Consider the following 281,790-nt stretch of genomic DNA (forward strand, 5'->3'; position numbering starts at 1 on the left):
ACCATCTCCCTCCAGCCCCCTCCGACCCCTTTCTCAACCACGGAAGGTTTAATTGTTGCAAATGGAATCCGTGTTCTACAGAAGTCCAATAAATCTGCAGTCTGTCTTCCTGGTAATCAATCACAGATTGCAAATCGCACGAGGAGAAGTCTATAAGATATGTTCTTCATGTCTAGTATGTTGGGTTATTTTCATGTCTTGTGGTTTGAATTTGGCCACTGTCATTTTAGAGGAATTTCCTGCCATCTGCGTTCAATTGAATTTTCTCACAGATTTGTGCTTGCTTGTAAATACTAGGGGCTGGCAGAAAGGGGAGCTTTGTTCTTGGTGACATTTCAGAAATCCGTTAATGCAGTCTTGCCGGTGGATCCACAGCTTGACCTGGAGGGAGGCTCGAGGTGAAGGGAAGGTGCGGTTCCCCAAGTGGCAGCGATGCTTCTCTGGTTCAGGCCAGGCTCAGCCCCCAGGGACTGGGTGGAGAGGGGCGGGGCTGCCGGCTAGGGTCTCTGCCCCCTCCAGCCTTTCCTGCCTACCCCCAGGCTCTGTTTTCCTCTGCTTCTGCTAATTATGAGGTGTGAATGCATTTGTCTAGCTAATCCTTCCTCTTCTGCCTGCAGGGGGGAAGGGGGGGGGCTTGGGGGGTGGGCGGCAGGGGATCGCGTTTAAGAGCTAACCCCGGCCCCGCCCCGAGGCAGCCAGATCCCACAGTGTATTGTGGCTGCTGTCCTGGTGACAGCAGGACTAGCCAGGGGACTAGGCATCCCCAGTGTGGGCTCCAGATCTGCTGTGAGTTGTTCTGCGACCTTAGACCAGTCACTTTACCCCATCAGGGCCCCATCTCCCGCTCTAATTGGAACATCGACCCCCACCTCAGTGTTGCAGGGATTAAGTCAAGCGTGGCTCACAGTCGAGCCTCAACATGGTGGGTCTTCATTCCAGCGCTGTGTCTATTGCCTGTTTGCTGTGGGCCAGGCCCTCTTCAAGGCATTGGAGATGAAAGGGCAACTAAAGGCTTGGTCCTTGTCCTTGGTAATCTCACAGTGGGACTCTGTGATTGTTAAGATGGGGCCCCGAAACCATTATGGAGAGGGGGAGAAAGATTAGGTGATGCTTTATGTTATGATGATCGTATGTGTCAGGCACTGTTCTGAACACTGCATTTTTTTTTTTTTTTTTTTTTTTTTAGGGCTGCACCCAAGGCATATGGAGTTTCCCAGGCTAGGGGTCTATTCGGAACTGTAGCTGCCGGCCTATGCCACAGCCACAGCAAAGCCAGATCTGAGGCATGTCTGCAACCTACACCACAGATCATGGCAACGCCAGATCCTTAACCCACTGAGCAAGGCCAGGGATCAAACCCAAGTTCTCATGTACCTCCCATTTTAGGAGTAGGGAAACTGAGGCACAGAGAGGTACCTTGAGCAACTTGCTCAAGGCTGCATTCTCAGGATGTGATAAAGTGTTTTTGATCATGTATAGAAGAATAGCAGTTTACGTCTATGATTTAGAAATGGATACACTTTCCTTTGGTAAGAGTGTGAGATTAAAAGTCTAATGACTCCTGGCCTTGAGCAGTGATTGCTGTGCTTTAGGGTACGTGAGAGACATCCAAGGAGCAGGCGAAAATGCAGATTCCTGCCCCACCTTGTGGGGTAAGCAGAGGACAGGTGAGGAAGGAAGGAAGCTCCTAGGTGACTCTGCTGGAGGTGCAGGTTAGCTTCTTTCAGCCTTAGTGTCCTCATCCAAAAACCGAAGACGGGTCCCCCTGCCTGCCAGCCTGAGGGATGTGTGGGTGTCAGACAGACCACTCGCTAGAGGCCCTTCACCTGCTCAAGGACACGGCCCCAGAGGGCGCCTCTTCCTGCCGTGTCAGCTCTTCCTTTCTGCTGAGTCATTCCCATCCCCGCATAAGCAAGCTCTTATTTCTGCCCTATCACAAAACAAAACAAACCTCTGGACTCACTTCCCTCTTCAGATATTGCCTTGATTCTTTCCTTTTGGGCAAAGCTCCTCGAAAGAGCTGGCTGTGCTTTTGGTTCTGTTTCTCTTCTCTTCTCCCCCTGGGGCCCATTCTAGGCTTTCTGGTCCGCGGCTGTGCAGACGCTGCTCCTATAGAGGTTGTGGTCATCTCTTAGTCCCTCTGCCCTTCGGCAGCATTTGCCTGTGCTCACTCCCCTCCTCGCTGATCTCCTGATCTCCTGATCTCCCCACCGCTTTGCATCTCTGGCCCCTTTCCCTCCCTCCACGTCGTCTTACTGACCTTTTTCCTTCTCTGTGTGATCTCATCCAGGGTGTGGCTTTGAAGAACATCTCTTGACTCCTGAATATATATGCCCACTTCCCTGGGGGAATGCCCACCTTCTCTGCATGGCCACGTGGTTGCCAGTGGTTGATTCTGTCTGTTGCTTGTTGTCAGTCTCTTCCACTAGAACGTTGGTTCTCTGTGGGCAGGGGCTTTTGCCCCTCTTATTCCCCGTCTGTATAGGGTCAGGACCTAGAACCTTGCCTGGCTCAGTATCTGCTGAAGGGATGGAGTGTCAGGACCTTAGAAATTGTGAAGTGCTGGCTCATGTGTGCAGGTGGCCAGCGTTGCTGTTGTGTGGAGGGGTCTTGCATGTCTTGGCCTCAGCCAGGCAAGGTGGGACTTGGTGCTGTCCCTCACAGAAAGACCCCCCCTACTTCTGGCCAGGTGGCAGTACTTTGGCTGGGAGTCCCTTAGTGAAAATTAAGCCAGCGGTCCTATGGTACCTGTTCATGAGCATCTGGTCCAGGGGGCAACCTCTGCCTTGGCTGCCCTCCTCCCTCCTTGCCCACTGCTGGCAGCCCGGAGGGCTGGCAAGGGAGAGGCAGGGGTGGAGAAGAGATGTGATGCACCGGTAGGGTGGGCTATGGCAGGTCTCCCCCTCTCTGTGACCTGGGTCGCAGCTGGGCTTCAGGTCATGCCCTCTTTCAACAGGGATGTCTGCCTCGCCCTCATCTTCACTCACTGCTTACAAGCAGCGTCTCCCTGGATAAAACATCTGCAGACACACCTGTGCTGGCTGGAAGCTAGACTTTCACAGGGGAATTGGGAAGACAGATGGGCTCTGTGGGCGGAGAGAAGGAGAGAAGAAAAAAGAGAGAGAGAGGCCAGAAAAGAGAGGCGGATACCAAGGAAGGTGTAGAAAGACACCCACCTACTGAAAAAAGAAAAACAGGACAAAGTCAGAGACTGAAAGAACAAGAGAGACGTCCAGGAAGAGACAAACAGATGGTGTGGGAGGCAGACACGTGGGCAGGGTCTTCATGCCGTGATGCACTGTTGACAGGCCTTTCCATGGGCTCCCCGGAAGAGTGTGGGTTCTGGGGGACAGGGGAGCAGGAGGATCTGAAAACTAGAGGTTTGAGGCTTGCCCACTCCTTCCTTTGTTCCTTCGCCCCCAGCCGTAGTTCCATCCCTCTGTGTGTTTATCAATCCAGCATTTAGTCAGCTCCCATTCCAGCCAGGCACTGTGTCCACACACTTTCTTCCCCTCCACCTCTCCCAGCCTTGGTGACGCTCGGGACCCCCACTGGCCTCCAGGCCGACCTCCAGCCTGGGCTCATCCTCCAGGCTCAGAGCCTTGCCCACAGTAGGGACGCAGTGAGAATCTGTGAGAGACAGAGACAGATGAGAGGGACGGAGCCTCACATGAGTCCTCATCCCTTCTGCTGGGTCATTTGGTCGTTTCGGGCCCCCCTGGCAGGAAGGATGACTGCATCATAGTCCCCCCACTTACAGGTGAGGAAATGGAGGCTCAGCAGCGCCCCCTTCTCCTTGTGGATGGCCTTAGCTGGTCCTCATGTCTCCTAGGACTGGCCCCAGAGTCCAGGCCCCTCTGCAGTACCCTAGTTTTTTGTTTTGTTTCTTTCTTTTTTTTAAGGGCCACACCTGCGGCATATGGAAGTTCCCAGGCCAGGGGTTGAATTGGAGCTGCAACTGCTGGGCTACGCCACAGCCACAGCCACGCCAGATCCGAGCCACGTCTGCGACCTACACCACATCTCACGGCAACAGTGGATCCTTAACCACTGAGCAAGGCCAGGGTTAGAACCCACATCCTCATGGTTACTAGTCAGGTTCTTAACCCGCTGAGCCATAACAGGAACTCCTGCAGTACCTTAGTTTTAAGAGGAGTGACCCAGGAAGCTTTTATTACACGGGGACCAGTGCTTCCACCCAGGACATGCCCTCCCACAGGAAGCACGTGGAGGATGCTGTTGGGGGCTTATTTGTTTATCAAGACCCCTCACTGAGTTTTTGTGTGTTCCTGGCATGACTGGGGACAGAGGACTCAGAGATGAGTCAGACACTGTCCTCAGCCTTGGGAGCTGGTGGTCACAGGCTGGGGGAAATGGACAGGATGGCCTGGGGCTCCCAGAGGGTTTCTGACTACATCATCCCAGCCTGGCCTCCTCAACTGTCCTGCCACCGCCTTTCTTGGTCAGCACTGGTCTGAGTGGCCAGCAGCTAAGGATACCCCTTCAGGGATGGCACACATAGGATACACCCTGGGCCTCAGATCTCTGCCCCCTGAGCTCCCACAGCATGCTTCCTGCTCCAGTGAGCTGGCTCTCCACCAGGAGCAGTGACCGATTCTTGTCTCTGCATCCTTGGCACAGAGTTGGCTCAGAAGGCGAGAAAGGGCTGGACATCATGTGGCCCCCTGCTGCATGCCTCGTGTGCGCTGGATTTGTTGCAGGCGAAGATGCATCAAGGTCATAGAATAGCGCCACTTGTGGATGAAGACACTGAGACCTTGGAGCCAGGGCGTGGCATAGCTGAGATTTAATCCACATCCATCTGACTTCTATTCTGCAGTCTTTCCCCTTGACTGGCTGCCCCACAGTGGGTGCACGGCCAGCGCTCGCTACCGCGTGTCCCTGGAGAGGCCTTGGGAACTTGGGTTTATCTCATCCACCCCTTGCTCTGGTGGAGCCCAGGACCTCATGTGCCCCCGCCCCCGCGCACGCTTACAGATGGTTGAATGCAGAGAGAACAGCCCTCGTGGTACCCAGAGGCCGCCACTCCCTCCACCCCCCAAACCACCCAGACACAGCATCCTGGGGACTAGGGTCTCGGATTTGGGTGGATCTGCACGCTCCTCCCGGTTCCTCGTTTCAGAACACCACCACTCAAAAAACGTTCTTGGAAATTATGTGGTTAATTCTGTGTTTGGTTTAAGCAGGACTGGGAGTGGGAGCCCTTATTATATCAGTTTGGAAAAAATACTGAGGCATTCACGGCCAACTGCTTAATAGTTTTCATTGAATTAATTTTAAAATGAAAACCTTGTTTCCCTTATTTAATAGTAGAAAACGACTTCCACATTCTGCCTGGTAACAGCCTGGGTTACGGGCTCTCCATAAACAATATGCACATTAAAGGCATCGCTCTGCCCATATGTGGAATGAATAATTTTGTGCAAACTATTTATTATAAGCACACGATGCACTTAAACTTTTTTTTTTAATTTTTATTTTTTACTGTCGTGGTGACAGATCCAGCCCAGAACTGGACTGTTAAAAAAGACTCTGGCTCTTTTAGGCTGTGAAAAAAAAATGGACATTTCAGAAACACCGTCAGGCTGAAAGGAAATTGTTAACTCATTTGACTTAACGTCCAGGGCTCCCTGGGCCTGTGAGCGATGCTGGAGAGCGGACGGTGGTGGGGCTCGAGTAGCGGTAGCGGCAGCCAGAACGAAACGTGAGCAAGGGGAGAGGGTGCAGGCAGATGGATGGGTAAGGGGCGTGTTGAAGGTCATGTCCTGCTCCATCTGTTCCTTGATCCGTCCATCCTTCCCTCTTTTTCCCAGTTTTTGTTGAGATGCTATTGCCATATAACACGGTGTAAGCTGAAGGTGTATATAACATGATGATCCAGTACATGAATATGTTGCAAAATGTTACCCCAATAAGCTTGGTCAGCATCACCTCACGTAGTTATAGACTTATTTTTCTTATGATGAGGACTTAAGATCTCTTTTCTTAGCAATTTTTTTTTCTTTCTTTCTCTCTTTTTAGGGCCGCACCCGAGGCATAGGGAGGTTCCCATATGGGGTCCAATTGGAGCTGTAGCCTCCAGCCTACACCAGGGCCACAGCAATGCGAGATCCGAGCCTTGTCTGTGACCTACACCACAGCTCACGGCCACACCAGATTCTTAACCCACTGAGCGAGGCCAGGGATCGAACCTGCATCCTCATGGATGCCAGTCAGGTTCGTTAACCTCTGAGCCACTACGGGAACTCTTGCAACTTTCAGTTGTTACCATACAGTGTTGCTAACTGTAGTTGCTGTGCTGTACATCCTCCTGACTAGGAGAACATGGGTCTGGTCATTCAGGAATTATCTCCTGGAGATCTGTCTTGTTCTAGGTGCTGAGTACAAATGTAAAAATATTTCTTGTATTCTAGCTTTCATAGTGCATGATACCGTTTGTCTCATGGCCCCATGAGGTCAGTAGTGGTGTTCTGATTCCAAGGGTTCCTTCCTGGAGTGTGGTCCTTTTTATATATCTATGTTTTTAATCATCAATGCACAGAATGGGATTAAGCACCATTGTTAGTTTGTATCACTGTCCTCTTTGGTCCGCTAAGGTGCCCACCTCTCTCTCTCCCCCACCTTTCCCCTCCCCCCTCACTCAACCACGAACAAGAAAGTACATTTACCTTCCCATGTGCTCCCCTAGCTGATCTTCCTCCAGTGATGCTGACCAATCACTGCACTGAATCTTGCTCCTGTTACTCTGTTTTAATTAAGTATATGTTTAATAGGTATATATATCTCTACCTCTGTCTGACCATGCCCACAGCATGCAGGAGTTCCCAGGTCAGGGACTGAACTGGAGCCACAGCACTGACAAAATCCTTAACCATAGGCCACCAGGGAACCCCTGTTTGAATTATATACATACAATATGTATGTATTATTATATACCCATGGCATATGGAAGTGCCCAGGCTAGGGGTCAAATTGGAGCTGTAGCTGTTGGCTTACACCACAGCCACAGCAACTCCGGATCCGAGCCGCATCTGCAACCTACACCTCAGCTCATGGCAACGCCCGATCCTTTACCCACTGTGTGAGGCCGGGGATCAAACCTGCATCCTCTGGATACTAGTCAGATTCATTTCTGCTGAGCCACAATGGAAACTTCCTGTTTGAATTATGTTTTTATTGAAGTAAATTTCATCTGTAGGAAAGTGCACGAAAGCATGGGTACAGCTTAATGAATGTGGACCTAACCCGGAGACCAATGCCTATGACTTAGGTCTGGAAATAGACTGTCACCATCACCCTGGAAAGCCTGGCTCACACCTCCTTTCAGTGTCTACTCCCTGCCTCCTCCCCCAGGTGACCCCAGGCTTGCCTTCCAGCACTACAGCCTGCCTTTGCTTGATTTTGAACTTTATCCAGCGAGGGTCATATCATACCCTCTGGCGTTTGGTTTCTTTCATCCAACGTGTTTCTGAAATCTGTTCACGTTGCTGTGTAGCTCTGGTTTTTTCGTTTTCACTGATGTGTAGTATTATAGCTTATTGATCTTCTCCACTGCTGGGGAACACTTGGGTTGTTTCCGGTTTGTAACTGGGTAGCATTACTGTGAGGACAGGTGAACATGTGTCATGATGCACATATGCTTGCGCTGCTATCAGCTGGGTACCGAGAATGGAACTGCTGAGCTGTAGGGTTCGGGTGTGTTTGCTTTTAGTAATACCATTCGGTTTCCCAGAGTGACTGCTGACACTTGCTGTTGCCTGTCTTTTGTGTTGTAGCCATTCTGATGGGTGTGTGGTGGTATCTCATGGTGGCTTTTGATTTGTATTTTCCTAATGACAAATTATATTAAGCACTGTTTCATAGGTTTTTTGATCATTGAATATTCTCTTTTGTAAAGTGCCTATCCAAGTCTTTAAATTTTTTTTGGGGGGGTGCATTATTTACCTTTTTACATGTTAAAGATCTTTTTTTTTTTTTTTTTTTTTTAATTATTTTTAGGGCCTCACCTGTGGCATACGGAGGTTCCCAGGCTAGGGGCTGAATCAGAACTGTAGCCACTGGCCTATACCACAGCCATAGCAACACAGGATCCCAGCCGCATCTGCAACCTACGCCACAGCTCATGGCAACGCTGGATCCTTAACCCACTGAGCGAGGCCAGGGATCCAACCCGCAACCTCATGGTTCCTAGTTGGATGCGTTTCCACTGTGGCACAGCGGGAACTCCCACGTGAAAGATCTTTCTTCTAGCTCTAAGACTTCCATGAGTCGGGTGAGCTTCAAGTATCCTTTTCCACTCTGACTTGTCCTTTTCTTCTCTTCATGGTGCCTTTTGATGAGTAGAAGCTCTTAGTTTTAAAACGGTCTACTTTATCAATCATTTTTATGGTCAGTGCTTGAGTCCTAGTTAAGAAACCTGTGCCTACTTCAAATTGTGAAAAATAGTCTCCTGGATTTTCTTCTTGAAGCTCGGCTGTTTGACACCTCATAGTTAGATCTCTAATCCATCTGGACTTTATTTTTGTGTATGGTGTGTGGTAGGGGTCAAGTTTCATTTCTTTAGCATAGAAATCCAATGAAGCCAGCAGCTTTTATCAAATATCCTGTCCTTTCCCCAATCTCCCTCGCTGTAAATCAGTTCAGCGAGTGGGTCTGTTTCTGCATTATCTGTTCTGTTCCATTGGTCCGTTTTATCTTTGTGCCAATCTCACAGCCTTAATTATTGCAGTTTTATGATGAGGCTTGATGTCTGGTAGAGGAAGTTCTTACACTTTGTTCTCTAAGATTACCCTGGCTGTGCTTGGCTGTTTGGATGTTCATATAAATTTTAGAATTAGCTTGGTGATTTCCATACCCAATAAGAGCTGACTGGGATTTTGATTTAGACTGCATCGACTCTTTAGATAAATTTGGGAAGATAAATTTAGAATTTCCAAATTCACATTTGGGATTTTTGAGGCATGAATATGATATATCCCTCCTAAGTCTTATTTTTTCTCAATAATATTTTGTGGAGTTCCTGTCTTGGCTCAGTGGTTAACGAATCCGACTAGGAACCATGAGGTTTCTGGTTTGATCCCTGGCCTTGCTCAGTGGGTTAATGATCTGGCATTGCTGCAAGCTGTGGTGTAGGTTGCAGACGTGGCTTGGATCTGGCGTTGCTGTGGCTCTGGTGTAGGCCGGTGGCTACGGCTCCGATTAGACCCCTAGCCTGGAATCTCCATATGCCATGGGTGCGGCCCTCAAAAAGACCCAAAAAAAAATTTCTTTTTCGTAATTTCCTATGTGGAGATCTTCCACATATTATGTTAGTTATATCCATAGCTGTTTGATATTTTGTCTTTTTTTTTTTTTTTGGCTGCGTCCACAGCATGGGGAAATTTCTGGGCCAGCAATCAAATCCATGCCACAACCTTGACCCAAGCCACTGTAGTGACAATGGCAGATCTTTATTTTATTTTTTTCTTTTTAGGGCCGTACCTGCGGCATATGGAGGTCCCAGGCTAGGGGTCTAATCGGAGCTGTAGTGCTGGCCACTGTTTGATGTTTTTTGGTGTTATTGTAAATGCTATCTAAAAAATTTCCAGAGTTTCCATCGTGGCTCAATGATAGTGAATGCAGCTAGTATCCACGAAGACTTGGATTCGATCCCTGGCCTCGCTCAGTGGGTTGGGGATGCAGTGTTGCTGTGGTGTAGGTCACAGACGCTTTCAGATCCCATGTTGCTGTGGCTGTGGTGTAGGGTGGCAGCTGCAGCTCAGATTCAACCCCTAGTCTGGGAACTTCTATATGCTGGTGCAGCCCTCAAAAGACGAAAAAAAATTTTTTTTCCTTTTTTTGCGCATAGACACATAATTGATTTTTGAGTATTCACTCTATGTGTATTGATGTTAAGTTCTTGTTAATTTTGATCATTTGTTTCTAGATTCTCTTTGTCATTTGTGAATAACGGTTTTCTTTCTTTTTAACTCTTACATATTTTATTTCTTTCATCCCTGCCTAACATAATTTTATGTTTGTCACATTGTTTCTTTAAAATGGTTTTATCCAAACAGTTTTTATCACATTATGTATGTGTGTCTAAGCAATATATTGTTTAGTTTTAGTTGGGTTTGAACTTTATAATCTGTGACCAGCATTATGTTCTTAGTCATTGCAAGTGCCTCTCGCTTGTTCATTTTCACTGCTGTGTAATGTTCCATTGTATGAACATACCATAGTTATTATCCACTCCAGTTGGTATTTGGATTGTTTCCAGTACTGGGGTGGTTTTCCAGTCTTGGCTTGTTTCCTATGGTCCCAGCTTCCTAACTCAGGAAGAAAGCCTTATGTCATCTGACTCGCATCTCCTGTTTCAGCCTCCTCTTATAGCTGTCTATCCAGACTGAAGCACTCACTTCTGGGCCTTTGTACCTGCAATTCCCTGCTTGAAATACTCCTCTTCAGCTTACCCCCAGCCCCCTTGTACACTGCTGCATTGCTCAGGACCAGGCACTGGATTGGGCATGGCCTAGCCGGTCAATAAAACTCAGATTAAATCAGAATTCGAAGGACCGAATAGATTTGGGTTCAAATCCCAACTATGCTGTCCCTGAACTTCTGTAATCTTGGGAAAGTTACGTAGCTTCTCTGAGCTTCAGCTTTTCCTCTTGAGTAAAACAGAGGTGATGACACTTAGTTTGGATGGCACAGCCCTTCCTTCTGCTGTGGCCTCTTGCCTCCAGGCCTGTGGTTAACAGAGGGTCCTGGTTTTGGACATGGTGTCCTCACCATCTCCTTTTGCCCTGGCCTGCCATCCTGCTCCCTGAGGCTGGACAAGGGAGCCAGCAGGAGGGATCACTTATTCATTCAGCAGGCGTTGCCTGGGCTCCCTGGGGATCGATCAGTGAGTAACATAGACAGAAATCTCTTATCTTCCAGGAGCCTATTTTCTGGTGGGTGAAGACAGACAGTAAGAAAGGATAAGATAGAGTATGTCATTAGGTAACAGATACAACAGAGAGAAAAGAATGAGCAGGAAAGAGAGAAGTGTTGAAGAGGGGTTTGGGACACACCCCTCTCACACAGTGTGTCCAGGAAAGGCTTTAGTGTTGGGGTGACCTTTGAGTAAAGATCCCACAAATAGCAGATGATATCGCTTATATGTAAAATCTAGTATATGGCACCAATGAACCTATTTACACGACAAAAACAAACTAATAGAAATAGAGAACAGACTTGTGGTTGCCAAGGCGGAAAGGGAGGGAGTGGGATGCACTGAGAGTTTGGAGTTAGTAGATGCAAACTATTGCATTTAGAGTGGATAAGCAATGAGATCCTGCTGTATAGCACAGGGAACGCTATCTGATCTCTTGTGATAGAACATGATGGAAGATAATGTGAGAAAAATATATGTGTGTGTGTGTATATATATATATATATATGTATAACTGGGTCACTTTGCTGTACAGAAATTGACAGAACATTGTAAATCAACTGTAATAATTTTAAAAAAACTGAATTATAGGAATAAACCATGAAGATATCTAGGGAAGAGCATTACAGGAGGAGGACACAGTATGTGCAAAGGCCCTGAGGCCCCAGAGTGTATTTGGCATGTGTGAGGAATAGACTGGAGGCAGGTGTGGCCGGAGTGCTTGTTTGTTTGGTCCATCATCTCATGGACATTTACTGAGCACGCCTTTATGCGCATTTATGTGCCAAACCTTGTTCTGGACCCCCGAGGAGATGATGGGGGTCCGGGCAGCCTGGCTGCAGTGGGAGCGAGTGATTGGAAACAGAAACAAAAGTGAGTCAGCTGAATAAATGATGCCTTTTAGGCACATCTTCAAATATATTTGAGTTAACCCTAAGAGGGATCCTTGTTCACGCCTCCACTTTCTTTGCCCCTTTGCTTTCAAGACACCTTGGCCTGAAACATTCTCTGTCAGGGAAAGAACACTGGGTCTGGCATTGAGAGTCCAGGGCCGGGCCCCCAGGTCATTCAATTACAGGCAAGTTAGGGCCCCTCTCAGGCTTCATTCATTCCCCACATCTCTAGTGTGGAGAGAACATCATGTCCCGCCTCGCTTTTTTTTTTTTTTTTTTTTTTGGTCTTTTTAGGGCCACACCCGTGGCACATAGAGGTTCTCAGGCTAGGGGTCTAATGGGAGCTGTAGCCACCAGCCTACACCACAGCCACAGCAATGCCAGATCCAAGCCACGTCTGCGACCTACACCACAGCTCATGGCAACGTCGGATCCTTAACCCACTGAGCAAGGCCAGGGATTGAACCTGCAACCTCATGATTCCTAGTCGGATTCATTTCTGCTGCACCACAACGGGAACTGCCCTCCGTGCTTCTTGAGGGATGAATTTGGATGGTGGATTTGGAAGGGCCTTGTGTCCACTTGTCAGCATCTGCTGGCTGAGGGCGGTGGAGAAGACCCCTGGGAGCCAGGCGGAGGGGATCTCCCTCCCCAGCATTAACCCCGTAGTGCTCTTAGCAGCCCTCGGCCGTCCTGACAGGTCTCTGTGTTAAAGATGTGCAGAGAGTGTTCAGAACTTGTCCACATCACATAGCCAGTAGGATTCGAACCTGCGGCTGCTGTTAAGCTGTGCCCTTGAACATCAGCAGGAGACCTGGCCTAACCTCCTCCTTCCCATGATTGTTGTACAGATGGGGGTACTGAGGCCCAGACCGGGGAGTAGCTTGTAAAGCCATGTGCACAGCAGAGCCTGTACTAGAAGCCAGGTCTCTGGGTCCCCAGCCCTCTCTGGGCCCATCCATTGCACCTGGTTCAGGTGAGCTACAGGGTTACTGGGAGGGTAGGAGCATCTGGGGGTCCTGTCTCCCCCCTCTGCCCAGTCATAATGGGCGATTTCCTGTTGCTCTGAAGGTTTGTTCCCAAGGCTTGCTGGGGCAAAGGTAAAACTTGATAGAGCTTCTGGAAGGAAGAAACCTGAATGTAAATCAGGTTTATGGCCTGCACAATAAAGTGTCTATTCCAACTGATACTTGATTCCTTCCATATGAAGCCCTCTGCGCTTGGGTCATGGCAGCCCTTGATGGTTTCGCTTGTTCAGTTGCTAGAAGCTGGGGCTTGTCAGTCTGAGACGACAGGATTTGGGGGGATTTGAATTGTCTTGCCCCTTGACTGTTTGATAGCAAGTGAATGCATGTTCTCTGATCACCTGCTGGGTTCCAGGCCTGTGCTGGGTTCTGGGGACAGAGAGCTTCTAGTTTAGGGTGGGATGCTGATTGTACAGGAACAAGTGCAGGGATTTGGGCAGCCTGGCGGCACATCAGGGAGGGCTTCTCAGAGGAGATGACATCTTATCGGAGACCAGAAAGGTGAGTTGGAGTTACTGCTGCAGGGGGAAGGCAGAGGGAATGGCATATGCAAAGACAAGCCCGAAGATGGAGCTTAGCTCATGTGAGGCTGGAGAGACAAGTTTTATAGCAAAGGGATGGAGTGCTTTAACTGTGTGGGTGCTCAGAAGGCTTCCTGGAGGAGGTGGCATTTGAGCTGGGAAAGGGCTTCATCAGCACATAGATAACTTTGCAAAGACCTGGAAAGGCGAGTTGAGGTGCTGAGCGTGGATGGAACAGAGCAGGTCCAGTCCCAGCGGGGTATTGCAGAGGCGGGGGGTGGAGGCAGCGGGTGGAGAAGTCGGTGGGGTCCCGTGGCGAAAGGCCTCGTGTGCCCTGAAGCAACCTGAAACTCCCCAGCAGCGTGCGTGAAGTCAGAGCAGAGGACCCTGGCTCCTCTTGCCTGCGATGTCCAGAAGAATCTAAACTGAGCCACTCTGCCACTTGCCCCCACCCCCAGTCCCATCAAAGCAAGGCGGCTCCCCTGATCCCAGATTGCTAAGCTGCTGATGTTTATAATTACAGCATCCCACCGTCAGAATCTTTGTTCATCAGACTTCATAAGCCTGATTTATTTGACGGGCACTGTTCCTTCCTCCTAATGGGGAACAGAAGCAGGGCAGCGTGCTGCCTGGGGATTCATCAGGGTGAGTGTGGCCTGGCCTAAGGGGTTCTGGGTCTGCCAGGCTCCTGAGGTGTCCTGGCCTTGGCCAAGACCCCAGGAGCAGCCTGTGAGGCCCCATACCTGCAGCCTCTAGGAGTGAGCTGGACACTTGGTCAAGGAGAGCCTTGGACTCAGCCTAGGGTGGGAGACATAGGAAGCACAGGATGGGTGAGATTGCCCTGAGTGTGAGACCCAGGCCCAGGGTCTCACCTCTCTGCATCAGGAGCTGACGCCTCCTGGGGATACTGTCTGCAGTGGTACCCAGCACAGAATAAGTACATGCTCAGTGGTCATGCATTCCGCTACTTTTCCCGGCACAGACGGGCAGACTGACCATTCCTTCCCCAGAAGCTGGAGGAGAGGTGGACACATGCCAGGAGGACGTGTTAGGAACATCACCCCGACTCCACCAAAGCTTGCCTGTCCCCAGTGCCCCATCATCACGACCTCCCCACTGTCCTTATCTCTGTAAAGCTCCATAGTTCAAGACATGCCTCCATGCCCTCGCTCTCATTTGATTTGTGTGACAGCATCACAGGGCAGAGGTTGTCACTCAGATTTTTTCAGATGAGGAGCCCAAGGCCCAGAGAGAGGAAGTAAGTTTCTCAAGGCCACACAGTTGGCAAGTGTTGGACAGGCCTCACACCCAGGGCCCTTGTCAGAGTGCTTTGGGCTCCTCTGGCCCTCTCTGCCTTTCCCCTTCCCCAGATACCGCTGGAGTTCCTACTGCGGGCGCTAGAATGGTCCTGCCCCAGGGGAGCTCGTGCGTGGGAGTCACCCGATGGGCAGTTTTTCCACACTGTGCCAGGCAGGACATGAGACAGAGGCCAGCGCAGGAGCACAGAAGAGGGGTCCTGGAGAAGGTGAGCCCTGGAGCAAACCTCCTAGTCAGAGAAGGAGTTCTCCAAGGGGAAGGGCTTTCCAGGCCAAGGGAACAGCATGTGCAAAAGCAGGAGGCCAGCTTCTGCTAAAGGATGTTGGCCCTTTTCATTCCTGGAAGGAAAATTGACATTTCCAGGACATTCTGGTCGTGCTGCTCATAGATCCCTTTGGGATAATGGCTCAGGAAGACAAATAAAGCTCTTTGTCCAGATGGATGGGCTGGACCAGGGAAAAGGGGTCAGGGCTCATAGCCAGGTCTGGGTTTAGACCCTGCCAACCCCATGACTGACCCTGTGTCTTTGGGCAAGTCCTCCTGTCCCCCTGGGGCTCTGTGTGAGACATGAGGTTGAACAGCCTCTGGTGGGAGGGGTTATGGTCTGAGCTGCCATCGGGTGAAGCCCCTGGTGAGGCCCCAGCTGGGATTGAACAACCAGGGCTAGGTTGTTGCTAGGATTTGGGGGCCTCTGGGTTTGGATTTCTCTGAGTGCACAGTGGGAGTAGGGCTGGGTGTTCCTGAGCTGCTCCAAAGAGAAGCATTTGGCCAGATGCTTCCAGAGAGCAGGATTAACAGGGCTTGAGTTAGGATGCATTTCTGACTTTGCTGGGAAGAGCAGACTGGAGAACATGAGCGGTTTCTCCCGCTGAGTGGGGCAGGGCACTGGGTGTGGGTGATGTAGCGGGCACCTGACCCCATGAGCATTGTCATTCTCAAGGCCCTGAGGATACTGGATCATTCTGTTTGCTTCTCCTCCCAGAAAACCTGCTCTCCAGGAGTTTTGTGCTTGAACCTGCTGTGGCTCCCTATTGCCCCTGATAAGCAATAAGCAGCTTGAGAGGCAGGCAGCAAAAGGGCAAAATGACAAGTACTGGGGTCAGACCCTGGGTTTGAGTCCTGGCCTGGCCTCTTTCCACAGAAAGCACTTCACATAGGATCTGGCTCTGAGCATTCGTTTTGAGGGGCCCCGTGCCCCAGTGTCTGTCCATCTGTTTGTCCGGAGCTCATACAGCACAGGGCCCTCTGGAGCCAGGAGGCCTGGATGCTGCTGGTTGTTCAGTTCCAGCTGGGTCGCTGATTGTTCAGAAGAGCTGGGGGCTCTTTCAAAGGAAACTGCAGTTAATTAGTGGAGAGTGGAATTTGAAAGGCCCAAATCCCTTTTTTCCCCCAAACTTCAAATCTGGTTTTCGTCAGTGGCTTTGAAAACAAATACTGCGAGAGCCCTTTTTTTTATTATTATTTTTTTCCTTCTCCCCCTTTCCCTACCCTCCTTTGCGTGTTCTTGTTTCCCAGGCTTTTATCTCTTTGCAGAGTCACCTCTGGCAGCCTGGCCTGCCTGCCTGATGTGGCCACACTGTGGTGACTGAGCAGGTGGCCACTGGGTTGTCATAGCCCCCCGCCCTCCCAGTGCTGGTGGTCGCTGGGGGAACCCAATGAGATACTTTTACCCTGAGTTCCAGTCCCTTCTGAGCTCCTCTGGTTCATCTTCATGTTCCCTGGGCCCACCACAGAGAAGGGGTCAATCGTCATGTGCTAATGTCCTAGAGGAGAAGCATAAGGGAGTGGATGGACAGAAAGCCGTCGGGGTGCAGAGAGGACCTCACAGTGGGACAGGCATGGAGCCGTGTCTCCAAGGAGGTGTTCTGGCCACCGGTCCCTGCCTCATCCATCTTTTGTGTTCCTGACTCATCCATGCCGTGAATGTCTACTGAACACCCGCTCTGGGCCAGCCCCTGTGCTTAGGACCCCGGCTGAGCAGACACAGCGTTACCCCTGGAAGAGCCGGGAGCCTGGTAGAGGAGAGCATGTCACAGCCGTGTCCACCCAGAGTGAGCAGGGCTGGGATGGAGAGGCCAGAGCAGCTAGAGCACCACCCTAACCTGTAGTCAGAAAAGGCTTCCTGGAGGAGGTGGCTGCTGAACCGAGTCCTGAAGGGTGAGTTAGGAGTTTACCAAGGAAAAGGGTGAGTCAGGACATTCTGGGCGGATGGATTCAGAGAGCGGAGGCCCCGAGGCAGCAAAGAGCTGACTGCTCTGTGGGAGGTTGTGGGGTAGCTGTACCTGAGAGCAGGGCATGGTGAGATGTGGGCAGAGCCCAGGCTGTAGAGGGCCTTGAGGCCAGGCGAGACCTGTGCATTTGTCACATTTCTCCATGCTTGGCCATTCCATTAACTCTTAAGGGAGGGGAGGCTGCAGCAGGTTCATCTCTGAAACTGTGGGTCGTCTGGTGTAGTTTAGTCTCTAGGACAACCCTATGAAGTACGTGTTATCCCCATTTGACAGATGAGGAAACTGAGGCCCAGAGGTAATAAGATCATAGTCCTGCTATGAATCTCAGCTAAGCCTAGACTCTGGGAGCTGCCTCAGCATGGGCACGGTGTGTGTGTGTGTGTGTGTGTGTGTGTGTGTGTGTGTGTAGGGGAACAGGGGTGAGGATGAGGGCAGCAGAGTGGCTTTCAGGGTTTCAGTCTGGCCTCTTTGAGAGGCCAGGGAACTCCTCCGCACCTCTCGGGCTGTGGGGAGGAGACAGCCCAGGTAGGCGCTTGGCTGGGGCCCACACAAGGGGAGCGCTCAGGAACCTTGGTGGCGGTTAGACTGCACACGCCCGTCTGACAGGCCGGCTCCGATCCAGGTTCTGCAGCCGGGCAGAGCGCCGGGACCCAGCAGCCCTGCCGTCCGAAGAAAACGGAGACGAGGGGAGGGCGGATTGTAGCCAGAAAAGGTGTGGAGGAGCCGGCCTGTTTTTCAACCAGACTCGTGGCCTTTTTATATTCCTCTTTGGTTACAAGCAAAAGTAGTTGATGCATTAACTTGTCCTGGAGGCAGACTCAGATATTTTCCCTTCTTACTACTGGGCCTTCTCCGTAAAGGGCGTTGGTGTTTGCCCGGCCTGAAGCCCAGCCTCTCCAGGGAACCCACTGGGCCGTTCTGGGCAGGTACCTCACCTCCAGCTTCGGGTGCCCCATCTCTGCTTCGTGGGACGGGGCCCCGCACACAGGCCCGCTCACTGTGGTGTACCGTCCTTTCCTTTTCTTCTCCTGGACGGCTGTCCTGGTGTCCCCTGTGTAGGGGAGGGGCCCGTCAGTGTGTGAGCTGCAGAGAAAGTTGAGAACTAGCTGCAACAGAAGGCTGCACCTCCTCCACCGAGACATGGGGTGTGACGCAGTATGACAAGGTCTCCACTTTGCCCTTGTGACAGGACTAGCGGTGTCCCTTCTCTGAGCCCTCAGAATATTATTAATGTGAATAGTGACAATGTATTGAATATCTGAAATGTGCTGGGCCCTGGGTAAGCTCTTCATGTATTTATTTTAATTAATTAATTAATTAATTAAATTTGCTTTTTAGGGCCTCACCTGTAGCACATGGAGTTTCCCAGGCGAGAGGTTGAATTGGAGCTACAGCTGCCGGCCTACACCACAGCCACAGCCATGCGGGATCCGAGCTGCATCTGGGACCTACACCACAGCTCACGGCAATGCTAGATCCTTAAACCACTGAACAGGGCAGAGATGGAACGTGCCCTCATGGATCCTAGTCGGTTCGTTAACTGCTGAGCCACAAAAGGAACTCCTATTATTTTAATTTAAATCTCACTTTACTGCGATTTGTTGCGTATTATCCCTGTTTACAAAACAAAAATGTAGTCGCTTACTTTCCAACTAAGATTCAAGAACACTTTTAAAAGTGACTGTCATAAAATAGTCGCTTTCTCTAACAGCTCAGTTCTGGTTGTTGGGAAATACCAGTTCATAAGGTTGAAATAAAGTAATAAGATATACTAAAAAAATAAAAGAAAAATATAAGCTGAGACTCTGTGAAGTGTTAGACCTTGGCTTGAACCCAGAGCTATTAGGAGCAAAGCCACAGCTTTTCGCCACAGCCATCCTCTGCTGGCTTCCTGGGGCAGAGCCTTGTGGGAGCTTGAGGAACCTGGAATCCTGTGGGAGACGGTGTCCGCATGCTGGGAAGCCCCCAGCAGTGCTGGCCACCCTTGTTACTGGCTTCCCCAAGCCTGGGGGTCTATAAATACACCCTGAGTAAACCTGGGTTTGCTGTCGGTCCAGGATAGAGGGCTGGAAAAAAAACCCCACCCTGTCTCTGAGGTAAGACAGGAAAGAAAATATTATCGTCACCCTCTGGTGGATCCAGGCCCAGCCCCGTCAAATTGTGAATCACCTGAGGGAGTCTGGTTTCACGGCAACCATAGGAAAGAGCCAGGGTTCCAAGCAAAACAGCGTGTGCGCATCTGCTTGGAATTTATTGATTGATTTATAGGGCGCCTCCTGCCAGCCCTGCGGAGATGGACAGGCCTTCTCAGAGTTGCCACCCAACTCTGTGGCAAGGGAGAGGGAAGGAGAGAAGCCCACCGCGATCCAGGAAAATGCCTCCGAATGAGGTGAGGAAGCCGGGCTGTGGGCCCGAGAAGCAGCCTGGCCGGACACTGCAGACCTAGTGCAGCTGGGAAGGGCCGCGGGGCCTGGCCGAGCCCACAGACCACGGGTCCCTCAGCCTTCCCCGGCTCCCTTAGCGTCATGCTGGAGAGGGCGGTCACCGTCAGGTGGCTACTCTGTGTCCCCTGGAGTGGTTCGTTCTCTAGAACGCCCCATCCCCATTTTGCAGATGAGGAAACTGAGGCTCAGAGACAATAAGGACTTGCTCAGAGTCACACAGCTCCCAGTGGCAGATCCTGGTTTCAATCCTTTGTTGTTAAGGCTTGTGCTGTCAGTGGGAAGCTGAAAGGCCTTGGAAGCAGCTGGTCCAGCTCGCTCCCTTTGCCCTCCTCCCACTGTCCCCAGTTTGCTGAGGAGGAAGTCCAGGTCCCGAGGCAGGTGTGACTTTCCCCAGGTCTTCCGCTGAGTCAAGGCAGCCCCCTGCCCATGGGTCTGGCTGCCTGTTTTCTGGCTGCCTGGTCGGGCCCCGCCTTGGCCTGTGGCCTCCCTGACCGCTCCCTCCAGGGTCACTCCTGGTTTACACCCACTGGCTCCTTCTGCCCGTCCCCGCATGGGCCTCTGGGTGTCTGAGATGCTAGGGGTGGAAAGGAACTTACCGACCTGTGGCTGGCTGGAGGCGGGGGTGAGGGGCATTGGCCAGGGCCATGTGGTGACGCGCACTGGGACGTGGACACAGGTCTGCCCAGTCCTTTCTGTTGCGCTGTGCTGCCTCAGCTGCCCGTGGGGTTGTGGGGCAGCTACGCTGGGGAAAGAGGGAGGAAAGACCAGGCCCAGGACCGGCGTGGCCTCTGCTAGACTCCATGACTCTGCCGTGGCCCCTGGTTGACCCTTTGTGGGTCTCGGCCTCATCTGCCCACTGAGGGAGGGACCTGAACTCCTGACCGGCTGGGCCTGAGCCGACTCAGAGGAAACCTGTCTTTCTGGGCCAGTTTCTGTGTCGCTCAGTCGTTCCTTCCCGCAACCAGTCCCATCATGGTTGCTGTGATGGTTAACGAGCCAGTGGGCCTTCTTGCCTTTGGATCTTTGGTGTCCCTCACCAAGCAGGCCTGTAGTTATGATCTGTCAAAATGAAAAGAAACAAAGAGCCCTCCCCCACCTTTCCCCAGAAATGCCCTTCCTGGTCCCCCGTGTACACCGCCTCTCACGGATCAGGCTCCGCACGGTGGTTATTCGGATCCTTCTTCACTCCCTACCAGAGTGATCTCTCTAAGCCTAAATTGGATCCTGGCTCTCTCCTGCCCTCAGGATAGCATCTGACCTCTGGGCTCTGACCTATAGGGACCCCATGCATGTCCCATGCATGTCCAGTCAGTGTCCTGCATCGGATCCTCCAGCCAGGCCCCCTGAAGGGCAGGTTCTTTCATGCCCATGTCCTCAGGGGTCCTACTTGAGGAACTTCCTCCTCTCCCCTGCCTGTATGGCACGTGTCTGTCCATTCCTGCTTGATAAGTGGTGAGGGCTCAGCAATTTTGGTAGCTATGGTGCTGCTCGCCAGGGGGATGGTGACATTTCCCTCCCAGTGGTGGGGTCACTGCAAGGCCTCTGTCCAGTGTGCTCTGTCCGGTGCCATGGCCAAGGCTGGTGAGACCCTTGCACACTGAATTGAATGTCTGAACCAGGAGGTCATCCTTGGCCATGGGGGGATTATTTTGGATCCTGGCCAAGGTCATGGGTGAAAGTGGACAGCAGCAGAAGCTCAGTTGTATCTTTCTTCCCCTAATTCTAAAATAGTTCAAGTTCCCATTGTGGCGCAGTGGTTAACGAATCCGGCTAGGAACCATGAGGTTGCAGGTTCAATCCCTGGCCTTGCTCAGTGGGTTAAGGATCTGACATTGCTGTGAGCTGTGGTGTAGGTTGCAGACGCGGCTCGGATCCCGCGTTGCTGTGGCTCTGGTGTAGGCCAGCAGCTACAGCTCTGATTCGACCCCTAGCCTGGGAACCTCCATATGCTGTGGGAGCAGCCCAAGAAATGGCAAAAAGACAAAAAAAAAAAGTTCTCCAACTTAGTAAAGTTACCTGGAGTTCCCGTCGTGGCGCAGTGGTTAACGCATCCGACTAGGAACCATGAGGTTTCGGGTTCGGTCCCTGCCCTTGCTCAGTGGGTTAAGGATCCGGCGTTGCCGTGAGCTGTGGTGTAGGTTGCAGACGCGGCTCGGATTCCGCGTTGCTGTGGCTCTGGCGTAGGCCGGTGGCTACAGCTCCGATTCGACCCCTAGCCTGGGAACCTCCATATGCCGTGGGAGCGGCCCAAGAAATAGCAACAACAGCAACAACAAAAGACAAAAAGACAAAAAAATAAAATAAAATAAAATAAAATAAAATAAAATAAAATAGTTCAGTTTTGCCATCCCCAGGATAGTCTTAGAATCTTGGGGTACAGAGTTGGCTTCGCTGTATATGCACCACCTTACCAATGTGTTCGTGCATTGTTCTGGGGGAGGATACACAGTTTCATGACCATAGGAGTGACCTCTCTGGTCTCATTGCTCCCTGCTGACTCTGACAGTGTTCTATCCTCAAGGACCCACTTGTAGCTCTTCAGCCCCAAAGATCCCCTCCCGTTCCCCCTCCTTGAGACACTCACACCGTCTCATAATCTGTAGCTCAGTTTAGACACCCCCTCCTCCTGGCAGCCTCTTCTGACCTTACAGGCTGGTCAGGGACCTTCTTGCTTCCATGCTCTGTGTGGCCATTGGCAGCCCACCAGGGGGGACTAACGTTAGGCGAGTTTATTAGTCCTCTCTGTTGTGCCTGTACATGTCTGTGTGTATTTTCTGTATTACGCATTTCTTCCCATACCTTTTTACTTCTCTCTTCCTGCTTTACTTTGTTCTTTAAAAAAAAAACCTTGAAATAGATATTGAACTCATTAAATTTCAACTCTTTTTCTGACAAACGCATGTAAGACATTAAAACCCAGAATGTTTTCTTATGTTTTGTTTTAGCAGCATCCCACAGGTTTTGCAATGGAGAGTATTCATTATCAGTTAGTTCACAATACTTGCTAACTTCCATTCTCTTTTTGATGCCCGTAACGGGACCGCTTTTAAATTTGCAAACATACGGAATTGCAAGTTATCTTTTACCTCGTGGTCAGAGAACATGTTCTGTTCATTTCAGTCCTCGGAAGTGTATTCAGACTTGCTTTGTGGCCCAGTTTTGTAAATATGACTGTGGACCCTCCTCACTTACTCAGGGACACTACTGCCCCAGCAATTCTCGGCCCTCTTTCCTGCATCAGTTTTTCCTCCCTCCTGGATCATTCCCATCAGTGTACAAGCCTGCTGTTATTTCTAATACCTTAAAAAAAAAAAAAAAAAAAAAAGCCCCAGTCCTCTCTTGACTCCATTTCCACCTCCAGCCTCCTTCTCCTCTCCCTCCTTCTCCTTTATCTTAGGCTGGCTTTGCTTGATGGCAGAGATTTTCATGCTCTGGGACAGGTAATTTCCCTGGGAGGTGGTCCCAGGGAGCTGGGGGAATGAAAGGGGGCAGGGGGCAGCCTGTATAAGGGTGCATTCCTGAGCTGCTGTGCCTCCCGAGGGGCCTTTAAAGTGCCTCTCAGAGCCCTGTCCAGGGGACAGTATGTATTCGCCGGAGCCCATACCCACTGGTCAAGGGCGCTGCAGAAGCATCAGCTCCACCCGCTTTAGGGTGGGTGCCTGAGGTTGCCTGGTATGCCTGTGTTTTGTAGGAGGAGCTGTGAACCTGTCCCTGCCTGAAGCCTTCACTCCATCCTCCCCTCCAAACAGCTCTTGGCTCTCACCAGGGTCTCTAGTGACTTCCATGTGGCCAAATCCAGGGAACAACTCATAGTCCTCACAGGAGTGGCCCTATCGCCTTGGACGTAGTTCATCATTTTCTGCTGTTTTTGGTTCTGGTCGTGCCCATGGCACATAGAAGTCCCCTGGCCGGGGATCAGACCCACACCACAGCAATGACCTGAGCTGCAGCAGTGACAATGCTTGGATCCTTAACCCGCTAGGCCACCAGGAAACTCCATTCTCTACTCCTGGAGACCCCACCCTCTCACAGATTCACGACACAGTTCATGGCTGCTTTCCTTTGACTTCTTGGGCCACTGCTCCTCAGCTCCTTGATCTGGTGGCCCTGGGCTTAGTCCGTGGAGCGCTTGCTTTTCTGCTTATGTTCCCTCCTTTGGTGTCTCCTCTTGTTTCGCTGCATTTCAAATACCATCGATTTACTATTGGTCCAGAGTTATGTCTTGGGCCCTGAGCTGGCCCCTAAACTCCTGACTTGTTAATCCCATTGCTATTCAGCATCTCCATTGGCATGTTTAAAACGTATCTCATGAGTACATGACTGAAACAGCTCCCAAGAGTCTCCCCAAACCTGGTCCTTCTCCTGTCACCACCATCTCCATAAACGATAGCTCCAGCTTATAGATCTTCAGGATTAACACCCTGGTGTCATCCTTGACTCTTCTCTTTCACTCCCTGTAATGATCTGTCCATAAATCCTGGTGCCTCGGCACTCAGAGTCTGTCCAGTTCAGCCACTCCTCCGTCATCTCTCACTGATTGGCTGAAACCACTGTCATCTCTCACTGACGGACTGCAGTAGCCTCTTAGTTGGGTGCCGTCTCTGCCTTTATCCTCATTAGCAGAGCAGCCAGAGTGATCCTGTTAAAGCAGTGGTTCTCAACTGGCTCCCCACCCCCCCAGGGAACATTTGGCAATGACATTGTTAACTGTCACAACAGGGTGTGTGTGTGTGTGTGTGTGTGTGTGTGTGTGTGTGTGTGCACGTACATGGATACCTGTGAGCTACTGGCGATGCCACTAAACATCCTGCAATGCACAGGACAGCCTCCCAGAGCCTCACATGTCAGCAGTGCTGAGGTTGGCAAGCCCTGTACTAAGCCCTGTGATATGACTCTTTTGTTTAAAATTCACCAGAATCATCTCATCCAGAGGTAAAGCAAGATCTGCACAAAGTCCTGGGAGGCCCTGCATCACACGAACACACACATGCACACACATGCACGCATGCGCACTCACCCGTATTCCTCTGGCTTCAGCTCCAGACCTTGGCCCTGGCTGTTTCCTCTACCTGGATTCCTCCCCCTCCAACCAGGCATCCACATGGCTTAATCCTTTACCTGCTTCAGGTCTTTGTCCAGGTGACACTTCTCAGGGAGGCCTTCCGTGACCAGCCTGTTAAGAAGTGCATCCTTTCCTCAAATCCTTTCCAGTCCGCTTCCTGTTTGATTTTTCTCATTATTGCTAATATTCTATATAGTTTACTTATTTTATTTTGTACCCCCCCATTAGAAGGTGTGCTCCACGAGAGCAGAGATTATTATCTGTTTGATCTGCTGCTGGATTCCCAACACTTAGAATTGTCCCTGGTGCATAGCAGGCACTCAGCAAAAACGTGATGAATGAATGATAAATGAATAATGCTTTGTAAAGTGGAAGTGAGATTTGCGATTGTCATTACACGTTGGTGCTACCAAGGGAGATGGGAGAAACCCTGCCATAAGGGTCTTGAAAGAAATAACAGATGGGGACAATTGGTTAACTATTGGGGGGAAAATAAAGTTAAAGCCTCACTTATATTATCCTGCAAAATACATTCCAGATGGATTAAGGAGTTACGTGTGAAAAATGAAACCACACACAAAAATTAGAAGGTATGATAGGGAAATATTTATCTTATGTCTGGTTGGAAAAAGACTAGCTTTACCTAAAGCCCATGGAAGTGATCTCAACTAAAGACTGTTGGATTAGACTCCTTGAAAATTTAGAACAGTTTTAGGTGTGAAAATTTATAAACAATAGTGAAAGGCAATAAGCAAAATGAGAAAAGTATATAAGCCTGATATATTTAATACCTAAGAAGAGCTCCCCCCACATGGTAAGAAAAATGGAGAAAGGATAGGAACAGACATTTGACAGAAGAAGAAATATAGATAGCCAGGAAGTATTTTCAGATAGTTGCCCGACTAGTCATAAAATCCAAATAAAGATGAGATCTGATTTCAGTCTCACACACTGGCAAAGATGAAGGAAGTCCTGACGCTCGTTGCTGTTGTGTGCAGTGAAGGTGGCTGTCTCACCGTCACTGGTGGGAGTGAAAATGGGGACAGCCTTTCTGGAGGGCAGTTTGACAGTGTTCTCTGGGCCTGGAAAATATTCCATCCCTTTGACCCAGGAATTCCTCTTCTTGGAAGCTGTCCCGAGGAAGCGTTCAGAGATGCAGACAGTGATTTATGTTCAAGGATGCTCATCACAGCATTATTTATAATAGAGAAAAATTGGAAACAACCAGAATGTCTAACAGCAGAGAATAACGGAATAAATAATGTCCAGTCCCATGATGGAATACTATGCAGCTGTTCAAAGGGGGCTTTTGTGGACTCCTTAGCGACAAGGAAAAAAAAAAATGCTCATGATTGAATATTTACTGTAACAAGTACTAATCGGTGTCCTTGTATTGTAAGATCGTAAAACCGTGTGCAAATTTATATACACACAGACACAATCACACACATAGGCGTAGTGAAAAAGATGAACATTTTAAAACCTAAGCAGTCTGAGGAAGCAACCCACATGTCCAATGAATGGATTACCAAAAGATGGTATATACATGCAGTGGAATGTTATTCAGCCTTAAATAGGAGGGAACGTCTGCAGTACACAACATGGATGACCCTTGAGGACACTATACTCTGTGAAATAAGTCACAAAAAGACAAACACTACATGATTCCACTTAGGTGCTTAGAGCAGTCAACATTATAGAGACAGAAAGTAGAATGGGAGTTCCCATTGTGGCTCAGTGGGTTAAGAACCTGACTAGTATCCATGAGGATGCAGGTTTGATCCCTGGCCTCACTCAAGGGGTTAAGGATCCGGTTTGACCCCTAGCCTGGGAACTTCCATTCACTACAGGTATGGCCCTAAAAAGAAAAAAAGAAAAAAGTAGAATGGTGGTTACCAGGGACTGGGGGGGGATGGGAGAGAGAATGGGGGTGTTTTTGTTTAACAAGTACAGAATTTCAGATTTACAAGGTAAGAAGAGGTGAAGGGTGGTGATGGCCGCAAAGCAGTGTGAGTGTCTTTAATACTACTGAACCACATACTTGAAATTGGTTAAAGGGTAGATTTTATGTTCTGTATGTTTTAACACATTTTTTTAAAAAAAAGAAAAAAAATCTAAGCTGTCTGAGGTTTTTGAGGGTTATGGAATTTAAAACAAAGTTTGGAGATGTTCCCCCCCCCTTAAAATTTACCACAAATGAATGCGGAGAGGCAGAGGGAGGAGAGAAAAACCCAAAACTCACATTAAATGGTCCAGGATGACTTTCTTGAGGCCTCTGTGTGTGTGCAGGAATGATCGGGAAGGCTCTCCAGAAGCCACTTGATTTAGCAAATATTTGTGGAGTCTGGGGAGCATCCCTGCCTTCATGGAGCTTGTGTTCAAGTGCGACAGACAGGTGCGAGCAGCTGGAATGCTGGGTAGGTAGCAGTGTGTGCTAAGAAGGAAGACGAAGCAGATAGTGAGTGATGGGGCTGGGGGAGGTGGGGGAGGCCTCGCAGGACGTGATGATGTGGCGGTCCTTGGGCTGTGGGGGTAGAGCCCGTCAGGCCGAGGGGATAGCTGGTGCACAGGCCCAGAAGGAGGAGCAGGCTCCCAGGACAGGATGAGGCCAGCGTGTCTCTAGTGGGGCTGGGACATGGAACAGGGAGCTCGGGGTGCCTCCCCTTCCCTCTTTATCTTGGGGTCACAGCTGTTCTCCAAGACCATCTCATGCCTCTTTTGTTTCTAGGGCATCGTTCTGAGCCAGGCACTGGGCCAGGAAGTCAGGCTGGCGGGAGGACTGGAGAGGGGCTCTGAGGAGCCTAGCGTCCAGGGATGGGGACAGCTTGGGCCCAGTGGGGGCTTATTCATGGGGCTGGGAAAGTGCAGAGGAGATCTGGGAGGGCTTCAGGGAGGAAAGATTTGAGCTGGGCCTGGAAAGATAAGTAGGAACGAATTCCCCAGGTAGAAGGGAGTAGAAAGGCATTTCAGGAGAGGGAACAGCATGAAGCATGGGGTGGAGATGGGGTTACACATTCAGGACTTATCAGGGGAATGGCAAATAGCTATTAGGCCTGGACTTTATGACTGTACTCTGTGTGTGTGTGTGTGTGTGTGTGTGTGTGTGTGTGTGTGTATTCGCATGTGTATGACACAGTCTTAGATCAGACCGGAGAGGTGGTTTGGAGCCAGGCTCTCAAGGGCCTTGAATGTGCCAGGCCAAAGACCGAGACTTTCCCTTGGAGTTTGGTGGTGGCTAAACATTAGGCAGGGCTGGCAGCAGGGTCAGCTCAGCAGGACCCTCTGGAGCAGTCATGTAAAGGACAGCTTCCCTGACCACATCCCTGAGATTCTCATCTGCTATGTCTAGGGCAGGGATGGATGTATTTTTCACAGGTCCCAACGCTATGGGCAGAGAGTCACCAAGAATTGCCAGGACCCCGTCCTCTGCCTGGGAGCCTTCCCTGATGGCCGCCCCTTCTGACCTCTCAGTGGGTTGTTTGTCCCTGTATTGAGCCTTTAGTCATTAAACCCATCCTGTCCCCATCCTACACTTTGCTCCACTGGCTGCCTGATGCTCAGCACGCACTAGACTGTGTTGAGACCTGCTAAGTTGGCGTGTGGGGTGAGGCTCTGATGGTGCAGGGAGGGCCTTTGACGGCGAGGGTGGGGGCAGCAGCGGCAACCTGGGTACGCGTTCCCCTTGATCATGGCCAAGTTACTTCACATTCTGAGCCTCTGGTTCCTGTCTGGTAGGTGGGGCTAATGGTCCCTCCCCTTAGGTCTGTAGGGCCAAATTGGTGTATAAAGCACACAATACTCAGTTGTAAGCTCCGTGTGGGCACTATATCTAGTTCATAGTGCTGTCCCTGGTGCTGGTACAGAGTGGACACCAAAAAAATGTATGAGATACTCCATAAATATTAGTGTCTTGCCCTGGCCATCCTGTGCCCTTGGTTGATATGATGCTAGTGTTCAGAGTGCTGGGGCATCAGAGAATGATAGAAACAGCATTGAGCATCTCCTGAGCGGCCATGAGAGGATACAGGGATGGACAAGGTCCATTTATTGGAAGCAAGCCCTCTGGGGTTAAAGAAGACATATAAAAATGCTATAATTCAGGATTTCCTGTTGTGGCTCAGTGGATTAAGGACCCAGCATTGTATCTTTGAGGATGCGTGTTCAATCAGTTGCCTTGCTCAGTGGGTTAAGGATCCAGTGTTGCTGCAAGGTGCAGCATAGGCTGCAGATGTGGCTGGGATCTGATGTTGCTGTGGCGTAGGCTGGCAGCTGCGGCTCTGATTCAACCCCTAGCCTGGGAACTTCCATATGCCACAGGTGCAGCCATAAAAAGAAAGAAAACGCTATAATTCAGGGTACTCTCTTGAGGGCAGAGCCCCAGGCTGGGTCCTGGCGTGTTCGTGAGCTCAGGAAGTGACCACTAAATGCATCTCAGGCAGAGGACACAGCAAGGCTAAAGGATAGCAGTGGAAAAAGGCACAGATCACTTGTGGCACAGGCCTCTTGGGGTGCAGGGGCTCACGCCCTTGCTGTCTGTCTGTCTCTCAGGTCCTCTGTGCTCTCACGTTGGGCCATCTGTTTTCCCACACTCTGTTGGGTGGAGGGAGGAGAGCTTTCGAGTCAGGGAAGCCAGACTACATGTCCTGGAACAAATCATCTTGGAGCGTCTTTGAGTCCTCATCCATAAAATGGGGACAATTATATATACATATGCTTCCCCCCCCCCCCAGGGCCGCACCCACAGCACGTGGAGGTTCCTAGGCTAGGGGTCAAATTGGAGCTATAGCCACCAGCCTATGCCACACACACAGCAACACCACATCCAAGCTGTGTCTGCTGGCTACACCACAGCTCATGGCAACAATGGATCCTTAACCCACTGAGCAAGGCCAGGGATCGAACCCAAGTCCTCATGGATACGAGTCAGGTTCATTAACCGCTGAGCCACAATGGGAACTTCAGAATGGGGACAATATTATCGTCTTCACACGATTGGTTTAAGACAAGTCACGCCAATCCCAAGTGCCTGGCACACAGCAAGCTCGTAATTAATGCCAGTTCTTATGACCCTCCTCCCTTCTGGTCCCACCTCTTCTCTGGTTGACCCTCAGCCACAGGAAGTCCCAGTGGATTTCCCGGCCAGGCGTGTTGGCCCGGCATTCCACTATCTCTTCGAGATAATAAATATATGAATAAAACCGAAATCCATTATTAGCTTCTTCTAGACTGTCTGCATGATTTATGGCTTCAAAGTGTCTCTCGTTAATCTGTCGAAAGGGATTTTAAATTTCATCCGTCTTCTCTGCTGGCAGCCTCCTCTACCTAGAATTCAGCTGTTTGACATGTCTCGTACCGGGGTCCCATTTTAAAAACATTTACAGTGGACCGGCAGGGAAAAAAATCAGAGATGGAGCAGCAAGCAGGAGGCTCCATTTGGTACATCTGCTTTTAATTCTACGCATCTCCAAAAGTGCAAATAACTTGAAAGTTCGCCCAGGGAAGAGGTCCGCGGTGCCCACAAGGGCCGCCTTAGGTGACTTTAAAGGAGAAAGGGATAATTACTGAAAATGAATTGTCACTGAAATAGAACCCTCCCGATCCGCCGGGCTGACCATCTGCTGTTCACATGTGCAGGCGCCTCTCCGCACCTCCCCCTCGAGGGCTGAGAGCCCTCAGCTCTGTGGTTTTCTTAACCTTTGCCTCCCGGCCGCTCAGGTGATGAGCTGTCCGTCGCACGCCAGCTGTGGTTGGGGCTGCACAGTGCCCGTGCCTGGCTGTGGCTGTGGGCCTTGGAGTTAGGGCCCAGGCAGGACGGCCCAGAATTTGGTTCAGCAGACTGTGTGGTAAGGCCCTGTGACTGTCAGGCCCTGGAGAACATGTGTGCATATGTGCGTGAGCATTTGTGTGTGTGGTGTGTGCATGAAAGCCCACTGCACTCTACAGCTTACAAAGCCCTTCTGCATTTATCACAGGGGGTAAGCTGAACTGCAGTCATTTATTTATTTCGTGAACATGTGTTCATTTGGCCCCTGACTTGTACTGGTCCCTGTGCTAGGTGCCAGACACAGAGATGAATCAGCCACAGCCCTGCCCTTGGGTACGGCAGGGAGAGATGAAGGAGGAGATGGTGAGGTCTGCACTTCCTTTTTTTTTGTTTTGGCTGCACTGATGGCATATGGAGGTTGAATTGCAGCTACAACTGCTGGCCTATACCACAGCCACAGCAACTCGGGATCCAAGCCATGTCTGCAACCTACACCATAGCCCACGTCAATGCCAGATCCCCAACTCCCTGAGTGAGGCCAGGGATCAAACCTGCGTCCTCAGGATACTAGTCAGATTCATTTCTGCTGTGCCATGACAGGTCTGCACTTCCGAGGGGTCCAAACGGGGGTGTCCAGGAAGGCTTCACCGAAGCGGCATCTCTTTGGCTGAACCTTGTGGGCTTCATGCATGGGACAGATATTTGCTGAATTCCAAAGCAATGCTCTCAGATCTAGGTGGTAATCAAAACTGATCAAGTCCATGCTCTCAGAGGACAGAAAATAAATATGTGACCAAAGAAACAAGATGCTTTTAAATAATGACAGAAGCTGTTAAGATGGCATGAGGATTGGGCTTCCAGAGTGTCAGGGAAGGCCTCCTGGATGACGTGGCTTTTGCTTCCAGACATGAATGGGGACAAGGAGCTGCACAGACCTGGGAGCAGAGAGGCCAGAGAGACTAGAAAAGCAAAGACCCTGAGGTGTGTTTGAGAACAGGGCAGGTGTCTTAGGCACAACAAAGATACAACAAGCTTTTACTTCTCAGTTCTGGAGGCTAGGAAGTCTGAGGTCAAGGTGCCCACAGATTCAGAAACTGGTGAGGACCCATTTCCTGCTTCATGGATGGCCTCTTCTCACTGTTCTTATATGAGGGAGAGCACAGAGAGGCAAACTCTTTCCTGATCTTAAAAGGGCACTAATCCCATTCATGACGGCTCCACCCTTGTGACCTCATCTAGTCCTATTCACTTTCTGGAGGCCCCACCTCTAATACCATCAGACTGAGGGTAGGGTTTCAACATGGTAATTTTAGGGGGAACACAAACATTCAATCCATTATAATGAGTGTGGCAGGAACAGAGCAGTGAGGGCCTGATAAGAGGCAGAGAACTTAGCCTGGCCAGCTCACTCTGTAGTGGCTATATACCTCAGAGAAAGAGCCAGGGCTGGGAATGGGGGGTGCTCCTTAGGCTGTAGAAACAAGAATGTCAACAGTAGTCAGGCAGTAAGTGTTTGCTGATGTATACTTGAGTCAGTGAAGAATAAATGGATAATACAGTTTGCATGGTGAGATTTGGTCCAGACCTGGACAAAATGGTAGAATCTATGACTCCATTATGGTAGAGGATAAAGTCCAGTGTTACTGAGGCAGCCCACAAGGTCCCACCTGTCCCCATCCCCTGCTCATCTTACTTCTTGGGCTTCCTGGTCCCTGCTCTGAAATACTACTGTCACATGTCTCTGGCTAGATGCTAGAGACATGTGACAGTATGGCTTGTGCTTCTGATGCTCTTCTTGCTCTGATTTACTGGCAAATAATCTTTCAGCATTTAGCTCAAGAGTCATTTCTTCTAAGAGGTTTTTCTGACTTCTTGCTTAGGAGTAAGAAAAAGAGGTCCATACCAGTGAAGTCAGATGTGTCAGCCAGACTCAGACCTGCTGGAAGCCAGACTTGCATTTTGTTTTCTATTCAGAACTGGTCGGCAAGAAGGTAGCCCTTCATTATAGTGAGTCATCAGCCTTCAGTGAGTGTCCAGTTGCTCAAGTTCCAATAAGCCAGTGTTGCTACTTTCCTCTGGCTTTATTTTAATATCCCTGATGACTAAAGACGTAGAGCATCCTTGGATTTTCCTAAGTGCACATCTTCTTTGGAGAAGTCTATTCAAGTCCTTTGTCCATTTTTCTTTTCTTTTCCTCTCCTTTTTTTTTTTTTTTTTTTTTTTTTTTTTTTGGTTTTGAGGGCCACGTATGTGGCATATGAAAGTTCCCAGGCTAGAAGCTGAATCATAGCTAGAGATGTCAGCCTATACCACAGCCACAGCAGCGCCACATCTGAGCCGCGTCTGCGACCTACACCTCAGCTCACAGCAATGCTGAATCCTCACCCACTGAGCAAGGCCAGGGTTTGATGCCCACATCCTCATGGATACTAGTTGGGTTTGTAACCCACTGAGCTGCAGTGGGAACTCCCCTTTGTCCATTTTTTCAATTGAGTTGTTTATCCTTTTATTATTGAGTTATGAGAGTTCTTTAAATATTCATGATATGTCTTGTTAGATATGTATAGGGAATATTTTCTCCCATCCTCTGCCTGGCCTTTTCATTTTCTAAATGGTGTTTTTCAAAGAACAAAGATTTTAAATTTTGATTCAGTCCAGTGTATTAACTTTTTTCCCTTATGTTTCTTGCTTTTTGTGTTCTTAGAAGCCTTTGCCTATCTCAAGGTATGCTCTCTTGTAGAATTTTTGTGGTTTAACTTTAAGTTTGGGTTGTTGTTGCATTGTGAATCAATTTTTGTGTACAATGTGAGAGAAGGGTCAAGGTTTATCTTTTGTGTATAGTTATCCAGTTGTTCTAGCAACATTAGTTGAAGAGACTTCTTTCTCTCATTGGTTTGTCTTGGCATATTGAAGAATCAATTGACCAAATTAGTGTGGGGTTTATTTTTGGGCTTTCTCTTTTGTTCCATTGATCTACATGTGTGTGTCTAGTCTTATGCCAACACTCTGTCTTGATGACTGTAGGTCTATAGAACCAGATCTTCAGAATCAGATAATGTGGGTCCTCCAACTTTGGTCTTCATTTTCAAAATGGTCTTGGCTATTCTAGGTCCTCAATATTTTCATATATGTTTCAGAATTAACTAGTCAAGTTTTAGCAAAAAACCAGCTGGAACTTTGGGATGGTGCTAAATCTGTTGATCCACCCAGATAGGATTGATATCTGAAGAGTATAGACTCTTTGATCCATGAACATAGTATCTCTCCCCATTTATTTAGGTCTTCTTTACTTTTTCTCAGCAGTGTTAATAGTTTTCAATGTAAAAGTCTTTCTTTAACTTTGTTCCTAAGAATTTTATGGGTTTTTTTTGATATTATTATAGGTGGGATTGCTTTTTAAATTCCATTTCCCTGTTAATTCCTCTAGTGTGTAGAATGATAACAGATTTTTTTTATATTTGACTTTGTATCTTGTGACACTGCTAGATTTTCTGTCTGTGTTTTTGGAGATTTCTTAGGAATTTCCATGTAAACAGTCATGTCATCTGGGAGTAGAGAATTATGCTGCTGCTTTTCCTCTCTTCATGCCATCTTCTTTCCTTCCCTAATTGCACTAGGTGGGACTCTATAAACATGTTGAATAGAAGAAGTGAGTATGGACATTCTTACTTTGTTCCCAGTCTTAGGAGAAAGCATTCAGCGTTTCACCAGTAAGTGTGATGTTAGCTGTGGTTTATCATTGATGTGCTCTATTATATTGAGGAAATTCTTTTCCATTCCTAGTGTGCTGAGAGTTTTTATTTTGAATGGGTATTGCTTTTCCTGCATCAGTTGGTCTGATCATAAGGCTCTTCTCTTTTATTCTTTTGATTTAGTGAATTCTGTGGGTTAATCTAGAACCTTGCATTCTGAGGATAAACCTCACGTAGTCCTGATGAATTACCCTTTTTATATATTGCTGATTTTGATTCATTTTTTAAAAAAAAGAATAGACATCAGATTGGATACGCTTTAACCATAAATATGAAATTATAAAGAAAGAGTAAAAGAAATTGGTTGTAAACCATAAAAAGTGCTAAAAGATAGGTAAAGTAAGAAACTAAGTAGTACAAGTAGTCCTAGCACCATTGTGTGCATAAATAGATGATTATTTATTGTCTAAATGATTAAAGTTAACAAGTTTCTTGAGAAATTAGCAAAAGAATCCTCCCCTACAAAAAGAAAAGTAAAAGTAAGCAAAACAGAAAATGGCATTCATGATGAAAGAAATGTGTATTAGTTTCCTGAGGCTGCTGTAGCAAATTATCACAAACTTGTGCTTAAAAAACCACGGAGTTCCCGTCATGGCGCAGTGGTTAACGAATCCGACTAGGAACCTTGAGGTTGCGGGTTCAGTCCCTGCCCTTGCTCAGTGGGTTAAGGATCCGGCGTTGCCGAGAGCTGTGGTGTAGGTCACAGACGCGGCTCGGATCCCGCATTTCTGTGGCTCTGGCCTAGGCTGGCGGCTACAGCTCCGATTCTACCCCTAGCCTGGGAACTTCCATATGCCGCGGGAGTGGCCCTAGAAAAGGCCAAACGACAAAATAAATAAATAAATAAATAAATAAAAACAGAAGGATTGGGTGCAGGGTTGTACCCGAGGTCTGAGTGGTGAGGTAGGTTGTTCCCAAGGTGGGAGGTGACACCCGTGGCTGAGAAAGAGGCCTGAGAGCGACAGTAAACCGGCAGCTGAGCCATAGAGGCCCTTGGCACTGTTTTTCTGAGTCGGGGCGGCCTGGGAGTGGCTGAGTACTGGGCTTGGCAGAGGCTGCCCTTGCTGTGATCGCCGCCATGCTGGGCACCCGGGTGTTTGAGTCATTCATAACTGCTGCTGCTGCATTTAAAAAACCCTCCAAACAGAAATTTATTCTCTCACAGTTGAGGAGGAGTTTGGCATCAAGGTGCTGGCTCTGGAGGCTCGAGGGAAGAATGTGTTCTTGACCTGGTCCAGCTCCTGGTGACCCCTGGCATTCCGTGCCTTGCGGCAGTGTCACTCCAGTCTGTCCCTGTGGTCACGTTGTCTCCTCCTCTCTGTGCCTCTTCTCATATGGACCCTTCTCATTGGATTTAGGACCCACCAGGATAATCTCCTTATCTCAAGATCCTTAACTTTGGGGTTCCTGTTATGGCTCAGCGGGTTAAGAACCTGGCTAGTATCCATGAAGATGCAGATTTGATCCCTGGCCTTGCTCAGTGGGTTATGGATCACACGTTGCCACAAGCTGTGGCATGGGTCACAGACACAGCATGGATCTGGTGTTGCTGTGGCTGTGGTCCACGCGGGTGGCTGCAGCTCAGATTCTACCCGTAGCCTGGGAACTTTCCATGCTGCCAGTGCAGCCCTTAACTTCATTACATCTGCAAAGGCCCTTTTTCCAAATAAGTTCACATTCCCAGGTTCCAGAAATTTGACATGGACGTGTCTTTTCAGGAGCCACCATTCAACCTGCTGCACAATGTAACCTCAAGATTTCCTATATGAAACACTGATATTTGATAACTGATAATGAAATACCCTGAGTAGTAAATATTTAAGAAGAGGGCTAAACCAACTCATGAGCCTTGATTTTGACTAGCTCAATATTTTTTTAAAGGCTGCCCTGAACACAAAATCAAAACGTGTTAACTAAAACTAAAACCATCTCCTCCAACACAAATGGTTGTCATCTTTATAAATGGTGAAAATAAATAAGTTTTGGGTAACTGTTTGGGTAATTTGGGAATATAGCCACTTGGCAAAGTAATTTGTGGCTAATTGGCTTTTGATGAATTGGTCATTTGACACATTGATTTTCAGCCAGCTGGCACTTGAGAATTGATGTTCGTCAGCTTGGACTCTGTCCCACACGGGCCTGGGGCTTGATGCCTGGGGCCGGGCTGTGAGGCCCACATGGGCCTGGCAGGCTGAGCACTTGGTCAGGGATCCAGAGAGCTTTTTGACCAGGAGGGGGCAGTCCAGAAGACCTGGCCATCCCCCAGCCTGGGGCACCCACTTTATCCTGAGAGCCTGCTTGGGGCAAGTCTGTGTGAGATTTGGGACAGAATGAGAGTGACCTGTTATTGACAGCATGCTGGGCTGAGTGAAGGGCCTGTGGCCATTGTCTCCTTGGCCCCTCATCACTGGGCTGAGAAACAGTTTGGACCGTTTGCATTTTACAGATAAGGGAGCTTCAGCGAGGTTAGGTTACTTGATTAAGAGCACACCAATGGATGGATGGCAAAGTTCGGATTCCAGACCAGGTTAGGCTGTTTGTCTCTAAAGCTGTGCTGTTAACCATTGGATCGGATGTAGTTCTGGTCCTTGGGCAGCTGCTGGCACAGTCAGCTCGTTCATCAAGAATTTCCAAGGCCTCACTGCAGCTGACAGTGGAGCCTTTCCTGTTGCTCCAGATGAGGAGACCAAGGCCTGGACAAGGTGCAAGTTTTGTTGAAGCAAAGGGCGCATGGTATGGATGTCAGAGCTAGAGTTGGAACCAGGCAGGGCCTCATTCTCCCCCGCCACCCCGGGCTGCCTTCACCTCCAGCCTGGCTCCTGGATTTGTGCCTTTTGTGTTCTTGTCTCCAAAAGTGGGATAGACCCCAGTGGCCTCCCGCCTCCCATCCCCTGGCCCTCCTTGTTTATGTCCATGTTAATGGGCCTTTACGGGCTGGCCCGGCTGCCGAGCGCAAGCCAGCGAGCCACCTGGAGCCGCGTCTGCTACAGAATGTTTACGGTGCACGGAGCCGAAACGAAACAACATCCATCTTGTTGACTGGTCCCAAACACTGCACTCATTCATGGCCAGCCCGCGGACGGGGTCCCCGTGCTTGGCAGTGAGCTGCCACGGCTCACCCGGCAAAACCTGGCAGTGAGATGGGTGAGAGGAAAGCAGGAGGGCTTTGGGGACATGACGCCCTGAGCCTAGGAGGCCCTCTGGCCCATATTCTATTCACCACATCCTTTCATCAGATGCACGCATTAGGATGGTACACTGTGGTGTCAGAGTTGCTCTGAAGAAAAGATACTGGGTACTGAGCTGGCACCAGGAACGCGAGTCAGTGCTAGCCACAGGCCTCAGTGAGGACGGATGAGGTCATCCGTGTACATGTGAAGTGCCACGTCGTGGAGGCTGCTGCCCCAGCATCCTGGAGACGGCTGGGGTGCTACCCCAGACAGACCTGGCTTGAATCTGGGCACAGCCCTCGTCACCTCCCAGACTGGGTTTCCTTATCTCTGGATGACCCCTGCCTGGCAGAGCTTATGGGAGAAGCTTGAAGATACGCTTGTAAACTCAGTTGTCCCTATAAATGTCCCAGCTCTGCCAGAATGCTAAGGAGAGTGTGACCTTCTCCACCTGCCTTTAAGAGGTAGCAGCAAGGTGTCGTGCAGTGAATGCCTGATGGGGACTCCGGGGACCTGGGTCCTGTCCTGATTGGCCACTGGCTGTTTAAATTTGGACAAGTCCCTTGCTCTCTGTGGGTCTCAGTCTCCCTTTGCTGTGAAACAGCAAACTGAGATTAGATCATCTTGCCGTAGGCCATTTTAGCCCTGATGTCTTATAAGAGAGTGACTGAGCAGTGCTTCTCACCGCTGGGGAGGTGAGGGCTGCTTGAGGCATATGCTTCTTAGGAATGGCCACCCTGGGCCTGTGGGCGGGCATGGGGTGATCCCTGCCACCCTGGCCGAGGCCTGTAGTCTGGAATCACCCATCCTGAGATTGACTCCCAGGTCTGTTTCTTTCCAGGTGTGTTACTCGAGAGAAGTCATTTCACCTTCCTGGGCCTCAGTGTCCTCATCTGTAAAGTGGGCTAGTCAATCTATCTAGCAAGATAGTTGAGAAGCTTGGATGATATGTTTACCGCAGTGCTCTGCCCTCCTAGGTGGGGACACAGCACCTATGTCACATGGTCAGGGCTGCAGGGGGGCACTTCCCAGAGGGCCTGGGAGCCAGCAGGGTGAGGAGAGGGTGGCAGGATCAGGGAAAGCTTCATGGGAACATGGACTGTGCTGGAGGAAGGGTCAAAGAAAGCAGGTGTGCTCCCTCATCTTTGGGGGTGGGTTGGGATTTCATTCCAGGCACTGATCCAGCCCAGAACCTTGTTCTATTTAAGGGTCCATATCACCCTCCAGACCGTGGGCTCCTGAGGGAAACACGTGTATCTGGCTCACGTCTGCATCCTGGTGCCAGGGCCTGGCACGCAGAGGAGCTCAGGGTTGGGGGTGGATGGCTGCTGTCTTCAGCCCATTCCAGAAAAAGTCTTGGGGTCCTGGGGGAAGGGGTAGGTCCATCAGGTAGCGAGGAGCCCCGAATACTGGGGCTTGGGGGACCGAGAAGTCAGAGTCCTGTTCAAGACTAGCCCCTCCTCTGGATCATGAGGCCACTTGACAGGACATTCAGGATGGCTCTCAGGGGCAAGAAGAGAACACGAATACCCAGAGGCACCTGCAGTCCACTCCCTTTGCTTCACAGACCCAGGGGCTGGGGGCTGCCTCAGAGGTGTAGTGAGTCTCCTGGGAAGCCCGGGATGCTGGGCTCTGCTTCTCTGCCTGGGGAGGGCCCTCTCCCCAGACTCCACCCGAGGTGTAAAGGGGGTCGGGACTGAATGCGGGAGCTGAGGACCAAACTCAGGAGCACGGATTCATTCACTTTGGATGAACACCTGGCTCCCTCCTCATGGAGGTGAAAGGTGACCTCGTGGACAGGCTTCCTCCTCTGCGACACGTGTCATCAGCATGTCCCCGAATGGGCTGCCCTGTCAGCCTCATCTTCTACACAACCTCCCTTGCAGCCTCAGAAGTCGGGCCTGTGGTCCTGCGTGGCCCGGACAGTCTGGAGCAGAGCCCAGGCGGGGTCCAGGCTGAACCTGCAGTGTCCCTGCCCCTCACGGAGACCTGCTCCTGTGCGCAGTGAAAGCCCTGCTAGGTGCTGCTTTGTGTTCCCTCAAACATGTTTTTGGAAATATTCCTTATGTTTGCATCTGCCACCTCTCCAGTGGCAGTCACTGGGTTTCAGCCAGTATAGCTGTAATGGCTGGAGTAGGGTCTGTGGCCTTGGCTGTTCCTCGCCCCCCACCCCAGGGGGCTGAGTGTTAGGAAAAAAGCGTCTGTCTCTCTTGTCTTTCTAGGTCTCTCTTTCCTGGCAGCAGAGGTTTGAGTGTCATTCAGGACCTTGTTCAGCTCTCCCCTGATGTATTCTTCCCTGTATCTGTCCTTCAAACTGTCATTTGATGCTCTTACACGTGGGCCACCACTCACAGTACAGGGGAGCTCTGATGGGGGCCACAAAGGGCTGGGCTAGTGCAGAGGGAGTAGCAAGGACATGCTCAGAGGAGGACGGCAAGGGCGAGGGGACACTTAAGGGGCAGGTTCCAGGGGGCTGTGAGCAGCTGAGTGCAGCTGGGAGCTGGGGTAGGCTGATGATGGAACCCGCAGGAGAGAGGCTGGACCATGGGAACGGATGCAGGGTCTTATTTGCCTGGCTTAGGCATTCCAAGGGTATCTCGTGGGTAGTGGGAGCCATGGAGGGTTAGGAATGGGGCAGACTGTCAGATTTCTGTGTTTTGGAAAGATCACCCTGGCTACGGTCCAGGGGCTGCATCATATCCAGGTGAAACATGCTGGTGGTTTGAACTGAGGCAAAGATGGTGAGGATGGCGAGGAAGGGATGGACTGAGAGCTGTTAAGTGCAGGGCCTGGGGGCTGAGGAAGAGGGACGAGCTGAGTCAGGGGGCGCAGCAGGAGAAGGGGAAGTATGGGTGGAGAGGAAGGGAGTGGGGAGATGAGCCTGGTCCTTAGGTCTCAAGCTGCAGTCTCTGCTCTGCACCTGCCTGAGGCCTGCTCTCTGGCCTGCCTCTCCCGGGGCTTCTGGAGTCGACCTGGCACACCCCCGCCTCCTGCCCCAGTGCGGGACCTGGGCTGCCACTCACTTCCCCTCTCGACCCAGCACGGGAACCTTGTACCTGCCTTCCTGCGGGTCTCTGTGTATCTCTGAATCCAGAAATGGATCCTGGGAGTGGCAGGGCTGCAGAGTCAGACTCCGCTGGCTGAATCCCGTTGCTCCCATCCCCACCTCACTGCGTGACCTTGGACCAAGGAGTTGGCTTGGTCCGTGGCTCACAGCACCTCCTTTTTCTAACAGGCCCTGTGTACCACCTCCTTTACTCCTGAAATGAAATTATAAAGACTGGGACCTGCCAGTGCCATCGTTCTTAAAGATCCCATAAGCTATTTCAGTTGTATCATAAAGAAGAAGTGAAAGTGAGGAAACCCTTAGGTGATGTGTGCCTCCCCATAGCAGCCAGCACCCAGGGAAGTCGCCAGTCACTCGCACCTGTGCCCAGCATCCCTGACCCAACCTGCCGGCTACAGACACACAGACGTCACTCGCGGAGTGACTGAGGGTGACGTCATTTTCTGAAATGGTGAACAACTGGTCAGGTTCCAAACCAAACACAGTGCCGTCTCTCCTCCATTTACGTGGTAGTTCCATTCCTGGAAAAGTCAGTGTATGCTAAAACGGGGAAAAAAGTACTTTGTGTTTGTGTGTAAAATGGGGCTATGTTCTAGACTGAGATGACCAGGTTGTTTGTTTACAGATATTTTGAATAGCTGGCAACGTACTCAAAAGTTAGTGTAGGGCTGACCCAACCTTGGCAGTGAGTTGGCCACCCCCAGCTCCTCCGCGCTAAATGACAGCGGCTCCCAGTCACTGTGACACCAGATACCCCCCAGTGATTTTTCAGCGTGCCCCCTGGGTGGAACCTTCACTCTGGAGACCCCCTGTTGCAGTGATGGCTGAGGGAGAGTGCCTTGGGCTCTGGTGGGTGAGGGCGCAGGCTGGCGCACTGGCTGTAGATCCTTGGGGAGGGCGCCCTAGGAGAGCAGGAAGCGGATCAGGGAGGGCTCTCTGGAGGAGGAGCCCTGGGAGAGAAGTGGTTTCTGCTCTGGGGTCGGGGAGAGGGGATTTTTCATAAGTCAAAGCAACTTCTGTGACTTTCCCAGCAGGCTAGCGAGCGTCTTGGCCACACTGGGGAACAAAGGATCTTTTCCATGAGTCTAGAAGCTCTGAGGTATAAGGAATTGTCCTGACTGCCTGCTCCCTGCTGCATCTCTGGAAGTACCCTTTCCTGAAGGTTGTGGCCTCTTCCGCAGGATGGCGGCAATTTTTTTCAGTCGGAATAACTGATCCTTCCCCCTGAGATCCAGGGTGGAGGGCAGGGATTTTAAGGTGCTGGCATCTCGCGTGCCCTCACCCTCCTGCAGCTGCCTGGGCGTTTCCCTTCATTGCCCTTATGTCTTTCTTCCTTTAGCAGCTTAGGGGACGTTTCAACAGTCAGGGGGAAAAAACCGACAGGGACATAGGAGTTAACTAATTAGCTTGATTTAAGGGGAGAGAGTTTAAAAAAAAAAAGGCCAAACATGAAATAATAAATATATGCCTGACATAAACATTTATGGTCCTGTATTTACTGAAAAAACCCAGATGGAATATGTTTGTCTTTGAGAAGTTTTTATAGATTTCAACAGCCATTTCCTCTGGATTTCTTGTCATCCCATTACTCTCCTGCTTTGTGCTTGGACAAAAACAAAGGGGTTTTGGTGACCATAACTATTGCTCCCTGATGATTTAGGCCTGGCCAGGGCTCTTGTGGGGTCCGGGACATTCTAGGAAGTGGCAGGCCTTCCAATCTGAGAAGCTTGGGGTTTTACAACCTTGGAATCGAACAGTCTCCTTGTATCTAATCCATAACATCATAGATTCTTAGAACCGTAGTAATTTAAATGCTTAGCTTTATAAAATTACATCATCTCAGAGTGAGGGAATCATGGAATTTTAGAATCCCAGATGCATGGAAATCTCTAATCTTAAATTTTGGAACCATCTTGGCTCAGTATGATGAAATGTAGAATACGAGAATTTTAAATATCAGATAGCAGATCTTATTTACTATACCACCCTTCCCCCACCCCTGGGAAATACTTAAATATGCTAAATACATGCACTGCTTTCTTCTGCCAGCCCTTGGGCCCCTGCTCTGTGCTCCCACCTCATTCAACCTGGAATCTGGGGTGTGTGTGTGTGTGTGTGTGTGTGTGTGTGTGTCCCCTAGGGACGCTAGCAGTCATTTACATCTAGTGTGGGTGTAGCCTTTCCAGGGAAGGATCTGAGAGAAGGAGGTGGGTGGGGAGGAGGGGAAGGGGGAGGGGAGTGGGAAGGAGGGTGGGTGGGGAGGAGGAGGGAGAGGGATGCGGAGGAGGAGGAGGGAGGGAGCACAGGGGAGCGGGAGGCTCTGAGAGGAAGCCTGGGGTCCTGCGGGCTCGCTGGGCTGCTCATCCCTCCTGACAGCCCTCTTCTCTCCTGCGAAGGTGCTTGTCCCTTAAAGCTGTCCTCTTCTGTGAGCCTTCAAGAGGAAGGGTACCCAGGGGGTCCCCTGCCCTGGAGTTGCTGGTGGTGAGCTGGGAGGGACGGGGCTTATTCACAGCCCCACGTGCTGGGGGATAGTCACCGACAGGCTGAAAGCAGCAGTCTGTCCCAACTCTGTCCTGGGTCTGTTCTCAAGGATGGGGTTTAGCACAGTCATTTTTAAATGATTGAATACAAAGAGTTTTAAGTATTTTAAAATGTATGTACGGTAAAAATCACTAAAAGTGGAGTTCCCGTCGTGGCGCAGTGGTTAATGACTAGGAACCATGAGGTTGCGGGTTCGGTCCCTGCCCTTGCTCAGTGGCTTAAGGATCCGGCGTTGCTGTGATCTGTGGTGTAGGTTGCAGACATGGCTTGGAACCCGCGTTGCTGTGGCTGTGGTATAGGCTGGCGGCTACGGCTCTGATTGGACCTCTAGCCTGGGAACTTCTGTATGCCGTGGGAGCGGCCCTAGAAAAGGCAAACAGGCAAAAAAAAAAAAAAAACCACTAAAAGTGTATGTGTGTGTGTGTGTCAGCAGTTCTGTGAGTTTTGACAAATGCACAGTCACATTACCACCATTATAGTCAGGAATCAGAATAATGAACTCAGAGTTACCATTGTGGCTCAGCGGGTTAAGAACCCCACATAGTGTTCTTGAGGATGCAGGTTTGATATCTGGCCTCACTCAGTGCGTTAAGGACCCAGCATTGCCACAGGCTGCAGTGTAGCTTGCAGATGTGACTCAGATCCCAGGTTGCTGTGACTGTGGTATAGACCAGCAGCAGCAGCTCTAATTCGACCCCTAACCTGGGAACTTCCATATGCTGCAGGTGCAGTCCTAAAAAGCAAAAAAAAAAAAAAAAAAGAAAAAAGAAAAAAGAATAATGCAAAAGGAATGGTGGCTTTAGAGAGGACTCCTATAGTAAAGCCACCACTCTCCCTGCAGCTACTTTTTTGTCTGCAGTCTTTTTTTCAGTGCAAAACTCGGACATCCATCCACACTATAGTCAAGTCTGGTTGCTACTGCTCTCACCCTCCTGTGGCTTCTTACTGCATCGGAATAAAACCTGGAACCTCAGCAGGATTCTCAAGACCCCAAAGATCAGGCCTGGCTTCCTCATTACCTCTCACCCTTGCTCACTAGGCTTCAGCCACACCTGGCCTTCTTGTGGTCCTACCCTGGAGAACACTCTTACCTCAGGGCCTTTGCACCTGCTGTGTCCTCTGTGTGAATGCTCTTCCCCCATGTGTGCACATGGCTCCCTCCTTCCCTTCATTCAGGACTCGATGCAGATGTCAGTCCATTGGAGAGATCTGCCCCAACGTCCCCATCTCTCTGCACTTTCTAGCTTCTTACCTTTAATTCGTATTTATCCCTACCTGATACTATATTTTATATTTATTTACTTACTTTTGAAATTGTCTTCTCTCTGATCAGAATGTAAATCTCAATGAGAATAGAGAGTCTCCTTTCTTTTTCATCGCCGCATCCCTGTGCCTGTGCCTGGTCCTGGCACAGAGTTGGTATTCAATCGACATACATTAAATGAATGAATTATTAATATTAATATGTATTTACATTCCTTTTTTTTACTATTTAAGTGACTTTCATGTATGTGGACTTTTGAATCTTCTTTTCAATTAATATAATTTTTATATAAATATTGTCCCTTGTATTAAAACCTTTAGTAAATCCAGTAAAACCCATAAGATGCTTTGTGATAAGATACCTTCATCAAAAGCATGATTGGCTGTGGACAGGTCCTCCTATCCTCTGTCCAGCTTCTTCACAGAGAAAATTCTTCCTTTCTCTGGAGGTTTGCAGGGGATGATGGGTTTAGGAAAGTGACTGCTTCATAACCATTTGAGGCTTTCTCAGTTCCTCGTTTAGTGTGTACTTTGTGATAAGTGGGCTGCTTCTGACATAGCTAATAAATGAATTAGATTTTACTAACGTATTAACTGGAAAAACCACCCCAAACTCCCCCCAGTCTCTCTCCACGCACATACTAGGAAAGGCCACGTGAGGGACAGAGTGAGGAGGTGGCTGTCTGCAAGCCGGGAAGAGAGCCGTCACCAGAAAGCAAATCAGCAGGAGCCTTGATCAGGGATTTCTAGCCTCCAGAACTGTGAGAAAATAAGTTTCTTTTCTTTCTTTTTCTCTCTCTCCTTCTTTCTTGTCTTGTCTTGTCTTGTCTATTCCTTCCTTCCTTCCTTCCTTTCTTTCGTTCTTTCGTTCTTTCTTTCGTTCGTTCTTTTGTTCTTTCGTTCGTTCTTTCGTTCTTTCTTTCGTTCTTTCGTTCTTTCTTTCGTTCTTTCTTTCTTTCTTTCGTTCGTTCTTTCTTTCTTTCGTTCGTTCTTTCGTTTTCTTTCTTTCTTTCTTTCTTTCTTTCTTTCTTTCTTTCTTTCTTTCTTTCTTTCTTTCTTTCTTTCTTTCTTCCTTCCTTCCTTCCTTCCTTCCTTCCTTCCTTCCTTCCTTCCTTTCTTTCGTCCGTCTTTTTAGGGCCACACCTGCAGCATATGGAAGTTCCCAGGCTAGGGGTTGAAACAGAGCTGTAGCTGCCAGCTTACACCACAGCTCACGGCAACGCTGAATCCTTAACCCACTGAGCAAGGCCAGGGATGGAACCTGCTTCCTCATGGATACTAGTTGGCTTCGTTACCACTGAGCCACAATGGGAACTCCAGAGAAAATATATTTCTGTTATTTAAGCCATTCAGTCTGTGATATTTTGGTTTGGGGGGGCGGTGGGGTGGTCTTTTTTAGGGCTGCTCCTGTGGCCTGTGGAAGTTCCCAGTCTAGGGGTCAAATCGGAGCTGTAGCTGCCAGCCTACATCACAGCCACAGCAACGCCAGATCCAAGCTGCGTCTGCAACCTACACCACAGCTCACGGCCACACTGAATCTTAAAAATCCTTTACCCATGGAGTTCCCGTCGTGGCGCAGTGGTTAACGAATCCGACTAGGAACCATGGGGTTGCGGGTTCGGTCCCTGCCCTTGCTCAGTAGGTTAACAATCCAGCGTTGCCGTGAGCTGTGGTGTAGGTTGCAGACGCAGCTCGGATCCTGCATTGCTGTGGCTCTGGTGTAGGTAGGCTGGCAGCTACAGTTCTGATTAGACCCCTAGCCTGGGAACCTCCATATGCCGAGGGAGCGGCCCAAGAAATGGCAAAAAGACAAAAAAAAAAAAAAAAATCCTTTACCCACTGAACGAGGCCAGGGATGCAACCTGCATCCTCATGGATACGAGTCATATTCGTTTCCACTGAGCCCTGATGGGAACTGCAACCTGTGCTATTTTGTAATGTCAGTCCAAGCTAACACACTAGGAAGTGATCAGCTGCCTTCCCCCTGAATCTCCTAATGGAGATTTATGTCTGGGTGTCCCAGAGGGCTGCGCTTGCATCTTGAGTCCACCGTTCACCAGCTGCATGGCCTTGGGCCAGTCATTCTTCCTCTGGAAAATGGCATTAGTAGTTCTGGCCTGGGAAAAGCTTCGTACCGTGCCTGGCACATCATGTGCGCTCTATAAACTTTAGTATTCATGATTACGTCACTAAATGAAAACAGCAGAGTATAAGAAAATAAGTACATCATCCTTATTTTTGTCAAAAAAAATATATACGTAGATGCTTAGGGAAATGCCGCAGGGGATGTATCATCATGGCTCTCTGACTTGTGGCTCAGTCTAATTTTTTTTTTTCGTCCAGCAAATGTGTGCTAATTTGATGGCAATAGGTGAGCCGGAGGGAAACTCAGGCCCATAAATGTGCTGAAACTCACCCCCCCCACCTCATTTCACTTCCTCGCTCTGTGGCACAGGGCTGCAGGCTCACTCTGGTTTCTCTGCGGCGCCGTCCCCCGAGGTGAGGCTGCTCAGGTTTTACTGGCCTGAGTCCCCGTAAATCTAGTTTAGCTTTAAAGGGGAATTTATGGAGTTTTTGTGATCTGGGATAAGAGACGCCAGGCGACCATAAGCCCGGCGTGAGGCCTTGAGCATCAGGCTCTGTAGCTCTGGAGGCCCTGCCAAGGTGACATGTGCCCTGATGGGGCCTGTGACACCCCAAGCCGGCTCCAGGCGAAGCAGCCCATCCCATCGTGCTGTGAAGACTGGAAAAGGCTCGGGTATCGGCCTTCCTACTTCTTCCCTTTCAGAAGCTCCCACTTCCTGCTGATGGCCTGCCCTGCCTTTGGGTTTGGTGAGGAGAGAGAGGGGATGACAGGCAGTGCCATGAGGCAGAAGGGCCCTGGATTTCGGATACAGCACAGCCTCGCCCTCCACCGAGCATCGTTAGAGAGTCAAGGCTCACTGCACCCGGGCCTGAGCAGTGGAGCCCGCGGTCCCCTTGCTCCCTGGAGTCTCTAGTGCCCCTCTTGCTGGGGCCTGGCACTCCCACTACTCAGAGGGAAAGCTGAGGCTCACAGAGAGGGCCTGCAGCACCCAGGCTCAGACTCAAGACCTTGCTAGCCTGAGGCTGCTCTCCTGCTGCTCACTGCCTGGGGGAGCTGGCCACTGTTTCAGGAGACACATCACCCGGGGAGGCCATGACCTTGTGTCCCCTGCTTGCCAAGAGAGCCAGAGAGGGACCTTTGCTAAAGTGCTGGCTGCACCAGGCACCACCTCCTTGGTGTATTATCTCACTTAATCCTCACAGCCACCCCTGAAGCTGAGATTTTCATCCCATTTTACAGAGGAGAGAACTGAGGCTCAGAAGAATAAGGTAGCTCATCTGAGGGTCAAGGAGTTGGAAAGCTAATGGTAGAGCGAGGGCTTCAGCCTCCGGGTGGGGGTGGTGTGTGTGTGACAAAAGCTTGTTCTGTTCCCCCAAGCCCCGGGGGTGTGACATAGGAAGCACGCACATGCACTTTGGACAGCCCTCCCAGCCACTCCTCCCCAGAGTTTCTAAGCACCTACTGTGGGTCTAGCATGGGCTGGAAATGAGGGGACGATCCCTGGTGGGGCCCAGGTGTGGAGAGCACCTGCTCACTGTGTGACTCGGACCAGCCTCTCCGCCATCCAGGCTCCTGTTTTCCCTTCTGTATGTGAAGCTGGGCACAGTCACGTGTCTGGATACACTAACGTTCAGCAGCTCTGGAGCTCCAAGACCCTTGTCCTGAAGGATTTCACAGGCTCTAGGAAAGGCAGGATTTTAGCTGTACTTAGAAGTATCTGTGCGGCAATAGAGAGGGTTGTAGTCCCCACCTTGTGGTGATGCCGAGGAGATTTAGAGGGCAGACGTGTTGAGTGTTAGGCAGATGCTGGCTGTGCAGCAGGTGTATCCTCACTGGTAGCTATTCGCAGGGACTGCTGTGTGCAGAGGTGGGAAAGCTTGGGGAGGGTGGGAGAGACCATGGAATGTTCAGGAAGGAGATGTACTTCTGCTGAGCTCTGAGGTCCCACAGGGGTTTGGGAGGTGTCAGGCAGCCTGACCAGAGGCTGGGGGTGTGTGCCGCACAGCATGTGGGAGTGAGAGGCAATGCCCAGATAGGGGCTGAGCCCAGGCTGTGGGGGCCCCCCTGAGCCAGGCTGAAGGCATCTCCATTTATCAAATGCCTACCCTGCAGGCAGAGTCAACAATGGTTTTTACATCATCAAGTCCACCCATAAAATACTCCCTGTTTTACAAATGCAACAAAGCCTAAATGCAAAGCCCATCGCTAACTGCTGCACTAGATGGGGGTCAGCATGTGGCAGCCAGGAGCCAGTGAGCTCCTTTCTCAATAAAGTTTTATTGGAACCCAGCCCAATCATCTGTGTACATGTTGTTTATGGCTGCTTTTCACAGTACAATAACCAAGTTGAGTAGCTATGGCAGAGAGTGTGTGGCAGAGAAAGCTTACAGTGTGAGCCTTGCACTTGCTGTGTGAGCTTAGGCAGATTGCTTGCCCCCTCGGAGCCTATCCAACTTCCAAGGGTTGTAGCAAAGCTTGTAGATGATGGCTGTGAAATGTTTTGTGAACTGTAAAGGGCAGTACCCTATCACCAGCCTGGCACGTGGTGGCACTAAAAGTCTGCTTGTCCATGAATGAGGAGCAGTCATCACATAAGCCTTCTTAGACCTGGCCACTGGCTGCTCCTGGGACAGCAAGGAGGCGGCCTCTGGGCCCGAGATGCTGAATGCATCTTTGTCCCTCTCATGCAGACTTGGCAGTTTTCTGTGTAAATTAAAATTCCTGCGGGGAGTCACCTTATATGTGGTACCGCTTTATAGCCAAGTCATTACGGTAATTTGCAAAGCTCCATGGTGTGTAACTGGAGCCACTTGCTTTATATTTGCTGTCTGTGACCTCATTCAAGCTGCCCAGTTCTGCATTTGGTGACCCCTGAGCCTGGGGGGCTTGTCCTTCTGAATCTGGCCTCAGGGTCATCCAGACCTGACCTTCCTGAGGATAGAATACTTTTCATCCAGGGCCCTGTCTCCCAGCCGCATCCTGAACCCAAGGATGAATAGAAGTAATTATCATTATCATTGCTATTACTCATTGTTGAGTGCTTACTGGGAGCTAGGCACTATGCCTAATGCCTTGTGAGGCAGGTGTTAGCACATTTTACAGATGAGAAAACTGAGGCTTGAAGAGGAAAAAAAACCAAACTTACCTAACCCCAGGGCTGCCAGTCCAGGTTCTGCTATGGATTTGCTGTGTGACTACAGAAGGTCCTTTCCCTCTCTGAGCCTCAGATGCTTCATCTATTAATGAAATAGATGGTCACTCGGTCCCAACCTTGACATTCTAAGTTTTCTCACCAATTTATACAAATGAACAGAGGACCCTCTCACCCTCCAAGCTTCTAAAGAAGCTTCATTTACATGGGTAGGGCCAGGTCCAGGGTCTGCTCTTGGTCCCTTGTGGTCCAGAGGGAGACATGGTTGCTGGGTGCCAGCCCCTTCTTAGGTTACCCCCAGCCTGCTGCAGGGCAGCGGAGCCGACATGCTACTCTCTTCCCCTGCCTTCTCAGAGAAAGACTCCATTCTTGCTCCCTGAAGACAGAGAGTAATCAGGGGTGGGTCCTGTGGCATCCTTGGAGACAAAGAAGCAAGATGCCAACAAGCAGGAAGGCAGTGGGAGGGCCCGGGGCTGCCGTAGTGGCCCCATTGCTGGGACATAGCCTCTCGTTTCACTTCTAGGCTTTGAGAAAGCAGGTGGCCAAGAGTGGGGCCTGGAGTGTGTTTGGGGAGACCTGGGTTTGGCCCCAGCTAGGCCAGCAGTTGTTATGTGACCTTGGACAGCCACTTGCCAGCTCTGGTGCTCATGTCCCTCTGTGAGGTGAGAAGGCCAGGGCTTTCATCAGGCTGCTGTGAAGGTCACACAAGAAAAGGGCTTGAAGGGGCTCAGAGTCCCAAGCACTGCCAAACCATGACCCAAGGGGCTCCTCCCTCCCTCCCAAAGCTGCGTGTTTATTTATTGTAGGAAAAGCTCTTACTGGATCCAGGGAGAAGAAGCCAATAGGCCCCAATTGTTTGTCCAGTGATGACTCTTTCTTCCCCCAGAGGTGAGAGGTTTGCATCCCGACTCAGCCCCTTACTCCCTGTGTGACCTTGGGTTACCCCTAAACTTCTCTGGCCCTTCGTGTAGGCTTTTTTTTTTTTTTTTTTAAGGCCACACCTTTGGTGTATGATGGAGGTTCCCAGGCTAGGGACACAGCACAGCAATGGCAGATCCGAGCTGCATCTTCGGCCTATACCACAGCTCACAGCAAGGCTGGATCCTTAACCCATTGAGGCCAGGGATCAAACCTGTGTCCTCATGGATACTAGTTGGGTTTGTTACCGCTGAGCCACAACGGGAACTCCTCTTCATGTGTGCTTGTCTGAGACGGTAGTGTAGTTGCAAAGACTGAAGTTTAGGAGCCATTGTAATGGTTGTACTTTGTACTTCCCCAGAGGCGCCTCTGCGTGATCTTATTGGAGCCAAAGGTGGGGTGCTTGTTTGGCAGAGGGGATCCCTCGTTGTTTGTCAGTTGGCTGAGAGGCAGCAGTACGGGTCTTGGGCTTTGAAGTCTGAGCAATCTGGGTTTGAATTGTGGCCCGTCTCTTACAGACCCAGGGCCTAGTGGAAGGCACCTATCTCTCTAAGCCTCAGCTTATTTCATCTGGAAAATGGCTGTAATGAGACCCCTCACAGGGATCGATATTGGAAAGATTCAGATGTGCCTGGGGGTGGAATAGGAAGGGCTTGATGAATAGACCTGATGCGTTGGGGCTCCCCGGCTCCTTTCCAGGGCCCCCCCTTCCATCTATTCATACATCCTCCTACAGGAAGGAGGGGTAGGTAACTGAGACGTCCCCAGCCCATTGAGGCTGGCGGGCCCTTGAAAGAAGCTCGGAACTGCCTCCCTGACCCAAAGACTCTGGGAGAAAGACCCTGGCAGAACAGCCCCGTGTGATGATTAAGCTCTCTTTGTGCCAAATGCTATTAATGGTCATAAAATTATCCCAAGTTTTCTGAGGCCCAGTCCCAGGGTTTGCCTCAGTGGAACAGTAAAAGCGCAAGCGAAACAGTTTGGAAAAGGCAGGGACCTCCAAGCAGAGACAGAGCTGAAGGAGCGGCAGCCTGCTCTCATTAACTCAGGCCATTCACATTTGTTACCAGGGATTTCTTTTTAATTAAAAAACAACCAAGTTATTAAAAAATAAGCTTGTAAGGGGCTGGCCGAGCAGCAGCCCCAGCCAACAGGAGTGTTCCTCACAGCAGGATATTGGCCCAGTGCTTGGCCTGGGAGGGTGACCCGAGGGCCACTTCGGAGGAAATGCTTGTCTGGAGATTCGTCACCTGCCCTGGGACCTTGAGGGCACTGCGTTCTCCTCTGCAAACTGTGCTTGGCAGGTGACTGCCTGGTGCCTGTCCAGAGCTCTGGGCCTGTGATGGGTGAGCGCCGAGGGTCTGGCCTTCTGTGAGGGGGCTGCCTGGAGTGGGGGTGGGGCTAGAATCAGGGCTGGGGGAGCTGGATCCGGAAGATGAGGTTGGACTTGTGCCTGAGGCCGCTTTTTATTGCAGAGTGATGAAGAGGTGTTTGGGTCTGATGGACCTGAGCCAGACATCCAGCCCAGACTGACGAGCTGTGTGATCTTGAGCAGGTGGTTAGCCTTCCTGAGCCGCTGCCTTCTCCCCTGTTCCATGGGGATAATTCACCTCTCCCTGCGAGGGCAGCAGGAGGCTCTGATGAGACAGTGGAGTCTCTCAGCAAAGGACGTTTCTGCTGTCCTTGTCCTTCCGCTTCTGGGCTGATTGTGCGCTGGTGTCAGTTCTTCTCACTTAAGGGTTTACCTTGCTCAGTGTTGACAGTTCCTGGACAATCCTCAGACCTGTTAATAATGTTTTATTACATCCGTAGGACACTTCATACTTTTCAAAGGGCTGTTTGGCACTTTCTACTCCCAGTATATCACCTGCTAGGTGCCCGAACTGGGCTAGGGGCTCTGGACCTTAGCTCTTAAACCCCACAGCATCTCTGGAGAACTGGCATGGGCGTCCCCATTTTACCTGGGGACTCAGCCATGGGGAGGAACTTGTTGGAGTCACAGACTTGGTTGGGGACAGTTGGGCCTCACACCGGGCTCATCAGGCCCCAGAGCCCATGCTCTTTCCTTCTTAACATAACCTTGCCAAGTGATTGGGCAAAAAGCTCAAGACGTTTTCAGATGAACCCTCCTCACACTCCAGATGGGAACAGAGTCCCCGATAGGGCAAGAAGCTTAATAACAATCATGCCTAACATTTTTGTTATACTTCATATAGCTTTTCAGGGCTTTCAAAGGCTTTATGTAGATTTCAAGACTAAGTGAGGCACGCCTGCCTCAACGTGTCTTCCTAAAAGCCCACTAGTCGAGCAAGGCAGAGTCTATGATAGGCTGTCAAAGAACCGTGGAGGATACACAGGCGTGAATAACCGTACTCTGTGTTTCTATGGGGTAATGCGATTTGGAAAACAACGCGGATTGAGCTTTGGTGATAACAAGAACAGGTGCACCTCTTCCTGGACCAACAAATGTCAGTGATGCTCAACCAGCCTGCCGGGCAGCCAGCCCCAGCCGTGGCTGGGCACCGTTGTCCAGTGAGCGCTAGGTGATGAGCATGAGGAACATAGATTGTAAGCTCCCAGAGGCAGGAGTCTGTGTGTCTAGCTCACCATGTGTCCCACCCCAGGGTAGTGTCTGGTACGTCACAAGCGCTCCGTGTTGGTGTAAAAGTCACTTACCCACTGGAGCTCAGCATCCCCATCCAAGAACCTGGGGATTTTATTACTGATCCTGTTGGTGACTATGGAAATGTATCGCCTTGACCACAGCAGAAGTTCAGTGAGTGTTGCTCAGGGGGGCTGTGCCCTGCCTGGTACCCTGGTGACTGCCCTCTGCCCGCACCCTCTGCAGGCTGTCCCCGCTCACGTTGTCTCTTCTTCTTGTCTTTCTCTGCATAGTGAATGGGAGCTACGGCCACTGCACTCCGGGCTCAGAGAAGAGCCTGCTGGACCTGGACCTTGCCGAAGGCCCTGGCCCCACCTGCCGCCAGGGCCTGTTTCTCCCTGCAGGAAGCCCACCACCCCGGGGTCACCCCCCAGCCTGTGAGAGGCTGCTGCATTTCCCCCATCCCAGCAGGTAGGTGCTCCGTCCTCACCCATCAGCTGTCTTTCTGCGGATGCTCCCTGGAGGCCGAGGCCTAGGGCTCCAGACCTCTCCTGGTCTGCCTGACTCACGGGCCACACAGAGAAACTGAGGCACGGGAGGGCCAGAGACCAGCTGGAGCCCCGGGGAGCATGGATGGCTGCCTGGTCTAGGCTCTGCACCTCTCTGCATTGCAAGGCTCCATTGAGAGATAGGAATGGTTTTACTGGGATGCATTTCCCCGTTGCAGAAGCTGAGGTGGCTGTTACAGAGAATCTGTCATTTCTGAAGAGGAAAATTCAGAGGCTGGGGAAGAGGCTGGGGAGGGGAGCACTCAGCTCAGGGTCCATACACCTATGGTGTCGTAGCTGGACTGCTCCTCGCGTGGAGAGGGCTTCCTCCATGCAGGCGTCTCCTGCCCCAGGAAGCCCTCGCCCCACAGGACGCTGCCAGATAATCCACCTCTGGACAGATGTTCTGTCAGATTGCACATGGGACTGAACTTGGCCTCCTGCGGCTTCTCCTGGGGTCCCAGCTGCGCCTCTGTGCCCTTTGGTTTGCCCAACCACAGACAGTCCTCTGCACGCACCCCCCTGGACCCCAGGGTCCTCTCCCACTGATTGGGGCTGCTGCTCCTCTTCCACAGATCAGAGATTCTGAAAGCTCAAGGAGTAAGCATCTTTTAGACTTGGAGCTGTGCGTTGTTTGGTGGCAGTTGCCTGTCTGCAATCCATTCCTTCACCAATCACTTACCAAGCTCCGACTCTGTGCCGGGCACCATGGCGGGTGCTGGGGTGGGCTCCCTGGTGAAGGAAGCGGCCATTTCCCCGATGGAGTTTACTTTCCAGTGGGAGCCCCACTGTGGGAGATACTGTGAATTAACAGGAGGCTTATTCTTCCCATGTGAAACCATTTTTTCTCTGAGAATGTAGATTCCCTGTGGCTTTCTCTGGTATTAGTGAGACTTCTGATTTACCAAAGGGTCTTGGGCTGCCATAACGAAACACCACCAACTGAGTGGCTTAAACCACAGATGTGTATTCCCTTGCAGTTCTGGACGCTGGATGTCCCCAATCAGGGTGTCTGCAGGTATGGTTTCTCCTGCGGCCACTCTCCTTGGATTGAAGCCAGCTGTCTTCTCGCCCTGTCCTCACGGGATCTTTTCTCTGTTTGCTCGCCTGGTGTCTTTTCTTCTTCTTGAAGGGACACCTGTCCTGTTGGATCAGGGCCCCACCGTATGACCTCATTAAATTACCTCCCTAAAGGCTCTGTCTCTAAATACAGCCACATGGGGGTTTAGGGCTTCAACCTGTGAATTTTAGGTGGACACAATTAGGTACATGACAAAGAGTAAGCATCTTTTAGCCTTGGAGCTGTGCATTGTTTGGTGACAGTCAGATGTGTGTGTCTGCTTGGTTACTCACTGAGACTCCCCCCCAGCCCCACCCCGGCAGCATCCGTTTTCTTCAGTGAAATTCCTTCTATCTCAGGGTAGGAGGAGCTATGCTATTTCATGACAGCTAAGAAAGTAGATGACTTTTTTGTTTTTTTGTATTTTTAGGGCCACATCTGTTCCCAGGCTAGAGGTCCAGTTGGAGCTGCAGCTGCCTGCCTACACCACAGCCACAGCCACAGAGGATCTGAGCTGCATCTGTGACCTACACCACAGCTCATGGCAATGCCAGTTCTTTAACCCACTGAGCAAGGCCGGAGATCGAACCCACATCCTCATGAATACTAGTGGGATTTGTTACCACTGAGCCACAAGGGAAACTCCCTGAAAGTGGGTGGTTTTGTTTTTTGCTTTTTTTGTTTTCTCCAGTAGAGAGGATCAGAAATATCATGCCTCACTTTTTTTTTTTTTTGGCTGTGACTGTGGCATGTTCAAGTTCCTAGGCCAGGGATTGAACCCAAACCACTGCAGTGATGATGCCAGATCCTTGACCTGCTGAGCCACGAGGGAACTCCAGAAGCATCATTTGTCGTTCTGAATGTCATTTCGACAGGGCACAAGAGAGTCTGTTCCCAGAACCCTATGCCTGCATCTGAGTTGCTGCCACCTCTGCTGCTGATCTGGCTTTTCCAGACTCTCTCATTTTCCTAAAAGATAAGAGGGTCCCAGTCCCTATCTCCTATCTACCCAGTCAGATCCTGTACCTTCTCCCTCCTGCCTGATCATCTCGGGCTTGGTCCATTCTTGCTGCTCTCTCAGATTCAGACAGATCCCGGTTCAAATTCCTGCTCTCTCACTGCCTGCCTCTGAGGGCTTGGGCAAATAGCTCCTGTTTTTATAAGTATCAAACAGCTGATAGTTTCTCCCTTGAAGAACTTGGCTGTGCATTCAGCAGACACGGATCATTGTCCTGTTAGGATTCATGAGACAGGCCCTGGGAAAGTGCCCAGAGTAATTCGCTCTGTCTAGGAACCCAGCTCACAATTTCTGGAGATGCGATGGGAGTTGCCTGGGGTGCACAGGGCTCAGCGGTCGAGCAGGGCCAGAGCCACGGCCTGACCTATCGGGGCCAGTGAGGGCAAGCAGAGGCTGCCTCTGCTACGTTGGGAGCCAGGAGACACTGGGCCTGAGCTGCCCCCTCCCTGCCCGATGCCGTTCCGGGTTTTGTTATTGATTATTTGAATGACTCAGTCACAGAAGGCCACAGCTCTTGGCTTCTGGTGTTGGTGGTTTAAGGTGGCTCTGTTTTTAAAGTGAATGCTCCAAACAGATGCTTCCCTGGCTGCCTTTCCCCACCTTTGCCCACCTCTGCCAGGCCCAGGATCATGACCGTGCAAGGAGCAGTTAGGCATTTATTGTTATTATTATTGCTTTTATTTATTTTTTTTTATTATTTTTCAAGCTCCACAACTTTAAACCAGATCTTTAAGGTACTCAGGGCTTTCTGCTGGTTACAGTGGGCCCAGCGCCCCTGGCCCTGGAGATGGGGGGCATGTGTATTTGCCCCTTCTGATTCTACCTGATGGCCACACTCTGGGCAGCAGAGTTCCTGGGAGGGAAGAAAGGTCTCCGCTGAGTGAGGTGGAGAATTGTTCAGGTGTAGTTTAGAACCCAGCAGAAGAGCTTCTCCTTCAATCTTGTATCCAGGGGGCAGGTCGGGTCTGTACTTGAGAACCGTGCACCCCTGGGAGGGCGCGGGGAGCCTGGGTTCTGGCCCCAGCCCTGTCACTGGTTTGCTGCTGTGACCGTGGTGAGTCCTGTGTCCTCTTGGGAGCGAAGGGGTTGGAGCACTGCTCTCTGAGGGCTCCAGGCTCCGACTTTCCCTCTCCCCTGTCCCCTCCTTTCCCTCCACCTCATGGCTGGAGCTGAGGATGCCGGGGCTGCAGGGAGCCCGCGAGGGAGTGGCTGGGTTTGTAGGGCCACCCTGGGAAGCAGAGGGACAGGGGACGGGCCCACCGTCCCTGGCTGCAGAGTCCCCGCACAGCGGTGGTAGTCAGGGGAGTGACGGTGGCACCGTTCACCCTGCCATCCTCTTCCCAGAGGGCAGTCACAGCATGCGTCCTCCCATGGGCCTGGCAGGTAGGGAGGTAGGGAGGGCGAGTCCTCCTTCTGCCGGGGAGGAGACGGAGACTCGGAGGGGGAGAGGTACGAGGACGCACAGGGTGTCCTCGTCAGTCTTGGGGCACGTAAGCAGGCCCCCTGTTCTGCCCAGCCAGCCAGTGCGGCTCCTCTGATCCCGAGCCCAGTGTCACTTTGCTGGCTCTCCCCCCAGAATCCTCTGGTGACCTGCAGGCCCTGGTATCTCTACCCATACTTAACTGTCCACATTTGGGAGAGGCCCCCTCTTGGAATGTGGGTGGTGCTGATGTGAAGAAGGCAGCGTCGGGCCAGCTGGGCCCTGCCCGTCACCATCCTCACCCTCAGGAGAGAACCGTTCACTGCTGGGGTGTGAAGAGGGGCCCAGAGCACCTTCCCATGGCTGCTCCCCAGAGTTGTGTTTTGTGCACTGAAGGTGTCTGGGCTTGAAATTCCTGCACATCCCCCCTCCACCGCCCCAAGATGCTTTTCCTCAGCTTTTCCTTGGACGCCCCCTCACTGTGCCTATGAGTCAGACCCCCACCCACGGGTGTTCACAGTGGAAAGGACACATTGCTTGGGGCAAAACGTCACACAGTTAACATTTTTAGAAATTAAGAACGATCACAAGAGTTGAGAAAGATTTAAGGGACAAGAAAGCAGATTTTTTTTTTTTTTTTGTCTTTTGGCCTTTTCTAGGGCTGCACCCATGGCATACGGAGGTTCCCGGGCTAGGGGTCAAATCGGAGCTGTAGCTGCCGGCCTGCGCCACAGCCACAGCAATACGGGATCCAAGCCACATCTGCTACCTACCCCACAGCTCACGGCAATGCCAGATCCTTAACCCACTGAGCGAGGCTGGGGATCAAACCTGTGTCCTCATGGATATAAGTCAGTTTCCTTTCCACTGAGCCACAATGGGAACTCCCAAGTAAGCAGAATTTAAAGCAAACTGGACCTGATGTTTGCTTTAGGTCCAGTTTGCTTTAAATTGTCAAAAGCCATTCTCAGCCTTCTTCCTCCAGAATGTCCAGAAGGTCAAGGTCGGGGGGTAGCGGGCCCAGGGAGGCCTCAGAGGCAGGGCGGGTGGCACTGGGCTGGAGGAGGAGCCTGGATTTGGTGGGAGGATGAATGTGCTCCTTGCTGGCCTTCTCCTCGGCACATCATGTGTTCAGACCTCTTGCCTCTCTAGAACCTCTCCCCAGCGCCCTCTTCTTTCTCTCTGTCCCCTTTTCCCTCCACACTCCTCCCTGCTGACCAGACAACCAGTGCCGGTCTCTGCTGCTTGCCTTCCCTTTTCCGCTCCGGCCTCGGTCCTCAGGCTCCCCACCATCCCCTCCCTGGGCCTCTGCACGGTGGAGTGTCCGCCCTCTCATGACCTTTCTGCCCTGTCTTCCAGGTCACCCAGGTCCCAGGCCGCGTATGTGAACGGCAGTCTCCCGGCCACACAGCACATCAAGCAGGAGTCCCTGCCCGACTACCGGGCCATGGCGGAAGCTCGCGTGCCCCTGTCTGCCCACTGCCGGGCCCCGCCAGCCACAGGCCTGCACACGGACCTGGACCCCCCGGGCCGAGGCCTCGCCAACCCCGCACCTTCCTGCTACCTTCTGGGCAGTGAACCCAGCTCTGGCCTGGGCCCCCCACCCGAGGCCCACCTCCCTGAGGGAGGCCTGAAGCGCTGCTGCCTCTTGGGCCTGCCCCCCACCTCCTCGGCCTCCGCCTCCCCCTGTGCCTCCTCCGACATCACCTCCATCGTCCGCGCCTCCCAGACAGCTCTGGTCACCTGCGTAAATGGACTTCGGAGCCCCCCTCTGCCGGGAGACCTGGGGGGCCCTCCCAGGCGGGCCCGGTCCAGCCCTGCATCCACCGAGAGCCACGAGGGCAGTTTGCAACTCGAAGCCTGCCGGAAAGCCAGCTTCCTGAAGCAGGAGCCGGCGGATGAGTTCTCAGAGCTGTTCGGGCCTCACCAGCAGGGCCTGCCGCCCCCCTACCCCCTGTCTCAGCTGCCGCCCGGCCCAGGCCTCGGAGGCCTGGGGCTGGGCCTGGCGGGCAGGGGGGTGGCTGGGCGGCAGGCGTGCCGTTGGGTGGACTGCTGTGCAGCCTACGAGCAGCAGGAGGAGCTGGTGCGGCACATCGAGAAGAGCCACATCGACCAGCGCAAGGGCGAGGACTTCACCTGCTTCTGGGCCGGCTGTGTGCGCCGCTACAAGCCCTTCAACGCCCGCTACAAGCTGCTCATCCACATGAGGGTGCACTCGGGCGAGAAGCCCAACAAGTGCATGGTGAGTTCCCACGGCCGCCCCCGGCCGAGCAGCACCCACCTCGGGTTGGGTGCTGGCTGGGATCCCCCGGGCTTGAAGAGGGAAGGACCAATGCGATGGACGTGGCCACTGGTCGCAGCGTTAGTGCCTCGTCTCTGGGAACCTTGGCAGAGGGTCCCTCAGACTGGCCAGGTACCCCATCCTCCACCCTCCGTAGCCTGGTGCCACATACACTTGCTCAGGTGGTGACATACGTGCTCAGAGGTCAGAGAGGCTCAGCCAGCCTTCTCTCTCACCTGCAAGTGCACAGGGTCCCATCTGCTGATGTCCAGGTGAGTCATGGGGAGCACGCTCTGCACCCAGAGTCCTCCCCAGGGCGGCTCCCTGGGTCTCCTGGAGTGGCCACAGGCTTGTTTTCCCCCAAGGAGCTCAGTCCTCACCGGCGTCCAGCTTGAGAGCTGTGGGTCCCCAGGGCCAGCTTTAGGGAGAGGCCAAGGGTTCTCAGGGAAGGCCGTGGTTGGTGTCTGCAGTGTTCTGGCTGAGATTGAGACAAAGGTTTCCCGGGACACACGCTTTCAGTGTAGGCACCCAGGCCTCCAGCCCTTCCAACCGGCCCTTTCCGTTTCTCTCACTGTGGTGGGAGTCTGTCGGAGGCCAGGAATGTCATCTTAGTCCCTGATATCCTCAGCCAAGCCGCAGTCCCTACTGCCACGGCCCAGCCGGCCACCAGGACAGGTGCCTGTCTGCGGGGAGTGCAAGGGCAGAGGGAGCCACCAAGGCGCAGCTCCGTCTCCCCAGCCCTTGGGGCCTGAGCGAGGGAGAGGGAGGAAGCAGGGTGTCGTAGCCAAGGTTGAGTCACTGCACACTCATGTGCCATCACTGTCACCGGGCGGTCCTACCTCGTGGAGAACTCAGTCTGGGAAGGGGGGCAGCCTGGGGAGAGGTCCACCTGTGTTCCTGCTCAAAGCCCAGGGCAGCATTTGCAGGGCCCAGGAGGAGGCAGGAAGCTTGGGCATAAATTCCATCCTCCTGGGACCCGCTGTTCGCCCTTGGGGCCAGCTGCATGTGGAGCAGTGAGCTGGGCACCCACTGGACCTACTTTTTGGCTTTCAAGAAGGCTGGGTCTTGTGGATGAGAAGGAATTCACTGTATAGACGAGTGAGGGGCAGGGAGTGGCTTCTGCCAAAGAATGGAAGTAGAACGGAACCTGTGGTTGGCGTGCTGCGGTCGGGAGAGAGGCTGGCGTGAGCAGGCTGAGCAGTTGACCGTATCGTGTGCCTTTGGGCCGAGAGTTTGCTGGAGGGGGAGCTGGTGGCCGGGCCAGCTCCTGGCAATGCTCCAGTTCACTTGGGGTGTTGTGACACATGACTGGCAGGAGGGTGTGCCCCTGCCTGGAAGGAGATGCCTAGTGGAGGTCGCAGGACAGGGCTCCTGGACAGCGGACGGACCCTGTGTCTCTGAGCGCCTACAGTTGTCAGCTGCTGGTTACACACTCCTTCATGTCTTCTCTCCTATGGGTGACCCCACTGGGGTCTGTAGGGGCCCTTGTGGACGCTGCCTGGCCTGAACTCTGGCAAAGTGTGGTCAGTGGCCTTCTCGCACTTGGGTTCCCATGTGGAAGCACAGTGTCCAGGAGTTTCTGTTACGTTAGACATGAGGGACCTTGGAGATGAGCTGGGTCTTCCGCCCCTATTTTCCAGGTTGGGGAATGGAGGCCCAGTGAGGGGTCAGAGAGGCTCAGATCACTTAGAGCAGTCGCAGGATCTCTCTGTAGGATTTCTTTGCTGGAGCAGCCTGCCAACATCTCTTTTGGTTCAGCAGACTTTGGTGAAGCCAGGCTTCCACCTGGCCCTGGGGACCGAGACCTGGACCTGCCAAGGTCTTTGTCTGGGGGCACTCACAGTCAGGGATGGGTTGGAGATGGGTGTCGAGAGGAGTGACGAGGTCTGAGATGGAGGAGAAACCCAGAAGGGCTTCATGGAGGAGGTGATGTTCAAGCCATGTCTATATTCACCTGTGCTTGCATTTAATCTTTACAAGAGAGTTTTGTAAGACCAGGGGTTTTTACAGATGAAGATACAGAGGTTCAGTGGGGTCCAGCTGGCCTTCCACCTGCTACCGTGAGAACACGTCATCTTGCCTCCTAGGGGGGTTAGGATTGTGATCATAATACCGGCAAGCAGCTCCTGAATGCTGACTATGTGCAGGGGCTCTTTTAAGCCCTGTGCTCCTCACAGCCACCCCATGGGGCAGATACTATTAATCCCCATTTTACAGATGAAGAAACAGGCTCGGAGAGATTATGTAATTTGCTCAGGTCACACAGCTCATTGGAGACAAGCCCTAACAGTAATCCTAGAGGCTAATAACCATGACGTGCATCATACTAACAATAAGAGAAATGACTTGCCCAGATTACACAGCTAGTAACCACTGGCGCGGAAGCTGAACTCACATCTTTCTAAATGGTAATGCTCTTGTCTTCATTCATCTTCTCCTGTGAAACCACTTAGTCTCTGGGGTCCTGGGCCAGCCCTGCGGGGTGCCTCCTCTGAGAGGGTAGGTAGCAGAGGTCTCTGAGCTCCGCCCTGCCCCCCATGGGAGCGCTCCCCCTGCCTGCAAGGCTGGCACAGCAGGTAACCCGGGGAAGGAGCGGGCCTTCGCCGGCACCCAGATAAATAAAATCTCCCTTCCCTGTAAAATTATTAATTTCTCATGACAGGCCTCTGCTACCATGTGCTGTAATAGACAAAGGAATTTTGGACCCGGAGCCTCTGGAGAACAGGAAATAGATGAGACACTTTGATTGAAGAGTAAATGGCCCACTAAAATAGCAGTTAATCCTTTTATTATCTTTCCAGCAGCCGGTTCCACAGTTCTTTCATGAGGTAAGCCTTTCCCGCCCCGTCCAACTGTAACACTCTCGTCCGTCCTCCAGCTGGTTCACATTTAGCCTGTGGAGCCTGTGCTCCCGCACCGGGCGGGCTCCCCTCCACCCAGGCTGTTAGTCCCCAGGCCTCGCCGGCCCCCGGGTGGGGGGGGCCCACACGCCCCCACCCTGCCCTCTCCTCGGCCCGTCCACGCCGTCCAGAGGAAGCTCCCTAATCTCTTTGCAATATCCTGTTATGTTTCTTACGTTGTTGGAGTTGTCTTAGCCTTATTAAATTTGGGGTTTCATCTGCGTTACGATAGCAAGATTACGTCCAACCCAAATACTGACGCGACGCCTCCAAGACGTTAACTTTGAAAAGATTAATTTCTTGCTTTCTTAGGTTGGCTCTCCCAGACGGTTGGAATTCTGATTGTCTGAGACCCAGAAATTAGCAGACTGTGAGTTTGCTGCTCTGCACTTTGAGAGAAAGACAGGCAGCGTGAAAAAAGGAAAACCTCTTATAACTTTGGGTTTTTTGAAATAATCATGACAGTAAGCCCTGAGTTTTGTGAAGAGCTTGACCATAGCTGTGAGTAGAGCGTGGAAGATGTGAAAGGCAGGTGAAAGCCCAAGTCTAGAGTCACACCGACCTGCGGGCTGTGTGATCTCAGGCAGGTGACTTAACCTCTCTGAACCATAGCATATTCATTTGTAAAATGGGGCGGTGATAGTAGCTACCTCTTAGGACTCTTGCTGTTAGGGTTAGAAGAGATGACCTATGGAGGTGCTTGGTTCATTCTCCCCTTCCCCAGTCATGCTCTTCACACTGATCATTTTAGAGGATCCGTGCAGTAGCTTTAGGAGTTAGGACAGGATCACTGATGGATGTTTTACAAACAGGACCCTGCGGTTCAAAAGAGCCCGTCAGTAGTGGAACCTGGACTTGAGGTCAGCTAATTGCTGCAGCCTCTGCTGTTGGTGAGGTTAACAAGGCTGTCACATATGCTGGTGGCCTTGTCAGGGGTCTGCCCACAATGCAGAGCACCTGCTCTGTGCCAGATGGTGGCTATTCGGGGTGACTGGAGCTCGAAAAGGGAGCAGGCCAGGGAGGAGGCTCTAGTCCCTGCCCTCCGGGTCCTGAGGCCAAGCTGGAGCCTCGAGGCTGGGCTCACCTCCCGTCTGGGTTCCTCTGGCAGCTGCAGCCACACTGACCGTTGGTCCCCATCTCTTACCCCGTCCAGTCTGTCTTGGGTGCCATTGGACCTGGGACCAGGAACATACATCAGAGGGAGGCTTGACAGGGGGTCTGGCATTGTGTCTTCGCAAAGTCCTGAGGGAGGAGAGACCTAACCTATTCTGAGAAAAGCTGTGTCCAGCCCTGGATCACCATGCCCATTTTACAGAAGTAGAAACTGACTTTCACAGACAGTGAAAGGGCACAGCCTGCCCTTGGGTCACCTGGTGGTGCCGCTCGAACCATTCCACAGTCTACACGGCCCTCCCCCACACCTCCCTCTGCCCAGCCTCTCCCTTCAGCAGAGTCGAGCCCTCTGTGCTTCTCACCTCACACTGGGAGGGGGCCGAGGCGTCTGCTCCTCCCCCGCCCCCATGTCCTAAGACCCGCCAGGTCCCAGATTGGGCGCGTTCCTAGGCCAGCTGACACCCCTGCCTCATCTCAGCCTCTCAGGCTCATCCCAGGGAATTAGCCAGGAGTTTGAACTGTCTGAGCAGCTGCGTTTATCAGCCCATCCTCACCCCGTGTGGAGGGGGCAGGGGGAGACTCGCTCTGAGGGGATGGGGGTCAGCAGAGCACAGCAAACGGGGCAGTTTCAGTGGACAGGGAGGGGGCTTCCCGAAGGGGCTGGCCACCAAAAGCTGGGGCAGGTTTGACTGGGAAAGTGACCCTCCACTGAGGGAAGACCCTTCCCCCTGAAACACTTGCCTCCCTGGAGGGGCAGCCTCCCCCGTGGGCCAGGCCTCGTACTGGGCGTTGGACGTCCAGAGGTGAAGATGATATGATGGGAGACTTCTGGCACTGCGGAGGGGATGCTGCCCTGGAACCGTGCCATCTTGCTGGATGAGGGCGGGAGGGCGGGAGGGGAGCCAGCAGCTGAGGAGTGGAGCCTGGCTGCATTACCTTGTCCGAGTCAGCCATGGGGGATGGGAACGTTCCTGAAATACTCACCGGGTGTTTTTCAATATTTAGGGCTTCCGCGCAGCACTCAGAACATTCCTGGAGTCTGGCATTATCCTCATTTAACAGATGGGGAAAGGATGGTCCAGCTCATGCCCAAGTTCAGGCCCCACGTACATCATGGGGTCACACTTGATCCCAAGTCTCAGCCTGACTCTGGAGACGGTGTGCTTAGCCTGGAGCTCAAGCCACCTCCCAGGCACAGAACCACGAGTCTGCTTAGAAGTGTTGAGAGAATATCCGATCTGAACTCATTGGCAAGGTGACACTGAGTGCGTCCGGTGTGCCAGGCCCTGGTGGGCAGTGGGATCACAAGAGAATCAGAGCCAGCCTGGCCTGGTGGACCAGGGAAACGGATAGACGTGTGCCTTTAACCATTTTTCCCAATTTGGCATCCCATCACTTTCAGAGCCGCAGGTCCCCTGCACGGCTGACATGATGGGTCTTTTGTTCCAGAGCAGAGGAGAGAGAACTCACGTGATGAAGAATAAGACAATTCACCTTTTTAAAAATAAATAACCTGCTGTACAGGAGCCCAGAGAGGCCAAGCTGGTCCAACCAGTTCGGGTCACCAAGTCCATCCACCTTGGAAATGGGGATCTGAGCCTGGCCTCGTTCTGGGCATGGGATCTAGGTAGGAAAAACTTTTTGAGCAAAGGCAGCCATCAAGTTGGCATCCAGATGTGTCCTCATGAACCACCATTACTGAGGCCTTGGCTTTTGCTGATGCTTCTGTCTGAAATACTTTCCCCACCAAGCAAACTCTTAACCATCCCGCAAAACCCAGTCCAGCATCCCCTCCTCGCCTCCCCCTTGCTTTGTGCTTCCTGTTCTCCCAGCCCGTGTTGCTCCTGGTGTGGCTGAGTGTCTTGGGGACCACATGCCCTTTGACGTGTGGCCTGCCCTTGGAGACAGAGGAGCTGAACCTGCTCCCTAGTACAGAGGCTCTGCTTTGGTGGTCATGTGACCCCTCACCATGGCTCTGTGAGGTTTCCTGGACACTGTCCTCCAGAGTGGTTTCCGTGAAGTCACAAGATTGGAGGGACTTTTTTTTTTTTTTTTTTTCTCTCACTGTACAGCAAGGGGATCAAGTTATTCTTACATGTATACATTACATTTTTTTTCCCCACCCTTTGTTCTGTTGCAACATGAGTATCTAGACGTAGTTCTCAATGCTACTCTGCAGGATCTCCTTGTAAATCTATTCTAAGTTGTGTCTGATAACCCCAAGCTCCCGATCCTTCCCATGGAGGGACCTTAAATGTGGTCACAATCACCCCCTAATCTGGTGCTTGAAGTTTTCCTGCAAGAAAGTCTTAACTTGAAACCTGACTTTGCTGCCTCTCAGCCTGTGATTGTGTGCAAGCTACCTGACGTCTGTAAGCCTGTTTTCTTCCCCGTCACGTGGCGGTACCAGGACTCATGAGGCTTTAGTGGGGTCCCACACACGAGATGCTTGTGTAGTGTCTGGCACACGGGAGGCGTACAACAAATGGTTCTGACTGCTCTGGGCAGTTTGCATTAGGCAAGGTGAAGAGGGAGAGTCTAAAATGCAGAGTGGCTCTGCATCGTGAGCATCGCCAAGGAACAGGAGAGGTTGTGGTAAGTCCCAGCCCTGCCATGGATGGGCCATGTGACCTCGGAGGGGTCACTCGGCTGTGCTGAACCTCAGCTTCCTGACTGAAATGGGATTGGTGCCTAGCATTCTGGGTTTCTTAGAGGCCCGACAGATGCAAATGCTCTTTCCCCTTTTGAAGTCAAGGTTCCGGCTCCACAGATCTTGGCTTTCACTGGATGACTTCTTCTCTCCCCTAGTTTTTAAAAATCAAACTCAGGAGCCTTCATAAAGAGAGGCTTTCTGGGTGTTCCCATTGTGGCTCAGCAGTAACGAACCCAGCTAGTATCCACGAGGATGCAGGTTCATTCCCTGGCCTCACTCAGGGGTTGAGGATCCGGCATTGCCGTGAGCTGTGGTATAGGTCGCAGACGTGGCTTGAATCCTGTGTGGCCGTAGCGTAGGCTGGCAGTTGAAGGCCCCCTCTCGTCACTGCACAGGGGGAAACTGAGGCCCTGATGACTGTGGCCTGCCAGGAAAAGGGCACAGGAAGTGGGGAGTCATCCCAGCTCGCTGCTCCCTGGCTGTGCAGCCTTAGACAAGTCATGTCATTCCTGAGCCTCCGCTGGGCATCCATAAAATGGGGTGTGTGATGCTCCCCCAACAAGACTCTCTGTGGGGCATGGAGGCCTGTGCTCCACAGACTTCAGAGTGCTCTGGAGAGGGGTCACGTTGAGTCCCCCGATCCCTGTCTAGTGCACCTGCCCATAACCAGCCTCAGAGAACACGCTTACCCTCGCAGGCATCTTCCTTCCAGATGGACTTCCCATCAGACACAGAATTGTTAGCCACGTGCTCCCCAAATGCAGTTTCTGCCCTTCGGGGCTCTGTCTGCAGCTCTCCTGGCCTCCCCCTTCTCCTCCTCTGCTCCCCACCCCCTCCCTGTCACCCCCCCCCACGCCCATTCACTTCCCCACCGCAGCCCTCCATCTCCAATTCCTGACCCCAGCCCTGTCTTATTCAAATCCGGAGCCAAGAATCGGTGGCCCAATGGCTACATGCATAGGATAACTGCTGGGCTTCGAGTCCCCACTCTGCCCTTCACCAGCCCTGAGACCGCACATAAGTCACATGACCTCTCTCAGCCTCAGCTTCCTGTCTCTGTAAAAGGGAAAGTGGTGTGAGAATTAAATGAGCTCATGTATATGGAGCACTTACCTCATGCCTGGCAAAGTGCTCCATGCCTAAAAACAGGAGCCCTTGTTCCTTTTTTTTTTTTTTTTTTTTTTTTTTGTCATCAAACTTGAGCTCTTGTAGAGACGAGAATTCCTGGGAGCACCAAACTTGAGGGTACGGGCAGGAACACGAGCCAAGTTTTGTGAACTCCACGCTGCTTGATGGAATATGAAAAAAATTAAGGATAAAAAAAAACACAAGCCTCTGAATTGAATTTAAAATAATAAGGAGAGAAAACGCTTTTGACTGTAATGTAAATGGAATTGAAATGATTCTCTTATTGGAATGAGAAAGTCAGATAAAATCAACAGTGACTCGGAGAAAGTGTCCAGAACATGTTTTCTAAGCGGGACATCCTGGAAACGGTAATGGTCGTGATGGAGCATTAATAGGCTCTGTCTCCACTGCATGGCAGATGGGTTATCTGAGCCGACTTCACGCGCCTCCCTTGGACCTCAGCGTCCTGGCTCCATCTTTTAAGTGGGTGATGGGGCCTCGGTCACCACAGACGCTCTGAGACCAGGGACAATCAGCTCGCCTGTTCCCCTCCCTCAGGAGAATGCTGTGGGCTCAGCTGTGTTGTCTCTCCCTCCGCCCTGCCGGTTTTCGACACCCATGCTGTGCCGGGTTCAATGCTAGAAGCAGGGGTGCAGCGTCAGATGACCTCGAGGTGAGGGAATTAGCCACATGCCTCAGAGACACAGAATGGGGAGAAGACTTCCTCCAGGACGTCATGAGAGGAGGGCTTTGAAGGGAGGGTAGGAGCTTTCTAGGTGCAGACCATGAGGAAAGGCATTTCAGGGAAAGGGAACAGCATATACAAAAATGTGACGGTCTTGACCCTGGGGAGGGGGGAACAGAGATGTCCTCTTGTGCTTGGAATGCATTCTGTGTGTTGGGGCTGGGAGCAGAAATGGCAGTCGGGTTGGACTTTAAAGGGCCTTGAAGCCCCGAATGGAGAGCTTGGACTCTACCTGGAGGACAGTGGCGAGCGTGGTAGAAGGATTCTGAGCTGGAGCGTGATGGAATCAGCGTTAACATTTAGAACGCTGGTCGTGTGGCAGGTGTGTCCAAGGGGGAGCAGCGGTCAGCAGGTGAGGACACAGAGGTCCAGGAAGGTGCCATCTTCTGTGGGTCCACCAGAGCAGACAGCAGGGCCTGGCTGCCAGCCAGGGCCTGGGCACCACAGGACAGGCCAGCCCAGCCCCGTGAGCTGCGCTAGGCACAGTGTCTGCACCTGATTGGGTCCCAGAGTGCCGTTGCCCTTTGGAAAGAGCATCCAGCACGTTTACCAGTGGGAAATGGGAAAGGCATTTCCCATAATGTGGCTCCGTAAAGTTTGCACAACTGTTCTTTGTTTTCCATCCATCCCCACAATAAATCTTCCTCCGCTGCCAGGACTGGGGCCTCCGCGGTCTGTAAGTGATTACAGCACTGACTTGAGCAGCACTGCCTCCTCGAGATGCATTCTTCTGACGTGGGTAATGATACAATGAGAGTCCACCTCGGAGACTCCGAGGCCTTGCGAGTGGCGATGTCCAGGCGGCCAGGAGGGAGCTGCCTGATGGAGAGCAGCCTGCTCTGGCCTCCTGGATGAGTCTGCCATGTTGGGCAAGAAGCCTCAGAGAGCAGATGGGCATGGTGGTCCTGGGCTGTGTGCTTCCTGGGGGTAGAGATCTCTGCTGGGCGTGGGGAAGGGCAAGCCAGGGATTGTTTAGCTGATGGACCATCTACCAGGCTGTTTGACTGAGCCAGAAGGCCGAGGGTGTTGGAGCTAAAAGGAACACTTGGAGCTTTGCAGGCCCTGGCGAGGCCCTGGGGTGCAGAGTTTTGATGGGTAGTTCCTATGCTCAGGTAATGCACAGGACAGGGGCGGGATCCCTGTTTTATAAGGGGCTCGCCAAAGTCCGGAGTGGAAGCTACCTGGCCAGGTATCACCTCTGGGGCTCCACCCCTTGTCCCTGGCGCCCTGCTCTGACATCTTCCCACTGCCCACAGTTGTTTCTGCACCCTTATTTAACCACACGTCTGTGCTCCCTGGCATCCGTTGAACCCTTTGTTTGGGGAATCAGTTTGCACTGTGATGTCATTTCGGACCAGGTTTAGTTGCCAATGAACATGATCGCAATGGGAAGTCAAGAGAATCTGGCCCCAGGAGGAAAAAGCAGTCCGCTGTGCTTCCAATAATTCCTCAAGATCCACCCCCCGCCACTACCCGCTCTGTTCCTTCTCCCCAGGCATCCTCGGGGAGGCCACAAGTCTGCAGTGCCTTCTTGCTCTGCAGAGTCGCAGAGTCTGGCTGAGTACCTGCCATGTGCCAGGCCCTGCCATGCATTGCCTGACCTGCGTTGCCTCCATCTTTACCATCACTGCCTCCCAAATTCTAGGGAACACTGGCTTGTGTTGTGTTTGGGGGAAGGGCCCTCCAGGGCATCTCGTCTGATGCTGCTCCCAAGCCCTGCGGCCCCCTTTGACAGATGGGGACCTGAAGCCCAGGGCGGGCGATGGCCCACTGGAGGCCCCATAGGGGCGTGGCTGGCGGCTTGTGCAGTCCGCATGTGTCAGAATCACCTTCCCTCCCAGCAGGATCGGGTTCAGGCAGCTCTGCCTAGCAGGCTCTAGGGAGGCCATAACCAGTGGTGGGTTTCAGACAACACAGCTTCTTGAGTTAGAAAAGCACGCTGGTTGATTGCTGTGGGTGTCAGGCCCAGAGGAAGCCTGACTTGTGCAAAGCCCACACAGGGGTGCACCAGCAAGAGTCTGCAGCTCCTCAGCCTGCCCCTCCTGCTTGCCCTCTTCATGCATATGTAGCCCCCGGCTTTGGGCCTCAGTTTCTTCATGTGTGCGATAAGGCCTTTTGATCAGTTCCAAGCCCTTATGTTTCCTGCCCTTGACTCGGCCAGTCTGGGTAGAGACAGTGTGGGCCAGGGGTTCAGAGCTTGGTTCCCTCCCCAGCTCTTCATCAAACTGCCTGTGACTGTGGGAAAGTCACCGGACCCTTTGTCTCAGTTTTTTCATCTGTAAAATAGAAGGATCAGATGCCGGGATCCCTAAGATCCTTTGAACTCGGCTTATCCTTCCACATTTCTGGGCGGGGCCCCGGGGAGGAGGAAGATGATGCAGGGCAGGGAAGGGGTAGGTGTGGGTTCCTGCTGAGCTGCCTGACCTCAGTTCCTGCCGCACTCTTCTCTCGCGCGCTGCTCCAGCCACACTGGTTCCTGGCTGTTCGTCAGACGAGCTGAGTTCATCCCCCCACTCAGGCTCTTTGCGTGACTTCCTTCTGCTCAGAGTTCTCTTGCTCCAGCCCTACCTCCCTTCACACAGGTCCACAGAGGCTTTCCTGGAGGTCCATGTCCCCTCCTCTGGGAGGCCTTCCCTGACCACCTGTCTAATGTAATACCTTCAGCCACTCTCTGCCCCTCATACTGCCTGACATTATGTGTCTGATCTGTTCCCTCCATTCAAACATAAGCCCCATGAAGTTGAGATCTTTGTATTTTTTTTCCCTGTTGCATCTGTCTCCAAAGCCTCAGACAGTTCCTTGCACATGGTATGTGACCACAATTATTTGCTAAATGAATGTGATTGAGTGAAAAAGAGGAGAATCTGGGGTTCCTGTTGGGCTAGTATCCATGAGGATTCGGGTTCAATCCCTGGCCTTACTCAGTGGGTTACGGGTCTGGCACTGCTGTGAGCTGTGGTGTAGGTCACAGACATGGCTTGGATCCCGAGTCGCTGTGGCTGTGGCGTAGGCTGGTAGCTGCCACTTCGATTCCACCCCAAGCCTAGGAACTTCCTTGTACTGCAGGTGCAGCCCTAAAAAACAATAAATAAGTAAATAAGTAAAAAGCTAAAGAGGAGGAGCTGCCTCAGCGGGGCAGAGGTGATGGAGTGTACTGGGAAGGTTCTTTGCAACAAACTCCCGGGCTGTGGTGAGGATTGCACGGGTTGCTGTCTGAGGGGCATCTCGATGCCCGATGGGTAGTGTGCCCAGAGAGCCCAGCACGGCGCCTAGTGCACAGTTAGTGCCCAGTTCTCCCCCCGCCCCCGTGCCACCCCCAATTTCCCTTCCTCTGTAATCTGCAGTGTCAGGGGATAGGAGAGGTTGCACTGCAATTCCTCCAACTCATGGAATGTCAGACCCAGACAAGAGCTTCGAAATCATTGTCTGAGACACCTTCTGGCTCGATCCTGTTTGTGGATTTGGAAACTGAGGCCCAGAGAGGAAGGGTTCTTGTCCAGGTCCCCATGCTGTTACTGGGGCTTGGAGAGAAGTTTACAATCAGGCGCTCTGCATAGTAGATGCTCTGTAATTAGCTGCTGCTGCTGCAGCTGTTTATCATTAATTCCATCTCCACAGAGCCTGTTTTTATGACCATGGGCCCAGAGATAGAGCAAGAGTACAATTTTGCATTAATTGACAACAAAAGGACTGTTACAGCCAAGAATGCAGCGGGGGAATGATTAAACCTCCCCAAAGCAGCAGCTACTTTAAAGTGCAAGGAAGGAGGGAACGTGGCATTTATCAGGAATGTGCCCTCCTCCGGATAGCAGGTTAAGCCCTTAGTCTCTGTTTTCTCAGTGAATCTTTTGATGTTGGCATTACTGTCCCATTATATGGATGAGGAGAGTAAGGCTCAGACAGGTTAAGTGCTGGGGTTCCGATCCTCAGCCTCGCCCTGGGCCAGAATACCCTCTGTGTCAGCCTTATTTTCCATAATTGAGCAGGCACTGATCACTCCCTGTTTGCATTAGACCCAGAGGACCCCTGTCAAGGCATCTTCATTACTGAGATGCCCTCAAAAGCTATCACATCATCTGGGTTTTGCATAGATCTTTCCACTTGACCTGCACTGGGGTAGAGGTGGGATGCTGTTTCAAGAATCATCGCTATGGAGTTCTCGTCGTGGCGCAGCGGTTAACGAATCTGACTAGGAACCATGAGGTTGCGGGTTCGATCCCTGGCCTTGCTCAGTGGGTTAAGGATCCGGCGTTGCCGTGAGCTGTGGTGTGGGTCACGGATGCGGCTCAGATCCCACCTTGCTGTGGCTGTGGTGTAGGCCGGCGGCTACAGCTCTGATTAGACCCCTAGCCTGGGAACGTCTATATGCCGTGGGAGCGGCCCTAGAAAGGCAAAAGGACAAAAAAAAAAAAAAAAAAAAAAAAAAAGAATCATAGCCACAAACACAGGGCATCCTTGTGTGCAGGGAGACAGTGACCTCCTCACCAGTTAGGAGAGGCACACAGGAGTCAGAGGGAGGGGCTTGGGGGCAGCTGCTTGGGGTCCAGCTCTGAGAACCGGGTCAGGGTGGAGGCTTCTGTGGCCCAAGACGGCCCATACCAGGCAGTGGAGAGAGTGTGGGTCCCATGGCCTGTAAGAGTTGGGGTTGGGATTTGAAGCCAGGGAAGCCTGAAAGCACAACCACTCCTCGTGACTCTGCCTTGAGGGCTTCTGGAATCCAGTTCTGATCCCTTTTTCACCATGGCCTTGCCTGGACCAACTCTTTCCTTGTTCTGGTTTCAGTTTCCTTATGTTTGGTGGGAGTGAAAATCCTGCCTCCTCTGCTGGAGGTTGCTTACTGCCCGTCATCCTGTATCATGCTCACAACAGCCTTTTGTCTCTGGGACCATCGCCCCATTGTCCCAGGGAGGACACGAGGGCCTGGTGAGGCAGGGAAACCAGTGAAAGGTCATAGGGCAGGTCAGCGGTGATGCCCAGGGCAGGTGGTTCTCCCCCCACTTATGCCCCAGGTGAGCCCGGCTGGCAGGTGGGGGGACAGATGAGGTGTGGAGCCGAGGCGAGAGGAACAGAGGGTGTGCCGCCTGCAGTCAACACCTCTGTCGAGAAGTTCTCAGCTCGTGCCTTCAGAGTCCTGAAATCATCTCCACACTGTGAACCCAGGAAGATTCGTCCTGACAAAGGGTTGGCCGAATCAGCCTGGGGACGCTCCTCCCGCAGCCGGGTGGTAGTTGCAGGCTTTCAGGAGCTATTGGAGGTGGTTACTGCCAGGTATAAATTAGATTCACCTGGCAAGGCCCCGCTTCCCACTGGAATTTTCTTGAATATGCCGCCTTCAGATTCCGTCAGAGAGGAGGATGCCTGGGCCCCCGGGGAAGCCGGCCGGTGGGAAGGAGGAGTTTCCTGGACTTATTGATGAGATGGGCAGAGTGAGCAGGGCCTCATCTTGGCATTGGCTGACCCCAGCGCTTTTGGCTTCAGCCTCTGCCTCCATAAAAATACTAAAAATTACATTTTATGACAGCGTTGGTTTAAAGACAACATATTTATATTATGTATGAAAACATTTTCTTGGACCTAAAAGCTTTTTCTTCTGATTTTTAAATGAGATTGCATTTTCGGCATTTCCCGTCATGGCTCAGTGGTAACAAACCCAACTAGAATTCATGAGGTTGCAGGTTCGATCCCTGGCCTCACTCAGTGGGTTCAGGATCCAGCATTGCTGTGGCTGTGATGCAGGCCAGCAGCTACAGCTCCGATTCGACCCTTAGCCTGGGAACCTCCATATGCCTCAGGTGCAGTCCTAAAAAGACAAAAGAAAAAGGGAAAAAAGAAATGACACTTTTGTGGGTCCCTGAAAGTATTGTGGACTTTGTGTACTATGTGTGCTGTGCCTGGTGGACAGGTCAGCTCTAAAGCAAGCCTACAGAGGCTGGGAATCCTTGAGGTGCAGTCCAGGCCTTGCCTCCTCCCCCTTCCCTTCTCTAGGCTTCAGTTTCTTTCTCTGTGAAGAGGGACGAATGGAGGAAACACCAGAAAATCCTGCTGCGATGATTTACTCTGCTCCCTTCTGTTCTAGTCCATTTTATTCCTTATCATCGAGTTCTTGTTTTTCATTAAGAATTCATGAATATTTACAACAAAAAGATCTGTGGGCAGTTAAGCTGACATAGATTAGAAGAAAGGACATAAATCTGAAAAACCTAAGCTCACTTGGTTATTGTGATCGAACGCTATATTTCCTGGAGCTTCCTGGAAGCCAAAGCAAAGAAGGCACCTTGTTGAATTGTAGCATTCTTATTATCTGGGGAAGGGAGCAGAGCCGCCATATTGTGTTGGGGCCAGTTTTGTCTGGATATCAAATCTTGAGTAGGCCATGGTGAGAGTCACGAGTGCTGTTTGCTGGAGGAAGGTAGTACAAATGATTGATGATGCAGAGTCACTGAACCAAGCCGTAGACCTTGTTTTTCACGAATAACTTGGCTAATGTTCTTTGAGAAAAGCCAGGGGCAAGTAAATGCTGGCAATGAAGGTACCTTACCTGTGTTCTATAGTCTGCAATGTGCTTTTAGTCTGTCTGTACAGCAGCCCTCTGAGGTAGCTGTCATTATTCCCACTTTACAGATGAAGAAGCTGAGACTCAGAGAAGTAACTCGACTCTGATCATCCCATGGGACCTGACTTCTATGGCAAGTGGCCTCTCTCTACAGACTTCATGGTTCAGTCTATTACTTGGGGCAGACTCAGCCCCTTGCTCAAGGAGCTCATAGTCTAGTAGACCCTGCAGATCTTAAAAAGAAGGGGGCAACACTGTGGTTAGTTTGAGGGGTGCTGAGAGGGTGATGGGGCCTAGTAGAAGGAGCAGCCTGGGCCTAGGGTCAGGGGATCAGAATAGCATCATGGAGGAGGTGAGAAAGGGTACTAACGTGGGCCAGGAGGTGAGCCAGTGAAGCCTGGACCCAGGCGGTGGCAGAGAGCAGAGAAGCAGCTGCTGCCAAGTTTCTTACTTAGAAGCAGCAGAAACCAGCTCTGGCCATAATGAGCCCAGCATCCCCTCCCTCCCCCACCCCCTAGGATTTATCAGCAGGCTCTTGTGACAATGGACCATTTATCTAAGGAAAGGGGAGCGGATGTGGAGGACAGGCAGATTCCAGGACCCCAGGGGCCTAGAAGCAGAGAACCTAGACCTGCTTCTCCAGGGACTACAGACTAGGCAGACACCATGCGGGGGTCCTCGGCCTCTGTGCTCTCTCGTGCGGGGGCCAAAACTGTAACAAGGCATCCCACTGGCCAGGCCTGTCTTGGGTCCCCCAGCCAGGTTGACGGAGGTTGCCCCCTCCTTTGTGGGAGGAATAAAGGTTCTCCCTATTCATGCCTTCACTTCCCACCGTGAAGGGCTTTTTAATCTGGGGAAACCGGACAGCCAATCAAACCAGTACATTTGCAGCTACAGAAACTGGATCTGAGGGAGATTCAGGAGGGACAGTTGAGAGCAGGGGATGGGAAAATTGTTAACTGTTGGGGTGGAGGAGGAGCCCAGCTGGTGCTCCGCTCTCTGGCCTGGGTTCACTGTGTGAATCAGTAAAGCCAGCGTGAGGGAGGAAGGGGTGCATTGGTGGTTTCGGGCGTGCTGAGTAGAGAGGTGCCAGCCAGAGGGCCCCAGGGGGCAGGAGATGTGTATGTCTAGGTGTCATCAGCCTAGTGGTGGACCTGAGAGCACGAGGGGCTGGAGGATCTGGTTGGGGAAGTGGGGTTGTTGGGCCGGGGACTGGAGCGAGCCGCCACCCTCCTGACTGCACTTGCGTGTCTCCAAGGGAAGTGAGCTGGTCAGCGGGCTGAAATGCCTCCTCAGCCCTCCTTCGTTCTGCTGGTGTAACAGAGGGCCCTTAGGCAGTCCTCCCAGGCAGCAGCTCCTGCACCATCCCCAGGGGCCAGGGCTGGCACAGGGTCCAGCTCAGAGCAGCATCTCAGTGTGTGCAGCCATGCATGTGTGTGTTCATTCATTCACGAGCGTGCCTCTGTGCACTCTGCCTTGTCCTGCCCTGGAGACGCTCGCTGTCTAGAGGGGGCCAGACTCAGAACCCAGTTACAAAACCCTGTGATGAATCCCCTGGAGGAAAAAGTATAGGAACTCAGAGCAGGGGATTTTATCCAGGGTGCAGAGGCCTCTGGAGAGAAGCTAGGTGAGAGTTTTCCAGGTACAAAAGGAGGGGAAGGGTATCCCGGGGAGAGGGAACAGCCTGAAAAAGGACTGGGGGCGAGAGTTGTGAACTGATGAATTGATGGAGAGAGTGATGGAGAGGAGAGCCGGGCTGGTGATGGAGGACCTTGTGTGCCAGATTGGGGGAGCTCGGCTCTGTCCGCAGGGCTACAGGGACCCGGGGTGGTTTGGAGCAGGAGGGGCGTGAGGTGTGTGTGTACCTAGATGTGTGTGTGCTTCCTGTGCCTCTCGAGGGCCAGCGTGCCCACAGTCCTGTCATCCACTAAAATCTCTGCCCCGCTCGAGTTAATTAACAGGTAATGACTTAATTCTAGAGGCTTTTCCAATAATGAAGTTAAGTGTCTTTGGTTGCAGTTTCCCAGGGCTCAATAACCCCTTTCCTCCAGATTTATATAGGCTGCTGGGGAGCACTGGGCTTGCAAGCAGTTTGCCAACTTGGCCCAAGAATCCTCTGTGGTGAGCCAGGGTGTCCAGTGAGGGCCCCTGACAAGATGTCAGGTCCCGAGGGGGCCACTGCTCTGCTCCTGGACTGATGACAAGGTTTGTGGAGAGGGTCGCTCTGAAGAAGCCCAAGCTTTGGGCCGGCTGGACGTGCTCCTTCAGTGGGCCTGTTATCAAACCCTCCTCTTCTTAAACATCCTCACATCCAGACCTCCTGGCCAGGCGGGGCTCACAGTGCCCTTTGTTAATGGTACAGCTGGAACCACAACTGTGACTTGGACACAAGGGCAAAGTGGGGCCGCTTTCTGTACCCATATTGGCGACCACGGGACAGCAGGACCTCCCCAGCCTCCCAGCCAGAGGAGGAGTGAGGGCTGCCTCCCCAGAACTAACCCCCAAGGGCACTGTGCTTTGTGACACTGGGAGAGTTACTTTACCTCTCTGAAGCTTTCACTTTCTCATCGGGCAAGTGGTATTTAGGTAGGTGTTCCAGAAGCAGACGCTGAGAGGAGGCTTTGTGTACCAGTGATCTCCCAGGGCAGCCCTGGAGGGAGGGTCTCCTACAAGCAGCAGAAGCAATGCCTGAATCCAGGGTGGGGAGGGGGTTCATTCATTCCCCCCTCTTATTGAGACCTTGGGCTATGCTTGGCAATGAGTGAAGCTGGGGACAGAGAGGGGACCTGGGAGAACAGCAGGCTGGGAGAGAAGTTGCAGGGGAACTGGCCGGAAGTCAGGTGACATCTGGGGAAACTGAGGCTCAGTGCTGTGCTCCACCTGGGCCTCACATAGAGTGACCTTAAAGCAACTCAGAGCCATGACCACAAGTATGGAGGTCAGAAATGCATGTCGTCTCAGGGAGGGCGACACCCAGCCCCGATCACAGCGTTCTGCTGTCTGGAGCGCCTGGAGCAGGCTGAGGGAGTTGTACGGGGAGCAGCGGAGTCTCTGTTTGCAAAAGCTAACCAGCCTGCAGCCGTTGCTGCTCTAATTGTCATTGTCCGGCAATTTGTGCAACAATTTATATGGCATGGAATGGAACAGCGACCATGGCCTGAATATCTGTTCATGCCATCACTAAAAAAGCCCTCCTAGGCCAGGCTTGCTCAGCGACCACGGCGAGACCTGTGGTCTCTGGAATCAGCCTGAGCTACCCCCAAGGAACATGTTCAGGGTAAATCAAGTCCATTCCTAGGAAAGCACGGAGCCCTTCTCCCCTAAGGGGCTCTGACCCTGGTTCCCCAGCTGCTGGAGTTCTGAGGACCTGTGTTTATGTGTGTTTGCCTGTCTCCAGATGCCCGTCACCATGTCTGTGTGCTGTGATGTATGTGCATGCGTGTGTGTGTGTGTGTGTGTGTGTGCAGACCTGCATGTTAGCATCATGTGGACACATTTGTATTGTTGAATGTGTCCCCAGGGGCCAGGGTGTTGTGTGTCTTCCTGTGAGTGGTTGCTTTGTGACTGTGTATCTGGGGAGTGTGTCTGCACATCTCCCAGCAGCATATGTCTGTGAGTGTGGGTTCTACGAGCCCGGGGAAGGTGCCACTCCTCCTGGTCAGGGTGGTCAGGGCAAGCACCACTGAGAGGAGCAGGATGGATTTGGGATCTGGAGAATGGGTACAAATGAGGGGTGGGGGAGCTTCTCCTCCCCACTCTCTTTCCCCCTCCCCCAAACTCAGAGGGAGGAAGCAGTCAGGAAGCAGCTCAATACCAGGAAGGACTTTCTAGCAGACAGGACCTTCCCCAGTGGAAGGAGATGTGAGAGCAGAGGCTGGCGTGGCAGTTTCAATCAGCAAACATTCCCTGAAGCTTTTTTTTTTAGGGCCGCACTGTGGCATATGGCAGTTCCCAGGCTAGGGGGCAAATCGGAGCTACAGCTGCTGGCCTACGACACAGCCACAGCCCCAGGAACGCAGAATCTGAGCTGCCTCTGCAACCTACACCACTACTTACGGCAACGCCGGATCCTGAACCCACAGAGCGAGGCCAGGGATCAAACCCACAACCTCATGGTTCCTAGTCGGATTCGTTTCCACTGCGCCGCAACTGGGAACGCCTCCCTGAAGCTTCTTATTCTTTATCAGGCCTGGCTCTGGGCCCTGGGACAGACATAATGCAGGTTGAGTGCCAGAACTCACAGACACATGATGATAACCCTTAAGGCTGGGTTCCCAAGGGAATACTGGTAGTTAGAGTGATGGAGCCCGTGCCCTACTGGGCATGCGTCTAAGCTCACCTGCACATTTGGGCCAAGTGCTGTTTTACAAATGAGAGACTGAAGCCCGAGTGATGAAGCAGCTTGCCTGGGGTCCCTGAAGTGGCCACCCCCTCCTGTGCCCTTTCTCTGGGCGATGGTGCTGGCCAGGGCTTAGAGGAGGCTCGTTTCTGACCCCAGAGCTCATGGGCATCCAAGAGGTGCCAGTGCTGTCCTGCCTGTTCCCTGCCAGCCATCCTCCAAGAGCTCTCAGCACTAGGCCGGGCTATTAATCACTAAGGCCCAGGGGCCACCACAGTGCTGGCTGAGGATCTTAATCCACCAGGAATGTAAACATCCCCTGATGGCATGGGGCTGTTGGCCTTGGTGCTGCCTGAGTCAGTTGCTCCTCTGACAAGGCTGGAAAGACTCACCCTGCTGCAACCCACAGGGGTCTGCAGGTACCAGACAGAAAGGGCAGCATAGAAGAAGCACTGGATTTCCCATTGTGGCTCATGGGGGTATGAACCTAACTAGTACCCATGAGGATGCGGGTTCGATCCCTGGCCTCTTTCGGTGCGCTGGGGATCTGGTGTTGCCATGAGCTGGGTGTAGGTCGCAGTCACGGCTTGGATTCTGTGTTGTTGTGGCTGTGGCGTAGGCCGGCAGCTGCAGCTCTGATTCAACCCCTAGCGTGGAAGCCTCCATATGCCACAGGTACAGCTAAAAAGCTAAAAAAAACAAAAAAGACCCGCACTGGCTTGGGAGATGGGGTTGTCCTGGGTCCCTGCCCTGCCCCAGCCTATGTTTATCATTATTAATAGTAATCCTAAAAGAGCAAACCCCCACTCAGTGCTTCATACATGCCAGATACTGGGCTCAATTAGCAGCGGCTCTCAGCACCTCAGGGGGGAGGTGTCACCATCCGTCTTTTACAGACCAAGAAACAGAGTCTTCAGAAAGGGAGGCGATTTGCCAAGGTCCCAGGTTAGGAAGTAGAGGCACCAGGATTTGGACTGGCACTTGTTTAGCCCCAGAGCCCTTACTCGTGTTTACATTTTTAAAAATTATAGCGTATTTGATACATTGAAAAGAATACAGGCAAGTATGTGTGAGTAACAAAGCATAGCAAAATGAACATCCATGAATTTCTGGAACCACTGTTCTTTTTCTGTCTGGCACTCTCTGCTTTTGTTAACGCGGTTTCATCACACACATATATATCTATAAACAATGTAGTGTTTAGTTTTGCTTGGTTTAAAACTTTATAAAAATAGTATCATACTGTATGTGGTCTTTGCCATATTTTCACTTGATATTATGTTTGACTGTACCCATCGTATTGTGTGCAGCTATAATTCATTCATTCTCACTACTGTGTAATACTACATGGTGTGTGTCATTCAAACTTTAATCATTCTCTTGTTGATGGACATTTGAGTTGCTTCTGTTTTTCCGCTAGTTCACGATGCTACTGTGAACATTCTTCTTCGTGTGTTTTTTTGGACTAGTAGAAGAGTTTCCGGAGAGTGTGTGCCTAGAAATGAAATTATTGGGTCAGAGAATGCAAGATGAGGCCACGTTGTTTTTTAAAAGTGGTTAGGAGTTTCCCTGTGGCTCAGCGGATTAAGGACCCAGCATTGTCACTGCTGTGGCATGGATTTGACCCCTGGCCTGAGACTTTCTGCATGCTGTGGGCACGGCCGGAAAAAAGGTCGTACCAGTTTACACTCCCACCCACAGCATGTAGAGGTTCTGGTGGGTAGGAAACGGTGTCTGATGGCCGTCCTAATCTCCACGTAGCTGATTGCCCTTGAAGTTGCTCACCTTGTCGTAGTTTGTAGGTCATTACTGTTTTCCTCTTCTGTAAAATGCCTTTAATGTCCTTTGTCCATGTTCCTATTGGTTTGTCTTTTTCTTATGGGTAGATAGGAATTCTTGATATTTTCTGCCAGTTGATGACTCATATTTTCTTTCTTGACAGTGTTTTTCTGGACTAGACGTTCTTAATTTTAGGGTGGATTTGTCAATATTTCCTTTAATGGTTTATTTCTGTTCTTTCTTAAAAGAAATCCTCGGAGGAGCTCCCATCGTGGCACAGCAGAAATGAATCCAACTAGGAACCATGAGGTTGTGGGTTCGATCCCTGGCCTCGCTCAGTGGGTTGAGGATCCGGCGTTGCCGTGAGCTGTGGTGTAGGTCACAGACACAGCCCGGATCTGGCATTGCTGTGGCTGCGGTGTAGGCTGGCAGCTGCAGCTCCAATTCGACCCCTAGCCTGGGATCCTCCACAGGCCATGGGTGTGCCCCTAAAGAGCGGAAAAAAAAAAAAAAAAAACCCAAAAGAAAAGAAATCCTCGGAGTTCCTGCTGTGGCTTAGTGGGTTAAGAATCTGACTGTAGCAGCTTGGGTCGCTTCAGAGGTGTGGGTTTGATTCCCAGCCCAGCACAGTGGGCTAAAGGATCTGGTGTTGCCACTATTGCAGTGTAGGTCACAGCTGTGGCTCAGCTTCAATCCCAGGCCGGGTAGCTTCCATATGCTGTGGTGCGGCCATAAAAAGAAAAAAAAGTTGTTCTCTGCCTTGATGTCACAAGTAAATTCTCTTGTATCATAATGGGAGGATTTATTTTTAAGTTTTTTAACTTTTACTTTCATTTAAAGTTTTAATTCATTGGAATTAGAGTCTATGATGCGAGGTAGGGACCCAATTTATTTTTTTTTTTTTCCATCTCAGAAATTGGGGGAAGTGGATTTCTTTAAGATATTTGGAATCATTCAATATGTAGCCTTTTTGGATTGGCTTCTTTCACTTAGTGATATGCATTTAAGCTCTCTCCATGTCTTTTCATGGCTTGATAGCTCATTTCTTTCTTTCTTTTTTTTCTTTTTTTGTCTTTTTTGTCCTTTTAGGGCTGTACCTGCGGCATATGGAGGTTCCCAGGCTAGGGGTCTAATTGAAGCTATAGCTGCTGGCCTACGCCAGAGGCACAGCAATGCCAGATCTGAACTGCGTCTGAGACCTATACCACAGCTCATGGCAACGTCAGATCCTTAACCCACTGAGCGAGGCCAGGGACCGAACCTGCAACCTCATGGTTCCTAGTTGGATTTGTTTCCGATGCGCCACAACAGGAACTCCGCTCATTTCTTTTTGAAGTTGAATAATAGTCCATTGTCTAGATGTGCCACAGTTTATCCATTTATCTACTGAAGAACATCTTGGTTGCTTCCAAGTTTGGGGAATTATGAGTAAAGTTTCCAGAAACATCCATGTGCACAATTTTCTGTGGACATGTTTCCAACTCATTTGGAGAAGTACCAAGAGTACTGTTTCTGGAGCATACAGTAGGTAAGAGTATGTTTATTAGTTTTGTAAGAAGCCATCAAACTGTCTTCCACAGTGGCCGTACCATTTTGCATCCCCATCAGCCATGAACGAGAGTTCCTGTTGCTTCCCCTCCTTTCCAACATTTGGTGTTGTCAGTGTTTTGGATTTTAGCCATTCTAATGTTCTAATAGATATGTAGTGGTATCCATTATTGTTTTAATTTGTAACTCTCTAATGACATAAAATGTGGCATATCATTTCATAGGCCTATTTGCCATCTATATATCTTCTCTGGTAAGGACTCTGTTCAGATCTTTTGCCCATTTTTAAATCAGGATAATAGTCTTTTCTCAGATATATCTTTTGCGTATATTTTCTCCTGGTCTGTGGCTTGCTTTCTTATTCTCTTGACAATGTCTTTTGCAGAGCAGAAGTTTTTAATTTTTTTTGTCTTTTATTTATATGTATATTTTTTTCTACTGTATAGCATAGTGACCCATTACACTTACATGTATACATTCTTTTTTCTCTGGCTAGACAGAGTTCCCAGTGCTACACAGCAGGATCCCATTGCCAATCCATCCCAAAGGCAACAGTCTGCATCTATTTACCCCAAGCTCCCAGTCCCTCCCACTCCCTCCCCTTCCCCCTTGGCAACCACAAGTCTATTCTCCAAGTCCATGATTTTCTTTTCTGTGGAAAGGTTCCTTTGTGCCATATATTAGATTCTAGATATAAGGGATATCGTACTACCATATGACCCAGCAATCCCACTCTTGGCATGTATCTGGACAAAACTCTCCTTAAAAAAGACACGTGCACCCGTACGTTCACTGCAGCACTATTCACAATAGCCAAGACATGAAATCAACCCAAATGTCCAGTGACAGAAGTTTTTAATTTTAATGAAGTCCAATTTATCAGTTATTTCTTCCATATATATATACACACACACACATATAGTTTCCATCAACGTATAAATATGATAAGTTAAATGTATAGATTTTTCTGATGTTAAATTGTTCTTACATTCTTAGAACTCTCCTAACTTGATTATGGCATATTGTCTTTTCTTTGTATCACTTAATTTAAGTTTTTACATCTTTGTTAATGAATAATATTTGCCTATAGTTCTCTTTTCAGAGGCTTTTCTCATTTGATTGTGGTTTCAGGGTTTTATTGGTCTCATAGAATGAGTTGAGGAGTAGTTCTCCTTTTTCTATTCCTTGAAGGTTTGTATAAATAAGATTGGAATATATTCTTTGAATATTTGGTGAAATTTTCCTGTAAAACTGAGTCTAGTGTTTGTGGGGGGATTTTAAACTGCTGTTTCAATTATCTTAATTGGCATAGAATGATTAAGGCTTTTTATTTCTTATGAAGTCAATTCCCCTATCTTGGGAATTTGACCATTCTGTATATGTTTTCAAATTTATAGGCATAAAATTGGTTATAGTGTTCTCTTTCATTTTTTATTTTTTTGTCTTTCATTTTTTTAAATGTTTATTGAATCTGTAGTTATGTCTCCCTCTTTATTCCTTATATTACTCTTTTTGTGTGCTTTCCCTCTTTTTTCTTAATTCATTTCACCAGAGGTTTGTCTCTGTAGGTAGTTGTTCCAAGAACTAGTTCCTGGCATTGTTAGTTCTCTCTATTGTATCTTTGTCTTCTCCTTTATTCATTTGTGCTTTTATATTTATTAACTTCTTCCTTTTATATTTTTTAGTTTGACTGTCTCTTTTCTAATTTCTAAAATGAATTGCCTAGCACATTAATTTTTAGACTTTCTCTTTTTCTAGTATAACCATATGCAAAATAATTTTTTAATGCTACTTTTACTGCATCTCAGAATTTTTTATATGTAGCATTGGCATTATTGTTCAGTTCTAAGTATTTTAAACATCCGTTATGATGCTTTGATTGACCCAGTAAATCCTTAATTTTCCAAACACAGGGTAATACGTTATCCTTTTTGTTATTGACTCGTAATTTAATTTTTGTAATTAGAGAACATTTATTTATTTGATATCAACCATTATAACTATAATTATGACAGTTTTTTTAAATGTCCCATGTGCTCGAGGAGAATATGTATGCTCTATTTATATTCAATAGATCAAAAGTCTTGTATTATTCAAAATTTCAATAACTTTATTAATTTTTTCTTGGCCTATTAATAATTGAGAGAAAAGTATTGAAATCTCCCACCAAGACGATGGGCTTTGCATTTGCATTGCTTTCAGTATCCGTGACATCATTGATTCCTAGAAGCTTAAAACTTTTTAAGTTTAAATTCTACTTTATCCAATATTAATATGTCTATATCAGCATTGTTTGGGATAGCATGGGCGTCCTATATCTTTTTCTATCCTTTAACTTAACACTTTTTTCATGTCATTATTGTAATTAGCAAATAGTGGGGGGTGTAGTTTGTTTTCTTTAGTCTATTCTGATGTGCTCTCGAGTTTAGTCCATTTTTAATTACTATGATTCCTAATGTATTTGGACATGTTTCTGGTATCTTACATTTTGCTTTCCACTTCTGCTTCTTCTATGCTTCTTGCTTGTTTGTTTGCTTTGGGTTTGTTTTAGCGTTTGTTTTACTTTGCCTTTTTGATTAAGAGAAGTTGGGGATTTTTCCCTCCTTATTCCTTTCCCGCCTTTGCTGGCTTGGAGGTCATACACTCTAGGAGTTTAATGTTAATACCTTAACCCTTTTCCCTGCTGTACGAGAATCTTAGAACACAGTCTCTAATTAATCCCTGCAAAGTTGTTCCTACTGTTGTACAGTATTCTGGGGCTCTCCTTGTTTCGACTCCATAAATTAGAGAGCATTGTTATTTTATAAAGCAATGTTTGCTTAGTGCTACCTACATATTTACACATTTATTTGCTCTTCATTAATTCTCTTACATTTTAGACCTTTCTGGGATGGTTTTCCTTCTTCTTGAAGTTCATCCTTTAAAAGTTCCTTGAGTAAGTCTGTCTTTCTGCCTCTCTCGTTTGTCTTTTTTTTTTTTTTTTTTTTTTTTGTCGTTTCGTCTTTTCAGGGCCATTCCCATGGCATACGGAGGGTCCCAGGCTAGGGGTCTAATAAGAGCTGTAGACGCCGGCCTACACCACAGCCACAGCAACGCCAGATCCGAGCCATGTCTGTGACCTACACCACAGCTCAAGGCAACTCCGTATCCTTAACCCACTGAACAAGGCCAGGGATCAAACTGGAAACCTCATGGTTCCTAGTCGGATTCATTTCCGCTGTGCCATGACGGGAACTCCCCCTCTCTTGTTTGTTTATCTGAAAATGTATTTTCGTTCACCTTCATTTTGAAAGATAGCTTTTTGAGTATTCATTCGAAGTTGTCCATTATTTTCCATTAATGACAGTGATATAATTGTCATATGGATTATCTGTTTTCTGTCTATTGCTTTCTATATTAAGATCAACTTTGGTGTTCTGAATTTTTCACTAACCCATAAGTAGGTGTAGATTTCTTTAATTTTTTTTTTCCTTCTTGTAGCTCTTGAAAATTCTTAGCCATTGTCTCTTCAAATATTACTTCTTTCCCATTTTTTTCTTCTTGGCTTTTGAGACTTTGATTAAAGGTATATTATGCCTTTTTCCTTTGGCCTCCAAATCTCTTATTTTCCAGCTGTTTGTGTCTCTGCTCTGAATTCTGTAAAATTTCTTCAGCTTTTCCAGCTCAGCTGTGTCTACTGTGCAGTTTTCCCTATTTCAGTTTTTAGAAATTTAGTTGAATAATTACGTTTTTTAATGTCTAGAAATTCTCCGTGATCCTAGCAAACCTCATGGGTCGTTTTTGGTAGTCTCTCATTCCTTGCTTGTACTTTTGTGATTCCATCCTTTCTTTCTTTAAACGGTTCACCCATGTTAGTTTGTATTCTGGATTGGATAGTTTTAAATTCTGAAATCCTTGAGGCAGGGCCAGGGTGGGAGTCTGATTTTGTGGTTCTTTGTGTCTTCGGTTTCTCCCGCTGCATGTGTGTGTGTGTGTGTGCGTCTCCCCTGTGTGCTGGGTCATTGTCTGAGGTCCTGCGGAGGCTTGGTCTCTGAGTATCCTGGAGGCCTGAGATGCACATGCTTTCCTGTGCACATTCTTCTAGGAAATCTGGAAGCTGGGAGCCCTCAGAACCAGGTTGCCCCAGACCCCGGCCGGATCCCCAAGCCCAGTGTAGGAGGTGAAGGTCCAGCCCCCACACTTTGCTGCGGTCCTGATGTCAACACCTACTTTAGGACAGCTCCCCCCTCCTCCTTTGGTCTCTACCCTAGCCCCTGAGATTTTCCTTACCTTCTGAAATATAAGCAACTCAAAAACTCTTTTATGCAGAGTTGCCATTGTGGTGCGGCAGAAACGAACCTGGCTAGTAACCATGAGGTTGCTGGTTCCATCCCTGGCCTTGCTCAGTAGGTTACGGATCTGGCTTTGCATGAGCTGTGGTGTAGGTGGCAGACGCGGCTCAGATCCTATGTGGCTGTGGCTGTGGCGCAGGCCAGCAGCTGTAGCTCTGATTTGACTCCTAGCCTGGGAATTTCCATATGCTGCAGGTGCTGCCCAAAACAGCAAAAACAAACAAACAAGAAACCCACTGTTTTATGCATAATCTGGTTGTTTTTGTAGCAGAAGGGCCCAGAAGCAAAACCTGAGTTTCTTCATCTGTAAAATAGTCACTGATAATAATAATAATGGTGGTAACAACAACTTCCCCACAAGTTGCTACAAGAATCATAGGAACTCATATATGGCAAAGAACCATAAACGTGTTATTTTAAGAACTAGCTCTTGATCTGCGGTGGATCTTTCACAGTGCTGAGTACTTTACATGCATTACTTTATTTAATCCTCCAGCAGATCTCATTCTTTGTGTGTGGAGGGGTGTGTGTGTGTGTGTGTGTGTGTGTGTGTGTCTTTTTAGGGCCACACCTGCAGCATATGCAGGTTCCCAGACTAGGGGTTGAATCAGAGCTATAGCCACCGGCCTACACCACAGCTCACGGCAACACCAGATTCTTAACCCACTGAGCGAGGCCAGGGATGGAACTGCATCCTCATGGATACTAGTTAGATTGGTTTCCCCTGAGCCGTGAGAGGACCACCCACATCTCATTCTGTCATTACATCTGAGAGGAAATTGAGGTTCCAGGGGGTTAAGGTTCATCTGCCTTGCTGTTGCTGTTATCATCATTGTTAGGTTGTTGGAGGAGAAGGAAATGAGAATACCAGTGGGTAAACCAAGTGTAAGCGAGTGCGGTGGGTGCCTGCCCACATGTCTAGGGGTGTGTGGTGCAATGGGCAATGCTGAGCTACAGCTCAGGAGGAAGAGCAGGGTTGTGGCTCCGACAGGTTCTTGCTGAGTAACCTTGAGCCAGCTCAGTTCATGGTCTGGGGAACTGGCTGCAGAACCCTAGGCTGCTCATCTCTTGGGAGTAGAGGGGTGCGCTGCGGGTACAGGACTGTTTCTCTACATTGAGAGTCACCACAGAGGTGCAGCTCCAGTTGTTTCCTTGGTATGGTGGTCCTTCTTGAATGTCCCCAAGTTCCTTCTGTGTCCTATTTCTGTGCGCAGTGGATTCTTGGTGCCCTGTTTTCTGTTCACCACTTGGTTGCTGGCGTGGCAGAATTCCTTGAAGGCAGGCACTGATCCTTCTAGGCTCTTTGTCACCTGTCAGGAGCCTGGCACACCACTGTTCAGCAGATGATGGGGACAGGAATAAAGAGTCTTCTCTATGGCATCTTGTGCTAACCCCATCTTTAGCATCTTTTAAGCTTCTACTCATCCATCTCTGGGAAGCTCGCTCCTTCCCCTGGTGTGTATTCTGGCCTCATCCCACCTTCACATGCTCTGTTGTGTTGCCCTTGTAACCACACTTGTATTTGTCATTCCTGGTGGACAGATTGTTGGTTTGGCAAATATGACCTCTGTTATCCATCTGCTCCAGTCCTCTCCTCATGTGTGATGTGGAAAAAGGCTTTGGGGCTAGGCTGCCCTGGATTCAAACTGGCTTCTCTACTTGCTGGCTCTGTGGCCAAACAGTGTAACCTCTGTGAGCCTCAGCTTCCCTATGTCTAAAGTGGGGATAGGAAGCCAACCTCCCAGGGTGTGGAGAGATTCGCATGCTGTGGGTTTGTGGTGCAGGTGCATTCCCTCCAGGTTCCCTGACTGGCGTCTGGATCTGCTCCATTTGCCGGCATGTTCCACCCAACCAGAGCATTCTGGCTCCCATGGGCCTAAGCTCCTTTGGTCCCACACCTTCGGATGACAACTCCATGGGCTGCTGGGCCCACAGGCTCCCTTTGGCCTCTGCAAGCCCAGTGTGTTCTGAGGCTTCCTGAGAGCAGGCTGGACCCCCACCCCAGGCCCATTGCTCTAGTTCTGAGCTGGCCAGGAGGCAGCTGCCAGCCAGCTGTTTACCTTGGGAGCATGGTCTCCTCTCCGGCTGTGTTTGCCAGCTATGGAGCGAGGGCAGATTTATTAACTCAGTCACACCAAAACTATTTAAGGCCTTGGTTGGCCAACAATAATGTAAAGACATACAGTGCCTGTTTGAAAAAAGATTGCATTTAGGTGCCCACACTTGGGCTGATTTACAGCGTAGGCTGAGGCACCAATTAGCAGTCACAGCCGTCTTTTAGCTGAAATCCAGCGCCTTTCAGGATTATGCAGACTTTCCAGGGCCTGGGCTATGATGAAATTATAGCTGGAGGCTTGTAAATTCATGCACTGTTTATAAATGCAGTATATTCTTAACTGCCCTGCTGCTCAGCGTACCTGCAAGGCCAGGGCCCCTATGGCCTAGCTGCTTGTTAAAGTGACCCTAGGATGTTATTGGAAAGAGGGATCTGGTTCCAATCCTGGCTCTCTATACTCGTTGTGTGACCTTGGACAAGTGTTTTAGCCTCTCTGATCCCGAATCTCTTCATCTGTAACTTGACTAGTGTGGCAGGATGGGACTTGGGAAGAGTAGCAGACACTCTGCTTTTTGGGGAAGTAAACAAACGTATAAGGAAAAGTAACAGCTGCAGACAACCCATCACAGTTCCTGGCACATAGTAGGTGTTCAATAATGACATGTATGTTAGAGTTCCTAAAAAGGAACAAAAGACCCAGACAGGGCTGGACTCTTCTCTGGTTCTCTGCCGGGCCACCTGGTGGGAGAGGGAGCAGGGATGGGTGGCAGAGTGCCGTCTATTGCCCGCGGTCCTTCCAGCAGGAGGCCTGGAGTCCTGAGGGCTGGGTGGGAGCCCCCCCTGGATTGAGCCCAAAGACTCATCACCATCACAGGCTGCATCTGAGCAATCTGCTCAACAGGTTGAGACCTTCTTAAAGCAACTACTGGAGTTCCCACTGTGGCTCAGCGATAATGAACCCTGACTAGCATCCATGAGGATGCTGCTTTGATTCCTGGCCTCACTCAGTGGGTTAAGGATCCAGCGTTGCCATGAGCTGCAGTGTGGGTTGCAGACGCAACTCGGATCTGGTGTTCCTGTGGCTGTGGCATAGGTCAGCAGCTGCAGCTCCATTCGACCCCTAGTGTGGGAACTTTCATATGCCACATGTGTGGCCCTAAAAAGCAAAAAAAAAAAACCTTCTATGTGCAAAACTGCCCCAGCGCCTAGCACAGTGCTGGATTCGTAGCCGGCCCTCTACAATACTTGTGGAAGCATGTTTGTAAGGCCAAGTATTGGCACGCAGCATGACCCTGGGCCTGCCTCCAGGCATCACTAAGCTACCCCCCACCCACGGCCCCTGCCAACTGGATCCTTTGAAGGTGTCCCTCTGCATCTCTGCCGCACTCATGCTGTCCCACTTCCCAAGCCTGGGTTCCCATGACATTGCTCACACACCTAGGCGTTTGATGGTGCACCCTTCCAGCCTGCCAGCTGCCAGCCCCTGCCGGCCCCCGTCCCTCATCATCCAGAGCCCCCTCCCCATCTAATCAGCGGCTCAGTCCTGCTTTGATTTGGGGCTCTCCAAAGGACATTTGATTGGCGTAACTGGAGTCAACCAAAAGCCCATGCAAGAGGGAAGATTATTTATGTGTTTTTCCGCTCTTCTGTTAACAATGACTTTAGAAGGGCATATGGAATGGATAAGGGATTATTTGGAAATCAGAAATTTGCAAGAGACTGGAAAGAACTTGATAAAAACCATTTAGGTACTATAACGTGCTTCATTTCAAAAAGATATGTATTTACCTAGTCTGTCTGATTTTACTGGACGTGAATTGAAAGTTATTCAGAAATGTTATTGGAGTGACAAGGTATTTCATGGAAGCTGCTGGATGGTACCACGTGCTCTGCCCTGTCTGTTTCAAGCCCAAGGTTTCATGGGCTCAGGCGGTCAGTTCTGCCCTACTTGGCCCCAGCCTGGCGCGTGGTTGCTCTGCATCTGATACTTGCTGCCCCACCCCCATTCCTCCACGCCCCCGAGATGCTTTCTGGATGCTTCCTCACTTGCCTATGTCTAGTTGGTCACCAAGTGCCGATGACTCGAATTCCTAAACCTCTCTCTCCAGCCAGACTGCCTGAGTCAAATCCTAGTTGCTGTTGGAGTCGCCCTGTGGTAGGGGCTCCCCCCACGCCAAAATCTGCAAATGCTCAAGTTCCTTATAGAAAATGCCCTAGTACAGTCAGTCTTCTGTATCTGTGGGTTCCACGCAGTTGGTTGACTCCACAGGTGAGAACTGGTGGATATGAGTTCAGACTGTACTTTCCACCTAAGTGAGCAGGGGCAGCTTCCATACCGCTGTTGCTTCAGTTTCTTCATCTGTAAAATGCGGACCATGATGATAACACCTACCCCTGGGGCCATTATGGGGACGTGATATACTGTACAGTGTCCAGCAAATAAGGCATAAGTGTGGCCGAATAGATAAGCTTTGTTTCCAGTCGCAGCCCTGGGGTTTGGGGTGAAGAGCGAGTCTGTGGCAATTGACACCCCCCCACCCCCCGCTCCCCACTCCTGTGCCGGGTACACACAGGGCCGAGCTGAGCCCCAGCTGCTGCCCGGGGGGCCACACTGGCTGTGAGTGCTGGATGAACACGGCCTGCAGTGGAGCGCCCTCCTCCTGAGCCTGGGGGTAAATGTTTCTCGTTTTCACTGAGGGCTTCAGAGGAGCCTTGCTTCCCAGTCGAGGGCTCTGGTTGCCTAGGCTCTTCCTAAAGCCGGTCAGTGTAGCCCCGGGCCCCCTACGGCGGGAACTCGGTGCCCACGTGCACGCGCACCGCATGTCCTCTCCCGGTCCCCTTTCAGTCCTGCTCTGTGCTGCGGCCAGGGTGGCGCCGCCAGTCCCCCAGCAGCCTTCAGGGCCACGAACGAGGTCAGAGGCAGAGGATTTACAGAATCAGAGCAGCCTGAGAGGCTGTCTTATCCCAACACACTGCTCTGTAGAGGAGGCCCGAGGGGCAGCCAGTCTTTCTTTAGTTCTAAGAGTCCCTGTGGAACTCTCTGGAATACTCCAGTCTTTCTGGTTGTTGAGCCTAGAGATGCAACCCCACCCCCCAACCCCCTCCTGGCCCCGAGGGACAGCTACCATGCTCTCACCCCTCCCTCAGACCCTTGTTCTTCTTGTGAGGCCTTCTCCATTCTGCACCCCAGAGGGTGTCTCCTCCAAGCCTCACGAAGCCTGGGAGGAGGAGGAGGACAGAGTGTCCTTCACTGGTGGCTTCAGCAGGATTGGCAGGGGGGGATGTCAGGAGTGGGGAGCCTTCCTGTGCCCCCGAAGCAGTGGCTCTCCAGGGAGTATCCCCCGGCTTCTCAGAGCTGGCCAGTGGAGCCTGTATCACTGCCTCCCTGATGTGACCCATCCCCACCCACACCCTTCCCTAGTGTCCCTGAGTCCAGATCAACTGTGGAAGAAGACACACCGAAAGAACAAGCTGCTGGATTAGTCCCGTGGCACCAGACTTGAGTCAAGTCCTGACTCCTCATCATATTTGCTGTGTGACCTTAGGCAGGTCACTCACCCTCTCTGAGCTTTGGTGCTCTGATTCTATAAGTTAATATATGTAAATAGCTTGGCACTGGGCCTGGCCCTTACTGCCTGCAACTACCTCAGTGAACCAAATGTTATCCCACAGGGCTGAGTTGGGTGGGGGGGATCCTCTGGTACCCCTCAAAAGGGCTTAGATTCAGAGCCCAATGTGTGACCTCAGATGATGGTTCTGCCTCTTTATGCCTCCAAAAGAAGTTGTCCTAACTGCCTCCCCCTTCCTTATTTTGAGGATGCTCAGATGGGACTGCGAATGGGAAAGTCCCACGAGGGCAGATAATGGACCGTGAGACACTCTGTCGGGGAACACACGGTAGAGCCTTTGGCTTTGTGGGCGCGGGGCGGCGTTCCCTGCACCAGGAAGCGGTGCTGACAGGAGGTGCTTGAGCCGGACTTTGAGGAGGCCCAGTGTCCTCGTGTCTCTTTAGGGACATCCAGGGAAGTTGTGGAGGGTGACACTGCTCCATCTTGGGAATCCCTGCCTGCTGGGATACCTGCCAAACCTTCGTTCTAGCAACAAGGCAGGCCCCCACCTCGCTGAACCCCGGTGGCCGTCCTCCCCCTTGCCTGCCCTACTCCAGCCACGCTGGCCTCCTCACTCTACCTCTGTCCTTACATCTTTGCACTGACTTTTCCTCCTACTCGGGACTCTGCCCCTACAGCTTAGCATGCCTAGCTCCTTCTCAGTCTTCTTTTTGTTTCTTTTTTGGCCGCCCCCACAGCATATGGAATTCAAATTTGAGCCGCAGTTGTGACCTACGCCTGCAGTGAAGGATCCTGTAACTCACTATGTTGGACCGGGGATAGACCCTGCATCCTGGTGCTGCAGAAACGCCGCCCATCCCATTGCACTGCAGTGGGGGCTCCCTGGCTCTTTCTCATTATGAGTCTCAGGCAGATGCCACCTCTTCAGGGAGGCTTTCCCTGGACACCCACTCGCTACCACAGTACTTCTGCTCCGTCACAAGGCCAGGTGCTTTTCCCCACAGCACTCACATGTCTGACGTTATCTCGTTTACTGACGTGGCTGGTATCTGTGTCACCTCACCAGCGTGTTAGCTGCACCAGGGAAGACATCATGTGTGTCTTGTTCACCACTGTGTCACCACCAGCTGGCCCGGTACCCAGTATCTTGTAGGCACTTAACCTTCAGTAGGTGAGTGTGTGAGTAGATGGGTCACCGTTGTCCGGAGAGGTGGCGGATGGATGGGAAAAGGCTGCCTCAGGTGAGGGGGGCACCATCTCAGCAGGTGTATAAGCAGAGGGGAATGGCCCCTGGCAGGGGCTGTGGTGTGGATTCCTATCGTGGGGGAAGGTGGCTGCGGTGACCCCACAAGTTCCTCCAGCCCTGGCCGTGCTTTCTTGATCTACCCCACATCGAAGTGCAACCTGTATTCACCAAGACTTCCGGGGGGGCGGGGGGGAGGGTGGTGGCTGCAGCTGCCAGAGCAGCCAGTGAGGCAGGTGCCTAGAAAGGCAGAGAAGGTTGGTGGCCCCCTCGCTTGGGCTATGGTATCAGCTCAGAGACCTACTCCGTGTTGCCTTGGTCGGGGCCTGACCCCAGTTGAGGACTTGGACAAGTTACTCATTCCCTCTTGGATCCGTTTCTTCATCTGTAAAATGGGAATAACACTGGTCCCTACCCCTGTCCCCAGGTTATTCACTGTCGAAAAAGGCTGACGAAGTAAATAGGAGCTTCCTGTTGGCTGAGGTAGTTTGTCTCTCCTGCCCAACTCCTTCCTCTAGGGTTGATGATACAAGTACAAATAGAAAACCTTCATAGACATGGTCTCATGTGGGGCTGCAGCCCACGGTCCAGCCAGATCCCTCTTCCTGCCCCTCGACCGCCAGGCAGGAGGAAGGGGCCTGGGAATGAGCCAAGCGGCCTGAGGATGGAGTGCAGTGGGGGAATGTTTCTATGAGACCAGGGAAATGTTTGCTTTTCTTCTCCAAGAATTGGTTGTGGTCACATAAATCACCCCGGAGGAAAATCAGAAGGTCTCCAAATGCATCTGTTGGTTTTGGTTTTTATAAAAAAAAAAAGAAAGAAAAGAAAAGAAAGAAAAAGAAAAAAGAAAGATGAGGACAACAATCTTTGTGGTTGGTTTAAAAGTATTTTCATCATCAATGAACAAGGGAAGAATAAAGAGCAGGCAGGAGTGTCACCAGGGGACCTGAAAAGGCAGGCTTGGTGCGGCTGCTCGTGCCCCTGCCACCTGGCTCCCCTGCAAAGAGCCTGCCCAAGCAGGGGAAATGGGGTGCGTGGTGAGGTCTGGGGAGCGGGTAGGGGAGGGTCCAGGGGGTTCCATCTTTGGGCGTGGCAGGGGGGGTCTGTGAGAGTGGGGAGGGGATCAGGAGACAGTGGCTACTTGCGTTTGTGTGATTACATCTGTGTGGTATGTGTGCCGGTTGTTGGCAGCGTGGTTGAAATGTGTGTGGTTGTGGAGCTGATGTCTGGGATTGGGACTGGAGAGTGTGTGGGCTTTGGTGTGGGATGGAGATGTTTGTGCAGTCAAGTTCACACATAATGGGGACGTGGTTGGGGAGCATGTGGTAGAGATAGACATGTACCCATTGCACACCCACGTGCCCCTACGCATCAACACCCACATCCAACACACACTCCCAGAGCACACTTGGAAACACACTCCTCCGGTAGATGTGTGTGTGTGTGTGTGGTTGGGTTGAGTGAGTGTGCGTGTATATGTGGAGTTTGAGTTTGGGGATTTGTGGTCGTGGCCTGTGCTGGTGTTTAGGGGAGTAGTTTGGGAGTGTGGTTGAGTGTTTGGGTGTGTGTTGAGGGTGCAGTGTGTGTGTGTCAGGTGTATGCTGTAGCAGTGGGTGTTGACTATGTTGGATGTGCATCTGGTCAAGGCACATGTGTGTTTGGAGGAGCGTGTTTGAGAATCTGTTTGCTGTATGTGCACCTGTAGTGGGTATAGGCTGGGTGTGTGTGTGTGTTTAGGTGTGTATGTTGGATGTGCACTGGGTGTGTGTATGTTGGGTGTAGGGTGTGGGAGGAGGGCTCACACTGGCTGGGAGAGAGGAGTATCTAGCCCAGCCCAGGCTGTGATTTGAACCCAGGAGCCTGTAGCCCCCACTGTGTCCCCAAGTTGAGGACCATGTGAGATGTTGGAGAGGGTGTCTGGGAAAATTTCTTGGAGAAAATGAGATTGAGCAGGGCCTGGAGTGGTGACGAGAGCACTGGTGTCCAAGGACATTGCAGGCAGAGGGACCAGGAAGCAGGTCCCCTGGTGTATCCGGGGAAGGGAGTGGAGTATAGGGAGAGAAAGGGCAGCAGGAAGGGAGGCTTGGGCCATGACATGGGGACTCTGAATTGTCAGGCCCGGGTGTAGAGCCTTGATTCTGTGGGCAGAGGACGGAAAGGGTGGAACAGGCAGAGCTCACAAGTGGAAGAGGCCCTCGTGGGGGCAGCACTGCCAATAGCGCTCTGTCAGCGGTGCTCACAGGGTCCCTAAGAAGGGCAGCCCCTTTGTGAGGCATCATGTTGGTCCCCCAGACCCCTGAGCTGCCTGCCGTAAAGTGACTGTGTGACCTGGCATCCTCCCAGCACCCGGGAGGCAGTGGGCAGAGTGGTTACTCCATTTGACAGATCAGGGCCTGGACCAGGGGGAAGAGAGGAAGTAGCCTGAGGCTCCACCCCTCCCCCACCCAGGCGGCTGGAGCACCAGCTGTGAGTGGCCTCCATGCTGGGGACCTGGGGACCCAGGGCTGGGTGTCACTGGGCCACCACAGTTCCCAAAGAGCTGCCTCGTGACGTCCCTAGGCCTCACTGCATTCCCAAGGCGGGCGTTTTGAATTTCTTTGCATGAATATGACATAATCACATGTTTGAAATTTTGCAAAACCAAAAAGAGAACGGATGACTCAAACCACCGCAGAGGAATGTTTTCTTTGGTCTTGTTCCCGTCCATGTGTGACATCGCGCTTAGCACAATGTCTGGCACATAGTAAGTGCTCAGTGAGGAGTGATTTCAAATTCATTGCTGGGATTTTAGAGTGAGAACGGTGCGCAAGCCAAAGGCCAGTCCAGCCTCATCTCGGATGAGGTGCTTCAGGCTCCCAATGGGGTTGTCGAGAGAATTATTGACAGTAATGGGCATTGATACATGTAACACCGTGGCAAAGACATTTCCTGTGATTCTAGATGCGTCATCACAACTGTTTTTTGTAGCCCATCATGAGGATTGTGGTGCAGTCTGCTCAGCTTTGCTCCCCCTGTCAGATATTTCGGTTGTTCCTCATCTTCCACTATTTGTGTTGCATAACAAGAATGTCTGATGAACCATCTTCTTGCATAAAGCTCGTCTGATGTCCAACCTGGGTGGGCGCCCAAAACCGAGATGTCAGAGGGCAGCGGGAACCTGGCTGTGTGTGAGTGGGTGTTCTTTCCAAGCATAGTCAGATCTAACCCTCCAACCCCTGGGTCAAGACTTTCTCTCCCTGAGCCCTCTGTTCCCCCAGCACTACCTCCTTCCTGCCCAGACCTACTGCAGAGAAAGGCCCTGGAAGCTCCCTTGCTAATGCGCTAAGGGCTGGGCTCCCTTTGGTGCTAATGGCTGCAAACATCATCCATGATTTGCAGTGGGTCAGTTCCTGAGCCAGGGTCTGCAGTCTCCACCCAATTTGAGCACGCATGGCTGAAGAAAACTGAATCCTTCCTGAATAAAATTGAACCCAGATTCCCCAAGTTTGGCAAAGGAAACAGAAAACCTTGTGAGGTGGGCTCAGCCTGGTGGCTCTGCCTCCTGTCCCAGAGTTAAGTTGCCTTTTCGGGGTCCCTGGCTGCTCTGCCCCATATCAGTCCCAGGAAGCATAGCTTTCCAGTTGGTGTCATGGCTCAAGATTGGGCCATGAGGGAATTCCCTTGTGCTGGGTTAAGTATCTGGCATCAGCCCTGCAGCAGCCGGGGTCAATGCTGTGGCCAGGGTTCAATCCCTTGCCCAGAAACTTAGGCATGCCACGGGCACAGCCAAAGCAAAGGGGGTGCTTGGGCCGTGACCTTCCCTTAATGCCTCAGAGCTTCTCCTTTGCCCCTTCCTAGATGCGTGACTGGAGCAGGATACTGCTCTGTGACTGTTTACACCTCTGTAATGTGAACAACAACAACAACAACAATAATAATACGCTATCTCATGGAATTATTGTCAGGATTAAAACACTCATAATGTGTAAAGCACTTGAAACAGGGCCCAGTAAATGTTAGCTGCTATTGTTTCAGCTCAAAAATGACTTTACTTTTGCAATCACGTTTCTGATAAGGGACTTGCATCCAGCATATATTAAGAAATCTTAGAGTTCAGTAATGAAAAAGATAGGATTTCCCATCATGGCTCAGCAGAAACGAATCTGACTAGTAACCATAAGGACACCGGTTCGATCCCTGGCCTTGCTCAGTGGGTTAAGGATCCAGCATCTGGTGTTGCTGTGGCTGTGGTGTAGGCCGGCAGCTACAGCTCCAATTCAACCCCTAGCCTGGGAACTTCCATATGCCACGGGTGCAGCCCTAAAAAGACAGAAAAAAATAAATAACCTAAATTAGAAATGGACAAAGGCAATATTCTGTGGTGTTCTATATGGGAAAAGAGTTTGAAAAAGGATGAAGGTGTGTATATGTGTAGCTGAAACACTTTTCTGTACAGCAGAAATTATCACATTGTAAATCAACTATCCTCAATAAAACTTTCTAAAATGGGGGAAATAATGGGCAAAGGACTTAAATAGGCATTTCTCCAAAGAAGATATACAGATGACCAAAAACGCATAAAGAAATACTCTGCATCATTAGCCATCAGGGAGATGCAAATCAGCATCATAATGAGATACCCCCTCACACCTTCTAGGATGGCTGGAATGAAAAAGATGGGCAATAACACGTGTTGACAAGGACGTAGACCAATTGGAACCCTCATGCACTGATGATGGGATGCAGCAGCTGCTTTGGAAAACAGTCTGGCAGTTCCTCAATTAAACATAGACTTACTGTGTGATCTAGCAGTTTGGCTCCTCAGTGTATACCCAAAATAAGTGAAAACATAGGTCTTCACAAAATTTTGTACCTGAATGTTTGTAGCAGCGATATTCATGGTAGCTAAAGAGTGGAAGCAACCTAGAAATAAATGACATGAATAAAATGTGGTGCGTCAATAAAATGGAATATTATTTAGCCATGAAAAAGAATGAGATACTGATCCATGCTCCAAAATGAATGAACCTTGAAAACATGCTAAGCAAGAGCAGCCAGTCACAAAGGACCCCATACTGGATGATCCTAGTTACATGCAGTTTCCAAAATAGGCAGATCTATAGAAATAGAAAGTAGATTCGTGGTTGCCGTGGGTTACGGAGAGGGAGGAATGACTGCTAATGGGTATGGGGTTCTCTTTGGAAGTGATGAAAAAGTTCTAAATTTGATTGTGGTAATAGCTGCACAACCCTGTGAATATACTTCAACACCACTGAACTGTGTACTTCAAATGGATTGATTTTATGGTTATTTGAATTACATCGTAACAGAGCTGTTAAAAAAAAACAACAACAACAAAAAAAAAACTTACCAAAGGCTCATGGAAGACCATGGGAAAGCAGATACACAGCATGACATTGCCCAGAAAATCCAGCCCACCCTTGACACTCCTCCTGGTTTGCTTTCACGGGGCAGAGGCCATCTAATCGTCACCTTGCCAGAGCAGGTCAGCAACTTCTGAACTCATACAGGCCTGTCCCCTGAAGCCAGGCCCAGAACTGTGGTCGCCGTGAAAGGCAGTGTGGCCAAATGGTAGGAGCCTGAGCTGGGACAGATTTAGCCTGACAGTGTTGTCACGGGATGAGCAGAAATCGTGGGCATAAGCGTGGGACCCTCTTCCCCTGCCCCTTACTGCCCTGAGAAGCCCCCCCATGCCCCCACCCATGAAGGACATGGCAGTGCCCATGGCAGCATGCCAAAGGTCTGGCAGAAAAACACCTACTCAGTGCTGCATGCAGACCCTAGTTCTCCCATTAGGGACATGCACAGACAGAGCCTTTTGTTGGAAAGGTCAAAGTCCAGCGTTGGTGTGAGCAAGGAGGCCCTCAGAACTCACCCCTGAGCCCCGCCTTCGGATGCCTGGGGTACACACGGCTGTGGCAGGCCAGAGCCAGAGGGGCCTGAGAGACCGTCTCCCCCCCGCCCCCCCCCCCGACCCCTTTGTTCTCCAGACGGCTGACTGAGGCCCAGCCAGGGGAGGTGGCAAAGCTGAAAAGAGCAAGTGCATTGCATTCAGGTCCTGATCAGCCAGGGACTGCTGGGGTGGCCTTGGACATGAGTCATCTTTAAAAGGTGGGATTGCTGAGAAGGTAAAGCCAGCAGACCCAGGGTCTAATTAGATCTCGGCCGCTCAAGGGGGAGATTCGGCCCGTGTTCAACGGAATCCGCCCCTGAGCAAAGACGAAACGAGAGAGACAAGCCAGCAGGGAGGAGTCAGAGAAGCAGAAGGATTCTGTTCTCGAGATTTTAAAAATAAATATTTGTAAAAGTTTTTTATGCTTGTTGCAGAAAACATGGAAAACACAATGAGCATAGATTTATAAGAAAACAAAAGTCCTCCCTGCTGCTCCCCCACAAAGAGGCTCTCGAGTTGGACCTCTTTGGGCTGCTCCTGGCTCCTTGAGGAAAATGGAAATAGACTTTATGAAACATTTATTTCTATTGAGAAATGACCATCATTCTGCTCCGGTAACCTCTGGCAGCCTGGCTTGGCTTGCACGGAGGGAGAGGCAGACAAATAGAATTTGTCAGACCCAGTCTGAGCCCGGTTCCCCGAGTCTGTGTTCCAGAATGTACAGTCATTCCAAAGATGATTAAAAGCCATTGTGCTGCACACAGTTAGCAGATGGGTTCTGAAGCAGAACCCTTATGGTCCAAGTTTGAGGGGAACTGTGGGGTACACCGGCGGCTCTGCTGCTGGTGAGGTTCTGGGAGCTGAATGGGTTGTGGGGGGAGTTGCCTGGGCCAGGACCTGAGAAATGGGACCTTATAGAAATAAGCAACACCTTCCATCCATGAAAGGCAGGAGCAGGCGGTCAATGGTGGCGTAGGGCTCAGGACCCAGGAGTCCAGCGCTCGTTCTCTGCAGGTGTAGGAGGAGATGGAGGGGCCTCGGCCCACATTGAGCTTGGAGCTGCTGCCTTTTTTCTCAGTGTGAGGAGCAAAGTGCCCCTGAGGCCAAAGGTCAGGGAGCCCTGGGCTGAGAGTCTGAAGCTTGGGCTCCCTGTCTTGGTAACTCCATTGACTTGAGCCAGTCTCTTCCCCTTCCCCAGCCTCAGTCTCCCCATCTGGAAAGTGGGCAGACTTATTCTAATGCCTGTGCCGATCAGACCTTCTGTGATTTAAATAAAGAACCTTGCTCTCGTTACCCAGGGGTGGGATGGAACGTGGGTGACCAGTCCCGACGGAGCAGATTGTTTCAGTCAGTGAACATGCCCTGAGCCCCTGCTGTGAGTACCGTCCACTGCTAGGCCCAGGGGGAGAGGCCCTTCCATGGGACCAGCACCAACCTAGGTCTGACTCACACCCCCCATGGTGGGAGAGAGGGACCCGGAGGCGACAGTTAAAATCCTGAGTCCTGGAGTTCCCGTCGTGCCGCAGTGGTTAACGAATCCGACTAGGAACCATGGGGTTGCGGGTTCGGTCCCTGCCCTTGCTCAGTGGGTTAACGATCCGGCGTTGCCGTGAGCTGTGGTGTAGGTTGCAAATGCGGCTCAGATCCCGCGTTGCTGTGGCTCTGGCGTAGGCCGGTGGCTACAGCTCTGATTGGACCCCTAGCCTGGGAATCTCCATATGCCGCAGGAGCGGCCCAAGAAATAGCAAAAAGACAAAAAAAAAATCCTGAGTCCTGGGCTGTGATGAGGGAAGCACAGGACTGTGGGACCCGAGGGGAGCATAGCTGTAACAGTAGGGGAATCAGGGAAGGCTCCCTGGAAGAGGTGGCACATGTCTGACGCTTGGTTGGAAGATGAGCAGGATTTTGCCAGGCGAAGTGGCAGGAGAAAGGCATTCAGGGTAAAAAGTGATGGGAGCAGAGGCACATCCGTGCAGGCTGCATGGAGAATGACACACATCCCCGGTGTACAGTAGTGCTGGGCAGGGTGGGGGGCGTAACCAGAGGTGGGAGGTCCTGTCGTGTGTGTCTCTCTCTTTTAACTTTTTATTGAAATGAGACTCGCAAGATTCATCCTTTTAAAGAGTATAAATCAGTGTTTTGCATAGATTCACAAAGTGTGAAACCATTGTCATGATCTAATTCCAGAACATTTTAATCACTGTCCTTCCCCCCAAAAAAACCCCTGTACCTATTAGAAGACATTACCATTTTCCTTTCCACCAAGCCCCTGGCAACCGTTAATCTACTTTCTGTCTCTTTGGATTTGTCTCCCGTGGGCATTTCATATAAATGGAACCATACAGTGCGTGGTGTTCTGTCTGGCGTCTTGCACTTACTATAATGTTTTCAAAGTTTGTCCATGTCGTAGAATGTATCAGTATTTCTTTCCTTTTTATGGCCAAATAGTACTCAATTGTATGAATACACCATTTTTGTTTAGTTATTCATCACCTATTGGCATTTGGGTTTTTTCCTACATGATGTAGTAGTTTTGTTTGTTTGTTTTTTTGTCTTTTTGCCTTTTCTAGGCTCTCTCCTGTGGCATATAGAGGTTCCCAGGCTAGGGGTCCAATCAGAGCTATAGCTGCTGGCCTATACCACAGCCACAGCAACTTGGGATCCAAGCGGCATCTGTGACCTACACCACAGCTCACGGCAATGCCAGATCCTTCACCCACTGAGCAAGGCCAGGGATCGAACCTTCGTCTTCATGAATACCAGCCAGGTTCATTAACCACTGAGCCACGACAGGAACTCCTGAGATAATTATTGATTCACCTGTAGGAGGAAGAAATCATAGATCCCGTGCGGCCTCTTATCTCATTTAGCCCTTACAGTAAACCTGCAAGGAAGGAGTGTTAACTGTTTTCCAGAAGACAGCTCTGGACCAGAGAGGCTAAGCAACTTGCCTAAGGGTAGGGGTCGGTCAGCGGCGGGGCTGGGACTGGAACCATGTTCTGCCTGCCGTGCAGCCCTCAGCCCAGCCAGCTGGCACAGAGACCAGTCCCAGACGCCAGGCTGAGGCCGCAGAGCAGGGGGGTGAAGGCGCATTCACTCCTCCGTGGTGCTCTGGCCACTGCCGGGGAGCAAAACACAGCCTCGCCCTCCCCACTGCAGGCCTGCAGCTCAGACCTGCCCTAGGAGTGAGCACATTTGTGTCCACTGGTTTCTTAAGTGGTCACTCTGTCTCCTGAGATGCCTCGGTCATCGCTGGTCACCACGTGGAAAACAGCTTGGCGACGTCACTCCATGAGAAGGCATTCCTCGGTGCATCCCACAGGGCGGGGGCGGGTTCCCTGACGCAGACACACAGCCGTCATCATCCTGGGCCGTGTCCCTAGCTGTTTGGAAGGTTGGTTGCTGTCCATGTCTTCCTGCACCCTCAGATCCCCTCTGGAGGGGACCATGCTGTTCCTGCGGGTTTGCGTGGAAGCTGAGTTTAGAGGGAAGTCCTTCACCCACACCACCTAGGATGGGAGCGGGAGCACATGGCCAGTCCAGACCAGACTCAGACATTTCTGGCTCCATGTTGAGGGTGGGCATATCCCCAGGTCCTGTTACGTGGGGCAACTCACCCAAAGCCACGGGCAGAATTAAGAAGGTAGAAAGTAGAGCATAAAGCATAAAAAAAGGAGCTCCCGTCATGGCTCAGCGGGATATGATCCTGACTAGTATCCATGAAGATGCGGGTTTGATCCCTGGCTTCGCTCAGTGGGTGAGGCATCTGGCGTTGCCATGAGCTGTGGTGTAGGTCACAGACACGGCTTGGATCTGGCATTGCTGTGGCTGTGGCGTAGGCTGGCAGCTGTAGCTCCAATTCAACCCCTAGCCTGCGAACTTCCATATACCATAGGTGCAGCCCTAAAAAGAAAAAAAACACTAACAAAAAACCAGAAAAGGAAACATTACCTCCATCTACAGCACTCAGAAATCACCTATTTAACATTTTAGAGTGCTTTTCCAGACCTTTCTCTCCATGTGTGATAATTACACTCTCTACTAGAATGGACTCATGCTAGACGTGCTGTTTGGTAACTTGCTTCCGTCACGGTCGTGTATTTTGGACACCTCGCCACGTGCCCTTGGCTGACGCACGAGTGAGGAAGCAAATGAACTGCCATCTGCTGTCTCGTGCCACTGAACGAGTCAGGCTTTGTGAACCCTGCCTTCCTGGATCCGGGAGCCTCCGTCTCCATCCTGTCACTGACCCCCTGTCCTCTGTAGCCTCGGACCTCAGTTTCTCTGTCTGCTCAGGGGGTTGCTGCTGGTGTTGGGCAGGGTCAGAACCATGTCCGGGGCTGAGTCTCCATCATTTCCATCCTCGAAAGGCCAACGAAGATGCTGACTCCCAGAAAGGTTAGGTGGAGTGAGTCAGGATTTTAACTTGTGCCTGAATGACTCCAGAGCACTCTCCACCCCAGAATGAGCATGCCCTAAGAATCCAGGGAGGCCACAGTTGGTGGCAGGGGCAGCCATACCCTCTCTGAACTGTCTCTATGTTCCTACCTATAACACACGGACCTCTGAGGGCCAGCCAGTCCTGATGTCGTGTGAGCCTCAGGTTCCCACGAAGCCAGGCCCAGCCGCCTTGCTTTTACCCCTGGGCCAGGGGGGTCCTAGAGATGAGTCCAGCCCAGGATCTGCCCCAGAGCCTCTGCAGAGGAGCCACCACTGGAGCTGAGCCCTGGCACCAGAGGGAATTCCAGGCTGAGGGAACAGCCTGTGCAAGGGCACGGAGGTATAAATTTCCAAGCCCAAATAGTCAGTGTTAAGTGGAGACCAAAAAGGGAGAAGGGAGTGTGGGGAGGCAGCCACAGCCGGAAGGCCCGCAGAGTCAGATGGTGGGAAGCTGGACATGCCAGGCTAAGGGCCCCGGGTTGTATCCTGAAAGCAGTAGGGAGCCATGGATGGGTTTTGGGCCATGACATGGGAAGGCTTGCAACTGAGGAATTTCTCTGGCTGCAGGGTAGAGTTGGGTTCGGGGGCAGAGGCCAGGGTGGAGACAGGCCAGTGAGGAGGGAGGCAGGACGGGCCTATGCCTGGTGCTGCCATGGGGAGAGAGTGGTCAGAAGGCCTCCCCTGGACCCCCGGCCCTCCCACCCTCCCAGGCTCCCAACGTGCTGCGCCCAGGACGGGAACTGGGGACTCAGCTCTCAGTCCTCAGCCCCCGCTGGCAGCTCAAGGGTGCCAGCTGGGCCCAAGCACAAGGCAGCGATTTTTTTCCCTGTAAATGATTGGTGCCCAAGTCATAGCTGAGTGGCTCAGCACAATGGCATCCTTCTCTTTTTGTCCTCCTTCATTTTAGAAGCCAAAGCTAAATGTTTTAATTTGACATTATTCCTGACATAATGCTAATGAGTTCCAGGTGTCCCCCTGCGTCGGGCTGCGCAGCCAGGCATCTGGGCGGGGCCCTGCCCACCCCCCCCACGGGTTCTCAGCATGTCCCTCCTTAAGGACCCCTTCCTGCTCTGTCATATGGTTGTAATTTTTTTTCAGTTCACTTGGTCGTTCTTTCGTGTGGTGACCCCAGGGTCCCCTGCTCAAGGGACAGAAGGGTCCCATGAGAGTCAGGCGGCCTGGCTGGCCCCGGGGAAGGCACACGTCCCTTCCAGACCCCCAGGCACCCAGGCAGGTAGGGGTGGGATGCCTCCCCCAGACTCTTCTAGAACTCTCCAGCCTGTGTTGGGCTGAACATCTGGAGAATTGGCCTTTTAAGGGGAATCCACAATCTCAGGGGATGCGAAAAACGGTGTGGCCGCCATTATTGCCAGCCTTGTTCTTTTCCATTTAATTCTTTGTTTCTAGTGATTTCTAGAAACTGGCCTAATGTTTCCTAAGTCTGAAGACCAGTCTGAATTCAGTGGAACACCATGTGACAACAGCGACAGAGCTTTGGCATCAGACAGCCCTGGCTTCAGTCCTGTTGCCGCCCCTACTCCCTGGGCACCTGCATCCAGGCTTTCCGGGAAAGAGGGCGACAGAGCACCTTCTGTGCAGGGTGCCCTGAACAGCACAGAGGGCAGTGCCCAGAAAGGGGGCCACACAGGCCGCACAGACTCAGAGATGCCCCCTGAAGGGGCAGTTTTCCTCCCTTCTGTTTTTTCCACATTCCCATGACAAGGCAGACAATGGTCTCCGTATTAGTTATGTCAGGTCTGAATTGGAAGTCCACAGACTTGAGTATAAGAGAAAAAAAAATTGTCCTTGAACTCCCTTCCTGTTCTGAGTGTGTCTTCCCCCCTCCCCCACCACCCGCCAGGCTAGGTAACACTTCTCAGGCAGTCCACAAATCCCTGCCCCAGTACTGAACCAAGGGGTCCCCAGAGTCATTTCTCATGCTGGCACCTGCTGAGCCGTCCAGCACCCCGCCCCGCCTTTGGTCAGAGCCCACCTGAAAGGCTGCTCAGGGCCGTGTGGGCTCGACCTCTGGGTCTGGGACCTCTGGAGACATCTGGAGCCCTGCCCATGATGGGGGGGTTCAGCCCACCTGGGAGGAGCCCTGCTAGGCGGCCCCACAAGCCTAGCTGGGGGTGCAATAGCACACCAGGTCCCACTTTGAGGGAGCCCTGCCACCACCACCCCCCGCATCTTGCTTTTCCTCCGGTGTCCCTTTTCCAGCCAGAGCATTTTCCAGGGCTGGGAATGCAAGGAGCTCTGCCCGTCCTCCCAACCAGGCTTCTCCTGGCCTCCACTGATGTGGGGGGCTCCCAGCCCTGCCCCACACTCCTTTCCTTCATTAGCAGATATTCATGCAACCCCACTGTGTGCCAGGCCCTGTGCTGGGCACTCTAAGATGGGTTCATGGCAGAAAATCATCTGAAATATTAACTATGTGTGACTCATCCCTGTGTTCAGAGTTCTTTCCATTCGGCCCTGAGATTTTGAAACCCAAAAGCCAGGGACTGGCTCCTGTCTGCTCTGCTTTCTGCTAAGTTATCGCCTCCCGAGGCCCTTGCGTGGAGGCTCAGCGCTATTCCTACAAACACATTTGACAGATAAGAACTGAGGCTCAGCAGGAAAAGGGATTTTCCCAGGACGCCTGGCCCAGGGGACACCTCTGTGGCTAGGTGCCCAGCTTACAGCTGGATGTCTTTGGCACAGTGGGTCACTTGCGGGTTGGGGGCATCAGCAGCGGCTACCAACTGCCAAAAAGCCCCAGAGTGAGCCTGGGAGCCCTCATCCTGAGCCTGGGAGCCCTGGTCGTGCTTCTGGTGTGATTGCGGTGATGCTGGTAGGACCAGGGAAGAGAGGTGTCCTACAGACTGAGGCATTTGGCCACTGGAAAAGTTTGACCTGTCTCTTCCCAGCTTCTCATCCCTTCCATAGGGTGGCTTTCATTTGTTTGTTTGTGTAATGGGTTCCTAATGGCAACTGATCTTCCTTCACCAGCTCCAGTGTGAGAGCTGGGCTGCCACCATTCCTGCCATCCACCATGACCAGTGAATCTAGGAACTGGGTTTGATCAGTGAAGAAGCATGCGATGTGGGGTCACGTGGCCCCATTCAGGGAATGGCCCCAAGTTGCCATCATAGGCTCAGTCCCTTGGGAGCTTCCCAGTGGATCTGTGGTGGGCGGTTGAGTAGGAGAGCGGCGATGATGCTGAGGCAGGTCATCCTGGCCTGTTTATCCTGCTGGGCCCCAGGTGTCAAGTCCAACCCAATTTAAATCCTTGGATGCTTGGATGTCCCTCAAGGTAACTTAGGAACCATCTTGTACCCTTTGAGCAGCACGGATGAACATGCAGTCGCCTGGTCGTTCCTGCGAACGTGGGGTGGGGCATCACTCACCTCCTTCCAGTAGGGCTCCCTCCTGACCAAGCACAGCCCTCTGTGACCTCACCCCCACCCCCCGCCCCCACCACAACTCCACAGGCCCCACTACCCTAGAGCTACACCCCCCAGCCCTGCCCCTGCTCCCTCCCAAGGCGCCCAGAGCCTCATAGAACATTCCTGATGGGAGCTGAGCCCCAGGTGCACAAGGGGCAGGTGATTCCCCCCCCCCCCCCGCCCCCCGCTCTTCCCTCACCAGCCTCAGGCGGGAGCTTTGCCTGTTGTACAATTGTCTTGATTCCCACTGACCAGACCCGAAGTTTTCTTTCAGGAGATGCATAGAATGCCTTGGATCTCCTTTACCCTCAAGCAGCCCCAGGATGCTGTGAGTTGTCTGGGACTTAATTAATGTAGCTGCCACCTACAGGTGGCCCTAAGGAGGGCAGGTGACTGGTTTAATGTCACACAGTAGCCAGGGCTGGAATCAGGCCTTTAGATCCTAATGTTTTTTACATCATGGACTCTGTTGTGTCTTCTTGGAGTTCAGGAGAGGAGCCAAAAAGAGGACTAACGTCTTCTGAGCCCCTGTCCTGAGCCCCGTATCAAGGCCACACCCTGATGTGCATGATGGGCTCCTAAGGCCAGGAGTGTCACCCATTCGTGGGGAGCATACTGAGGCTCTCGGGGGCCAGGAAGAGGAAGAACTGGACCTGAGCCCCAGACCGTGCTGGGGTGGGGAGACAACCTGCCCAGGCTGCAGGCACAAGCTTATCTGGCAGGGGGATGAGGCTGGAGAGAAGCCCTTTGCTCCTCGCAGTTCCCCTGTCTCCTGGTCCCGGGGCAGCGCTCACCAGCCTCACCCCCAGCTCTTTGGGTCAGACATTGACCCACCTGGAAAGGTGTGTCTCCTCAGCAAATGGACCGGGTGCTTCTGCTTCTAGGTCAGTCCGTGGAGGGAGCCGGCTCCCCCTCCTGCCTGCCTCCCCTCCTGGGGATGAGAGGCCAGGCTGGCACCCGGCCAGACCCAGGGGGTGTGGGGATCTGCACAGAGGGGGAGCAGTGAGACACAGGCAGCCCCGGGATGGCAGCCAGGCAGAGCGAGAAGGGCAGGAATGGGGAGGACTGGGGGGCACTGGGGCAGGGGGCGGGGGGCCTGACCAAGCCGAAAAGGGCAGGGAGGGCTGGACCCTCAGAGGACACCACGTGGGCAGAGGCCTGCGGCTGGAGCTGGGGAAGGGGGAGGGGGCACCGGGCTGGAGGTCGGCGGGGCCGAAGGGGGGCCTGCAGTTCTGCCTGGGGGTGCTCCCCCGCCACGTGTAACCTCCCCCAAGCCAAGCCAGGCCAGCTGCCCTGAGAAGGTCAGAAGATACCACGCATTTGGCTGGCTCTTCCCACCTGCAGCCTCAGCGCCATCTCCTGGGTGCCCTGGAGCCAGGGAGAGATGTGTGGGAGCCTGACCGTCCATGGGTCGGGCTGTGTTGGGTCTCGAGATACTGGTGTGAGGACATGTCTGTATCCCCTAGCCTCTTGGAAGTGTCCGCTATCTGTTGTCTCGGGTGAATGTCCCTCCTGTGCACACACAAGCCACCGTGAGGCCATCTATGTTCTGGTGTATGAGCCAGTCTCTGCCTGTGCTGTATGTGGGGCTGTGTCAGGGTATCTGGAGCCCAGGACTTTGTATGTTTGTGCTTGTGGTGAGGTCTGAGGCTTGGGAGTCCTTGGGTCGAATTGTGTGTGTGCCTCCCTGTGTGTGTGGCATGAGTCGTGGTATGTGTGTGCATGTGTGCTGTGTGTTGGTGTCCTGGGGTTCTGTCTCTTTGACATGTTGCTAGCTTGGCAGGAGAGGTGTCAGAGTATGTGTCTGCATTTCTGGTCTGGGGCTGGTGGTGTGTATGTGTGCCCTTCTGTGCAGTCTGCCTTCTGCTGGGCCCTGGCCGAGAGCTGAGCCCTTCTCCACCCCTCAGACGATGTCCATAGCTCAGCACAGGGAGCCCTGGATCCCGCTGGCCACCTGGTGAGCAGGCTCCACCTCCCCGTGCACCCGCTACTCCAGGGGGGCTCTGCACGCACGCATGCATGCATGCCCTGGGAAGGGGGCCTGACCCTTGGCCCTCACTGGCTGGGAACAGGAGCCGGTTTCTTGCCCAGACAAGGAATTCCTGCTGGAGAAGGACCCAGCCCAGAGCCTCCAGTGCAGTCCTGGTGAGGAAGCAAGGGGGAATCTATAGCTCCCCCTCCCCCGCCCCGCTAGCTTGTGAATCCCCTGCCAAGGGCAGGCACAATCTGCCCCCGGCTCTGGCAGGGGGGGCTGCGGCCTGTCTCTTGTGTGCCTCCAGCTTCTTGTGATGGTTATGAAGGCCTGGAGAGCTGGGAGATGCTGGCCTGGGAGCACATGGCATCCCTCAATCCTGGCTGCCTAGGACAGGAGCAGCCCCAGAACAGGGGCGCTGCCGGCAAACCCAGGCTCCATCCCTCACCAGCTGGGTCCCTCTCACAGAAACTCCCTGGGCCTCGCTGCCCACCTCTGTGACAAAGGGGCTTGTCATGCTGGCCTAAGGGGACTGGTGAGATGGTGTTTAGGGCTGTTACCGTCATAGTTTCCCTCCTGCTCCCATCTGCCCGTTCATGCCTTCGCTCAGCAGGTACCAGGGGCCCAAGGCTGGACCCTCCCCTCCCAGAGCACAGTCCAGCCTGGGGCCCTCCCCTCCCAGGCCCTGAGAAGACCCCTGTGGAAACCCCACGGGGTTCAGAGGACAGGGACTGCAGGGCTGCGTCCCCCTCCTAGGGTGCGGACTGAGGGCTGGACCTCAGCTCCCGGCTGGCCGGCCGTGCCAGCTGGCCAAGCACAGAGTTACTTGACATCTTGAAGAAGGCTCTGGCACCACGCAGCTCTCCCATCCAAATCACTGTTGTAAAGTAGGTTAAAAGTTTGTACGAAAATGTGAAGTTGATCCCCGAATGGCCTGCCAGACTGTTGTAACCCAATATATTTTACCCTTAAACCAGAAATGTGTTTGTTTAGAAGCAAGTCACTGGCAAATGCCAAAACTGGAGGCATTTCCTCCCCCCACCCCACCCGTGTGCCCTGATCCCCCTCCTTGCCCTTTGTGTCCAGATCCTTAGCCAGAGCGTGAGAAAAGGGGCCTCCCCCTCCTTGGACCCTGTCAGCCGTAGGGAGGAAACTTGACGTTGCTGAGGTACCCGCTGTGTGCCAGTTCCTGTGCTCGGCATGGACAGCAGCTGTTTGTGGTGGCCCCATTTTAGAGAGGAGAGTGAGGGTGGGGACGGGACATAACTTGCCCTGGCCATTGGGGTGGGGGGGCACCCCGGCACAAACTTCTGTCTGTGTGACTTTGCGGCCTTTGGCCTGTGGCACAGTCCCGCATGTCATAGGAAATGGGGCTCCCAATCCTCCCCCAGGGCCCAGTACGGGGGCCGCCCTGAATGACCCTGCTTGGCCCTTTGACAGATGCGGGAAAGGCTCAGAGAGGGCAGCTTGCGGAGTGGGGAATGCCCAGCCCTGCAGGTTCTGACGTCGGACCCAGTGTCCTCTCCCTCCCCCAGCCAGAGTCTGGAGGGTCCCCGGGCTTGGCCTGGCCGGGAGGATGGTGCCCCCTCCCCAGCTGCCAGGACGGCTCCTCTGCGTCTTTCATCTCCTGCCCTTGGTTCTGTGAGCTGCATGCAGCGGTAATGGATTGCAGCGGACTTTTTTCAATTAGGTTCTGATTTTCCCCTGCCTGTTACTATAAAACTCCAGATGGTCCAGGGCTTCACGGTTCCCGGGGTATTTTCCCCGTTATTTGAATCTTCTTTTGTAACACGCCCCACATGTGGGAACTGGGCCTTTCAAGGCTCTGTGCGCTGCCTCGGCGGACTTGCTCTTCTCCGCTGTGTCGCCCCGGCTTTCCTTTTCATGGGATGGCAGCTCCTCTCGGAGGCTCCGGGAGGAAGGTGGGCGTCCCCCTTTCCCAGCCTCGGCTCTGCATCCAGGGCTGGGCCAGGTTTTGCCTGGGAAGGGAAGCCAGGGTGTGAGCGCTCCCCGGTGGAAATCATGGTCATAGATTCCCAAGTGCCAGCCTGTGCGGGGTGCTTTCTGTAGGGGTCCCGGAGGCCGTGGCCAGAGCAGTTAGGGACACATACGAACAGACTTGCACGTCAGCCAGACCCAAGATCCTATCCCAGCTCTGCCCCTTCCTGGCTGTGTGACCTGGAGCCAGTGAGGTTGCTTTTCTGGGCCTCAGTGTCCTCATCTGCAGAGTGGGGCTAGGAAGGAGCCTTGCCAGAAGAGGATGCTGTCAGGTTAAATGGCACACCACACAGAACACACACAGCCCCTGCCCCTGGCAGGTGACTGAGAGGCTGTCACCCAGTCACTTACATCATTCTGAATTCCCCCACTTTCATCATAGTACACATATTAATATTAATTCATTCTAGTAAGAAAAAACCTCTCATTCTCAGATTTTTTTTTTTTTTTTTTTGTCTTTTTGCCTTTTCTAGGGCCGCTCCCACAGCATATGGAGATTCCCAGGCTAGGGGTCCAATCGGAGCTGTAGCCATCAGCCTACGCCACAGCCACAGCAATGCGGGATCCGAGCAGCATCTGTGACCTACTCCACAGCTCATGGCAATGCCGGATCCTTAACCTGCTGAGCAAGGCCAGGGATCAAACCCGCAACCTCATGGTTCCTAGTTGGATTCGTTAACCACTGAGCCACGACGGGAACTCCTCATTCTTAGGACTTTTTAGACAGTTAGATATCCCTTCTGTTCCTTGTTCCCTCTCCGTGCACCCCTTATGCACAGTAACAACCCTCTCTGTTGCACATGGCATGTGAACCTTTGTTTCTGGCCCCATAAATCTGTTGTGTTTGGTCATGTGAGCTGGTGTATTTTCAAATTCATCCTGAATAAAAAGTGCCCGGGTAATTCTCTGTGTGCACCTGGTTGGCATCAGGGCTCTGGGCCACAGGATGCTGCGTGTGCCTTGTGGCTCACAGGGGCATCTGCCATGTACTCAGGTGTACTCAGCTGATGCCCCCATTTACAAATGAGGACTCTGAGCTCTGGAAGGCGAAATGAACTTGCCCAAAGTCATCAGCTGGAAAGTGCGGATGGGCACCCAGGCCACTTTGATGCTGAAACACAGTGGGGGGGGGGGCGGTGGGCACAGGCATCACCAAGCCATTACTGGGGCCAGGTCACACCCCCCAGAATGCTGGGGTGAGGATCTGTACTCGGGAGACAACAGGCCCCGTGGAGGATGTTGGGGGGAGAGACACTCAAACAGACCTATACAGGCTGAAGGCTTTGTTCTGGATGCTGGATATCATGTGGGAAAGAGTTGGGAGGGGAGGGGTGGGAGGCAGGATGGCTGCTGCCGTCACCTGGGCAAGCGGTGCAGGGGGTGTGGACCAGGGCAGTGGGCGGACAGGAAAGATGTTTAACAGGTGGCCTTTCTCTGGCTTGGCAGCTCGTTGGATGCAGGGACCAGGGAGGAGGGAATATGTTTCCGGCTCAGGCACCAGAGTTCCCCAAGTCAATGGCCTCCTTCTGCTCCACAGGCAGCCCCGCATCAGTGATGACACAACCTGATTTCTCTGGAAGCTTGGGATCCAAAAATCCCCAAACTTGCCTGCTCCAGATTGTGTCACCACTCCATGGGTTTGAATGCAGGGACCCTCAAAACTCCGATTTCTATATGTCCTTCTTCCACTCCCTTTCATTCCAATTTAGCAGATTCTTAGCTGTTTCCAGAACTTTTACCACCCCTCCCAGTCTCCCTGTGTCCTTCACCCTGTTTCTCCAAACCCTGCCCAGATATCAAGTCCCAGCTCCTCCGCGAATGCTTTAGCGACCCCTTAGGCTCCCCTAGCTGGAAGTCTCTGGAGACCAGCCCCTTCTTAGGGCTGAATACCTTCTCTTTCGTTTGTAGTTACATGTCTTTTGTGGTCTTTGTGGCCCTGAGGTCTCAGCTCCCAGCATGCTCCCAGCTACACCCAGGGGCAGCTGAGTGAAGCAGGAAGCTATGAAACAGCTGCAAAAAGATTCATGTATGAATGCGTGAATCCAAGAAGTGAGTGGATGGGAGGTTGGGCGGATTCATGACAAGTGATGGGGATACGAGTGAGCAGTGATGGGGGTGTGAGAAAGCTGGGGGTGGATGGGGCACACGAGGGACTTCAGAGCTGGGGGTTTGTCTGATGTGTTACCTTATGTTGAAGATGGATGGGCCACTTCTTTCTAGAAGAGATGACAGTTCTGATTGCACCTGAGCCCAGGCTTGGTGCCCTCTGGCACAGTGGGCGCAGTTCCCCCTTATTGCCCCGTTGCAATGGGGGTGGTTTGTCCCAGAAGGTCTGCTCTGCACGTTTGATACCCGGACAATGAGGGCAGGAAGGAGGGGTTTGCCCGGGACAAAATCTGCCCTAGACCCTCCGGACACTGGGGTGTTGCGGGAGAAATGTCAGTCTTCCTAAAAAGTAAAAATAATAATAATAATAATAATGTGTATTCCTGGGGTGCAGACCCCATGGAAGCATCTTTTTACCCTTGGGTCACCATAGCATTGCCTTAGAATCCATCCTTTACCCGCTCAGGGGAACCGAGACCCAAAGCCTAGGATGTGCCTGTTGGCTCTATTTCTGCCCCAACAAGATCCAGGTTTCCATTCTGGCAGCATTTGTTACCCTCCCCCACCCCCAGCACGACAGTGGTGGGGCACCTCTTCCTGCTGCCCTCCCAACCCCCACAGTCCATGCATGGGGTCCCTTCAAGCCATTCCCATCCCAAAGGCTATCTCACTCTCTTGGAGGTACCCAGAGACTGTTCTACGGGCTTGGCGTGGGAAGAGTTTTAGGGCCAGACCAATCAATGGCAACACATCAGCCAGGGCCCCTTGCTCTTTATTTCCAGGTCAGTAAAACCTGACCCACACTGGTGTCCTCCCTGAGGGCAAGACAGGCGTAACCACCACCACCACCACCCTAATCATAGTGATGACATTTTCAGAGTGTGTCCTATGTGACATATGAATCTATGTATTGCCCCACTGCCACAACAACGCTGAACTGGTTTCTCACATCTTCATTTTACAGAGAAAGACTCTGAGCCAAAGGGAGGGCACTGACTTGCCAAGATCACAGGGCCATCTATTTTCCACGTTTGGACCCTTCCTCCCAGGCTCTGACACACCAGACTGTGGAGGGCCTTGAATGCCAGGCTGAGGAGGTTGACCAGATGTCAGAAGGTGCAGTGGGCCCTGGAGGGTCCTGAGCAGGGGTGACCTGGTTAGATTTACAGCTGAGAAATAGATTCATAAAGCATTAGAGCGGGAGGGGCCTCAGGGGCTGCCAGCTGTAAGGCAGCAGAGAGGGGCTCAGGAGAAGCTCACATGCCCCAGCTCTACGATTCCAAAACCAGGCCCTTCCCCCATTGTGTGAGCCATGCTAGGTCCTGGCTTCCCGGGATACAGATGTGGGGGTCGGTGGGTGAGCAGACCTGTCCAGGGTCCCTGTCCTCAGAGATGGAGCCAGCAAAGCCGTGGGGTGACCCCCCTATCACAAGAGGTGCTGGGGCAGCTGCTTTCCCAGGCCCCAGGCCAATACCCCCTTGATATATATGATGGAGCCAAGGGCTGGAGAACCCAGGGTGTGCTGAGACTGTTAGTCCGGATATCAGGCTGCGGGAGGAAGATGGAGAGTGAGATGAGGGATAAGGAGTGAGAAGTAGAACCAGGACATGGGGGCACTTGGGAGCTCACCATGGCCAGTGGGATGTCACACATGCGCGTGCACACACACATACACACACTCTTCCAGCGCTGCAGAGGGACAGGTGGCCCAGGCATTGCCACCTCAGGCAGAATGCCACTCCACTACGTACCTGCCCTGTGACCCTGAGTGATGGCTACCATGACGATATTGAGCAGGAACCTGGTACCTAAATGACCACTTCCTGTGCGGTCCTCACAACCACCCCCCTGGAGTTGGTAGAACGCGCCCTGTTTGACAGATGAGGAAACCAGGGCTGAAGAATTGAAGGGACTCGCCTGAGATCACTCTCAGGTGGAGCTGTCAAGACACAAACCCGGGTCATCCCACATCAGGGTCCATGGCTGTAAAGTGCTGTGCTGTGTCTCTGCGCCCCCAGCCTCGGCTCTTGACAGTTGGAGAGGAACATTTGCCCTGAGGAGTGGAGAGGATATGCGATCCCAGCAGGGACAGTACCAGGCCTACCTAGCAGAGTGAGCACACGGGTGCTGAGCCTGCAAGATCCTTGTCCTCTTCTCTTTGTCTCTGTTAGCCCATCTCTGGGATTGTTGAAGGAGAAGCCCTGGGGGCTTGACAGGCATCTGCAAGCCAAGCCCGTGTACCCTCAAGGCCCTGGGAGTCTGCCCTGATGGGGGTGTGGCTCTGCCAGGGGTCCTGCAGCATCCTCTTCCCGAACCTATTCTGATGAGTCAGCATCTCTTCTCCACCTGCTGCTACCTCTGGTTCTACCTTGAGGGACAGCGCCCCCATCACGGTGCCCTGGGCTGCTTGCTTGTTATACCCAAGCCTGGGACTCGGCTCTGGGAAGTTTCAGGGGGGTGGGGGCGAGCAGCTGGGCTGGCATACGCAGGCACAGCCTGGGCAGGTGCACAGGTGTGGGTACCATGATGAACCCTGGAGGGAGGCATGTGCACCTCGAGGCACAGAACCCCTGTTTTTACCTCCATTGGATCACCTTGCTAACCCACCTTTGCCCCATGAGTGCGATGCCAGCCCAGCCCAAAGCCTCAGCCTGGAGACGTGGAGGGAGGGTAGTGGAGGTGCAGTGAAAACCTTCTCCCCGCCAGCTCAGAGTGTGGACCGAGGAGGAGCCGGGAGGTTGGGAAAGGCTTTTCAAAGGAGGTAGTGCTTGAGCACCACGTTTGCTAAGTGAGCCAAGGAAGGAACCGTGTTCCTTTCCAAGGGAACAGCGCCAGCAGGCCTGGGGGCATGGAAGTTCCCCACTCGTTCAGGGTCTCATCACTCCCGTGCGGCTGCAGAGTAGGGCGGACGCCGATGGGGGAGGTGTCCGGCCGTATTGGAAGACCGTAAAGACCAAGCGGCAGATCCCAGACTTTTGAAAAATGTACGAATTAAATTGTCAGCGAGTTGGAAGGGAAGGTGTCCCAGGAGGGGTGCAGGCCAAACCAAGGCGTGGGGGAGCAACTGTGCTGGGATGGAAGGCTGGCCAGACGGGCGTGCAGACCTGGGATGGGGGGTGATGGATGGATCTCCAGAGACCGGCCAACCCATCCAAAGTCAGCAGCAGCACGCTGCACGTGAGTCGTAGCTCCTCTGCCTCAGAGGTCCGTCCACCCTCCCAGCACGGGACAGGGAAGAACAAAGGGACTGGCTGGGGGCCGAGAGGCTGCCGGCTTCAGCCGCTGCTCCATCTCCCTGTGGATGAACTTGGCCAAGGCCTTGCAGGAGAGCGGCGGGTGGGGCGGGGGGGTGTCTTGTGGCCTATTTACTCCCCAAACAGGATTTCCTTCTGGTTTTGATGCACGGGAAAGGCATAACATCTGGAAATAGGAAGTGGAACAGCTTCTAAAACCCAGCTGCGGGCGGCTTGCCTTGGACCAGCCCTAGCAGAGCCGACCTGTGGTGGTGGCCGGGCCTTCAAGGGAGAGGTGCCGAGGGAACCCAGCCCTCCTGGTCATCAAGTGTAGATCCTTGTCCTCTCGTCTGCCCCGGCCAGGGAACCCATGGCTTGGGACAGGGAGCCGGCCCTCCTCCAATCTCTTCTTTCTTAAGGGTCCCCTCCCCCGCCCACCTGCCCAGGGAGGCAGCAGGCACAGAGGAACCACCTGGGCTTTAGCCCCAGACATGGGCTGCATCCTGTCCCAACCCTGTGATCACCCCAGGAAGCCTCCGTCTCAGAGGTGGGGCTGTTGAGGGTACACCCCTCACGGCGGTCATGGGGTTAAACACGCAGCCCCACGCCTGGACGGACAGAGCAGGTGTGAGCCAGGGCAGGTTCCCCCTCCTGCCCATGGCAAGCACTGTGGGGAGAAGACGGAAGAGGTAGCCCGTCCCACCAGGACCAGGGAATGCTCGCTGGGCAGCGTTCAAGCTGGACTTTGAAGGCTGAAGGGAGATGGCATGGACTGTTGAGACAGGATGTCCCTTACTGAGTGCCTTTCGTGAACAAAGGCTTGGAATTGCCTGGCAAACCCCTGCTGTCGCAAGCCTCTGGTGGGGAGTCAGGAGGGGCCAGAAGGTGTGGAGGCTGAATGCCAGCCTCATAGGGCTTTAGAGGGGACCAGCAGAGTCCCGTTCCTATATCAGACCTCCTGGGGTAGCTGTGGGACAGAGGACTTTGAAGTTAGAGGATTCTGGAGAGAGATGGGAGTGGGCAGAGGCTGCCGTGATCAGCATTGCTCATTGCTGTCTATCTACCCCGATCCTGACCAGGGGCCTCAGTCTGTGCTTTGCCCACTGCATGCTACCTGCCCAGCCTGGGGCCTGGTGGGCATTGAATAGATAAATGGCCAAATGAGAAACCAGACATTGAGTTTACTGTAGTCCGTGTGGATGCTGAGTTCCAAATGCAAAGCCCTTTGACGGTCAGTGTCCTGCCCCTTGGGGCCTTTCTATCAGTCCCGCGTAATGGCCAGACACTCTTAAGTCTGTAGGCAAGGAAATAAGGCATAGGGAGGCCAAGGGCACTGCCCAAAGCCTCACTGGGACAGAGCCCGACTCAAATCCAGGTGTTGGGCTCCAGATCCAGGAATGTGTGCACTAGATATGTACCTGCATCCTATCCATTCAAGGATGTGCTACCATTAGAGCGTCATGACGTTTCTAGATACCACTGCGGGGTGGGGGCAGATGTGTCCAGAGCCACAGAGGGAAAGACCCCTTTTTTCCTCCAGCCCTGGGGGCCATTTCTAAGTTCAGATCCATCAGGGCTTCCCAGATAGAGTCTGGACCCTGAACACTCCATGGGGAGTTAAACTGGGGCACCTGGAGGTCTCGGGCAGGACCGGGGCGGGGGGTGGGGGCAGGGAATGCTGGGCCGTTTCCAGGCTGGGTGGTGGACCCTCCAGGGGCTGCAGAGCACCCCTCACCAGCCTCTCCCGCAGTTTGAAGGCTGCAGCAAGGCCTTCTCGCGGCTGGAGAACCTCAAGATCCACCTGCGGAGCCACACGGGCGAGAAGCCATACCTGTGCCAGCACCCAGGCTGTCAGAAGGCCTTCAGCAACTCCAGTGACCGTGCCAAGCACCAGCGTACCCACCTCGACACGGTAGGCCTGAGGGCAGAGGCCGAGGGTGGAGGGTGGGGGGCGTGCACACTGCCCGCTTGCTGAGGTGCGGTGGCAGCTGGCTCCCCCCAGAAGCCCTGCCTTCACCCTGGAGCCCTGTTCACATTTTGGGCAGGATGGTTCTTTGGGGGAGAGAGAAGTACTGTCATCACAAGAGGGTGTTTAGCAGTGTCGCTGGCTCTACCCATTAGACAGGAATAATGTCCCCCTTCCCAACCAAAAATGTCTTGACATTGTCAGAAATCCTAGGAAGAGGGCCTTGTGCTTTCACTGTCCGCTGGTTGAGAACCACTGCCTTAGCCCAGATACACAAGCCTGGGCACTAGCATCCTTGCCTGTCCCCACTGAGAGGGCGAGCTCACATTCTGCATCCTCTCCTGCTCTTCCCACCCACACCTCCCGTGGAGACAGGCCAGAGGCTCTCTGGGGCCATTCTCTGTCTCCTGGGCACAGTGGGCAAGGCCGAGGTGAGCAGGGCCTGAGGCTCCAGGCCCCTGGAATAGTGACTGGGCCCCTTGCCCCGTGTCCATCTCGTTGCCCTGGACAACCCGCAGCCCTGTCTCCTGTGCATTCAGATGTCAGCACTTAACAGACCCCTTCTTAGAAGGTCGGCTCCCCCCATCCCACCCTGACCCTGCCAGTCAGGGGGTCCCTAGCCCATTTGATGGATGGGGGAGGCAGGCGTCTGGGAGGCTCCCTGCCTCCTCAGCGGGAAGGTGACAGAGCTGACTCAGAGCTGGGCCTCACCCCAGTCTCACAGGGCCTGTGTGAGGGGGGTGCACCCCGCCTGGGAGGACCCTGGCCCCCAGGTACAGCAAGATTCAGGTCCAGAGCCAGACTCCCCGTCTGGGCCACTGGCCTGTGTCTCTGCTCTTCACGCACATGTTTGGGGGATTGAATGGTGTGGGGCTGGGAGACCTGAGTGGCCTTCCAGCCCTGCCTGTCCAGTACCCAGACGTCCAGATGAGGAAACAGAGGCCCAGGAGGCAACTGAGCCCTCCAGGGTAAGTTGGCGGCCAGACAGCTCACAAAACAGCAGAGGTCAGAGCTGCAGGCCCCCTGGGCTTTGTTAGCTGGGAAACCAAGATCTAAAAAAGATGGGGGAGGGAGGGGTGGAAAATAGCAGGGAAGACAAGTCTGGGCCCAGGTCAGGCACTGGGCAGAATGTTCGACAAGGCTGCCCTCTCCTCTAAGATCATACACACCCTTCCCCAGTTTAATCCTGGTGACAAACCACAAGGTAGGGGCCTGTCCCCTTTTTGCAAAGAAGCTGAGACTCAGAGATGGAGTCATTGACCATCACATAGCCGGTAAGTGGGGGCGGGGACGCACACCCAGCCTGCCTGACTCCACGTCCAGTGCCCCTTGGAGCGTGTCAGCCCCCTACTGCCAGGAAGAAGGGCCCAGGGGACAGGCTAGGAAGGAAGAGCCCTGCCCCCAGCTGGAGTCCCACCCCTGTCCCCACCCCTCCGCTCTCAGGTCTCACTGTCACAGGGTTGGGGACATGAAGTGAGGAGGTATGCTGACAAGTCCTTTTGCCTTCGTGACCTTCTCACATGCGCAGCCCTTGGGGCTCTTGGCACCCAGTGCCGGCCCTGAGAGGCAGGGTTTGTGCCCTGGCACCCTGGTTACGGCTCTCGGAGCCACAACAGCATCAACCCTCTCTCCGCCCTCTCCCCCAGGCCTGAGCCATGTCCCTCCAGGCATCTAGGGGTCACCTACCCTGACTTACCCCCTTCCTCCCTTGTCCTGACTGCATTTCCTGGACCCAGCCCCAAAGCAACAGGCCTCTGGCCCCCACTGGGTGTGTGAACAGAGCTCCGAGGGCTGGGTCAGGTCAGGCCCAGAATGAGCCCACAGAGTTATCTCAGCCTGCATCTCCCCAGAAGGTCTGGGTGAAGCCGGGGGCGGTGCAGCCGCCAAGCCCGGCCTGCCTCGTGCCAGCCTCAGGGAAACGCAGCGGGCACTCCGCGTGGCTAGCTTGCTTTCCCAGCGCCGGAGGCTCAGGCCCAGCGGGTCAGCCCCACGCAGGCTGGGCCTTGTTTTCCAGAGTGACCCATTCGTGGCCCCAGCTTCCCTCGGGCACCAGAGAAGGTGGGATTCTCTCCATGGGCAGGAAAGCAGCAGAACGGAGGGGGGAGAAGTAGCCCAGGTTCTGACCCTGGCCCCTACCTGGTCCCGGAGGTCCGAGGAATGCCCCCTGGCCTCTCTGGGCCTCAGTTTCCTCAAACACCCACCCTAGAGAAGGATGGGGGTCAGTTGAGGCAACAGGTGTGGAGGCCAGATGCAGAGTCTGCACAGCAAACTCCAGCCCTTCCTTTCCTGACGTGTGACTCGCTGACTGAACGTGGACCAAATTCCGCCATGTCCCGGGCACTCCGTGAGGGGTTCAAGTCCTGGCCACTGCAGACTCTCTGTCCTGCCTTCAGTTTCCTCAGAGGGAAGGTGGGGGTGATAACCTCTCCTTTGCCCACTTCCCTGGACCGTTCAGGGCCACAGAAGAGAGGGGGCACCCTGGCAGAGTGTCACGGGCACTCTGACTCACCGCGAGATCTCGGCCAGAGCATCGGCCTCGATTTCCCCATCCATGAAGTGGGGATGCTTTTTACAGGGTGGGTGAGAGACTGAAGGGAGAGGTGGGTGGCAAGTGCTGAGCTTGGTGCCCGCGAGTCGGGAGGGCTCAGCAGGAGAGGAGCTGATCCTGAGCACGGAGCCGGAGGGCTCTTCGAGGTGCTGTCCTCAGAGCGGCCACCTCGGGGGTCCTCCTGTCATCGAGGCTCCGGAGCCGATGTGATGACTCCAGGCTGGGGCTTGGCTGCTGCTTGGGACAGCCTCGGGGTCTCCTGAGGGCTCTTGGGGGAGCTGGGCTGGAGGAATGTCCTACACACGTCAGGCCCTGGAAAAACAAACACAGAGATGGGCCTTGTGCCCTCTTTCCAGGCGAGTGCGCCTGCACACACGGAGCTCTGTTTGTTTGCTTTTTTGGCCAAAGCGTGTGGATTTGTATCAGCATCCTCACGGGACGGGGCCTGGGGCAGCACAGGGTCCATGAGAGAGGAGAGAGTGTGTGTGTGTGTCAGTGGGGGGCTCATGAGAGGGGCTCTGTGTGTGTGTGTGCGTGTGTGTGTGTATGTGTGTGCAGGTGTGTATGCGTGCAGGTGTGCGTGGCTGTGTGTCTGTGCACACATCCTGGGGGTGGGGGTCAGGCCCGTGAGGGAGGGTCCCCCTTACTGTGTGGGTCTGCGTCTGTCTCCGTGTGGTTGTGTGGGGGCAGGTCTGAGGCCTGCCGTCCACCCTCCCGCCCACACCTTCCTTTCAGCCCAGCCAGCTTCTCACTGCGCTGTCTCTCTCTTTTTGCTCTCCTCCGTCTCTTTACCCTGGCAGCTCTCCATGGCAGCACCAAGGTATGGCCATCTCTTTCTGCTTCCCCCTCCCCATGAGACCCAGCAGGGCCGACTCGCCTTGAGGTTTGGGGGGCAGCTCCAGTGGGCACATCTGACGGGGACCTAGGCATCACCTCCAAACATCCCCTCACGTCCCCTGCAGCTGCTGGAGGCCAGAGAGCCCTGTGAGATCAGAACTGCTAGATGTGTTCAAAAAGGAGCCTTAGGGATCTCAGACCCCAGTAACAGCTGGGGTCCCCAAGCAGGGTATTGTGGAGGCCTCTGCGGGGAGCTCAGAACTCAGAGCCACAAAGCCCCTGCCCTGGGCCAGTGCCTGGAAATCGAGATGGATCAGAAGGGACCCTCTCCTGAGGAACACTCAGCACTGAACAGACCCAGCAGTGCAGGGGGACAGGCTGATACTGAGCTGGGGAGGTGGCGGGAAGAAGACTCGAGGTGGGGTTGGAGAGCAGGTGACAAGGGCTGGGCAGGAGGAGGGTGAGGACTCAGGCAGGGCCAAGTCACAAAGGGCCTTCAGTGCCTGGAGATGGGCTGTATCTGAGGGCACTAGGGAGCCATGGGGGTTAGAAGGTAAGAGCGTGGCCAGGTCTGGGGGAAGGCCCTCCGGTGGGAGTGTGCAGGGGCTGGAGGCACAGAGAGCAGGGTGGGGTCTGGGAGGAACCAGGGGTGGCGGTGTTGGGCATGGATTTGTTCTAGATGAGCGATGGGGTTCCCAGGGGAGGGACACAAAGGGCACAGATGCCAGCCTCCCCAGGGCTGCATCTGAGATGCAGTTCCCTTCTGGTCTCCCGCGACTGTCAGACAAGGACCTGGGCTTTGCTTGGTCTGGAGACCAGCCTGGGGATGCTGGACCTGCCACAAGGTTTGGTCAGGAGCCTGGCATGGGCCCTGCCATAGGCTTGGCCTCACATTGTTCTGCTTTGCCCTGTGCTGGCCCTCTCTTCCCCTCTCCTCCTTCTCCTCCAAGGCAACCGATTCATTGTACCCCTTGTCCCCTTGCTGCTTCTTTGCAGCTGGCGGCTACACAGGGTATTTTCTCAGAGCCAGTGTCAGAGCTGAAGAATCCTTAGAACTCAGTTGGCCCCATTTTGCAGAGGAGAAAAGTAAGACTCAGAGAAGGGGAGGTGACTCAGCTGAGGTCCCAATGTGAGGGGAGAATGGGGACACAGCCCCCTCCTTCACTACCAGGCCAGGCCCTTCCCCGCACCCGTGCACAGGGCCTGGCCCAGTCAGAGTTCTCCTGGCCCAGGACACGGCGGGGAGGGACCAGGTGTGAGCCTGCAGCCGCTCGTCGCCTTGTCATCGTCCCCACTGCAGGCCACGCAGTAGGACCTTGGGCCTGGCAGGTGGCCCCTTACTCACCCCACCTCTGCCCCCTGATGTTCCAGAAGCCGTACGCCTGTCAGATTCCTGGCTGCTCCAAGCGCTACACAGACCCCAGCTCCCTGCGCAAGCACGTGAAGGCCCATTCAGCCAAAGAGCAGCAGGTGCGTAAGAAGGTAAGCGGGCTCTGTCCCGGGTCCATCTCTGCAAACCCCCCTGGCCTCCCGGCCACCTGTCGAGCGTCAAGCCAGGTACGAGCCACACTCCCTGCATGCATTCAGCCTTCTGCACCTGAGGGCGCCCCTGACCCTCGTCCTCTGTCTGCCTCCCACTAGCCAGAGTAATCCCTAACTTATGATGGTTCAATTTACACTGGTTTGACTCATGATGGTTGGACTTCATGATTTTTCAACTTTACAGTGATGCGGAAGTGAAACAAATTCAGTAAAAACCATACTTTCAATTCTGAATTTTGATCTTTCCTGGGCTCATGATGTGCAGTAAATCCTGTCTTGTGCTGCTGGGCAGCAGCCACAGCTCCCAGTCAGCCACACGATCACAAGGGGGAGCAACCAATACACTTAGAGCTGTCCTGTGCCCAGACTGCCACTCTGTTTGTCACTTGAAGTACAGTATTGAGTACATTACATAAGCTATTCAGTACTTCATTATAAAATGGGCTTTATGGGAGATGATTTTGCCCAACCGTAGGCTCGTGGAAGTGTCCTGAGCACATTTAAAGTAGGTGGGGCTCAGCTAGGGTGTTGGGCAGGTTCAGTGTATTAAATGCATTTTTGACTTGTGATATTTTGCACTTGGGGTTTATGGGGACATAACCTCAATATAAGTTGAGGGAGACCTGACCTTTGTCACAAAGGACATTTATCCAGCCCCAGGCCGTCCACCAGCTCCTCTCTCATCCATCTGCGCACTGAGCCATCCGACCACGGCTCCTTTATAAACATTTGCCATCAGGCTCTTGTAGGCATCGAGGATGCACAAATACAAAACCATGGTCCCCACCTGCCGTGGGGACAGTGAGGGACAGACATAGAGATAATTGGGTACAATATGAGCAAGACCACAGGAGACACGTGCAGAGAGTAGTGGGGGCACAGAGAAGGGGCTTAGCCCATCAGCGTGGGGATGGGAGGGTCATAGCAGAAGTGACATGGGCACGGAGACAGGGTAGAGAGGGCCAGGGGTGCTGGCGGGCACTCTGGGCAGCCTGCCGGCTCACTGCTACTAGCCCGCTGACCTTGGGCCCGTGGCTTAGAGCCTTTGTTCATGCTCCTCAACCATCAGATGGGGCAGTAGAGGACTTGCTTTAAAGGGTCGTGCTGAGGCTTGAATGAGTACATTTATGTTAAAGGTCTGGAGGAGCACGTGGCCCAGAGTAAAAGTTCCGAACAGCGGTCAGTGCGTGTTGTCAGGAAGTCCTGAAGAAGGAAGAAGTGTTGAGCAGGTGACAACAGCGCCCCAGGGAGCAACTGACATTTGAGACACTGTGCGAGGATGCACAGGTGCCCTGCCTGCCTCGGGTCTGCGCAGCCAGGCACACGGAGGGGAGGCGGTGCAGGCAGGGCCGCAGGACAGCCTGAAGCCCTGCAGAGGGGTCTGGGCTGTCCTCAGGACAAGGGGTGCCAATGAGTAGTTGTAAGCAGAGAAGGGGCGTGCCACCTTGAAAGATGGCTCTGGGGACCAGGTGAAGAATGGGATGAGGTGGTTGGAGGGAAATTGAAGGCAGCAAGGCCACTGCTGGGAGCAGGAGAGATAGTGGGGTCCCAACCTGGGGCGGGGGGCGGAGGGGGACAAGGGACTGGGCTTGGAGACTGCCTGGCTGGGTGGGCAGGGGCGGGGGAACTGGCAGAAGGAGCATCAGTGTCGGGCATTGCATGCAAGGATGGATGCTGGGCTCCTTCACCAGGACAGAGAATCTAAGGAAGAAGCAGGTTTGCAAGACAAAGCAGTGGATTCTGTTTTGGGCAAGGAGAGTGTGAGCAGCCGAGAGACCCAGCATGGCAGGAGGGATGGGACTGCACCTGGGGGCAGAGCCTGCCCGGCTGGGTTTAACCCACATCTCCCGAGGACCACCAGGGCTTGGGTGTCAGGGGAAGAGAAACAGCAGGAGCCACTCTGGGAACATCAGCCTGACAGAGGACAGAAGGGAAGAGGCCAGTCATTTGTTCAGCAAGATTTAGGAGCCCCTCCTGTTTGCCAAGCACTGTTCTAAGAACTGTGGGTACAGCGTGAATAAAGCAGCGAAAGGCCCAGCGGCTGGAGAAAGCAGACCACAGTTGTCCATGGATGAGATATTCAGGGTTGGGGTGCTAGGAGCAGGCAGGCCTCAGTGGGAAAGACCGTGGGGAAGGGACAGCCAGGCTGGGGAGCCACTGGAAACAGTAGAGCAGAAAAGGGACGTGGTCACAGCATGCACCGCGAGGTCGCCGGTGACACGCCACACCCATGTTCACCCTGAGAAGCGAGGGCCGAGCCTGGTGCTTCACAGACGGTACCTCAACTCATCTTCTCTATAACCATAGGAAGTGGGCAAGTGTTTCTCATTTTAGAGATGTGGCAACTGAGGCTCACAGAGGTAGCAAATCTGCCCAGAGCTGTGCAGTGTGGGAGTGGCAGAGCCGGACCCACCTACTTCCAGGGCCTGAGCTCCCTCCACTGCTCTCAGGTTGAGGGGCCTGGGTAGGGACAGGGAGTGGCCCAGACTCCACGCCAGAGAGGCTTCTGTCCCAAGAAGATGATGCCTGAGGACCAAAATCCTACCCTGGTTTTCCCAGGCCCCGTGCTTGGCTCACACTGAGCCCCAGGGACCTGGGGCCACAGATCTGCAAACCTCCCAGCAATAAGCATCCATTAAGAGCCATCGGGGATGATGTATCTTTCTGGGTAAAGCGACCCTTGTATTATGACAGCTCCTTGGCAGCCCTGCTGCGTTTCATAGAGAATTAGAAATGCTTTTCTTCCTTAATTCTCCTCTCCTGCTGCTCCTAATCCGATCGACATTGCGGTCTGCAAGAACATGCCTTGCCCCTCTTTTGCCAGAAACTTAATTTACATGGAAAACAGCTGCTGGGTCAGGGAGCTGAGGGCCCATCAAGAGGCTGGGCGTGCCTTCCCCTAGCCTGGGTGCTGGCCCTGCTGGCCTGGGAGGCTGGAAAACCCCTCGAGGCTGACTCCCAGCTGTTGGGTGACATGTGTCAAGGCTCTTGCCTTCTCCGGGTTGGCTTTGTCCCACATAAAATGAGGGTTTGAACCTTCAGGACTCGGATAGTTGGCTTTGGGCTTTCTCTGGGAGAAGAGACCCTTCCCCCCCGGGCGCATGCCCCCTTTCGTTGCCCGAGGGCTCCCTGAGAACTCCCTGGTCCCTAGATGCCCCATCTAGGAAGCGCCCACCAACTTCCTCTCCCTCCATCCCTCCCTCGGTCTGAGGGCTCTCCCAGCCTGCCCAGCTCTCCCCATTTGCTCTCACACAGGTACCCCCCCCCCATTGAAATCCTTGCATGTTCAATCTCACTGTAGCATCTCCTTCTCAGCCCTGAACTGACCCAGCCCTGGCCATCTACCCAGTTAGCTCCATTGTCCAGATAATGAAACGGAGGCACAGTGAGGCAAAGGGCTCTGCCCTGGGGCCACTGCTTCCCGCCCTGTTCATTAAAGCAAGGGTTGCCCGTGGGCAGGTGATGCCCCACTAACACCTTCTCTGCTTCTGCTCGCTCCCCAGCTGCACACGGGCCCCGACGCTGAGGCCGACGTCCTGAGCGAGTGTCTGGCCCTGCAGCAGCTCCACGCATCCACACAGCTGGCTGCCAGCGACGGGAAGGGTGGCCGCGCCCTGGGCCAGGAGCTGCTCCCAGGTACGCATGCGCGGCGGGCCAGGCCAGGCGCACAGCCACAGCCTGCAGGGTCCCTTCCTGCACCCAGCCCTGGTGCAGGAGGACAGCCATGGTCCGAGGGCCCCAGGGGCCACGTGGGCACGGCCTGCTGAAGGGCACCCAATGCCTGTGCAGCGAATCTGGCCCGGCCTCCCAGGCCTCGCGGGGCCTCCTGCCCCAGCGTTGGCACAGTGGACATGGTTCCCCAAATGTTTACCCCATGCTCCCCTTGCCTCCGAGCCACTGTACCTGCCTCATCGGCCTCCACTCCCCTCCCCTGCACAAGGCAGCTCCTGCACTTTCTTCAGGACCCATCTCAGGGTTCAGCCCAGGCCTCAGCTTGGAGTCCCCTGTCCTCCCCACCACGACGCCTTGCCTCCGAGGAGGAAAACCGAGGTTCGGCGAGGGTGGGCACCTTGACCATAGTCATTTGCCTCTCTTCGCGAGATGGGGTCCCTCCAAACCCTGGGACCCTACAGCCCATCCAGCCGGACACTCAGAACCTCTGGTCCAGCTGAGGCAGCCTGTCTGTCCCTCCCAGCAGCTACAGTCCACGGGGCAGTTCTCAGGCCCCGGCAGGAATTCCTGGCTGCTTGGGAATCCAGCCCAGAAAAGGGCAGTGTGGCCTGTGGATTCCAGCTGACAATACTTGTGCTCTACCCTGCTCCCCCCACAGAAACCACAGTATCAGAGCAGAAAGCTCTTCTCACCCTCCGGGATTTCTTGAATTACTCCAGCCATTATAAACATTTTTTATTCTCCAGTTCCTTAAAATTCTCGCCCCTCAGCGTTAAAGTTGCAGCAGATTTAAAACCGTGTCAAAGCACTTATCAAACAGCCTGGGGAATCAAAGGTGTTTTCCCGTTCTCTGGGTCGCCCTTCACAGGGGTCATGCTGAGACAGGTCCACAAGGGTGAGGACTCCCCAGGAGGATGGGTCCACAATGGAGGGACCACACCCGCCTCCCTCCAGCTACGGGGCTCGGCTGCCGTGGGCTGCTTCGCAAGGGTTAGAGTTGCTCAAATAGCAGGGACAAGAGCTAGGGATGACCCAGCCTAGAGATGAAAGTTTGCATCTCAAGTGCCAGCTTCCTGCCTGTGGCTAGAGCTCTGTGTGGAGAAGGATTCTGAGGCTCAGCAGGAAAGAGAGCTGTGACCGATTAGTAATGGCTTCGCGGGGGCAGAAGTTCTGCAGCTGCACTGTTTTTACCCTGGAAGGACTCACCTCTGGGCAGGAAAAGGATTGAGCCAAGGTCATCCAGAAAAGTTAGCAACAGATCCAGTTTGGAAGCCTGTTCTCCCAGATACTAGCCCAGGGCTTGTCTCAAGAAGAGGGGCCAGGGCCAGCAACAACCTTACAAATATTATCTCATTCAGGCCCCAGTGAGCCCATGCTGCGGATGAGAAACAAGTCACTGAGGCAGCATCCTGCATTGGGGAAGGAAGGGCACTAGGGTAGGGTCATACCAGGCCGCCCAGGACTCTTGTGATGGCAGGTGACAGGTATCTCCCTTGCCTTGAGCCTCAGTTTCCCCCTCAGACCTGCTGTGACAACAGATGTGATTAGGATGTGATCATTTCTACAAATCCAGTGTGACCGGGAATTTCATCATTATTATTGTTGCTCATGGTGAAGGAGAAGAGGAACTATTTATTCATCCATCTCATAATAAGGCACAAGCCGCATTTATTGAATAAGTGCCAGGAGCTGTTCTAGAGACTCTACATGGATGTGTGTTAACCAACAATTCTCACGCCAGCCTCATCAAGTGCATGCTACTGTGCTCTTTCTTTTCCAGATGAGGAAACTGAGGCTTTGAGAACTTAAGTAACTTCTTTTTTTTTTTTTTTTTTTGCCTTTTAGGGCTGCACCTGTGGCATTTGGAGGTTCCCAGGCTAGGGGTTGAATTGGAGCTTCAGCTGCCAGCCTACTCCAGAGCCATAGCAACGGCAGATCCAAGCGGCGTCTGTGACCTACACCACAGCTCACGGCAATGCCGGATCCTTAACCCACTGAGCAAGGCCAGGGATTGAACCCACATCATTATGGATACTAGTCATGTTCGTTAACCACTGAGCCATGACAGGAACTCCAGAACTTAAGTAACTGTTTGCTGAGATTCCACAACCAGTAGATGGCAAAGGCCTATTCGAAGCCAGGCCAGCCAGCTGCAGGCCATGCCCTTAACCAAACCCCCTGCTGCCTCCCCGTTGCCCAATACTATGCCTCCCCATACTGAGCACTTACTGTGTGCCAGGCTCTGTGCTGCTCCCTGTCCTTGAGCTGACTCCAGCCCACTGGGGAGAAGAAGACCAGCCAGGCAAACCCAGGAGTCCTGGGTACCCCTGAGATTCGGCTGCCAGGTTCTTCTGCAGACCCCGCAGCAGATGCTGAGGCGCAGTTGGGAACAGATGTTAGGGCCAGAGGTTAAGCGCTCACGGCTGATGATTGATGACGCTGATTTACAGCCTGAAGTGGTGCGGGTCTGGGGCAGGGCCCGTGGTGTCCCCACTCCAGCTGCTCCGCACGGTATGGCAGGTCCTTCCTTCCCACCCACTGTCAGTCCTCATGTTCATTGTGCCTGGTTCACCCACTCAGTCGCCCACCATGTGCTGGTCCTCAGGGAGCTGTATGGGCAGGGACCTGGACCAGGGCAAAGGCAGGGAAATGCGACACATCCCGTGGGTGTGGACAGAGTCTGGAACAGGGAGCTGAGCGTAGGGAGATGCTGGCGAGAGCGACCTCACCTCTTCATTGTCCGACTGAAGGACACTCCTGCAAGCTTGTCTTTCATCGAGAAGGACCAGCTCTCTTCGCAGGAAACCCTCAGGAGCTCAGGCAGGCCTCCTGCAGCCAACCCGGCGGATGGGCAGTGAGGACATGAGAAGCATGAGATCAGCATGGCTGAGGGAGAGGGTGCAGGATTTATCAGGGTTCTGGGCCTTCCCAGCTGTCACGTCCCAAATTGGTTCAAGATGGCAGGTGAGGAGCTGCTTTAGAGAGTGGCGAGCAGAGTAAGCCATGAGCCGTGCTGAGCCAGCCTCCATCCACAGAGATCCCCTCCTGGGTCTTCTTGCCCCAGCTGGGAGGGACGTGTGGCTGAGGCAGGTGGCAGCTGGATAGACAGGAGGTGCTGCCCCTGGGAGCAGAGGTCCCAAGACAGGGAGGGGACGGACTGGGGCGGAGAGGCAGAGGACCCCCAAGAGCCCGTTCAGAGGCTGGCTCTCAGATCCAGGCTGCAGTGAAGCCTGGACACCTAGCTGGATACCCAGGCCGCAGCCTGAGCTGGAGCCCTGGGCTATTTCCTGGACCGAGCTTTAAATGGACTTTCTATTGGTGTCCCTTAGGAAGCCTGATTCGCTACCCGTTGTGTGACTTTTGGCAAATCATTGACCATCTTAAGACTTCATTTCCTCATCTTAAAATGGGATCATATTACCTTCTGTATTGACAGTTGTTGAGATGCTTAAACCAGATGGTGCAGGAAAAGAACTTGACATATAGCATCCTCTTAATTAGCTCTCATTGATAATATACACTTATTGTAAGAGTAGGGTATCAGCAAATGTAACCCATCCACAGGATGTCTGCTGCTCTAGCTCCAGACCAAGGGTTGCAGACTATTTGCTTTACAAACTGTGTGGTGCCACAGTCCCCACTGTTCCTATTGTAAATCCCTGTGTTTCATTTATTTTTCTCCCTGCTGTGCCATTTAAGGCATTGACCTTGCAATCCCTGGCACAGCCCTGGTCAATTCTTGGTAGTAGCTCCCTGAATTGCAGGCCTGAACCAGAAGTGTCAGCCTGGAATGGACTGGCCTTAGAACCCCAACCACCTGACAAAAAATAAAATAAAATAAGAAATAAAAATTAAAAAGGAGTTCCCAGCATGGCTAAGCGTGACTGGCATCCATGAGGACACAGATTTGATCTCTGGCCTTGCTCAGTGAGTTAAGGATCCACGGTTGCCATGAGCTGTGGTGTAGACGCGGCTTAGATCCCACATTGCCGTGGCTATGGTGTAGGCCAGCACCTGCAGCTCTGATTCGACCCCTAGCCTGGGAACCTCCATATGCCACAGGTGTGGCCCTAAAAAGACAAAAAAAAACAAAAAAAACAAAAAAAAACCCAGTCACCCCAAAAGGTGAAAGTTCCTCCTTGACCCCATCTGTGAAAACAGTGTGGTTTATTCTCAGACGGTCCTTGTGAAGTGATAAGAGCATTTGGCCTGGATCCATGATGACCAGAGTGATACTCAAAATGTGACAGCTGGGAGTTCCCGTCATGGTGCAGCAGAAATGAATCCAACTAGGAACCATGAGGTTGTGGACTCGATCCCTGGCCTTGCTCAGTAGGTTAAGGATCCAGCATTGCCGTGAGCTGTGGTGTAGGTCGCAGATGCAGCTCTGATCTGGCTGGCTGTGGCTGTGGTATAGGCAGGCAGCTGCAGCTCCGACTAGACCCCTAGCCTGGGAACCTCCATATGCCGTGGGCGCAGCCCTGAGAAGCCAAAAAAAAAAAAAAAAGTGACAGCTGAGCAATCAGAGTGGACATCGGTGCAGCTCTAGGCATGGCCTGCAGGTCCACAGAGCCCTCCCAGAGCATCAACTTGATGAGCTGATTTCTAGGATAATGATGTCAATTTGATTAAAATTCAAATAAACACGGGCAGATTAAAGAGGAGGGTGCAAAATTGGACTTACTTGTTTCAGATAAAATAAGGAACGTCAGACATTTGCAGTCCTTGCTGTGAGCTTCTCAGGCTCCAGTCCCAGAGTAGAGGGGATTCATTCTTCCCTCTAACTGGGGGTCCTTAGCGAAGGCATCTGGGAAGCACTGGCATCAGTAACTGACTACTCTCAGACCCTCAGTTGAGCCCCTGGGGCCACATCTGACCCTAGTTGCCTACATTCAATTTACTAGCCCACCCTGTCTTCTTGACGAGGATAAGACCCTTGGAAGTAAAAGATGATAAGGGGTGGATCACCCTGCAGGTGTCTTCCAGAGGCTTAGAACTAGGCTGATGCCTCTTTGCAGTAGAACCCTTGTGCAGTGTACAGCCTACACAACTGTCTGCAGCCTCCCTTCTCCTGAGTCTCCCAGGCCAGCCTGCCATCCAGCTAGCACAGTCATCCTCTCTCTGGAACCCCTCCAGTGGGCATTCAGGCCCTACTTGCACTGCTTTTCTCAAGCTTCTTTTCATTCTAGGGTCTCCACCTACTTCTGCTGCTATGTTGTGTAATCCCCCTCTTTCAAAGAATAACCCTAGAAATGTGAGGCAGCCTGCTCCATTCAGTACATCCTCACCCCAATACACACACACACACACACACACACACACACAAACACACACACACAGAGCCCAACCACCCCGTGCCTCTCTCAGCCCCTTGTTAGTCTACCTCCACTCAGCATAGACCTCAGCCCACACACAGCCCTTCAGCCACGGCATGAACAGAGGAAAGGGGGGGCCACATCTTCCCCATTTGGGCCCCTAACCTTCCATGGCTACAACCTGGCCAGTTTCCCTTCTCATCTTCCTCCATCTCCCTTCTCGTCTTCCTCCAGCTCCTGGAGTGCCCACAGTCCTCTCTAGGGAGCGGCTGAAGCCCAATGAAATTTGTTTGCTTCCCTGCAGGCATGTATCCTGGCTCCATCACCCCCCATAATGGGCTGGCATCAGGCATCCTGCCCCCTATGCACGACGTCCCTTCCAGGCACCACCCACTGGATGCTACCACCAGTTCCCAGCACCATCTGTCCCCTCTGCCCACGGCCGAGAGCACCAGGGATGGGTATGTACAGCAAGCCAGTCCTCCGGGCCAGCAGGCGGGCACCTGTGTGGGCAACAGGTGAGGGCATTACTGGTAATGGAAACAGCCAACATTTATGCCGCCCTCACTGGGTACTGTGCTCGGTACTGAACCCACAGCGTGCACTGTGTCATCAGTGCTCTCAGTGGGCTTCTTGATGCCTCACCTGGTGCCCCCTTGTCTCCGGTGGGTGTGCACCCAGCCCTGCACTCTGAGCCACCCCCGGGCCTCCTTGGGAGCCTGACCCTGACTCCTCTTTGGTTTGCACCATGTGTGATGAGCAGCTTGCCCACTGCCCACTCTAGAGATGCCTGCCTGGACCTCACCTCTGCCCCCAGCCACCGCAGCTGTGACGATTGCTGGGCCTGCAGGGGCTATCCTGGAGCCCTGACCGCGGGCTCATGGCACGGAGGGGGCCTCTTCCTGTATTCCGTGTGGTTCCCACTGTGGCCATTGAATTGGCTGGAAATGGTGAATGGGCTCATTGCTGGCCCCTAGTGCTTGGGAAATCTGTTTTCCTTGCAAATGGGCACAGGGAGGCCTCCCAGCTGCCGGCCTGCCCTCTCTGCCACTTTTGCTTGTGGCCAGCAGGACTCGATTGACTTGTCCCCCAAGCCCTGGCCCCAGCACCTTCCTTCTCCTCTGCTTTTGCTTCTCGAGGCCATTGCCTTGGCCTTGGCCTACCTGTGCCTGGGGTCACCGGCCTGAGTTCATCACCAAATTTGTTGTCTAGGGCCCCTCACTGGGCTCCGCCTGCTACTGACTCTTCTATCCACTCAGTGTCCAGTTATTGAGCCCCTGATGTGGGCAGAGCCCTGGGCCCAGTGCTGGGGCCACTGATAACCTTGGCCCTGGTGAAGTTCACTGTGACAGACCTATAGGTATTGACCACACAGAGCACACGCCTTCAGGGAAGGAGGCTGAAGGGGCTGTGGGAGCCCAGAGAAGAAGCCCGTGCAGTGGGGGAGGATGTCAGGGAAGACTTCCTGGAGGTGGTGTTAAGCCAGGCCTCCAAGAGTAAGCAGGAGTTGGCTGAGTGGAGAGGTTGGGAGGAAGGAGCAGCAGGAGCGTGGGCAGGCGTGGTGAGAGCTTGGTGTCTTTGGGGGACTCCCAAACCTTCATGTGAAGTGACAACCTCGGGAGAGAGGTCACCGGCACCAGATCACAGGACCTGTGGCAGGACTGTGTGAGGATGTCAAGCTCTGAGCAAGTGAGGTTTGGAGTGAGAAGCGTGGGGCTGGACTGTAGCACAGAAGGTGGGAGGATGGCAGCCTGAGCCAGTGGCCCCTGTGGAGGAAGGAGGGACACCTGGGAGGCAGGAGAGGTGTGGGATGAGCGGGCGCAGGGGAAAGTGGCTAGGCGGGGAAAGGAGGACCCGTCAGGGACCAGCCCCTGGGTGTGCAGGGTGTGCCCTGGGTGTTCGTGGGCAGGGGAAGACTGGCCGTGGGTGGGAGAAGAGCCACAAAGAGGCCGCCTGGTGGAGTGCACAGGGGGACCCAGAACACCAAGCCCTCCTCAAGCCTCAGTTGCTTGCCTCCTCTGTAAAATGGGCATTGAGGAGTTCCCATGGTGGCTCAGCAGTAATGAACTTGACTAGTACCCATGAGGATGCAGGTTCGATCCCTCACCTCGCTCAGTGGGTAAAGGATCCGGCATTGCCATGAGCTGTGGTGTAGGTTGCAGACACAGTTCGGATCTGAGGATCTGATGTAGCTGTGGCTGTGATGTAGGCCTGCAGCTGTAGCTCCGATTTGACCCCTAGCTTGGGAACTTCCATATGCCGCAGGCGCGGTGCTAAAAGTTTTTTTAATGTAAAATGGGCATTAAGATACCCTCCTCTAGGCAGGTGGCGAGGATCAGTTACACATGCCTGATATTGTATGTGTCACCTGGTACAGGTTCCATGGACCCTAGCCCCCGGTCCCTCACCCACCCACCGGCTCAGGCTACCTGCTCACCCACCAGCCAGCCTCAAAACATCACCAACCAAAGGCAAATAAACTACAGAGGCCTTTTCCCACTCGGGCCTGTGCACTCTGCTCCGCCTCATTCATCACCTGCCTGCCGCCTGCATAAGTGCCCGTCACGAATTCCTGCAGTGAGAGGCAGAGTGATGACAAGACTGAGACGGGACCCCCGGCCTGCCCGGCCACCCGCGCCTGCAGGAGCCACAGCCAGGGCCATCCCACCAGCCGGGCGCCCAGGCTTCCCCAGGCTGCCCGAGAGAAGGGCCCTCACGCCTGACCCCAGGCCCAGGCCCAGCTTGAATGGGTTTCTTTTTTCAGCCCCTGAGAAGAGGCGAGGATGGGGGGGGCAGGCCTTCAGCCTCCCCTCCTGCCAGAGTCAACAGGGAAGGCCACTCGTGGCTCCCCGGTGGTTTGCTGGGACGTTAAATAGCTTGACAGAATTATCTGATTCACTCAAAAATATGCTAAGAGGGCCTGACTTCATGACCAAATTTATTTACCCTGGCTCAGAGAAGACGTCCAATAGGGTGGCTTTTTTTCTCCCGGGCCCTGCACGAGGTATGAAGCCTAGTCTGCCAGGCCAGTAAGGTTTTATATTAATTTTTATAGGTTCCAATTGAAGCAAAAATATTTGATTTAGGGATCATTTGCATGACTCAGAAGAGGAACTCCAGATGATCTTTTTTCCTTTTAAAGAGTTCAGGTAGAGCAACGTAACCTCAGCCCTCACGTCTGCCGTGGAGAGAGTGTGTTCTGTTTAATTTCACTGGCTGTGAAGGTGGCAAATGTGAATTTATGGCAGGTTGGAGACAGGGAAAACAAACTTTGAAAAGGCATGGTTCTTTCCCCCTCAGATCTGGTTCTCCTTAACTCTGCAGTGCTGTTAATCTCTCGGTTTTGTAGCTGAGTGACTCAGAAATCCATGCGTTCGTGTGGATCAGCTGTTTGCGGAGTGCCAGCCCCAGTGCTGAGCATGGAGGGACTGAGAAGGCCAGGGGAGGGGACGGACAGGAAGTCAGCGAAGAGCCGGGGGTGGGTGCCAGGATGGGGTCGGCCCAAGACAGGAGGGTACCAAGCAGCAGGCTGGAAGGAGGAGGACCCTCTCTCCTGGCCATGCCCGGGCCCAGCCTCAGCCAGGAGAGCTGGTTAGGACACATGGTTTGTGCACAGCCCTCCACAGTTTATACAGCGCAATGGTAGACCCCCTTGATGGCCTGTACGACAGGCCGAAAAATATTGATGATGATAATAATAATGAATTCATGATAAGAATTCAGTTCATTAATTAAAGGAGGCTGATGTGTCCCTCTAGCGTCTTAGATGCCGGGCTAGGGACCCTGGACCCGGCGTGGAGGCCCTCTTCTGCTGTCTTCCACACATTCGAGTGGCAGGGGTCCCAGACATAGCAAGGATGGCAGCGCACTGTCCTCACAGGGGCAGTGACTGCAGGATGCCCAAGTTAGAGCAGGCGGGGTCCCTGAGGAAGCACAGGCACGAAGCCCCCCAACCTCTCCCCAAATCTCCTTGCCCCAGTTTGAGACCGTCTCGCTGCCTTCAGAGAGAGGTGCTGATCTGTGGGTCTTGGAGGGTGGGCAAGGATTCCATGCCTAGCCTCAAAAGGCCACCTGGGGCTGTGACACTGAGTGAGGAGGGTATTTTAATGTGGCTGGGCCAACATATCCTTAATGTAGGAGTTCCCTGGTGGCCCAGCAGCTAAGGAGCCACTGTTGCCACTGCTGCGGCTTGGATTTGATCCCTGGTCCGGGAATTTCCACATGCCACAGGGGTGGCCAAAACAAAAAACCATAAAACAAAACAAAAAACAACTTATCCACTAAGGCAAACAAGAAAATAAATACTCTGAGCCCTTGAGCTCTCGTGCTTTTTGCAATGCACATAAGTGCTTCATAAATGTGAGCCTTCAGCCTGGTCCGCAAACCCCCAAGCCCCCTGATCCCAGGGTCATTTTGGTTCCTGTGGGCAGACCTCAGACGCTTAGGAAGGTGGCCCGAGAAAGGAATGTGGCATATAGTGAGTGACCTGCAGCCTGGATGTTGGGCCAGCTGGGGCTGAGCTGGGCTCAGGGTGGCTGCACAGCTCGGCTGCTGCAGTCTTGTTTCAGTACATGAGCTTCCTAAGAGCACAGGCTGAGGCCTGCACTCCCCTTCAGGGTCTGTATGCAGGGAGGTGGTGAGTCTCCCATCACAGGTTGTATGCAAGTAGAGGAGAGATGGCCAGAGATGGAAACAAAAGGTCTCCCAAAGGACACCAAGCCGGGGATTAAAAGCCAATCTGGACCTTTTCCTTTCTTTATCTCTTTGATAAAGAGACGATGTGATGATGATTCACAGAGTAGTTAATACATCTCACATCATGCTGGGTGCTTGGTCTCCGTTGCTTTATTTAATTGTACCCTCACTATAACCCGTTAAGTCAGTGCTGTGTGGCTGGGACTATCTGGGGCAACCTCTCTGAACCTTGGTTGTCTGATCTGTGAATGTTTCTTACGGGCCCGGGGCGAGGCAGAAGCTCAATGAGTGAGAGGTGACTGGTGACGCCACGGGATGTTCTCCTGCTAAGGAGCTGCCCTGCTTTCAGTGGGGCAGTTCCTGGGCTCACCCTGCAGGTGGCTAGAGTGGCATGCACAGAGTTAGGGGTGTGGTCCAGCAGGGTGGCTGGTATGTAGCCCTGGGCAGTAAGAGCTGAAATGGAGTTGCCTAGTGGAGAACACAGCAACCCTGCGAGGAAACCAGGGCTCAGGGACATGAAGCATGGTGCCCAAAGTCACGTGACCAGTGAGAGCCGATGGGATTGAAACACAGTTCTATTGATTCCAAGAGTCGTACTTATAACCAGTGGTCCTTGCTGACTCTCGATTCTAAACACCAGATAGAAGTTTCTCTCTACTGGTTCCTTTGGATTCTAAAGCTTAGAGGGTTTTAAAATTTAACTCCAGTTTGAACATAACCAGAAATAAAAACTTCGTTTTTTTTGTTTTTTGTTTTTTGTTTTTTTTTTAACTTTTTAGGGCTGCACCTGCAGCATGTGGAAATTCCTAGGCCAGGGGTCAAATCAGAGCGACAGCTGCCAGCCTACGCCACAGCCACAGCCTCTGAGCCGTGTCTGCGACCTACACCACAGCTCAGGGCAACGCCCAATTGTTAATCCACTGAGCAAGGCCAGGGATCGAACCTGCATCCTCATGGATCCTAGTCGGGCTCATTAGCACTGAGCCACAACAGGAACTCCAAAAAGCTTCCTCTTCTAACTGCACTGTTGTGCCTTAGAGCAGGTCACCTAGGGAGTTCTTAGAAGGGAGCAAGCAGCGGCAGGCGTGCCTCTGGCCCCCACAGCCTGCAGAGCCTGTCCTGCTGATGGCTGTCTCTGTTCTCTCCAGGCTGGGACCCAGTCTCCTCTCGCCCATGGTCAGCCCAGTGAAGGGGCTCGGGCCACTGCCGCTGCCACCGTCTTCCCAGAGCCATTCTCCAGGGGGCCAGCCCTTCCCCACGCTCCCCAGCAAGCCACCCTATCCTCCCTTCCAGAACCCTCCACCCCAGCCTCTGCCCAGCCCGCAAGGTAAGCCGTGGCCGGGGGGCTCTCTCGCTCTATACCCGCCGACCCCCGCTTGGCTGCCCGAGAGGAAGGAGGCATTGACCTGGGGGTGGCAGGAGGGTACCTGGGATGGTGGCGGGCACTGAGGGCCACGCTGGACAAAACCGGGAGACTCCCCCCACCCCACCCCCCGCCTGACCTGCCCAGTGGGGGGACTTCATGGAGGAAATGTGTCCTGAGGGGTTTTGAGGAAGAGTTTGTTCCATCGACAAGGCTCAGGAGGGAAGAGCATCGGCAGTGCCCAGGGGTGGGAGTGGCCCCTGCTTGGAGGACAGTGAATGATGGGGGGTCTGGGAGCAGAAGCGGGTAGAAGGCCAGCAGTCCCTTCTCTCTAAGCACTATTGCCAGGCGCTGTCACGTGAGAGCCCCCTGGCCCCACCCTCTAGTGGGTGCAGCTAGGAGAGGGCCCAGGACCCTGCTGCCTTCTCCACCCTGGGCTCTCGCCTCTCATCCACACCCCCCGTGGCTGGGGACAGGGTGGGGACTGAGCAGAGTGGCAGGAATGGTCCCCCCTCTCTGGGCATTTCCCTCTGTGAATGCAGCACCCGCCACCTCCCCCTGCAGGCTACCAAGGAAGTTTCCACTCCATCCAGAATTGCTTCCCCTACGGGGACTGCTACCGGTCAGCTGAGCCCGCAGCCAGTGGGGACGGACTGGCCGGGGAGGCCCATGGTTTCAACCCTCTGCGGCCCAATGGCTACCACAGCCTCAGTGCACCTTTAGCTGCCACAGGTAAGCCCCACCTGCATGCCACTTCTCCTCAAGCGCCCACCAAGGCCCACTGCTGTGCTGGGGGCTTGGTGCACACTGTCCCACAGCCTGGGGGCCCTGTGAGATAGACCATCCCCACTTTACAGAGCAGGAGCTAAGGGCTCAGGGAGGTCCCAGGACCCTGCGGGCTGGATTTGCACCCTCCTGACCCCAGCCTCAGTGTCCCTTCCACACTGTCACACAGAGAAGCATCAGACCGGGGGCTCCCAGGCTAGTTGATACTTCACTTTAAATATTTATTAATGGAGTTCCCATTGTGGCTTAGCGGGTTAAGAACCTGACGCACTGTCCATGTGGATGCGGACGGGTTCGATTCCCGGCCTTGCTCAGTGGGTTAAGGATCTGGCGTTGCCACAAGCTGTGGTGTAGGTCGCAGATAAGCCTCGAATCTGGCGTTGCTATGGCTGTGGTGTAGGGTGGCACCCCTACCTGGGAACCTCCATATGCCACAGGTATGGGCTTAAAAGATAGATAGATAGATAGATAGATAGATAGATAGATAGATAGATAGATAGATAGATAGATAGATATAGACAGACACACAGATAGATAGAGATAGGTAGAGAGAGAGAGAGAGACATACTGAGCCAAGCACAGGTAGGCCCTGGGGATACAGCAGGGAATGAGGCAAATACTGATCCCCATTTAACAGATGAGTGCACTGCGACCCGCAGAGTCCACACTGATAGGAAGAAACAGAGCCTGGAGGTTGCGTTTGTCCCTCAATGCAGCATCTATGTCCCCTTCAGGACCCTGGGTCTTCCCAGCTGGGGCGGAGAAGTCCAGTGAGAGGCGAGGGCTGTGCACGGCCCAAGTGGAATCGGACTCAGACCACGAGGCCAGGCCTGGTCAGAGCGGGGGCATCAGACGGGTGGTACCGGCACGCCCCGGGCTGAGCCCACCCCACCCCAGCCTCCGGGCCCAGGTCTAGCTGGAAGCTGCACGGCCTCCTGAGCAGGATGGTGGGAGCCTGAGACCCGGCCCCAGAGGCTGGGCAGCTCTGGGGTGTGCAGCTGGGGAGGGACAGGGCCGGGGCCAGCACCAAGGCCAAAGCTGAGCACGCACACACCTGCTGACACACACACTCCCCATCTGCACCAGCACGGTGGATTCCAGGCAGTGTGAGCCGCCGTGAGTGTGTAAGGAGCCTGCCGGCACGTGTGCTCACATCGTGTTTATGCTGATGTTCATGCCCTGCCTGTGCACACGTGTCCTCCTCCCAGGACCCTCCATTGTGTGCATGCACATGCATGTTCCTGGTTGTGTGCTAGCGTATTTGAGCCGTTTCAGGTAAGTGTGCTTGTGTGCAGATGTGAGCCTGTGTTCAGGTGCGGTGTACATACCTCTGTGAGGCGACATGTGTCACACACATGCACCAGTGGCGGGTGTGGACCTGATCGCACGTGTGCAGGCTCAGGCAAGCGTATTCCGTGTTTACTTGCCCACGGATCGGTGCGTGCTTAGGCCGGCACCACTGGCTTTCACGACCCCGTGCTCCACCAGGCCTCATCCAGCCCTAGGCGGGATTTCAGGAAGGCCTGAAATAAATAGCTCTGAGCGGGGCGGGAGGCAGCGTCTATGCCCCACACCTGGGTAGGGGCTGCTCTTGGCCTCCTCTCTCCTCTGCGGTCTGGGTGGCAGCCCAGCATCCAGCGCCCTTGCCCACACCTCTGCCAAGCTGAGAATGGACTCGTGGGATTGAGTCCAGACCGAGAAGCTGGGACTGTGGGGCCTCAGGAATCATTTGGTCTGATCCCATTGCACAGACAAGAAGACTGAGACCTCTCCTGTCCCCAGCACTGCACGTTCATGACAGCTGCTCAGGGACAGGACCTTTATGTCAGGGACAGGACCACCTCTCCAGGCCCCTCTAGGTTACAGCGCCTCCCCCGCCACCCCCCAGTGTGTCCGGTGAAAATGCCAAGCGTCTTGGAGCCAGATGGACCTGGGTTCAAAGCCCCGCTCCCCATTTACTATGACCTGGGCCAAGGGGCTTGCCCTCTCTGAGCTTGTCTTCTCAGCTGTAAAATGGGATTTTTTTTTCTTGCTTTTTAGGGCGCCATGTGTGGCATATGGAAGTTCCTAGACTAGGATTTGAATCAGAGCTATGGCTGCTGGCCTACGCCAGAGCTCACAGCAACGCAAGATCCTTAACCCACTGAGCGAGGCCAGGGATTGAACCTGCATCCTCATGGCTACTAGCCAGATTTGTCACCCCTGAGTCCCGATGGGAACTCCTGTAAAATGGGATAATGAGTCCCACCTCGTAGGATTGTTATGGAGCTTCCATGACCACCGGCCTCCTTGTGTGGGTTTCTTGTGTCTGCTGGAGCCGAGAGACCTAAAAGGTGGGGGTGGGCTGGGGTCCTTCTGGCAGGAGAGGACCAACCCCTGAGGACAAGAGCTGTGATGCCCCCACCCTGACACCCCCTCCCCCACATGCCTCCCCACACCAGCCCTTGCCCAGCTCCCCCGCTGCCCTGGGCCCCTGGGGTCGGGGGCAAGGCCCACAGAGCCCTCCTCCCGACCCAAGCTCCCTTATCTGGAAGAGCCGAGGGCACAGAGCAGGCTCTGCTGAGGAGATGCAGGGAGGAGGGCCCCGGGGCAGGTGGGGGGGAGCTGGGAGGAGAAAACGGAGCCCCCAAGGTCTCCAGCCTGGGCCTGTGTCCCCCACCCCCGCAGGCTACGAGGCCCTGGCCGAGGCCCCGTGCCCCACGGCGCTGCCACCACAGCCATCTGAAGATGTTGCGTCCAGCGGCCCCGAGGACTGCGGCTTCTTCCCCAATGGGGCCTTCGACCACTGCCTGAGTCACATCCCCTCCATCTACGCAGACACCTGAAGGCTGCTGCCCGCCTCCACCGCAGACGCCACCCACCCACCTGCCGTCTCTTCCCACCCTCCAGGCACCCAGCCCGAGCAGCAGGCCACTGTGCCCGGAATGCAGGGTGCCGGGTCTGCGGCGGCTGCCAGCTCCTGCCGGGATGGTCCTCTGAGCCCGAGCCGGGCGCTCGGAGGTGCCCGTCAGGATCCGTGACCTGTGACGTCCCTTGACTGGGTCTTCCTTTCTCTCTCCAATGGTTTTGAAATCACAGACCTCGTGTATATAAAATGTACAGAACTTGTGTTCCAGTCCCCTGCCAGTTTTATATGTTGGGTTTTACAAGAAAAGCATTAAAAACTGGAAATGAGACTTGGGGGCCTGGTTCTGCTCTGTGATTCAGCCCGGAGGCCGAGACCAGGAGGGCGGTGGAGGGCGCCCCGGGTTCCCTTGGCGGGGACAGGCCAGCATCCCGTGATCCCCACCATGGGCTCTGGGCCTTACGGACACCAGCTTTGGTGCCGGGACCTCACCGAAAGGCAGGCTCACCCCACTGGCAGGCGAGCAGACCAAGGCTGGGACTGAAATTGGAATCTCAGAAGTACCCAGACCTTTGCTCTCTGCGCTGACTGCTGAGCTGGTGGGAAAACGCTTCAGTTCTGGCGCTGGCTTGGGGTAAATGCGGGGGCGGGGGCAGGTGGGCCTTCCAGGGGCAGAGACCAAACTCCTGAAGGCCAGGGGCAGAGGCAGGGCACCTGAGGCGGGTGGGGAGCATCCTTTGTGCAGAGCCCCACCCACCGGAAGTGATGTGGGGGCAGGGGGCACCAAGACTGCCCTGAGGCTGCCACCCTCCCCACTGCCCAGGCCTGTGCAGGTGCCCTGAACAGCGGCCTGTGTCCCACCATGTCCCCATGAAGGTCACCTGATTAAAAAAAAAAGTTTTTTTCAAGGAAAATTCCTGCCTCATCGCTGCTGACATGAAACCAAGCAAGAGAGGTCACACTGAGTGCACCCCTACTGTGTGCGGGCTCTCCTCCCACCCACCCCCACCCCGGAAAACAGCCCCAGGGAGGGTCTTTCTGCCCCCATTTAGGTGGGAGGAGCAGCCAGGATTCAAACCCAGGTCAAAGGGATGCCTCTGTACTGCATGGGGGGTTAGCTCGGCAAAGCAAGATGGAAAGATCCAGCCAACCTCTTCTTTACAGAGAAGGGACTAGGATTCAGAGGGGCCACCCAGCCCAGTGGGGCAGAACCTGTGACATGTCCCTGGTCACCCCCCATAAGCTACGGAGGCCGAGGTGGCACCTAACCCTGTGAGCGCAGTCTGCACCAGCCTCGGTGTGCTGCCCCGGGCCCTCCCCGTGCCCGTCTACCCCGGGTGCACACTCCACCTGCGTGTCCACGGCCGACCTGTGGGGACTGTCTGGCTCCAGCCAGTGAGGAGCCCAGAATGGCAGGGAGAGGACGATGGAGGATCCTACCACTGAAGGTCCAGGGCCTTCTATGCAGCCCCCAGCCTCCCCTTCAGGGAGGGGCTGGCGCTGGAATTGCTCCCCTTGGGACCGTCAGGACACGGCACTGTCCCCCTTTGCCTGAGACCTCGCTTCCGCCTTGTGCTGAGAGTCGTCTGTGTCCTGCCAGAGCCAGACTGACAGTTCTGCCCATTTCACAGATGCAGAGACTGAGGGATGGTGAAGGCAAGACCCTTGCCCTCACAGCACAGGCTCCCAGGGGGTGCAGCTGGGGTCCGAGGCTGGAGCTCTTGGGCTCTCACCTAGTGCACCTCCGACCCCCTGAAGACTCGGGGTGACCTGGATCCCACCTCCTCTCCCAGCTCCGGCCGCCCAGAGCAGGCTGTCCGAGCCCCCGGCGGTGTGTGTCCCTCGGCACATCACATGTGGGATGGGACTCAGGGCTCCTGACTCCCACCCAGACCCCCCTCACCCCTCTCGTCCCATCCCCCACCGGCTTTATGGAACTAATTAGGTGGTGGCAACATTCCGTTAACCGAGATGCTCAGGAATCAATACTGCATGTCATTGTGAGCACTTAATCCACTCCAGATAAGCAGAATTAAGCTGTACAATGAGGACATACTTCTATTAATAATGAAAAGGGCTGAGTCGTGAGCAGGAGAACACACAGGGAGCTGGCAGTTGGATCCCATTTAATTTCAGAGAGATGGAGAGGGGACAAAGGCAAGAGAAACAAAGGACAGAGAAAGAGAAGACAGACGAGTGAGCTGGAGACCAGGCGGGTGCCCAGATCCCTCGCACATTAGGGCTCAGTAGGTCGTGGCTCTCCCCAGCGTCCGCAAGCCGTGAACGTGATTGCGCCCTTCCCTGCTGGGGTTCCCTGGAGCCTCCGCTCCTCCTCTTAGCCCCCCTCGAGGGACCCTCTGCCTGATGCCCCAAGCTTGCAGGGTCCCTCCAGGTCTTGGCGAGCCCAGCAGCCAGCAGGGTCCCGGGGCAGGGCCCGCTGGGAGACCAGGCCTGAGCCCCTTCCCCGCCAGTGCTGTCTTCATCTCTTATTTACAAAACGCCTAGAATCTCGGCCCCTCCCGAGCACTGAGCCTGTGCCAGGAACCCTGCCACAGGGGTCCACACTGTCACAGGGGACAGCATTGCTGCCCCCAGCTGGAGGAGGTCTGACTCACAGGGGGCCTGGGGATGAGCAAGGGGTGCTACTTCTTCCCTGGGGAGCCCCTCCAGGGGGGACCAAGGCTGGGGACGGCCAGACTCAGTGGGCAGGAAGCAGCACCCTGCAGTGGTGGTGACCAGGCCTGCGTCCTTCAGTTGCTGCCTCTGGCTGTCAGTGGGTCCCAGGCACTCAGGCTCTCTGAGCTGTCCTTGGCCGCGCTGTGTTCCTGCTGCCCTGCCTGCCCTATCTCTGCCCTATTTTTTGGCCGTGCCTGCAGCGTTCAAAAGTTCCTGGACCAGGGACTGAACATGCGCCACAGCTGCAACCCCAAACCACAGCAGTGAGAATGTGGGAGCCTTAACTGCTAGGCCACCAGAGAGCTCCATGGAGCCCATGACACTGACACGACCCCCAACCTGAATTCCCCCTGCAAGGGTCTCTGGTGATTGCATATTGGGACCTGCCCTTTAGCTTCATGGCCAGGCCCAGGGTCCCCTGATGCTGCCCACACACCTGGTCTGCCCTCCAAGGACTCCCCGCCTCCCCACCCTCTGTTTCTGATGGCCCTTGTGGTCCCCCAGGGCCCAGCCATCAGGGCTGAGAGGGCCCGTGAGACCCCCAGGTCTCCCTCTCACTTCACAGATGGGGAATCTAAAGCCCCAGAGAGACTCCATTTCTGCGATGCCTCCCAGCCTCCATCTACAGCCCCGAGTCCAGCCTCAAGGTCATGGAGAATGGGGCTCCAGGCAAGGGAGCCGTCAAGGGGAACGCTCCAGATTGACCCCCTCAATGCTACCCCCCAAACCTGCACCCACAGAGGGAGCAGACCGGAGAAGCTCCCACTAGAACGTTCACCCCGCCTCCCCCCAAGGGCAGGTTCTGACCTGTCTTCCTCCCTGCTGACTGCCCAGCTCCTAAGACGGCACCAGACACCGTGAGGTGCTCAGCACCTGTTTGTCATATACGTGGATGGATCAGAGCCGGGAGCAAGGAGATAGGGCCCATCTGTGCCGAAGCTCGCGCACGGTGGGATCACAACAGACACTTGCTAATTCGATGGCCCGACCAACCCCTCCTTTTCAAAACGAGGAGAGAGGCCCAGGCGGAAGTGACGTGTCCGAAGCTACAGAGGAGGTCTGTTGACACTTCCTGCCGGCCCACCGGAAAAGCTGCTGCGCCAGTGCTTCACGGCTCCCACAGAGCTGGCGTGACATTGCCGCGACACTCGGCGAGGTAAGTACGGTGGCCCCATTTTACAGAGGAGGGTACTGAGGCTCAGAGAGCTGGCTTGCCCAAGGCTGCCAAGAGACAGGACAGACAGAGCTGGAATCGCAGTGCGGGCCCTGGGGGGCGGCCTGGGGGGTTGGCACACGCCCCTCCCTGCCATCCAGAGGCGACCATTACACTTTTACAAGTGCCGATTTATGTACTCGCCTGGGCTGTCAGCCCTGCCAGGAATTTATAGGTTCTTAAGTGATCGTGTCTCAGGGGTAAACGCAAATGGAAAGTGAACAGGGCAGGAATTGCCAGGCCTCATCAGCCCCGGGGCTGCGGAGCCAAAGCTCTTCTTTGGTTTATTCCAGGAGTCTGGAGCTGTGGGGCAGCAGGGCCCTGCAGAAGAGCCATCAAGAGGCCAACAGGGAAGGGGGCAATTTTGCCCAGCCGCCCCCCAGGACACGTCCTGTGGTGTAGGAGCCTGGGGGCTGCCTGAGTTCCCACAGGGCCAGGGCTTGGACTTGGGTCTGGTGGATGGGATTTTTAGGCCATGGAAGAACTAGTTAGGTTTCAACATCATTTGGGACAGGGATGGGGACGGGGGGGTGGAGGTGAAGAGGGGCTGGAAACAGGCTTCACCTCAAATTGGAAACGCTGAAGCTGGAAGATGTATCCACTCCACTATTCTCTGGGGCTCACTATTCTCTGTACTTTTGTGTATGCTTGAAATTTTCCAAAAAAGAACTGACACAGTCCCCCTGTGGCCACGCTGGGATTTTCTCACTGGCCTGGCAGCTAGGATCGGTCCAGGAGGCACGTCCAGGCTTGGGCCCTGTTGGGGGAGGGGCTGGGGCCCAACATTCACTGTATGATTGTCTTGCCACAGCAGAGACTTTGCTGGTGGCCCTGTATCCCCAGTGCGCAGCACAGGACCTGGACCACAACTGAGATTGAATAAATGCTTCCTTGCTTGGGTTAAGTTGCCAGTGACGTACATGCGTGCACAGAACTAGGGCCAGGATAGGGAGAGGTCTGCTCACCACACATTTGACAGTGGCTGCAGGTGCTAGGGGGCATGCCTGGGAGCCCTGGAGAATCAGGAGACCTCAGCCCCAACCCCAGAGCTCTGTAGGGAGCCCTGGAGAGAGGGAGCCGACTCGATGACAACCCTCAAGCAGACTGGGACACCAGGGCATAGAGGAGGGGGCGGATCTCAGATTTCTTTTTTTCTTTTTGTCTTTTGTCTTTTTAGGGCCACACCAGTGGCATATGGAGGTTCCCAGGCTAGGGGTCGAATCAGAGCTGCAGCCACCGACCTACACCACAGCCACATCAATAGCAACGCCAGATCCAAGCCGCATCTGCGACCTACACCTCAGCTCACGGCAACACCGGATCCTTAACCCACTGAGCGAGGCCAGGGATCGAAACTGCAACCTCATGGTTCCTAGTCAGATTCGTTTCTGCTGTGCCACCAACAAGAACTCCAGGATCTCAGATTTCTAAAAGGCAAAGCCCTCTAAAGCAAAATGGACTACTGTGGGTTGAAGTGAGCTCCCCATCCCTGGGGGTATACAAGCAAGAGTGTGCAAGAAGCTACAAAGCAATGCCGTCCTTGAGTCAAGGGCTGGACTGTACAGCCTCCAAAGGCTTCTCAGGCCAGTCAGGACTCTAAGGCAGCCACCGTCTCACACCCACACAGACAGCAGGAGGGCTGGCCACCCAGCTTCGTTGTTCCTGAGGCTGGACCGGGGCAGAGTGAGTCCACCAATTAATTGTGCAATTGCAGGGAAAGCAGGTGGGCGAGGCTTGGGTTACTGCCTATTTCTCAGAGGTTCAGGCCTCACGCCCAGCACAGCAGGAAGGGACGGCCAGGATGCCCTGCTCTCTGCCGCCTCTTGTACCTGAGCCAGATGGCCATGCATCAGGAAACTGAACCTGGTCTTGGGGCAGGAAAGAGCAGTGCTGACCCAGCAGCCACAGGCTGAGCACACGAACTCCTGTCTGCCTTTGGAGCCTAGAGGGGGGCGTCGCGGGTACAGGTAGGGCAGCTGCTCACCAACGCCCTCACTTCCCAGATGGGGAAACCAAGGATCCGAGAGGTCAGACGGGCCCCAACTGGGCCACCATCTCTACTCCCAGAGGTGGGAAGGCAAGGGACTGACAAGAGGAGAAATTAAGTCCCAGTCAAGGAAAGGCTGTGCCTGAAATTTCCCTATAGATGCCAGAGCCCCGCCCGCTGTGTGCCCAGCGGCTCAGCAGGAATGAGCCCCTCAGGGCAGCCGAAGGCTGGGGCAGCAGGAACCAGAGCCCTGAGGACCCGTGAGTCCCTCTGCTGCCAAGAGACTCAGTTTACCCGCCTGCACCAACAAAGAGCCCCACCTCTGAGCAGTGGAATCAGCGGAGGATGGCTGGCCTCCTGTAGGTGAAAAGCTACACCGGGAGGCCCCGGTGCCCAGGAAGGGCTGGGGGCACTGGTCCTGAGGCTACATTAATGGCTGTCACTTACTAGAGGCCAGGGGTCAGTGCTTTACATGCGTGGTCTGTTTAATCTCCAGGCAGCCCTGCAGGGAAGGTCCTACTATCATCCCCATTTTACAGATAAGAAAACTGAAGGCCAGCGAGATGAAGTCAGTTGCCCAGATCACACACAGCCAAGCCAGGTGTCGGACTCATGTCCTTGCTTTTGGCCAATCTCTGAGCTCCAGCACTTTGCTGTCCCCAGACTCCTGGGATGAGGGGTACGAGCCGAGCTGAGATCTCAAGGTTGGGAGTCAGCCTCAGTCTATAGCCTGCCTCTGCCACTGCCCTGCACCCTCTTGGAGCCTCTGTTTCCTGCAGGAAGGGAGCCATAGGGCAGCCATCCCTGCCCTGCTCCTGGGGAATCAAAGGGGCTGACAGAGCAGGAGATCGGGCTTTGCAAACTGGGAAGCTGACACATCCTCGGAGGTTTGTCACTTGGCCTTCACAGCAGCTTTCCTTTGGGTCGATTGGCCTCTGCCACGAGAGTGTGAGCAACCTGGGTCAGGGCCCCAGGGAGGGGTGGGGGCTGAGACCCAGAGAAGGCGGAGCAGGGCCTCCTGCTAAGAAGCAAAGGGAGAGGAGGGGGCAGCCCCAGGGTGAAGTCATTCGCCCTGCGTGGGCGGGAGGCCAGGAGCACAGGCTCCCCGGGGCCTGGACCTGGTCCCTCCCAGCAAGCGCTGCGTGTTGTGCGGCTGTCTCCATGGAGCCTGGCTTTACAAGGTGCCTGGACTGGCCGGACTGGCACCCCTGCTCTTTCCTGATGGAGAAACTGAGGCTCGGAAGTTTGTAGCTTCCAAAAGATGCGTGGCCCCAAGGGGTGACAGCCGGGCTTCCGGGGCCCTCAGATCTGCTCAGACCGGGCCCCTGTGCAGGTCACCTCACTGAGCCTGGGGTTCTACTCCATAAAATGGGACAATGACCCTCCCTTCATGGGTGGATTAAATGGGGTGATAGCATCACATAGTAGGATCTCAGGAAATGTCCGTTTTTTTTTCCCATCCGAGGACCGCCCATTTAGACAAAGACCCTGCGCTTTCTCCTCATGCTCTGAGCTCTGGGTCGTGCTACAAGGGGAGGCCCAGGAATTGGAGGCCCGGGAATTGGTCTGACTTGGCTGGGGACACATGGCAAGTTGGGGATGGATCTGGTTTCAGGACTCTCATCACCCCATGCGGTCTTGGGCAGACGCCTCCCTGGCCAGAACACCCCAGCCTCTCTGCCAGGGACCTCCGTTCGAATTCTGGCTGTGCAGCCATAGACAAGTCACCTGCTCTCTCTGAGCCTCCGTGTCCTCAACTATAAAATGGAAAACACTGATTACGCATATGGTTGTGCTGAGGCAGACATAGGAAATCATAGGTGCTGACTGCAGGAGAAAAGTCACAGTGGTGGGGGGAGAGGACGCAGCCTCCGTCTATAACTGAGCAACGCAGTGTATATCGCTCTGTTATAAACAGAGTTTGAAGCGGCCCCAAGTACTCTCACACGCTCCAACAGGGTAGGGGGCTGTAAAGGTGTCTCAGGGCCCCACACGCAGCAGGACCTACCTTCCCTTTCTTTGCAAATCTCTCTCCTCTCAATTTCTCTCTGTCCATTTAATGTGCTCTTGAAATAGATTTTCTTCTAATGTGAGAAAAAGGATGTCTTATGTGTGTGTCAGAGAGAGAGAGAGACTGGGTCACTTTGCTGTACGGTAGAAAACTGATAGAACGCTGTAAACCAACTATAAAGGAAAAAATAAAAATCATGCAATAGACTTTCCTCCGTGGAGCCCTCTTGATGGCCCCTGGACATATGCCCAGAACGGGTACTGCTTATAGCATCTCGCTGAGCAGGTTGATGATTGAGGAGAGCAATCCTGCCAGTGCCAGAGACAGATAGAATGTGACCTTGCCAGCGGATGGGCCTGGGCCGTCCACAGGCAGGGCCGTCCACAGGCAAGGCCGTCCCTCCGAGGTGGAGCCATGTGCCACAATCCGTGCTACCTGCTCCCTCCCTTTGGCCAAGAAAGAGCCTGCTTTAGTCTCTCCAACTTTTAGGCCTCGCTCATGACAACAGGTGTTTTTTGAGCCCTGTCTGTGTGTCCACCACCTGACACTCATTTTCAAACAACCTAGAGAGAAGCAATCCCAGCTCAGAGCAGCAGACCCAGTCTGCTGGACCCGGAGCTTGGTCGTCTTTCTCCGAGTCCCACTCCCTCCAAGATGGCCTTCGCTTTCTGTTCAGCAGTGTACCTTGTTTAGCACCGGAGCATAAGGAATGCTCACCAGCCCATCGTGACCATGTGCAAAGGCTCTGGATGTGCTCACAGGGTCACGGGCTCAGGGCCGGGAGACATAGCGGGAAGTGGGGCCTGCCCAGGGCACTCGGCCAGCAGGAAGGTGGCAGAGGCTGGACTCACGGGCTTGCTAACCCCCAGCTGGGGCTCTGGGATACCCACGGCCTCTCCGAGCTGGTCAATCTTTCCATGACTTTTCTCTCGGAGCATCTCATCTTCCAATGACAGGGAGTCCCGCAAAGCCAGGCCACTCGAGTCTTCCTTCCACACAATGGAGCACTCAGAAAGTCACATAACAAGGATGCCCACAGTTTGGCTGGTGGACCCCCCCCCCATGTGGCTGTCAGGCCTCACTCTGGGGGACAGCCCCAACTCATAAGTCCCGAGGCTTCAAGCACTTTCTGTCCATGAGGCCCAGAGTTTCAGCCAGGCCATCTCCGAAGGGCTTGAAGGGAAATCATTTCAACACCCATTCTTACAGACAGGGAAGGGCAGAGCCCAGGCGAGGACACTTCTGTCACAATGACTTTTCCTCAAGAGATTTGGCCCAAAGAGACTTTAGACTCAGCTGTTTCTCATTTCCCTCTGAGTCCTTTGGCCGATGCCCATCAATTCATCAAACTGCCTCCAAGTTTTCTCCGAGCTGGGCACAGGGAAGTCAGATTACTCAGCCTAGTCTTAGCCCTGGACGGCCTTACAGTCCAGGGAGGTGGGGAGTCAGGCTCATAAACAGCACCCACTAGAGCCCTTGTCATGTCATGCAAACAGTGCTGTGCTTACATACTCCCCCTGACGAGGCGCTCACTACCACCAAGGCAGCCTCTTTCATCTTCATTCAGCTCTGATGGTGAGAAAATCCTTCCCTCAATATCCTGGAAACATCATGTAGTGAAACAAGGCAGTATATGTGATATGGAAGTAATTGTCTAAAAATATATTCATGTCGGGGGTTCCCATGGTGGCTCAGTGGTGATGAACTACTATCCATGAGGATGTGGGTTCGATCCCTGGCCCCGCTCAGTGAGTTAAGGATTGATGTTGCTGTGAGCTCTGGTATAGCTCACAGATGCGGCTCAGATCTGTGCGGCTGCGGCTGTGGTGTAGGCCGGCAGCTGCAGTTCTGATTCAACCCCTAGCCTGGGAAATTCCATATGCTGCAGGTGGAGCCCTAAAAAGCAAAACAAAAGAAAAAGAAAAGAAAAGGAAGCCCCGGCGGGAATGTAAATTGGTGCAGCCACTGGAGGAGAATATGGAGCCTCTTCAAAAAACTAAAAATAGAACTACTATAAAATCCAGCAATCCCACTCCTGGGCTTCTATCTGGAGAAAACCATAATTTGCAAAAATAAATGCACCCCAATGTTCATTGCAACATATTTACAGTAGCCAAGACATGGAAACAACTTAAATGTCCATTGACAGAAGAATGGATAAAGACGATGTGGTACATACATACAATGGAATATCCCTCACTCATAAAAAGAATGAAATAATGCCATTTGCAGCAACATGGATGGACCTGAGATTATCCCACTAAGGAAGGTAAGTCTGACAGAGAAAGACAAACATCATTTGATGTCCCTTATATGCGGAATCTAAAAAAAGGATGCAAATTTGCAGACGAGAAGCAGACTCGCAGACTTTGAAAACAAACTTATGGTTACAAAGGGGACACGTTGGAGGGTGGGATGGGCTGGGGGTTAGGGACGGGCATATGCCCACTGAGGTTTATGGAATGACTGGCCAACGGGGACCTGCTGTAGAGCACAGGGAATTCTAGCCAATATTCTGTGATCATCTATATGGGAAAAGAATCTGAAAAATGAGTGGATGTGGGTATAGGTATAACTGAGTCATTTTGTTGTACAGCAGAAATTATCCCAACATTGTAAATCAACTATATTTCAATAAAACTTTTTTTTTTTTTAAGGCTGCACCGGTGGCATATGGAGGTTCCCAGGCTAGGGGTCAAATCAGAGCTGTAGCTGTCAGCCTGCGTCACAGCCACAGCAACGCCAGATCCTAGCCGTGTCTGCAAACGTGTTACACCACAGCCCACGGCAACACCGGATCCTTAACCCACTGAGCAAGGCCAGGGATCAAACTTGCATCCTCATAGATGCTAGTCAGAGTTGTTAACCACAGTGCCATGACGGGGCACTCCCAATAAAACTTTAAAAACGGGAAAAACATGTCCACCCAAAATGTCATACATAAATGTTTATAGCAGCCTTATTCACAACAGCCAAAAAAATGGAAACAACCCAAATGTCCATCGGCTGATGACTAGATAAACAAAATATGATCTATCAGCACAGTGGAATATTATTCAGCCTTGAAAAGAAAGAAAGTATTAATGCTGCCACAACGTAGGCACACCTTGAAAACCTTATGCTGTGAAAAAACCAATCACAAAAGCCTACGTACTGTATGACTGCATTGATTTAAAATGTCTGGAACAGGCAAATTCCTAAAGACAGAAAGTAGATGAGTGGTTTGTCCGGGAGCAAGAGAGTTTGAGGGAGAATGGGGAGTTAACTGCTATGGCTATGGGGTGTCTTTGGGGGGTGAGAAAAATGTTCTAAAATTGATTCTAATCATGGTTGCACAACTCTGCGAATAGGCTATAAGCCACCTAATTGTACATTTTAAATGGGTGAATTGTGCGGTATGTAAATTGTATCTCAATAAAGCCATTATATTTGAAAAAGAGAGAGTCTGTGTGCGGAGTTTGTTCTTATAAACCTCTTAATGAGGACAGAATCCATGCAGTCTAATTAAGTGCCTCTTGGCAGCGGCACCAAATGACTAATCTATTATTTTTCCCACTGGCACTGCATTTGTCATCCGTATGCAGCTCTGTCCCTTGCTTGGCCAGCTGTCTCACCTCAGAAACAGAAAACTAACAGGTTAGGTACTAATTATTTAAAAAAAAAGAAAAACAAACAAACAAAAAATCCTCCTTGGAGTTCCCACTGTGGTGCAACAGGATCAGCAGTGTCTTAGGAGCGCTGGGGCTCGGGTTTCATCCCTGCCCGGCACAGTGGGTTAAGGATCTGGCATTGCCACAGCTACAGCATAGGTCACAACTGCAGCTCAGTTATGACCCCTGGCCTGGCAACTTTATATGCCACAGGGCGGCCAAAAAAGACAAAAAATAAAAACTTCCTTGGCAGGAAAGTATGGACATCCCAGGTACATGCTGCAGCAAAACCTTTTTTTGTTTCTTGCCTCGCCTGCAGCATGCCGGAGTTCCTGAGCCCGGGATCATGCCCATGTCGTAGCAGGGACCTGAGCTACAGCAGTGACAATGCTGAGCCACCGGGGAACTTCCTGCAGGAAACCTTTTATACAAACCAAAATCATTAAAGGACGGGGCTCATCGCTAGAGAAATTGCAAAGAAACAACATAGAAAACAAGCTGTTATGGAGGCCAGAGCTGACAGGAGGTGAGCTGGGGCTTTTACAGCTGGGATCCTGGGCAGTCTTCGTTCTTACATGCAAGCTTTCCTGCAATCATTTGCTCCTTCTCCAGGGGAACAGCCTGTGCAAAGGTGTGGAGTGAGAGTGAGGCCGTGGGGTGAGCCCAGCACTGAGCACCTAGGATCCTTCAGGCCAATGCAATAGGTAAGGATGGGGAGGGGGGAAGGCTGGAGAGGTCAGTGCGTCAGGACCCCCCAGGGCTCTGACTCCAGCTGAGGAGTTTGGATGGTCTTGCTGGGTGACTCTGGGCAGCTGACTGACATCTCTGAGCCCAACTGCACATCTGTAGGTACCCTCAGAAGGTGGTCGTAAGAATCCCATGAGCTAATACATTGTAATGGCATTAAGAAGGCCCTTGGCACGGAGCAGGCATGCAGTGAATATTAGCTCTTTATAAGGTGTTTCTCTGGCTTTCCCACATGGCCTGACACCGGGAGAGTCTAAGTGAAATGGGAGATGGAGCCTTATAAGCATTGATCTCATCTCGTCCTAAAACCCCTTCAAGGGGACAGGACAGACATAAGCAAGACCGTGGGAACAGGAGAGGAGCCAGTGGAAGATGGGACGAACCAGCCAGGCAGGGGCAGCTCCATGTCGTTGGAGGGGGCACTTCCAGATGGGAACAGGGTCTCCTACAGAGCCCCAGAAACACTCAGGACTCAGAGGCATCAGATACTGAGGAAGGTGGCTGAGGGACGGATTAAAAACAAGGGGGCTGGTGGAAAGCCAGTGTGGGAGCTGCTGGACTTCCTGGTCCCCCCCTTCCCAACGCTGCAGCCAAGCACCCAGTCCTCCCCGTCTCTCTCACTCCCCCACTGCCAGGAGACCAAGAGGTGAAGGTTCCTTCTCCAGAGCAGAGACCTGGGGGGATCCTGACCCAGAAACACCCAAGCAGCCGACCCCACCCCCACCCGCCACTGCAGGACAGAAGGATGGAGCGTCCTCTCTGGAGTAATGGGTCTCCACACTCGCCCCTAAAACCGGACTTGCCACCAGATCACCACAATGAAGCTTCCAGTCAACTAGTTCTGCCCCCCAACCCCATCCTGAAGTCAGGCACCCAGCTTCCCATCGGGTTGTTGCCTGTAAGGGTCAACAGGAAAAAACAGGGACCAAAAATCAAGAAACACCTGGAGGAGTTCCCATCATGGCGCAGCGGTTAACAAATCCGACTAGGAACCATGAGGTTGCGGGTTCCATCCCTGCCCTTGCTCAGTGGGTTAACAATCCGGCGTTGCCGTGAGCTGTGGTGTAGGTTGCAGATGCGGCTCAGATCCCGCGTTGCTGTGGCTCTGGCGTAGGCCAGTGGCTACAGCTCCGATTCAACCCTAGCCTGGGAACCTCCATAGGCCGCGGGAGCGGCCCAAGAAATAGCAAGAAAAAAAAAAAAAAGAAACACCTGGAGGAAACAGATAATGCAGCAGCAGAACAAAACTGAAACAACAAACCACAAGAGAAGCAAAATGAAACTTTTTGGGGTTTTTTTGCTTTTTTTTTTTTTTTTTTTTTGCTTTTTAGGGCCACACCTGCGGCATCTGGAGGTTCCCAGGCCAGGGGTCAAATAGGAGCTGTAGCTGCCAGCCACAGCCACAGCCACAGCCACGCTCACTTAACCCACTGAGCGAGGCCAGGGATCCAACCTGCGTCCTCATGGATGCTAGTCAGATTCATTAACACTGAGCCATGATGGGAACTCCCTGAGGTGAAACTCTAAGCAGAAAGTTTGAAAGGTAACATGAAGGAAATCTCTCAGAACTAGGCAAAAAGGGAGAGTAGGAAAAAAAATAAAGAAACGAGAAAACTGGAAGATCGATCCCGGGAGTCATTATCTGATGAATAAAAGTTCCAGAAAGAGAGAAAAGAGAAAAAAATGAAGGAAAGGAAGTTACCAAAGTAGCACTATAAGAAAAATTTCCAAAACCAAAGGGTGTGAGCCTCCAGCTTGAGGGCCCAGGACAACAGAGAAACAAAAGAGGCTCCCTGAGGCACATCTTTTGAAAACATCTGAAGACCAGGAATAAGGAGGCAGAGGCGGAAGTGGAGGCTAAAAAGAGCCAGGAAGCCCCATACAAACATCTGGGATCAGAACATCATCAAATTCCTCCGAGTGACACTGGAAGACAGACAGCTCTCGAGCCAAGTCTTCAAAATTCTGAATGGACCAACTTTCAACCTGGAATTCGATGCCCAGCTAAACTAGAAGTCAGGGTGAGTGTGGAATACAGCTACTTGCAGACATGGACTATGGAATAAAAGTATTTTCTCTGCACTGTGTTTCAAAAGGCGGCCAGAGGACCAGCTCCGCTAAGCAAAGGGAAGGAAGCAAGAAGGAGGAAGACATCAGATCTTGCAACAAGGAAGCTGGTGCAGGAGAGGCCAAGGCCAAGGTCAAAGCCAAGGGGACAGTTATGCAGAGGGAGCAGAGGGCTGAAGCGGGGCCTCTGGAGCGTCTGGCAGTGTGGACAAGGCTCGGGAGTGGTGGCGAACGTGGCCATCCGAGAGTTTGTTTGGGAAGAATTAACAATAGGGCCACAGAAAGCTGGACAGAGGAGAGAACAAGGCAGCTGTACATTCCAGAAAACAGCAGAAGGATGAGAAAAAGAAACTAATCCGAGTGCAGTACTGGGATTAACAAATATTTACACAGTCATGATAACAAAAATCCAGAATATCTCTTTAATGAAAATTGATGTGCTATAACTACAGGGAGTTTGAGGGAGAGAGACGTGGTAGGAGCACTGGAAGCAAACCAGGTCATTCCTGCCCTCCCCAGGAAGCCCACAGACAATATCTCAAAGTGAAAAGACGAGAAACAGCAGTTAACATTGTCTATGAAAGTGAATACGGAGGACCCAACTTCGGGGCTGGAATGCAGCTGCCTCTGGAAAGTGGAACTGGGATTGGGGCTTCTGAGACATAGCATAATTTGAAGACGGTTGATTTTTGTTCTCAGCCCGTAGTATACTAGGATTTTTTTGAAACCATGTGTTTATAGTACTTGGAGAAAAATTAAAATGAATGAGAGAGGTATAATTAATCCCCTTGGTAGGTGAAGCTCGGATGCTCCCTCAGTCTCAGGGTGTGCCCAAGACCCAAGCATGGCCAAGTTAGGAGAGGAGCTGAGTCCCCTACTGCCAGGTGGCTCTCTGGTACCCACAGCTGCCAGCCATGGTCACAGGAAAGTGGAAAACTTTTCCACACTGAAGCACAAGAGGCGATGCTGCTCGATGCTCGAAGGCTGGTAGGAGAGTTTGAAACAAGTTCGATCCATTTACGTAACGGCTGGTGAAGCCAGTTGAGTTCAGAAGAAACGTATGACCATGATTTGTATTGATTTGATCCAAAAGCGTTACTTTCAAAGCGAGGGAAATATGGGACCAGGGGAAATTCTTCTCAATGACCGTGAATTCCCGGGCCACAAAGCAAGGAGACAATTTCCATAATATTCCACCTTATTCTGCACACGTTTCCAAGCAGCCTTTGATGCTGCAGCTTAGAAAGCGGCCCAGAGTCTCCTGCTCTAAAACAAATCAGCTGCTGCCCGCCCACCCCTCTCCGCCCCACCCCCACTGCCGGCTTTTGCAGCCTCAGCTCCCGCCCACCCCCCTCCCAACCTGCACGCTAGATGGGGGCAGCTCAACAAGAGAGCGTGGGGTTGGGGGGGACCAGGGCCCCTGCCAGGATTGGGCTCACCGAGTTTATCAGCAACGGGAGCCCCCAGGCTGGTAGGAGCCCTTGGAGCAAAAGGGTGACTACAGACCAGGTGTGAGACCTTCAAGTTCAAAGCCTCAGTGAGGGCACAGGCCCTTCAGGGTCAGAGCCCCGGCCCATGCTCCCTTCACACTCTCCTGACCTTTCTTTCTTTCTTTCCTTTTTTAGGGGCTGCGCCCGCAGCATATGAAAGTTCCCAGGCTAGGGGTCCAATTGGAGCTATAGCTGCCCGCCTACACCACAGCCACAGCCACGCCAGATCCGAGCTGCGTCTGTGACCACAGCTCACGGTAACTCGGGATCCTTAACCCACTGAGGGATGCCAAGGATCGAACCTGCATCCTCATGGATACAAGTTGGGTTCGTTAACCACTGAGCCACAACGGGGACTCCCAGACTTTGTCTTTTCAAGTGCTATCTCTCCCTTCTAGGTTTTTGTCCATGCTGGTCCCTCTGTCTAGAACACTCTTCCTCGGAGCTTCCCAGGTTCTGGCACGGGTCACCCTGTAGGTGGGTATCGGCCCCTCCAGACGGTGAGTCCCTTGGAGGCTAGAGCAGGTGTGGTTTTGCTCTCTGAGCGCCCTGGGCACAGGGGCCCCGCCTGGAGTGGGAGGCAGTTCATGCTGAACCAAGGAGGAGGGGAATGAACGCATGACCACCAGGCTCGGAGGCCCATCCAGCCTGGCACCCAGGACAAGATGCCTTCGCCTGCAGAGTGGTGTCCACAAGGTTGTCTGGAGGCCCCTGGTTCAGAGTCCTTGGGGCCACTTATACAAAGGCAGAGGCTGGGCACCCTCTCTGGCCGCCTAAGCTTTGCAGCCCGTGGCCTTCCTCCAGTGTGGCCACCTTCTACTGGGCTATGTGCAGTCCCCAACTCTGATGCCAGGGGTCTCTGCCTCCTGGCAACTCCCAGAGCAGGGAAGAAACAGCCCCAGGCCCTGGCAGGTGGCCCGGAAGACCTTCAGTTCCCTGTGCCTCAGTTTCCACACCAGCAGGGTCAGGGCACCCGAGTTCCCAGAGGGCTGTCGGGGTAGGGCCAGTGTGGAAACATTCTCCAGCCCTATGGAGCCTGGAGGCCGCCCCATGAGGAAGAACAGTAACAGAGGCCTCCGTGGGCTGCGGGCAGTGGGCAGGTGGGTGGGACAAGGCACAAGTCACTGAAAGGTGGGGGGGCAGCACAGGCACTGCTGGGTGGTCCCCAGGTGGGCCCACCTCCTTCCACTTCCCACACCCAATCAGGTGAAGAAGGCCCCACCACTAACCAATGGCCAACAGGCCCCGAGAGCACCGGCAGGGCTTTACCCAACGTCTCTGGCCGCGCTGGGAACTGAGCTGGGCCTCCTGCATCCTCTCCAGGGTGGGAGAAGTCCGGCCCCATGGCGAACATTCAAATTCTCCTTGCAGCCCCTTCAAAAGAATACTAGGTAGAGAGGTGGGAGCCTGCTGGGCGGAAGCAGCTGGTTGGCTTGGGTCCTGGCGCCCCCTCGTGGCCCTCTCTCACCTGCACTTTGCAGACGGGTCGGAATTGCTGGTGGGCGGAGACCCAGGGGTCCCAAGCGGCTGCAGGGGGTTATCCCGGGTGGCGGAAGGGGCCACAGGCCTGGATGCATCTTGGACTCACTGTGCAACCTTGGACAAGCTCCTGAACACAACCAGACCAAACTGTCAGGGGAGATTAGAGCAGAAGGGACCCTGGAGCCTTCTCCTCTACTTGGGAGAGGGGCACTTCCTATGCCAGGAGGACCTCTCTCCCCGGCTCTCACCCCCAGCCCGGGGCCCAGGGCCTTGGAGGTCAGCCTCTCACTGTTTCCGAAGTCCTCCCTCCCCCCAGCCTGTCTCCTGGCTGCTCCTCCTACCGGAGACCCCCAACGCCACCAGGTGGCCACTGGGCAGGCCGAGGGCAAGTTGGAATTCAGGTTCAGCCTTAGTGCTGCCCCAGCCTTGCCCCTGGGCCCTTTCTCAGCTCCACCCGCCTCCACCATTCAAAGCTCACACTGAGGACCCCATGGGCCAGTCTCTTCCAGCTGCTGGCGATAGACGCTCCCGGAGCTCACAGCAACCTCCCTCTCTCCTCCCTGCCAGAACCCCAGGCCCCCTGCCCCCCCCAGAATAGAGAGCACTGAGGACCCTCTTGTGAGGGCTGCTCCAGGCCCACAAACTACTTACTTCTCATTCTCTGCCGCCTCTGTCCCTAGTTTCTTTCTTCTGCTCTTTTTTTTTTCTTTCATCTTTTTGTCTTTTAGGGCCTCACTGGCGGCACATGGAGGTTCCCAGGCTAGGGGTCGAATCAAAGCTGTAGCCTCTGGCCTGCGCCAGAGCCACAGCCACAGCAACGCGGGATGCAAGCCGTGTCTGCAACCTACACAACTCAGGGCAACACCAGATCCTTAACCCACTGAATGAGATCAGGGATTGAGCCCGCGTCCTCGTGGACACTAAGTTGGGTTTGTTAACCCCTGACTTCTGCTCTTTTCTTGTCGGCACCTAAAGAAGTTTTCAGTTCATCTTAACCACATACACCTGCAGCCCCCCTTCCCTCACCAACGACCTCCTATTTCTGCCCAGCTGTTCAGTTTTCTCTTCTTTCTTGGCTGCCCCCGTGACATATGGAATTTCTCTGATCAGGGATCGAATTGAGCCACAGCTGCAGCAATGCCAGATCCTTAACACACTGTGCTGGGCTGGGGATCAAACTGGTGCCTCCACAGAGACAAGCTGGATCATTAACCCACTGTGCTGCAGTGGGAACGCCAAGAGCCCAGTTTTCAAAAGAGCAGTTTACACTCATTTGTCTCTCCCTTCCCGCCTCACAATCACTCCAAAGCCCTCTTGTTCTTAAACCATCTGACCCTTTTTTGTTGGGCCACTCTTGGCTCATTCACCTCAACCAGCTGACCCCACCCACTGTGTCTGCTTTCCCATGTCTCCACACCTTCTCATATGCTGTTCCCTCTGCCTGGAACACCCTTCCCTCCCTTCCTTACAATGCTAATACCTTCCTACTCTTCAACACCAAGCCTGAGTGTCACTTCCTTCGGGAAGCCTTCTCTGGTGCCCCAGGCTGGTTTGGTAAATTCTCTAAAGACGGCCCTGCTTCATGAGACTTGACCCCTGCCCTCTCAGCCTCAGGGAATTTCTTCCTTCCTTCCTTTCCTTCCTTGCTTACTTTCTTTCTTTCCTTTGGGTTTTTTAGGGCCGCACCTGCGGCATATGGAAGTTCCCAGGCTAGAGGTCGAATCAGAGCTACAGCTGCTGGTCTACACCACAGCTCATGGCAAAGCCAGATCCTTAACCCACTGAGCAAGGACAGGAATCAGCCCCACATCCTCATGGATCTTAGGTTCGTTAACCACTGAGCCACGAAGGAAACTCCACCAGGGAATTTCTTTTCTCAGTTATGAAAACCTTTTTCCTGCCTCAGAACCTTTGCATGTGCTGCTTTTCTGCCGGGACACACAGCTTCCCACCCTGTCCTCGATTTATATCTGGAAAGCTGGTGTCTCCTCCTCCAGGAAACACACTCTGCCTCTTCGGAGGCCTCCCTGGGTTCCTGAGGTCAGGCCTCCGCTGTCACAGCGCTGATCCGTCTGGGTGTCGCAGAGGCATATGCGTCTGCCTCCTGTGAGCATAACAGCGCCTCATTCCTGGGCGCTGATCTAAGCACTGCACACGGCCATCCTACACTGGAGAGAACGCTCCCCTCGTTAGCCCGGTCTCTCAGGTGGAGAAAGTGAGGCCCTGTGTCCTTCATCCAAGGCCAGAGCCAAGCACCCAGTCTGCGCCAGGCACAGCTTCCCAGACCCAGAGCTGAGAGCCGACGCCTCCAAATCTGGTTTAAATGGAAACCAGCCTCTGAGCTGCTCCCCCCGCCCCCGCCAGCCCTGGATGAAGGCTCCGCATCCCCTTTCATGCTGTTTATTCTTTTGAACAAATTGTGAGTTTTATAAGACATTCAGGGCCTGTGGTGGCAAACACATGTTCCCGTGGTGAGATGCATCAGAATTGTGGGGCAGAGGCCTGGGAGGGTAGCCGGCCCAGCCACCCAAGCCCTGCTTCTCCTGTCTCTGCTCTTCCAGGCTGTCGCGTAGGCTCACCTCCCTTGGACCACTGGAGAGAGAGGCCGCAGCTTCATCTCTGCAGCTCCCTGCCCCTCGCCCCCCCAGCATCCCCTTCACATCCCTGGTTCCCACATCCAAGGATCAGCCCTTCCCCCCTCCTCACAACCTCCTAGGAGCGGAGAGGGTGCTGCTATCACCTCCACTCAGGGGAGGTGGAAACTGAGGTTCAGAGAAGGAAGGTGCTTTACTCAAGGTCGCACAGCTGGTTAGGGGCAAAGCCTGAAATTATAACTCAGATTTCCTGGCTCCAAAATAGCTGCTCCCCCAACAACATCACCCCTGCCTTTGAGGCCAAGGGAGCAGAAGGATTTGCTGTCCCTTGTACCTGGCACATTGTCCTCCAGGCTCCCTGTCCTGAAAAAGCCTGAAGCTCTAGGAAGCAAGGACACTGCATTCTAAGCCTGGCTCTGCACCTTGGGAAGTCCCTCGCCTCCTCAGGCCTCGAGTTCCCCTTCTGAAGACAAGGGGGATGGACCCACTGAGCTCTACACACCCCCCCACTTCCGAGGGAACAGCATGGCCATGTGGCCTCGGGCAGCCCTCACGGCTGACAGGTCCCAGCCCTCTGAAGGCTGACTGTCAGTAAGAAGAGCCACATCTCTTTCTACCAGGATTCCAGGCGATCCTCAGAAGTGTCCAAAACTGGAGTGCAATGGAAACAAATCCGACCAGGAACCATGAGGTTGCAGGTTCGATTCCTGGCCTCTCTTGGTGGGTTAAGGATCCGGCGTTGCCGTGAGCTGTGGTGTAGGTCGCAGACGCTTGGATCCTGCATGGCTGTGACTGTGGTATAGGCTGGCAGCTGTAGCTCCCGTTGGACCCCTGGCCTGGGAATGTCCATATGCCTCCAGTGTGGCCCTAAAAAGCAACAAACAAACAAACAAAAAAACACAAAAAAGAAGAGTCCAAAACTACAGAGCTTGTTTTGGTCTCACATAAATTCCCCACCAGAATTGGTTTTTCAAAACAAATTAATTAAGGAGTTCCCATTGTGGCTCAGTGGAAACAAACCTGACTAGTTCCATTCCAATCCCTGGCCTCGCTCGGTGGGTTGAGGAACTGGCTTTGCCGTGAGCTGAGGTGTGGGTCGCAGGCGCAGCTCGGATCTGGCGTTGCTGTTTGTGCAGTGTCGGCTGGTGTCTACAACTTCGAATCCACCCCTAGCCTGGGAACCTCCATGTGCCACAGGTGCAGCCCTAAAAAGAAAAAAAAAGTAAATGAACGAGTGCCCCCAAAATGTGAAACCATGTAAAGACTTAAATATGAGGCAACCTCTCTTTTCTGAGGGATAAATTGGGGGGATACCCACTTGCCTTCTATTCGAGCATATACGGTGGCTGCCCCTCCTCAAAAGCCTGGGTGAAGCACCCTGGCTGCACTGGGCACGGATCCTAACACACTCTGGAAGCCTTCCCATATCTGCTCTCAAACCACTTCTCTGGTCCCTCTCTCAAGCCACCCCCTCAACCCTGTGCTCCAGCCACATCCAAAGCAGCCTCTCCCTGAGCCCCCCAGAAGACTTGGGTCTCATGGATAGTTCCTAGGAGGGGAGGGCTGCAGACCCAGGTGGGCCAACATCTGAGACAGTGACATTGCAGCAAAAACAGAATGATGAAGAAGAGTCAGACCAGCAAAAGCATTCCAGGAAGAGGAAACAGCAAGTGCAAAGGCCCTGGGGCAGGGATAAGCTTGGAGTACGTACTACAGGGCCAGGGTGGCTGGCATGGGGTAGGTGAGGGGAACGGCTAGAAGGTGGGCCAGCAGGGGCCAGGGCAGTGAGGGTCCCAGCAACACTGTTCCCTACAGCCAAAGCCGCACACCGAGGGCCAGCAAGAGGGACAGTGTGAGAAACCCAGATGCCACACAGGAATATCACCCCGCAGGTAAACTAAATGAGCTGCAGCAGCCCAAAACAACACGAATGCATGGGAGCCATATAATATTCGGTGAAAAGAGTTAGCCCCAAGACTACACAGCCTAAAATAACTTTTTAAAAAATATTTAGGAAAACATACGGAGGTGATGCCATAAAAAAAGGAAAGCTAGTGAATGAGGCACCAGGAGCCAGGGTGCTGGTTACCGTGGTGGTCGGGTGGGGGGAGCTGATGGTAGAATTGGGGACCAGACGGCTGGGTGGATACTGTCAAGGGCCTGGCTTTTGTCTGGAGCAATGGATTCATCATGGGTGCTTATCACATTTTTAAAAACAAACAAGCAAGCAAATGGAAGTAGACCAAGCATCGACAAATGGTGAATTTATCTCATGCACCAGCCTGGGTGGTGACCGTTTGATTCAGAATCTCAGAAACCAGGCCAAGGGGTTGGGGTTTTATGGCAAAAGCAGTGAGAGCCACTACAGGGTTGGGGGCTGGGAAGTGACCTGATTTAATCCATATTCTCTAAGGATCCCTCTAGTTGTTTATGGAGAATGGCGTGGGGGCTGGGAAGGAAAAGAGGGGCAAGGCATCCAATGAGAAGGCCACTGCCACCCAGCAGGCAGGAGGTGATGCTGGGGGCAGGGGGCAGCGGCAGTGGACAGGACTGAGAGCTCTGCTTTGCCCTGGCGGGTTGGAGCTATGGGGCCAGCTAGCTCCCTCCTCGCCCAGTCTGCTTGGGCTGCCGTAATAGACTGGGTGGCTTAAACAACAGCGATCTAGGACCCACAGTTCTGGAGGGTGGGAAGTCCAAGATCAAGGTGCCATCAAGGTAGTTTCGTGCCGAAGCCTCTTCTCTTGGCTTGTAGGCAGCGCCATCCTGCTGGGCTCACAGGACCTCTTCCTCGCAGGCACGGAGGGAAAGAAGGAGACCTCACTGGAGTCTCTTTATATAAAGATGATTCCTATGGGATCAGGATTCCACTCTTTTGACCTCCTTTCACCTGTAGGACTTCCTTAGAAATCCTGTCTCTAAATTCAGCCACACTGGGGGTTAGGGCTTCAACTGTTGAATCTGGGGGAGACACATTCCGTCCGTAATTCAGCAGAGGGGAAAGCTTCTCCTAGGTTCGACAACGCAGACTTCAATTTACCAAAGCAGACCTGGCTGCGGCTGTTGCTGACGGCCCAGTCTGCCAATGACACAGGCCAATGCTGCCCAAATGGCATCGTTTCCCAGGAAACCGCGACGATGGCAAGTTGGTTACTTTGGAGGTCTTCCATCACAAGCAGTGCCTCAGTTAGTCCTCCTGGAATCTGGGTAAAGATGTGCCTTCTCTTCCAGATACGTTGGCCAATAGCACCATCTGTGGCCACACACAGACCGCTCGATCCATCGCCGTGGTATGCCACACAGTGGTGCCTCCAATCCAGAAACGCAATTCATAGGGAGAGATGTGTGGCAGTGGCCCTGCACCCAGCAGCTAGCCAGAGGGGCTGCGGGGATGGCCTGCTGAAGGTCCAGCAGGGAGTGAGCACCCTGTGACATAGGGGATAGGATAGGGCATAGGATAGGGCATGTGCTTTATTCAGTGACCAGTATGTGTTGCTGTCTCTCACCAGGAGGGTCCCCACTCAGTTTTTTATTTTTATTTTTATTTTTTTGTCTTTTTAGGGCCGCACCCATGGCATACAGAGGTTCCCAGCCTAGGCGGTGAATCAGAGCTGTAGCCGCTGGCCTATGACAGCCATAGCCACAGCAACGCCAGATTGGAGCCATGTCTCTGAACTTCACCACAGCTCACGGCAATACCGGATCTTTAACCCACTGAGCGAGGCCAGGGATTGAACCTGCGTCCTTATGGATGCTAGTCAGATTTTGTTTCTGCTGAGCCACAATGGGAACTCCCCCACTCACTTTTTAAAAAAACAACAACATAGCTTTATTGTATATAAGGTACGTTCCCTATCTTTCACTTATTTAAAGTGTACAATTGAGTGGATTTTAGTATATTGCCAGTTGTGCAACCATCACCACAGCCCGCTCACTGTTACACCTTCATAACTCACAGGATTTTGCTTCCTGTCTCTGCTGCATAACAGATCATGTTGGCGCTCTTCCCAGATTCCCTCAGATTCCTTTCTTCCATGTTTGGGCCCCTCCTGGGCTCCAAGCATCCCGGCAGTCCAGGGGTATAGATGTCAAATGCATCAGGAGGTCAAGGGAGCAGAGGACAGAGAACTGACCATTGGATTTGGCCATGAGACTGAGACTGTCATCGGTGACCTTGATGCGTGAGCCAGATGTCATTCCCACCTGCGACAAATCCGCAGAAGCGGCAGGTGAGCACAGTAGAGTCTTGGAGGGAGAAGTGCAGGGCACACCTGGCATCAAAGGACAGCAAGGTCAGACTTGCTGGGGAGGCTCAGAGTGGGCTCCATGGAGGTGCTGAGGAGGCCCAAGGGAGGAGTGGCCCAGACAGAGGATGCTGCGTGAGCAAGGCATTCTGGGAAATTCCGGCACAACGGGGACAAAGAAACATAGCAGACTCTGGAATGGTCAGCTGGACTATGGGGTGTGAAGGGCCTGTAGGCCCAGCTTGGGGAGCTGGGCCTCGGAGCCGTGGGGAGCCAGAGGAGGGCCTAGGCTGGGAGGTGGGAGGGAAAGAGCCCCTTTATCCTAAGAGCACTGTACAAGGGCTGGCCCATCATAGACGCTCACTGGCTCTGTGACCAGAATATGGGCCACTGCTGATGTTGAAGACGGTGGCTGACATCACCCTATGACTGATGTTACTAGACTGTGTTAGAAAAAAAAAAAAAAAAAAAAAAAAACACCAAATCGTGAGAAGAAAAAAAGAAAAATCCCAAAGCCGGATGTTCAAAAACACTGCCTTAATTAAAGTCTGACTCTGAAATGGCCAGGGTTTCCAAACCAGGTACGTTTTACACGTTTCAGAAGGAGGCGTTATTATTATCTCTTGTTTTCCCAAGTGGTGGGAGTCGGGAAAGCAATTGCTCCAGCAAGAGGCTGACAGTGTTGGGAGGCAGCTCAGTGTTTGCTGGGTAACTGAATTATAGCTGGAAATTCATTGTCCATGAGTGTGGAAAAACAGCCAAGTCCACACAGAGTGTTCTGGGGACTTCATCCACTACCAAGAAGAAGAAAGAAAGAAAGAAAAAAGATGTTCTGATTCCAATTAAAACAAGAAAAAAGATGAAGAAAAGACACCACCCAGCAGCTAATTACTGACAGGCCAATGCCTGCGCTAGCTCAAATGCAAGAGCTGACATGATAGAACGTTAGCATCTTGCGATCTGCTGTTAATTAAACGGAGCACAAAGGCACAGCGGAGCCATACATCTGCTCACAGGATGCTGCGCGGCTTGGGGAACCCTCCCCAGCCCGCCTACCCGCTCACTCACTGCTCACTGGGGCCGGTGAGGAATCCCCAGCCTGGGCTTGGGGGCAGGGACAAAGGACTTGATGGTGTGGAGGGTGGGAGACCCCATAAGGAGGGAAAGGTGGGCTGGAGCCTGCCCACCTGGATGCCCTCTGCAGATCAGCTCTGCATATGTGACCAGCCAAGGGTCTCTCTGAATTCGGAGGGGTCAGCTTGGTGGCCCTGCTTGAGAAGAAAATCTTGGCCCGAGAGACCTTTGCAAATTTAAGTTGGCAGTGATTCCGAAAGACTGGCAACAACCTAAAAATCTCATGGCAGGGCCCTGGTTCCAGAAACTAAGGTGCATCCATGTGGCGAAGCACTACTCAGTGCCAACAAGAGTGACGCCGGGAGGACCTCCAAGCTCTGGCGCTGAAGTTGGTTACCGAGCTTCCCCAAGAGAGTCATGGGCTCCGTGAACGTGGCTGCGGGAAAATTATATCTTGATTTTCACTAACCTCTAACTGTCATTCAGTATTTCCATCAGTTATGAGTTGAGGCCACCAACCCCCGTAGAATTAGTGGTGACTTGGTCACCAATAGAAATCACGGATATCCCATATCATTTTACAGTCGTTGCAAGTAGGTCAAAATATCGCTTTTACCACTCCTTAGAAACTGTTAATAGTGATTAGAACCTCCGATAGATTTTATTTAATGTCTTCGTAAAGAAGTACATGTATTACTAAACCACAAATGTATTTCTCTGTTTTGACGTGTGTATTAAGCATAATTGGTTTCCTCTGTATCCTGATGTGCTTTATTTTATCCATTTAAAGCACTGCTCTGAGAAGACGTCACAGGCTTTGCCAGACTGACAGAGGGATCAAAAAGCCTCAGAAGCCTCGATCTGATGTTAACAAAAAGAGAGCAGGTGGGTCATGCGCTACAGTCTCTGTGTTGTCGTTGTTTTAAACCAATCAGGAGTTCCCTGGTGGCGCATCAGGTTAAGGACCCAGCATTGCCACTGCTGTGGCTCAGGTTGCTGCTGTGGCATGGGTTAAAGCCCTGGTCTGGGAACATCCACATGTTTAATAAAAATATTTACAAATTTTAAAAACCAATCAATGGGACAGATTGGAGAACTCAGAAGTAGATCCATACAAAGAGGCTCAATTAATCTTTGACAAAGTTGCAAAAACAATTCGATGGAAGAAAGAGAGCCTTTTAACACATGGTACTGGAGCGCCTGGACAGCCACAGGTCAAAAAGTGAACCTCGGCCTCACACTTCACACAAGAATTAACTCAAATATAAAATGTAATACTGAATCTGAAAAAACCAAGTAGGCTGTATTAATGTCAAAATTCTGATTATGATAGATATTATATCACTGGGGGAAGCTGGGTAAAAGGTATGTGAAATTTCTCTGTGTAATTTCTTAGAACTGCAGGTGAATCTACAATTATCTCAAAATTAAAGTTTCATTAAACAAACAAACAAAAAAGCCTGAACAAATCATCTCTGGAAGGAGACAGAAAAAGCAGGAGACATCTCCAAAGAAAGAAACGAGGAGTTCCCGTCGTGGCACAGTGGTTAACGAATCCGACTAGGAACCATGAGGTTGCGGGTTCAGTCCCTGGCCTTGCTCAGTGGGTTAACGATCCGGCGTTGCCGTGAGCTGTGGTGTAGGTTGCAGACGCGGCTCGGATTTGGTATTGCTGTGGCTCTGGCGTAGGCCAGTGGCTACAGCTCCGATTCAACCCCCAGCCTGGGAACCTCCATATGCCGCGGGAGCGGCCCAAGAAATAGCAACAACAACAACAACAACAGACAAAAAGACAAAAGACAAAAAAAAAAAAAGAAAGAAAGAAACGAAACTGGGTATAGCAGTGGGAACAAATCTTCTTCTGCCTTATACTCTGAAATTGTTTACTGTTTTCAAGCATTACTTACATTAAGTAGCTAATTTTTTAAAAGTCTAGAGAAAGATGAATAAATGAGCATGAAGATAAATCATCCCAGTAAAAACCGAAAGTGTTTCCTAGCTTACATTTAAATTAAAAGCACTTTTATGGATACATTTCCTAACTACCTTGCAGAAGAGTGCATATTTAAATTTTAATATATTTTTAGTACGTGTTTTAAAAAAATCAACTTCGTGCTTCTTCGTTCATTTTCAAAATGAAATTAAAGAGTTTGAATTTTTTAAATAATTTCATTCCTTGTATCAGTCCTGTGCTAGGTTGATCTTTGTATTCAGCCTGGCTGCATGCCTTGAAAGCAGCTGGGCTGGGTGGGTTGCAATTGGGCAGCAAGGCTTGGGGGCCCACAACTTCCCCAAGTCTCACAACGCCCCCTCACTGAGGAGCAGGAGAGCCCAACTGGTTGGGAACTTAGCTCTGGACTCGAGTAGAAAACGGATTTGGTCCTGGCTCCGCCACTTATAGACAGTGTGACCAAGCGCAGGAACTTAACTTCCGTAAGGCCTCAGTTTTGCCATCTGTAAGGTGGGGGTATGGTGATGCCTGCCTGAAGGAGTCGCTGGGAGAATTCGTAGGATTTGTGGAACGCACTCACCCAGTACCTGGCACGCGGGGAGCACCAGGAAGTCAAGAGCCACAGCTGTTCGCCTTTGCGATTCTTAGCCTGCGAACATGGTCTCAAAGAGAAGGCTGCCTTCCATCACCTGACCACACAGGTACCATAGACGGTGCACGGAGACATGACACGGAAGGTGCATTTCACCCGAGAGCTCCCTGCATCCTCAGCACATCCCTGAACAGTGCTGTAGAGGGCAAGGGGGAGGCTCAGAGAGCTCAGGTGATGTGCCCAAGAGCACAAAGTAAGGAAGCGGCCAGGAGGAAGAGCGGGGCCCAAAGACCCCGGGCCTTGGCCAGGGAGGAGAGGCCAGGGCTCATGCTAGGGCCTGAGCAGCTCTCCCGTAAAAGGAGCCTAGGCCCAGGCCCACCAAGACCGCTGTGTCCAGAAGTGGAAGGAGCTGGCGAATCCGCAGGGCAGCCAGGAGAGGACCCTGTCCCCTGCCCCAGGCCCAGAGGGGCATAGTCTGTCTGCAGACACCCTCGCCCCACTCCCCGCGAAAACTCAGGACACCACAGTGGGAGGGCTTCTCTCCAGCAGGGTTTGGGGGACCAAAAACTGGAGGTGCAGCCTTAGGAGACACATCTCCTGCAACACTCTGGCCACAAGGACAAGCGTTCTGTCAGTCCCAGCTCACGGCACGGGCTCATGGTGAAGCCCAGGTCAGGAGCTTGAGCAACAGGAAACGCTGACCACTTTCTGGCCCAAAGACCCCGAGGGACCTTTCCACCCTGGTCACCACAACTTGGCATTCTCTCTCAGGAGGCTTTGGACGCTGGGGTCCGTGGATCCAATGGGCAGTGGTTTGGGGAGGCCCATGTCCTCAGGCTGCTCTCCCTGTGCTATGCCAGAGTCTGCCCAGAAACGAGGGAGCATTCAGGAGGTCCGTGGTCAAAAAAAAATCTCAAAATGCTAAGTCAGAGCAAAATGGATGTTAACAACGCTGTAACTGGTGCCGAGATATATGCTGCCTTCTGCACGCCCTCAGCCTCTTGTAAGTTGTGTGACTCTGGGCAAATTACTATCCCTCTCTATGCCTTTCCTTCATAAAATCAGAATAATAACATGTTGTGAGGATTAAATGAGGGGAGGGGTGCCATGCCCGGCACGAAGTAGAGTTTTGGTGAAGGCTGGCTCCCTGTTCCTCTAGCCCCCTGTGTGACGCCTGAGCAGATGAAGCACAAGTGGAGGGCAGAAAATGCTGAGTGAGGGGCCAGAGGCAGGATAGTGCCCCAAATGGCCCTGGAATTCTGCACCTGGCGCTGGCAGACTGCAGTCCTGACCCGTGCTGAGCCAGCGTTGCGAGTGGGACACAGAGTCCAATGAGACCTTGTCTCTGCCTCCAGGAAGCTCACAGGCTTGTGGGACCAACATCTACTCAGTGGGATCTGTGTGATGGGGGCGGCAGAGGGCCTGGCTTGGCCCTACAGAGCCTCCTAACCCAGACTGAGGGGCCCTGGATGGCAGCGGGGTTGGGGGCGTAAGTAGGAGTGGGCAGGAGTCTGAAAGGGTAAGTAGGAGTGGGTGAAGCTGAAAGGAGTCTAGGTGGAAAGTTCAGCACGTGCAAAAGCGCTTAAAGGAGAAAAGGGGGGCAGAATACATCATGGGACACAGGTGGGGATTGGGGTGGTGTCTAAAAACAAACATAGTAGGAGTTCCCATCACGGCGCAGTGGAAATGAATCCAACTAGAAACCATGAGGTTGCGGGTTCGATCCCTGGCCTTGCTCAGTGAGTTAAAGATCCGGCGTTGCTGTGAGCTGTGCTGTAGGTTGCAGACGCAGCTCAAATCTGGCATGGCTGTGGCTCTGGCATAGGCCAGCAGCTGTAGTTCTGGTTGGACCCCTAGCCTGGGAACCTCCATAAGCGGCCATAAAAAGCAAAAAATACTAATAATAAATAAATAAAAACGTAGTAGAATATCTATTTCACAGGGAGGGCAGCATAAAGGTGATTACTTGAGACGATGGTGATCACACAGTCCAGCCTAAAGGATCGTCATTTTGATCTCCCAGGGATTCCGGGGCTCTTCAAGCCTGTTGGTCCAGGCCTGCTGGCAAAAACACTGCAGTGGACCCCTGCGCTTCAGCCGGTCACTAGGCAACAAGCCCCGCCCCCGCAGTGGTCTCACCTCCGCGTGCCCCGCCCACAGCTGCTGCCCACTCGCCCTCTCTTGGCGGCGCCCTGTCAGTGCACCCGGAGTTTGGCAATGCCAGCCCGTTGCCTTCCACAACGTTCTCCCAACTCATAACCTAGCCCAGCCGGTTTGGGTTGAGCAGTGCTGCCCTGGCCGCCAGGTTCTCTGCTTTTCTTACTTGACGTGTCCCCCGCCCCCAGACCTGGGCTGGGCCAGCCAGTGAGGCAGGAGGTAGGACAGGTGGGCAACTCGGTTGTGTTGAGAATGTTAGTCTCAGGGCAGTAGGGAGCCATGGAAGGTGTGTGAGCAGGGCAGTAACATGAGATCTGGTGTTTCAGTGCTCATGCTGCAGCTGCTGGAGGACAGCCTGGAGGAGCAGGGCATTCAGGAAATATGGATTGTACCAACTGGAAAGGCTACAGGGAGCAGGGGTCCACCGTGCCCACTGGGGTAAGTAACCATGGTGAGAACACACAGGAAAGGACTGATGGGGCTCAGGAGTTCACATCAGGGGGAAGGGAGCCAGGCAGGTGTCCCACCCTGCCCCATAGTTGGTCTTTTCACCCTGGGAGGCACCCTCAAGGCTGCGGGAAAGAAGCTAACCAGTCTCTGGAGAGTCATCAGATCACAGGACTCCAGGAGAAGTGAGCACTCCTCCCCTCCCAGGAGTCCAGTGGTCATAGATCCCTACAGGACAAGGGGACAGCACTTCTCATCTCAAACCCACAGGCTAATTAAACATTGGTCTAGCATGGTGTGGAGTCCCTGAGGTCACATACTGCCTCATCCCTGTGCATGTTACCAGAATGGGAAAACAGCTTTATGGATTAATGCAGCTTGGATGGAGTCTTTCAAAGCATGGAGTCTAAGATAAAGCAAAGTGATGAAAAAGGTCACTGATCCAGCCCCACCTGGCCAAACTGGCAGGGCAGGGGTGCAGTGAGGGCAGGATGAATGAGGCCGAGTGGAACCAGAAGCCGGGTCTTCTCTCCTGCAGCCCTGCGGGCACAGGGGCAGGACCAGCACTGGGGTGGAGGATAGCTTCAGCCTCCAAGCCAGGCTAGTCCAGAACCATTGCATTGTCAGGTCCAGCCTGAAGCTGGTGCTGACCTGTGGGCCTCGGCATACCTGGTTCTGCTCTGCTGAAAGCACTGTCTGTAAAGCAGTAAATGAAAAATTCCCATGACTGTGCAGGCTCCAATAACCTCTAACAGAGCAGACCCAGGCCCGGGACCCCCAGACATCACACTGATGGTGAAAGAACAGTGAGACTGTCACTTCTCGGTGGTCTTCCTGCCACCTGTCTTAAGACACCTGGCCCACAGGCAAGACAGGAGGCAGGTCAGCCTGTTCTTCTGGTGCCTTCCTTCCCAGAGAGAGAACAGGACACCCTCACCCTGGAATCCTTCATCCCAGGTCTCCCACCCTCTCTCTGCCCTCCTCCCAGGAGTGCTTGCCTTCACCAAACTCATTCTTGTCCTTTAAGATGTAGTTGAAACCCCACCTTCTTCAGAAGGCTTTCTCTGACCCCCTCGCGCACAGCCCCCCTCGCCCCCCCGGCCCACAGCAGTCTCGCTGGATGGTCTCTTTGTCTCACTAGAGTCCGTGCCCCTCCATGGGGCAGAGCTGATCGCCAGGCTCTGAACCCAGCAGCGATGCAGGATGCTTTTTAAATGAAGGAGAAACTGAAACCAAAGGAAGAGAACCAGGACCCTAAAACAACAAAATGGGATCAAGTTCTGTTTTTTAAAACCATGTCACTCTGCAGGGACCATGAAAGGAGCTGGGGAAGGGAAACAAAGAGAAATCTTGGCGTTTTATGTGTCTGTATCAGATGGCCTTAAAACATCAACAGTGATAGTGTTTTTGGTTTTTTTTTTTTTAAAGCCCAATAGCCTAGGCCTAGCCTCTGGAAGTAAAGGGAGGGCCTTGCCTAAGCATGCATGGGCAAAGGGCGGCCCAACGGGCCACAAACCCAGGTGCCAACTCCCCTGCCCAATGCTGCCTTCCATAAGGACTGAAAGAGAGGATGAACCTTCCATAAGGATTTCTGCTGCTCATTTTATTTCCGGAGTCAACTAACCCCAGGGAAGAAACTGCTGGCGTCGCAGGGGATCTGGAAGCGCCGTTCTAGTCCCTGAGCGCTGCATCACTGCTTATAAACAGCCTACTTTTTAAAGTTGGCAATCACTATAAAACCACCAAATAGTCAAACTTTAATAGATTTTTTTTAAAAACTAGAAATGATGCCTCTAATGGCTTAAACTTTATGGAGGAGAGGTGATGCTGCCCCGGCAGGCAGAACGCTTACTGCTACGGCCCCTGGAGAAGGGGTGAGGGGCAGGGGACGGGGCAGCAAGGAAGGCCGCTGCAGAGCCCTGGTCCTGGCGGCTCGCACCATCCACCTGGATGTGCTGAAGGCCTGGCGTCTGTGCTGCCCCCAGCTGGGGACCAGGCAGAGGCAGCGGCAGCAGGAGGCTGGAGCAGACAGAGCCTCCTGTTCTGGAGCCGGACCTGAGGAAATCAAAGGCTGCCTCTGGGGGTGAGTCTGCTCACAGGCGCACAACCCAGAGATGGTTCAATTCATTCCGAAATGTGAGCTTCCACCGGCCCCGTACCCTCCTCAGAGCCCCGTCCCTGTCCTGGTGACTTCACCTGCCCTGCTCCTCTTCCACGCCACCCACCTCCGGCTCCGGACTAAGAACCTCCGCGATCACCCGCCTCTCCTCCTATTCTTGAAATGGGAATGAACTGCTATCTTACGCCTACCACTAGCCTCCCGCCCTGCCCAGCACTGAACAGTCGAGAACAGCACTGCTGTAGCCCCCCAAGGCTCCAGGCTGCGGGCTGGAGGCCTGGGCCTAGTCAGACTGCTCCTGGGGTGACGGCTGACGGGGCGGGCATGGCTGCTCCGCATCCTGGTCATCTGCGAAGGACAAAGAAGGGGAACCGGACTTAGCAAGCGGGGACATGACCTCTATTCAGATGTGAGTTTTCTGTAAGGTGTTCCCCTCATTCCCAGGCCCTCGAGAATGAGCAAGTCCCATTCCCACCTCTAATGTGCTAGGAGGCAGGAGACTGGCAGTCTAGTCCAGCCGCGCCCTAGAGTCAAGTTCAAACTCCAGCTCTACTTGTCACAAGCTGGGTGGCAGGAAGCAAGCCACTCCCAGCTCTGACCCTCAGCTTCTCCTTCTGACAAAGGGAGAGGACACTTACCTTGCACTATCAGGTCGGCATGGGATTTAGGTGAAATAGCAAGTGAGAACTATTACGAACAGGAGTGGCTCAGTGGAAACTAATCTGACTAGCATCCATGAGGACGCAGATTCAACCCCTGGCCTCGTTTAGTGGGTTAAGGATCTGGCGCTGCCGTGAGATGTGGTGTAGGTTGCAGATGTGGCTCGGATCTGGTGTTGCTGTTGCTGCAGCATAGGCTGGCAGCTGTAGCCCAGTGGTGTAGGTCACAGATGCAACTCAGATCCTGCATTGCTGTGGCTGTGGTGTAGGCCGGCAGCCTACAGCTCTGATTCAACCCCTTGCCTGGGAACCTCCATATGCTATGGGTGCGGCCCTAAAAAGACCAAAAAAAAAAAAAAAGTAGTATCACCAACGCCTTGCTTCAGGTTCTGCTTAATCCTCAGGATGACCTCGTGAGGTAAGGCCCCCTTCTTAGTCCGCTTTTACAGAAAGTGAGGCACCCACAAGTGAATGAACTTGCCCGAGGTCACACCACTGGCACGTGCCAGGCACCAGAGCCAACGTGCTTCACACCACACTGTACCATCTCTCCAGCTAATAGATCCAGGCACTGGACACACAGCAAGTGTGCAAGAGGCCTCCCTTTCTTTTCCTGAGTTGCCCCAGAGGAGGATTGAAAGGGGAAAGAAAAAAAAAAAAGAAAAAAAAAAAATCCTAGAACCGTTAAAGCTGCAAGGGCCCTCAAAAGCGGCCTGGGGCAGAGCACGCACTCCTCCCAGCCCCAAACTGTCTCCTGCTGCTGCTCCCGGCTCAGCACATGCTCTCTTCCCAGGGGCACCTCTGGTTTTCTGAGCACAGCAGGTGCATCCCATTCTCCCAGCCCTGCTAAGGTGAGCAAATCAGCACTGGGCCTGGAGCCAGACAGAGGACGTGGTTGAAATCCCAGCTCCGCCATGTACCTACGGGAGAACCTCTCAGGTTCTAGTGGGTTCCTCACCTGAGAATGGGGACCTACCTCCCCTAACGGCTCGTGCATGGAATTTAGGGCGAGGGGCAAGGAAGGCCCTAAAAGGCCCCAGGGCCCCGCACATCTGAAATTCTGTTCTGTTTCCCTTCTCTCCACCTCCTATTAGAAAGCCGGCCTGGCTCTCGGGGGCCGGGGCCGGGGCCGCTGGGAGGCCCCGGGCGCCCACTCACCCGTGTTCTCATTGTCCGCGTCCGACAGGAGGCTCAGCGAGAAGGACGATGGGGGCGGTGGCGGCGGCGGCGGCGGGAGGAAGTGCAGCGCGGAGAGGAAGCCGGGCGGCAGGAACTGAGGCTGCAGCGGCGGCGGCGGCGGTGGCGGGGGTGGAGGCGGCGGCGGCGGTGGTGGCGGTGGCGGCGGCGGCGGCGGGTAGTAGCCGCCCGGGTGGAAGTCTCCCATGGGCTCTCCCACCTGCGGGGCACACAGAGCGGAAAGCCACAGGCGGAGAGGGTGAGCCAGGGGGCCGGGGCAGCGTTTCCCCTCCTGAGCGGGGTGGATTCACCTCGGCGGCCCCCACACCCGGGGCACAGGGCACGTGAAACAGGGTGTTCGGCCAACACCCGCCAGACGATGGAAGGCGAGACACACAGGCTCATCTCAGATACACTGGAGGAGCAGCGGCATGTGCCTAACGAAGTCCCAACCGCATTCCCGGTTCAGGCCGCTAGGAGGGAGGTGCTGTTGCCACCCTCACCATAAGGACCAACAGCAGCATCATGGAGAGGAAGGGACAGGCCCAGCCACAGAGCTGGTGAGTGGCAGAGGCAGACCTGGATCCCGAGGGGCCCTGACTTCTCTGCTCTGCACTGGGGAAGGGTCTGAATGCGTCCCCACTACTTGTGGTCCCATGTTCTGTGCAGGTGATGACTTGGACTCAGGTGTCACTGGGCCTGTCGGGTCCCCACTCTAACCCGACAGAAGTCTTGGGCGTAGTGCGCTGTTATGACACAAGAGAAGCAGGAGACTGCAGGAAGGTGGCTTCAGTGATTAACCCTTCTGTGTTTCTGCTCCTTCTGCAGAAGACGGGAGCTAAGCCCACCCCACAGGACCCCAAGGCTGGAACAAGGGGACGGGAGGGGTGATGAGCTTAGCTGACAAAGACGTGAACATAACAGAGCACAATGAATTTCAGGTGTAGTTGCCATCACTGACGTCTCCACCCCGAAACTTCACAGCAGCACTTCACCAGCTGTGCTCGAGAGAACCTGACTGGACACAAGATATGGGTAAGTGATTCTGAAAGTGGTCTTTGTCCAGGGAGTCTGAGAAATCCTGCTTACTGCCCCCACGTTGGTGAGTCACACACAAGCATACTAGAGCCTTGAAGCAGCCTGCAAACATCTCCTTAGGTTAACCCTGCATTTCCCAACTTAATCTGACCACAAGGAAGGGAAGAAAGCCCACTTTTGAGTGCCTCCCATGTGCCAGACACTTTATAAGCATTCACACCTTATTGCCAGAATCTGTCAACGGCCCTAGGAGATCCCACTGTACAGCCTAACAAACCAAGTGAGGTGAAACCATGCGGCCAGTGAACAGTGGAGGTAGGATTGGATTCTAGGTCTGATTCCAGGCCCATGCTCCTTTGTGACAAGAGAAAAGAGGAAGCGGAGCAGCAGCAGGTGAGGCAGGACAGGAAGAGGGCAGAAAGCGGCTGGTGAAGCATCTCGGGGGCTGGGCCGGGGGCCGCAGGACCAGGATGAAAGCAATTTGAGGCTTTTGGGTTTGCAACAGCTTCACAAATAAATGCCTGATCCTCTACCCAGACGCGAAGGGGGTGGGAAGGGGGATTATTAGTGCTTTAATTCCAAGCTGCTCAGCCAAGTCTCTCCCTGGATCACAGCTCCTGCCTGGGGCTTGTGGTGGCAGCTCAGGCCCGGATAAACTGACTGAGATCACACTCTCAACAAAGGCCGTCTGGCAGGCCTGTCAATCAGAGCCCTGCCCTGGACTCCAGGCCCCGGGCCGCTGTGTGAGCAGACGGTGGGTGTGTGCTCCATTTGGCCAAGGCCCCTCTCTTTGTGTGGAGGCGCAAGATGCTATGCGGCCCTGGGCTGCAGTGGGGTGGCCAGGCAGGGCACGGATGGGGGTGCGAGTCAAGGGCCAGGGGTGCTCTACCGCTGTCCTGCACCTGACACTGACCAGCTGTGTAATCGGAATCCCAGCCCCTCACTCGCCAGTCCTGTGCCTGTGGGCAAACAGCCCCTCCTCACTCCTCCACGGTATCTCCTACGCTGAGGAAATACCACGCACCTCGGAGGCTCACCTAAGAGCCAGAAGGCAGCCTGGAAATGATCAAGACCGGTGGTATTCAAACTTTTTCCCTGTGAGTGAACGGAAAACTCTTTCTAAATAAAGCTGTAAAATATCTAGAACAGATAGAGGAGATGCTGCTGGGGCTGCAGCAGGAGTTGGGATCCAGCCGTGGGTCCAAGCAGCCTGCTCACAGCTGGAACCCCAGCCTGCATACTGGCTCCACTGTGTGGCTCATGACCTCATGATGTAAATATCAAGCTTTCATCCTTTGTCTTACTCACTTTTCACATGAAACCAAAGAAGCCTGCTCTCTCCTCACTCTTCTCCACCCTCCACCCGAGGGGAACGTCTCTGTTTAACACCCAGGGTTAGGCTCAGAGCTCTGAGGCCAAGAGTCAAGGTAACTGATGATGGGCTACACTTCTGTGAACTTGAGCTGCGTCTGAGCCAACCTCCCCCGCTTATGGGGCTAAAGCCGGGATGGTTCACCCAGGCCTCTCACTATCCTGCAGTCCTGATGACCCTCAGAGGTTGCCAGAAAGAGAAGGAGCTGGGAACCAAGGCCACAAAACCTAGTCACCCCTAATCCCGTCTCACACGACAGGGTCGGCCTGACTCTTACACTCAGTAGTCGGACCTCCAGGCTCAAAGAGCAGCCTAGTTAGCAACTGACTGCTGATCTGATAAAAGGATTCAATTTCATCCATTCTTTCACTAAGGATCTCCTAAGGGGAGAGGTGTTTGGCGGAAGGTTTCCCTCTTTTTCCATGACTAAGCTTCAATGCCACTTCTTCCTAAAAGCCCTCTGGTGTCTCGAATGGACCATACCTTTGGGGCAGGGAACCTACATAGCAGTTGAGGCTCTGCCCTCAACTGTGTGGCTCCAGGAAAGAGGATTTCCTTTCTGGTATCCAGCAAAAAGGCCCTTCTCGCACTGGTGTCCCATGAGTCAAGGCTGGTGGTCACTCAGTGTTACCGAGTGGCTGTTCCCCAGGCTTACCTGAGATGTGTCTGTCTTTCTTCCTGCTTGACCTCCTGGAGTCTTGTAGCCTGTGCCACAGCCCAGGTTGACTTGTCTACACGTGTACTCTGCTAACCCATGTGCATTCCCAAGGTGCACACTGTACAAGGCCAAGGCGTATCCAGGGCTCAGGGCCTGGCATAAAGTGGGCACAACGACTGGCTTCCTGGGACTGAGGCTCCATACAAGCAGCCAGGATTAGGAGGAAGCTGGAAAGGAGTCAGGGATGGTACTCACCAAGCCTCCTCCATGGTAATAGCTGCAGGGCACATGGCGGAAGCCCCGCTGCAGGGGGATCCCCGGGGTCGGGGGAGCATCCTGGTAGCCCAGCGGGAACGGGCGGTAGGGGTGCATGCTGGTGCAGCTTGGGTACAGCTTAGATGGTTCTCTCTCCAGGTACTCAGACCCCACCACATAATCCGGGTTGAGGCTCAGAGGGAGCCCTGAAAAGGCAAGTGATGAGAGAAGTGATACAAACACATGCAGCAGGAAAAAGGGCATCACATTACTGTCCAAAGGTGGCAGTAAAATAAACACTCATATCCATTTACAAAAACTCCCACATCCATTATGGCCTTTTTTTTTTTTTTTTTTTTTGCTTTTAGGGCTGCAGTTGCTGCCCTGCACCGCAGCTCACAGCAACACATGATCCCTAACCTGATCAAGGCCAGGGATTGCACCTGCATCCCCATGGATACTAGTTGGGTTGTTACCACTGAGCCACAACAGGACGCCAATCCTCTCTGCTTTTAAAATTCTCCAACCATGTTCCATTGCTCTTAGAAAAGTCCTCGGCACAGCCACAAAGCCCCATGTGGGCTGGCTCCAGCCTCCTCCTGTCTGATAACTGAGCAGCTCTCTTTCTCCGCCACTTCAGGGCCTTTACAGATGCTTTTCCTTCAGCTTGGAAGGCTTTCTATCCTAACCCCACTTTGCCTCCATACGTCCTCAGTACTCAGCTCCTAATTTTCCTTCAGACCACAGCAAAACCACTGATCATTCGAGCTCCAGACACCGATCTGTGCTATTCTCTGATCGGTGCTGTCCGTCTCACAGGGACAGGATCCTTGAGGGCCAAGATCTGACTCATCCCCCTTCACCTTTTCATCACTGGCGTCTAGCACACATTCTCTGCTTTGAGAATGGAACAAAGAAAACCTCTATGTCCATGGAAAGGTATCCTTCTCCTAGGCCTGCTGTCTCAGATCTGTCTCCCATACCATTCCCTTGGGACCTCTATCTTCCTAGAATGTCCCCCACGGCAGAAAGAGCCTTCAGGGAGCATCAGGCCAATCCCCTTAGCATATGGAGGGTAGAGACTCCTACAGAGGGAAGGCGCTTGCCCAAGGTCACAGAGTGAGCAGGCCTCCAGCGTCCTGACTCAGACGTGTGCTCCTTCCACCACACTGCGATCAAGAGAACCAAGAAAACACGTGTCTGCACCCCAAACGAGCCCCTTCTAAAAAGCCTCCAAACAAACAAAACGAAGTAATAAAAAAGCCTCAAATCTCCATGTGACTTGAAAGTGTAGTGAAAGCAACAAGACATAGGGAACAGTGTAATTTATGCACATGGAGGGAGGGGAAACAATAGGCAATACATCTCAACTATTCTTCTGCAGCGTGCAGAGAAGAGGTCTCATTCCCACCACCACCAGGGGAAGAGCAGCAAGGGGTGCACAGAGGCACTGGGCCAGGGCTTGGCTGAGGGGCGGGGCCTAGGACACAGCAAGAAGGGCACAGTGCGCAGGTGCAGCCCTGCAGCGCCAGCCCACCCACAGGGGGCGTCCTGGGGGCGGAGCCTCCAACTCAAGAAAAGGGCGGGAAAAGGTGCGCAAGCGCAGCCCAGCCACTCTCCCCGCCAGAGTTCCCGTGGAGAAGCTGCGGCTGAGCTGACTGGGAGCCATCTTTTTCCTTGCAAGCGGGAAAGGCAGCAACTCTGACTAAATGTTACAAGCCCGCAAGACCACTCATTTCTTTCTTTCTTTTTACCTTCTTGCAAAAAGGCACCGAACCCAAAAGCCTATTCGGGAAAAGGTTTCCCAGAGCAAGGTTACCTCTAGAAAACTCCTCCCCACGCCGACCCCAAGGGCCCGTCCCCGCAGGATCCACTGGCCTGAGACGCCGCTGTGGGAAGCGGAGAGGGGGCAGGACGGGAGGGAAACCCACAGCGGGGCAAGGCTGCGCGGGGCCCGGGAATCTTACCGAAGTCGGCGAACGGCGGGCTGGGCACAGGCCGCAGAGGCCTGCGCAGCTCCAGGCGGCCGGAAAATCCCCGGCCTGCGGCCTCCGCCCCGAGCTGGGGCCCCAGAGAACCAGACATGACCGCGGCGGCGGCGGCGGCGCGTTCTCTTGGCCCCACGTGGCCGCGGCCGCCCAGAACTGGCTGGAAGGCGCTCGGGCCGGGGCTCGGGCCCCGCGGGGGTCTCTCCAGGAAGCCGGGGGCCGCGCGGCCCTCTGGGTCTCCCGAAGCGGCCAGCGTTGGCAGCGGGCGGAAGCTTGAGCCCAGGACGGGGCCGCAGGCCCGGAGGCCAGCTGGGGCCCCTGCGCACCCAGGGCCACCTCCTGCTCTTCCTCGGAGGCCTGCTTCTTGAGCAGTTTTTGCGCAGCCATGATCTTCTGGCGCTCGGTGATCAGGTAGCACTTCTCGCAGGTGCACTGCTTCCAGCGGCACTTGCCCGCGTGGCCCTTTACGGGCACCAGGAACCCATGGTTCCGGCACCGGGAGCACTTGGGGGTGCGCAGCATCTTGTCGGCCAGCTTGGTAAGATCTACCTTCATAGCACAACCGTCACCTCTGGGAGCTGCCGAGCGAGTGGGGCAGGAATGAGCAGCGCCCCACAAGTCCCTGGTGCTAGGGACTTTGGATACACTTGTAACAAAACGGCTCCCAGAGCGTCCCAGGAACTGCAGCAAAGCCCTTGCATTTCCCCTCCCTTTTTTGGGTGCAAAATTTGGAAAGTTTCTGTGCCTTGGTGAATAAGATGCAAGGGATTGGGCTGAAGAAATTCTTCATGGAATGCAATTGCACGTATCTCATTTCGGTTATCTGAAGTCTTAGGCATTTAATTTCCAAACTTAACATTCCCGCCATCCCAAAGACAGAAGGTATTTTGTAATTTCGAAAAAGGCGGGGTGATGTTCAACGGTTCACATTAAAGCTCCAGAGGAACGTAGCTCTCAGTAAACCCATTCTGGTAGAAAAACAGTCCAAGAGGCAAAGCCGTGTTTCTCCTCCCAAGAGCTGCTCTTCTGCTGAATTTCATTTACCTCCCCTGCAGAGAAACAGCCGTTCACCAGTGATGCTTCCAGAATATTCTCAAGAGCTCACTGCAGTGTAATAGTTGCTCAAGGGTGTGCCCTTACAGGAATTCCCACTTCTTAAGAGCCTTGTTGGTGTAGGAATGCATTTCTGGAAGATGGCATATTCCTGATGTTGATGCCTTCCAAAGGAAAACACACTTAGAATGCTTTAAAGTAAAATAGCTGAGGATATTTTTGCCTGAGCTTGAATCGTTGCTTAACCGTTCCATGAATTTAGTTATTCCTGTAAAACAACCCAAATCTTGGGACACTTTGAAGGGCTGCCACAAATTTCATAGTTTCCTAAGACTGCTAAATAAACTCATTTTCTTGTTTGATTGAAATTTGTGACACACTAAGGTCTTTTTTCCCCTTTAGGTCTAAAAAGAGAAAGAAAAAAATGAGCCATTAACACCTAAGATGAAGACCTTGTCATCATAGGATCCATCATTATCTTTACGAAGGTAGTTATGGTTAGTAGCTAGCTAAAATGGGTGTATTTTTAATTGCCCTTTCTCTGAAGTTCCCTCTCTTTCTGGAAGCAGAATCATGGTAGAAGCTGAGAGCCAAGGCGGGGAGTCCACCTTGATCTTCCTGGTTGCAGCTGTACTTTGCATTTCTCACCAGCTGCCTGACAATAGGGAACGGTTGCCATTCTGAGGCTGTTTATGTACAGGAAAGCTGAAAAGAGGTTTGTAAAATCTTTTTCTGCTTTAAAAAAAATCTTAATAAGAGGGCAAGAGTACATGCTTTCTGTATTATTTGCCCTTCAGGAATTGCACTGATAATTTGAATCCATTTAAAGAGATCCAGGTTTATCTCTGCTTTGCTCTAACACCCTCTATCTTAAATTTTGATTTAAAAAAATCTGGTCCCATAGATAAAAGGACAAGCAAGCTCTTTTTCTGACACCACTCAATTCAGAATGTCTAATTTTTTAACTGACCTTGTCATTTGAAAATGTTACTTAAAAATCGTAGTTTCAAGACTGCTGTAAAAAAAATCTGGGGCAAAGCTGCATTGTTTCATGATACTGCAAATTTTAAGGTCATTTTTTGCATTGTTAAATTTAAATTTTAACATCAGGTGACCCGGGCTGATAAGGCCTAAACAAAAAAACTGCTCTCATTTACATTTCATGCTTGACCACTCAAGCTCTCTTCATTTTCCTTTTAATGATTTAAAGGAAAAGCCTATTCAAAGACAGCTATTTAAATTAACATATTTTAGCCCTGTTAACAACAAAATGCTTCCATATTTACTTCATAACTTTAGGGGCAAAATATACCCAGGGTGATGTGAATTTGCATAGTACTCTGAGAACATTAATAAACAACCATATATCTTTTTAATCAGTAGTCACATTATAAGATGCAAACCCGAGGGTTTATACAGTAAACAAGTAAAAAAAAAAAAAAAAAAAAAAAAAAAGACTAATTCATTTCTCTCTTTCCCCCAAAGTCTCAATTTGTGTAGGCAAATTCCAACAGCGCTTTATTTATTTCTCTCTTGGAAATGCAAGCAAATTGATAGTTTTGTTTTATTTAGGTAATGACTGATTTACTTCTTAGGCTGCTGCTCTCTCTCTTTCTATATATGGTGTATGTATGTGTGTGTGTGTATATATATATATATATTTATTTATTTAATTTGTTATTTTAAAAGACAGTAGGACGTAAAAGTGAAAAACTGGAAGTAAGTTTGGGAGTAGTAAGTACATGGTGGATCCCTCCCTTCCCTACAACTAATCCTTTGGATGTTCATGTTTAAGAAAGTGCATCATTCTAAGCAATCGTTTATAAAATGAGAAGTTATAGTTGCTAAGGATTCAGCAGTTTGACGAATTAACCACAAAGGGTCTGGTGGTTGGTCATATCTGAGTTCCAGCTTTATTTATTTTTTTGGTCTTTTTAGGGCTGCACCCTCAACATACGGAGGTTCCCAGGCTAGGGCTCGAATCAGTGCTGTAGCTGCTGGCCTACACCACAGCCACAGCAACACAGGATCTGAGCCATGTCTTCGACCTATACCAAGCTCTCAGCAACACCGGATCCTTGACCCATTGAGCAAGGCCAGGGATCAAACCTGTGTCCCCATGGGTGCTAATCAGATTCGTTTCGCCTGAGCCACAGCGGGAATTCCAGTTCCAGCTTTAGAAACGGGCCCTTTTTCCTCAGAGTTCCAAGTTTCCTACCTTGAATAATTTCTCTTCTCTTCTGTTAATATGCTTGCTATTGGTACTGTTTAATTCATCTTCATTTTAAAGATCCTTGTATAATGCAGTGCACGGGGGTATCATTTATAATCATTAAATATTGCATGCACTGTAATGCTTCCCTCAGTGGTAGCACACGAGAGTAAGGAAGGGCTTTTTTTGCCTATAACATCTCTCCCCCAGCAGCTATAACCCAGATATCTGCTGTCTTTTCCTTCTTCAGGCTCTCTCTAGTGAGCATTAAAAACTTTATTGAAGATTTTGTAGGGGATAGAGGGGAGAATTTACATGACACATCTTATAGCAGATGCTTTAAAATCCTGCCTTAGCATTCTGTTCTCTCAAGATCCTCCTCTGCTGTGCCACACCTACTGGTGAGAAACTGGACTGGTCCCTCTACCATCACCTCTGCTGCCCCCACCCTCCACCCCGGTACCCAGCCTCTCTAGCGTCTCTCTCCTTTCTGGACTTTTGAGAGCTCTGTAATGGCTATGACTATTTTACTTTCCTTTATGTCTCACACAATATAGACCTTCAGTAAATATTTGTTGAATGTGCAAATGAATCTTCCCTCCCTTTCCTGTCAATGTCAGAATCATCTCCTGTCTCACTGGCACTGTAAATCAATTTGGATCCCGCAACTTTTCCCAGACATCAGCCCAGAGTGAATATAGGACCACTCTCCTGATAAGCAGAATTTGGGGATCAACTTTGGTTCCTTGAACTTACCCCCCCATCCAGGTGGTTTAATAACAGTAATGATACCAACTAGCGCTTAGGAAGTGTTTGTATGTGCCAGGAATTATTAGGTGCTTTATGTGTATTCATATAACTGTCAAAATAACCCTTTAGAGTAAGTACTGTTGTTTTCACCCCCATTTTAGACAAGATAAAACTGAAGCCTAGGCGTTCCCATCGTGGCTCAGTGGAAACGAATCTGAGTAGCATCCATGAGGATGCAGGTTCAATCCCTGGCCTTGCTCGATGGCTTAAGGATCTGGCGTTGCTGTGAGCTGTGGTGTAGACCAGCAGCTACAGCTCCAATTCGACCCCTAGCTTGGGAACCTCCATATGCCGCAGGTGCAGCCCTAACAAGACAAAACAAAAACAAAAAACCCTGAAGCCTAGAGAAGTTGGGTATCTTGCCCAAGGTGTTCAGCTGTCATGTGGCAGAGCCATGTTTCAAAACCAGGAATCTATCGTCAGAGTCCATGTTCTTAACCGGATATCTGCTAACTCAGTATTTCTTCTAAGTAAATACAGTGGTCTCCCCAAGAAGGTGCTGGTGATTAAAAGAAATGTTTGTCTGGTTACATACACCATTATAGTTGGGGGCAAAGCAGAAGTGAAGGTGGTAGCAACCTGGGGAAGGAAGTGTTTGTATCTGCCAGTAATTATTAAGTGCTGTATGTGTACTTCCTAGGATACCTTGCTTAGGTGCTTTTCTCCCCCCATAGCTGATATGTATTGAGTGCCAATTATGTGCTAAGCATAAGGGACACAGAAGTAAATAAAAAGGTAAGATCTTTACCTTTAGGCTTATATTCTAGCTGGCAAACCAGACAGTAAACAAACAATTCCAGATGAAAGCTGAGGAGAGGCAGGAAGAGCCAGGATGCTGCGGGAACCCATAAGAGGGTCCTAACCTGGATCAAGAAATCAAGGAAGACTTCCTGGAGGGGCTGATTTCTGAGCTCAGGCCTAAGGGCTGAGTAGGAGTTAGCTAGCTACAGGAGCAGGAGAGCTTTGTCCCAGACAGAGAGAACAACGTGTTTAAGGCTGCAGCTTGGCTGTAGGACACAGGTCAGGAGCCTGGACAGAGAGAAGAGATGTGAAGGTTAAGCAGTAACCCTGTGGAGAGAGGGTCCTTGGAGGAAATTAGAGGAATCTCTGTTGAAACTGAGTAGGACCCTGCCGGCCCCTGCTGGGTACAAAAGCCCCTCTGTGTCTCCCACTTCTTATAAAGAAAAAGCCTTTAGTCTCCTGAGGCCTTCCCTGAGTTCCAAAGAGCAGATTCAAACAGTTACTAATTGGGGAAGAGAAGGAATGCAGAAACGAGGGGAAAGCAGTCCAGAAACAATAGTTCAGCAGTAAAACAGAGTCCCGGTTCCTCTTCCAGGGATATGCCTACCAATCTGACTTGTACCTTTGCGTTCTGTAGGAACTGGAACTAAGACCCCCACCGGGGGGGGGGGAGGGATGTCTAGACCACACGCTGAGCAAGAGCACTAGACCCAGACTGGTTGGAACGGAAGGCTGCACTAGCCAGTCAGAAGAAAGTCATGCCCCCTGCAACCCTCACCCTAAAAGTTGCCTTTGAAAGCCATAAGGGAGTTTGGGTCTTTTGGGCCTGAGCTGCCTATTCTTCTTGCTTGGAGCCCTACAAATAAACACGGTACTTTCTTTCACCATTCCATTGGCTTTGCTGCACAGCAGGTGAGGGGACTTGGGTTTGGCTCAGTAACACAAAGACTAAGGAGTAGAATTGACTTGGTAGAGCCAGGCCAAACTAGGACCCATATATCCAGATGTCTAGTTCCTGCCCGTGATTGTTCCTTCAGAAAGTAGACCAGTAAGTAACTAGGACTCACCTAGGTATTGCAAGCTTCAAGTGGGTTGAGTGGGGTTTTATCTGGGGAAGTTGTTCCAGGTTGGGCACACACTTGGGGTAGGTCATGGCCCTGGGCTGGCACTATGCTAGACAGGGTTATTCCTCCTACTCCTGGGTCCCTGTTGACGGATTCGTATGACTTCTCCCAGGAATCTCAAACAGGATAGGCAGCAAGTAGAGGAGACAAAGAGTCAGAGAAAAGGAGAATGGGATGAAATCAAACAGAAAGCAGCTGAAGAGATTGTGTAGATAAAGACTGGAACAAACAATTCTGTGGAGCAGATGAGACATATAACATCTGGCGGACAGGGCAGGCTCACAGTGGCATTGCTAGCTGAGTTAGACCTCATAGCACTGACGTTTTGTTTTTACTTGCTAATTTGATGGGGGGGGAAAAGTATTTTTACACACACACACACTTTCAAATTTATGTCCCTATAAAATACATTGTTAAAAGGAGCTAACAGCCTTAATGCCACTGTCCTTTGTTAAAATGCAGATTTGATTTATGTGTGAATTTAACACCAATATATCCAGGGCACCATTCCCTAGAAAAATCAGAGTCAAAAAGAACAAAGGATACACCAGAAACTAACACAACATTGTAAATTAACTATACTTCAATTTTAAAAACAGAGAAAAAGGAGCAAAGAAAATTAAATTTAACTTTCCTTTCTCTATGTATGTTCCTTGTCTAGTTTCTTAGAACAGTAAATTCCTGTTCGTCTTAAAAACAAACAAAAAGACACCCACATTTGAGTAATAAAAAAAATGAAAAAAAAAAAAAAGACACTCAGAATTTTTCCCTGAATTCTGCTTCTATGAGAATGGCAAGCAGATATCAGAAATTTCTCTTTCAAGAGACCTTTTCATTTTATGTAGAGAGTCAGAACAAATTCAGTCCATATTGTAACTATAAACAGATGGTGAAAAATACTGCTCTAGAGACGGGCAAACTGGGTTGAGAACCAGATTACTACTCCTTAGCTGTGTTACCTTGGCTCACTTAACTTCTTTGCACCTCAGGAGTCGTAGCAATAATAATAATATTTGTATAATCGCTGCAAATTCCAAAGTGTCCCACACTTATCCCAGTTAATGATATTAGGATTTGGGGCTTCCTCTGTGGTACAGTGGATTAAGGATCTGGCATTGTCACTGCAGCAACTCAGGTCGCTGCTGTAACGTGGGTTTGATCCCTGGCCTGGACGTGTCCACATGTCTTGGGCACAGCACTACCCCCCCCCAAAAAAAGATTTAACTAATGCTTATAGTTTTGCAAAAGGCACAAAAGGCAAAATGTAGTCTCATTTAAACCACAACATCTATAAGGAAGATACTTTTATATCGTCCATTTGACAAATGATCAAACTGAAGCTTGGAGGAATTAAGAAATTTCTTAGCCCAAGTTTATAGGAAATGTCAGAAACAGGTATGAAGAGCCTCCAAGTCTATATCTTAATCACTACCATTGATTAGTTATTTCAGTTACTTTAACTATAAAGTAAGATCTCTGATTTTTGCAGGATTAATGAGGTAAGACACTCAGAATGTCCAGCACAGGGTCTAGAATACATTAGCCATGAGTCTAATAAAATTCTAGTTTGCATTTTGAATCTTCAAGTGCACTGATGTTATTTTCATCAGAATATTTTCATGTCTATCTTGTTAGGTATAAATTACAATAAAACGTGATGTAAATGAGGAAGGAAAAAGGGTTTCATTATATACTAAGGCCACACTGTTGCCGTAATACCTAGTCCCTTGGATGCTCCTAAGATCCTGATCAGAGGGCACAGGTGGATTATTTACATGCTGCTCGATCAGCAGAGTCCTTTGGACATTAAACTGTCAAGAGCTCTGGAAAGTTAATTAAAAAGTATTTGATGTATGCACTTCCCCCCCAGAACCCACCGCTAGTAAACAGTGATTACCACTAGGAGCACAAATGTTGCTTTGCCCAAATATTTCCTTAAACAGATAAAAAAAAAAAAAAGACATGAAGATTGTTAAGAACAATTTTCTTCTAAACATATAGGGATTATTACCTCCCACAGCATTTTCTTTAAACATGGTTAGACTGTCTTAGTTTAATGAATTTGGAGATTGTTGCTTTTTCCCTTTTAACTTGCCAGATAAATCAGAAATATTTATTTTAAGAGACAGTTTAAAGAACTCCGTAATTCCCAATCAGTCGGAGTTTTACAAATAAATCTCAGTTAAATGCCTGTCATTCTTTCCAATCTGGTCAAGCAGAAAAGGGGGAAAAGTATACAATTCATCAGAATAATTAGTTGATTGGGGTTAAATAATTCTAAGAATAAACATTTGACCCCCTGGCACATCACAAACCTCCTGGAGTGGGAAGGATTATAAATTAAATGTACAAGATTTAAAATGGTCCAGATACACCCCAAACATTATTGCAGGCATGTGGGACACATTTAGATAAGTTAAAACCAAGTGTGGGTTTAGAGTTTAGCCATCTTTGATCAGTGGTTTACTAAAGCTTCATTGCTTTGGTGTGAGAATGAGGGGTGCAGAGAAGGGAGTAGAAAGAGAGGAATAGTGGCAGCAGTGCCCCCTGCTGTCCAGTGGCCACCTCCCTTCCTTGAATCATGGATTCTTGGTACCCCCAGAGGATAATGAAACCTTAAGTGTATAGAAGGCACGTAGGAAAGAACTAACATTCACTAAGAGCCTATAACATTGCAAGCACTGTGCTAGCATTTAATTTAATAATAATATCAAGTTCATTACAAATTCAGGAAAGAATAGGGTGATATTTATATGTATGGAAACTCAAAAAAGATAACTTTGGAGTTCCTCTTGTGGCCCATCAGGTTAAGAACACGACGTGGTGTCCATGAGGATGCGGGTTTGACCCCTGGCCTCACTTAGTGGGTTAAGGATCCCAAGTTGCCTCAAACTGTGGTGTAGGTCGAAGATGCAGCTTGGATCCATTGTTGCTGTGGCTGTGGTGTAGGCTGGCGGCTACAGTTCCAATTTGAACGCTAGTCAGGCAATATGCCACAAGTATGGCCATGAAAAGGAAAAAAAAAAAGCTAATTTTTACAAGATTCATAGCTAGAGATGGAATGAGCAAGGATTTGGGCCCAGATGTGCCTGGCTCCAAGGCCAGTGATTCTTATACTGCAGCACACTGGCAGTGGCTAGAAGCTGTGGGCACAGCTCAGACTCCTCTGTCAGTACAGTGACCAACTGCCCTGATTTGCCTGGGATGGAGAGGGTACTGGCGACACTGGACTTTCAGTGCTGCAACCAGGAAAGGCTGAGATGAACTGGGACCCGTTGGAGGCCTGGCTAGAAGGGTCCAAATGGAGAAGGAGGAAGGCTACCAGGTTGTCTGTCCTGTTCCTCTCTTGGCCCTGGCTGCTAATGCCACGGATGAGCAGTCTCTGTCCTGCTTGTTTTATGCTGTGACACACCCTGGGGCATTGTCAGAGAAGTTCACATTTCTGCCACTTAGGATTTCTTCAGTTCCTGCCCCAGATCTTCTAAGTCAGTTGGAATTTAGTTAACTGACTAAATCATTCACTCTAGTGGAGGGGAAAGAGCGGAGACTGTGGCATCCCAGACACATGGGTTCTGAGAGGATTAAGGAGGGCTGGAAAAGGGGGGGCGGCGAGTAGTAGAATTGACATTCACGGGGTGCTCATTAATGTACAGGGCACCGGGCTAGGTATTTTGTGTGCATTATCTCTTCTTATAACAACTCTAAAAGGTTATAATTAGTCCTAATTATAGATGTTAAAAATCAGTAAATGAAGCTCAGAAAGAGGCTAAATAATTTGTCTAGGGTCACACAGCTAGAAAAAAAGGTGAACTCAGAATTTATTTCTGCCCAAAGCATGTGACTTTCTCCCACTGTACATCATGTCTTACATATAATAGTGCTTAATAAACACTGAATTCTCCTTCTCATTCAGTTCCAAGGAACCTAAGTTTATTAATTTCAATGTCCTTCATGTGCTTTTAAAAAAAATAACATACCAAAAACTGTATTCTCCAAACTTACTTATAATGGCTATAGAGATTCACGATGGGGGATGAAGTTTCCTGCTTAAGTTTACTGTATATGTTAAAGCTAAGAAAATAATTCCACTGCTCCAGTTCATGCTCACTGAGAAGTGAGTTGGCCAGTGCCCATGGAGACTGGCTAGGACCCTGAACCATGAGCTGATACATAAAGTAAGCAGTGTTCTTACAATCTTGTCTGAAGTATTTCCTATACAGTTTTTTTTTTAATTTACCAGTCCAGATTAAATATAAATGAGGCTGTGGCAAATTGCTTAAACAGGAATTACCAGAAAAACACAAAGGAGTTAGCACTGAAAACTATGTCTAGATATTTACACCGCAGCAGGACAATGGGAGAAAAAATTATGTATACATGTATGTGTAACTGGGTCTCCATGCTGTACAGTGGGAATAAAAAGTGTGTTGGGGGAAATAACAATACAAAATAAGTTAAAAAAAACAAACAAAGGAGGAGGATTAATAAGGGAAAGTTTTATGGCATCCACACTTTGCCCTGGATTCTGAAAAACAATCTGAACTGGCAGAGGAAAGTAGAAAGACCTACATAAAGGGGTAAGGACATGCTGCACAGGTATGTATTTGTGTAATTACAGTGGAAAAACAATTAATGGGCCTACATATTTATGGCTGAAAATCAAATACCCTACGTGCAAGTTAAAATGTCATGAGAAGAAAATGAGCAAATATGACGTGGCGATCAAAGAATATCTGCCAGATGCCTGAACAGAGGTTCTGTAGCAAGGAGGAACAGGCTTTGGGTAGACAACGATGTCTGCCACTCTTATCTATAACAGAAAGAATATCTATTTTGTGCAGTTGTAAGAATTAGAAATTCTGCTCTGGCAAAGAGCAGGTACTCAAAAAGGGTTTGCTGGAGTTCCCGCTGTGGTGCAGTGGCTTAAGAACCTGACTGCAGCAGCTCAGGTGACTGCTGCCACATGGGTTCGATCCCCAGCCCAGTGCAGTGGGTTAAGGATCTGGCATTGCACAGCTGTGGCATAAGCTGCCCTACATTACATAATGTACGTAATGTAATGTTGCCCTACATTACATAAGTACCAAGGAGAGAAACTTAAGAGTGGTGGTTGGAGTTTCTGTTGTGGCTCAGTGGTTAACAAACGCAACTAGCATCCATGTGGATGCAGGTTCGATCCCTGGCCTTGCTCAGCATCCATAAGGATCTGACATTGCTGTGAGCTGTGGTGTAGGTCGCAGATAAGGCTTGGATCTGGCGTTGCTGTGGCTGTGGCATAGGCCGGCAGCTGTGACCCCTAGCCCAAGAACCTCCATATGATGCAGGTGCAGCCCTAAAAAGACAAAAAAAAAAAAAAAGTGGTCATGTGTTCTGTAATTTCAAGAAATTTTTTTTTCTGTCTTTTTAAGGCCACACCCATATCATGTGAGGGTTCCCAGGCTAGGGGTTGAATCAGAGCTGTAGCTGTTGGTCTACGCCGCAGCCATGGCCACAGCAATGCAGGATCTGAGCTGCATCTGTGACCTACACTACAGCTCACCACAATGCCAGATCCTTAACCCACTGAGCAAGGCCAGGGATCGAACCTACGTTCTCATGGATGCTAGTCAGATTCGTTTCTGCTACTTATTTCTAACTTTAGGGCTTAGTTATGGAACTAAGAATTGTCTGAAAAAATTCTAGTCCTAAAAATTCCTAGTTTGGTTTTTTTTCACTTGTACATTTTCTTTAGAAATATTTTAATGGTAAAGAATGAGTATCTCCTACAAATAAGTTGATTTAACCTTGGTTTTCATAAGATAGCTGGCGACCTATATTACATGTTAGCAAAACATACAAGTCATATCTTTAGGAAACAGAGGCCTAAGTAACGAGTAGCTGCTATTATTACTCTAATCCTCTTTACTCCTTATTTTCTCTAAACTTCATTTTTTGATAGAGCCCAGCATTTCCCAAAATATACTCCATGGAAGACTCTGTCTGTGAAATGTGAATACGCATAATAGAAAAAAGGGGTTCTGAGATGCAGTAAGGTTCACAAACCCTAAATTAACAAAGTTAACAGTTCTTTACTATGAAACTTCTCTTTAATAAGAGAATCTGCAAGAGGAGGCTCTTGTGTTCTTTAGCATTTTATTCATTATTGGCCCCCCTCCCCAGGAGCCTTTTTAGACTTTTTTCCCCCGAATGCCCCTTTTCTATCCCCCTGACTCTCCCTGCTCTCCTCCCCCAAACTGGAAATTAAATAACAAGGAATAAGATTGTGTTGGGTAGAGCTGAGTTTTGGAAGGTCACAAACCACTGTACTAAGATTTTTTTGTCTCTTGAGAACCAAGTTTCACCCCTTGAGGATGATACCACCACAGTTGAGAATGAACGCTCTTGTATGAAATGCCCCTCAAAGTTCTTGGAGCCCTGGCCTTCTCCAACTGGTCCAATATTCCCAGGAACATACTTTGGGATGCCCTGATGTAGTCAGCATGTGATATTGTAAGCTTCACTGTGCTCTTATGAATCAAGGAAAGAGTCTTCTTTTTATATTGAAATTGCTGGTGTTAAAAGACATGAGTTCCTGTTGTGGATCAGCAAGTTAAGGACCTGACATAGTGTCTGAGGGGATGCGGGTTCGGTCCCTGGCCTCCATTATTGGGTTCAGGATCCAGAGTTGCCACAAGTTGTGGCATAGGCCTGCTGCCGTGGCTCGGACTTGACCTCTAACACAGGACCTTCTGTGTGCCGCAGGTGCGGCCATAAAAAGAAAAAATATTTTTTAAAAAGATAAACTGAGGCATATCAAATAAGAGTTTATTTAATCAAAAATGGATTCCAATCAGGATTGTCTGGCAGCACCAAAGAGGAAGTAGATAGAAGTACTCCAGTAACAGGAGGCAGGGAAAAGATTTTTATAGAGATGCTGAAGCAAAGCAAGGAAATTATGTGATTGATTATAGTGTAAGTATTTGCCTTATTTTTTTTTTTTTTTGTCTTTTTTTTGTTGTTGTTGTTGCTATTTCTTGGGCCGCTCAAGCGGCATATGGAGGTTCCCAGGCTAGGGGTTGAATCGGAGCTGTAGCCACCGGCCTATGCCAGAGCCACAGCAACGCAGGATCCAAGCCGCGTCTGCAACCTACACCACAGCTCACGGCAACGCCGGATCGTTAACCCACTGAGCAAGGGCAGGGACCGAACCCGCAACCTCATGGTTCCTAGTCGGATTCGTTAACCACTGCGCCACGACGGGAACTCCGTGTATTTGCCTTATTTGGAAAATCAAAACCAATCACAGACCCTAGTTGGTTAGTTTCCTTACATAAGTTGCCAAGGCAGCTCAGTCTAATGCCCTCTTTTAATTAATTAACGCTGGTATGAGACTACAGTAAGGAAAGGCATTCAGTAAAAGTTCAATAGACTTGTTGATTGAGAAGTCTTGTATTTGCTTTTGTTCTTTCTCTGGCCATCATCCCTAGTTTGTGGTTAGAATTTTTTTTTTTTTTTTTTTTGGCTTTTTAGGGCCATACCTGTGGCATATGGACGTTCCCATTCTAGGGGTCAAATCAGAGGTACAGCTGCTGGCTTACACCACAGCCACAGCAATTCTGGATCCAAGCCATGTTTTCGACCTATACCACAACTCATGGCAACTTCGGATCCTTAATCCACTGAGTGAGGTCAGGGATCATACTGGCATTCTCATGGTTACTAGTCACATTAGTTTCCGCTGCACCACAGTGGGAACTCCTGTGGTTAGAATTTTATACCAGCTAGTTTTTTCTTTTAATTATGGTAAAACATGCATAAAGTGTGTAGTGAGCACTAATCTGTAGTGTACAACTGGATGAATTTTCAGAGTTGTGTACACATCCAGTTTAGGATATTAAGTACTGAATTCTTTATGGCATATGGAAGTTCCTGTGCCAGGGGTCAGATCCAAGCCATAGCTATAGCAATGCCAGATCCTCAACCCACTGAGCCATAGTGGGAACTCCAAATGCTGAATTCTTCATCAGAGAAACTTTTAAAAATTCTTGACTTACCACCATCCACATACAGTGATTTTCAAACTTTTGTGAAGTTTAATGAGGAATCCACCCAACAGAGCTTATTAAAATTGCATAATCCTACCCTCAGATTCTCATTCAGAAGGTCCAGGGTGTGATCAAGGATTTTATTTTTTATTTTATTTTTTGGCCGCATCTGAGGCATGTGGAAGTTCCCAGGTGAGGGGTTGAACCCATGCCACAGAAATGACCAAAGCCACAGCAGTGACAACACAGATCCTTAACCTGCTGTGCCACCAGGGAACTCTCAAGGATTTAAATGAAGCAATCCAGGTGATTCTGATGTAGAATGGTCTAGGGATCACACTTCTGAGAAACACCGGCCTCTCCTTCAGGATAAAAGTCAAAGTACTGCAACAGGCATTAAGGCTTTCCCTAATTTGACCTAATTCTAGTTTTCCAGTCTCAACCCTTACTGGTTTCCACCATGCTCAATTACTCACCTCCCTTCAATAATTCATGCACTCACATTTGCCTTAACCTGGGATTTCCTTTCCTTTCTTCTTCTTTTTTTTTTTTTTGTCTTTTGTCTTTTTGTTGTTGTTGTTGTTGCTATTTCTTGGGCCGCTCCCGCTGCATATGGAGGTTCCCAGGCTAGGGGTTGAATTGAAGCTGTAGCCACCGGCCTACGCCAGAGCCACAGCAACGCGGGATCCGAGCCGCGTCTGCAACCTACACCACAGCTCACAGCAACGCTGGATCGTTAACCCACTGAGCAAGGGCAGGGACCGAACCCGCAACCTCATGGTTCCTAGTTGGATTCGTTAACCACTTCGCCACGACGGGAACTCCTCCTTTCTTCTTTATATAACAGATTCCTGCTCAACCTTCATTGTTCATCCAGAACTGTATTCAAACTTCTGTTATAATACATCACATGATACTGATTTTTTTAATCTCCTCATTTAGAAGTAAGCAGGAATATGTGTGGCTCTTTGCTGTATCCCTAACCCTACATAGGGTGCAGCACACTGACAATGAGTGAATGAATGAATAGATGGTACTGATTTACACGTGGAGTCACTTAGTTCTTATTTTCCAGGCCAGTGAGACTGCAAGCTCCCGAAGGGGAGAGAGGATTTCTGACTTTCATAGTCTCCAAGATCACGGCAGGGATTCAGTCAACTTTATGTATGTTATACCGTAATTAATGAAAATAATCAGCATCTCTGAATTTACTGCGTACCTCCATGACTCCTAAGCCTTGGCAACTACTCTTGGAGGGAAATTAAGAATTAAGTGTGGGTGTTGGGGGATAGATTCTTAACCATCTGCAAGATAAGAATGTTAGGTAAGGCCAGAAGCCAAGGGACCGGGCCTCCAACGCCAGGTTCCTGGTTCTTTCTGCGCATTCCCTTTACAGAACTCTCTGTGGCCATGGAGATGAACATTGCATAAGCCAGCAGTTGGGTGAGAACTCCAGAAAGACCTTTCAGGAAGGCAACGGTTCATGGCGACTCTTCACCCACTCACTCACCTCCTTATCTATTTACTTGCCTATTCATGTGTTTACTCATGTTTGTACTTGTTGATTTATTTTTTTAACGTTTTTGTAGAGGACTGAGAAGCCGCTTTGAGCACGGAGAGCCCTACCCATCGTCCAAGGTGAGATCTAGGGGCCACTGATCATTGGTGGAGGAGAGCTGAGGGGCAGGGTTCCTGCTGTCACCAGAAGCCCATTGGCCCGCAGGTGTGAGGGCAGGGCGAAGGGCGGTCCTGAGGTGAGGGGCGGGGCGATGAGGTGAGTCGAAAGCCGACTTACGCTTTCGAGAGCAGGTTTGAGACCTCAAAGCAGCCCAGCCTGTAGGAGCTGCGCAGGTGTCGGAAGAGCAAGGGCGCAGCGAAGCCTTGTGGGCGCTGGCGGGACCAGCCCCTCCCTGGGACTGTTGGGTTGTCCGGCTCGCCTTGCGGGGGGACCAGACACACGCGCAATGCCTCTCGCCCCTGAGGGAGGAAAGAGCTCTGGCCGAGGGAAGTGTATGGCTAGACAGAGCCTGTCTATGTGTGAGGCTGGCGGTTACCAAGCCCTACAGGCCTGAGGAGCAGGCCGATTCAAGGGCCGGCTCTGGCCGCTGTGGCCGTGGAGAAACCCAGCTGCTCAAAGTAGCTGCTGCTGTGCGGCCTGAGCGGGACACTGAGCTGCGGGCTGCCGCAGACTGTCATCGTGCCCCTGGACCTGGGGCAGTGCCACGTGCAAGTGGACCCCAGCACGTACAAAGGCTTCCTGAGCGGCTTCGGCGTGACGGTGCAGGATGACGGTCTGCGTGGCCTGCCCCGGGGCTGAGCCCCAACCTTCCTGGGTTACTCCTTGCAGGGCCTCTTCAAGTTTGGCCTTTACGAGGTCTTCAAGATCCGCTAGGCGCAGCTCCTGGGCCAGGAAAAGGCCTATGAGTGAAGAACCAGCCATCTCGGCCACCGCCAAGTTCTTCGTCCATGTGGTCCTGGCTGCCTTGGAAGTTGAGGGTTCGTACGCCTGCTTCGAGCGTGAGGTCGAGGCGCGCTACGAGTACATGGTGCCCAAGCCCCAGAGCCAGTGCACCAAAGCCAAACAGCTGGCCGTGACCTTATGGCTGGCTACACTGCTGGCGTCTTCTGCACCGCCGTGTCCCACCCGGCCGATTCCATTGTGTCCGTTCTGAACAAGGGGAAAAGCCGCAGGGCTTTCAGGGTTCTTCGCAAACGGGTTCAGGGGCGTGTGGAAGGGCCTCTTCGCCCAGATCATCATGATTGGCACCCTGACTGCGCTGTGGTGGTTCATCTACGACTCCGTCAAGGTCAACCTGCCTCGCCCTCCCATCCCTCAAGCACCAGAATCCCTAAAAAGAGTAAGTAAGTAAGTGTGCTGTGGCCACCCTTGGCCAGTATTTCCATTCAGTGGGGGATTGCAGTTCTGACAATGCTAGTGTGTAGGATGTTAACGGTTTTCGGAGAGGCGACTTAACGTGCAGACCGAGTTTTAGGTTGTTGATTTCTTCTTTTTGGCAATCCAAGAGAATTGCAACCTTTGCATTTAAGGGTTTGAACCATTATCTTTGGGGAGTTGGCATGGTTTCTTTAACTAAGTAGCTTTACAACAATTATAAGGAAAAAATTCCTAACAGGAAGTAATGTTAGGTGATTTAGTGCCTCTAGATTGTGTCTCCTTTGATTCACCATTCGGTTTAGACGATCTAAGCATCACTTCTGAATAGCCTGCTAATGAGGTTTTAAGGTCAGCACAACTGTATGGGCTAGAGAACAAAGTTCTGCTCCATGGTGTTCATCTGAATAGAAATCGTGCCTTTATTGAAATAGATGAAGGACTCATTCCGTATTTCCTGTTCATGCCCATTCCAGGTAAAAATTATGAGAAGTTAAATTGTGACTTACATCGCCCGATAGCTTGGAAAGCATTCACTGTTTTCAAAGAGCATGACAGGAGATCTGCATTTTCTCACTTGGCTTTGTCGGATTCTCTTCCTGATGTTGCTGATTAGAACATAGCTCTCCTCAGGAAGTGCTACAATTGGATCAATGTGCAAAACCAAAATGAGAAGAAGGGCAGGCTCAGAGAATAAATATGTAAAGAAAAGCCTCTGTTCTCTAAAGATTTCTTTTGTACAACTCAGCTTTCAACAGCCATACATCCAAGGAAGATCATACCACCCTGACATTTAAACACATGCACACACCCACAAAACCCTATGAATTCCAACAATTTTTGGTTGAATGTTAAAGAATGGTTTTGGTTACTTCGGAAGGAAAATCTCACTTTTAATGTAACAAATGTCATTTGTTTGGTAGGTGTTTCAATAATCCTTTCAATAGTTGGGGTTCATATAATTTATTGACGTTATAAGGCACATTTTCACATTTCTGTAGCCTTCACATCTCTGAGTGAGGAAACTAAAAAATTAGTGAAATTCTGTGAATTAGAGATGTTCGTAGAATAAGAAATAAATTTCAATATGCTATTTGATATGATTTATCAAAATGTTACATAATTGCTTTAACTTGTGTTAAAACCCACAAACAGAACATGTTAAATGTTTTAACTGTAATAGTAAGCTGTTTAGTGGTTAACAGAAGTTAAAAAGTGTCTAAATATGTTTGAGCTGTCTGGACTGGATAATAAAGAACTTGGAGGGAAAAAGTCAGAGCCTGTGAATGAGATGCAATGAAATTTCTATTTAGTGCCTCTATTTTGTTAGGGAGGATGCAGGAGAAGGATCATTATGCATCCTTAAGACACTTGGATTTTCCCTAGGAAGTTAGTGTCCAGGTTTATGGAAAAGAAATACTCTCAAGGGAGGAGAATGACGAATTTTGAGGCACTAAATTTCGTGGGTTTGTTTTTGCAAAAATTTAAAACAAATATTTTTCTGACTAGTGTTACCTTGTAAAATGTAGGAGGTTTCTTTGGTCAACAATTTTTTAATGTAAATTACTTTCTACTGTAATGTACTTTAAGAAATTGCTACAGAATCGTTGGTGTTTCAGACTAGTAAGAGATCACTGGTTCTGGTCTGTGGTGTCTCATGATTTTTCTGTCAACAATACTAGGTATCTTCTGTAATGTAAGATGTGTATGTTTAGACAGGTGTGATCTAAGGAAAACTGTTTGGCGTGATTCTTACTGTCATGGATGTGGTTGAGAGGATGGGTTTACTTAGAGTCAGCAGTTTTCATATTCAGTCTCTAGGTTTCTCTTCACCTTTTTTTGTTCATGGTGGTTTACAAATGTCTGAATAAATAGGGAGGGGCCATGATGGCGAACAATAAAGAATAAAGTGTAATTTAAGAAAGATGATTGATTTCAGCGTCATGAGGCATTTTTTCCTAGCCACTATTCCTTTGGAACAGTTTAAACTTTTTTTTAAAATTAGAGTATAGTTGATTTACAGTGTTGTGTTAAGAACAATTTAACCTTCAGTTCAGTGTTTTACCTTGTCTGTAATTATCGCTCTGTGAAATCTTGTGTATCTTTTAGAATTAGAAAAGCCATAGTGTATGTCTGGTATTGTTAGACATTTTGTTTGTTTTCACATAATCTCAATCCTCAAAGTAGTGCACTTTAGGTATAAAGAAACAGACTCAGAAGTTAGGTGACTTGCTCACATATCTAATAATTGATATAGTCTGAATCAGAGCCCACGTTTTCTTCATGACTCTGGCTCAGCACCTTGGCATAATCAATGATGATCCTTTTCAAAAATTCCTTTTTATAGTACCTCAAAAATACACTTTTTAAAATATCCTGTTTGTATATACTATAAAACTTCCCTAATTTTGCACTAATGGGAAGTTTGTACTGTGTCTCAACTATGAAAAATCTATGGGGCAACCTCTTAGAAGTAATCAAACTGCAAAATAAATACTTACATACATTTAATTTAATGTTTAGATCATTTTTGGCACCAGGTCATTGCCTCACTCCTGCCTCAGAGGGACTGATGATCATAGAAACTGTGCTTTTAATTTTGTAAAAAACTTGTGGTGCTGCAGTGTCAACAAGAGGCTTTATTCTATCACATTCTTGAATTTTTTTCCTTTAATCTTTAGTTCCTACAGCTGAAAAAGCTGGCTTAGGCTATTTATCCTTTCCCCCAGGTGGTGATTAAAAGTAGCTTTTTCAAGTATATGAAATTAATTTCATGATAGGGAGCTATAATCTCATCCATTGATCTGTCCTTTGAGCAGTGAATAAAGAGAGTAGGTAAAACCTTGAAAAACAAAGGATATATTTACATGTTAAACCATACTGATAAAGATTGGAAAGAATCAAAGTATTTATGAGTATTTTTCCTTGTTGTACCAGTAAGTCTTTAGAAGGCTTTTCTTTAGATCCTTTCAAAGGTAAGAATAATAACTTTAGTCAGATCACATTTTGATAAACAACCGTTCAATTATAGTATGCTCGTTTTATGTGGTCTTAAAGAGCAATTTTTTTTTTAGTCATGAACTAACTGTTTGAAAAAAAATTTAAATTTCAATATTACTTATAAAACTTTGTCTTCTTTTCCTGAATGCTGCTATTTGGATGAGTGGGTGAATAGAGTGGGTACTGTGTAATTATAACTAAGGTTTGTTTGTATGCGTGTCCATTTTAATTAACATATTTTGAGACCTTCAGTGATGAGAGTATCCAAAATTTGGTAATTCTGCCATGTCCCAGTCTATAACACTATTGCTCAACGTCTCCCATGTGCCTAGCATTGTGATAGGCGGAAGGGTTTTCATGGGGCGCAGAACACATGGTCCCTGCTCTTGTGGAGCTTATGCCTAGTAGGAAAAGTAATTTGCCTTGTGCAAATGCTGCAAAGACCTTTAGGGTGTTATGGAATTTCCATGATGGCTCAGGGAATTAAGGACCAGACACAATCTCTGTGAGGATGCCGGTTTGATCCCTGGCCTTGCTCAGTGAGTTAAAGATAGGGCCTTGCTGTGAGCTGTGGCATAATTTGCAGATGTGGCTCAGATCAGGTGTTGCTGTAGCTGCGGTGTAGGCCAGCAGCTGCAGCTCTTATTTGAATCCTAGCCTGGGAACTTCCATATGCTGCAGGTGCAGCCATAAGAAGAAAAGTATAGGATGTTGTAAGATTGTACATCTAAGTGACATTTGAGATGATACCTAGAGAATAAGTATGAGTTAGACTAGCAAGGAGAAGATACACAGCAGTGAGCACAGTACATGCATCTCCCCTGAAGAAAGAGAAAGGCTGATGGTTTTGAGGAACTTGGAGAAGTTCACTTTGGCTGGAGCCTTTTGGTTGCAGATAGCGTGAGTGAAATGAAATAGGAAAGGTAGACAGCAAGACAGTCACTGCATGCTCTGTAGTTCTTGTTGAAGATTCGAACTTAGAGTGGTCTTAGAGCCATTGGGAAACCCCCAAAGGACGCTGAGCATGGAATGACCTGTGTGGTGTATGGAAAGAAATGGAGTGGAGGGAGGGAGGTTAGTTGGAATGGTGTTGCTCTAATGCAGGAGAGAGAATGGTAGCCTCTACTAGGATGATGTTAAAGTAGCATGAAAAGCCAAAAGGTGGAAACAGCCCAAACGTCCAACAATGGATAGCCAGATTGTGGAATATACATACAAAGGAATATTACGCAACCATAAAAAGGAACGAAGTACTGCTACATGCTACAACTTGGATGAACCTCAAAAACATGCTAGGTTGGAGTTCCTGTCGTGGCGCAGTGGTTAACGAATCCGACTAGGAACCATGAGGTTGCGGGTTCGGTCCCTGCCCTTGCTCAGTGGGTTAACAGTCCAGCGTTGCCGTGAGCTGTGGTGTAGGTTGCAGACGCGGCTTGGATCCCGTGTTGCTGTGGCTCTGGTGTAGGCTGGCGGCTACAGCTCCGATTCAGTCCCTAGCCTGGGAACCTCCATATGCTGCAGGAGCGGCCCAAGAAATGGCAAAAAGACAAAAAAAAAAAAAAAAAAATGCTAGGTGAAAGAAGCCATAAAAAAATAAAATGTTACATATTGTATGATTCGTTTTATGTAATATATCAAAATAGGCAAATCCATAGAGATAGGAAGCAGATTAGTGATTCCCGGTCTTGAGTGAAGGGAATGGGAAGCACTTATTTAATGGATAGGGACTCTTTTTTTTTTTTTTCCCCTGGGTGATAAAAGTTTTTGAAAGCTGAGAGAAGTGGTGGTTGAACATCGTGAATACGCTAAATACCACTCAGCTGTAGGCTTTTAAGTGGTTAATTGTGTGTTAAATGAATTTCATCTCAATTTTAAAAAAAAAGCTATCATAAGAAGCTTTATTCATAATGGCCCCAAAGTGGAAACAACCTAAAATGTCCATCAACTGATGATGGATAAAAATGTTGTATATCCCCACAGTGAAATATTTTCACTATTAAAAAAGAATAAAGAACCGTTTGCAATTAAAAAAAAAAAACACGAAGGAATAAAACACACGCTGCAACCTGGATGAACCTTGAAATCATTATGCTAAGTGAAAGAAGCCAGACACCAGCCACATGTTGTATGATTCCATTTATATGAAATGCCCAGAATAGGCAAAGCCATAGAAAGTAGATTAGTGGTTGCCAGGGACCGGAGCTGGGGTTGAGGGATGGTAGGGGGGAATGCAGGTGACTGCTGGTGGGCTCAGGGTTTCTTTTTGGAGTGTTGTGAAATTAGTGGTGATGCGTGCACAATTTTATGAGTATTAGTTAAAAACCACTGAGTTATTTCATGCTATGTGAATTATATCTTAACAAAGCTGTTATAAAAATATTATGATACTATCAAATGCACCTTAAATATCTATTTCTTCCTTAAGGTACATCCCTTACCCTCTATCTCCCTCAATGGAGTGGAGACTACAGCTCCAAAAGTAGACTGCTGGCTCTGGCATTGTCATGTTAAATCCCACACAGGTGAGTAGGGAAAAAGCGGCCGTGTTGTGAAGCCCGGAAGTTTCCTCTAAGGAATGAAAATATCTTTAGTCTTTAGTGAGACAGAGATCATTAATTTCAGAGAATCACTTCACAGTGTGAGTTGAGCCACCAGCAATTTTGCCATCTATTGTAAGGAAGAAAGACGAACAGATGGATTTGTGAAAAGCAGGTGTGTGTGTGTAGTATCCAAGAACATCTCAGTTAACCAGAACATTCAGGAATTGGTGGTTTTTTGTTTTTTTTTTTTTTTTTTTTTTGTCTTTGCCATTTCTTTGGGCCGCTCCCGCAGCATATGGAGGTTCCCAGGCTAGGGGGTCGGATCGGAGCTGTAGCCACTGGCCTACGCCAGAGCCACAGCAACGTGGGATCCGAGCTGCATCTGCAACCTACACCACAGCTCACGGCAACGCCGGATTGTTAACCCACTGAGCAAGGGCAGGGACCAAACCCGCAACCTCATGGTTCCTAGTCGGATTCGTTAACCACTGTGCCATGATGGGGACTCCAGGAATTGGTGGTTTTTAAAATCCCCTTATATTTATAATCCTTGTTAATTTTTCTTTTATAATATCCTGAATATGACTGATAATTTAGGGGTTTGTAGAGCATCATGGGTCATCAGATATTAAAATCAATGCTTGTTGAATAGCCATAGAAGGTGCAGGGTTCTTGGGTGGATGTACAGAGACCCTAGACACAAAGGGATATGGATGTGAGTGTATGTGTGTGTTTAATCCTTAGTGTTAGTGTAAAATTGTTTCATTTGCCCTTTTGCTAAAATATAGAGTGAAGGAGAAAATCTGGTTTACCCTAAGATTATTTATTGAGTACCTACTGTATGAAATTATTTCAATTAAGTAGGTCCCTTCACATGTTATTTTACTGCTTTTTAACTTTGTGTTCCAGTAGCTCGTTTCAAAAAATTGGTGACTCCATGTCTCAACTATATGCAGTCCTGTGAGTTACCACACTATTCCCACATGGTGGGCTATTTCTAAGGAAATGATATTTCTGAATTATTGCATTTTTAATATATGTATATCAGTATATCTATCTTTCCTGCCATGGAGAAATAAAACGTGTTTTTTTCGGAAAATACTTGTAAAATTTGGTATTCTGGAAAGAGCCTGTGGGTTGAAAGAACTCTGCCCCTTTGCAAGGCTGATAGTTCACATACACATAATTGTTAGTCTTCCGACATGAATCAGAGCTGCTGACAGGGTGATTGTCCGTTTTTAAGAGGATGGATGGAAACCTGGCAAAGAACCACAGTCCTTTCATCTCCAGTGGTATCTGCATTCTGGCTGTAGTTACGTCTTACTCCCAGATACGAGGATTTGTCGCTGTAATCATTGTCTTATGCCTTGGTATCTCCCCTGATCCTTACCAAGAATACGAAGCTTTTTTTTGTTCTAAATCACTCATCTTCTTTCTGTGTTGTGTTTTGAAACTTTTGCTCTTTTAGATCGTTATCTACGTCTGATAAATATTGTTACTACTAATATTTATAGCAACCACTTACCATACCAAATATTGTGCTAAGTACATACAATGTCTCGTTTATTTACAACTATTTTGTGAGTTTGTTACTTGTATAAATTGGTTTTTGTTTTTTGGGTTTTTTTTTTTTGGCTGCAAACAACACAAAATCTAATATACTACAGGTTAAACCATAAAGACATTGATTTTTTAACAAGAAAGCTGGAGACAGGTGGACCAAGGTTGGTTCAACAGATCAGAGTTGTCCCCAAGGACCTAGGCTCTTTCGGTCCTTCTACTCTGCTCTCTGTAGTGTGTCCATGATGTCTCCCCTGTGTTCAAGACATGGCTGTCACAACACCAAACATCACGTCTCAGAGGCAGCCTCCAGATCACGAAGCAGGGTGGGCAGAGGCAAAGAGCTTTCTCTTCATGTGTCTGTCTGATCAGAGAGGAAAATCTTTCTCAGAAGCTTCTGGCAGATTTCTCCTTTGCCTCATAAGTCACGTGCTTTTCTATAGACCTTAGAGACGCAAGGACGGAGGATTTAGATCAGTGTGACACATCTGCGGGGATTAGGCACAGGCCTGAACAAAAACCAAGATGTCCTGTTGTCATTGTTGTTACCGAGGAAGAAGAGGCAACTGGCTGTTGAGTAGGCAATCAGGATCTGCCTTTATATTCTTTTCCCTTTTTATTTTTTTGGTGGCGCCCAGGTCAGACATCAGACCTCGGCTCTAGCAGAGACCTGAGCTGCGGCAGGGACAGCACTGGATCCTTAACAGCTGCACCATAAGGGAACTCCTCCTTTCCCTTTTTTACAGAAGCGGAAACTGAGGCTCAGAGAGAGGAAATAAGTAAGTAAGGTAAAACCATAGTGTCAAGACCAGGATTCAAACCAGATTTGTCTGCCTCCCAAGCAGTTTGTTGTCACATTACTTGCTTTAGCCTGGAAATTGCTATGAGGCAGAGCTGCTATAGATTGTATCACAGGGGATTTATTACTGAAAGTGTCAGAAAAACTGCTTTCTAATAGTGACTAATCCATAATGAAGTTTCAAGGCCAGGAAGCTGGACAGTGGCGATCCATGGATAACAAGATGATTCGATTGAAATTTTGCTATCATGCCTTGAAAAAGAGGAACCAGGTGAGAAAAACACGCACAAAGATGCATGTTAAAAGAAAGCACGTGTTTATAAACCTTTCTGCAGATCATCTTCAGTCTTTTCATTCTGCACTTCCCCCCACCCCCACCCAACTGGCTTTCCAGAAAAAGCCATTTTCTTTCAAATGCTGCATACTGGAAAAATCCAAAGGATCCATCAGATGAACAAATTTCAGAGAGCCACTACCAATTTTTTGCCTTAAGAAACACACCAAGCATCTGATCTGCTGCTGATAAATTCTCTGTAAGTAGCATTATAATTAAGCACACACAATGCCATTCTGTGTTTCCAAGAATACAGCTGGGCTGGCACTGAATTGGTGATAGTGCACAGGCACCCATCGGGACGGTTCCGTTGCATCTCAACTATCATGTACCTTCTTTGTGCAGCAGCCAACTTGCCTCTCCCTCCCCACAGCCTCTGAATCACAGGCCATTGCCCATTCACCCCATGTCTGACACTGAGCCAGTTGATTGGGTGCCTTCTGAGCCTTGAGACTGGCTCTTCTGCTTCCAGGTTCCAGTCGGGAAAAGTGGCAGGAAACCCTTAGGTGGACCTAAGGAGAAGGACCGCTTGTGGTCCACTGCTCCCAGCATGACTCCCCATCCCCCCAGACTGGGAGACTCAGCCCTCGGAAATGGTGCGTGGCAAAACTGGGGAGAGAGAGAGGCAGTGGAGGGCAGGGGTGGCAGGAAGAGGTGAGCAGTCAGACCAGGCTTCCTAACCTGGCCTGGCCACTGGCTTTCTGTGGTTTTGATAAGTTACCTTACGTCCCCAAGCCTCAGTTTCCTTATATGGAAAATGGGAACCCACAGTAGCTACCTTGAAGACTGATGATGGAATTAGCAATAATTCGTGTAAAACACGAATGCATGGTATAAAAGAAAAGCTCAATATATTACAGCACTTACTATTACTAGCTCCCTCGTAGAAAGTTGGAGGCTGTAAGCATGGAAAGATTTAGCCTGTGTTGGATTTTATTATTGTTATGGTTGTTCCTGGTTATATGCAGGATGTATTTGCTTTAATTTTTAATGCATCATAAAGTATATAACCCTTTGCGGGAAATGCAGCATGTAGGGAAATGAAAAGCAAGTAGCCTGGGGGTGTTGTGTGTATAGAAACCAACAGCAGCAACCCCATCTCTCCGTGGTTTCTAGGCAAACAGTTTCTTTTACAAGTGTGTTTTTGGTATGCAAATCAGTCTGTGCTGATTTCTGTGTGCAAAATACAACATAGAAAAGTAGTCCTCTTGCCAAGGAAGATAGGAGACGTTGGCTGCCATCAAATGAATTAGCAGCAAATTTTAGATTTCTTTTTCTACTGCTCTTTCTAACAATGTATGGGGTGAGCATATTTTTGGCACATTGAGCTGAACTATTTTGGCTTTAGATTGTGTGTTCTTGTGATAAAAATGTGCTTACTGAAGCCTGTAACTACTTTTTGAAGGCATACTAATGTTTCGTGGTATTTAATTGAGCATTTCACACAGCGCGCCACCCTCAGTTACGAAGAACGCCTGCTCTGGAGTCGCAGGTGGCTTCCTGCCCAGGGTTAGGCTGCGAGTCTCCATGTACTTCCTGCTTTCCTGTGAAAATTTGTGCTTATTAACAGATTTAAGTTTATATTTTTGGAAAACGTTTTCTCCCTAATTAATGTATGTCTTAGCAAGTGAAAGGAAAACATATAACATTAAAATCATCTTTTTCTTGGGGGAGCGTGGGAAGCCAGCCTTCATTCACGAGGTTGTCTTTTATCATCCCGGCTGAATAATATGTCTCTCTCCCCTCATTTCTCACCATGTCAAAGGCTTTTCCTAGTGGCTCCTCTTGTGAGCTAGCAGAAAGGGGTGACGAACACCTTTGTATGAGGTCACCAGTAACAGAGGACCCCGGGCCTGGGTGTTTTGTTTTTCCTGACCATGCTCAGGGCAAAGAGCAACGGCCTGCCAGGGGCTCGCCAGGCTCCCCCTCTCTCTTCTTCTCCCCCCGCTTCCCGCCCCCAGCCCTTTTTGCTTGTTTTGGGGGTTTCAAACTTGCTGAATGAGACTCTCATTAATTTTATAAAAAGTAAGCTTAAAATTAAAGGCATTTTTCAAAACAAAATACCTCTTCAGAGAGAGAATGACGGGTGTAGCTCACTTCTCCGGAACGTCATGAGTGGCTGGAAAAGAGGGAGGTGATAACGTCTTCACTCGCTCATGTACTCCTTTGTACATTCAGGCATGCGTGTGTGCACTTGTTCATTCATTCATTCGACATGGTTCTTAGCACAGATCAGGTGTTGCCCTAGGCAGGGGAACACAAAGGTGGAAACAGTCCAAACCAGAGTTCCCCCTGTGGCTTAGTGGAAATGAATCTGACGAGCATCCATGAGGATGCCGGTTTGATCCCTGGCCTCACTTGGAGGGTTAAGGATCTGGCGTTGCTATGGCTCTGGCGTAGGCCAGTGGCTACAGCTCCAGTTTGACCCCTTGCCTGGGAACCCCCATATGCTGCGGGTGCGGCCCTAAGAAGCCAAAAAAAAAAAAAAGAGAGAAAATAGTCAGAACCATTGAGTTCACTGTCTACCAAGGAAGGCAGATGTGTAAACAAACTACATGGACGTTTATTCTCCAAGAGAATTATGTACAAGGTATAAAGGTGGCACAAAGATGGGATCATTAATGTCGTTATGTCACTCTTGTCGTGACATAACACGTTTTGGAGGAGTTCTAGCTGAGCAAAGGTTTTGTTTTTGTGGTTTTTTTTTTTTTTTGTCTTTTGTGTTTTTAGGGCTGCTCCCACAGCATATGGAGGTTCCCAGCCTAGGGGTCTAATCAGAGCTGTAGCCACTGGCCTATGCCACAGCCACAACTCGGGATCCAAGCCTCGTCTGCGACCTATACCACAGCTCATGGCAACGCCAGAGCCTTAACCCACTGAGCAAGGCCACGGATCGAACCCACAACCTCATGGCTCCTAGTCAGATTCAGTAACCACTGCACCACGACAGGAACTCCTGAGAAAAGCTTTTGAAGATGTTCTCCAGGTGGTGGTGGGGGGGAGTGAGGTGGAGGGAGCAGGAAGGACAAAGCACAGGGGGCTGAACCAGCTGAAGATCGGCAAGGTTTTCATTGGAGAAACGTCCTTGGCTTAAGAACAGCGGCGGGGAGAGGAAAATACTCTCGACATCTCCCATCGGTCTCCCCCTTTTTCTTTCTACTCCCCTCCCCGTGCAAGGTCACCTTATGGCTTGTCCAAACCATTGCCGTAGCCTGTACCTAGTCCTGCTGCCTCCAGCTTCTTCCACCACTAACGTGGAAGAGCACCTCAAAGGCCCTGCCGTCTTCATCCCACCCCCGTCAGCTCCACCAGGAAGGAAAGGACGCCCAAGCACCTTCCCCCAGGGCATCTGAGGCCTGCTAGGACTCGGTCCCTCCTGTCCCCCTGCATTGATCGTTCCCACACCTCACACCGTCCCTCGGTCCCAGGCTCCAAGCCTGACCTGATCGCTTCCACCTCCTTTCCTTTGCCCATGTCAGTCCCACGAGCCAGGCTCCGTCCCTCACTGGCCGTCACTTCATCCTTTAAGAGTTAGCGGCGGCACCCTTTGGCTGGCTGGAATCGGCTCCATCCTCTGTCTGCCAGGGACTAAACAGGTTTGGGTGTCCCAAGATGTGGGTTTCAATCCTGCTTAGGCTTTAGGCAAGTTTCTGAGACTCAGTCCCCACCTGTAAAAGATGGTGGTTTACTTTCCACAATAGTTTTAGGATTAACAAGAGCTTTTTGTTTGTTTGTTTGTCTTTTGAGTGCCTGGCAGTGAGTCCTCGGACATTAGAGCTATTATGATTGTTATCATGGCACTTCCGTCGTGGTTCAGTGGTTAATGAACCCAACTAGCATCCATGAGGACGTGGGTTTGATCCCTGGCCTCACTCAGTGGTTTAAGGAGTCAGCATTGCCGTGAGCTGTGGTGTAGGCGGCAGACACTGCTCGGATCCTACGTTGCTGTGGCTGTGGCTTAGAATGGCAGCTGCAGCTCCGATTCGATCCCTAGCCTGGGAACCTCCATATGCCATGGGTGTGGCCCTAAAAAATAAGATTGTTGTCATTTAACCTCTTTGTGAAATTCAAACAATTGTAATTAACTGCCTTTCTAACTTGCCATGAGGATCATATAAACCAATGAGTATGAAATTCCTTTAGATAAGGCTAATTTCTCTTTGTATCTGCATTTACATACTCATTTTTTTTTCATTCATTCATCCATTTACTCATTCAACACTTACTAAATTCCCAATATTTGGTATATTGTAAGTTCACCATGGAGGATAGAAAGATGAGTTTTAAATGTCCCCAGAGAGCACAGGCCTTATGGGAGAATCAGGCAGGAAGGCAGTACATCTAAAACAGGTGAGGAACCCCGGACCAGTATGACTATGGAATGTGGGAAGACTGAGGGTTTAGGGGTGACTTCCAGAAGAGCAGCCCTGTGCGTGGATCTGGATGGATGTGACGAGGGGGTAAGGGCATGACAGGTGGAGGGAACTGGGTCAACCTGGGCCAGGGGTGTGACACCGCCCAGGGTGTCGGGGAACTGGCTTTCACTCACCCCTTCCTTCCCCACACTTGGTTGGCACGCAGGGTACAGTGCTGTGCCATGAGTCCAGAGGGCAGGTTGTAATGGGAGGTTCCAAAGTACAGCAAGAAGAGCCGTCCCAGCCACCACCCCAGCTTCCCCCTTGCCCGTGTCCCCCAGAACTGTCCTCCACGGCACTGAGGGTAGAGGTGGCGTGTTTTTGCCAAGGATCTGCAACATCCGTAATGTAATAATACAAGTCAATGGGAAAGGGGGCTTTGTGTTACAGATTTTCACCTTGAGTAGTTTTGCAGAAATGCGTATAGTTACAAGCTGAGGAACAGTCATTCGGCTCTTTTAAAGTCAGTGGGATGAGGGCAACAACCGTGGAGGTGTTAAAATAAACATTAAGTTCTTGATGGAAAAATGGGCTATAGGATACTGACTATAAATTGTCAGAGGTTGAGGATTAATGCCCCCCCATATGTAGAGAAATAAACACTTAGAGCAGAAACACAGCAGAGTCCAGAAAAGCCTGGTACTGTGTTACTACCACCCTCTGAAGTAAGGTTTTGAAAATAAACACTTGAAAGTCTGCCCAGATCGTTGTAATCTTATTAATCTAACAAAGAGGCTCAGTAACTGCCTCAACCAGGGGGATGGTGTTTACCATGTAATTTGCAACAAACTGATAAACATACCCTTGCCCCACTTGCAGAAAACGCTCATGTTCCCTGCAAGGAAGCAGTTGGCAGGAAACTAGTAATAAAGGATTAGAAACCCAAAAGCCACAGCTTAGGTTCTGAGTAAATGTTTGCTCATCTCCCCCACCCCCCACCTCCCAGCCCCCTGCCTTCCAGGTTCAGAGGTACAGTATGTGGTTCCTCCCAGGCTTGCCCTCCTGAGGGGTCTGCCGTGATGCTTTGGGCCCTTCGGAGCGCACTGCCAAATCTCCCGCCATGGAACTTCTGCCCCGGGGTCTTGCCGGGTGGCTCTGAGGTCATCCTGGGTTCTTTGGTGGGTTTTAGGGCTGTCATCTCTCCCCAGTCTGAGGGGATTGCAGAGAGCGGGGCTCCCTCCCCCTCCCCACCCTCAGGGAGCAGGGGTAGTTGACAACACCAGCCAGTGAGCAAGCTCCTCATAGAGTCTTGGTTGCAAACCACAGGACGACCGCCCTCTGGCTAACTTCGCAGAAGGGGAACACCTGCAAGGCAGGAGCTAGGGAGGCCAGGCAGGTGGGGTCGTGCCCACTAGCCGCAGGGTCCCACGACCCAGCCACCCCTTCTTCACAGCCACCAGCTTCTACAAATCATCCCGAACATGGTCTGAACCTTTGTCTGGCTCATGCAGGACTAAGTCCTAGGAGGGGCAAGCATTTGGCTGCCCCCAGGCCCATCTTCCCCCTTTTTCGCGTAAGGTAAGCCCTGCCTCCCACTGAGACCCACACGAGAGGAAGAGATCTGGATGTTAGGTAGTCAGACACTGAAACATAACCACTCAGTCCTCCGATTAATCCTCACTAACCCTTTCTGAGCAGTGTCAGGTACTTCAGGTGGATGAGCTCAAAGAGTCCTCACAACGGGACCATAGAAAGGCTCCTTTTTACTGATAGAAACTGAGGCACTGAATCATGTACTGAAGGCCATGCAGCTAGGAAGCCACAGAACTGTCCGTTGAGTCTCAGGGTCGGGGTTTGGACAGAAGTCAGCCCCTGTTTACAGAGGCCCTGGAAAGTTCCGTGGAAACTTTACCCAAGGCGAGCCTCTCATGTTAGTTTGCTCCTCTACCTTGCTCTCCTGCCCATGTTTGCTTTGCTTCCGGGCCCACTTGCTCCCTTGCCTACCTCGTCTATCCAGGCTCTAGGCCCCATCTCTCTGCAGGACCCCTCTCTCGTTAACCCTGGTTCGAAAGCGTATGCGGTGGAGTTCCCGTCGTGGCACAGCAGACATGACTCCGACGGACGAGTATCCATGAAGATGCAGGTTCGAGTTCCCTGGCCTTGCTCAGTAGGCTGGCAGCTGCAGCTCTGATCTGACCCCTAGCCTGGGAACTAACATATGCCACAGGTGCGACCCTAGAAAGAAAAAACGGAAGAAGAAGAAGCGTGTGTGGCCCCCATTGGAAATGCACTGTGGTGTCAAATACCAGGATTAGTTCTATGATGAATTCCTCCATTATATTTAAAAGATGCTTTGTCCTTATGAGGGTCTGTTCGAGGATCTGAATCACTGAGTAAAAAACATACTAACCTTTGCAAATCTAATGTTCCTAATTTTGTGTCTTATCCGTGAGTGAGTGATTGTAACATGGATAGCAATAGAATCGGGCATTAAGAGATTTCTGTTATCTCTAAAAATTGGCATTGCTTGGAATCTGCTACATGGTGGCACTTGATCAATATTTGCTATATTAAGGAATGAGAACTGGAGGTCCATCCCTCTGGTAATTGCACCCTTTATTGAAGGAGTGACACTCTCTTTGTGAGTTAAAATATCCTAATTTTTTAGTCCTTTATTTCCCCGTTTCTTCCCCCCTTTTAGATTACTGATTACCTCTGCTTGCACTGTTGGGAGAGGGTTTTTTTTTTTTAAGAACTTTTAGTGACACCCCCATTTCCCCCCTATACACACACACTTAGCATGAGAGAATTCTTCATGTTTCACGCCATGACTGAAATCTAAATATGACTGTTTAGATTCTGAATCCACCCGCAGGAACATGTGTGTGTGTGTCAGTTTGTCTGCTTTTGCATAGCCCGTATCCCACCGTGATTCCTCAGCGTGACATCATGATTATCCGTAACTGTAGCAGGCACGGCACTCAGATAGAGTCTGAACATTAAAGCCACCTTCTGGAACCAAGTATGGTGGGACCATGCACTGTCTTTGCAATTCTGAGCTGGGGCTAGAAGTTACCCCACCAGCTCCTTAAACTCAACTCTGAGTCAAGTTTCTAAAATGACAATGGGCCAACAATACTTTAGAAAGAAATTGATTTTGGAAAAAAAAAATTTAGGATTTAAGACTCCAGGCATGACACAAGAAGGAAGAGAAGGGCCTCAAGACGCCTGTCCCTGAATCGGAATGACTGCATTTGTTTCCACCAGCTTGAGCCTTTCCTGAAGGCGGTGAACTGGAGCGCATGCAGTCACCCTGGGACTTCTCATCAATCTCCTGCCACAACAATAGTCAGGGTTACAGCCAGCCCTCATCCCGCTTCCCCTCGGCAGAGCACCTGCCAAGCTGAGTTAGGAGTGAGCAAGGCCCACACAGATGGAGGTCTGAGCTCCTGGCAGGGGGTGGGAGGGTGCAGGAGGAGAAGACGACCCCCCCGCCCCCGACCTCCAGCAAATGCTGCATCTCTTCCCAGACACCCAGACACATCGGCTCGCACGCCCTTGGGCTGATCTGTCACATCCATTGCCAGCAGCAGAGCAGATGTGTGGTGGTCAGACCGCTGAGACACTGCCACCAACAGGCGCACTTCTCCAAGAGGGTGACAGTCTCTCAGCAGCTGCAGGCCTGGCCCTGCCTCTGGTTGTTTAGGGGGCTTTCTCCTCCCAAGAGTCTAAAGCCCATAAAGGCAGTCCCCCCAAAACTTCTCTAAGCTGACTTCTCACAGTGTAAGTTCCTCCCGGAGGGTACCACCCGGCCCTCGCCGTGAGTTAAGCATCTTCTGCATCCTCTAAAAGCTCTGGCCCTAGCAGGGATCCTTTTTTCTGCTTGGACAGACTGAAGGTCCCTGGGCCTCCCTGTGGGACAGACAGACCTGGGGTCAGACAGCTGTGGTTTCTGATTCTAGCACAGCCATGCAGGTGAGTGTCCTGACCAATCTAAGCCTTGGTTTCCTGGTAGGAAAAGTGGGGCTGACAGCGCTCATCTCCAGGGCTGGTTCTGAAGCTGAGAAGTGTACATGGACACACTCCAGGCGTCCTAGTTACTGGACTTGTTTATTGTCAAGACCTTTAAAAAGGTGGCTTGTGTGGCATTTAAGGGACTGTCCTGAGATCAGAAACAGACACGGCTCTCAGGGAGAGGCCTTCTCTGACTTCCCCGTGCACGTGGAATTCTCCTTTCCGTAAGCTTTCCAACGGTGTTTTTTGTTTTTGTTTTTGTTTTTGTTTTTGTCTTTTTGCTATTTCTTGGGCCGCTCCTGCGGCATATGGAGGTTCCCAGGCTAGGGGTCGAGTCGGAGCTGTAGCCTCCGGCCTAAGCCAGAGCCACAGCAACGTGGGATCCAAGCCGCGTCTGCAACCTACACCACAGCTCACGGCAACGCCGGGTCACTAACCCACTGAGCAAGGGCAGGGACCGAACCCGCAACCTCATGGTTCCTAGTCGGATTCGTTAACCACTGCGCCACAACGGGAACTCCCCAACGGTGTTTAAACTCCCAGCCAGGCCCTGGCCTGTGGCCCTAACCTCTTTCATAGGTTTGCTTAGCTTGGCCTGTGAGAGGGCCTACAATCTGCCCTAGGACTGTGTCTCTTAAAATTTCTTAAAAAAAAGAAAAAAGAAAAGGGTTGGGGGGAGTTCCCATTGCGGCTCAGCAAGTTACCAACACGACTAATATCCATGAGAGTTTGATCCCTGGCCCCGCTCAGTGGGTTAAGGATCTGACGTTGCCATGAGCTGTGGTGTAGGTCACAGACGCGGCTCAGATCCCGCGTTGCTGTGGCTGTGGTGTAAGCCGGCAGCTGCAGCTCCGATTTGACCCCCAGCCTGGGAACCTCCACGTGCCGTTGGTGTGACTGTAAAAAGACACACACAAAAAATCCTCTCCTTTTGCGTGTGCTCCTTTCATAGTTGGCATTAACAGCTTCAAAGAGTCAGAAGGGTCTGTGGTGATCATCCGGGTCACGGACAGGGTAACGAGGGTGGTGGCAGAGCTGTGGGCAGTGTCCCTGGACTCCTGACCCAGTGCTCCTCCTGTTCTCCCTGTGGCCCTGGGCACGCGTGTCCGGAAGCAAAGTTGCCCTGGACACACTGGCTCAAACGTGCTGCTCCTGCTGACCCAGCAACACAGCCAGGCTCTCGCAGGAAGGAAGGGGAGCAGCAAATGCTGCGCTTCAAGCAGCTATTTTGGGGTCTGGTCCCTGTTGACCATGGAGCCCCTGGGGCTGAACCCGGGGTATCCTGGCACCAACAGTGACAGCTTGGAGAAGTAAATGACACGAGCCTGTCTGTGGCTTCCTTCAGATACTGGGAACTTTATAGTCTGTGCACATGTCCTGGCTCCACGCCCCCTCCTCCCCAGGCCCAGACTCTAGCTGCGCACCTGTGCCCCAGTCCTTCCCTCACCCTCCTGGCAAACCAGAGCCGGGGTGAGCCCAAGGGTCTGTGCCTCCATGGCTGAGCGCTGCTCATGTTCAGAAGTGTCATTCTCCCCGTTGCTCCCACCTCCAGTTGAACCCCTCACTCCTCTCCTGGACTTGCTGTCCGCTCCCCTGGCCCCAGCTCTCCCCGGGAAAGCTCAAGCTCTGTGTTCCTGGGCTACACTGCTGGCACCACCAACCTCTGTCCTGTACAGGCTTGAGGCCTGGGACTCATCTTGAATCCCCCTCCCTTTCCGCAGGCTGTCCATTCTCTCTTCTGAACGGGTCCTGATGGGCTTCTCCTGCTTCTCTCGGTTCCCACGGTCACTATCATCCAGGTCTGGGCCATGGTCACCTCCGGTCTGGGTTCCTACACTAGCCTGCATGGGCGCTCTGCCCCAGCCCGACCCCTCCTCTAGTTCTCCCTGTGTTGCTGTGTGGGCCGTCTGTGCAAGTCAGACCTCCTTTCCCCTCCATGACCTTCGGGCTCCCCTCTCCCCCTGGGCAGAGTCTCCTCCTGGCTTTGGCAAGACATGGCCCTCCGTGATCTGGTCTCTGCCAACCACTCCAGCCTAGGTCCTCCCTTTCTACCCCTCTGACTGCCTGGGTCCCTCTCCCTGCAGGTTCCCTGCCTGGCAGGCCTACCTTCCCGCCCAGCCTCCCTCTCCAACTGGCTGACTTCTCACCATCCTTTCAGACCCAATCCCTGCATTGTCGTCTTTGGAGCCAACCCTAATCTAGGGTAAGGTTACAGCCCGAAATTGTTCTTCTGCCTGCCTTAGATCCTAAGGTGCTGTTGTGGTGAGGGCCCTCCCAGAGCAAAGGGAAGGCAACGTGGCATAACCAGCATCTGTGTGCGCATGTGTAACTCCACAGCAGCAAGACATAATCAGTATCCATGTGCAACTTTGAAATATAGACCATCCAACCAGAATTTACACAATGTATGTTATAAGGGGGACAAAGGACCAAAATGTAAAAAGGAAAATAGTGGAAGTTATATAAGACAGCGCCCCGCTGCATTCAGGGCTCAGCCTTTGGTATGAATCTGCTAAGCCAGTGCCGGCACGAATAAACACTGCTTCCTGGCAAATAGTCTCGGTGTCCTGTCTCTCTGTACGAGAATCCAACACTGTTGCTGTCTGTCTACACATGTGTCCTGCATAGTTGGAGCCTTCTTCCAAGGCAGGGCCACACCCCTTCACTCTGGGGCCCTTGAGCCTGACAGATGGGTGGTCAGTGGCTAACTGGGGATGGAGCCCAGGCTGGAATGTGAATACTCAATGCTTACGCCTCTGGCCTGGGCAGACAGAAGGACGTGCCCTGCTTATGTGGAAGGAACCTGTCTCCCTACCTGCCTTCAACTCTGAGGGCAGGACCAGGGCTACAGGGTGAGCCAGGTTCAGCTTCAGATACTGACTCAATAACTTACTAGTGTGGGGACCTTGGGCAAGGCGTGTAAACTCCCAAGCCTCTGTTATCTCCTGCATAAAACGGGGATGGGGAGTTCCCATCGTGGCGCAGTGGTTGATGAATCCGACTAGGAACCATGAGGTTGCGGGTTTGGTCCCTGCCCTTGTTCAGTGGGTTAACGATCCGGCGTTACTGTGAGCTGTGGTGTAGGTTGCAGACACGGCTCGGATCCCACGTTGCTGTGGCTCTGGCGTGGGCCGGTGGCTACAGCTCCGATTCAACCCCTAGCCTGGGAGCCTCCATGTGCCGGGGAGCGGCCCAAGAAATAGCTAAAAAGACCAAAAAAAAAAAAAAGGGGGGGGGATGGGAAGTCCCATCATGGCTCAGCAGTAACAAACCCAACTAGTATCCAGGAAGACACAGGTTTGATCCCTGGCCTCGCTCAGTGGGTTAAGGATCCAGCATTGCTGTGAGCTGTGGTGTAGGTCACAGACACAGCTTGGATCCTGCGTGGCTGTGGCTGTGGTGTAGGCCGACAGCTGTAGCTCCAATTCGACCCCTAGCCTGGGAACTTCCATATGCCATAGGTGCAGCCCTAAAATAAAATAAAATAAAAATTAAACATGATGGGACTGAATCTGATAAGATGCATTATTACATTAGCTGCAGAAACCAACCAGGAGTGATGAGTAAACTGGGAACAAAAAGTCCCCAATTTTACCTCTGTCCTCCTCAGCCTTAAAAGTGTGTGTGTGTTGCGGGGGCGGGGGAGATTTGGTTAAAATGGTAACTAGGTTCACTCCCATCTCTCGGATCATCTGATCCTAAGATTCTTTGATTGGACAATTTCTTGAACTACCAGGTGTAGCCTGAGGCTCTACTGAGGTTTTCAAGGGGAAATGCATCAAAACCTTAATTCAGTTCCGTTGAAGGGCAAAAGACCAGCATTGGAAGGCCAAATCGCGGCAAGTCCTTTCCTGCACATATTTCCTACCCACATGAGAAGGTGACTTTCCTTCTGAAGGGTTCTGAGGCAGGGATGCTCAAAATGGCCATTTGTGAATCCCAGAAAAGCTCAGCATTCCAGCAATCCCTGCGAAGGGCTGGCAGAACTATGTCTGCAAAATACAGCCTTCCCGATGAAATTTGCAGGGAAATAAAGCCTTTCGACATTACGGTGTTTTCAAATATCATTATTACCACTCTATAAATATCCCACACCCACAGTATACCAGGTGCCACATGGGAAATACTGGATTTGGTTGGAGGTTTTCTTAAAAGACACGTAACAGTACCATATGCCATGTGTCTTGGTTAATATTTATGTACATGCTGCAGAAGCAAAGATTAGCTGTGTCAATATGTATAGAAACCCCCCACAAAAAAGTGTCTGTGGGATGTGTATTATCTGCACTTATGATCAAAAGCATTTACCTAATTTCTACACGTCTTTAAGAGCTATTTCACCCATAAACTACAGAAAGGTTGGAGGAGTGAGGAATTATTACAGCAATAATCGGGGGAAATTATCAGAGATCCCTGGGGTCTCCCACTGAGAGCAGTTCAGAGCCTCTGCAGCTAAAAAGAGCAGTTCCAGAGCTGTGAATAGCAATTAACCCTTCCATTTGCTTTTAACTAATGGGTTCCAAACATAGTTCCTTCCTTTGCAATTGTCCTCACTAGCACACCAAAGGGGAAATTGCTTGGATGGGGAAAAAAAAAAAAAGTTTTTGCATGGGAGTCAAGAGGAAAAACCATTCTCGCTAATAGGATTCCAAGTGCAAATGTGCCTACGAGCACTATGCCAATAAGCAGTCAACTGTTCTATTCGATGTGTATATGGACTGAATTGTGTCCCCTCCCAAATTCATATATCGAAGCCTTAAGCCCCAGGGTGATGGTATTTGGAGATGGGGCCCTTGGGCAGGTAATTAGGTTTAGATGAGTTTATGGGATGGAGCCCTTAGGAAGGGATTCATGCCCTGACAAGGAGAGACACCAGAGAGATTGCTTTCTCTCTCTCTGCCACGTGAGGACACAATGAGAAAGCAGCTGCCCACAAACCAGGATGAGAGCCCTCTCCAAAAACTGACCCACCTGGCCCCTTGGTCTTGAACTTACAGCCTCCAGAACTGTGAGAAAATAAGAAGCATCTATTGTGTAAGCCACTTGGTCTACGTTATTTTGTTATGGTGGCCCGAGCAGATGAAGACCCTGGGGTTCTTTGCTCTGAGGTTCATCTTAGACCGTGATGAGATCAAAATTCAGGATGACACTAAGCAAAGAGACATTCAGTGGCTCTGCAGGCAGCGAGGGTATTGTCTTTGACAGGCTGGTGGAGGTAGTTACTGCCAGCTCCCTATTTTTTCAGTAGAGCTGGTTATTATGGACTGAAAGGATGTGTGACTATCTGTTGGGGAATCAGTCCTGAGCTAAAAATATGAAATTGTCCAATTATTTGGAGCACAGAGCAGTACTACACAGCCTAATGCCAGCAAATGGTTTGAAATTGGGAAGCAATATTGTGGAGTCTCGGTGGGTGGAGGGCAGGGAGAGGAACAACGTAGTTTATTGTGAATTGCATTTCTCTTTACTGCACAGCTTTGTTTTTAATTGCAAAGTGTCTGGTTGAGCAGTTATTACTGAAATTTATTTTTGTAATAAAAACTTTGTTAAATCACAGTTTTATTAACAGTGATGTGAACTGGGTTTTGCTGTAATAAATAAGATGCTCAAGTGCTTTCGAATTCGGGAGAAAAAAAACAAAAACTATAGCCCACACCAAATCTTATATGACTGTTAGGCAGAAAAAACAGTGACCTGGGAGTTCCTGTCATGGCGCAGTGGAAACGAATCCGACTGGGAGCCATGATGTTGTGGGTTCGATCCCTGGCCTCGCTCAGTGGGTTAAGGGTCTGGCGTTGCTGTGAGCTGTGCGGTAGGTCACAGACACGGCTCAGGTCCTACGTTGCTGTGGCTCTGGTGTGGGCCGGCAGCTATAGCTCTGATTAGATCCCTAGCCTGGGAACCTCCATGTGCTGTGAGTGAGGCCCTAAAAAGCAAACAAAATAAAACAAAACAAAACAGTGATCTAATTGGATAGCCTGAGAACCCACGAGGTACTTGTGTTGAGTGTGCTGAGGGCTTGGCTGGCTGCAGGAGCCTGGTGTTCTGGATTCAATTCAACCCCAAATAGCTGTGTGGCCTGGGACAATCCCCTTCCCCTCTCTGGGCCTTTGTTTCCTCCTGTGTTCCAAACAAAACAAAACACCAGGAAGCTGAATCTTTCTGCTCCGACATTCAGGAATATCAGAAATGCTCAGGAATATGAGTTCACTCAACTGCAGGCAGCTCTGAAAGATGACTTCCCAGACCTGGCAGAAAATGAAGTGTTGGGGACAGAACTGAAAGGTAAAAATCATTTACCCGGGCGTGGAGAATGCTGTTTGTCTCCGTTATTACCCTGGCCTTGGTGGTGCCCCAGCTGAGCCCTCCTGTCATGGCGATGGCCAGAGGCGTCCAAAGCCAAGTGTGGGAGCTCCAGGTCACGGGAGGAAGGGCCAGGCCCAGAGGGAGCTGGGCACAGGGTGGCCTGGGAAAGCAGGCTGTTTGCGGGTGCCCCTGGACCAGTTACTCGGGTGCTAGATGAAGGCGCGTGCTCCTGGAAGGGCTGGGCAGGTGCCAGGCAGTACCCATGACACAGCGTGGCTTCCTCCACCCCAGCCCGGGTCTCTCCCGACACCCCTGAGGCCGCCTGGAGAAGCAGCCAGGAAAAGCTCCAGCCAGCCTCCTGCCCGGCGGGGCTGGTGAATGTCAGGGTCTGGGGGTCTTTCCAGGACCTTTGCCAGGGCTGCCACGACAAGGTGCCATGGACTGGGTGCCCTCAACAACCGAAATTCATTTTCTCACCATCCTGGAGGCTAGTGGTCTGGGTCGAGGTGTCCGCAAGCTTGGGTTTTTCTGTCCTCGGCTTGTAGATGTAGATTTCTCCTTCTGTCTTCGAGTGGTTTTCCCTCCGTCTGTGTCCAGATAACCTCTTTTTATGAGGCGGATTGGGGTCCACCCCAACGACCTCAGTTAATTCCATAAGGTCTCAGTTAAAGACCTTATCTCCGAATACAGTCACAGTCTCAGATATTGAGGGTTAGGACTTCAGCAGATCAATCTGGGGGGACACAATTCAGCCGGTGACAGTTTAGTTTGATGGAGACCCTGGACTGACTTCCCAGGGCAGCCGTAACAAATCAGCACAGACTGGGTGGCTGATGGCAACCAATCCTGATTTTCTCTGGAGGCTAGACGGCTGAAATCAAGGTGTTGGCAGGGCCATACTGCCTCTTGGAGGTTCTTGAAGTGGTTCCTTCTTTACCTCTTCCAGCTTCTGGTGTTTTCCGCCCAGACGCGGCAGTCCTTGGCCTGTAGACACATCACTCTAGTCTCTGGCTCCATCTTTGCATGGTGTTTCCCTCTCCATGCCTGTCTGTGTCTAAACCTCCCTCCTCCGGAGTTCCCATCATGGCACAGCGGAAGCGAATCCGACTGGCATCCATGAGGACGCGAGTTCGATCCCTGGCCTCGCTCAGTGGGTTAAGGATCTGGCGTAGCCGTGAGCAGTGGTGTAGGTCGCAGACAAGGCTTGGATCTGGTGTTGCTCTGGCTGTGGTGTAGGCCGGCAGCTGTAGCTCTAATTTGACCCCTGGCCTGGGAACCTCCATATGGCTTGCCCTAAAAAAGCAAAAGTGAAATAAAATAAAATAAGCCCCTCTCTTCCTACAAGGCCACCCTAATCTGATATGACCACAGTTAACTTGGTTATGCCTGCAAAGACCCTATTTCCAAATGAGGTCACAGGCCCAGGGCCAGTGGGGTAGGACTTGAGCATATTTTTTTGGATGACACAATTTAACCCACAACTGACCCCATGTCCCCATGCCGCTGCCTCCTGCCCTCACAGCTGCCTAGGTACCATTCATTTGCTTAAAGTCTCAGGAAGGATGCTAACGGGCTCCCCTTGTCTGAGGCTTTTGAAATGCCTAATTTCTTTCTCTTTCCTGGGTCCCTTGCTCTCCCTCTCTTGTCTCTTCGTCCCTTTTCTCCCCCTCCGCCTCTCTTGTCCTCCGGGTTTTGGTCTCTCTGCACTGTCTCTCTCCCCCTAACTTCTCACTCTCATCCTGGCCTCTCTCCCACCTCTTCCTCCTTGCTCAGGTATCTGCCCAGAAGATACTGTTTTTTTCTCAGATGTGATGAGCTGAGAATATTCTCAGTTGCTAAAAAAATCCTGAGCCTCTGCTTTGCTCTAGTGACCACACAATGGCTTTCTTTCACAAGCTTGTGAAATGAGTCTGCTTTTTTCAAGCATTTTGTAATAATTATTTGGCTTTTCACCCTTCTGAATTCTCTCTGGAATTGTTTTTTAAAAAGACTGGTTGTTTTTTGGAGTTCCTGTTATGGTTCAGCAGGTTACAATGACTAGTATCCATGAAGATGTGGGTTCAATCTCTGGCCTTGCTCAGTGGGTTAAGGATCAGTGGGTTAAGGATCCAGTGTTGCTGTGAGCTGTGGTGTAGGTCCAGCACGGCTGGTGTGTGGTGGTGGAGGCCAGCAGGTGAAGCACTGATGCAACCCCTAGCCTGGGAACTTCCATGTGCTGCATGTGCGGCCCTAAAAAGACCAGCCGACAAACAAACAAACAAAGCACTGATTGTTTTCTCCTTCTAAGGGAGCTCCCAACAGAGACAGGTCAGTTAATCCAGCATGAGTCCACTCTGTGCCCAGCAAGGGGACTTTGCACATGGATACAGGCTCCTGCAATCACACCACTTCCTCACTTCTCCTTGCTGGCACCCTGAAGCTTCAACCAGGCAGTGTTTGTTTTTATTTTTACGGCTGCATCTGTGGCATATACAAGTTCCTGAGCCCAGGGTCCAGTCAGAGCTGCAGCTGCTGGCCTACGCCACAGCCGCAGCAACACTGGGTCCAAGCTGCATCTGCAACCTACTCTACATCTTGCAGCAACGCGGGCTCATTAACCCACCGGGCAAGGCCAGAGATCAAACCCGCATCCTGGAGGGACAACATCGAGTCCTTAATCTGCTGAGCCGCAGTGAGAACTCCCGACCAGGGAGTGTTTCTAGGCCATCTGATGGGTCCACTCCTGGTCCAAATCTTGGTTTACCAACCTCACCAAGGAATACAGATGCTTAAGAGTATTCAACGAATAATAGATCATGGAATTCAAGGCGTACAGACTGCAAACAAGAGTATTCCAAGAACAACAGATCGTGACCACATGGGGCTTATCACAGGAATTCAAGAACGATTCCAAGAAATGAACACCGATACACATCTGAGCGTGGATGAATCTCAAAATCATTATTCTGAGTGAAAGAAGCCAGACAAAACAAGAGTACATAGGAAACTCTAGAAGGTACAAACTAATCGGTTGTGGCAGAGAACAGTCTGGTGGCTGCTTGGAGGAGGGAGTTGCTGGGAAGGGGCCAGGGGAAAGCAGTTTCAAAGGGGCACAAGGACATTTTTGTGGTGATAAAAAAATTCGCTCTCTTGATGGGAGATGGTTTCACAGAGGGTATGCATATGCCAAAACACCAAATTGCATACAAAAAAAGGATGAGAGAAGATTCCACATGTAAGAAATCTGGGGGTTCCCATTGTGGCCCAGCAGGTTACAAACTGACTAGTACCATGAGGATGCAGGCTTGATCCCTGGCCTCGTTCAGTGGGTTAAGGATCCAGCATTGCTGCAAACTTTGGCGTAGGTCTTGGATGTGGCTCAGATCTGGCATCGCTGTGGCTGTGGCTGTGGCTGTGGCTGTGGCTGTGGCCAGCAGCTGCAGCTCTGATGTGACCCCTGGCCCAGGAATTTTCAAATGCCACAGGTGTGGCCTGAAAAAAAAAAAGGCAACAAAGGAAATCTATGAATGCAGTCCATGGTACAAGATTTGGCACAAGGGGTCGAGACATAAAATGGAAAGGCACATGGGAGGTGGGGAGATACAGGGTTGCCCTGTGACCCCACGCAGATTTACTCAAGGCCAGTGGATCCTGAGGTCCCAAGTTCTCCTGAGGTCTCATCCTTCCTGTGGCTGTAACCCAGCAACTTGTGTTTGGGCTTTGAGCCTGTTTTCTGCAAAATGAGGATAATAACTGTGAAAAGAGGATTGTCACCCCTAGTTGTGACGTGTCGTAAGGGTAAGAGGTGATAAGAATGAGGTGCTTGTGGCAAAGTAGAGCCTCCATAGCTGGTAACAATGAGAAAAGGACGATTCCTCCTACTTTTTCCAAGAACCTTCCCTGTGCTGGGTATTTTCTGACAACCAGGAATCTCAGAGGAAAGACACGGTTCCTGCAAAGGTGGACATGCAGGAGACACAAAAACGAAAACACAACGAGATGCCAGAGCCCAGCCCACTCAGTCTTGGGCACACTGATTTTTCAGGGTCCCTTTTATTCATGAGTCCAACCCAACGTCCATTCTCATCAGGTTCCCAGAAAGTTTTGGGATCCTCCCAGGGGAGGGGGCCTTTTCTCACCAGCAGACAAGTTTTAACTGTTTGGAAAGTGTTTCGAACATGCATTTTGAAAGCATAGTAGAACAATAGACATAGTATCATAAAATATATATTTGGGAGTTCACTTGTGGCACAGAGGGTTCAGGATCCAGCGTTGTCACTGCAGCAGCCCTGGCTGCTACTCTGGTGTGGGTTTGATCCTTTGCCTGGGAATTTCCACATGCAGCAGGAGTGGCCAAAAAATACGTAAATAAAGTAAAAAGTATATCTATATTTGGAAGGGAATTCAGCTCTGCCTTTGATGAGAAAGGACGTTAGTATTGATCTAGAGCCGAGGAGAGCATGCCGTCGAGGGAGTAAAACATCAAACACACAGTTTGTTAGTTGAGTTTTTCGCTTTTTGAATACATACCCAATGATTTTGATTTCCGAGGGCCTGAGTCCATCATCAGCACCCCCACCTCCTGCGTGGGCACAGACCAGCCCTCCGGTGCGAGGAGCTGCCCTTGGGCTGCAGCAGCGACAGTGGAGGTCTGGCCGCGGATGGCTGGTGGCGAGTCCTCCAGCCTGGCCCAGCAGACCAGGTGTGTAGGTAGTTGCCCAGCAGGGCAGGCCCCATCCTGGATCTGGGGTCAGGTTGCCGAAGGACAAAGCCCTAACCACGCGCATCACCACCACGGCCACCGTCACCGCCACCACCATACCATCATTGCCGCCAGCCTTCTCGCCATCACCACAGCGGCAAACTTAGACTGAGCGCATGCCTTGTCCTCAGCAATGATTGAAACACTTTCCATCTTCCTGATTATCTTGCTTGATCCTTGCAACAGCCCAATGAGCGTTTGTGCTATTACCGTCTCTGTTTTACCGACGAGGAAACGGAGGCATAGACAGGATAGATCCCGTGCTCTCAGTCTTGCCTGTGGGGTCGGGGAGCAGGGAGGGGGTGACAGTGAAGGGTATTCTCGTTCCTGGACCAGTCATCTAGAATTGCGATTTTTAAGGGTGTTGACTCCTTAATCCCTAAATGTACACAGGCGGGGACACTGAACCCACGTGGACGGGATGCCGATTATCACCATTTTAATGCTGCACAGAGAAGAGGAGCAAAGGCAGGGCCACACGGGAGGCATGCGTGACAGCACATCTGAGTGACCTCACACTTTACAGATGAATCTGAGTCCAGAGGAGCTTAGCACCTTGACCAGGACTCCACGACATGTACCAGCTGGGACTTGAACTGGGGTCTTTCAGGTGCTAGATTCGCCAACGGCTAGGAACTCTGAGTGCCACCTCCTACACTGGCCCCCAGAACTGAGACCCCGAGAGGTGAAGGCTGTTGGTGAGGCCACAGCGGGTGCCAGAGCCAGGGCTCCAGGTCTGTCATCCTGTCCCTTAGTTTCATCCACGGGGGCAGGGCCGAGCATCGTGGCTGTGGGCTTTCTCACCAGGGCCACCACGCCAGGGGAAGAAGCGGCCCCCTGGAGCTGCCTCCCATTTGGACAAGCAGGGGTCCCCATGTGTCGGCCCATGCAGCTGATGCCCCACTTTCTCTGGCCTGCTCAGGAGGGGCAGACATAATCCAGGAGGGTGGGCATGGCCTGTTCATAACCTTCAAAACCTGCCCATTGAAAAAGGAAACATCCGCACAGAGAAAATTAGATGAGTGTGCTGCTCAAAAGGCTTCCGTTGGGGAGAGCTCTTGACCAGATCTGGGAATGCAGCCAGGAAAAAAATCATTTCCACAGCCCTGCTGGGAATGGTGACAATGACCCGGTTAGAGAAGCCCCTGGGAGAGGCCTGATGGTCCCCTCTGGAAGGGTCCCCGCCACCCCTCTTCCCCCAGAACCATAGCCACACAGTTCTTTGGGACCTGTCATTGTTTTCCCTTAAAAAGGAAGGGCGGCGGTTCCACAGTGGCCTAGTGGCTAAGGATTCAGCGTTGTCACTGCTGTGGCTCAGGTTCATTATCTGGCTGGGGAACTTCTGCTTGCCATAGGTGGGACCAAAAAAAAAAAAAAAGAAGAAGAAAGAAAGAAGGGCGGTCTGTCAGCTGGGCCTGGATTAAATGAACAGTGGCATATTCTCATCAGGAATCCTCCTCAGCAGCAATAGAAGTGGCCCACTGACACACAATAACACTGATGAATCTCAAACGCAATATACTAAGTGAAAGAAGTCAATCCCGAGAGTTCCCGTCATGGCTCAGCAGGTTGGGAATCCGACCTGAATCCATGAGGATGCCGGTTCAATCCCTGGCCTTGCTCAGTAGGTTAAGGATCCGGTGTTGCTGTGAGCTATGGTATAGGTTGCAGACACGGCTCGGATCCTGCGTGGCGGCGGCGGTGGTGGTGGCGGTGGCTGTGGCCGCAGCTGAAGCTCTGACCCCTAGCCCAGGAACGTCCCTAAAAGGGGAAAAAAAAAGTCAATCCCAGAAGGATGCATACTTCTGTGCTATTCTGCAAAAGGCAAAGTTCTAGGGATAGAGGTTAGAGGGACCGGTGTGGCCAGAGCTCGGGGTGGTGAGGGCAAAGGACCCCAGACACCTTTGGGGGATGACAGAAATGCCCTGTGTTTTGCGGGTGGTGGCTATACTTGGTCAAAACTTCTCAGGCTGTGTTAAACAGGTAACGTGTATCGTATGTGAGCTCAGCGTGGCTGATTGAAGATCACTGAAAAATCAGTGAGTAAATGAGTGCCTAAACGGTAGTAGCCCCCGGCGGTTATGGGGTCCCAGTCCCCACCTTCCTGGTCATGTGGGGGGGGTCCCTTCTGTGTCCTTCTGGGAGGGCAGCCCTGTGGGGAGCCCCTGCCAGGCTCCATGCCCAGTGGCACACAGCTGTGGATGAAAGAATCAAGGAGGGGCCCTTGTGACCACAGCTCCCACAGGTAAGGTGGGTGGCCTGTCCCTGGCCTCCGCCTGTAGGCTGCCTGATAGATGCTGTCCTGGCTGGGTTCCCGAGGACAGCTCCCACCCCCGACTGAGCCTGGCCTGGGTGCCAGGCCCTTTCCTGGAGCGGGTGACAGGGCCAGCTGCTGACAGCTGTGACAGACAGGACAGAGGGATTCCCCTAAATGCCGAACCAGCACTGATGAAGGTCAGAGGGGCTTCCTGGAAGAGGTGACATTCAGGATACGCTGGGTCAGGGGTGAGGAGGGGTCGTGAGTGAGAGGCCAGAGGAGAGTCCAGAGCCAGGGCAGGCACGAGTCAGCTGGGCATTAGGGAGGGAGATGGGGTGGGGTGGGGGGGCATGAAGAGACTGGTTCTTACTGGAGCGTAAGCAATGAGGCAGCTGGTACGGGCCCTCCCAGGTCCTGAAGGCTCCAGAGCCCCAGGGGACAAGGCCCCAGGAGAGCAATATTACCCGACTGTCATTGTAGGAGAATCCCATGGCAGGGGATTTTACACAAGCCACTCCAACACACTGCGATGTGTGTGGCTCTTACGGGGTGTTGGTGTAGACACCATCTCAAGTAGCTTCAGAAGCGCTTAGTGAATTATGTACAACCTTGCGAAGCCAGCGGGCGTATGAACGCTGGCTCGCGGGTGGGCAGATGATGAAGAGATTGGCCTGGAGTCCCCGGTCATTCTGTGGTGGGTCCAGGTTGGATTCCTCACCACCTGCCCACCCAAGTGGGAGAGGAGAAAATGTCATTCACACATTTCTGGTTCAGCTGGGTGCCATACCCCCTGGGGTGCTACCTGCCCATGCCCAGGAGGACCGCCTGGTGGGCCCGGAAGGCGTTGGGCCTGAAGGGCGAGCCGTCTTACACCTGCCCTCTGAACCTCTGTCCGCTTACATAGTGGAGGCCTGAGCTCAGCTGGACGCCATTTGCGGATGTGACCAGCAGGGGGCGCCCCAGGACAGACGACGTCTCTGGACTTGACCACAAGGATCACCCTGGAATTACTGCCCTCTTAGACGCAAGACCTGTGTGCCTGCTCTTTTCTTCCCAAAGCCCAGATGCTCCGATGTGATGTCGCCAATAAACCGTGTTCAGACAAGCTCCCACACCCGACGCTCTTGGCTACGCTCAGTATTTTGGAGTGAGAGGTCCTTGAAAAGCCCCCACCAGAAGAAGCTTTTTCCAAGATAACTAGTCAGTCCTATTTATTGAGGAACGGGACTAGATAACCTCAGGGTGAGGGCCGGGGGATGCTGATTGGAAGAGCTTCACAGGGCATTCCCCAGAGTCATTTCTCAGAGCCCACTCAAGCCTCTTCCCTCATTAGGCCCCTCACTCCCAGGGGATCTGCCTGCCAGGAGGGGGTGTCAGAATCTTGGCGCCCCCTTCCCGGGACATTTGCACTGGGCAGGCTGAGGTTTGACCTGAGCTCGAGAGTTCAGTTCGGGTTCATCCTGGTTACTTCCAAGGTGACCCCAGTACTGCCCTAGGGCAGCAGAGGATGCTGCGGGGCTGCAGGGAGATCATTTCTAGTTATTTTAGGGCAAAAGCAGGCAGCCTTGCTCAGCAGCACGCATGCACTGTGCAGATAAGCGTCCTATGAGCAGAGTTGAGTTCTGTAATTAAATACTACACACAACAAAGTTAATCCCACACCTACTTAAAGACGTGTGTGAAGGCGATTGTGTAGCAGGATAATTGGGCAGAGATAGAAAATGTGTTATGTAAATGACTATAATTAATGCTGCTTTTGCTCAGGAAATCTTTTCACAGCTTCCTGTCCTGTGCTAGTGCTTTCCTGTCTAAGGCAGGGTTGCCATCACTTTCACAGTCATCTTACCCACCCTGAGAGAGACATTGATTTTCCTGGAGGAACTTTCCCTTCCCTGCTTACAGTCCACGTGGTTTAGATAGTGCTTGAGCCGTCACCTAACCTCAGAGGTGAGCTGTGGCCCAGACACGCCCACTTAGAACACTGCACACACCTGTGCCCCAGTGACTAGTTTAGGAGTGGGCGTGTGACCCAGTCACAGTCAGTGGAGTCTGTTAGATCTGCAGGGAAGAAAGAAATCTCTTTCTGCTGGTCTTGATGTGGGGAAAGTGAAGCCAGCCCAAACTTATACTGGTTGATGAAAATAGACCAGGTCCTACTGACATCATTTGATCTCCTGGATTCAGCCAGGCCTGAAGCCTCCTCTGAACTTTTTAGTTCTGTAAGCCCATAAATACAATTTTTTGCTCAAGCCAGTTTGAGTTAGCTTGAGGTCACTTGCAATGAAAAATCTCCTATGTGCTATACATTAGGGAAGTTAAGGCCAAAGGAAGATAGATGGGGAATTTGAGGGAATTAGTTAGATATGAGGGCCTGAAGCTGGGGTTGTACCAGAGAGAGGAGAAGCAGACAGATCTAAGAACTTCGCAGGCATCACCTATGGGACTATCTGAGTGACCAGGTTTGTTGGGAGAGCAAGGAATAAGGATGAGCCAGGGGGCCAGGGTCCTGCTATCCACCAAGGTGGAGTGTGCGAAGAGGAAAAGAGGGCACGTGGACAGACACCAGCTTCCACTCTGCAGGTGTGCGGTGTGGGTGCCTCTGGCATCTGGGCACTCATCCAGTGGGCTGCTGGCTGTGTGGGTCTGAGCAGCGCCGTGGTGGTCAGCAGAGAGAATGTCTGGGAGCCTTGAGCGTGGGGACATTGCCCAGGGAAGGGGAGAGGAAGATGGGGGTAGGGGCCAGATGCCAGGGGCACCCATGTTAAGGGAGAAGGAGATGCTAGAACAGAGAAGGAAAGGGTTGGGAGATGACCACTCCAGAGAGCCTCACCAGACTCCCTGCCAGCCCCCTCATGAGCCTGGCTGCCAGCCGCCTGTCTCAGGGCAGGGACTGTGTCTGATTTAGTCCCCAGTGTGTCCTCAGCACCAGCCTATGCCTGGCCTGTGATGGGTGCTCAGTATCCTTTGCTGGATAAAAGAATGAATGAAAAAGCAGAAGGGCTGATGGACTGCAGATAGGAATTTGGCCCAATTTCTTACCAAAAACTCAGACTGGGACATTAGGACACCAGGTTGTTTTGTTCCTTGGGGTGGGCACTTTGTCTGGCACCTCTGAGAGGGCCTCTAATTTCGGGGCCAGAGTCCTCCCCCACCCCCTTCCCTCCCTTATGCTGCCTCACGTCCCAGCCAGGAAGGAGCTGGCAGAGAAACAGGCCACTGGCTTCCCTTTGCCTTCTCAAGAGCCTGGTCTTCGCTTAGCAATGGGCGCACCTGGCCCCTGGCCCCCACTCCCACGTCCTGTCCCCCTCCCTGGGCAAGGTCCCCACTCTCAAGACTCCCGGACGCTCCCCCTGCTGACCACTTGGGTGCTGCTCAGACCCACACGGCCTGCAGCCCCCTGGACCAGGGCCTGGAAGCCACCGGCACCCACACCGCACACTGGCAGAGTGGAAGCTGGTGTCTCTCCATGTACCCTTTCTTCCTCCTCACCCTCTGCCTCAGCAGATAGCATGACCCTGGCCCCCTGGCTCAACCTCACTCCTCTTTGTCCCCTCCTCTCCCCCCACCCAAACCCGATTTCTCATCCAGTGCCTGCGACACTGCCTGTTAAATCCTCTCCACTCCTGCTTAGTCCCTTCCAGCTTCCGGCCCTTGAATCTGGCTGGTCATGCTCATTCTTCACTCATCCCCCTTTGTCCCCCAAGCTCCCCTGATGGAACTGCAGAGGCAGGTGGCAACCAGCCTTGCCCTGTCTCCCAACCCCCTGGTCTGCAGGGTCTGAACCTGTCATTCGCCACAGTTACCTTTCCTCTCTCCTTTCCCACCTCGGCCGGGCTCTAGACACCGTCCTCCCCAAACAGGGGGAAGTAACTCCTGAAAGTGTATGTGGATATTTGTGGTGCCACGATGGAAGCCTTGGGTGGAGAAAGGGAGAAGATAGTCTCCTTCTAACCACCAGGAGCTGGCGAGTCAAACTGACTGCACTGCCTGGGAGCTGACATAATGGAACTCCAGACGGGCGTGGTGTCGCCTAAGGTGCATGTTCCCTAATGACCTCAGTGACCTTAAGCATCATCACATGTACTCCTTTGCCCTTCTTACATCTTCTTCGGTGAAGTCTCTGCTCAAATATTTGGCTCCGTTTCAAAAATCAAGTTCCTAGCTTATTGAGTTGCAAGAGCTCTTTATATATTCTACTTAGAAGCCCTTTGTTGGAGATACGATTTTTTTTCTATAGTGATTTTTATTTTTTCCATTATAGCTGATTTAGAGTATTCTGTCAATTCTCCACTGTACAGCAAGGTGGCCCAGTCACGCATGCATGTCTACATTCGTTTGTCTCACACGATGTGCTCCATCACAAGTGACCAGACAGCGTTCCCTGTGCTACACAGCGAGATCCCATTGCTTATCCATTCCAAAGGCAATAGTTGGCATCTCAACCCCAAATTCCCAATCCCACCCACTCCCTCCCCTTCCCTAGATATGTTGTTTTTGTTTACAGCTTTTTTGAGATATAATGCACATACCATAAAGGTTACCCTTTAAAATGTAGAGTTCCCCAGCTTTTAGTATCGTCACAAGGTCGTACCTTGATCATCGCTATGTCAGATATATGTTTATAAATATTTTCTTCCAGACTGTGGTTGGCATTTTCATTTTCTTGGTAGAACCTTTGGAAGAACAAACCTTTATCATTTTGATAAAGTCCAGTTTGCTGATTGATTTCCTCTGCAGTTCATAGTTTTCGTGTTGAATTTAAGGAATCATTGTGAAACCCAAGGTAGTGAAGATTTTCTATGTTTTCTTCTAGAAGTTTTATAGTTTTAGCTCTCATATTTAGGGCTGTGATCTTTTTCGGTTAATTTTTGTATAAGGTGTGAGATAAGGGCCAAAATTGATTTATTTGTTTGGTCTTTCTGATGATAGGATTTTTCCAGCACCACGTGTGAAAAAGAGGATTCTTTCACCTTTGTGGAAATCAGGTGACCGTACACATACAGGTGTTTCTGGGGCTCCCTAGTCTGTGTCGTTAATTTATTTTTCTATCGTTTTACAGTCCCTAATACTCCATCTTGGAGAGAAATGAAATTCCAGGGTTTTTTAAAATGTGAGAAATGTTGTCAGTTTTTAGGAAGTCAGGATCATCTGGTTTTCTCACTCAATTTTTTTTTTTTTTTTTTTTGTCTTTTTGCCTTTTCTAGGGCTGCTCCTGCAGCATATGGAGGTTCCCAGGAGAGGGGTCTAATCAGAGCTGTAGCCACTGGCCCACGCCAGAGCCACAGCAACGCGGGATCCGAGCCGAATCTGCGACCCACACCACAGCTCAGGGCAACGGCGGATCCTTAACCCACTGAGCAAGGCCAGGGGTCGAACCCGCAACCTCATGATTCCTAGTCGGATTCGTTAACCACTGCGCCACGACGGGAATTCCTCTCACTCAATATTTTTACATCGGCATTTTCATGGGATTTAAAACTTTCCATGGGAGTTCCCGTCGTGGCACAGCGGAAACAAGTCTGACGAGGAACCACGAGGTTTTGGGTTCAATCCCTGGCCTGCTCAGGGGGTTAAGGATCTGGCGTTGCCGTGAGCTGTGGTGTAGGTCTCAGAGGCAGCTCAGATACTGCATGGCTGTGGCGTAGGCCAACAGCTACAGCGCTGATTCAGCCCTTAGCCTGGGAACCTCCACATGCTGTGGGTGCGGCCCTAAAAAGCAGGCAAAAAAAAAAAAATTTTTTTTTCCATGGATGTCACTGTGAGGAATGCAAAATATTCTGTCAGGACTGTGGCCACGTGTTATTGACCCTGGGCCTAGGTCTGGACAGTGCCCCCCGCCCAGGAAGAGGGGATGCAGCTCGTCCCACCTCAGCTCTCCCACCTTCCCTCCCGGCCGCTGCCCTCCCTCGGGGCGCGTCCTCAGCGGAAGAGATTCGGTACTGCACGTTTCAGAAGAAGCACTTTTCAAACTAAACCTATTTTTTTTTTTCTCTTGAATGGAGCAGGTGTCTGGAAGTCATAGTTACAGAAATGAAAAGGATCACAGTATTCATAACTTTCCTATAATTACACGCATCCACTTTCTGAATGAAGCCCTGTGCCCAAAATAATAAGAACTATAGCCCCACTTGGGGAACCCGGGGCACCAGGCACACTCTTGGGCACCAGAGCCAGGCTCTGATTTGCTCCCAATACTGGAGAACCCCAAGAAGGCCTCGCCTGGGAGCCTAGAGCAGGCCAAGGTCTGGTCTGTCCTTAGCTGAACTCCTACTCTGACCGATGTGTCTTCCTTCTGGTGCTGGCAGAGACCTGGGGTAGGAGATAAAGGGAACACGTTAGGAGGTGATTAATAAGATAAACTCAGCAACAGGAGTTCCCTTCGTGGCTCAGTGGAAATGAATCTGACTAGCATCCATGAGGACGCAGGTTCGATCCCTGGCCTCGCTCAGTGGGTTAAGGATCCGGCGTTGCTGTGGGCTGTCGTGTAGGTTGCAAATGCGGCTCCGATCTGGTGTTGCTGTGGCTGTGGTGTAGGCTGGCAGCTGTAGCTCCAATTCGACCCCTAGCCTGGGAACCTCCATGTGCGGAGGGTGCGGCCCTAAAAAGAAAAAAAAAAAAAAAAAAAATCAGCAACAATATAGTACTAATTACTACCACTTATTAAGACTCAGTACTAAATGCTTACACTTCCCCTAAACCCTGTGAGCCAAAGATTGGGAAATCACAGCTCAGAGGGGTGAATCAAGCAGTCCGAGGGCATGCAGCGAGTTGGTAGTGTTAATGGGATTCTAACCTGGACACACTAACTCCAAAAGCATCTCTTTTAAACCATGACGATCTGTTTAGCTAATAGAAGTGTGCCCACCCCCCCAGCCCCACTCCTCAGGCCCCTCCACCCTTCTCTCCATAAAATACCCGGGGAGCTTGGGTGGCTGGGAGCCTGAGAACTGCTGAGCCCCTAGGAGAGGGAGGTCCTGCGGACAGACTGCAAGTGGCCTGAGCGCTCCCAAGCCACACAGAGGCTGCTTCCATCCTGGAGGGAGCCACATGGGCCCTCGGCCTGGCGCAGGTCTCTCCCACCCTGAAGGCCCAGGGCTCTTCCCTTGCCCTGAGGTCTGAAAGAACCAGAAAATTCTGTTTTTAAAAAAGTCGTCTTCCAAGTTAGTGTAATACTTTGCAGTTGTTACATAATCTAATCCATTTTTACCGTAGACATAAGGGTGTGTAAGTCCATGGATTTTTAAAAAAAAAAAAAAAAAAAGAGTATTTTTGGTCTCGGGGTTTGGTTTTCCAGAATCCTCTTTAGGGATCTGTTCTCTCTTTTAACAAGCAAAAGATGTGATACGCTATTAGTTTTTTTACACTATTGCTACATATTCTTGTTCTCAAGTTGTTGGGGGTTTTGGTTTGTTTTTACTGAGGTATAGTTTCTTTACAGTATTAGTTTCAGGTGTACAGCATAGTGATTCAAAATTTTTATAGATTATACTCCATTTATAGTTATTATAAAGCAATGGCTAGAGTTCCTGTGCTGTACAACATATCCTTGTACCTTAGTTATTATTATTTCTTTTTATTTATTTTTAGGGCCACACCTGTGGCATATGGAGGTTCCCAGGTTAGGCGTCAACTCGGAGCTGCAGCTGCCGGTCTACACCACAGTCACAGCAGTGCTCGATCCGAGCTACGTCTGCATCCTACACCACAGGTCACAGCAACGCCAGGTCCTTGACCCACTGAGCAGGGTCAAGGATCAAACCCACATCCTCATGGATACTAGTCAGGTTCATTTCCGCTGAGCCACGACGGGAACTCTGTATTTATTTTATACTTAGTAGTTTGTACCTCTTAATCCCCTACCTCTATCTTGCCTTCCTCTCAAGAAAATCCTTTGGTCAAGTCTGCCATTATCTAGCCAACCCACCCTCCCATTGTGGTGCATTCTGTATTCTCTTTTGGAATTTCCTGGGGGTTGTTCCTCCCACTTTACTGATGAGGAAACCAAGCTAGAGGGTGGATTTGTCCAAAAAAAGTGCGAGAAATAGGATTTGCACTGCGGTCAGCTGCAGGTCCTGCCTGCTCTGCTGTAACACGAACTTCTTCCTCGTTTATCGTTTATCGGGAGCTTTCACGCCCTTTATCTCATTTGTGAATCTACAAGGACTTAGCGGAGTAAGTGGGAAACAGAAGGCGCTCTGTCCCTCCCAGGGGGCGTGTGGAGAATCAGACAGATAACAGATACGACACTCATAATCCAAGGCAGCCCTGACCACACAAATGGATTCTGAAGCTTCCTCTAAACCATTCTGTGGAAGAATTATGGCATGTGCCCTTCAGGGTCTTGGTTAAGGACAGCAAAAATAGGCTGAAGCAACTTGAGCAGAAAAGAGGCTTGTGGAAAGATACTGAATTGACCCAGCCCCAGCCGTGCGGTGGAATCCGTCTGCTCTGGGTGCCCCTGCAGCAGGACTGGGGGTCTGGTGGAAGCCGTGCCTCCCCTGGCAGGGTCTGCCATCACCCCGCCATCAGCATCACAGAAGATTAGCATCAGCTAGCCTTCCCTGAGTGCCCACCGGGGCCCAGCCCCTGCCAAATGCTTTACCCGTATTCACTCATTTTATAGATGAGAAGAGTGAAGCAAGTTGTCCAAGACTGACAGCTAGGCAACGGAAGAGCCAGGATTTCACCAGCTGGCAATTTCCAGAGCCCACCCTCTTAGTTGCCATGGTTTGCGTTCTTGCTACCATCCCCAGTGGTTCTTTCTGCCCTTGTCCCTCCTTCAGCATCCAAGCACCCAGCCTGGTTGTGGGCTAAGCCACGGCTCAGGGAGAGAAGAGACCTTCCGTCCTGCCTCAGTGTCCCAAGTGGGAGGCGTGGTCCTGCATCTCAAATATCTTGAGATTCCCCCACAAGGGGAAGGGGGCTCAGATGCCGGGGAACCCTCAAATGCCAATGGCCCCTCCAGGAAATCGCATCTAAGAAGGATTGTCTGCCACGTCCAGCCCTTAAAACCTTGAGTCCCCCTGCGGAGATGGAGATACATTGACTTTGGGCTCCTTAGCAAGCAGGGTCCTTCCTGGGCCCCAGGGGAGGACAGCAGGGCACAGCGTGGGCTGGTGGTCCTCCATGGGGACCGCTGGGCTGGGGTTCCCCAGATGCCCAGGGGTCTGTTCCACACAGGATGGGAAGCCACGTGTCCCAAAACAGTGGCGTCATCCCTCCCCGGTCTTCCTGAGGGAGGCGGTGGCTGCCTCCCCAGCCCTGAGGCGCATCTCAAGGAGAGCCAGGCTGCTATCTTTATTTAGCATTTTTCAGTGTCAGCAGCAGAGAAGCAAAATCAGCCCCAAGGCCTGTTTAATTGCAAAATTAAAAAAAAAAAATCATGCTTTTTCAAGGGGAAAAAAAAAAAGGAGCGTTCTCCACCCCTTCAGTTTCCAGCGCAATACTGTATCTGCTGATTCGGTCTCATTCAAATCCAAACAAGCACATTCATCATGGCAAAAAGTGCCATTCAAGCGAACGCTCTCCAAAGGCCTGTACTTCGCCTCAGATGTTCCCAAGCCCAATTAAGCCTGGTGCAGACAACCGAACCCCAGCAGAGGGGGTGAGGAGGGGAGACGCGACAGTGCCTCCTGGGGCAGAGGGAAGTCACCAGGAGCCTTAGACTGAGTCAAAAGTCCTGGCTCAAATACCGGCTCAGACCCAGGGCATGTCCCTTCCCCTCCTGGGGCCCAGTCCCGAGGCGTAAAAGCAGGTCAGGCCGGATCAGGAGGGGTGGGTGCGCGAACCTTGCACCCCCCTGCTCTCCTCCGTGGTCCATGCTGGCAGCTCCAAGTCCTCAAGGCTGGATTTACTGAGCCAGCATCTGCTCTCAGAATCCTTCTCAACATAGCCCTTCAGGCAACTGGCACTTGAGATGAAGCGTGTTAACCAGCCCTGGGCTAGATGTGTCTCCTGGGTCCCTTCAAGGTCACACACTTGAACTTTGAGGGTAGTAGCAGCAGCAGCCACCTGTGCTTCGTGTGGGCCGGACAGCCTTCTGAGCGCTTGGCACTGCCTTGGTCCACTCAGCAACCTCAGCCACCGTGCGCGTGCCTCGAATGGCAGGGGCAGACTGGGTCATAAGCTGCCCAGGGCCACACAGCTGCAAGTGGGGACGTCGGGGTCCAGACTCAGGCCATCAGGTTCTAGACTCGGGCTCTTAACCCCTCCACTGTGATGTGGGCCAGTCAACAAAGAGCCGGCCTCTAGAGCGAGCCAGGGGCCACACCTGCGTCATTGGTGCATCCCCAGCCCTCGTGCTTGTAGACTAAGAACGGAATGAATGAATGGAATGAATGAACGGAATGAATGAACAAGAAAAACACTGAGAATAGGAGTTCCCGTCGTGGCGCAGTGGTTAACGAATCCGACTAGGAACCATGAGGTTGCGGGTTCGATCCCTGCCCTTGCTCAGTGGGTTAAGAATCTGGCGTTGCCCTGAGCTGTGGTGTGGGTCGCAGACTCGGCTTGGATCCCGCGTTGCTGTGGCTCTGGCGTAAGCCAGTGGCTACAGCTCCGATTGGACCCTAGCCTAGGAACCTCCATATGCCGCGGGAGCGGCCCAAAGAAATAGCAAAAAAGAAAAAAAGACAAAAAAAAAAAAAAAAAAGAAAAACACTGAGAATAGCACAGCAATCCCAATGACAGTATCTGCCACTTTTTAAGCGCTTACTGTGTGCTGGACGTGACAGCCCTTCCCCTCACTTGGGAGGAGCTCAGTCTATATTTGCTGAAAAATGAGGATGGTAATACTTGCCTAGTGCCTTTGCCTTTAAGGTAAGGACCCCAGGGCCTCATTGCAGAGGGAAGAGTGTTCCCTGTTTCCTCTGTCAGCAACAGGCAGAGCTGGGTTCTGTGTCCAAGTCTGATTTTAAATCCTGCCCCTTCTGGGCTCCTGCTCAGTGCTCTGGGGCGGGGGGGCCAGGGCGAGGGCAGCAGAGAGCATGCAGGGGGTGAGTCCAGTTAATCCGGCCCAGGGAACCCCCTCAAGCTGCTGAGAAAGAGGCCAGGTGGCCAGCCCTGCGTCACTGCCTTCCATGTCCTGGGCTTGCTCTGCCAGTGACAGGAGAGCAGGCTGGGGGAGGCACACCGGGTGTGGCCGTGCCCTTGACATCCCCCCACCTCCACTCCTGCCTCATCAGCAAGGACCAGCCTCCAGGGAAGGAGACTGCCTGACCTCGTGCAGGCAGAGGCTCTCCGATCCTTTCGACGGTGACCCACAGAAAGAAATCTGTTTTATGTACACACTTTAAAACGAGTCCTGCGAGACAATATTTACCCTCTCTGTGATAATATCCTGCTCTATCAAAAGGAAACGCTGGTGGTGACGCACCAAGTTGATCCCAGGGCCCATCCGTGGGCTGGGTGATTTGAACAGCCTCACCCCCTAAGGTCGCGCATTGATAACAGCTAACGCGCACGAGTGCTCCCAGACCAACGGTGCAGCTGGGAGCCCATCAGACTCACATGTCATCCGTCTTAGGTGGGCCATCAGGACCCCCATTTTTCACACGAGGGAACTGCGGCCCGAGGCTGGAGTAACTCTGCCGTCTACCCCTGATGTATTGGTTCACAATGGCTGTGGAACAAAGAGCCTCAAAACTCACAGTGGTGCAGGGCAGTAAGTGTTTACTTCTCATTCGTGAGTTTGTGGGTTGGTTGGAGGGCTTCTGCCCCACCGCTCTCATCCTCATCTGAGGACTGCCAGCCGGGACACGCTCTGGTCCTAGCAGCGTCAGGGACACACAGGCCCACCCCCCCACCCCCGCCCCCAACCAGCATTACTCAAGCCCCTGCCTGCACCACACCTGCCAGCTCCCAAGCCATGGCGACGCACTGTTGCACTTTCAATTAAGGCTTTGGGCTTTTCGGAAGAAGAGGCAAGACACAGACCTACATAATCAGGACAGCGGCTCTGCACATTCCATGTAGATGGCTTTGGGGGTTTAGAGTCAAGTAAAAACAGCAATTAAACATCATCCATTTACATACTCTATGGCAGGACTTCTAATGCTCTGTTCCTGTGCTTCCAGTAAATTAATTCCTTTAAGACGGAAGGAAGGGAGGAAGGAGAGGCAGGAAACAAGGCAGACAGAGAACCCCAAGGTGGACATGAGGGCAAAGGGCCTCCTATCTCTAAGCTGGAATATCTTCACTTTTAAAGTGATGACACAGATGCATACGTTCTAACATGCTGTTGAGTGACAAAATTAGGTTATGGCACAGCATGCAATGTCTCATTTTGTAGCTTTGTATTCATATTTAATACATATGCGTGTTCATATGTATCTAGGTGCACAGATGTCTGAAAAAGGTTCACCTAGACCTTACCAGTGGTTTCCTTGCAGTGGTGAGATTTGGGGTGATTTTTTTTATTTTTATTTTTTCTTTACTCTTTGTTCTGTGTGAATTTTTTTTTTTTTTTAACCAGGAGAATGTATTACATAGATCATCAGAGAAAGCAACAAGGGCAATGTCTTTCACTCAACAAAACCACAAGCACCAGTGCCTGTAGCCTGTCCCCAGATAGCAGCACCCACCCCTATCTGGGCCTCATCCAGAGCCCAGGCTCGCTTCTCTCCCAGACAAGGTGGCAGCCCATACACCCTCCCTCCCTGTTCTGCTCTGTCCTTGTCCCTCCTGCTCACCCCCTTGGACGCTCTGGATGTCTTATCTGTCACATTCCACGTCCCTTCCCCGTTCCCATGCCCTTAATCACACGGAGTGAATCTTCGTTAACACTGTGAGGTTGCAGTGCATGCATGCATGCATTCATTCATGCATTCACTTTCCATATATGAACTGTCTACCCATCCCCTTATCAAACACTCACTGGTACCTGCTCTGTACCAAGCTCTGTGCTGGATGCCAGGGACCCTGAGATAAATCAGATGCCAGCCCTCAAAATATCCCAGTCTAGCATGTGACACATACCAGCTAACAGTAGCCTGTACAAAATGCTACAGGAGCCCAAAGGAAGACCTTGCTTCTCCTGGCCTAACCCTCCAGCTTACAAATGGAGAAATTCTATCAGCTCCATTATGCAGAGAAGCACAATAGAGGCCCCAGTGTCAGAGCCGGAAGGCCCTTGCAGGCATCTGTTAGGAATCATAGACACGTGGCATATGGACCATGACGGAGGGAATGACCGTGGCAGAGGTTACTGACCAGACAGGCGTCTCTCCCCCGTGAACCCGAGGCACCTTTGCGGCAGTGTCTGCTCTCTGTGTCTGGCAGCCATGCTGGAGCTGGAGCTGGCACGGGTGTGACAAGGGCAATCCCGGATGGGAAGGGAGACTCCGAGCGGCTCAGAGGCCCTGCAGGTCATGCAGCGAGTTCATCGCCGAGCCCCTTTGCTCTCAGACGCAGAGGGAACTGTGTCTGAGTCCACTGGGCGCTCTCGGCCCTGCCTCTGTGCACCACAGTCACAGACTCTCGGCTGTCTCCGAGCAGGGCAGGGAGGAGGGACGATCCTCCACTGAAAAACATCCAGGAGGCATTATGGCAGGCGGCTTTTTGGCGGCCTGGACATTGCCAAATGGATTAGGAAGGATAAATAAGCCGGAAGACGCCAGGCCCGTACACGATAACGGGCACAGCTTGCCCGTATTTCATTTCTGATCACAACCGGAACAGAGCCAGAATTACGGACGACGTGTATAAACCTAAGCGGCCATGCCTGATGATTTACACTCCTCACTGTCATTTTTAATGCGCCGTGCCTGCCTCCCTCCAACCTGGGAAACACTAAATCCGGCCCCTTGAAGAATCACTTCACGCTAAAATACACCCAGAGTCTTTCTCAAGACTTGGCTTGGTTCCCACGGGAGCCTCCTCCCTCCACCCCCATCCTGGGGCTCTGCTCTGGGGACTGACCAAGGAAGGAGTCTGACTTGACTCGTGCTCTGCATTAGGCATCAAGCACCCACCCACCTCCACACCCCTTCTCTCCAAAGCCCCATCACATGCTGGGCACTAGAACAAGCTGGGGGCACAGGCTTTGGGGTCACGTGGAGTTGGATTTGAGTCCCAACCCAAACACCCAGGAATGGCAGGAGACGTTGAAATAGGCACTGGATCTCTCTCAGCCTCGGTGCCCTCATGTGTAAGCTGGCTAATGAGATCTGCTTCATGGGGTGCTTGTGGGACATCCATGCTGAGCATGTGTGTCTGACACTGTGCACAGTTCACGGTACGCAGTTAATACTTTGAGCATGAGAGTTACTATCGTGGCTATTGTCCAGATACAGGAGGATGGACCTTCCCCTCCAAAGCCCATCTGAGATGCCCAGACACAGGGAATGGACTCTGTATGTATTGAATGGATGGATGAATGGATGCATGAAGAGATGGATGGATGGATGGATGGATGGATGGATGGATGAAGCGATGGATAGATGAATGGATGGATGAAGCGATGGATGGATGAAGAGATGGAAGGATGGATGCATGGGTGGATGGATAGATGGGTGGACAGGTGGATGCACGGACACATAAGTGGTTAGATAGGTGGATGTCTAAATAGGTTATATTTCTGGCACAGAGACCATCAAAGCAGGGATTTGAGGAGGCTCAAGAGTGGCCTCCCTGACAGGTTATCTCAGAGTTGACATTTCCTGCTCCCCTCAGTAACCCACACTCACCCACCATTAGAGAATTTCCCTAAACCCCTTCCCCACCCACCTAGACCTCAGCAGGCCCACATAGACTCACCACGCCCCTGCCTTGTTCTGCCTCATTGGGTCCAAAATCCTTAACTCAGCACTGAGACCACTGGGGCCAGGCCAGTCCATCCAACCCTGAGCCGAGCACAGCAAGGAGGGCAGGGCTGGTTCTGGCAAGTGTTGGGACCTCTGCTCTGGGCTCAGCAGTCGTCACTGAAGCATCTGGGAAGGGTCATCTGCAGGCCCGTGTGACTGGTGAGGCTCTGGGCCCCTCCAAGTCTGCAGAGCTCCGGTTCTCGGCTCAGCTGGGCTCATGGACACCATTCCTCCTCGGCTTTAATCAAAGGCCTGCTTGGCAGCCTACTGTCTCAGCCAGGCGCCCGAGGCGGCACAGGGCGGGGCCTGCCTCGTGTCCCCTGCGGTCACTTGACACACAGTAAATTGCTTTTCGTGAACTCAGGCAGGAGGCAGTCCAAGGGGAGCCGCTGCCTCGTGATGAGTGACAGTTGTAAGGTGCAATCTTCATTCCATGCAGGCAGGGTTGGGGCTGCCCGGCCCAGAAAACCAGCAGCAGTGGTGGCGGCTGTACTCCGGCACCAGCTTGGGGCTGAGTGCATCAGCCAGGGGGACTCCATCGGGGAGATGAAAGTAGAGACACGGGTGGAGGTGGCTGGGGGCCCCCCAAAAAACAGTGCCAGCTGTTGGTTTCTGAGCCTTGGTTTCCTCCTCTTTTTTTTTCTTTCTTTTATTGTTTTTGTCTTTTTGCCTTTCCTAGGGCCGCTCCCATGGCATGTGGAGGTTCCCAGGCTAGAGGTCTAATCAGAGCTGTAGCTGCCAGCCTACACCAGAGCCACAGCCACGCAGGATCTGGGCCACAGCTCACGGCAACACTGGATCCTTAACCCACTGAGCAAGGCCAGGGATCGAACCCGCAACCTCATGGTTCCTAGTCAGGTTTGTTAACACTGAGCCAGGATGGGAACTCCAGTTTCCTCCTCTTTAAGATGAGTGCAATGGCCTCTCTCACTTCACTTTGTTACTGAGTATCAAACACAGCAGTCATAACAACTCTTGCATTTTTATGGCACCCGATAGTCAACAAAGGCCCTTTCCTTGTCGGGGATACAGTCTAGTTGATAGTCTCACCTGTGAACTGCTGCCTAAAACTCTACCATGTGACTCTAGTTCCTTGATCCTAATCCTTTATTCTCCCCCGCCCCTTCCCAGAGGGCAGCGCTTAGCTTGCTGCAGGATGGAATGTTCGAGAAGGAGAAGCAGCAACTGCTGGCCTCCTCCCTGCAGCTCAGCGATCTCCCAGATCCTCAGCCTGGGCCTCACTGGGCCCCTGGTCCCAGACAGGAGAGGCCTTTACCTGGTAGGGCCTCCAGGAAGCCTGGGTGAGCCCCAGGGAGGGAAGGGGGTGGGGGCAAGAACAGACGAGGAGGCTGACTTCCTTCCACCCCGACCATGACCATGGCGGAGCCCGCCCTCTGCCTGCCACCCCCTGCCCCACCGGGACACAGGCCTGAGGGACGAGGGACGGTCTGGCAGGAAAGCTGTGGGGAGAAGCCCTGCCTAGGTGAAAGTTGTATTAGAGAGGTTCTGGTTCTAGAATAGTCACAGCTTCCCTCCTGCCGGGGCAGAGAAAGCCCACCCTGGGGGAGGCGGGGAGGTCCCCTGGGAGTCCTGGAGTGGCCTGCACACAACTGTTTCCCGCCCCAGCGGCCAGCAGCCTCTCCTCATCAAAGGCTCAGGCTCTTCCATTATTCACCAGGCCCCGGCAGCGCCCCCAGATCCACGCGCACTGGGGTCCACGCCTCCCCTGGCTCCTCTCGCCTGAGAGCCTCACACATCAAACGCTTCTCTCTCTGTGTGCTCGGTTTTATCTCGAAATATACTCGTTTCCTTCCACCTCTCCTAATTCACCTGTGGGGCCAGCTTTTCCTTGCAGGTGCCCAGGCCAGAAACCTGGGATATGGTCCTGGAAGACTCTCTGTCTCTCCCACCCACATCCGGTCTGTCGGCCCTGCCACATCCGGATCCCAGTACCCTCCAGCTCTTGCCCTGGTGGAGCCCCCCCCACCCCCGGACCTGGGCCTGGATAGTCGCAGTAGCTGCCATGGGTCTCCCTGTTTCTGCCCGTCCCCTGCAGGCTCTTCTCAGCTCTGGGTCCAGAACGAGCCTGATCAAATCCAGGTCGGATCATACCCCCACCCCCACCTCTCCACCTCAGCCTCAGAATGCTGCGTGGACTCAGCTCATTCAACAAACAACCAGTTTTTACTGTGGTCCCCAGGCCCCGCCTCACCTGGCCCTGGCCCCTCTCTGCCTGCCCTTTGCTCCCTCTGCTCCCACTCGCTGGCCTCCTGTCTGTTCCCAGTGTCCTCCGGGTGCACTCTCCTGGCCCTGGCTGTTCCCTCTGCCTGGAACCGCCACCACCCTCCTTAATACGGAATGCACACACCCCGTCTCCTTCACGGCTCTCCTTTCCTCCCCTGCCCCAGCTCCTTACCTGACTTATGCATTGTGTCCGTTGTTCTCTGTTGCCCTGCTTAGGCCAGGCAGAGGCAGGGATCTTCTGTCTTATCCACGGATCTCAACGCCTACAGCAATGCTCGGTGCATTGCCGGAACTGTAATCATCTGCTGAGGGAGTAGAAGTCATTAGGAGTGTTCTCCTTCAGTCATCTACCCGGTTATAAAAGGTATGGGAAGGCGGAAAAGAAAGGCGAAAGTTGAAATTACTCATTGTCTTACCCCCTTGAACACAACCTGCCATGAATGTTGGGGGACCGTGTCTTCCAGCACCTTTGGTCAAGAGTTTCTTTGCAGCGAGAACCATGAATCGCTTGTCTACCGCAGACTCTGTCCTAGATCATTAAATAACATCTAATTCTTTTTCACGACAAGCCATGCGGTTGGTATGGTACCTGATTTTCAGATGAGGACACACAGAGGCCCAGAGGGCTGAAGACATTTTCCCAAGTTCAGACAATTATCTTAACAATTGTGTTATTATTTCCCCGCCCCTTTCACTTAACTATATTTTGATCACGTCCCCATGACATTAAAAGTATTTGTAAACACGATTTTTAGTTGGCTACAGACTATTCTTGCCAGAGAGTAGGCATTGTTTCCCTAACAAATCCCTTATTATTTAGAAGTTTGGATATTTCTAATCGTTTACTGTTATAAATAAATAAGTATTCTTTTTAAAAAAATGTTTTTTATGGCCATACTCATGGCCTATGAAAGTTCCCAGGCCAAGGACTGAACTGGAGCCACAGCTGTGACCTACGCTGCAGCTGCAGCTGCAGCAACGCTGGATCCTTTTAACCCACTGCACAGGGCCAGGCCGGGGTTGGAACCCTTGCCTCCACAGTGACCCAAACTGCTGCAGTCGGATTCTTCACCCAATGCACCACAGTGGGAACTTCGATAAAGGAGTATTCTTTTTCTTTTTTTGTCTTTTTTTGTCTTTCTTGGGCCGCACCCATGGCACATGGAGGTTCCCAGGCTAGGGGTCTAATCGGAGCTGCAGCTGCCGGCCTACACCACAGCCACAGCCACGCCAGATCCAAGCTGTGTCTTCAACCTACACCACAGCTCACGGCAATCCTGAATCCCCAACCCACTGGGCGAGGCCAGGGATGGAACCCGCAACCTCATGGTTCCTAGTTGGATTCGTTTCCGCTGCACCATGATGGGAACTCCGTTAAAGAAGTATTCTTTAACATAAAGCTTTCCCATATTTTTGACTCTCTCCTTCCCGTAGATGTCAAGAAAGGAACACTGAGAGGTTAAGCTGTACAAACTTTTGGTGCCTGCTACCTGATGCCGTGTTGATGTCTGCAGGACATGGGTTCCGAGTGTGCCTGGGCGGGGGGTGCTCATCTCAGGCTCATTCCCGTCGTGTCTTTGTCCTGTTCTCAGCCAGAAAGGCTCATGTTTCTTCGGGCGAAGCCCTCCTTCATTATTGAAGCCCCGGCCTCTGGTTCGCCACATTAATATTGCAGGCAGGACTCCTGAGAACCTAAATATTTGATCAGAGTGTGTGCTGGGCTGTGAGTGAGCCATATTTGGAGCAAATGAGACCCTCCTCCCCTTCTGTGCCACCCAAAGTGGCATGTGCCAACCAACATGGTCAGGTGTCCGTGGAGAGCTCGTCACTGTGGGGAAGACAGCTTAACACAATAATGACATGTATCAATTACAGCAGCCTCAGAGTTCCCTCTGTATCTCACATCTGACAGCCTGCAATCGCATCCCACTGTCATGGGGCGGGGGGGGGGGGGAGGGAAAGCCAGGGTTGCTGACACCCAGCTGAGGCCAGGGGCACGCCAGACCCCTGGGCACGTTCGTCTGTGCGTGGGTGCCTTGTCCTTGGAAACTGGGAATGTTCATTCAATTCATTCAGTCACCACTTATTAAGCACCTGCTGAGTATCAGGCTCCATGCTAGGCACTTTGCAGTGATTTTTTTTTTTCTTTTTTAGGGCTTTAACTGTGGCATATGGAAGTTCCCAGGCTAGGGGTCAAATCAGAGATGCAGCCACCAGCCTTCACTATAGCCACAGCAGCGCTCTCCACGGACAACTGACCACGTTGTCTGAAAGTGGCCAGGCCTCGTGCCACTTTGGGTGGTACAGAGGGGGGGCAGCAGCAGCCTACATCACAGCTTGTGGCAACACCAGATCCTTAACCTGCTGAGTGAGGCCAGGGATTGAACCCAAATCCTCATGGATACAGTCAGGTTCTGAACCCTCCATGGGAACTCCTGCAGTGATTATTTTAATTGCACTTAGAACAGTGTCTAGCCAGAGAGTTTTAAAAGGATTCGTTATCATAATGATAACAAAGAAATGCTATTATTTATTTGTTACTATTATTTGTTATCTCAACTCTGTGAGGGAGGCATGATCACTATTCCCACTTTACAGATGAGGAAACAAGAGTCCCAGAGACTCAGCAAAGGAGCCGGGCAGCTGACCACAGACCTGACCCTTTGCCCCAGATCTAGAACTGGACGGAGATGCCATGGCTCTAGCCCAGGCTCGGGGGCTGCCCGGGATTCCACACCTGTCCCCCGGGTTCTTCCCACCCGGCTCCAGCCCCAGGTCTCCAGCACCTGCTCCTCGCCCAGCTTGGCTACAGGAGGAGAGGGACAGACAGACGCCTCAGGCCAGTGGATCTGCCTCACTTGACACGCATGGCGGAGGCGGGGAGACACTGGTAGTCACAGAGGAGGGCCCCACCTCGAGCTGACACCTAGCTTCTCGCTGATAATGGCGCTCCGAGGCCTGGGTGACAAGGGCCTGGAAAGAGAACAGAAGGGAGCTGCAGGGCTTCCTGGGGGGGTGATCTCGCGCGGACGATGGTGATGGAGGAGGAGGCTCAAGGCAGACAAGTGATCCTCAGGAGCCCATTTGGCCATGTGACACGAATACAGAGCTGGCACCTTGAGACCAGGCCTCCTGGAGCAGCCTTGTCCTGGGCCCCACTGAAGAATGAAGGTCTGTCCCTTGCAGGGTCAGACTCACCTTTCTGGTCTCAGGTCGCTGTCTGATTACCCAGGGCACCCTTCGGACAGATGTGTCCTGCGCCCCACCTTCTCCCAGCCCAGCTGTTTCATTAACACTGTGGTTCTCGTGTCCCAGGAATTTACCTGCAGAAACAAGGACGTGGGTAACTGCAGACACAATGGTGTGCGACGTGGCAGAGATAACAGTAAAGCTGTATCTGTGCAATGAGACCCAGCCACACACGATTGCTGATTCTCTCGTTCATTCATTCATCAGACAGGCTAAGGGGGCAGAGTATCACTCCTTTACCTGGACTCCTCCATGGACTTAGAACAGACATCAAACACCTCCCTCGCCCTTCCAGGCCTTGAGTCAGAGCCTGGCCCGCCTGGCCTGTCTCTTCCACGTCCTTCTCCGTCTCCCTTAGCACCTGCTGTTCCCTTTGTCTGAAACCCCCCTCCCTGCATCTTCCCATCATCTTTCAGTCTCAGCTCAATCTCCTCCCTGGCAGGCCTGGCACCTGAGGTAGCCTTCCTACCCGGGGTCCCTCTACCCCATCATCATACATTATCTCATTTAGTCGTTTACTTGTTTGTTAGTCACTCTGATTTTCCAAGCATGAGAATGGGGCCTTGCATTGTTTGCTGTGGTACCCTGAGTATCCGCACGCATGCCTGGCATTGATGAAGAAAGAAGGGAGGGAGGAAGCCCAAGCGGTTCTCCTGCGCTCTGAGCAGAGTTTGGGGGCACGGCTGAGAGCAGAGACCGTGGCGGGGGAGCGCAGGGCAGGACGCTGCATGCACTGCGTCCCACTGTGCCCGGGCCCCAGGGGCCTCTGTCTGTCTCCAGAGAGGCATGGGGCAGGTGTGTCTTCGCCCCTGGTGCAAGTGAGCCTCAGAAAAGACAGGCGGGGGATCGGAGGCCCGGGCTCTCCCCCTCCCCCAGCATCCTGGGCCCCTCCCCGGTCAGGTGCACGGCTCCGTGGGGCCCGCCTGCCCTGCTTGTCATTCTGGCCGCGGCTTCTTCTACTCACGCGCTTCCCACTGCGCCCGGAGTCGGTTTCTGATAACGTCCGAATAAATTATTTAAGAGACTTTCCGCAAGGCGGGGAGGAAACTCCAGGCTGAGAGCCGGGTGTGGGCGGGAGGGGCGCTTCGGGGCTCCGCCGTGGCGGCTCCTCCCGCGCCCCCCGCAGGTGCTTCCGCGCCCGCCTGAGCGTGTTCATGAAACCCGCGCCTCGGCGGGGTCGCGGGAGGCGGCCGCCTGGAGCTGGACCGCGAAGAACCGCGGGGCGGCGCGAGCAGGCCGGGGTCCCAGCTTGAGGGGGCTAAAGGGAGCCCCTCAGAAGCCCCCCAGACGGAAGAGGTTCTCAACACAAGAACGAGTCGCAGTGTGGAGCCCCGGGGAAGGGCGATCGGGGAGGGCGGGAGGGGAAGCCCTGTGGGGCGTGGACGACCAACGACAGGGATGGGGTTGTGCCTGAGAAAGCACCTCTGACTTAGGGACAGAAATAGAGGCCGGACCTTTCAGGGGCCTGTTGTCACAATTGGAACCCAGGTGTGCCTGTGGGATGCCAGCTTCCTTGTACCTGCCTGGACGGGGGTCCTAAGCAGAGCAGGGGGCTTCCAGCAGGGCTTGCTGTCCCTCGGTGGCAGATAACAGCACAGCCCCTGGGCCATCACTGAGTGGGAGGTGACCACTGTGTGAAGGGCGGGCGGGGTGGGGGTGGGGTGTGTGTGTGTGCAAGCCACGTGCTCAGGTGTGTGCTACACCTTCCCAGTTTTTTTCCCCAAGAATCACCTTAACCTGCTTCAGGTGCTAAGAGGAAGGGCCTTGTGGCTGAGGCCAAAGCACAGGTTGGTCCCAGCTGGCAGGCCCCTGGCTCTGAGGCCTCATTCAGGCCTGGGCCACGTGGGTTCTCGGGTCTCTGGAGGGGCTGGAACCATATGTCCTGTTATTTCAGGGTAACCCTGTGCGTCCCCCAAGTGCGGGCTGCTGTCTTTTCCCATTGGGGACATTCCTTCCTTCCCCTTTCCCCGAGCTCGCCTCAGAGAGCCCCTCACAAGCATAATTTCCCTAATGAGATTTGGATTCCCAACCAGGAAAAGGAGGGCCCTGCTATAAGCCTCCCTGGAGCCGGGAGAATGGAGCCCCTGTTTCGGAGGGAAGCCAGCGGAGAGATCCCTGCAGAAAAGCCCAACCTGGGGATTCATCAGTAGCAGCAGCATGCGTGGGGGTTGCCAAGATTCTTCCTCTTCTCTAAGGTGGGTGACAGAGTGGCCTGGGGGCTGCAAGGGGCAGGCAGGGCCCAGTGGCCCTGGTCGTGGGCTGCAGGATGGGCACCTGAGCCTTGGGCTTCTTTCTAAGTCTCAGGAGAAGTGGGTGCCTAGTTGTGGGCTCTGTTCTGGGTATCCTGGAAAAGCTGGGTCTGGCAGTTTGGGGCAAAGGACTCAAGCTGCGTGGGTTCAAGACCTGGCTGCTGTGGGCCAGCTGTGACCCTAGCCCAGTGTTCTGATCTCCCTGAGCCTCCACTGTCTCATCTGTAACTTTAACCAAAGAGCCCCCCCTCATCCCCTCTCGTGGCCCTGCGTGGCCTGGGGCGAGTCCCCAGTGCTCAGCACACAGGAAGTGGTTTGAGTCCCAGAGGACTGGGAGGTAGAGAGCTGGTGGGGTGTTGAGGTGCCGGTCTTAGGGAACAAGGAGTGAGGCCTGGCCGCATTGCATGGTGCCGTGTGACCTCAGGAAGCCGTGGCCCCTTCCTGGGCCTCGGTTTCCCTGCTGTCAGTGGGGCTCGTAGTCCTTGCTCTGCCCACTCACAGGGCACTGATTAATAATAAGAGCTTATCCTGATCGAGTGCTTCCCGCGGGCTCTGCCGCCCTGAGAGCCCTACACGTCTGTCTCATTTAGTCCACACAGCAGTTCTGTGGGGTAGGTGCTATGGTCCCCTTCACAGATGAGGACAGAAAGGGTTAAATGACTTGTCCAAAGGCACGGCCGGCATGTGGCTAAGGCTGACTTCAGAGCCAGCCCTCTTAACCACGGCATCATGCACAGCAGGGGTGGAGAGGATTTGCTTGCAAGTTCTTGGGTTGTCAGAGCTGATACTGGCCACCCCCCAAGACCCTGACAGGACCTGCCAAGGCCCCAGAACCTCACGGTCCCCTCACAGTGGACCTGGAGGAGGCTGAACCCCAGGGCTTGGGCTGTCAGAGCTGTGGGCGGGAGTGCGGAAGGAGGAGGGAGGGGAGGTCTGGGGCGGGGGGCGGGAGAGACTGTGGGCAGCAGCAGCCTCGACTCCACCCCCACCCGAGGGGTAGATCTGCGTCACTGGCAGTGGGGCCACCTCCCACCTGCTGCCAGAACCCAGTACTTGGTGCCGGTGAAGAGCAGCTTCTGCCCTGGGAGGAGGCCTGCGGCTGATGCCGTGTGGGAGGCCGAGATGCCAGCCTGCACCTGGCTCCCAGTGGGAAGGGCGAAAAGGAGGAAACGGCAAACCCTCAAAACCTCTGCGGGGCCAGGCCCCGGAAAGCACTGCGTTATTTTCATTTCATCCTCGTAACCACCTGCAGTGTGCAGTTGTCTGTCGGCCCAGTTAACAGAACAGAAACTGAGGACCAGAGAGCATGGGAAGAAAATGTGCAGCTGAAAGAAAAAGGGGGAGTTTCCCAGTGGCTCAGCGGGTTAAGACCCTGAAGTTGTCTCTGTGAGGATGTGGGTTCGATCCCTGGCCTCGCTCCGTGGGCCAAGGATCCAGTGTTGCTATCAGCTGCAGTGTAGGTCACAGATGCAGCTCAGGTCCAGTGTTGCAGTGGCTGCGGTATAGGCCGCAGCTGCACCTCTGGTTCCACCCCTGGCCGAGGAACTTCCATACGCTGCAGGTATGGCTGTAAAAAGAACAAAAGAAAGAAAGCAAAGTGGAGGTGGCAGGCCCTGCGGGTGAGGCAAAGTTGCACACAGGCTAAAAGTTCAGAGCCAGCATTTGCTGAGCACCTGTGCCTGGCAATGGGCTGGGGCCACTAGCTCCATTGTACAGATAGGCAAACTGAGGTTCATAAACACATGCCTTGTTGTGTCAGAGCTAAGAGTAGTTCTTTGCCCTCCTGGAAGTTTTAATCATTTGGGGAAACAGATACATACCAGATGCAAAGCAGCTGGGCTGTGATTGAGATAAAAGCTGCCTCCTCTGGTTGGCAGAGACAGGGGGTGGGGAGAGTGCCAGTCAAAAGCACTTGGTGCAGCGGGAGAGGGAAGTGTCTGAGTGGGACATCTGGGCTGCTGAGCACCCGCTTAAAAGGCGAGAGTGAGGGGAGGGTATTCCAGGCATGGGAAGAGCAGGAGGGAGTCCTGGAGGCAGAGCAGGTCAGGGCGGTGTCAGAGAACTGTGGGCTGTCCTGGCGGGGCTGGAGCCCTGGCCATGAGAGTAGGGAGATGAGGGAGGCTGCGTGGCCCCCTGGTGGGATCCCCTGGGGAGTGGAAGCCTCTCTGAGGCTTGGATCAGGGAAGGCTGGGGGGAAGTGGCTGGGAGGCGAGGAACAGGCCACAGGCCACAGAGAGGCCAAGGGGAAGACTGGGGGTGGAGGGAGGTACCGTGGGTGGGGCTCCGGGGTTCAGCTGGGCCACATGTCTTGGGCTCAGGCTTCAGGCACGTGCGGAGCCGAGTCTTGGCTCTGCCCTTACTTGCCGGGTGACTGTGGAAGTTGCTTGGCGTCTCTGAACTTTGGCTTCCCCTTATGTAAAGAACAGCCTCCTGGGGTCATTGTAGACAGCAGCTGTGAGCCCAGGGCTTTTCATTTCTCCCCTTCCATTTAAGAGGTCGGAGCTGTCACTTCTCCCATTTCACAGAAGGACAAACTGTGGACTGATGATGGCTAGGATGTAAAGGTCCAGACACTTGGGCCCGCCCTGGGTAGTTAGATGGCTCCTATGGGCTCCAGGGGTGGCTGAAGCTCTCCCGGGCCACCATCACCCTCAGCGTCTCTCTCCACCTAATCCTGCTTTGCCGCCCCCTTCCCCAGCTGTGGATCCCTGGCAAATACCCTCCACAGCCAACTCCAGGTCGTCCCTGGACAGCCCCACTGGCAGCAGCACATTTATACTCCAGCCAGCATGGCAGTCTGCATCTGGGCCGTGCCCACAGGATGCTCCTGTGAGCAGCATGGCTTCGGGGGCCAGTTCTTGAGGCCTGGCCCCCAAAAATACTCGAGGTAGAGCAAAAACAAACCCATGAAAATGAAGAATCTGTGTGCAAAGTGAGCCAGGAAGGGGCCTGTGGAAGGGACCACACGGGGCCCTGTGGAGGGCTGACTGAATGCTAGTCCCCAAAGATACGGCCATGCCCTAATCCCCAGCACCTGTAGATCTTGTGTAACTTGGAAAGAGGGTCTTTGTAGATACATAAGTTAAGGATTTGGGGGTAACGAGATAGTTAGTCCTGGATTACTAATGTAGGCCCTAAATCCAGTGATGTGTCCTTGTGAGACAAAAGAAAGAGACATGCCTAGGAAAGGGGATCTGTGATGGGGCCACAAGCCAGAGAAGCTGGCGGCCACCAGACGAGGCAAAGAAGGAGCCCCTCTCAAAGCCCTGGGTGGAGTATAGCCCTGTCTCAGCTGTGGACTTCCAGCCTCTACATGGGTGGAGAATGTATTCCTGTTGTTTTATGCCACTTGATATGTGGTAATTTGACAGCAGCCGCAGGAAAGGAAGCTCGGGGAAACTTTCCAGGAAATCCCTGGAGGACCCCGAGATCGGGCACTTCCAGCCTGGGCTGGGGGTCAGAAGAGGCGACGAGGCAGGCTCTTCAGAGGAAGCTGAAGTCTTCCCTGTCTCGGACTTGGCCTTGCGTGGGGCGTACTCCTCAGAAAGGGGAGGGGAGAAGAGAAGCCAAAGAGAGACTCATGGTTTGCAACAGCCCGGGGAACTGAAAATCATAACACATTCCAGAAAATTCGACTTGTGGGTGTTGTGGGAGTAGAACGTTCCGGAGGAGAGAAGAACAACGGAAGGCAAGGACCCAGTCTCAGAGGGCGCTGGGTGTCCATGTGAAGTCTGTTTTTCTAAATGTTACATTTTAGAACAGTTTTGAATTTCCAGAAAAATCGCCAAGGTAGTGCAGAGAGTTCCCACGCCCCCAGCTTCCCCTCTTATTAGCATCTTACATTCGTGTGGGGAATTTGTTAGAATTAATTATTCAGTACATTATCAAGTGAAGTCCATACTTTATTCAGATTTCCTTAGTTTTTACCTAATATCCCAGCCAGGACCCCGCATTACATTTAGCTGCACGTCGTCTTGGGCTCCTCTCAGCTGTGCCCATTTCTTTGTCTTTCCTTGTTTTTGATGATCGGCCCAGTTTGGAGGAGAACTGGTCTGGCCGTGTGTAGACTGGCCCTCAGTTAGGATTTTGTCTAATGCTTTTCTCATGATGAGACGGGGGTTATGGGTTTGCGGGAGGAAGAGCCCAGGCGCAAGGGCCGTTTTCATGGTGTAACAAGGGTTCTTGCTGACAGCAGGCCTTACCGTGCTTGTTGGCCTTGATCGCCTGGCTGAGGTCGTGTTTGTCGGGTTTCTTCACTATAACGCTGAAGGTGCTCCTGTTTCCTCCTTTCCATACAGTCCTCTTTAGCCGGAAGTCATTCTGAAGAGCCCACCACGCAGGGCGGGGTGGATAGCGCTCCACTTCCTTGAAGGTGAGGGGTTTGAAGCCGGAAATTCACATGGCCACATTTCTTCTTAAAATCCAAGAGCTCCTGTTGCGGCTCAGTGGTAACCTGACTAGTATCCATGAAGACGCCAGGGTCAATCCCCGGCCTCGCCCAGTGGGTTAAGGATCCCGTGTTGCCATGAGCTGTGGTGTAGATCACAGATGTGGCTTAGATCTGGCACTCCTGTGGCTGTGGTGTAGGCTGGCAGCCGCAGCTCCAATTCAACTCCTAGCCCGGGAACTGCCGTATGCCGCAGGTACAGCCCTTAAAAAAGCAAAGCAAAGAAAAGAAGCAAAGAAAAATCCTGAGCAGGGTAGAGGAGGGTGGGAGAGGACCCAGTGAGGAGTGTGGGGTCTAGGTTGATGTCCAGACTCCTGATTTGGGTGGCAGATGGATGGCTGTGCCCCTTGGAGATGGGGACGCAGAAGGAGGAGCAGGTTTTCAGGAGGATGAAGAATTCCATTTATGGTCTATTTCGGCCAGTGTAGGCTACCCGCTTAACAAACAGCCCCAGATATGGGGATGGAAAAATCGGGTTGGAGAGGGGAGAAATTGGTCTAGCTTCCGTTGTTGGTCCCCCTGGCACCCTGTGAGGTCACCCACCTTGCCCCCTACCTCCCTGGAGCCCTGCCCAGGCACACAGGCCACTGCCTGAATGTGGAGGGCAGACTCTGGAAGACTTCTGCTGGGGCACACATACCAGGAGTGTTGGCACTGCCCCCGTACGGCAGGGTTACAAGGATGGCTACTGCGTGGCCCACAGGATCGGTGAAGGCAGCCTAGGGATCCAGGGCTGGGTTCCACTTGGTGCCGTCCCAGAAGCTAGACGTCTTGATCTTGGCCTTGATTTTAGTTTCTTATGAGGACCGTGTCCTCGGTTTGTAGCTGAGCCTTTTTTCTCTGTCTTCCTATCTCCTCCCTCTATGTGTCTGTGTCCTAATCTCCTCTTATAAGGATACCAGTCATTTTAGATTAGAGTCACTGTAATGAGCTCATTTTAATGTAATTATCTCTTTAAAGACCCTCTCGCCGCCAATATCATCCCTATTCTGAGGTCCGGGTGGTTAGGACTTTTGAAACACAGAAATTTTTAAAGGACATAATTTAGCCCATGACAATTGTGATTGTGTGTGTGTGTTTTTTTTTTTTTTAAAGAGCGGTTTTCTTTTAATACTTTATTTTAAAATGTTAATGTCTTAATTGATATGCTATCTGGGGTTTGCCTTTAAATAATCCAGTTTGTAGGGGAGGGTGGTGGTGGAGGTGAAAATGAAACAAACTTGGCCTTGGGCAGATAACTGCTGAAGCTGAAAGATGAGTACATGGAGGTTAATTATTCCGTTTTCTTTACTTGTATATAGATTTGAAATCGTCTATACTAAAACGTTTTTTAAAAAAGCACTAACATTCAGAGGCTTCCATCATTTACTGAAGAGACTCCAAATTCCCGGCCTGGGGCGCTTTCATTCCACCTGTCCGCTCCCCACCCCGCCCGGATTCTCAGCCACAGCTTCCACCAAACCCCCTGTAGCTCCCCAGACAAGACAGGCTGGTCCTCGTCTCTCCACCTCTGTTCCCTTTCTTCCCTTTGCTCATGATGCCTCCTGCCTGTTTGTCTCCTCCTCCCCCAGAGCCCCCTCCTCCGAGAAGTCTCCCCTGATCTCTAGGCTGGGAAGGGTCCCTCCTTTGTGATTCCTCACCCCTGTGTTCCCCTGATCACCCTTGGTTTCTTTCCTGGCTCTTTTCCTCCTCCAGTCCCTGCTCCCATCCCCACCCCTCCCCCATCCACATGCGTGCATGCCCCCCCCACCCCCCCGCCCCAAGCAGGCATATGAACTCCTTGAGGCCCAGAGGAGGGACAGCTGGATATACAGGAGAGAAAATATTAAACTCATCCTTTATCCCTGGCTATACACAAATGTTAATTTGATGCAGATTATAGACCTAAGTGAAAATGCCCAGACCAGAAAGCTTCTAGAAGAAAACATGAGAAAATATTTTGGGGGACTTTTAGAGGCAAGGAAAAACTTCTTAGACAGGTAATGAAATAACTACAAAATAAAAACTGATAAATTAGACTTGGAAATTAAAAGCTTCTGCCATCAGATCACTGAGAAAATGAATAGGCAGCCGCGGATTGGTAGAAAATGTTTGCATAACACATGTGCACATCTGACAGAAGATTGGTATCCAGGATGTGTAAGCACAACTATATATATGTGTGTGTGTGTGTGTGTATACACACACACACACACACACACACACACACACACACACACATATATATATTTTTATTTTTTTTTGCTTTTTAGGGCTGAACCTGCAGCATGTGGAAGTTCCCAGGCTAGGGGTCTAATTGGAGCAACAGCTGCCGGCCTACACCACAGTCACAGCAACGCCAGATCTGAGCCATGTTTGCAACCTACACCACAGCTCATGGCAACACCAGATCCTTAACCCACTGAGCAGGGCCAGCGATCAAACCCGCAACCTCAGTTCGTTTCCACTGAGCCACGATGGGAACTCTAACCCAACTCTAAAATAAGCAAAAGATCTCAACAGTCAGTCACAAAAGAACATATGCAAATGCAGAAGTGCTTGACACCATTAGTCATCATGGAAACACAAACTAAATCACAGTAAGATGCAACCGCACCCACCCAGAAGAGTTAAATTTTTTAAAAATTGACAACACCAAGTGTTAGCAAGGTTATGGAGCAACTGGAATCCTTATATATTGTTGTTAAGGATGCAACAGGGCACAACCATTTTTGAAAAAAAGTTTGGAGCTCCTGCTGTGGTGCAGGACTCTGATTCTGGGTTAAGAATCTAGCTGCAGCGGCTTGGATCCCTGAGGAATTGAGGGTTTGATCCCTGATCCAGTGCAGTGGGTTGAAGGATCTGGTGTTTCTTCAATCCTTGGCCCCAGGGGCTTCCATAAGCCTCGGATGCAACCATAAATTTTTCTATTAATTTTTAAAAAGAAAGGAAGAAAAAGTTTGGTCGCTTCTTTTAAAATTAAACGTACACCTACCCTCTGACCTAGCAATCCACCCGAGAGAAATGAAAAAAGTATATTCAGAAAACAATTTGTATAAGAATGTCCATAACAGCTCTATTCATAGTCGTCCTAAACTGGAAATAGCCCAGGTGTCTATGGATAGGAAATTGGGTAAACAAACTGCGGAATATTCATATAATGGAATATTGTGCAGCAATAAAGGATCAGACTACTGAGACAACAACTTGGATGAATTTCTAAAGCATTATGCTGAGTTAAAGAAGCCTTATCTAGGAGTTCCCGTCATGGCGCAGTGGTTAAAGAATCCGACTAGGAACCATGAGGTTGCGGGTTTGGTCCCTGCCCTTGCTCAGTGGGTTAAGGATCCGGCGTTGCCGTGAGCTGTGGTTGCAGACGCGGCTCGGATCCCGTGTTGCTGTGGCTCTGGCGTAGGCCGGTGGCTCCAGCTCCAATTCGACCCCTAGCCTGGGAACCTCCATGTGCCGCGGGAGTGGCCCAAAGAAATAGCAAAAAAAAAAAAAAAAAAAAAAAAAAAGAAGCCTTACCTAAATATGTGCGTACTTTCATGTGTATAATTCCAGTCATGTGAGATTTTAGAATAAGCAAGACAAATCTGTGATGAAGTTGCTGCCTCTGGGATGGTGGGGTGGAGGCTGACTGGGAAGGAGCTTGGGGAAATCTCTGGGATGACGGAAACTTCTGTCTTGTCCTGAGTGGTAGTTGTGCGTTGCATACAATTGCCAAATAGTGAACTGAACGCTTAACGTCTGTGTGTTGTATGTAAATGATAGCTCTCACACACACACACATACACACACACACAACCCAAAAGAGAACTATACTCAACCTCTTGTAATGACCTATAATGGAAGAGAATGTAGAATATATTCTGCATACACACACCTACATGCATGTATGTATAACTGAATCACTTTGCTCTACACCTGCTGAAATGAGCACATTATAAATCAACTATATGCCAATACATTTTTTAAAAAATAAAAAAACATAAAAGAATAGCTGGGAAGATGATAAAAAAGAATCCAGAGTTCGACACAAGACATATGAGACTTTAATTTGACTCAGGTGTCATTTCAAGAAAATGGGTAGAAATGGATTATTTAATAAATGACACTGAGGTAACTGGAAAAAACGTAGGTTGGAAGCACATTTTACTGCTTACACCAACATTAATTTTGGATGGATCAAAGATTTTAGGGTAAATAAATGAAACCATAAAAGTACGAAAGCAAACAAGGGTAATTCTTTTGTGGTTCTGAGTCTGGGAACAGGAAAGACTTTCTCAGAAAGATTCAGACTTGAAAACTAGAGACTAAACTAAGAATATGACTACTGAGGAGTTCCCGTCATGGCTCAGTGGTTAACGAATCCGACTAGGAACCATGAGGTTGTGGGTTCGGTCCCTGCCCTTGCTCAGTGGGTTAACGATCCGGTGTTGCCGTGAGCTGTGGTGTAGGTTGCAGACGCGGCTCGGATCCCGCATTGCTGTGGCTCTGGTGTAGGTTGGCGGCTACAGCTCCGATTCGACCCCTAGCCTGGGAACCTCCATATGTCGCAGGAGCAGCCCTAGAAAAGGCAAAAAGACCAAAAAAGAAAAAAGAGTACGACCACTAAAATTGATCATGTCTGACTGGAAAAAAATACCACAAATAAAATTTAATAAAACGAATTAACTATCATATTTAATTCATATCTATATATATGAAAGCCCATATGTCAATTCTTTTTAAAGATCGATAATCTAAAAGAAAAATGGCCACAGGACATGAACAGATGGTTCACAAAAGTGTATACAAATGGCTTCTTAACATATGAAAAATGTCCATGCTCAGTTACAGTAAGAGAAATGCCAGCAAAAACCACGTCAAGTGGAGTTCCCTTGTGGTCCCGTGGGTTAAGGATCCAGCGGCTACGGCACGGGTCGCTGCTGTCGGACAGGTTTGATCCCTTGCCTGGGAACTTGCGCATGCCTCGGGCATGGCCCAAAAGAAAAGAAAGAAACTGCGTCAAGTTACCACTTGGCCCTCCCGGGTGGCATATACCAAAAAATGTTGGTAATCTGCTGTGTTGGTGAGAGCATAGTGCCGCAAGCTCTCTCATGCATTGTTGATGGAAGAGTAAATTGTTACCGTTCTTGAGAAGACAATCCAGATCATCTATCAAATACAAACCTGCATACACCCTGTGACCGGCATTCAACTTCTAGGAATTAATTCCACAAATACACTTCCACGTGTCCAGAAAGATGAATGACACAGATATCCAGGGTAGCCTTGTTCACAGTGGCAAATAATGGCCATCACGAGGAGACTGGTTAAATAAATGACCGTGTCTGGATATAATGGGATTCCATGATGCTGCTGAACTAGATTAATGTGGTCCCTCAGAACTGGACTCTGGAGCCGAAATGCCTGAGTCCTGACCCTGGCTCTGCCACTTACTGGATGGGAGGACGACCTTGGGCATCTAACCTGACCTCTCTGTGTCTGTTTTCTAATCTCTAAAATGGGATTAGTAGGAGTTCCCGTCGTGGCGCAGTGGTTAACAAATCCGACTAGGAACCATGAGGTTGCGGGTTCGGTCCCTGCCCTTGCTAAGTGGGTTAACGATCCGGCGTTGCCGTGAGCTGTGGTGTAGGTTGCAGACGCGGCTCGGATCCCGCGTTGCTGTGGCTCTGGCGTAGGCCGGTGGCTATAGCTCCGATTCAACCCCTAGCCTGGGAACCTCCATATGCCGTGGGAGCGGCCCAAGAAATAGCAGCAACAACAACAACCAAAAGACAAAAAAAAAAATAAATAAATAAAATAAAATGGGATTAGTAGCAGTGATAATTATGTCACCTACCTCAAAATATTAGGCTGAGAAATCAATAAGTGAAAAGCACAGGTCTTAAGGCATTTAAACCAGAGCATGGCTCGTGGTAATCACCACGTATGGATAGACTGTGCAAATTACCGACCTGAAACAATCTCCAAAATACATTAAATACAGAAAAACAAGATGCGGTTCCAGTTGTTTAAAACCAGGGTGTGCAGCAGAGTTCCCTAATAGCCTAGTGGTTAAGGACTTGGCATTGTCCTTAACCTGCTGTGGCTCAGGTTCGATCCCTGGCCTGGGAACTTCCACATGCCATGGGCATGGCCAAAACAAAACAGAAAACAGGAACAATGTGCAGGATAATTCTACATATTTATGCTTGCATACGCACAAAGTATGTCTAGAAAGAGGCACTAGAAACTAGAGAGCATTTGGGGAGTGGCTTGGGTGGGACACTTTTATACTTTCAAATATATTTTTTTAAAAAGTATATATATAACCTATTCCAAATTCCTTTTTTTTTTTTTTACCCTTGCCAGTGGCATGCGGAATTTCCTGGGCCAGGGATTGAACCCATGCCACAGCAGTAATGATGCTGAATCCCCACCCCCACAGGCACCTCTGTTCTAAAATTTTTTAAATTAAAAAATACGTGTTTTGAACAGAAGCTCTTGAGGTGGCAGACCTGTCTGTGTCCTGATTACAGTGGGTAGTTACACAAATCTGTATATGTGTTAAAATTCATAGAACTGCACATGAAAAGATAAAAGTAAATTTTTCTGTATGATAATTAAAAACTAAAAATTGGAAGAAAAAAAAAAAAAAAAGGACTATCCCTTTGGCTGTCATGCATAATACAGAGCAAGCCTGGTGCTCCAGAATGCCAAAGAGGAGCTGATCACATTGCAGGGAAAAAAGAAATTCTTAGAGCCTGGGGAAGGAGCATCAGCGGTGGGGACAGAGAGGAGAGAACTCAGAAGGGTACAGGAAAAAAGCTTGTGCTCTGTTGTTTGTTTGTTTATTGTCTTTTTAGGGCAGCACTTGCGGCACATGGAAGTTCCCAGGCTAGAGGTCGAATCAGAGCTCTAACTGCTGGCCTGCACCACAGCCACAGCAACGCAGGATCTGAGTCACGTCTGCAACCTACACCACAGCTCACGGCAACGCCAGATCCTTAACCCAGTGAGCGAGGCCAGGGATCGAACCTGCATCCTCATGGATATGGGTTTGTTATCAGGTTTATTACATCATGGATATCAGGTTTGTTACCACTGGCCACAACGGAAACTCCTTTTTTTTTTTTTTTTTTTTTTTTTAAGCGGCCGCACCCACAGCATAGGAAGTTCCTGGGCCAAGGTTCCCAGGCCAGGATTGAATCCAAGCCACCACGCTGGATCCTTTAATCCACTATGCCAGGCCAGGGATTGAACCCGCACCTCCACAGCAAATCGAGCTGCTGCAGGCAGATTCTTAACCCACTGTACCACGGTGGCTTGTGCTCCATTCTTTTAGGAAACACACCCCAACTTAGCACACTCTGTTTGCTGGGCACTGTGCACTCTTCCATCGTAATCCCAGAGGATGGTGGGGTTCTTTTGTCTTTCCAACTTTCTAGATGAGGTTAAAGTGACTTGCTCAGGGTATAAGTGGCAGAGCCTTTCAACCAGGCCTGAATCCAGAACCTGTTCTTTTCAGCACAAAAAGACTCATTTCCCCTAATAAATTAGATCTAGGGGAGTCTGGGAAGGCTTCACAGAGGAGGTGACATTTGCACTGGGGCCTTGAAGTTTATACAGGGTTCTATCCTATACAATTCCAAGGGCTACGTTTCACAAGAGAGTCTCAGTGAGTGGCTCCCCCTGCAGTTGTGCAGAGCACAGCCACGGGCTGCACCTCTGAGCTCTTCACGCAGAAATGGAGAAGATACACCAGTTCGATTTGGCTGGATAACAAATTGCCTCTCAAAACCAGCCATTGGTTTAAAACAATAAGTGTTAAGAGGTCAGTGGGCTAGTTCTTCTGATCTCAGGGGAACTTACTCCTGCAGCTGAGCAGCTGCCGAGTCCGCTGTAGGGTGATCAAGCATCCTGCTTGCCTGGGACTGTCCCAGTTCTAGCACGGAAAGACCCGCATCCCAGGAAGCCCTTCAAACCTGGACACGCGGAAGCAGTTGGTCACCCTGGTTGACTGGGCTGTGGGTCTAGGCGGGCCTGGGTGAGAGTGGCTGGGGTCTCTCTCTGCAGGGTCTTTCATGCTCCAGCAAGCGAGCTCCAGTCGTCCTCCTGGCCTCTGTGACAGGGGACCGACAGAAGGGGCGGACACATGCAAGTCCTCTTCAAGTTGAGTCTCAGAACCGGCCCGTGATCACTTCTGCCACATTCTGTTGATCCAAGCAGGTCCTAAGAGCAGGGATAGGAAAACAGCCCCCCCCCCTTTATGAGAGGGGCACGTTGCAAGGGGCACAGCTCTGGTGGCAAGGGTGGAACGCTGAAGCCAATCTCATAATTTGTCACACAGGGGAAGTCCTGACTCAGGTGTAGCAATAAGCCCAGCTGACCTGTAAATGAGTTATTGTAAACCAGCCCCTGAATTTGGGAGGCGGTTTGTTACACAGCAAAACCTAACTGCTACACCTCCATCTCATGGGGTGTGTTTGGAGAGTGGCCAGAAGTTTGCTGTGGCTGGAAAATGAGCTGTCTGAAGATGGGAGAGAGATAATGTGTGTTTTCTCTGTGAATAGAGGATGGGGACAACAGGAGAGGGACCAGGATTCCTTCATACAGTTTTAAAAGACTGGTGCCCAGAGAGGGCAGACATGCACCCAAGGCCACACAGCATGGTAGGGACTGGAACAGCAGGGCTTTCCCTGCTGGGCCAAGGGAGGCCATGGGAGGAAGGAGGGTTTGATGCTTTTTTTAATGGCCGAACCTGCGGAATATGGAAATTCCTGGGCTAGGGGTCAAATCAGAGCTGTAGTTGCCAGCCTACACCACAGCCACGGCAATGTGGGATCCAAGCACATCTGTGACCTATGCCACAGCTTGCAGCAATGCCAGATCGTTAACCCACTGAGCGAGGCCAGAGATTGAACCCACATCCTAACCAACACTATGTTGGGTTCTTAACTCACTGAGCTACAACGGGAACTCCTATAATCTCTTACGTAAGAGGCCATCAAGTATTCATAAAAGAATGGAGGGGGGTGCTTGATGGAGATGAGTGGGGGTTGAAATCATCAAAACTCCCCTGGCGCCTATACTTCTGCAGGACTGTGCTTATTTATTCTTTCAGTTTGAATGATTGGGGTTTTTTCCTCCAAATATTCCCCGGGGCTCTCTCTAGATCATTAGAAGCAAATGGATTTGCAGGTGTTTAATTAGGCTGGAAAATTACAGCCAGCCAGAAGCCTTGACCATGACTCCCCCACCTCCTGGGGAGGCCCCCAGGCCGGGAGATCAGGCCAGTTCTGAGGAGAGGGCCTTCCTGCTGATGAACTGCCAACCAGGCCCCTGTAAATCCATTGACCTGCCGCTCCCTATTGTATGGCTTTGAACTAGTCGCTCAGCTCTTGGGTTCCTGGGCTGTACCAGGAAGGAAGGGAGGAAGGAGGAAGCAGTGTGGCGGGATTTGAGATGGCAAGGAAGCCTGGCAGTGGCAGGGCCAACCACGAGATGTACAGAGGACATCAAGGGCCCCAGAGGGGCCGTGAGGAACGGGGTGGCCCTCGGAGCAGGGAGGAGGTGGGGGAGGCTCTGTCCTCTCTTAGCAAGGGAAGATGACAGTCTGCTTTGACCAGCAAACCTCCTGTGTGCCCCACGGCACACAGTCTGCAGGGACGCACCTCGGCTTCTCTGCACTCCCGGAGGGGGCGCTGTCCTGTACCACGTTCGGGGGGAAGCCTCTGTCCTGTACCGCACAGTAGGTGTGAATGGAGCACAGGCAGTCTGACTTGCTTCCGGGCTCTTTTCCGCAAATCTGCTGAATGTCTGCGGCAGCCCTCCCGCCTCCACCTGCTGGGGACCGAACTGAATGGTCTCCCCTGGCCCTGCAGATACGCCCTCTGCCACACCCTCTGCTCCACCTGCTGCATCCCCTGAGCGCCCTCCCCTCCAGCTTCTTGTTCCTTCAGCCCTGGGACGCAGCAGCAGGAGCACAGAGGGCGGAGGAGACACTGGGCATTTCTTCCCTGGCCCCCTTCCCGCTGGGCCAGGTTGCGTCCTCGGTCAGGTGGCATTCTCCCAGGGCCTCAGCCCAGAGAGGACTGGGCAGGATGCCTGGGCAGCCCTGTAGGTGCTTACTGCTCCCCACTATTGCTGGGCTCAGGGTGTTTTACCCCTGAACGCATATTAGACTCACTTCCCTCTGGAGAGGGACCCTGGCAGAGAACACCCCCCTCAACCCACATACACCCAAGGCTGCTCCTGCCCCCAAAGAGCTCTGTGCTCTATCACCCATAATCCCTCCTCTCCCTGCCCCCAAGGTCCTCCCTCCCCTGTGGACATAGCTGGTCGGAGTTGGGAAGCAAGCAGGCTGATCAAACCAGTTCCCATCGGTCCCTGCAAATCTCCAGAGCCAGTATTTAATATTTCCCTTTAATCAACTCTCTTTTCTGTAAAAATGTTAAAAAAATTGAATCTGAGTTTTTTAAATACATTTTAAATTTTAGAACAGTTTTAGATTTACGGGAGTATTGCAAAGGTAGTTCAGAGATCGACTGATGTCAAATTTTATTTTATTTTATTTTATTTTGCAGTTTATAATGATTTTTATTTTTTCCATTATAGCTGGTTTACAGTGTGCTGTCAATTTTCTACTGTACAGCAGGATGACCCAGTCACACATACATGTCTACATTCTTTTTTCTCACACTATCATGCTCCATCATAAGTGACTAGATATAGTTCCCAGGCAATAGTTTTCATCTATTAACCCCAAATTCCCAGTCCCTCCCACTCCCTCTCCCTTGGCTACCACAAGTCTGTTCTCCAAGTCCATGATTTTCTTTTCTGTGGAAAGGTTCATTTGTGCTGTATATTAGATTCCAGATATAAGTGATATTATGGTATTTGTCTTTCTTTTTCTGACTGACTTCACTTAGTGTGAGAGTCTCTAGTTCCACCCATGTTGATGCAGATGGCATTATTTTTATCTTTTTTATGGCTGAGTAGTATTCCATTGTGTATATATACCACATCTTCCTAATCCAATCATCTGTCATGGACACTTAGGTTATTTCCATGTCGTGGCTATTGTGAATAGTGCTGCAGTGAACATGTGGGTGCATGTGTCTTTTTCAAGGAAAGTTTTGTTGAGATATGTGACCAAGAGTGGGATTGCTGGGTCATATGGTAGTTATATGTATGGTTTTCTAAGGTATCTCCATACTGTTCTCCATAGTGGCTGTACCTGCTTACATTCCCACCAACAGCGCAGGAGGGTTCCCTTTTCTCCACACCCCCTCCAGCATTTGTTATTTGTGGACTTATGAATGATGGCTGTTCTTACTGGTGTGAGGTGGTATCTCATGGTAGTTTGATTTGCATTTCTCTAATAATCAGAGATGTTGAGCATTGTTTCATGTGCTTGTTGGCCATCTGTATATCTTCCTTGGAGAAATGTCTATTCAGGTCTTTTGCCCATTTTTCCTTTGGGTGGTTGGCTTTTTTGCTGTTGAGTTGTGTAAGTTGCTTGTATATTCTAGAGATTAAGCCCTTGTCCGTTGCATCATTTGAAACTATTTTCTCCCATTCTGTTAGTTGTCTTTTTGTTTTCTTTTTGGTTTCCTTTGCTGTGCAAAAGCTTGTCCGTTTAATTAGGTCCCACTGGTTTATTTTTGCTCTTATTTCTGTTGCCTTAGGAGACTGACCTGAGAAAATATTCATGGGGTTGATGTCAGAGAGTGTTTTGCCCATGTTCTCTTCCAGGAGTTCGATGGTGTCTTGTCTTATGTTTAAGTCGTTAAGCCATTCTGAGTTTATTTTTGTGCATGGTGTGAGGGTGTGTTCCAGTTTCACTGATTTACATGTGGCTGTCCAGTTTTCCCAGCACCACTTGCTGAAAAGACTTTTTTCCCATTTTCTGTTCTTGCCTCCTTTGTCGAAGATTAATTGACCGTAGGTGTCTGGGTTTATTTCTGGGTTCTCTATTCTGTTCCATTGGGCTGTATGTCTGTTTTGGTACCAGGACCACACTGTCTTGATGACTGTGGCTTTGTCATATTGTCTGAAGTCTGGGAGAGGTATGCCTCCTGCTTGGTTTTTGTTCCCCAAGATTGCTTTGGCAATTCTGGGTCTTTTGTGGTTCCATATAAATTTTTGGATTGTTTAGTCTAGTTCTGTGAAAAAATGTCATGGGTAATTTGATAGCGATTGCATTGAATCTGTAGACTGCTTGGGGTAGCAGGGCCATTTTTGCAATATTAATCTTTCCAACCCAGGAGCATGAAATATCTTTCCATTTCTTTGAACCCTCTTTAATTTCCTTATCAAATTTTATTTTAAAAGGAAACTTTGCATTATTCCTGCAGATGAAACCAGCCCAGCATAACTTGACTCAAATAGACTTTAATCTTAAAAATGAACAATGAAAACAAAACAATGTTATTAAATTTTTAAACTTAAAATTAATAGCCCAATAGCAGTACTAATAAATCTAACTGATTTATATAAATGCATTTTGTGCAGAATTGGCTGGGATCTGTGTGTGTGTGTGTGTGTAGGCAAAAGAAGAGAGAGGAGGCAGGACATGAAGCCCTCCCCAATTCAGGGCCATCACCAGGCACCAGGCGATTTTTTACCACATCCCAGCTCAGTGTCCTGCCAAGAGTCCTTTGAGGAATGGAGCAGCCAGAGCACAGCCAAAATTTATGGACCGCCGCCTCGGGTGGGGCACCATTTCCGAAGCCTTACTTCTATTAACTCATCAGAGCCTCAGAACAACATGATACGGTAGTAGATATTATTGCTATCTCAATTTCGATTTTCTATGTTTTCATTTTTGGCCGCTCTGCGGCATATGGAGTTCCCGAGCCAGGGATCGGATTCCAGCTGCAGTTACAACCTAAGCTGCAGCTGCATCAACACTGGATCCTTAACCCTCTGTGTGAGGCTGGAGATCGAACCTGTGTCCCAAGGCTCCCAAGACGCCACCAATCCCATTGCACCACAGTGGGAACTCCATATTATCTCAATTTTTATTTAAAAAAATTTTTAAAATTGTTTTGCTTTTTAGGGCCACCCCTGCAGTATATGGAAATTCCCAGGCTAGGGATCAAATTGGAACTGCAGCTACCAGCCTATGCCACAGCCACAGCGACTGGGGATCCAAGCCACATCTTTGACCTACAGCACAGCTCATGGCAATGCTGGATCCTTAACCCACTGAGCGAGGTCAGGGATCAAACTCGCATCCTCATGGATATTAGACGGGTTTGATACCACTGAGCCACAACGGGAACTGCACATCTGGGTTTAGAAAGACCCTTCTAGCTAGGCAGGAGGAAGGCCTGTGATGGGGTGGGGGAAGAGTGGGAGCGGAGAGAACAGGGAGGAGGCCATGGAATTAGTCAGGAAGAGATATGGGCAACCTAGCCAGAGTGGGCGCGTGGGGGGAGTCGTGGCAGGACCCTGAGGGTGAGCAAGAGGGACTGACCAGCAGTGGGGAGAGGGAGGGGTGAGCGTCCTCTGGGACTGGCTCATCCTGGCCAGCCCCCAGGTCTGGTCTGCCTGGCAAGTCTCACTCCACAGGGTTGCCCCATGAAGGGCAGGGAGCTGGAGCCCGGCCTTGCCTCTGAGGGCTCCAGGGGTGCACGGTGCCTTCTGTTAATGGCAGGAAACGGGAGCCAGCTTGGCTCCCCTGGAGTCTGCCACGAGGTGTGTAGAACCGGCAAATGAAACCAGTGGGGAGAGCTTGGCTGACGCCACGTGCCTGGCTCCTAAAGGCTTTGGGGGTGCAGCCCAGCCCTGTGGGGGAAGGGAACCGCGCCTGGTTGAGCACTGCCTCCGTGCCACACCCCGGATGGATGCTTTATGTGCATCTGATACTTATCGATGGCAAGGCAGGTACTATTACCCCCAGTTCACAGATGGGGAGACTGAAGCCCATGGAGGCCAGTCGCTTGGTGGTCAAGCTCTTTCTGCTCCGCCTTGCTGCCTTCTGAAAGGAAGCCAGGTAGGCGGCACACAGCAGCCCGGTGAGAAGGGGCTGCTTGAGCAGGGCTGAGGGGCCTGACCTAGGATGTGCAGTTAGACGCCAAGGGAGGGCTTGGTGGCATCTCTGCGGAGGGCAGGGGAGGGCCAGCTGTCTTCCAGGCTTCCCTCCAGCTGGGCACTCACGGGGTAGGACGACCCGAGCCGAGGGGCAGCTTGGCCCCTGCCCCAGACCCCCAACAGACCCCTGCCCACGGGCACGGTCCCCTTCCTCAGGCTGACTTGATCCTCTGCAGCGCCAGGAGGCTGCCCCTTTTGCTCACTGTCTATCACGCAGCCCCGGGACCATCAACCCTGCCACCCAGGCCCAGAGTGGAAAGGGGGCTGGCCCAGGTCGCGTTTATGCCGGGTCGGGGGTGGGGTGGGGGATTGGACCGAACACACTCTTCGGTGGCATCCCAGGCTTCGGCCCCTCTCTAGTCAGCCGGGCCCAGCCCTGTCCTGGTCACCATGATTGCTTCAGCGGCTGGACACCAGCCTGCTGGTGGGGCTTCTCGGGGAACCAGGAAGCTGGAATTCCTGGGACTCTGGGAGCTGTCCCCGGCGCTGCCTTCGGGAGCTTCTGCAGGGACCAGCACAGGTGTGCAAGTCAGAAGCGGGGGTCTGGCCTCAGCATCTTATTTCTTGACATGACTCGACGGCTGGGCTGCCTGAGCTTCCACACTGCCTGGGGCTCCACCACTAACTAAGGCAGCTGCCTTTCTGTCCCAGTGGCATCTCTCAGGTGGTCAGTCTGGCCTGGAGGGCTAATAACCTAAGTCCACTCCACTAATTCTGCATGTCCCAGACCTGAAGGGGACACAGACTCAAGAGTCTTGGGTCTGAATCCCACCTCTGCCCCCTGCTGTGTGACCCTGGACAGGTCCCCTCCCATCTCTGGGCCTCCCTTTCCCAGGGGAGTCAAACGTTTCAAGGGCAGGATATCATCTGTACTGTCGTTTGTTTGTTTTTGTCAAATTGGCTGCCAACATTTAAAAGACCAGGAAATTTCATACAAAAATCCAGATTTTCAGCTTTTCTTGAAAAATCAGAATATCTGGACTCACTGGGTCGTCACTCTTGCTAGATAATAATCCACTAGAGTGAGTCGCATTCTCTAGTCCCTACAGGTCCCTGGACGCTGGTGGGTTTTCTACTCCTGAGTCAAGCTGGGGGCCTCCAAAGGAGCCTGGTGTTCGGATAGGTACCAGGTTGATGAATCAATGAATGAATCAACACAGCAAAAATTATAAGGCGGCCTGCTCCCTGCCCCCAGCCTTCCCAGAGGAACATAAGGAGGCCCTGGCATTTTATAAACTTTGAATTTCCAAGAATAACAATAACATATCTGCATGTAGCCATGACCAGGTGCCCAGTTCCATCCACAGCAATCTTATTCCATGATCTCAGTTATCCCCCACCAGGGCCCTGTGAGCTGGGACCTTCTCCATCCTGGGGAGGAGGGAGGACCAGGGTCGGAGGGAGGATTAACTGAATTGATGGAGATAAAGGGCCTGGAGAAGAACCTGGCCCACAACAGGCACGCAATAAGCCCTGCCCATCCAAACGCAAGCCGGGCACTTTCACAGCAGTGAGCCGGTGCGGTGACCACAGGAGCGCCCCCTCAAATGAGGAGAGGTTGAGACGTGCCCAAGGTTGCAGGGCGAGTGGCTTGGAGAGATTTTGCCGCTGAGGAGACATGTGACTTCCTACACTGAGAGCCGCTGCTGAGGGGCTGGGCTCCGGAGCAGAGGGTCTCTGGGTTGGGGCAGTGGGAGGCGGGGGAGCAGAGGGCTGGAGCCGCAGCAACGTAAGTCTGGCCCTGGCTTGGCTTGGGGGCTCTGGGCTTCCTCCCTCCCCCCCGTTTGCAGCTGGTGTCTGAAAGCTGCCGCCCTGCAGCCCGAACTCAGGGTCCTCCATCCTGCCGTCCACCCCTAGGCCCTCTTGGCCCAGCTCCTTGCCTTCCAGGTTGGGTAGAGTCAGCTTGGCAGGGGTTCAGGTTGTCCCAGCCCTGCCCTGACTGGCTCTGTGACCCTGGCCAAGCCTCTCAACCTCTCTGATTCTCATTTGCTCACATCTTAGGACTCTTACAAGTGTTTGCCCCATGCCAGGCACTGGGCTTGGAGCCTTGTGGGCACCTTTCCATGTATTTAGTCCTGACATCAGCCCTGTTTCATGGCTGGGGAGACGGCAGCTCGGTCTTTTCCTGAGTCCCAGAGCTGGGCGTGGATTCAGAGTCAGGTCTGGGTGAGTCCAAAGCCTGCGTTCTTGAAATAAAGCACCTCTTGTGTATCTCATCCGATCATCGTGAGAACAGAGAGGTAATAAGAATATAACAGTAATGAAAGCTTCCTTAGCCTTTCGTTACCATGCCGGGGGCTGTTCTATTTTATGCATGTTAAGTCGTTTCACCCACGCATCCCCAGCCTCAGCAGCATCGGGTTCCCATCATCACCCCCCTGTTAGGATCAGGAAACTGAGGCACAGAGAGGTTGAGTAACAGGTCCAAGGCCACAAGCTTGTGAGTGGTGGAGTCAGGATTTGAATCCAAGCCTTCCAGCCCCATAGTTCTTGCATGTACTCACTATGCTATGAACGTAGAGCACCATGCAGATGGCCCGTGCCGAACCCCAAACCCACACGGGCTCTCCCCATCATAGCCCCCATTAGCATGTCAACTGCAGAGCCAGCACTGAGGATGCAGGCCCCGGGGATTCCTGTCCCAGACTGGTCCCCACCCCCATCCCTCCAGCCCCACCCCCGGTCTCGTTGGGTACACAGACCACAACCACCAGGACAGAGAATCAACAGCCTGAGAACAATGCAAGAGCCATGCCATCCGTCCCCCTAGAAACCCAAGGCGGGACTGGCTCAGCTGATGCAGAAGGGGACAGGGAGGAGGCGTGCGCCTCCCATTCTCCATTCTCACCCGGGGCCTCCCTGCTCTGTTCCTTGAGCCTGGACAGAAAAGGCGACAGCAGACCCCGCCACCTGGGAGTCGTGACTGTGCCCTCTGCCTCCCCTGCCCTGCATCCACCTTCCGGTCCTTCTTACTGAGGACACTGAGGACATGGCTTCACCCTTTCCAATTTCCAGGCCTTTGCTCGGACTGTTCCCTCTGCCTGAAGGCTCCCTCACCCCCGGGACGGACTTCCTTTCCCCTGTAAGCACAGCTTGCCCCGTGTTCCTCTGAAACCCAATGGCCCCCATGGCTCCGTTCGTGCCCCCAACCCATAGCGTTGTGACTGCGCATGTGTCTGTTTCAGTGTCTGGCCTGTTCACCTAGTAGTTTTACATAAGCACACAATCACCTCCCAACACAAAGCAACACAGTCCGAAGCACACAGAAATACACAAGCCCAAGCACACAGAAATGCACCACCCTCTTCTCACAGGCGGCACAAGAGGCCCCAGCGACACAAAGGCCCATCCCATACTATGACCTTCTAACCAGACACTCAGACGTGTTTACACTCAATCAAGCAGCAAGGTAATAACACCTGTGATTTTATGAACACACACAGACACACACACACATGCACACACTTACAACACACCATCCGATCACACAGGGCCAACCTACCTACACAGAATCACATACCGCGGAAACAGTCAGCCTTTCACACACCTGAACACACACACACACGTTCACCCATGTGAAACATGCAACACCACCCACCAGTGGGATCACACGTGACGAGGCCACCCTACGTACGTGCTGGAGTCGTTCCCCAGGGGCGGGGGTGGCCAGCTCTGGCCTGCTGTGTTTTTTGGGCTCCCGGGTGGAGGGTCCTGTGTGAGAGGGGGGCTCTTGGGCTGATTCCTGGCTCCTTGCCCCTTATGCTTTCAGACCAGTAAGCCCCTACCCTCAGGTCAGGCCCCAAGCTCTACCTCCAGGCAGCCTTGGCAGCTTCGTCCTTCAATAATAAGAACCAGCATTTACCAGCATTTGCTGAGCACAGGGTCAGATTGGAAAAATACCACCTCGGGCCCACCCGGCCTCACCCTGGTTCCAACCCTGACAACGTGGCCACCGTCTGGAGGGGTGTCCATGGGATCCTCTTGACACCTGACAGGTAGCATCGTTCTGCCCATTTGAAAGGTGTGGAAGTAGAGGCTCAGAGAAGTAAAGGGACTTGCTCAAAGTAACACAGCAGGGGTGGTGGGCCAGAAACGGACCAGACTCCTAGAGGGAGCTCCTGGTCCTGGGCTCCCAGGATGGCAGGGGGTCACCCTTACCTACTCCCAAGGGAAGCAGCAGGAACCGGGAGATCTCAGGGTGGGCTGGAGTCTCTTGGAGGGTCTGGGGAGGCAGTGAGGTAGATTTTACTGGCGTGCAGCCTGGCCTTTCTGCCTCTGGGGAGGTCAACTCATTGACATATCAGGAGAGGGGTTCCAGGCCTAAAAACCAAAGACATCGGTGGAACAGCAGTGGTGGCTGTTACCTGTACTCCCAGCCCCATTTCTGGGTCCTAACGGGCCGTGACCCAATTTCCAGGAAGAGGCAGTGTCCCTGGCAGGTTTCTGTGGGAACCCAGGTTCCTGGAACCCCTGACCTGAAGGGACCGAGGGTCCCAGTCGATCCTGGGCACTGCAAGGCAATGGCTGGAGCTGACGCCAAGAGTTTAAGAGATTACCCCAGGTGGGGAGTTCCCATCGTGGCGCAGCGGAAACGAATCTGACTAGGAACCATGAGGTTGCGGGTTCGATCCCTGGCCTTGCTCAGTGGGTTAAGGATCTGGCGATGCCGTGAGCTGTGGTGTAGGTCATAGACATGGCTCGGATCCCGAGTTGCTGTGTCTGTGGCTGTGGCCGGGAGCTACAGCTCCGATTAGACCCTTAGCCTGGGAACCTCCATATGCTGCGGTATGGCCCTAAAAAGCCAAAAAAAAAAAAAACAAAAAAAAAAACAAAAAAAAAAAGATTAGCCCAGGAAAGAGATTACAGGAAAGCCCTAGAGCTAAGAGACCTCTGAGCCAGGCTGACTGCCTTTAAGAATTAGGCAAGACACCCAGGAGCAGACAGAGCTCAGGTTTACAGGAAGCATGAAAAGTGCCCCAGGCCAGGGCTGCTCCAGCGACTGGACTCCAGTGGAGGTGTTCAGACTACAGAGGGGACCTTGGTGGAGCACTGCCAGCCCTGGGGCTCTCAGAGCCCCCTCTAGCCTTCAGCAGAAGCACTTACTGTGACCACGGGCACTCAGTGTGACCACAGGCTCACTAGTCTTATTTCTTCTTCCTGGGTCCACAGAAAGACTGTCCTTCTAGCCTAACTTGCTAAGGTGACAAAGACTGAGTTCTCAGGAAGGAGGGGGAGCCGAAGTGACGCACTTTCCAGGCCCAGATTTCAGTCTCCTAATGGGACCTTCTTTGTTCCTTTCTTTGCTTCCCACGGTGACAAGGTGTTGAAGTTACGTGACATGCAGGGGCCCTGTAAGGTGGAAGCAACTGGCATCCCTGAGCCATTATGTCGAGAAGAGTCACTAACCCACATTATATGTGTGCGAGGGAGTAAGAAACCTGACTTGTGTTTCCCTGCTGAGATTTCAGGGTTTATCTGTCATCTCAGCAGCGTCCAGGCCAGCATGCCTAAACACATTCATCTTGGATGGATGTCCTAGCTTGAGGTTGACATCTTGAGGTTGCCCATGGATTTTTATTAAAGGAAGAACTCCAGGACTAAAATCCCATCCAAGACCCCCTCTCTCAGAGTCTCCCGGCTCGGAGTCCTGAGATTCTCTGTGTGGACAGCTGGGGGCAGTGGGAGTCAGGAGGCTTGAGCTCAGTCACAGACCTTGGGCAGACCTCACACTTTTATTTTTTATTTTTATTTCTTGTCTTTTTGGGGTGGCACCTGTGGCATGTGGAGGTTCCCAGGCTAGGGGTCGAATCGGTGCTGTAGCCGCCGGCCTATACCACAGCCACAGCAACACTGGATCCGAGCCACATCTGTGACCTATACCACAGCTCACAGCAATGCCGGATCCTTAACCCACTGAGCGAGGCCAGGGATCGAACCTGCATCCTCATGGATGCCAGTCGGGTTCGTTAACCACTGAACCATGGTGGGAATTCTGACTTCACACTTTTCTGAGCCTCCGCGTGCTCCCCCCAAAGTCTAGGCAAAGATGCTCCACCTGCAGGGCTGCTGCGAGGATCGGGAGGAACTGCTGGCGGCAAAGGGGGGAGATTCGCTTCAGGGGATATTTTGTCTTTACGCTCATCCCACCCATCACTCGCACCACAGGCAACGGCAGGGGACAGAGACATGCAGGCGAATTTAGAAGGGGGCCTGGAAGTCATGAAATTTCACTTCTGCAGATGGGAGGCAGGTGCAGCCCTGCGCGGGGTCCTGGGCTGCCAGGCAAGGCTCTTCTCAGCTGTATCTCCTCTGTCTTGGAGGAGGGGGTGGTGTCTGCCCCAATCACAGGGATCGGCTCATTGAGAGGTTACCACCTTCCTGTTCCCGGCCTCATCCTTTTCCAGAGGAGGAAACTGGAGCCACAGAGAGACTGGGCCACTTGCCCAGGTACGCAGGTAGGATGTGGCTAATGCTGGGATCTGAACCCAGGAGGTCAGACGGCAGTGCCTGTACACGAGACCCCTGAGCTATTATTCAGACCTCTTGGTGTGCGTGTGGGCATCGGAGTGTGGGTGGGGGATGCAGGATGAAGGAGGGGAGGCTGTCGGGGAACTGGGCTTCCAAGACTAAGCACAATGGTAACATTTCTCTGTTGTTTTCACCCCTTCTGTCTCTCTGACTCTCTCCCCAATTTCCTTCTTATCCTCACGTTGATATCACCCTTCCCAATCTCAGTTTTCTTTGCTTCTCTTCACTTCTCTCAGTGCCTCCTCGCTGCCCTCAGGACACAGCCCAAGATCCGTGGCTTGGCATTCAAGGCCCCCAGGAAGTGCCCTTGGCAGTCATGCTTCGTGCTGCTGCACTGCCCTGATGCCCTGTGCTCTGCTGAGCTCGAACAGTGCGAACTGCCTGCCCCAAGCCCGGCCCGCACTCTCCCACCCCCTGGCCCTCTCCACATCCTCTCTGCCTGGAGGCTTCTCCCACCTTTCCTGCCCAGCTCACTCAGCTCCAGGCGGCCGCCCCAGGTCTCTGGGTTGGGTTGTGTTCTGTCCTCTGCAGGGCCCCAACCCGGAACTGTCTCTGCCATGACCCTCTGAGTTGTCACAGTCTCCAAGTCCATCTGAACCTCCACAGCTTCTCTAGGGCAGGGCCTGGGCTGAGACCCCAACATGGCCCAGTGCAAGGCCTGGCACCGAGGGGATGTCCGCGACCCTGGCTTGCAGGTGAGGTCTCAGGGACTCTGGAGGATTGGGCCACACAGAGTGACACATGGAAAGGAGTCGGGGTGGGATCCAGGGTAGGGTGGGGTGTGAGGACTAGGGCATTGGAAGATCAGAGAGGCTGATCAGGGGGCATCTGTGGCCCTGAGGACAGATACCCAGACTAGTTCAGAAGGATGCCAGGACCAAACCACAGACATCCTCTTAGGCTGTGGACAGACTGTGGCCCTGGCATTAAAAACTACATGGAGAGTTCCCATCATGGCTCGGTGGTTAATGAGCCCAACTAGCATCCATGAGGACACAGTTCAATCCCTGGCCTCGCTCAGTGGGTTAAGGATCTGGTATTGCCAGGAGCTGTAGTGTAGGTTGAAGATGCAGCCCAGATCCTGCGTTGCTGTGGCTGTGGTGTAGAGCAGCAGCTACAGCTCTTCTTCGACCCCTAGCCTGGGAACCTCCATATGCCCCATGTGCTGCCCTAAAAAGCAAAAAAAAAAAAAAAAAAAAAAAAAAAATTACATGCATCATGGAAGCTCCACTGTGGTGCGGTGGGATTGGTGGCATTTTAGGAGCTCCATGGCTTTGGTTTCCATTGTGACTCTGATCTGACCTCTGGCCCGGGAGCTCCATATGCAGCAGAGCTCCATTTCCAAAAATTAGGGAAAAAAAAACCCCAAACAAACCCACATCATCCATATATACAAAAGAGATGTAAGTTGCATTTCGTAAGAAACAAATGGGCTCATCATATGCTTTATTCTCCAAATCAGAACTTCCTGAGAAAGAAGGGGATTGCAGTGAATTATGGGGGACAAAAGGTGTAAACGAGGGCTGTCCTGGAAACAAGGGATGTGTGGCCACCCTGGGTATGAAGTGTCATAATGAACACCTTTGAACCCAATTTAAACACGAGAGCAGCAATAACACTGTGGGCTGCTTCCTTATCCGTTTCTCTGCCTTCCCTGCAGAAGGAACCATGATCCCACACTTTGCCGAATCATTTCCGCAGTAAAACTTGGATCACAGATGTATGAAAACCTAAACAATATAGTTTATTTTTGCTTGTTTGGGAGCCCTCTAAATGTTGGATTATGGGGTATGAGGTCTTCTGCCATAAGCTTTTCTCATGCAGCCTGTTTTTTCTAAGATTCCTTCACAGAGCTGGCTGCAGCGATATCGGATTCATTTCCGCTGCTGTAGAGAATTTCATTAAATGGAGATGGCATAATTTATTCATTCATTTTCCTTCTAAGGACATTAGCTTGGTTTCCAGGGTTTTGCTGTTATACATGGCACCACTATGAGCATTTTCGCCTGGGTCTCCCAATGTCTGTATGCATGCATTCCTCTAGGGTTTATACTTAGTGATGAAATCACAAGTTCCAAAGTGGTTGCAGCAATTTTCACTGCATTAGAAGCATCGGCGAATTCCTGTTGCTTCACATCCTCAGCAATACGTGTCACTGTCAGAGTCCTTTTCTGTGGAAAATCTCATTGTGGTATTAATTTGCTTTTTCCTGATTACTCTAAGGTTGAGCATCTCTTTTTCAGGTTTGTTGTCCCTTCATATTTCCTCTCCTATGAATGCTCGTTCCTATCTTTTGCTATTTTTAATTGAGTTGTTTGTCTTCTTGATTTATAAGAGTTCTTTATGTATTCTGGGAAGAATGCTTTTTTTCATTATTTGTGCTGAAATATAGTCTCCCAACTTGCAGTGATTCTTTTCAAAATCAGAAAAAAATTAACTTGGGGGAAGAAGAGGCTAGGCATGGTGATAAACACATTAATGGAAGCAACCGCAAAACATCATTCACATCCTCAAAGAAATAAGAGAAAATAGTGCATCATGAAAAAAGAACATGATACTATAAAAAAGGAACAGTTGGTGAAAAAAAATAAGGAGCGCTTAGAAATATGATAAGAGGAAAAACAAAAACCACTGTAGAAGGTTGGAAAATTTTTCCAGATGGAGAATATAAAAAGAGATGAAAAAATATATATATATGTATAAGAAGTGCAAATGACCAGTTCAGGAAAGCCAGTATTGGAATGATTAAGGAAATCCAGAAAGTTTAAAAGAAAAAAACCCCAAAAAAACAGAGAAAATGGAGGTGAGGAAATTCTTATAGAGGGGCTCTAGAAAATTTCCTCCAAACTGAAGATGAGTTTCCAGAATGTAAGAACCGACTCTGTGCCCAGCATGGTGAATGGAAACAGATTTACTTAAAGATACACTGAGGACACAGGCACTAAAACGCTTCCAGGGAGAAAGGACAGCATTCTATAAATAGGAAAAAAATGGCATTAGAATTTCCAACAGAAACTAGAAGACAATGGTGCAAGCCTTTGAGATTCAGAAGGAAATTTATTTCCAACTTAGAATTCTATACTTCATCAAACTACCAATTAAATAAGAGACACTTTCAGAAATTCAGGATCTCAAAAATTTTTCCTCAAATACCTCCTCTTAGAAAGCTATAAGCATAAGTTTGTTTTCTATGTCTGTGAGTCTGTTTTTGTTTTGTACATAGATTCATTTGTATTATTTTTTAGATACCACATATAATTGGTATCATATAATATTTGTCTTTCTCTGAGTCAACTTCACTTAGTATAATAATGTCTAGGCCCATCCATGTTGCTGCAAATGGTAATATTTCATTCTTCTTTATGATTGGGCAGTAGTCCATTATATCGTATATATGTATACACACACACACACACACTCGCTTAGTGGGTTAAGGATCTGGCGTTGCTGTGAGCGTGGTGTAGGTGGCAGACGAGGCTCGGATCTCACATTTCTGTGGCTGTGGTATATAGGCCGGCGGCTACAGCTCTGATTAGACCCCTAGCCTGGGAACCTCCATATGCCGTGGGTGCAGCCCTAAAAAGACAAGGAAAAAAAACCCACAAAAAACACAAAAATCAAAGACAAATTCAATAGAGTGAAGAGGCTACCCACAGAATGGAAGAAAATATTTGTAAATCATGTATCTGATGAGGGATAATCATCAAAAATATACAAAGAACTCCTACAACTCAACACCTACCAAAACCAGATGACCTAATTTTAAAGCGGGCAAAGGACTAGAATAGACATTCCCCTTAAGAAGGCATGTAAGGAGTTCCCGTCATGGCGCAGTGGTTAACGAATCCGACTAGGAACCATGATGTTTCGGGTTTGATCCCTGGCCTTGCTCAGTGGGTTAAGGATCCGGCGTTTGAGCTGTGGTGTAGGTCGCAGACATGGCTTGGATCCCACATTGCTGTGGCTGTGGTATAGGCCGGTGACTACGTCTCCAATTAGACCCCTAGCTTGGGAACCTCCATATGCCTCAGGAGAGGCTCAAGAAAAGGCAAAAAGACAAAAAAAAAAAAAAAAAAAAAAAAAAAAAAAAAAGAAGAAGAAAAAAGAAGGTATGCACATGGCCAATAAGTACAGACTTGATGCTCAACATCACTGTTAAGGAAACGCCTATGAAACTACAATGAGAGACCACCTCTACCCGTTAGGATAGCTGCTAGAAACAACAAAACAAAACAGGCAATGTGTTCGCAAAGATGTCGTCCCTTGTACAATGTCGGCAGAATGTAAAATGGTGAAACTACTCAATAGTTAGTAATAACCTGTATGTAAAAACGAATGGATATATTTATATGGATGACTGATGCACTTTGCTGTACACGTGAAACTAACAGAACATCGTGCGTCAACTATACGCCAATAAAATTTTAAAAAAATCTTAAAACGGTGCAACTACTATGGAAAATGGTATGGCATTTCCTCAGAAAGTCCAGATGAAGAGACTGTATGATCTAGCAATTCCACGTCTGGGTATATACCCAAAAGAATTGAAAGCAGGAACTTGAAAAGATATTTGTGTACCCATGTTTGTAGCCACATTATTTATAATCGCCAAGAGGTAGAGTAACCCATGTATCTACCGACAGGTGAATGGATAAACAAAATGTGGAATATGCCTACAACAGAATATGATCCATCCTTAAAAGGAAGGAAGTTCTGTAATATGCTACGACACGGATGAGCATGGAAGCCATCACGCTAGTGAAATAAGCCAATCATAAGAGAGCAAATGCTGTCTGATTCCACTTATACGAGGTATGATTCGTAGAGGTATAATTCATAATTCATATAACTCATCGTCCAATTCATAGAGACGAAAGTTAGAATGAGGTCGTCGGGGGGGGTGGGGGACAAAAGAGAGTGGGGGTTATTTAATGGGTTCAGAGTTTCCGTCTGCAAGATGAAAAGAGGTCTGGAGATGGATGGTGGCGATGCTTCCGCAACAACGCGAATGTGCTGAAAGCCACGGAACTGGACCTTGAAATGGTAACGATGGTAAATTTTGTCACGGGTATCTTACCACGATTAAAAATAATTAAAAAATTAAAAAACCTTTTAAAAGCAAATCACAATCATCTGGGAAAGATGGGCAAGGGATGACTCAGAGTGAGTGTTTGGTGTCTGTGTGTGTGTGTGTGTCTAGGGATGCGGTGGGAGGGGGCTGGTGAGAGAGCTAAGTCCTCGTCTTTACGGTGGGACGTCAAAAAATAGTGCCTGAAATGGAAAGATCAAGAAATAGAAATGTGTGTTATTTCACGATAGGAGGTAAGTACCAAAAGAACCAGCTAAAAGATTTGAAAGGGTTTGCCTCTGGGGAGAGGGAAACGAGGGTGGGGAGGAAAGGCCTTCCGTTTCCTATAACAAGCGTGCAGAACTATTTGCTTCTTTAAACGATGCGAAGTAAAACTCTGATAAGAAAAAATAAAATAACAACTAAACCAAAACTAAAGCAAATGGACAATTGCTGAGCCTCCCCTAGAAGGCCCTGTGACTCAGGCAGCCGGCACCCAGAGCCCGGCGACCTTCGAGTCACCTTGAGGAGGCTGTTGTCGTGGGCAGAGCGGCCAGGGCTCCTGACCTCCACCCTTTTCTCAGATTAAGTGGAGGACACAGAGCTGGTGGCCCTGAGACAAGCGAGACACATCTGGATGGACGGAGGAGAATTGTTTATTATTCAAATAATAAACACGAATCTGAATGTGTGTTGGAAAATATGATTAGCAGATCAAACTCAGGACTTCACGGAGATTATTGCTCAGGATGAAGCAAAGTTTATCAAGTAAAAAGGATTTAAAGGAAAACACTCGGTCGACAGTGGAGAAGGTGAGCAGAACCGAGAGAGCCATGCCTGGGGGAGAAGAATGACCATCCGGTCAAGGGAAATTCTGACCGAGTCCAACACTCATGTTAGGGATGGGATGGGACCCCAGGCTCAGAGAGGGAAAAGAAGCGCCCAGCATCCTACAGCAAGGCTGTGAAGGGGGCAGATGTGCGTCTCCGGAGAGCACATGGTCAGGAGGCAAGAAACCAAGAAACCCTTCTGCGTGTTCCGTACATAGCACACCTCGTATACTC

At 51.5% G+C, this 281,790-nt stretch overlaps 2 protein-coding genes, 1 long non-coding RNA gene and 1 pseudogene across 3 annotated transcripts; 3 read left to right on the plus strand and 1 right to left on the minus strand.

Moving 5' to 3' along the window:
• Positions 51,563-141,997, plus strand: GLIS1 (GLIS family zinc finger 1). The gene is made up of 9 exons (XM_021096612.1): positions 51,563-53,214; positions 58,149-59,031; positions 117,848-118,009; positions 122,820-122,930; positions 126,494-126,626; positions 132,282-132,438; positions 137,821-137,999; positions 138,600-138,767; positions 141,489-141,997. Exons 2-9 carry the CDS (start codon positions 58,237-58,239, stop codon positions 141,644-141,646), a joined length of 1,863 nt encoding a protein of 620 aa, XP_020952271.1. The 5' UTR covers positions 51,563-53,214; positions 58,149-58,236; the 3' UTR covers positions 141,647-141,997.
• On the plus strand, positions 151,679-176,087 carry LOC106510720. The gene is made up of 8 exons (XR_001309437.2): positions 151,679-151,822; positions 153,523-153,729; positions 153,816-153,907; positions 157,906-157,984; positions 165,570-165,809; positions 167,689-167,783; positions 171,925-172,036; positions 176,010-176,087. It is a non-coding gene; the product is annotated as an uncharacterized LOC106510720 (long non-coding RNA).
• On the minus strand, positions 173,780-182,757 carry DMRTB1 (DMRT like family B with proline rich C-terminal 1). The gene is given in 5 exon segments (XM_003127983.6): positions 173,780-174,512; positions 175,982-176,219; positions 179,323-179,528; positions 181,290-181,601; positions 181,604-182,757. Coding segments are annotated over 5 exon segments (1,083 nt in total). The 5' UTR covers positions 181,866-182,757; the 3' UTR covers positions 173,780-174,447.
• Positions 197,044-199,439, plus strand: LOC100515900 (annotated as a pseudogene).

The sequence above is a fragment of the Sus scrofa genome, chromosome 6 (assembly GCF_000003025.6).
Source record: "Sus scrofa isolate TJ Tabasco breed Duroc chromosome 6, Sscrofa11.1, whole genome shotgun sequence".
Classification (NCBI taxonomy): Eukaryota; Metazoa; Chordata; class Mammalia; order Artiodactyla; family Suidae; genus Sus; species Sus scrofa.

Bases quoted from the DNA above. Each gene is read 5' to 3' on its own strand.
- GLIS1 (XM_021096612.1), top strand. From the start codon at position 58,237: ATGGCGGAAGCTCGCGTGCCCCTGTCTGCCCACTGCCGGGCCCCGCCA. The intron at 126,627-132,281 runs GTACGCATGCGC...GCTTCCCTGCAG, and splicing joins GGGCCAGGAGCTGCTCCCAG to GCATGTATCCTGGCTCCATC. The intron at 138,768-141,488 runs GTAAGCCCCACC...CCACCCCCGCAG, and splicing joins TGCACCTTTAGCTGCCACAG to GCTACGAGGCCCTGGCCGAG.